The sequence below is a fragment of the Cyrtonyx montezumae genome, unplaced genomic scaffold (assembly GCF_038088225.1).
Source record: "Cyrtonyx montezumae isolate F1298 unplaced genomic scaffold, pur_monq_1.0 scaffold_8, whole genome shotgun sequence".
NCBI classification, from domain to species: Eukaryota; Metazoa; Chordata; class Aves; order Galliformes; family Odontophoridae; genus Cyrtonyx; species Cyrtonyx montezumae.
In genome coordinates this window covers 21,332,652-21,576,444 of record NW_027072089.1, presented here as the reverse complement: position 1 = coordinate 21,576,444, position 243,793 = coordinate 21,332,652, and the positions used below count along the sequence as shown (strand labels likewise).

At 43.0% G+C, this 243,793-nt stretch overlaps 8 protein-coding genes and 1 non-coding gene across 16 annotated transcripts; 5 read left to right on the top strand and 4 right to left on the bottom strand.

Moving 5' to 3' along the window:
* Window positions 1-937: 937 nt before the first annotated feature.
* DPY19L4 (dpy-19 like 4) lies at window positions 938-29,056 on the top strand. The gene is made up of 19 exons (XM_065753612.1): window positions 938-1,086; window positions 3,514-3,621; window positions 4,582-4,706; window positions 5,341-5,431; window positions 7,148-7,269; window positions 8,100-8,245; window positions 10,022-10,145; window positions 10,690-10,824; window positions 11,447-11,578; window positions 11,668-11,766; window positions 13,046-13,119; window positions 14,855-15,013; window positions 16,718-16,837; window positions 17,939-18,059; window positions 19,481-19,537; window positions 21,040-21,122; window positions 23,170-23,302; window positions 24,240-24,398; window positions 27,122-29,056. Exons 1-19 carry the CDS (start codon window positions 945-947, stop codon window positions 27,284-27,286), a joined length of 2,295 nt encoding a protein of 764 aa, XP_065609684.1. The 5' UTR covers window positions 938-944; the 3' UTR covers window positions 27,287-29,056.
* Window positions 29,057-35,906: 6,850 nt separating this feature from the next.
* Window positions 35,907-69,579, top strand: LOC136059416 (neural-cadherin-like). The gene is made up of 32 exons (XM_065753594.1): window positions 35,907-36,036; window positions 36,594-36,819; window positions 36,904-37,108; window positions 37,732-37,843; window positions 41,322-41,571; window positions 41,763-41,905; window positions 42,911-43,083; window positions 43,395-43,563; window positions 44,674-44,844; window positions 47,290-47,462; window positions 47,567-47,734; window positions 48,400-48,649; window positions 49,311-49,438; window positions 50,121-50,307; window positions 50,452-50,595; window positions 51,187-51,470; window positions 52,357-53,974; window positions 55,733-55,826; window positions 56,566-56,750; window positions 57,363-57,592; window positions 58,576-58,853; window positions 59,643-59,857; window positions 60,147-60,274; window positions 61,290-61,417; window positions 61,561-61,693; window positions 61,776-61,956; window positions 63,933-64,099; window positions 64,817-65,081; window positions 65,777-65,957; window positions 66,994-67,247; window positions 68,200-68,354; window positions 68,760-69,579. Exons 1-32 carry the CDS (start codon window positions 35,907-35,909, stop codon window positions 69,096-69,098), a joined length of 7,464 nt encoding a protein of 2,487 aa, XP_065609666.1. The 3' UTR covers window positions 69,099-69,579.
* Window positions 69,580-69,800: 221 nt separating this feature from the next.
* On the top strand, window positions 69,801-89,833 carry INTS8 (integrator complex subunit 8). Its single transcript, XM_065753336.1, has 27 exons — window positions 69,801-69,962; window positions 70,873-71,047; window positions 72,537-72,677; window positions 73,050-73,121; window positions 73,881-73,932; window positions 74,830-75,012; window positions 75,516-75,623; window positions 76,333-76,488; window positions 76,651-76,751; window positions 77,618-77,759; window positions 78,634-78,704; window positions 78,840-79,015; window positions 80,720-80,853; window positions 81,458-81,568; window positions 82,216-82,417; window positions 82,684-82,805; window positions 83,531-83,715; window positions 85,236-85,269; window positions 85,754-85,810; window positions 85,894-85,955; window positions 86,070-86,188; window positions 87,631-87,734; window positions 88,270-88,320; window positions 88,939-89,012; window positions 89,101-89,165; window positions 89,267-89,310; window positions 89,581-89,833. Exons 1-27 carry the CDS (start codon window positions 69,833-69,835, stop codon window positions 89,695-89,697), a joined length of 2,988 nt encoding a protein of 995 aa, XP_065609408.1. The 5' UTR covers window positions 69,801-69,832; the 3' UTR covers window positions 89,698-89,833.
* On the bottom strand, window positions 89,759-99,790 carry CCNE2 (cyclin E2). 2 transcript variants are annotated; one of them, XM_065753338.1, is made up of 11 exons: window positions 99,725-99,790; window positions 99,524-99,635; window positions 99,287-99,346; window positions 98,081-98,232; window positions 95,947-96,082; window positions 94,189-94,335; window positions 93,007-93,102; window positions 92,620-92,754; window positions 91,793-91,904; window positions 91,430-91,584; window positions 89,759-91,095 (listed from the first exon to the last, which is right to left on the bottom strand). In XM_065753338.1, exons 1-11 carry the CDS (start codon window positions 99,736-99,738, stop codon window positions 90,994-90,996), a joined length of 1,221 nt encoding a protein of 406 aa, XP_065609410.1. In that variant the 5' UTR covers window positions 99,739-99,790; the 3' UTR covers window positions 89,759-90,993. The 2 variants fall into 2 exon arrangements, with proteins under 2 accessions (XP_065609410.1, XP_065609411.1); XM_065753339.1 differs by having other exon boundaries at window positions 99,287-99,343.
* A 9,415-nt stretch (window positions 99,791-109,205) lies between these two features.
* Window positions 109,206-117,964, bottom strand: TP53INP1 (tumor protein p53 inducible nuclear protein 1). Of its 4 annotated transcripts, none has more exons than XM_065752368.1 (5): window positions 117,887-117,964; window positions 115,738-116,020; window positions 114,962-115,313; window positions 113,126-113,159; window positions 110,888-110,990 (listed from the first exon to the last, which is right to left on the bottom strand). In XM_065752368.1, the coding sequence occupies exons 2-5, from the start codon at window positions 115,847-115,849 to the stop codon at window positions 110,973-110,975; spliced, it is 516 nt and encodes a 171-aa protein (XP_065608440.1). In that variant the 5' UTR covers window positions 115,850-116,020; window positions 117,887-117,964; the 3' UTR covers window positions 110,888-110,972. The 4 variants fall into 4 exon arrangements, with proteins under 4 accessions (XP_065608438.1, XP_065608439.1, XP_065608440.1 ...); XM_065752369.1 differs by having other exon boundaries at window positions 114,962-115,310; XM_065752366.1 differs by lacking the exon at window positions 113,126-113,159 and having other exon boundaries at window positions 109,206-110,990.
* Window positions 117,965-134,504: 16,540 nt separating this feature from the next.
* Window positions 134,505-152,824, top strand: NDUFAF6 (NADH:ubiquinone oxidoreductase complex assembly factor 6). Of its 2 annotated transcripts, XM_065752090.1 has the most exons (9): window positions 134,505-134,645; window positions 136,748-136,847; window positions 137,574-137,696; window positions 143,083-143,139; window positions 144,595-144,697; window positions 146,865-146,998; window positions 148,605-148,706; window positions 152,127-152,183; window positions 152,685-152,824. In XM_065752090.1, the coding sequence occupies exons 1-9, from the start codon at window positions 134,506-134,508 to the stop codon at window positions 152,811-152,813; spliced, it is 945 nt and encodes a 314-aa protein (XP_065608162.1). In that variant the 5' UTR covers window position 134,505; the 3' UTR covers window positions 152,814-152,824. The 2 variants fall into 2 exon arrangements, with proteins under 2 accessions (XP_065608162.1, XP_065608163.1); XM_065752091.1 differs by lacking the exon at window positions 134,505-134,645 and having other exon boundaries at window positions 136,764-136,851.
* Window positions 152,825-161,250: 8,426 nt separating this feature from the next.
* On the top strand, window positions 161,251-176,034 carry PLEKHF2 (pleckstrin homology and FYVE domain containing 2). Of its 3 annotated transcripts, none has more exons than XM_065751745.1 (2): window positions 161,251-161,329; window positions 173,755-176,034. In XM_065751745.1, exon 2 carries the CDS (start codon window positions 173,769-173,771, stop codon window positions 174,516-174,518), a length of 750 nt encoding a protein of 249 aa, XP_065607817.1. In that variant the 5' UTR covers window positions 161,251-161,329; window positions 173,755-173,768; the 3' UTR covers window positions 174,519-176,034. The 3 variants fall into 3 exon arrangements, with proteins under 3 accessions (XP_065607817.1, XP_065607818.1, XP_065607819.1); XM_065751746.1 differs by lacking the exon at window positions 161,251-161,329 and adding an exon at window positions 161,503-161,715; XM_065751747.1 differs by lacking the exon at window positions 161,251-161,329 and adding an exon at window positions 162,281-162,623.
* A 20,526-nt stretch (window positions 176,035-196,560) lies between these two features.
* CFAP418 (cilia and flagella associated protein 418) lies at window positions 196,561-203,023 on the bottom strand. The gene is made up of 6 exons (XM_065751668.1): window positions 202,902-203,023; window positions 202,471-202,570; window positions 200,405-200,475; window positions 199,779-199,844; window positions 198,847-198,942; window positions 196,561-196,987 (listed from the first exon to the last, which is right to left on the bottom strand). The coding sequence occupies exons 1-6, from the start codon at window positions 203,021-203,023 to the stop codon at window positions 196,828-196,830; spliced, it is 615 nt and encodes a 204-aa protein (XP_065607740.1). The 3' UTR covers window positions 196,561-196,827.
* Window positions 203,024-203,220: 197 nt separating this feature from the next.
* On the bottom strand, window positions 203,221-203,302 carry TRNAS-AGA (transfer RNA serine (anticodon AGA)). Its single transcript has one exon. It is a non-coding gene; the product is annotated as a tRNA-Ser (tRNA).
* Window positions 203,303-243,793: the final 40,491 nt, after the last annotated feature.

Below are 243,793 nucleotides of genomic sequence, written 5' to 3'. Positions count from 1 at the left end.
AGGCTGAACAGACCCAGGTCTCTCAGCCTTTCCTCATAAGGGAGGTGTTCCACGCCCTTTATCATCTTTATAGCCCTCCGCTGGACTCTTTCAAGGAGATCCCTGTCTTTTTTGTCCAACACTTCGCTTCTGCGAGGTTCAACAAGCCCTCGGGCTCTGCTTGGTGCTGCAACCCAAGACTCGGGCTGGATAGTAGGAAAAATTCCCTCTCAGGAAGAGCAGCGAGGCATAGGCACAGGCTGCCCAGGGAGGTGGGGGAGTCACTGTCCCTGGAGCTGTTCAAGGGGTGAGGAGACACGGCACTGAGGGACATGGTTACTGGGCATGGGTGGGGTGGGTTGGTGGTTAGACCAGGTGATTGTAGTGGCCTTTTCCAACTTCAGTGATTCCTCAATCACTCCTCCTACCAAGACTGAGGTCCTGTCAGGAAACAGCACTTCCCAGCTCTTCTGTTAACATCCATACAGCCAACCCTTACAGTCTGAGGGCACCGCCAGGCAGCACGCAGGGAATGACTCCATCCCCAGAAGCCCTTCCTTTACAACTGGGATGCCGTGTTCCCCGTGTCCTTGCGCTCATCCACTGGCCTCCTTTTACCCAAACAACTCTAAAAGGAGAACATTAGCGTGCCAGACAAACACCTGCATGGGCCGCGCCGGGCGCTGAGGAGGATCGCGGCTTGATGGTGCATGGCGGCCGCCAGGCGGAGGCGGCAGAGCGCGGCGGGGCCGCGTTTCCATTTCCACGCAGCTCCGCGGTTGAGAAGACCGAGGGGCAGCGCCTTCCCCCGGAAGCGGGGCAGAGCGCACCGCCTGCCTCGGTACCGCCTCGGTACGCCGCGCCGCGTCCCGCCGCCTCCCGCGCCCCGCCGCCACCGTTCCCCCGCGGCAGACGGCCGGCAGCGGCAGGAAGTGCGGGGCCGCGGCGCTCCCGCCCGCCGTGGTATGCGAGAGCGCTCCCGCCCGCGGGGCCGAGGAGAGGCGGGCGGCGGCGGCGACGGACGGAGCGCGGGGGGCGCGGCCTCGCCGCCCCGCACAGAGCGGCGCGGGGCCCCGGCGGCGGGCGGCGGCCGCAGGATGGAGGAAGGTGAGGGACGGCGGGGCGGGCGTCACCCCCATCCCGAGCCCTCCGCCTCCTCCGGGTGACGGAGGGGACGGAGCTCGGCGCGGAGCCGGCCCGAGCGCTCGGCTGCGGCGTAGCGGCTCGCGTCCCGCTCCCTCCGGCCCGAGGCAGCGCCGCGGGGCCGACGTGAGGAGGGTGAAGCCCGCTCCTGCCTTGGGGACGCTCGGTATTGCCCCTGCGCCGAGCCCAGCCCTCCTCTCGGCGCCGCGCAGCAGCAGCCAGGCTGTGCTCAGCCCTCTTGGCGTGGCCCCTCAGCGAGCATCCCGGCCCCATCCGTCCGCCGGGTCCCCCTCCGTTTCCCCATTGACTCGCTCCGCATTCGTGTTCCTCCAGGTCTCGCTCGGCCGTCCCCCATCGTGGGGGTCTGGGGAAAAGCAGGGAAGTGCGGCCGTTAAGTGAAGCGCTCGGAGAAACGAGAGAGGGAATCGCGCACCTCGCGCTGTCCCGCTGCGTGCCCCGGTCTGCCGGCTGGCCCCGAGCTGCCCCAGGCTGCTGCTGATTTCTGTGTGTTCTGAAGTGGTCGGCTCTTTGTGCTCCTCCAACCCTCTGCCCGTGGTGCCGTGTGAGCTCTAAACGCGGAGCAGTCGTTGGTAGGAATGCTCATTCCTTCAGAGCACTGTGTGGCTCCAGTATCCTCGTGTGAAGCGTGGGGCTGTATGCAGATATCTGTCCCAACACTCCTGCAGGGCGCCCTAACTTGAGTGCTGAGCCTTGTACAGGAGCCATCACATGCACCTTTGGTTGTTCTTTTGGTCTTTCTCTAAATGTTTCCTATTTCTGTCTTTCGATAACGGAACAGGGCCTGCAGACAGCAGTCACTTTGCAGGCAACAAATGGGTTACTGGAATGGCATGCAGGAGCAAAGAGGCTGCAAGAGATGCAACTAAGTGGAGTGTGTTCTATAGGGAGGAGTTAAAATGTATTGAGAACTTGCAGGGAACAAAAGAGCAATCTGGGATGATAAATTGCTTGCTGAATAGAGAGGTACGGGACAGAGGCTGTGTCATCAGTTCAGACTCCTGCATTATTTTTAGTCGTCATCTTGTTTGTCTTTAATTTCACCCCATGTAACAGATTCATAAAAGTGTAAACAACATTTTTCCTATTGGAGGTGGCTGCAAGTGAAACAGAAATAGCATGCTTGGATCTTTTGTTGTTACTGATTTTTGAGGAGGGGATCAATTGTGCATTATTTCCTAACTGAGGTATAGCTGTTTCAGAATTAGGACTTAAACTTATTTTTTCTTTAGGAGTTTTCTGTTGCTGCTGCTGACTCTGCCCTTTACCAGCATCTTATGCTCCCGGTTTGGCTCACTAATGTGCTGGAGGAGTGAAGGAAATGCACTTTCCTCCATAGCTTTGCTTGTAACCGGGATGACAAGGCCAGGAAGTTGGCTTTGTAAGCAGCCTGCCTGTTCTGGAGGTCTGAATACTTTTCCAGTGTTGCCTTGAGTGATACAAGTGACTTCACCTTGCAGTGCACTGTCTTGGTGTTGACATAATGCACAGCATGTGAAGAGGTACCAGTGTGTCTTTCATTTGGGTTTGACATGGTGGCAAATGTGACACTGAATGACTTACACGTTGATTTGTCTAATGTTTTTCTAATCCTTGTTCTGTTGAAGAAGCTAGGTATTTTCTGTTCGCTCCATGAAATGTGGTACAGTTGAGATCTTGGTCTGCTTAGATGATGTTTAGTTGTTTGAAAATCCTCTTAGAACACAAATGCAGGTGTTATGGGCAGACTGTTATGGGCAGACAACACTTGAACAGTTTGCTTATATTACTGTCTTGTTTCTAACTTACACATCTAAGCACTGGGATTTAAAAGTAGACCAACTTTGATGTGGAATAATATACCATTAGAGTCATTGTCAGCTTTATTGGGGCTTGGAGGAACAGACACTGTAACTGAAAGTGGAATGGTTGTATGAAAGGGCTGTGTTAAGTCCAGGGGTCCACTGCTGGGCACCTAAGTCCCCCTGTGTCCACTGCTGGGCACAGGTCAGTGAGATGAAAGTTCTGGAGTGTGATTACAGTTAAACCTGAATGGAAATAGCACTAATTTTTCCCAGTGTCAATGCCAGCTTACCTACTCTTCCCCTTTCCTTCCTTTGTATAACGTGTTCAGCAGGCAATAAAAAGTGAACTTCCAGTTTGAGCTCCAGAGAAACTCATTGATTTTTCAAAGGAGCAGTGTGCAGATTGATTTCTGTACTTGGACACTGTTTTAGTTAGGCACGTGAAATACTTCAGCTGATTGTTTTGTCAAATATGTTTGCTGTGTGGCTGAACCGTAGCAATAACTGGCTGTTACCTGCTGCCGTGTGGGTTTCTCAGGGTGTGATTTTAGGAATGCTGTTGCAATAACTTCCTAAAAAATGTCCTCAGGGGCAGCAGACCTGCGACAGAGAAGGAAACAAAACTGCACAGGACCTGACAAAATGGCTCCAGAGGAGAGAAACAAAGAAAACTCTAAGCTGGGAAGATCGCCAAAATGTAAGCTACAGAATTTTTAGCCAAGTTCTGATTATTTTTTTTTCATTCTTCTTTTACATTTTATGGGAATATATTTCTAGCACAGTAATTTATAACAGACGCCTTCTGTATTAGATTTTTGAATGTTTCAAGAAAAGCAGGCATTCACATGAGAATTCTTTCATAATGACATTTTGTAAATTGCAGAGTAAAATGCTGTTCCTGGGTTGTTTCACTTGAAGGGGGGGACGTTACGAATCTGATAGTTGTCTATTTGAGCACATGTGAATATTTTAATTGTGTCTGGAGTTATCTTCCAGTTGAGAAGCTGAAAAGCATGAAGTAACCGTAGTGAAACAATCCTGCACAGAGTGTACCTGCAGCTTCTCAAGGCAAAGAACTAAGACCAGGTGTAATTTCAGGCAAACGCTCATCAGGCTACCAAAAACTTCTAAGTTAAAAGCACATAGAAACTTGAGGAAGCTACAGGGAAAATAGATAACAGCTGAAAGAGATTGGTAAAATTCAGTTTATTTCCTTCATTCTATATTTTAAAAAGCAGAATTGAGAACAGAATATCTCAGCATTGATGTGTGACATATTAGGTGTGACATTGATGCTTTTTTCTGTTGATGTGTTTAAGCACTTTGCAGTGTTTTGGGTGAAGCCAAGAGTTTTCTCTCTGTACTTGTAATACGTTTTCTGTTCTTGAAATTCCTTTGCAATTGAAGCCTGTTAGAAGGGTGATAAATCTGCAATGCAGTATGTGGGTACTTCATCCAAAAGGCCCACGAGGCAGTGAAAGTAATTGAGAGAGAAAACTGTGGCAAAGGAATAACAATGCAGTTCTCAATCTATCTGTGCTGATAATTCTGATGCCAGTATATGTGCTTGCTCTTCAGAAACGAGTCGTACTTAGGGCATGTTCTTTGTTTTTTAAGTCCTCTGGACTATTTTAGCTTTTTCACTGTCCCTTTTCAGATATGTTAATTCAGCGTTTTGCGAAACTTTTCTTTGGCTGTCTTGCGGCAGTCACTAGTGGAATGATGTATGCTGTGTACCTCTCCACATATCATGAACGGAAATTCTGGTTTTCCAGCAGGCAGGTAAAGAAAAAGTTAAACTACTGAAACAAAAGCCAAATTGTGTCCTTGAAATCAAAGCTGATCCGTGTCAGGTTTTAACTGCTTGCTTTCAGAATCCTGTGCCTTTCTACTCGAGCCTCTGTCTTTGAAATAGTACTTTAAAAACTGATGTTTCTGCTCCTTATGGCAGTTTTATGTGGTCATGTTTTTATCTGATTTTTCTTGTCATCTTGATTAGTTGAAATAACTTCTCTAAAATTTGGAGGAAAAAAGATTATGCACTGGTAAAGACTGTGTTTAGTATAAACATAAGTGAGGGATGTGTGCTATAAGAACTGATATTCGGTGAATTATGGAAAGTCAAATGAAATTCAGGTCTGTGACTATGAAATGATCCTGTGGGTCTCCTACTGACTTACTATGTGGATTTGAGTTGCTCTGATTCCAAGCATGCTTGCTAAGTTATAGAGCATTATAAACTACCTGACAGAGGTGCTGGGAAGACTAATGTTCTATGGAGTACTTTGGAGATGTACAGTGGAGTCATAACCATGTGCAGTTTTACAAAGCCAGTCTATCTAAAAATATATGGTTTTCTATGAGAAGAGATTGCAGGAGGTGAATATATGTATATTATTTTTTTTCTTTTTCCTAGGAACTTGAACGAGAAATTACATTTCAGGGTGACAGTGCCATTTATTACTCATTCTATAAAGAACTGCTAAAGGCGCCTTCCTTTGAAAGAGGTACAGAAAATGTTTATTTTCATAGGATTGAAAGGTCATACTCTCCTTTTGGAGACAGTTAAAATACTCTTGTAATTGGTCAGGTTGACTAAAGTCTGCACACTGACTCAACTTGGGAGAGTGAGATTAATATTATGCCAATATTGTCCCATTACAAAATTGTAGGGTTTGGAAGGGACCTCTAGAGATCATCAAGTCCAACTCCCTGCCAAAGCAGGCTCCCATAGTTAAGTTATTGCTCAGTTTGCCTATGATGCGTAGTTGATTTTTAGCTCTGTAAGTATGATTTTTATTTTATTTGGAAATGTAGAATGGAAATTCCTGTTTCATCCTCTGTCAGAAGATAGAACAGTTTCTGTCAAGAGTTCATCTGCTCAGTGCTGTCCCTGCCAACCATTCCTAAACCCTACAGCTCTGATGAATAGATGACAATAAGGGTTGAGAGAGGGGGACAGAAACCAAGAGGGAGGAGAAGAAGCTGGTGGCAGTGGTGTCTCCTCCCTTTGTGCTTCAGCTCTCTGTCTTGCACTGGCTCTGGAGCTCACTCCCATCCATAAGCTGGGTCACGTCCTTGAACCAGTGGAAAATTAAAACACTGAAAATAAGCTTGAACAGTGTTTTGCTATTTTAGTGACTTCAGAAAAGCTCCAGGGTTAGCACAAGGGGGAAGGTGAGAATGCTGGGAGGGAAGAAGGTGTGAACAGCTCTGCCTTGCAGAATTAAACTGTTGAATTAGTTAGATCCTCTTATGAAACTTCATCTGAAGCAATTTGAACTTTACAGGTATAGTTTTTTTGGTAGCAGTTTCCTAGCTGATGTGTAGCATGTGTCAGCAATAGACAATAGGGCTTTGGTGTAGTTAGTTTCTCATTACCTCTGAGAGGTTTACTCCTGTGTGGACAGATGGACTGCCTTATTCCTGGGCATTCTGCAGCTGGCTCTGCAAAACTTGTATGTCTGCTCAGTATTTTGGTGGCACACAGCTTACAGAGGTATGTCATGGCAATGCTGAGCCTCATTTTTTGAGCTCTGTAAGAACAAGGTCGGCCTGCAGAGAAACAGCTGCAGACCACACACCAGGATGTGTTTGGAGCTGGAAGCAGTAATACTGTTTTGCTGTTTCATTGTTGTTGGGGTTATTGTTTGGGTGTTTTTTTTTTAAATTTTTTAGTTGGAGTATTATTCCCTTTCCCTCCATTGTCCTAAGTAATGACAAGTTATTGTTTGTACATTGTTTGTAATATCTCTGAGACTGATGTATCCTACAAGTATGCCAACTTTATCTCAATCCCATACAAAGGTGTATTGTGTTAAGAGATTCGTAGAAGTCTCAGGAATGCAGGGCTGGGAAGGCCATCATAGATTTTTGTGTTGCTTCTGAAGTTCTTGTGAAGGTAACCTATAGGCAGCTTGTTCCAGGACTGCATGTGTGTTATTTCTGAAAAGACTATGCTTTTTTTTTTTTTTTTTTTTGAGGGGGGAACATTCTGCTTGAAAACTAGTACAAAAAATAATAGTAAGTTAATTGCAGTATCAGTTGGATGCACTGACATCTAAAACAATAATTTCTTCTTCCTTTTAAAATTAGGCATATTAAATCAGTCAGTAGCTTTAGTGGTCAAATCTGTTTCACCCCACCTTTGAATATACATGCACGCTTTCAAGAACAGCAATAGTAAGTGATCCCAAGAATAACACATGTTCTTTTGTCTGTAGGTGTTTATGAGTTGACACACAACAATAAGACAGTATCACTGAAGACGATAAATGCAGTCCAGCAGATGACCTTGTACCCTGAGCTGATCGCCAGTGTATTATATCAAGCATCTGGTAGTGAAGTATGTGCATTTCTCCTGCTTTCTCTGCTTCCAGTGTGTGCATGTGTGCCTTTCTACTCTATCCATGCCATTTTTGTTCTATGAATTGAGCTAAGCCTACCATCAGGTCCGTGTTCTCAATTCTCATCAGTCTTTGGAGTAGGATTTTGGGGGGGGTTGTATGCATTAAACTTTTCTGCCTGTTATTTCTTTGGTTCTACAAACTGCTTAGAAATGTTGAGAGTATCTGTGCTACTCATTCAAATTAAAAAGTCAGACCCCTCAGAATGCTGACATTTGCTACAGTGGTACCTGTCTCTATCCATTCAGTGTGGGTAAAAGGGAAATACATTTTCGTATATATAGCTATTGTCTCCCTCTGCTTCATGTGGGCTTTGTTCTGCTTACACTGCATACTTGTGTCCTGCCTTATATTCTCTCATTTCTCTGCTTTTTTTCTTATATTTGTGTACATACTCTCCTGTATTAGAACCATTTTTGCCACATTTTTACTTTTCAAAGCTCCTCTCCTGCATGATTTCTTTCAGTAGTCCTATTAACTTATATCTCATTGCAGTATGTTTTTTTTCAAATCTGACATGTACAATGTCAGTGCTATAGCACATACAGAAGTCATAGCAGTAGCAAGCTGAGTTCTGAGTGTGCAGTTCATAGACTCTGCTTTGTCCTCCCTGAGCCCAAATAAAAGCATGTTTGATACTTTTCTAGAGTAGAGGCCATCTCTTACCTGTTTGTAAAGCATCTAGCACACTGTTAGCAGTAGGGAAGCAATAATTTCTAGCTTCAGCTCTGTTGCTGCTATGTCTCTTCATTTTTATTTGTAATTTCAGGAAGTTATTGAACCAGTGTATTTCTACATTGGTATAGTTTTTGGACTGCAGGGAATTTATGTGACTGCATTGTTTGTAACCAGTTGGGTTATGAGTGGGACTTGGCTGGCAGGAATGCTGACTGTGGCATGGTTCGTTATTAACAGGTAAGAAAAACATCTCTATACAACCTTGTTTCTTAATAGGGCATTTAGAAATTTTAGAGCAGAATAAAATGCTTTCTGTTAAACTAGGTGCTCTCGTTGTGAGAGCGAGCTCTTGTACTGAATTCAGAACGTTTTCCAGGGATGCACTGATATACTGCTGATGTCTTTATTAATGGAAGGGCCTTCTACTGTCCAAACCAGCCACGCCGACAATTGGTCTGAGTTTATGAGCATGTGTGAATACAAGAGCATTTTCACACAGTTTCACTTTGCAAAAACATTCATCAGAAGGTTTTGGTTTTGTTCTGACAAAGAATGAAAATGAATTTCTGAAGTTGCTGAAAACAGAGTCATTGTCTGTGGCCAGCTCTGAACACTGTGGCCGTTATTTTGTTGCTTCGAAGGAAATGACCAAGCACATTTTTTCTTTAAAAGGTCTTTGATTGTTCTTCTTTTTTTTTTTTTTTTTAATCTGCTTTATTGTAGCTTGTCTTTGTGCAATGTGGAATCTTCTTAAGTAATTCTGACCTTGAGATTTTTTCATCTTATAATGTTTGGTTGGCATGAAAGTATCCCTTTCTTTTATGAAGCACCACAGTAATAGGGAACCTAACATAGGCAATGATGAAAGTTGTGTTCTGGTTCCTGCTTTGTGACCAGCTAGCTCTGGGACTTTCTGTGAACTTGAGAACACTTATTAATACTATAAACTGTTGAGAACCTTTAAAAAATAAGACCTGCAGACAAGCAAAGTATTAGAGGCATACCTTTAAAGTTGAACTGTTGTGAAGCATCTTCGCATCTTTTTGGGAGTGTGAAGTCATCGTGACTGCATCTATGATTAATAGATAAAAATACTGTTCACCAACCTGATGTGAGCAGTGAGCAGAAAAATGGTGAATAAATCTGTCTTTTTCTCCAGCAGCAGGGAATATTAAACACTTAAAAAATTGAAAGATCCAGTAGTTTTAAGCTCCAAGTACACCTCCGTGAGGCACTTCAGAGGTAAAAAAGAAAGGTGACAATTTCAAATACCTAAATGACAAAGGAGCTTGAGGCTCCTTTGTCAAAGCATTGTAGACTCAAAGAAGACTATAAACCTCTGAAACTGATGCCTTTGATCTCATCTGAAAATGTCACTTGTGCATCTGAGTCACTGTAGCACTATGTATAATTTTCTCCTACAGCTGTAATTGTGCAGATACTGTCAGGTCATCCCTAGAGAAGATCCTGCTGCTGTTCTGTCCCATGCTCCCTGTTCATCTTTAATCTCTTGTTTTGCTGGGGATTTTTCCCTGTAGACAAAGTATCTGCTGGTGCTGCATTGTTTTGAATTCTAAGTATATCTTGCTCTACTGCCTAATCCACTCTTAAAACATCTTGTATGAGAAATGGAAGGGCTCTTTTCTCTCAGCTGATATTTGTGGTAACCTGAGAAGCTGCTGTCATGTCCATAACAGGGGGCTGTCACAATGTGACCATCTCCACAATGTGAAGGTGTGGGCAGAAATGTCCGGAGGCCCTGCTTCTTGGCTTCAGTCCTATAAATGCCACCTCATTAGGAGTTGTGCTTAATAAGGAAGTAAAGATTGGACTTTCCATGCTGATATTAAATTTGTATCAGCATGCAAAATTGTATCAGTGTTACTTTGAACCTATTACAGGAATAGCTTGCTTGCAAGGCCACAGTGCTAACTGAAAGTAACGTTTAGGCTTTCCTTGATATTTTTGTTCCATAAATCTTTAATAATTTTGTTTGTCTGTACTTTATTCTAGGACAGATACAACAAGAATTGATTACTCCATACCATCAAGGGAAAATTGGGCTTTGCCATATTTTGCATGTCAAGTAGCAGCTCTCACAGGCTATTTAAAAAAAAACCTAAATTGTTCTGCAGAGGTAAAAGAAAATTAATTTCTTAATAAAGAATTGGTGATAGAACTGTGCTCTAGAGTAGTTACCTGCAGAAGACAGATGTCTTGTTTGTTCTTTTTGAAACAGCCGCTTGGATTTCACATAGGCATGTGTGTTTTGCTAAGTGAAAGTGCCCTGCCCTGTTATGCCCCAATGAGGGTTAAGAGAGAACAGTGTGGTGATCAGCTGCGTGCTGCCTTTTAAGATGAACAGTTGCCAAATTTTTCCCAGTGTGTAAGCTATTTTGTTGTTTTTCCTGTTGCTGGGAGAAGATGGTGGTAGCTTCCTCTCTCAGACAAAGGAGTTTCTCCTGACTGGCTTTGAATGTTTTTGAATGTTTTGGTAATTACTATTTTTTTTTCTGTCTCTGAGGTGTTAAATATGTCTGAATTCTGCATCTTAATTATTTCCTAAAGTAGTGAATTTCTGTAATTTTTGGTTTAATGACCTCTCACTTGCTTAGTGATGGAGATGCATGGGTATCAAACTGAAGTGTTTTTTTTTTTCTTCTTGTTCTTTCTCTCTCTAGAAATTTTGTTACCTTTTGGTGAGTGCTTCAACGTACACCTTCATGATGATGTGGGAGTACAGTCATTACCTCCTGTTTGTCCAGGCCGTGTCTCTTTTTCTGCTTGACAGCTTTGCCCTGGCACAGACGGAGAAGGTATTTGATCTTTTCAGCCTACTGATAGCTGGGGACTGAAATACAGCCACACACTGCTCCAACGAGTATATTCTGGGTGATGACTTCAGTGTCTCACAGCCTGGGTCCAGCTGAAGTGTGTCCTGTCCACTGGGAGTATTAAATGGCTTCAAACTTGTTCTAAAGAATCAAGTTGGAATTTATAAGATCTGCTTATCAATTAGTAAATAACAAAATGAGTGTCAGTGGCAGTGTGTATATCCCTTTGGTTAAATGAACAAGTTTTTGTTGGGACGGGTGAAGGGCATCTTGACAGCAGTCAACTCCTTCACCCAAATTGTGTTTTCATAACTTTTACATTGTGGTTACTGCTACAGTACAGCACTACAGAATAAAGAGCCCTTGTAAAATATTAATACTACTTCTGGTATTTTTCATATTTCCTGTGGAGCAGTGGTGTGCTGACTGGGGTCATTTTGGTGTGAAATACTTTTCACAGCCAGATGGTACCCTGCTACCCTCCTGAGCTGGGGGGTAGAAATGTATCCATTAATCTTATTAGCAAGGAAATGCAGTGAACTGTCTACTGCTCCAGGAAGCAGAATGTGTATCCATTGTAATATAATTTTTTTTTTGTCGACAGGTGCATGAAGTGTACAAAATCTACTTGTTTTCTCTCTTCTTGGGGTATTTATTGCAGTTTGAAAATTCGGCCTTGCTAGTGTCACCGTTACTAAGTCTTGTAGCAGCTTTAATGCTCTCTAAATGCCTTCAGGTAACAAGACTGTCCTCTGACTCTGAATGTAGTTTTTATTACTTCAACTGAACTCCAAGTGATACAACACTCTTAAACTTTTTTTGCAGATGAATGTGAAGAAAGGTACATTTGTGTCAAGATTGCTGAAAATTATGTACATTTATTTGGTACTTACAGTAACACTGACACTAAACTTGTTACTAAAGGTAAGATTCTGCTGTACAAAGTTATTTTAATTGTTACAATCTAAATGCAAAGTGAAGGTAGTTTGAAGGTAGTATACTATCACTATAGTACACTATAGTGAAGGTAGATGCTTGGAAGCATTCAAGGCCAGGCTGGATGGAGCTATGGCAACCTGGTCTAGAGGGAGGTGTCCCTGACTATAGCAGGGGGTTGGAACTGGATGATCTTAAAAGTCCCTTCCAACCCAAGCCATTCTATGATACTGATCTGACAGGTAATAGCTTAATTCATAGCAAATTGAAATACTAAAGACTGAGTAGTTTTGTATGTACATATTTATCTAAAAATATTTTACCTGACAACTCAAGCAGCTGTTTTACGTTCAAGGTTTGGAGCTTTTGGATTGAGATTAAAGCATAGTATTGAAATATTCTTTAAATTACACACTAGCTATTTTCTAAATGTGTTTTTTGTTATAACTTGGATTGCCTCTACCAATTGGGTTGAATATTAAAACAGTATTTTTGTGCATGGAAAAGAGCTAATAGTTTTAGGGTAGATTATAATCTTCAATGTGATTTTAACCTGGACTTGCATTTGATTAGTAACTCCCTCTTACCCACCTTTGCCTTTTACATTAGTGCTTTTCCTTTAAGTCTCAAGCTCACTTTGATTGTATTAATAAACAGTGTCAATTTATAAATACAGAACCTAGTGAACCCTTAAAAATTTTTGAAAGAATGCTCAAACCTGATTGTTTTCTTGTGCCATTCAGATTAGCTAGCTTTGCTGTATCTCCAGGAATATAAAACCTAACCTTGAAAAATACAACTTAAGTTATGTAGACAGCACAGAGAACTTTGGCAGCTCAAACAATTTATGTGAGGATTACAAATGCTCTTAACTTTTGCTGAGCTGCAGTCCTATTGTTTAGTGAAGCCAAACACAGTGTTCTTTGGCTTGCTCGGGGGTAAGTGTATGTCCATTTATCACGATCCTTTTTGCATTACTCAGTAACCTTCCAGCATCTTGTTGACAGCTTTTGCTTGCCCTCCCTTTGGGGGTACATGTATGAAATGCAGTGTATGATGATCTCTAGGAAACCCTGAAGGATAGATTTATTTAAGTGAAGATTTACAGTACTATATTGATACCTTAATTGACTCACTTAATCTAATTTATTTATTCTGACTAAATTTCAAATATCTGATTTTTCCCTGCCATTCTGTAGTCTGAATGGAGTAGTGAAAACTGCTTCCAACACTTGGTAAGATTTTTCTCTGCTAAATTAATTTTCAGATGTTTGTTCCTCATAAAGAAAATGAGCATTTGCTGAAGTTTCTTGAGATAAAACTTGGCTTAAACACAACTAAGTAAGTTTATTTATTTATTTTTTTACATCTTCTAAGATGAGAAGTATAAGGTATTTATCTGTATTTACAGAGGAGTTAGGGAAGCGTTCCCTTTTTCACATGGTTTTAAAAACAAGTTTTAAGAGATGCATATTGAGAGTTCTGGAGGTTTCTGAAGGATTTCAGTGTTATTCATCCCCTGGGGGTGAATGCTTTACATATATTCTAGCTTTATGTTGAAAGGCAAAAACTTTTTGTACCCCTTCTAATGTTTCTAACGAGACTTGGAAGCAGAGATAACATAGTCAGGGTAGTGGTCCTAACTTTATTATGGCTGGAAAACAGGGCTCTAAAAGGAGTAATTAACTATCACCTCAAAATGCAGATGTTTATTTTTTAGTTTTCTAAGAATAACCACCTGAAACACCGTTTGTTTTAGAAGAAACTAAGACAAGAGACAAAAGTCAGAGGAAATTACTGTGATTCTGAGAAAAACTGTTTGCATCTGTAAGAGTTGAATGTTAGTCTGTGAGAAGAAGAAATCACGGATACAGATTTTCTGGAAAACTTCAAGTGTAATGTTGGTAAGGACTAGAAACAGCTCTTAGAACCAAGCCAGCAATTGCAGTTGTGTGCAGGAGTTGATATTCTCTCCTATAAGCTGTGTCTTGTCTCTTACAAAACTGCTTCACAGCATTTCAGGAGAAGAGTTGGAAAATAACATTACACAACCGAAAATGTTGGGGTGTTTTTGGAAGACAATGCTAAGAGTTTAAGATGCACTGTTTAACCCACATACATGTGTGTTCTTAAGTGTTTTGAACAAAACGTCAAGACTGCTTCTGGTCAGGATTTTGGTGATTTCAGCTACCAGGTGTCACGGATATGTTTTTCCCCCCAGCAACTTGCTACATGTTACTTTCCAGGCTGTGCAACCCTGCATTGAAGGTGGTGATTGAAACAAACTGGATGCAACTACCCCTGGAAAGTTGTGTAACTAAATGCTGGAATTGTGGTTTGCAGCCTAAAAACTTCAAGATCTGTCTTTAAGGCTAGTTTGAACATGCTCAGTTGTTAATCCTAAAACTGGTTGTGTCTAACTGAAAGTGGTTGAGTCCTCTAGTCTTCACTTGAGGGTAAAAGGGGGAGGAAAGCAAAAGAAAATAAAGACAAGAATGTTTTAATTACATGATGTGCCACACCACTTGCAGTTGAGAATATGCATTAATACTACTTCTTGGCAGAGTTTATAGTTTTTCTGCTCATTAATCGAGAAGGAAGAATGATTGAGTGGGTTCAGCCACAGAATTAGAATTTCAGCATTGTGGATTCCATACTTGGCGATGCTTGAGGCTTGTGTGTGATCTCAGGTGACCACTTTCCCTTTGGAATGAGGACAAGCATACCTTCTTGCATCAGTATCTCTAGAATCTTAATCCGCTGTGACAACAAAGTTCTTTGTGGTCCTCATAATGGAGTTATACAGGAGGCTGGGTTTTTGTGACATAGAAGAGTCATAGTCTGGCCTCTTCAGATCACAGTCTCTCGTTTTTGGAAGATAAGCTTTTGACAGTTACTGTAAAGAGTACTTGCAAAGCAGTTTCAAATTATAAAATATCACTTTTCAAAGATGAATTTCAAATAGTTTCCAATGACATGAGTGGATGAAAATGTGCTTGGTTGTGTACTTTTTTGTCTCTTCCTAATCTATGTGGCATTGTTATTGGTTTTTAATGGGATGTTTTTGCCTTACTAGGAATTTTACAATGAATTGGCTCCTTTGTCAAGAATCTCTTCAGGCACCCTCCCAAGACTTTTTTTTGCGGCTAACACAGTCATCGCTGTTGCCTTTCTATATTTTAGTATTAATTATTTGCCTTTTTTCTGTAACTCAGGTCGTTTTTAGGAGAATTTGGTAAGTAACTTATTTTTATTGGAATATAAGAGGTTAGAGATAAGAGCTGCTTGGATATCTAAGTGAATGGCCAGTTGTGTAACTGGCTGAGGCCTCAGCCTAAGTGAGGACCCATTGCACCCCTGAGCTTGCAAGGCTGTGGGCAGCACTGGAAAGCCCTAAGGCTTTTCAGAAAGCTTTTAGTGAGGAGCTTCCTGAGCATCCCTCTAGTGTGGATAGGGAATTGTCTCTGGTTTTACTTGCTTGTTTTGTTTTGTTTTCCAAAGGGGAAATTCCTGCAGAGATCTGGCTTACAATTTTGTCACATGTTTGTCTCTTACCATTGTGAGAAAGATATTCTGTCTGTTTTCTCTTTCCAGCAGCAGAGTCACTGGAGTATTGTGGGAGGATTTGCCTCTCTCTTTTTTTTTTTTTTTTTTTGGTTTTGTGGGTGTTTTTTTTCCAAGTTTTTGTATTCCAAAGAATGAGATGGGTGTTGCTGAGAGGATTTCCAATTTTTAATGCTTCTATGCTATTTATTTGTTTATTTATAATGTTTCCTGTGATCAAGTTCATAACTCTTTGCTGCTTGGAACAGAGCTGAAGTAACACAGACTCAATTATTTGCAGTTTCACAGTGATTTACAGTTCCCTTGAGAGAAGGGGTACTGGAGCTGTCCTCATGCAGACTCAGAATGCAAGACTGTGTAGATCCTAGTATAATTTATCCTGGAAACTGAATGGCTAGGAAATTACATCTCCCTGGTAGGAGATAAATGGTATAACTGCTCAGATATTAGGGCAAATTTCTCACTTTCCTGCAGCAAAAATCAATAGCTTTTTTTTTTTTTCTTTTTCTCAAGGACTAAGACTTTCAACAGATAAAGATTATACTGGTGTAAGTGAAAATGTATGTCATGTTGGAGGTCCAATGATAAATTCAGGACAATGAAGCACGCTCTTCTCACTTTTTGCTAGTGGCTCTATTAGCTATGTACTGCTTCGTGAGGAGCAGTAACTTCACTATATCCTACAGGTTTTTAAGGAAGGCTGAAAATAAACTTTCTCCCTTCTCAATCTAAAAGCTTTTAGATTTTGAAATAGTTAATTGCTTATTACAACTTAGTAACTGAAATTGCTTAATGGTGAAATAAAATATATTTCATGCGCCTCGCTATCTTGTTTGTAGGAAAACATTTGTTGTAAGATTTTGGTTGTGATTTTTTTTTAATTTATAATTTATTCCTGTATGTCCTAGTACTGTGAGTGAAAACTGGTTTTGTAGTCTTATTTTGTGATAAAATGGTGTATATATAGTAATGTGTACTCCATAACTATTCACCAAGTTAGTGGTGTGAAAGAACTTAGATTACATATACAGAGTGCTTCATCTAAATATTTGTGGAGTATGCGTGCTCTTGAATTAGGTGGACTCTTATTGCAGAAGCACCATAAATTGAATTTATGGTCGTAAGTGGTGATCCTATTGCATTAATTCACAGCGATTGCTCCAGAGAGGTTGCAGTCTCAAACAAGGGACAGCAGGTACCTATTCATCACTGACAAGGAACAAAAACCAAATAAGCAGTGCAAACAATAGTATGTGATATGGCACAGAATGATCTCAGTGTCCTGCTTACTTAATGGTCATAAAAATATTTTTATTGACACCTTTGCCTGAGATAATGTCTGAATTAAGTGATGTCTCATTTTCTCCAACTGCAGTGGTGAACCACTGAAAGAGACAGTTAAACTTGAGGATGGTCGAATTGGAGAGAGGCCAGAAATAGTTTATCATGTAATTCACACAATTTTACTTGGTTCTCTAGCCATGTGTTTGGAAGGGTAAGTCTTGTTTTGATGTCTCTCTTTTGAAAGCAACAATTTCCTAACTGGATGTGATAGGCTATTTACCCCTTTGAAATCTGCCTACAACTCAAAAGTCTTTCCAGAAATATCTTTGGCATACAGTGGTACTAGTTGGTAGGGGAGGTAGCAAAGAGAATTTTCACTATAAATTGGCTAGATGAATCATGCTTGGTTTCTTCAATGCATTTTGTAAGCTTAAATACAGCCCAAAACCAAGAAATTAATTAGAGAAAATTGAATCTCCCTCCCTGTGGTATTTAGGTGTAGAAGTGCTCTGTCATTCTTTGAATATTGTGTTCTAGTGAGATCTTGTGTAGTGTTTGTATGGATAGTGTATGTACTTGAATGTTCTTCAAGGTGTGGAAGATTTCTTAACCATCTTATCGTATGTAGACAAGCACTGAGTGTACCTTTGTGTGACATGTTAAGCAACAGTGAAACAGTTGTCAAAAATATTGTTGAGTTCTAGTTCTGAAAAGCTACAGGAGCTTATGTTTGGATAACCTTTTTGTTCCAGTCTTGCTCTCAGCTAAGTCAGCTGGAAAGTGGCAGTCACATTTATACATTTACATTCATCATCCTGATACCTGGATATGCACAAATTATTAAAGTGAGCAAACTGCTGTGTTGCCAAGTAGCTGTCTTGACTCGTCCGTCCTCAAGAGGCAGACAAAATCAGCAAATAGTAAATTGTTCATTAAATATTTTCCTTTCTTCAGGAAGTCCCTTGTAGTACAGTGTCTGTACAACTTTGCTGAATAGCAAAAAGGTTTTTTGTCCTTGTTTGGCTGGAAAATGGCAACAGCCAAGTGACTTTATTAGCCTTGTTTGTTTTTTCTTTCGCCCTCCCCGAACTCTGTGAAGGATTTTGCCGTCTTTGACCTGGGATCTTGCTTCTACATCTTGCATCAAATAATCAGGTGCCTGTTCCTCTGCTAGAGCTTTCCTTGTTTTGCCCTCCAAAGCCATCAAATTTGATCTCAGATTGCTTGGATATCCAGACTTGTTTAAAAAAAAAATATGATTTTTTTTTTTAAAGTAGCAAAGTGCCAACCAGGTTCTTGCAATATTTTTCAGAATGAAATATCTGTGGACTCCATATGTTTGCATGCTTGCTGCATTTGGTGTGTGCTCTCCTGAACTTTGGATGACACTCTTCAAGTGGCTGCGACTGAAAGCTGTGCATCCGATACTACTGGTGAGTTGCTGTTGCCAATGTCTTGGAAAGTACAGCTCACTGTCATATCACTTTTCCAACAACAATCACTTTAGACTTGAAGAACCCACTAAAAGAATGTGCGAATTCTGTGAGCAATAGATCTTACATAATCTACCTTTTCTTGTCTTTCATTTTTAATAGCATGTTTTCACATGTTCTCTGGTACCTGGTGATAAAGCAGAGCCTTTTCCTCATGAGGAGTACAACAATCTTTCTCTCTCAGACATTTAATTTCTTTTAATAGATCTTTGAGACCTCAATCCTCTGTCATATTTAGTTGAGACTGGCCAGGATGGTCAAATGTTTTGTAGAAAAAGTGCACAAGAAAAAAGTACAAGCATGAAGACAAGCCTTGACATAAGCCTTGTTTCACTAGGAATTTTGGCTAAAATGTGGTGGTTAGGTGCGTTTATCCATGAGAGTACAACAGCTTCTTAAGAAATGGTAGCTGCAGTTACTTTGTTCTGGTGTAGCCATTTCAGAGAAGTGCTGTAACTGAAGATGAGCTTGTGCTGTAGTGCAAACAACTCCTCCACTTCCAACCCTAGCTTTATTCATAATGTGGTGAGTGTTGCTTTGGGCAGCTTTCTGCATTTGTTTTATTAATGAAATGAGGATAGGGTGTTACTCTACCCTAATTTCAAGATACTTAGAAGGATAAATATTTAATACTTAAACAAAAAGTCATATATGGTACTCGTGCAAATGCCATTTAATGTTGTATCGTAAATGTTGGCAGTGTCCTTCCAGTAAAAGAGTAAAAATATATTCACGTACATATTAAACGTACTGCTTTATATACTGCATGCTTTCAGCTATATAGACCTGCTTTTTCATACAGCAGATATGTTAACAGGTCATACACAAGGCATTCTCTTGGTAAGACTCTTAAACAAGTGTCTTCTGTACTCTGTGAGCTATTTTCTTCGTTTGACAAGTGGAAGGGGTACCAGCTAGAATGATGGTGAGCTGGAGAATGATTTTCTGGTTTTTACCTGTCACTATTATCAATCTGAATGAAAGCATCACAGAGGTTTGAAATACTTGTTTCATACTTTTTTTTTTTTTTAATTTTCCAAATTATCTCATTGTATTTGTATCTGAGAGGTATTCACTTTTCTTCTGTCCACACTTCACTGTTAGATGAGCAGAGATTAACCATTCCTCACGCTGATGGTAAAGGTAACATGGGTCAAATCAGTTACTCAGTGCTGAGCTAGGCAATTTTTTTTGCAGAAAGTTTTTTCCTGGTAGAAAATTGTGAAGATTCACCTGCAGTCACTACTCTTAAGGTTTCAGGCATAGATGTATCCTACTGCTATACAATCAGAATCAGCATAGTTTAGCCTGGAGAATGGAAAACAATCCATAACCCATTTTTTCTAATATCTGCTTTCTAGGCTCTCATTCTGAGTATGGCAGTTCCCACAATAATTGGATTCAGCTTGTGGAAAGAGGTAAGAAACATACTGTTCTGTGTTTTGTTTTGTCGTTAGGCAGCATGTGAGTCAAAACACTGAGCAAATATAACGTCAAGGTGAAATAAAAGCTGGCATCCTTTGAAAATGTGCTGGCTCTTTTTTATCATTATTATTCTATTTTGTTTTTAAACCAAACTGTTTAAATTTTTCAATATGAGGTATTTGATGATTCGGTTTGGTAACAATGACTTACTGTAATTAAGAGGCATTTGAATTTAAATGAAGACTATTATATTCAGCTTTGAATATGTGAACTGACTCAACGAAGAAAATACTGCCAAATAAACACTCAGAATACTGAAAAGCACGTTGTGTGTCTATCTTCTATTTAGAGAGAGGTTACATGAAATTAAGGAAGGTCATAGGCAAACGGCATGCTTGAAAAGCTGTCAAATGATAACAAAGTTAAATCTTTACTACAGTACAGGGAAGAAAAATCTGTAGATGTTTCCTCGTTTAAATTAAGTATTTGGTTCTTTACTGCTATTGACTTTGCCAGACAGACTGGTTGACAGGGGGAGAGTATTTGCAGGTTTTTTTTTTAAACTTCTTTGAGTGTGAAAAAAATAGAAAACATCCCATGACTTTCTACTGTACTGACAGATCCAGAAGAGTTATTTTGAATCACTTTATAGAAATTGAAGTAGTTTTTACAATGCATTGAAATATAAAAGTCAATCTTCACTTACTGTAGTTTAACAAATTTATAATGCCTGTCTTTACACTGCAAGCAAAGTATCTAATCAATCCAACTCTTTGTACTCTTCTGCCAGAGTAACAGATAATTCTCCTGTCAAAAAAAAAAAAATCAAAAAAGTTATGCAGTCATCTGCAATAGAGGAAACTTAGTTGGCCAAGGAATTCATTTACAGATTATTTGTTAATAATAGCAGTGTGGGGATTTGGACTCTAGAGGGCTTCATCCCTTGAAAATCCCACTTATGCTTTTAAGCAGTAGTGAACTCTCCAGAGTAGAGCTCTCCAGGTTCTCGACTTACCCCTGTGCTTGGAAAGTTTGATTAATAGCATGATGGCAGTGCAAATGCCCTAAGACTTGTACTCTGTTAATCTGGCTCTAAAGAGATGAGTGTGCAGTTCAGCATCTTTCTGCTTGGCTGCCTTTTGTCTCAGTCAGGCATAGCTCATCATCAACTACACTTTTCTAAGGGCTCTGAGTGATCAGTGAAGCTGATTCTTTTTGGAGGTGCCAGTGGTGTTTCCTCTCTCTTTCTCCTTCTGTTTCTGAGATGGTGCAGGTATATGTGTAACAGCTCCTGATGTGCTGCAACTCTCATATTAACATAGGGCAGCTGTTCTTTTGCTGCCCTTATTTGTCTGACTTCAGATCAGTAACAGGGGTAGAATCTCTTCAGCTAAAAGCAGGCTCCCATTTCCTGATGCCTTACCCACTATGGCTATCCCAAAGTACTTTTTCCCTTTAGTCTGGCATAGTTGTAACCAAATAACATTTCCATTAGTTTTTCCCTAGGATTATGACTGAGCTTTCAGAACTACAGGAATTCTATGATCCTGATACAGTAGAACTTATGACGTGGATAAAGTAAGTATGAAATTTCGCATGTTTATTTTAACTCTTTATGTCAGGGTACTTGTATCTCAGTATTTTGTGGAGCTACCTATATTATCATAGCTACCTATATTATATGCCTATACTTATATAGTGACCTATATTATATTAATCTGAGCTTTCCTTTGCCAAGCCATTAAATAATGTAGGGGGAGATGGGAAGAGAAATGATTATTTTAGGCTTGGTATTCCTTGTGTTCAAAGTAGCAGGAATTTGTCACTGATTACAAGAGAAGATCCTGAAACATGAAGTCAACTCATGTTGAGTATCATTACTAGATGTGATTTCCAAAGAAAGGTGTGCATCCATTATATCCTGATGCTTTATGTGCTGGCTTTTCAGTAGGTTAGAGGATTCATATTGACTGTAGTGCCACAAGAGAGAGAAACAGTGAAATTCATATGTGCAGAAGCCAGTGAAACAGATATCTGATGTAAAGGTTGAGAGACTTCATTCAAGAAACATGGAATGTAACATGGGGTTCAGACTTCCCCTTTGAGAAGAAGGGTGCAATCTTATCTGGATGACTGGATAGGGCATAGCAAATGCTGAGCTTATAGTCAGGCCATTTTGTCTTCATCAAAAGTTTCAGAACTAGATTCTGGCCTCATTCAATTTAATTTGGAACTATGTCATTACTAACTGCACCTCTGTGAAAATTAGGTCCCCTGTGTTCAAATAACTTACCTTTAAATGCATTTTTAAAGAGTATTATTTTCTGTATTTATGGAGTCTTTACTGTCAACCCGTTCATCTTCAGCAAAGGCAAGGCTGGTAATTATGGCATTCCAGCCAGTTTCTTCTTTCTGTTAATAGTAGTGTTTGTTGTTTGTCACTGCTGCAGCTTTTGAAGGCAGCAAGTGGAATAATGCCAAGTACCTAATGGCTTTTACATTAGTCTGCATATATTACACTTCAAGTACGTAATTAATCACGGTGAATTGCACTGAGATTCACTCAGCTAAGAGCAATTTGACTCCCCTTATTTGTAGCAGCTGTTCATATTTTTAATGAAAAGTATTTTTTAGTGCTTGTGCTTAGATATCCATATTAGAATTTTAATTGAATGTCGTTATTATAAGTATACTTCCTTACGATTTTCTCCCTGATAAAGTGAATTTACTTGAATTTTCTCTGTAGGAAGAGTTGCCCGAGATCTGTAATAAAGTGTGACAATGGCTGTTTTCTTTCACTAACTGCAGTATGAATAATCAGAAGATGAAATCAAAATCTAGAAACATAATTACTGTAGATGTTATTCTCTATGGCGTTATTTACTCATAAATGATGAAATACATTGTCTTATAAATCAAATGAGCATAACCACAAGTCTTTCACTTAGAAAATAACGCCATGCTGTTTCTCCATCTACATACCTTCCTTCTCAAGCTTGTTTTGTCACGAGACAGCAACCAATCAGAAAAGGAATAGTTTGATGCATTTCAGAACCACTCTGAGTGGTGTTTCATAAGTTACCAGGAGGGTAGGATGGTCGTCAGCTCTTAACCCAGCAGAAGACCTTCCTTGCAAACTCCACATTGCTGCAAGTGTGTGCTTTTCCTGGCAGGGAAACCAATGCTACCAGAGTGTTAATGCCAATTATAATTAGACCCCCAAAGATCGTAGAATCACAGAATTGTTTGTGTTGGAAGAGATTCTTAAAGGTCCAACTCCCTGCAATGAACAGGGACACCTACAGCTAGGTCAGGTTGCTCAGAGCCTGACCCTGAATGTCTCCAGGGATGGGACATCCACCACTTCTCTGGGCAACCTGTGCCAGTGTCTCACCACCCTTATTGTGCTTCTTCCTTCTATCCAATCTAAATATCCCCTCAATTTCCCCTTGTCCTATCACAACAGACCCTGCTGAAGTGTCTGTCCCCCTCTTTCTAGGTATCTTCATGCACTCCACTTCTTCCCATAGCATCTGCCAAGATTTGCACAATGATTAAGATTAAAAATATCATTTTGAGAAATGCATCCTGCATTCAGACACGCATGTTGATGTTGCTTTTGCAGAAGACAAGCTCCTGTGGCTGCTGTGTTTGCAGGCAGCCCACAATTAATGGGTGTGATTAAGCTATGTACTGGATGGATGGTGTCAAGCTTGCCTTTATATAATGATGATGATCTTCTAAAAAGAAATGAAAATGTGAGTATCCAATTCCATAAATGTGTACATATTACCAGTGATTTATAGACTGTTCCATCTTGTAAGACTCAAGTGCCTGATTGAAATGTGTGGAAGTACTGTGAACATTAACACTCCAAAGAGGATGACCTTGTAATTATTCCTCATGCCATACTCATCTGCATTGCTCTTCCACTTACAAAATACTTTTTTCCCTGAAGTGTCCACGTACTAAGGTGAAAAAAAGAATATGAAGTACTGTATAGAAAAGTAACTCCAGTACATAGCCAGTAAGCCTCAAAACAAGATTTGTTACTGAGCAGTATGACAATATTGAGTTTTAGACAGGCTGTCATTTCTGAATGTTTCTGAGTAATTTTTATTCTACACATTTTGCCAGAGGTGAGTTCATGAAGCAATATGGACTTATGCAGTTTCTGACTAGCGAAGAAATCAAAATTGTTTCTCTGCCTTTTTCCTGTGTTCTCACTGTCTGAGCACTTCAGAATTGCAGAAGGGAAGTGGAAATCTCTATCAGAATACTTGACTTGGAAAACAGCTGACAGGAACTGCTTTCTTCTTTGCCCAAATGTAATGGGGAAAAAAAAACAACAACAAATATATTAGAGGAAAGGGCATAATCCAGCAGATGAAGGAGGGGAATATCAAATAAATTGTCAGTGCTGTGCTCTGGACAAAAACATGTATTCTTTCTGAAGATTTTTCAGGCCCATTTAAATATATAGAATGTGAACTTACACCAGCAGAGACAAATGCTTCCCATTCAGCTCGCCATTACCTCACCTGCTTTGGAAATTATTAAAATAAACGTTTTATAGCTTGGTATCTACATATAATACATATATAACTTGCTATTAAAGATAATTCATCCTTTACCCACCACCATTTTCATGGTATTTATTTTTACCATGCTCTAAAATGTGTTCTTAATTTACAGATTTATCAGATATATTCAAAGAGGTCAGCAGAGGATATTTATAAGATACTCACATCTTACAAAGCCAGTTATTTGATTATTGAAGATTCAATTTGCAATGAAGTGGGACCTGTAAGAGGATGTAGAGTTAAAGATCTGTTGGATATTGCCAATGGTCATGTAAGTAACGGCAAGACGAAAGTGAGTGAATGCATAAATAATTCATTTTAAAGGAAGCATTCTTACAGTGTTAATCTTATTTTTCTAATGATAATGGATGTGTAGACAAAAGATTCATAACACTTAAAAGTGATCCATTAAGTTTTGGGTTGTCTGTTTCTTAACTGTGATCTTACCTCATGCTGTTCCTTACCTGTCCTAATTCCTCCTAGTACATTAGTATTGGGCAGTGCTGCTTTCATGCCTATCATTAAATACCATTTAAGTATATATGTGTGTTTATGTCTGTAGTACCTGAAGAAGTTATTACAAAACCAGCAAAGCCATGCCTTAAAGGCCATTCTTTGCTAGCTGTAAAGATGAAAAACTTTACAATGGATAAACTCTTCTTCTGAAGCTCTACCAGGAAACATACAGGGATGAGGTCCAGCCTGCTACTCAGTTCAGTACAGCCTCTTTGCTGCTGGTCAGGCTGCAGGTCTGTTTGGTCCAGTCTGATGGGTTAGGTTAGCACTGCAGTGGGTAGTCTGAGCCAAAGATGGTAGAAAGATCAGTTCAATAAACTGTAGAGCTGTGAAAATATACTGCTGATGTTGCCGTGCCATGTCTGTTCTGAATGCCATCAGTGTTGTTCTTGCTGTTGAAGGAGGAAACAGGGTGAGTTTTATCAAGCAACCTCATTAGTGCTTATACAGCCGCTTCCTGGAAATCCAGTTGAAGTTTTGACCTTAAGGACAGCAGAGGGCCTAATCTCACTTAGGGTTCATTATTTATTCTCAAGTCAATAGGAGAGATAGTGCCAATGGTTACTTCTTAGCAATTGGAGGTTAGCTTCACTTCCTTGTGTATTAATTATACCAAGTTGATCCTCGACTTGAATACTTTTTTTACTGGTTGATTGGTTTGGTTTTAGTAGGGAAAATAATTTTCACGTATGTAGTTTTGTATTTTGTTCTTGGGAAAAGAATAGAAGACTGTCTTATTAATGCTTATGAATGTCTAATAAGCAGCAGTTAAAGTGGATGGGTGTAAAGTGGACTCCAGAGGTGAGCTCCAGAAGAACAAGGGGACAAACTCGAATATACAAAGTTCCATACAAGCATAAGAAAAAATTTTACTTAGAGGGTTGCAGAGCACTGCAACAAGTTGCCCAGAGTTGTGGTGTGTACTGCTCTGGAGATACTCAAAACCCACCTGGATACTTTTCTGTATAACCTACTGTAGGGAACGTGCTTTTGCAGGGGGTTTGGATGATCTCCACAGGTCTTTTCCAACCCCTGCTATTCTGTGGTTCTGTGAATTTCTGCCACCCCTCCATCCTGAGCATGTCATCTGGAGTACTTAACAATTTCGTATTCCATTCCTTTATCCCTATGTGTACCTCTTCATCTCTTCCCCCTGTGCTTCCTGCTTGCTTCCCCATCTCACATATTATTCTGATCTCATCATAATTTCAGCAGCATAACTTTACAGTCGGATGTTTAGTATTTTCTCCTTTGTTCTTATATCAGAATCAGTTTCTTCCTCTTCTAACTCCTAACACCCAGTTGTTTGGTAATTCATCCTAAGAAACACTTTCTGGTACTTTCAGAGATGTCCTTGCTTGCAGTGATAATTTTGAGTAAAGAAAGGTTACAAGATGGCATCTGTTGAATGTTGGAATTCCTCACTGTCAAAAAATGTTCACATGGGCAACATGAATAAAGTATTTCTTCATTATAACAATAATATATATTAACTTTTTAATCACCTGCTAAATGTGTATAAATATAGTATCTGTAGTAGGTGCACGTATAATAGCAATAGAGATATGTATGTATAAATAAAATTGGCATGTGTTCTTATAGAAAGTTTTAAGCAAGTCTTTAAGTTAGCGTGCTAGAAAAATTGTCACAGTCATACTGAATCATCAAGATTTCTTAAGGTAGTAGAAGCATATGTAGTTTCAGACTGCAACATTTAGTTATTCTCAAAGAAAATGAGGCAGAGGAGAGGCTGCTATTCTGTTGACAGGTCTATGGATCTTCATTTCTGTGCTGTGCAGTGCCAGAGCACTGGCACAGGTTGCCCAGAGGCTGTGGGGTCTCTTCCCTGGGGATCTCCAGAGGCTGCCTGGCCATGAGCCTGGGCCCCTGCTCTGGGTGTCCCTGCTGGAGAAGGGTTTGGGCCAGATGGCCCAGAGGGTCCCACCAGCCCCCGCCATCCTGGGGTTCTGTATTTTCCACATTGCTGTGCTTTAGAAGGTACTACATTCTAAATTTGGACTATAAATTTCCATTGTCCAATATCCTATTTCTGACCCGGGCTACAAGCACAAGCTCTTACGATTTATATAGGGCAAGACAGAGATGTTCTCCAGATGCTAAAGGACTATCTCACTGAGAGAAATTATCTTTGTGTTTTGGGAGACATTGAAAGACTTATTTACTTATATTTCTGCATGAATTTGTCTTACCACCATTTTTTTTTCTTTTTAAATCCCTGCAAACTTCTACAATTGGAAAGAGTAGGGAAGTGATGTATTAATTCACCAGGCTATCTTAGATGGTAAAACAAATTATAAGGGAATATAATTTATACCTTGCTGGAATCATATGGTGTGGGAATTAAATATCTGTAGTGTAAGTGAAATGTACAGGACGCAGAAATGAATGAGTGTACAGAATTGCATTCTGCTGTCATTTATCTTTAGGATTTTAATCCATTTTCTTCTTTCCTGACAGGTGGTTTGTGAGGAAGGCGACAGTTATGCCTATTCAAAATATGGACGATTTTGTCACGAAATCAAAATGAACTATTCTCCATATGTGAATTATTTCACCCGAGTATACTGGAATAGATCCTACTTTGTGTATAGGATCAACACTGTGATATCCTTCCAATCGTGAAAAAGCATTGCAAGCTTCTTTTTTTTTTTTTTTTGAGGATTGACTGTGATGGAATTCAGTTGGAAAAATTCCTTTTGATTAAGAGAATTATTTTTACAGATACACATGGGTGCAGTACTGACCAGTTTTTTGTTTTTTGTTCTTTTTCCACCAAACTGGAACTGTTTGAACTCTGTAGACCAACTGTTACAGATACCTTCTTTGAAGGAACCAGGAACATTTGACAATTTTACAGTCTCTACAAGAAAATGTGACTGTCTTCCATGTTCTTGTGTTTGTCTTCCCATTATAAATCATGTTAATCTTCATTTAACAGACATTTCTAACATCAACGTTAGAGGGCTGATGTGGATAGACCTCGGGAAAAGGTTGTGTTGAAGACCTCATTTAAGTCATGTAGCTTTTATTTTCTAGTAAGGAGTCAAGTGGTGTATCCTGAGTCTTCAAGAGTTTGGGTTTGTTTCATATTTTTAATATTTTTCTTTGGTTAGTGTGTTTTTTTTTATTCTTCCTGTTTTCCACTATAAACACTGCTATGTTTATCAAACACATTCGTACACCTTATGTGTAGGTAAAGCATTTGTACAAATCCAATAGGGAAGATTTTATTTTAACAATTCCATAGATGAAGGCACTGATCTCTGCATTGTTGAGACGTGTTGGTGGAAGTGCTTGGACTTGGACATAGCTGTAGGTGCTGACAAAGTCAGATTTTCAGTTTGGAAAGAACTTGACTTCGGGATTTTTCCATGTACATATGTATGTGTGTGAGCGTATGTGTGTTTTAGCAGCCATCAGAATGGGCCAGTATACAACACTGTGCTGTACTTCAGACAAGTGTAGTGGGACAGCTAGGTTTGCTACTGAGACTGCTGCACTTTTATGTGTGAGCTGGTGTGTGTGTGTGTGTGTGGCGAGGGATGGGTGATAGTCATTTCATTCATCTTACTATGTCATGATTAAGGTAGTGTCATAACTAATTTTAAACACCACCATTAATCAGTAATGGCACAGTAGTTGATAGCTGTTTCTACATCAATCTATCCAGCAGTTTTGTTGGGAACTTTGAAAATGTGGGAAAATACTCTGCAGTCTTGCTTCCCTCCAAAATTTGCCTTCGTTATATGACCCCATTTGTCTCTACGACTTCCTTAAATTTGCTGTTCATCCTGTTTTGTTGCTAGCTGACATACTTCCAAGAGAATGAATGATGTGAATGATGATTCAGTTCCAGCTCCGGGGCTGATCCTGCTGCTGTGAATGGAAAACTCACAAAAGGTGATGGTAACTTTGCTTGTGTAGGTGCAGCTGGGCAGAAAGCCAGGACTTAAGTTCTGGGAAGGGTTCCTCACCACCAGGAGTCGCATGTGCTTACAGATTATTGTAGCACCTGGCCCAGAGAGCAGGCTGTCAGGCACGTGGGAATGATTCTTTGGAGTCCAGATGTCTTTAAAGAAACATCTGGCTTAATAGGATGAACCTTCAACTGAACAATCTGTAAACTATTCTGTAAATGAAGGCTGCGAAACTATCCCTACTGCATTTGCTGATGAAAATGTGAATTGAGAGGTATTGATCCTGAAATTGTTAGGGACTGCAACATGTTGATGTGTATGCATGATTCCGATCTGCTGGATGCAGATATGTTGTTTACTTTACACGAAGAGATACTGCTGAGGTTTCTAAACATCTGTTATCACTATTGGAGTGATATAAAAAAAAATTACTGTTGTAAATGTCAACATGTCTGTAATCTGTTTTGTTGGTTTTATTTTTATTTTTTTTAATCTGGTTATATCTTTAGGTCTGTGAGTTTAGACCAAGTATTAATTTATTATTATTATTATTTTTTTTGAAACCAGTGCTCAGTTAAATCCATCAAAAATATCCAATGCAATCATTGAGAGAAACGTTTATCAGTGTAACTGAGTTACAAGTTCGAAGTAAATATCCTTCCTAGGGATCCTTGTGCTGAGGATAGCGTGCATGTCTCTCTGGCCAAATGCAGCCTGATGATTTGCTTATGCACAAGTGTGAATGTTTTACTGCACTGTTGCAGTTTCAGGCTTTGCAATTACAAGATGGAGAGAAGCTTGTGTACTAACTTGGGTTGTGGCGGGCACACAGGAGCTTTGTGTGTGCTATAGAGTTAATAACAGGAAGTAAGTGTAGAGTTCCATACACAACTTATTTGTTTGAATCACTGTCTGGAATTACATGCCTACATACCAGTGATCTGCTCTCCTGAAGCTGATGGTTCATGAACTCCATTTCATAGCAGCAATAAGGCATTCCAGGTACCGCATTTCAGGGGTACAGTCGCACTTGTGTGGATGAAGCCGCTCAGCTTATGGCTTCTTGCCTTATAATGCCACACCAAGGTGCAGCATTCAGTTATCCTGGACTGCCTGTTGTGTTTCACTGCGACACGATGTATATGTGACCACACGGAGCATAGTTTGAACACCTGCACGCAGAGCACGTGTGTTAAGAAGAACACAGATGAGGCCAACCGTACGTCTAAGGAAGTGATCTGTTGTAGCACATCGGCCTGTATACATGTTTATTGAACATGTCAAACTTGATTTGAACTGTGACATAGTTATTATTAGTTTTGTCATAAAGACGTATTCTTGATACTTCAATCGATTCTGCGTTAGGAGAATCATTTAAGATTTTTACCTTGCTTTTTATATTAGAGAAGATTGTATAGCAGCATCACTGGCACAGCAGCCTTAAGTACCAGAGAAGGAGCCTTTTGCTGGGAGAAGCATCGCTGCTGTCCCGGTCAGAAGGCATGGAAGATTCATATCATATGAAGAGATTGATATTCTTGTATTTCTTATCCAGTTATGGATTAGCAAAAATACTATGATCTGTCCTAATCTCCACCTTCTGTGGAAAAATATGGAAACAGTAAGTTTTGTGATATCCCTCGGAAGGACAGTGATGGGGCATAACCACATCTGACTTGTGCACACAACCCTAGCTCAGTTTTCAACCCAGGTCCGTGGGTTTCAGTTCCTGAGTGGGCTGGGGGAATGTTTTGCAAATGTTGATCTGTTTTGCTGTAGATGTTGCAATTCAGTTGAAACATGTGCCTTGCAAGCTTTTATTAAACAAATGAAAAACTCCTCTGGTGTTTCTTTCTGTGAAGACCCTTCTTTAAGAAATTCCTGTGCCTCTGATTCCTGGAGCTTCTGCTGTGTCATTTGGTAAGATATCGGAATGAATGCTGACTGCTTGCTACGTAATAATATGAAAACCTTGAGATTATTTTAGCTGAACTTATCAAGTGCTACTGCTCCTAGCACTTGAGTAGTTTTGCTTCCAGCCCGAGTGCATTATTGCTGAGGTTACAGCACAGCTGCCTGGCCAGCAGCTCCTGCTGCAGCACCCAATAGATAAATGGGCAAAAGAGGGTCACACGTTTAGTGATAGGATGGGATGTAATGGCCTCGGGTTGCACCAGGGGAGGTTCAGCTCGGGAGCTAGGAAATATTTCTTCTCAGATAGAGCAGTGAGACGCTGGCACAAGCTGCTCATGGGGTGGTGGAGTCGCCGTCCCTGGAGGTGTTCAAGGCTGTGGAGATGTGGCACTGAGGGACGTGGTTAGCGGGCATAGTGTGAGCTGACGGTTGGACCAGGTGATCTGGGAGGGTTTTCCACCCTCAATGATCCCATGATGCTGTTTTTGATTCTAGGATTGTACGATTCTGTTGATTGCGTTAGAGCCACCGCCGTGATCCCGTGCTGCTTTCATCAAGTTTTAGCAAGCGGTGCTTGTTTCCCTGACTCAGCGGAAGTGCTCCAGTTTTGCACTTGAGCAGCACGCTATTCCTTTCCCCGGAGCATCCCTCCCAGAGACTGAAATGTAGCTCGCGCGTAGCGCTGGGCTCGCGCGGACTTTCCCATTGGACGCGGCCGCCGGCAGAGCCCTCTCCGCTCCTCCTCGCGGGCGGGCCGGGTCGAGCCGCACGTGGAGCGAGCTCGGAGCTGCTCCAGCTCGCCGCGATGCTGTGTGCGTGCAGGCTGCTGCTGGCCCTGCCGCTGCTCTGCGGGGCGGCGGCGGGGCAGGGTGCCCCCTTCCTGCCGCGCTTCTCCGGCACCGCGCCCGAGAACAGCCCGGCGGGGACGCTCCGCTTGTCCCTGCAGCGGCATCCGGGGAGCGAACGGGGGCCGCGGGCGGAGTACCGCCTCAGCCTGTGGCTGTGGGCGCGGGAGCACGGCCGTCCGGGCCGCGAGAGGCGGCGGCGGCGGCCGCGCTCGCTGTCCCCCGGCCTCCGGCGGTACGCGGCGCGGCTGCCCCCGGGGGCGCGGGTGGGAGACACCGTGTTCACGCTGCCGCGGGGCCGCGACGCCGGCGGATGGTTCGAGCTGGCGGCCAACGGAGCGGCCCCGCTCGGCGTGGACCGCGCGTCGGGGCGGCTGTACCTGCGGCGGGAGCTGCCGGCCGGGGGCGGCGCCGAGGCGCTCGTCAAAGTGCACCGCGGCGGGGGGAGAGGTAAGGGCGGCCGGGAGCGAAGCGGGATGCGGCGTGCCGGGCGCCCGGGGCTGCGGGAGAGGGGGTCCGGGGAGACCGCCTGGAGGGAGGTTGTGGCGAGGTGCGGGTCGGCCTCTTCTCCCGGGTAACAGCCGTAGGAGGAGATGTACGACGGCTTGAAGTTGCGCCGGGGGAGGTTCTGGTTGTATGTTAGGAAAAAATCTCTTCTGGCACAGGCTGCACGGGGAGGTGCTGGAGTCACCGTCCCTGGAGGTGTCCATGAGTCGCACAAATGTGGCACTGAGGGACGTGCGTAGCGGGCATGCCGCGGGTGTGCTGGACGTTGGACCAGATGATTTTAGAAGTATTTTCCAACCGTAACGGTTCTATGATTCTCAGCCAAGCCCCAGCCGGCACTGGAAGCTGTCTGGACAACATGCTGCCCGGCGGCCTTGCTCATTTTGAGCACAGCAATTAACCTTGTGAGCGGCGTTGTGTAAACCAGACACACTGTTCTCTGCGGTGCAGCACTGTGCCACGCATTTTCACTCATTTCTATCTATCTATAATGTATTGACAAGCAACGAGCCTCGGGGAGAAGGAGTTCAATGGCCAATTGGGACAAGGTCGTTTGGATGCTCCTTTGAGCTGCTTTTTAAATCAAAACTGTTCCATAGCTTTGCCCAGGGATCTGAGGATCTCTTTCTTGCCGTGTTAGAATACGTCTTTCTTGTGTTATGTGATTGGAGCTGGAGGCTTTTAGTAGCTTAATTTCATTCAAAAAATGTGGTGAACTTGTGGAGAACACAGGGCAGGCAGGCACTGGGACAGGTTGTCTAGAAATGGGTGCCCCATCAGTGAAGGAACCCAAGGTCAGGCTGGAGGGGCTCTGAGCACCAGATCCAGCTACTGAAACCTGAGGGCTGGTCCACGAGTAGAAAATCCATCCACCTGAGTGTTGGTTACATGAAGAAATGCCACCAAGCAATGGTGGCAGGGCGGGCTGTGGTGCTGCTGTCTGTGGTTAACCAAGGGAGGAAAGCCATCACTGCTGAAACAGGTCCCCAGGCTAATTTTTCATTTCAGTCATGAAGATTGCAAGCCTTTCTGAGGTTCAGTGGGGCTGACAGCAGCTGCATGGGTTCCTGGGGAGGGTTCAGCTGGAGCACCCATCCCTGCCCTCTGACCACTTGGCACAAGAGCATGGCAAGGTGCTGTCTTTTACGTTTAAGTAGTTAATTTTGCCACAGAGAATATAAACAAGATATAAACTACCATTATTTCTCGGGTGTGATCTTTAAGCATTTTTTTACTTCTCGGTTCCTGCAAAGTTTCCATTATAAACCCACATCAGATGGTGCAGTTCAAGACCTCATCTCAGGAAGGGAAAATCACATTTATCACATTTCCTCCTCCTGCTAGGGGGGGAAAAACATGGAACTGATAGAAGATTGTAAGAAAATCCATTTGCATTTTAAAAACCTTTTCCAAGTCTTTTTTCATGCTTTTATCCAAGGGAAGCAATGCTCTTCATCACTTGGACAGTCACATAGTGAGTTCTCCCTGTCCTTCTGCTTGCTGCCTTCTCAGGAACCTCTGAGCAATTAGCTTGAGTTTAGTTTGAGTTCCCTTTGCTGAGGTTCCCAAGGCTGGTTTCACTGCTACCAAGCAGCTTCATTCCTGATGTGCTGTTTGTAGAATCAAAGAATCATAAAATCATAGAATCAGTAAGGCTGGAAAAGATCTCTAAGATTATTGAGTCCAGCTGCCAGCCCACTCCCACCAAGCCACTACCCCACATCCCTCAGTGCCACATCTCCACATCTCTTGGACACCTCCAGGAATGGTGACTCCCCCACCTCTCTGGGCAGCCTGTGCCAACACCTTATTCTTATTTGCAACCAAAGGGTAACACTGAAACCTTGGGGACATGCTGATATAGCTATGAAAATCTGCCCATTAGTTTTGATTTCTAGAAGGATCTTTTACAAATGTGTGTATGCCTCCCAGTATTTCATCCCATTGGTATAATACACCTTCTTCACGGGCTACACAGCCTGCTTTCCTGGATTGCTTGTTTTCAGTGGATGATTCATATTGACAAAATGGGTGAGCTGTTGTGTTTTGATTTGATAGGATGCTACAGTTGTGACAGTGGAACAAAATAAAACATTATTGATTTCAACAACTCGATCCGCTAATGCCTTTTCAGTTCTGGCAGCTGAAAAACCTATACAGAGCTGAAAAAAAATTACCTTCCTTCCTCATTGGGACTGGTTTTGTCGTATGCCTGTACATATGTCAGGCAGAAGCTCTGTGCTCTTGTGTGGTATTTACCTTCTTTGGGCTCATACCTGGGGAAGACGTGGGCCTGAGAACTGAGGGCAGCTCAAGTGCTAAATAGGAGGGACTGAATCACAGAATCACAGAGGCAGGAAAAGTCAGCTAAGAATAGCTGAAGAGATGTGCATAGCTCAGGTGTGGGCCTCAGGCCTACGTGTGCACCCACAACCATGACCTGAGCATCTTGCGTGATTCAGTATTCTGAACTCAAAGTGCCTCATCTTCTCCTTACCAGCACCACAGCATTCCCAGAGCTGTAGGTCCTTTTGGGCTCTTCCTTACATCCAGACTAAGTCTCCCTTCTTGTAGTTCCCAGTCCTGCTGGGCTCTCTTTGCACAAGATGGGCCATGGGTGGAGTTCAGCCTAAGAAAATTATCATTAATTTGAGCAGTGCAGTTATTTCCCCAGTGTTGTCTTGAACTCAGTGAAATTTATTTCTGTGTATGGCTTGTGCCTTTTTGTGTTTGTTTTGTTATAATGTATAAGGTTTATGTGTAGGGCTGATATTTTCAGTAGTGGTGTCTTACGACTCTTACAGCAGGATCTTGTTATTTATTCTATTTGGTTCTTGCCAAATGGTGCTGAATATGAATGGGTTGGTTAATATGTGTGTTTCTCAACCCTCTCCTCAGCTGTGAATGAAATACTGAAACCTAGAGCAGCGCTGGTCATCCCCTAGCCTGTGCAGAGGGCTGAGCCTTCCCTTGTGTTGAATGGTGCAGAAGTTTCTTAGGATAACGTGTCTAACAAATGTTCCTATTTATTTCCTATTTGCCAGTGTTGGTACTCTAGAAAAAGAGAAACCATGTAATCTAAGCATTTGCCTTAGCTAAATAAACTCTGTCTTAAATGTTTTTCAATACTTCAAAAATTTCAATACTTCAAAAACCAAACATTCAATGAAGTTTTTCTCCTCTTGAGGTCAATTAGCTCGAGTAGATTTGTCCAGACCACATTTTTACTGGGGTAAGACTGCCCATAAATGCAAGTCTTCTGTGTCAGGGGATGTGGGTAGTGTTTTATTTAGCATCTGTTCTCTGAGGTCTACAGTTAAGATTTGTTTGGAATTTCTGGCTGCTTTCTGGCCTTCAGTTTTGCTCATGTGCTGCATTTTTCTTCAGTACTGTGTAAAATTTGCCCGTCCTAAAGACAGAGGTTGTGACCTCCTGTTGTGATGCATGTAGACACCCAGGTGTGGACGTTTCTTTTGACAGTGCTGTAGACCTTAGCAGACCTGCAACCTTGATGCAGTTGTCCAAATAGCTGACCATATTCTGTCAGGCAGGCAATACACGTTTCTCACTTGTTGATTTCTACCTTTCTCCCTTTCTGCATTAGGGTATGATTGCTGGGTTTTTGGTTGTTTGGTTGGCTTGGCTTGGGTTTTTAAATTTTGTTTGTTTTTGTTTGAATTTATTTTGTATATTTAATGATCCAAAGACAGATATAGACTGGGTGCAGAATGGATTGAGGGCAGCCCGTAGTGTTTAACACGCATATCTAGTGAATTTTTATCTCTTATTGAAAGCATTTTTGAGTAGTTCTTAACTGTACTTAGAGCACATCAAGCTGTGGAAATCCATCCATGAACTGAAATGTTTGCTTGTGCAATAGGAGGAATGTGATGGGTGGTTCAGTTTGGTTTACAGCTACTGAAGGATCCAGCCCTGAACACTGCTGGTTAGAGCTAGTGAACAAGCTGCCTGGCAGTGCGTGCATCTCTTGCAGATGATGACTGGTACCTCTGCCACGTGACCCTCCTGGCCCCAGAAGAGGAGCTCCTGTCCTGGGCCATGTACCCATACCCCTACCTGGCACGCGTTGATGCAGACGCACGCAAAGGCACTCTCGTCTACCAGCTTCTTGCACGATACAGCAACAGTGAGAACACCAGTGCTGGTGTGTCTTACACACTGATTGCAGGTGGGTCTAACCTGAAAGAAATGGCAGGTTTCTGCAAAGTTGCAGATTTTTCCTATCAGTTTCCCACATTATCATTTGAGTTGATAGATTTTACCCCTTGGGAGATCTTTATGGATACAGCAGGTAAAGAAGGTGGAGGTGCTTTAGAAAAACAGTGGTGTGGATGGGAATTTTCCTTGCTTCGCCTTACTTCTATTTGAAAACGACTGCAACCTTACATTTTTGTACATTCTTTCCTCTTCTGCTGTGCACCAGTCAAGATAATGTGGTGTGAGTGAGAGATAAAGAGAAGGAAAAAGAAACGTGTGCAAGGATTCAGGTAGATGATTTGAGGGTAGCTTATTTTAAAACACTCAAGATGCAAATGTGGATACCCTCTCCCTGGAAGCATTCAAGGCCTGGCTGTCAGCAACCTGGTCTAGAGGGGTGGTGTCCCTGCCTATAGCAGGGGGTTGGAAATAGATCCCTAATGGTCTCTTCCAACCCAAACCGTTCTATGATTCAAATGTTCTTGCTGCAGGGTGTTTTTCAGACCAGTTCTGTGTGTATGTTGGTAGGTGGCGAAGAACGATTTCAGGTTGATGTGGATACTGGGATGGTCATGACCACAGGCTTACCTCTGGTGTGGAACAAGGAGTATGTGGTCACAGTGCAAGCCACGGATGAGTATGGCAACAAAAGCCCCTTCACCTCCATCTCCATCCTGGTGGGTTCCCGACCTCCACAGTTCACTAACATCTCCTACAGTGTGTTTATCCCTGAAAACACTCCAGCAGGAGAAAAGTAAGTTCTGCTTTGTTAGGTGAGCTGCCTCATCTGTGTCAGAGATCATTCTGATGAGAAACACTATTCTCTCCCTCTTTGCAGAGTGGCAGTGGTCGAGGCTGTTTCCTTTCAGAGCCAGCCCCTGTCCTACTCGCTGCTGATGAACCCCAGTGAGCTGTTCAGCGTGAGGCAGGAGAGTGGTGAGCTCCTGCTCAGCCACCCTGTGGACTATGAGGGGGAGCACCACTTCTACCGCCTTCTCCTGAAAGCTGTGGAAGCTGGGAGCACACTGAGCAGTGTGACTGAGGTATGGGGGGGTGCTTCACTTGCCACCTGCTGTCCCATCCGTCTCTGTCACCTCATCACCTGAATGATTTACCATATGTGGAGAGTCCAGTACCTAAAGGGGAGCTGTAAGAAAGCAGGGAATGGACTCTTTAGCAGAGGTGGGACACCAGGAAATGGTTTGCCCATAGGGGTGGTGGGTGCACCATCACTGGAGACATTCAAGGTCAGGCCAGATGGGGCTTTGAGCAACCTGATCTAGCTGTACATGTCCCTGCTCATTGCAGGGAATTTACACAAGGTGGCCTTTAAAAGTCCATTCCGATTCAAACAATTCTATGATTCTGTTCTATGAAGATGGGTGGTGCTTGAGAGGGAGGTCTTGTGATCAAGGCAGAAGTTTGGACTCCTAGATGAGGCCAGTTCCAAAAAATACTTCTTATTGTTTGGCTTTGGCTGTGCCTCCCATCAGCTTGGAAGTGGAACAATTCTCACTGCTGCAGGCATAGTGCAAGTAAACATTTAACCCTGCTGCTCTCCCATCCTTAAGCCTCCAATGAATACCTAGACTTTACCTGAAGTGAGGTGCATGCTTTCCTAAGCACAGAGAATGAATTCTTTCTCAGAATGTCCTTTTTATATCAGGTCATGGTCCACATCACAGATGAAAATGACTGTTCTCCTGAATTCCAGAGACCCATTTACAGCAGGGACAACATTCCTGAAACCATTCCCGTCGGCACATCTCTCCTTCAAGGTGAACACCTTCCTGATACCTCTTACTTTGGTCATGTTACAGAACTGTTCATTGGTGTTATGGGTTCATGTTTCTGTCATGAGAAAGTACTCTTCCATGGTGGGCAGTGGCTTTACAGAATGTGGATTGTGGCCTTCCCCCAGATCTGCAGATGGCTTTTAGATATCCTGAAAGGATATCTAAAATATATGTATCTGTGAGTGAGGATGGAGTTGAGTCTAGGGCTGCTGCAATGGATGTGCGTTGCCAGGCAGAGCAGCACAGCATTGGTGATGCTGTGAGAGACAGGGAGCCTCAAGCAGGTGCATCTGCACAGTGGTGCAGAGAATCTGCTTTGGGAGCATCTACGGGTGGATGTGTAGCTGTGCTAGGTCATACTGGCGAAGTTCCTCATGGACAGCTTCTCCTGTGTGAAGTATAATGTATGTGGCAGCTTGCGCAAAGATGACTAGGCATGAGCATTACCCTCTGATGCACATCAGAGCAGTTAAGGCAGCTGACAAGTAGAAACATAGTGAATTGCTTTAACTTTAAACATCGTGGCTGTATTTGTACTGAGGTTGGTCATCTTTTTGATTCCTGGAAGCAGTTTCAACTAGTTTTTTTTTCCTTGGTGTTTTTATTTTTTTTATTTTTATTTTTAATAGGCAGTGGCTAGTTTTATCTCGTAAATAGTTTTAAATACTGTGTAACTGACTTTAAAGGTTTTCAAGGTGAAACCTTTGGAAAATATGTCAACTTTTATATTTATTCTTGTGGTTTATCCGTCATTGTTCCAAGTTTGTTGTGTGTGTGGTGATCACATATTACTTGAATGTAAACCCTGAGCACAAACATGAGACTTTCAGATTGGAAGGGACCTTAAAGCCCACCCAGCTCCAGCACCCTGCTGGGGGCAGAGCTGCCCCACACCAGCTCAGGCTGCCCAGAGCTCATCCAAACTGATCTTGAACCCCTCCAGAGATGGGGCATCTGCCTCTGTCAGGGCAGCCTGTGCTGGTGCTTCACAGCCCTCGTAGTGAAGAGTTTATTCTTTAAATCTAATCTAAACCTACTCTCTTTCAAAATAGTACCTGTTGAAAAATTAGAGGTGTTGGAAATAATTTTAAACTCCAAGTTCCAACCCAAACTTCAGTCCCTTTCAAAATACTGTGGTTGCACAAGTGAGGACTGAACTTGGATGGTGTGGCGTGTCTTGTCTCACACCGTAAAAGAAAAGGAATAGAAGTTCGTTCTCCAAACTGGTGTCACTTCAACACCTTCTATCTATGATGTCCCCAGATCTGACACAGCCCATCACATTGCCACATGTGGCACAGAGATATTCTGCCTAAAACTCAGGCTGAGACCTCAGGGTGGTGATGAATTGTGTGAAAAGAGGATGAGTGCCAAGGCAAGACTCAATGAGAATGTACATGTATAGGATGTCTCTTTTGAAGACAAAAAATGTGGGTTTCTGGAATTTGAAGCTGAATGTGCACAGGACATAGTGGTGATAAGAAGCTTATTTTCCTTCGTGTGATGACATGCTGAAGCTGGGCTGCAGGGAATGCTTTTCCTGAAAACTTAAGGAGACTGATCACAGCTGCAGCTTATGCTTTGGACTGATGGCTCACGGGAAGAAGTAAGTTGCCAGCTGATCAGTTGCTAAAAGTTCTCAAGTATGTGATTTTCTTTAAAGAGATGAATGCTATTCTCTCCATGAGACCTCTAAAGCTGATTAAAACTCATTTAACTGTGTGGAAGAAAGTGTATGTCCTATATCCAGAGAGAGCAGAATGGCAAAGCTGTGCAGTGAGGTTTACAATTGCTTCCAGCTTGATTGTTCTGCCATACTGAGTGAACGTTAAGGGAAAGAGCTTTCTTAGAAAAGAAAATGTTGAGTGTAATTCAGCAACAATAAAAATGGGCAACTTGGTTGCGGGGCTGAGGAGCATCAGGAGCAACTGCAAGGGAGGGGTATGCAGTCACCTGCATGTGTTGCTGCTAAACCTGACTGCTGGAGCAAATACCACTCCAGAAAAGAGCAGCTCTTACCCTGGCTGTACTGTGTGGAGGGCTAGGAGGCATGTTGCAGCCCCAGGTTGTCCTGCAAAGAAAAAGAAATACAGGTTCAGGGCAGCCTTAGTTGTACTGAGTTTGTAGGATGGAATGGAATGGAATGGAATGGAATGGAATGGAATGGAATGGAATGGAATGGAATGGAATGGAATGGAATGGGAAGGGAAGGGAATTCCCAGTTGGTATTGGAATGCAAGATATTGCTTTGCAATGTACAAGTAAGTATCATATTCCCTACTTGCCAGGGAAAACAGAAGAATATGATCATTAAGCAAGTAAAACATGTTTTTGTGAACAGTTTCATATTAGTAATGACTTTAGAATAAATTGGAGTTGTCCAAATCAAAGTTGCATTGCACTTCCTACTTTTCTTTCTAAAATAGACACTTTACCACTAAATTTAAGTTGTGTTTCATTTTCATTTCTATTTTTCTGGAGTTTTAATCAATTTAGATCTTCCATGCAGCAAGGGAGTGGTTAATTCCAAAGCCTTTGCTCTTGTAGTCAGTAATATACCCAACCAGAATTCTGAGATGCGAAACAAGAAGTTTCAACCACCATACACTGAGGTGAGTGACTTCCCAAAGGCAGAGGTAGTTGGTCTTTCTTTTTGCAGATAAGTAGCACAGTCTCTTTTTGAAATCCTTCTCTTCCCTTTTTCTGAGCGAATATGCTGATCTGCACCCCATAGAACTATCTGTCGGGGTGTCCACACCCTTGGTACAAGCTCTGGAGTCACTCCTCTGCCTTCTTGAAGCCTACTGGCTACTGCAACGGCCACACTTGTGTCCTGCTGCATGAATGAGGAAGTGGTTTAGCACTGGTGTGGGTATGAGACAAAGCCTCGCTGTTTGAGGAGGTAAATGGCAGGGTAATTAAAGAGGTGAGCTCCAGCTCTTACAATTGCTTGTGATACAACGTGTAAGCTCCCTTTGTTCTGCCAATTTGTGGCTGCTGAGCAGATGGGACACCGCCATACTGAGCAAACACTTGCCAGGGAGCGATGTTTAATCACTCTTTATACCTTGAAGTGCCAGGTAATTAAAAAGTGCTTTAGCTATAACATAGCTGGGAGCTAATTAAATGGGAATGGCATCCCCTGAGAGAGTGAGGACACAGTTTGTGGCTGATAATGCTCTAACAGTGTGTGTATTGATTGTGTGGCAATTACCAGTGCTGCTGGCACGAGGCAGGCTGCAGTGCTGGGCTCGCTGCTTTTGCATTGCTGCTGGGCTGCACGTGGGACAGAGGTGCTGGCTTGTTTCCTGCTGAGCTCCTGCCTGCAATAACATGGCTTTTATGGAGAAAACAGTTTTGTGCGAAGTCTGTTCCAAAAGAAGTTTACTAGGTGGGAAACAGCACAGCCAAACCTTTTCTGTGGCATAACAGGTCCTCCGTTAAATTTGTTCCCTGACAGTGCTTGCAACAGACTGTGACTCTGGCTCCAACTCAGAGATTGCTTACTTCGTCCAGAGCACTGATTTTTCCATCACACACCATGGGGTCATCAGTTCTAACCAGAGGCTGAACTTTGAGCGAGTGAACCACATGTACGAGTTTGTGGTGATCGCTGTTGATAAAGGATACCCCCCTCGGACAGGAACCACGTCAGTGCGCATTCACATGGCCAACGTGAATGATGAGGCTCCCGTGTTCTCCCAGCCTGTGTAAGACAGCTTTCACACCTGCTTTGCTTTGTACAGATACTGTTCATGTGTGTAACCTTGACAAAACATGACTAAATGGGCTGGGTTTTGTGCATTTGTAAATACCAGTGAATCATTGCCAAAGGGTGATGTGTATAAAGAAGGGCTTTGGAAGCTGGTACTGAATGTGATTGCTCCCTTTTGTGCCTCAGTTACAAAACGTTCCTCTCAGAAGATGCTGGTCCCAGTACCTTAGTGGCTACTGTCCGGGCGAAGGACCCCGATGGAGACGGGGTGCTCTATCTAATTGCTGGAGGAAATGAGGAGGGCAACTTTGAACTGGATAGTCAGAAAGGTAAGAAAGCTTTTACAGCACAGCTGTAAGGGAATGCAAGTGCCTGGTTTGAACACTCTCAGGCAGAAATTCAGTGTGGTTTTTAAATTCCCATTGTTCATTTTCCTGTAACTCTTAAGACAGGCTGGAGAGTTGGGCAGAAAGGAGAAAGTTGAGGTTTAACAAGAGCAAGTGTAGAGTCTTGCACCTAGGGTGGAATAACTGCATGCGCCAGTACAGGTTGGGGGATGAGCTGCTGGAGAGGAGCTCTGAGGGGAGGGACCTGGGGGTCCTGGTGGATGACAGGTTGGCCATGAGCCAGCAGTGTGCCTTGGTGGCCAAGAAGGTCAACAGGATCCTGGGGTGCATTAAAAAGAGTGTGGCCAACAGGTCGAGAGATGGCATCTTCCCCCTCTAATCTGCCCTGGTGAGGCCTCACCTGGAGGATTGTGTCAAGTTCTGGGCTCTCCAGTACAAAAAAAAAAAGACAGGAGTCTCCTCTAAAGAGTCCAGCAGAGGGCTACAAAGATGATAAAAGTTGTGGAACGTCTCCCTTATGAGGAAAGGCTGAGAGTCCTGGGTCTGTTCAGCCTTGAAAAAAGAAGACTCAGAGAGAATCCACATATAAGGAGCAGGAGGCAAAGGGATGAGGCCGGGCTCTTCTCAGCAGAGTGTGGCAATAGGACGAGGGGAAATGGCCACAAACAAGCATAGGAAGTTCTGCACAAATGTGTGTGGGAACTTGTTCACAGTGAGGGTGAACAAGTATGTATATTCTGCAGGTAGAGATGCTTTATATCAGTTAGAATTAGCCCTTAGACTATGCATGGTTTATCTGAATATCGGCGAAAATTTGGCACACTTGTCCAAGGACTGCATTGTCTGATGTGATGACTGATGAGATTCCATGATTTCTGAGCTCTATGCTTTGCAACTGAAATATGGTGGCAGAGAAATATGATGCTCTATTTATTTTGTTTGTTTGTTTACACAGTAAAATAAAGCACTTTATACTTCCAAATGCAGGTATCATTAAGCTTCGTAGAAGCCCTCTGCCCAATCTGAAAGGGCCTCAATACATCCTGAACATCACTGCAATAGATGACAATGTCTCTGGGGGACCCACCCCTCTCAGCAGTTTTGCTGAGGTTATTGTAGGAGTTAATGACGTTAATAACAACAAGCCTGTCTTCAGAGAGGTAAGATGTCTTCCTGCGGGTGTTCTCTTCCCACCCATAACTGGTATTATAGATTCTTCTTGGTTCCTGGTGATGGGCTGAAGGGAATGTATAAAACAGAATAAGTCTATAACTGAACATCTTTATTTATATTTACATAGAAAAGTCTTCAATCTCTTTTTTTCCATCTTCTTTCTTCCTTCCAGCTTGATTTCTTTGTGACTATAAGTAATAGTTTTCTTCTGAGTTCTTCTCTGATGTGCTGCCACTGTGCAGCTAATTCACACGGCTTGGTGTAATACATAGGGCTGGATGTTTGGGTGTGTTTTTAGTGCACTTACTACAGTGACAGCACCTGGGTTCTGGAGAACCAGCCTCCGGGCACATACGTGCTGCAGGTAGAAGCCTACGACGCAGACCTTGGCATTAATGGAGAGTTGAAATATGGTCTCATGCACCGTGATGGAGCTTCCTTGGGCTTCAGCATTGATTCAGACACAGGTCAGTGGCTTTTGGGTTGCTTAGTTGAAATGGAAATGCCATTGTATTGCGGTAAGAATGCCACAGTCTGTTGGGTTAGCTATAATGGCTTATAGAATAAATAATTATAAAAAATAGACTACGTGAATAACCATGCATATTGATTAAATTAATATGATAGTGGTTAAAAAGACAAATCAGGTAGGGCAACAAACCCCAGTTCAATATGAATGTTAAAAGCTATTTTGAGTCAGTTCTCTTCCTACTGAATCAAGTGCAGCTATAAAATGCATGGTAGAATCGACCAGCTTGGCTGTGTACTTCCCTTCAGTGGGGCTTACAGTTCTTTAAAGCAGATTATTTCTCAGCTTGTGCACAAATGGAAAGGACAGCGTCTTGTGTACAGAGGCAAAATGTTCATAATAGAAAGTGAGAGGGACAGGGATTCTTGGCACCTCTGGGATTAAAAAGTTCCTGTAGTCAGAGCAGACAGGTGGAGTATTTGTGCTAGTGTTCAGACTGGGGGGAGCTGACGACAGAAACATGGTCCTTATCTTGTACATAGTAGAGATGTGAGTCTAGAAGTAGTCCCAAGGTCACTTTGAAGGCTCATAAGCGGAGCTGAGGCAGGGAGAGGGCTGCTCAGCAGAGGAAAAGCTGTGGACTTGGAGAAGGTTGTTCTACTTACTAACTGAGCAACGTGATTCTACCTTGATTTAATCTGCTCAGCAAGGCTCTCACTGTTGAGATGACTTTGGTTACATCACTTAAGGTGCCAGAGCAAGCATGAGCTATCTTTGAAATATTCAGTTATGTGGACTATTTCTGGAACAGCTCTGTAGGACATCTTGCTGGACAGTGAGACAGTCAGGATCTCAGACTGAATCTCCTTAGGAGGGCAGCAGGAAAGAAACCTGCTGTTTGCTGCTGGTGTCTAGCAAGTAAAGGAGGAGAGACAGAACCTGTGGTTGATCTTGCTGGGGCCATGCCTTGCAGGGTTGGTTGGGTTGAGCTTTACAGTTGTTCTGTGAGCAGTTATAGCTCACTCCTGTAAGAGGACAGTGGCAGTCCCTCTCTGCAGGCTCAGTCCTGAGGCTGTGGCATGCAGACAGGAGGTGTCTATGTCCTCAGGGGTCATCACCACCACGCGGAGCTTTGACCGTGAGGAGCAGAGGGAACACGTGCTGTGCGTCACTGCGACGGACCAAGCGCAGGAGCCACTCATTGGTGTCTGTCACATCACCATCCTGATCGCTGATGTCAACGACAATGATCCCAAGTTTGACAACAGTCGCTACCAATGTGAGTGATTTGTTAGCCACCTGTCCCAGAGCTGTAATGTGAACCTGTTAAGTAGTTCCTAATGCTGATGATGAGTTTTTAGGTCTTCCTTCATTGCCAGCTGAGCCACTTACTGCTTATTGCCAGTGCAAGTATGCAGAACTGACTGTCACAAGTGTCTTATTCAATTCAATACTCTTAAAAACATTGACAGCCTTCAGTCCTACAAACTAGGCAAATCTGATACTTTTGTGTCTTTCCCTTGCCCCATCTTTCTGTGTGCTGATTTTTTGTTCAACATCTTACAACAGTGCATGACATTGTATCTGAGAAGTCACCAACCTTGGCTAGAAGAGGAATCATTGCATCCTTGATACAGTGCCCCTGTTCAAATGGGTTGGAGTGATATTAGGTATATCTCTTGTTGAACAACCTGAAATCTTTGGCTTACGGCTGGCTGTGAGCCCTGATCCCTCCTGTAACTGTGCTGCTGAGCTTGCTCTTCTGATTTGCCCTGGTGCCATTCCCTTTTTCATCCCTATATGATGCCCTTTTTACTTGCTGCTTCTCCAATTGAATTCACTTCAGTACATTTCAGTCCATCCACAAACAATGGCCATACTCCCTAGATGATAAACTAGGACAGGTAGTAGCTTCACCAAGAATGGCAAAAAAATGGCTGATGGCATATGGAAGCTACTCAATTTTGGAGACTTTTTGCTAGTTCTATGGAAATGTCACACAGGGCGAACCAGTGACCAATGCCTTATTCAAAATGGAAATGACTCTTAAGTATGTTGTCTGTAGCATCAGAGAGGCCAGAATTTTTTGCAGGATTCAAAAAGAAGTTGAATATGGTAGGATTTTGTCATGAAAAGGTGATCTGCTAAGAAATAATCTGAATATATATCTGTACGTTAGCAATATGCACAAAAGATAAATTTCTTTTGCTCATTTTGAAGTGTCTTGCACTAACTTCAAATGCCAAACTAGTTAAAATGTGTTGACTGGGGATAGCAATTTCTGCATTTCCACCAGTGGTTTCTGCAAACCTGGCCAGGGCTGCACTGAGAAGGCAGGTGGGAGTGATCTTACTGCAGAGAAACATCTTGGGACAGAGAAGTCCTTCTGGCAAAGACTCCATTATGAAGGTAGAAAAGCTGCCCATGATTGTTTCCAAAAGCTGTGCCATTGAGCGACTGCACTTGGTAGCTATGATGACTCTGGCACTGGTGAGATATGGGTAGAATTTTCTTTTTTGCATGAAACACAGAGAACCAGCAAAGGTCCTGCAGCAAAGGCAGTCCTTTGGGATGGGGAAACTGCAGATAACAAGGTCGCTTTTTGTGTAGCACTTTTCCAGTGTCTACAGCTAAGTAATCAATGTTTGTACGTCACAGAATTAAAAATAGCTTCCTCTCTAACAAGATCAAATGCTATTAGTCATAGGTTCCTGTTCTTCTTAGAAGTTGCTGGTTCTTTATTTCTATGCACTAGCATATTAGTCAAATCCCTTATTTAAGTCATGTATCTTAGAAATCTGCATGAAAGCAAGGCATTAAACAAATGCTTAACGCTGTGCAGTATGGATGGCATAGTAATTGCTAGTTATGCCAGCAGCAAGTAGAAAGTACATGAGATTAGAGAGAAAGACCCTTCCAAGTGAATGAACGCCTTTTTCACAATGTGATTTCACAGGATTTGATTATAAATGTATAAATCTAAGCACAAAAGATATTTTACAGCGTTTCTTTGCAATAAATTCCATTTTCATTAATCTATTTTAATGCCAGTAAATCTCTTCTGAGACTAGTTCTGGCTGTACTAACACACCAGGAACATGAATCCTAGGGGATCACTAAACATCCTGGGGGATAAGAGAAGCTAATTAAAGCTCAACTTCGCATTGACAGAGTGGTGGTGGTTTATAATTCTACTGCCCTGCTGCCATAAAATGTAGGTATTGAGGGAGGAAAAAGCAGAAAATATGAGCTCACTGCTTTATAAATAGTGAGCAGTACTGATTTTACCACCTCAAAAATGCTGAACTGTTCACTGTTTCTCATAACTTTTTTGGGATCCTTGCTAGGAATCAGGAAGACAAAACAAAACTACTCCTCTGTGCAGCTGCAGCTTTTTGCTGGCAGGTTTTCAGATGACAGTTACAAAAGCAGGCTCAGAGAAGGACTGGTCTGCCTCTAACCATAGGCACCATCTCTGCTGTAGACAATTTGCTGGGAGCAGAGAGCGAGACTCAAGCATTTCTGCTCTGCCATCGCTCCCTGCCACTCCTTGGGGATGTCACTGCTCACATTCAGCACCGATTCCAAATGCACAGCGTGCCTCATGATGCCAGGCACAGAGGGATAGCAGCATCTGGGAGCTGTTGGAGTGGCAGTCCCCAGTGCTGTCCAGACAGAGGCTATCAGAGCAAGACCTGCTGACAATACCTTTCTCTTCTCTAAGATTTCCTCAGTGAAGACACTCCCGTAGGAACGAGTTTCCTCTGTGTCACAGCTCATGACAGTGACCAAGGCGTGAACGCTGCCATCACATATTCCATGTTAGCGCATCAGGTTCAGTACTTCCAGATCAATCCCAGCACGGGCTGGGTCTATGTGAACCACCGGATCTCTCAGGTAATGACTGCCTGCTGCAATGGAGCATCCCCCAGACCCATCACTGAGGGTCTTGATTTGCACAAAATGCTTTGCAAATATCCTTGATCTTCTTCATTTCATAGACAACACACGTTAGTCACTATATTGTAGCAATGGATGGAGGCAATAGGAGCAGTGCTGTGGAGCTGACTGTAACCATCACCAACGCACTCAGCCAGCCACCCCGCTGGGAGCAGAGCAGATACTGGGTAACAGTCCCTGAAAACACCATCCGTGACACCAAGATAGTGGTATGTTATGAGTGTGATTTCTTACCTCCCTATTCTTTTCATTTTGCCTTCCTTTGTTGTACTCTCACTGCATCTGTGTCAGAATCATAGAATCATAGAATGGTTTGGATTGGAAGGTTCCTTGAAGTCCATCTAGTTCCAATCCTCTGCTATGGCCAGGGACACCTCCTGTTAGACCAGGCTGCCTAAAGCCCCACCCAGCCTGGTCTTGAATGTTTCCAGGGATGGACCATCCACAGCTTCTCTGGGCAAGCTATGTCAGTGCATTAACAGGCTATTAGCAAAGAATTTTCTCCTAATATCTAATCTAAATCTACCTTCTTTTAATTTAAAGCCATTACCCCTTGTTCTTGCACAACATTTCCCTGACAAATAATCCCTCCCCATGTTTCCTGTAGTCTTCTTCTAGGTATTGGAAAGCTGCTCTGAGGTCTCCTCAGAGCCTTCTCTTCTCTAGGCTGAACTGTATGAGCAGGTACATTTGTTCTTGATTAAAGACCTGTGGCAAGCCTAAATGTTGTGAAATGAAATTCAGATCTTCAGAATGGACCTTTACTGTTTCTCTCGTCTGTCGTCCTAGTCATGCATGAACTGTTCTTCCCAACAAACTGAACACTTGCAACCCTGTGCTTCAGCAACACACATGGTGGCTTTTTCTCCTTCAGACCATCAAAGCCACATCCCCTCTTGGAGATCCCAGGGTTACATATAACCTGGAAGAGGGTCAAGTTCCAGAGACAAACATGCCAGTTCGTTTCTACCTGAAGCCAAACAGAGCTGATGGATCTGCTTCTCTTCTTGTTGCTGAACCACTTGACTTTGAGACAACCAAGTTCTTCAAGCTGACAGTCCGGGCACAGGATGTGGCAATGAGTCCTCTAGCTTCCTTTACCACAGTTTGTGTTAATGTAACAGGTAAGCATTGCTGCTGTTGGAACAGCTCGTTCAGGACAATATTTTCATTATTTTTACTATAACACCATGAGTTAAGTGCATGAAATTACTAAAAAAAACTGCCTAAGAACTCTTTGTGCATTTCTGTGAAATCCATGGAAGTTGTACAGTCATAAAAAAGTCTGAGACGTCTTCTAAGTACAACTAGAAAACTGGGAAATGTAATAATGCATACATGGTGTGTGTGAATGTTTACACAATGCTAATGCTTGCTTTCATAAATGTAAGCACAAAGAATTCCTTTTGAAAGGGGGAGAAATCTAATGAAGATCCACGAATTATCACTGGAAATATTCTTCTCTATTGAAACAGTTAAAACAGGTCAGTTTTGTGCTTGATATAAGACATTTAACTTTTTCATTACATTCAGAATTTTTTATTCAACGCTGAGGTAAAAATAATTTAAATGAAAATGTCTTTACAACAGGATAAATTTTCAAAGATTTGACCTAACACACCATATAGTAATATCTCTCTCTAAGGCTCTGCTCTTACAGAACCGCATACAATTAATTCCACTTTTTCTCCAAACAAAATTACAGTTGTGGGAAAAAAAATAGAATAAATAAAGATGTGCTAGAAGACTTGAAACATTATCTCACTCCATCATCTTCTTCTGCAGATGTCAACGATAATGCTCCATTCTTTGTGTCTTCCAACTATGAGGTGTCTGTGCCAGAAGGAGCTGATGTTGGCACATCGGTGGTTCAGGTTTTAGCAGCAGACTTGGATTCAGGTCTTCACGGACAGGTTTGACCTTGCATCCAGTCTTTTTCTTCCCAACAGGCAAATTTTGATATTGTAATCAGTGAGAGTGCACAGACAGCAGATAGCAGGGTAATGAACTATAACTGCTTTATACAGCACCTCTAGCATATGCCTAGGTCTGATGTGCTTAATATAGGGTGCAGGCAGATCCTGCTGTTCAGGATCTTGAGATGCTTTATCATATCAGATCATCCTAAACTAGGAACTGTAGTGAAGCATTGCTGTGTGATTCTCAGGGCTGCTCCCATGACATGGGTCCAAGCTCTTAGCTCTTTGATTTAAGTAGTTTTTCATTTAACTATCACTGCCACGGTGACCCGACTCTTGAAAGAAAAAGCACTGTTATGACTGAAACATTTGTTTCCTCTGCATTTTGCAAGGCCTTTTCACTGTTGGAGGTGAGATACTGGGCTTGATGGGCTTTGACATGATTGGTGCCGTTGTTCTGAGAATTCTATGGGGTTTGTTGTTTTTTGTTGTTGTTTTTAATTTTGAAATAGACAAAAGACTATTCCAATTTTGTGCAGATGTGAGCTTTTTCCCTCAGAGCACTGCCCTTGCAGAGAGACACAGAAAGCTACTGGGAAAGGAGGAGGTCACGACACCTGGAGACATACAAAATGGAAGTGGAAAATGCAACCCGCCTTGACTATTTTCCTTTTAGGTTCACTACTTTATGTTGAAAGATGCTAGTGAGGACTACCAGTTCTTCACCATTGAACCTGAGACAGGAATTATTTCCACCCATGCATCTTTTGACAGAGAGAAAAGAGCCTCTTATTTGATTGAAATTCAATCTCGGGACTCTTCAGAATCTGCCAGACCTGGTGCCCATGGGCAGCCCAACACAGGTAAAACTAGTAACAGATTCCATATTGGGTAAAGATATAAGAGATTGGGTTCCTTTGCTGGACTTGGGAGATGTGGGAGCTGTCTGGAATAAGTTGTTTCACCTCTGCCTTTCTAGTGTGCTTGTTCATTTTGCATCTCCTTAGACACAGCATATGTAAGGATTTTTGTTAGTGACGTGAATGACAATGCCCCAGCATTTCCTCAGCCAGTGTATGAGGTCAGCGTAGATGAGGACAGGGATGTTGGAAGTCCTGTTGTGACAGCAACGGCAGATGATCGAGATGAGGGTGAGTGGACTTGCCCTGCATGTCTTTCTCTTTACGTCCTCTTAGTATTCCTGTGTATTGTCCATTAGGTTGTTTCCCTAGTGGTCAAATTTACTGGTCAAGTGTTCTCCAGTGGATTTCTTTTTAAATAGAGCGATGCCATTATATTTTAGCACCATCCAGTGGTAAAAAAAAAAACAAACCAAAAAAGTTAAGGAATGTTGGCATTTGAAATGAAAGGTTAAGGAAACCTTAAGCAAAAATAGCTTCTAATATTTTAATTACTTATTACTTTTTTATTTGAAATGAGTGAACAATAAATTAGAGACACACAATCCTTCCATTATCAATAAACAGGGACTTGTCTGTGACTGCAGATTGGATTTGTGTCTAAAAATACAGACCTGACCCCAAATCTCCCATATACATATCCTTCATATTACATATGTGAATCATTCTGTTTGTGGTTGTGTCTATGTTTTGTCTCCTATACACTCTGTAACAGCCTTTTCTGATCTGAGTGATTAAGACCTGTCTCAGGTACGTGCCCACAATGTAGGACTGAGCTGAAGAGGTAATATACAGGCTGTGGTCATTTGTTTTCTGTTGTAGGTGCAAATGCCAAACTCAGGTATCAGATTACATCAGGAAACACAAAAGGACTTTTTGATGTGGAACCTGAGGCTGGTACTGTCTTCATTGTTCAGCCTCTGGATTATGAACAAGAACAACGTTATGAGCTTCAGCTTGTAGCATCTGATGGAAAATGGGAAAATCACACTCTTATCATCATCAATGTTGTTGATAAGAATGATGAAGCACCGGTCTTCACTCAGAATGAATACCAGGGTAGTGTCCTGGAGGAGCTCACTGATCTGCCTGTACTTGTCATAAAGGTAAAGGAGTTTGCATAAAGCAGGGCAAAATCTGACTTTTTTTTTTCCAGGATTGAGCTCAGGATGGCTCATTCCCATCCATTCACACAAGTACAAGGAGACAGTTTCAAGTGAGTAAGCCCTGGCAGGGGATTTAGCTAGCAACTTTCTGTAAGTAAGAGAATAAAGAGAGCCTGGTTGAATTTGTGTTATGAACTTTCTCCCCTGATTGACACAAGTACTGAACAATAAGTTGGCTTTCCTTTACAAAGCAAAGGAATGTTTATTCGAGCTCATGCATTGAAGGTCACAGACTCTGGCTACATATACTACAAAACTAACATTGACATGGAGTGCTCTTTGACGGCGGTACGCGATCTGCTTCACGATTCTGCTGTTAGAGCAGACCCTGGCGACAGGACTGCCTTCCTGGCCCAACCAGCAGTCTTCCAAACTACTCCTGAGTGCAAGTCAGGAGCTGGGAGTTCTCTATGCTTGGAGAATCAGCTTGGATGTGTGGCCACCCTGTCTTTACAGCCTTCTGTTCGCTCTGAGAGAAAGTTCCTATTTCTCTTTGTATTACAGCTCTGAATAGTTTCATAAGAAACATATGCTCAACAGATCTATTATTATTCCCACTTTGTTCTTTCTGCAGTTATTTCCTCTTTCCAAAATAAAATGCGAAGTGGAATATATTAGTCTGCCTAAACATGATCTTTATGTTTCTCTAGGCAGTGCATTGATATTTATTTAAAGTACTTGACCTGGATGACTCAAGCCAAGAGATGTTCATTATTAAAATGCATGCTATTTTTTTAGCCTGTGCAATCCTAACTGCTAGGAATAAAAGAACAGTGTTTTCTTGGTTTCTTCTGCATAGAAGTTTCCCTGCTGTGTTTTGTTCTAGGTTTCTGCAACAGACCCTGACCAAGAGGCTGATCAAAATGCTATTAGCTACTCCCTGCATGGACAGGGAGCTGGGAGTGAATTCAGCATCAATGAGAACACAGGTGAGATCAGTGCAAACAGAAGATTGGACCGTGAGAAACGATCAATGTGGCACTTTCTTGTTCTTGCAACAGACGAGAGTGGAGAGGGCCTGACTGGCTTTGCAGATGTGGTCATAGAAGTGAGGGACACGAATGACAATGCACCTCTTTTTCTCTGTGTGTCAGATGATTGTTTCATGGGTTATGTCCCTGAGGACTCCCCAGCAGACACGGCTGTCATGCAGATGACAGCAGTGGACCTTGATGACCCAAAGGCCAGCACGAATGCTGTGCTTACATACCGAATCATTCAGAATGTCCAAAATGAAATTAACCTGAACCTGTTTTCAATTAACTCAGTTAGTGGCACCATCTATACCATGCTTGGGTCCCTGGATCGGGAGAAGGAAGACAAGTACCTAGTAGTGGTTGAGGCCAGAGATGGAGGAGGGCTCACTGGGACAGGCACTGCCACTATTCTGGTGACTGATATTAACGATCATGCTCCAGTCTTCCTGCAAAGGATCTACACAGCATTTGTCTCTGAGAATGCAAGTATTAACACTGAGGTTACAGTGGTGTCTGCTGTGGACAGAGATGAGGGAGAAAATGCCATGGTGACGTTCAGCATCGTTGATGGTAACAATGACCACAAGTTTTACATAGAGACAGATGAAGTCAACAACTGTGGGTTTATCCGTCTACGAAAACAGATTGATTTTGAGAAGCCTCATGAGAGGGTGTTTAATTTGACTGTGAAAGCAGAGGACATGGATTTCTTCAGCATTGCTCATTGTGTGATCTATGTGGAGGATGCCAACGACCACGCTCCTGTCTTCTACCCCCAGTTCTATGAAGTGACATCTCTTGCAGAAGATGTACCTCTAGGCACCAAAGTCGTTCAAGTTTCTGCTGTTGACTTGGATTCTGGCCTGAATGGAAGGTTCTCTTTCCACCTGCTAAACAAGTCTGATCCAGGTGGCCAATTCTCTGTGGCTAATGATGGCTGGGTGATAGTTGCAGGAGTGCTGGATCACGAGACAGTGACACAATACCAGCTCATTGTTATTGCCACTGATATGGGGCAGCCCCCTCTGGCTTGCAGTGCCACAGTTCTAGTGACTGTGCAGGATGTAAATGATAACGGGCCAGAGTTTGAGGTTCATTATAACCCCGTGATCTGGGAGAACACAGCTTCTCCACAGTCTGTCCAAATGAATGAGACTTCTACTTTGCTGTATGCAAAGGACCGAGACACTGCTGCTAATGGAGCACCTTTTTCCTTTCATTTACTGAGCAATTTGGATAGTCTTGGTAACTTCCACTTGCAGGATTTCCATAATGGAAGTGCCTTGCTCACTGCACTACATACCTTTGACAGGGAAGTGCACAAGGTCTTTCACCTGCCTGTTCTGATCATAGACAGTGGGATTCCACCCATGAGCTCCACCAACACATTAACTGTGAATATTGGGGACCAAAATGACCATCCACATTCTGCTGGCTACATGGAATGTCTCATCTACAGCTATGATGGTAAGTCCTCCAATGCTTGCATCCAAGTATTAAAGGAGCAGCTGTGGGATTCTTAAGAGGACTGTGATGTGTTCCCCATCAGCTAAGATCTTAGAAGAGGTGCCACTGAGGTATGCTCAAGCCAGCACAAAGAATGGTAGGTGGCAGCACACAGGCCTCTAGGCCGCTTGCTTTGTGAAAGATGCTGAGACAGCCTTGATTTAAGGGGATAGCTGGCTGCTATTCTATGAATGTTTCTATCAAAATTGAGTGAGTGCTGCTTGTTTCCAGATGCAGTTTTACAGCATAGTTAACATTTCAGAGGAAAAAAAAGCTGACAGTTGCTGTTAGGGGGCGATTTTCTGTGGATGTTGGCTGCAGCAGAGTGAGAGAGACCTCCTTTCCTGCTCTGCTTTGGCAATTAAATAGCAGTTCTCCTGTGATCCAGTGTCTTACGTAATATGCCCATCAGCAAATTAAACCACACAAGTAAAAAGATAGTAGGTTGCCTGCACCTATGTAGGCTCAGGTCAGTCATTTGTGCTATATAATACACGGTGCAATAGCACGTTGAATAGGATATGAATGGTGGGCATGCAGGAAACTACTTCTGTATAGGTGCTCTATTTGACTCTGTATTTGTATTGAAATGTTCTCCCTGTTCTATGCTCACTCTCAATTCAGCTTATTGTAAAGTTGAAACCAAGCCTGGTTTCTCTTTTTTTCTGTCAAATACTGAGAATCTGTGCCCCTAGGTCAAGCACCAACTTTTCATTAAGTGGAATTTTCATTTAGATGCCTCTTTAAAGGTAAAATTCATCTGTACTGCTAGTTTCTGGGAGGGGGTAGCAAGTCTTCAGAGCTTTGGTTATTTTAAATGTCAAGTTGAAACAGATTCAGCCTGCTACTGTTGTGTTACGCATTACATTTTTATAATATAGCAATCAGAGACCAGGGCATCCCACATACTGTCTCCTGCAAAATGCCAAGTGAATTTTTTCACAGGTTCAGGTGAGGTACAATGTTTTTTGTAATTCTGTTGTTGCTTGCAGCCCCTCAGATATCCACGTTAGTAATGTTTCCTTTCTGAAATCCCACATTCTTTGCTCTTCTCGATTCTTTACTTAGTAGATACACAAATTGAAATACTTGTGGATCTTTCCTTCAGAAATAGCTTTAAACAAAACAGAGCAAAAAAACCCAAACCATTTATTTGTGAGCTTTTCTTAGAGTATTTATTAACAGCACAATACATGCTGCTTTCCCTCTCACCTCCAAGTCTCAGCACCTATACCTACTGTATTTTGGGCATCTTCTCTGTCTTGCTGCAATTTCTTCAAATTAGTATTGTTTTTTGTCCTTTGTAATCTAGTCAGTATTTTGGTTGTTTATTCTGCCAACTCCCAGTCCTGTCTAAACCACTCTTCAAACTGCTCGGGGACTACAGCCAAAATAGTGAAAAGAATTATTCTGGCATTGTTTCTGGATTTCTCTTTCATCTTTCTTCAGAGGTGGCTATTTTTTTCCTTCCTGATTGTTTCTTTCATGCAGCCCCTGATTGAATTGATTCCATGCAGCCATATAGCAAACACACAATAAGAATTACAGCACGTGGTGTTTACAAGCTGGTGTGCATCTTCAATGAATCAGCATAACTATTTCTGTAGGGGTTTAAGGTTTAATGCAAATCAGTAATCCTCGATTGGCCAATCTGTTTGTGTAGAGGTGATTGTTCTGACTATGCCTGCAATTCTGTGATTATGTGTTATGTTGTTTTAGGTATCTTGCCCACAACCGTCCTGGGTCACGTCCTTGCCCCTGATGAGGATGACTGGGATAGTAAAATCTACCAATTTGAAGGAAAAACATCAAGGTATTTAGAGAGAAAAATGGAAGTGGTGTGAAATGTATGGAAAACTTACCCACACATAAAAACACTGAATGTATTTAAACTATCTTTATTTGAAAACAAGCGTGCAAAAGCATGTTGTTGGTTAGATTCCTCTCCAGAATTCCTTCTTAGTGTGAGACAGCAGTAAATAATGCTGTGTGCCAAAGTGATCGTTTTCTGTTGCCTGCTTGGGTGCCTTGTCCACAGAGACAGTGTTCCGAAATTCCCATTCATAGTCATATCCATAACCAGTATCAGTGAGCCACTATAGAAAAACTACCCACTGCCTTCCAACATCTTTCCTCCAGGTTCCTGGAGTTTGGTGTCTCAGTGTCACCACTGTTTTTAAGGGCTCATGTGGTGTCAGATGTGTTCACACCAAAGTTGCAAGCAGAGCTGGGTTGTACATGTGCTACTGGGGGGGGCTGTTTCACTCTTGATGAATGTACCTAAATTAGGAATTCACCCTGTTTCCAAAGGTATGGCTACAGTGGCCTCAGTCTTCCTAAACAGTTTTCTATGGCACAGAAGGAGGAAGAAGCCTTCTCAGTGTACTGCTGGAGGATCAGTGTTCTGCCCTGTCCCTTCATGAGGGAACTCATCTGCCATCTTTGGTAGCTTTCCCAAAATAAAGTGCATCAGAGGAACCATCAGTAATAATAATTACTTCTTGGCTTTTTAACTTCTCATAGCTTGTTCCTTGGCTTAACTCTTATTGCAGGTACTTTATCCTTAATGATAACTCAGGTTTGCTAACTATTAAAGAAGGAACCCCACAAGGAACATACAGCATAAGGGTTAGAGTCATCGATGGTGTTTGGCCAGATGTCATCTCAACTGTAAAGGTTATAGTGAAAGAAATCAAAGATGATGCCCTCCATAATGCTGGTTCTTTACAAATCAGAGGTAAGCAAGTTGATGAAATACATTAGGATCATAATGCTGAAATTTACCTCTTCAACGTTGCTGTCACGTTCCCTAGAATTTTAATGCTCTTTAATGTGTGATAGGAGTTAGTAGCTTGCTAAATTAGGGTTTGAAAATGCGTCTGCATTTGCATGGTTTTCTGACAGGTCCTTACTGCATGTAAAAAAAATCTCTGGAGAAGAATCAGCCAGAAGTGCTTGTCTGATGCAGAAAACAAAGATACAAGATTTCTACACCGACTTTTCGACAAAACAGCAATTTATGTTTCAGAAAAAAAAAGTCCTTTTTTGAACAACTGCCCGCCCAAAATTCAGCAAATTGTTTCAATCTTTGTGAAAAAGTAAAATAGTCTTAACCATGTTTCTGATTTAAAAGAATGAAAAAAAGAAAAGAAAGAAACAAATAAGATTCAGAAAGCTTCAGAACACAAATTCTGAGCAGAAGCCAGCATAAAAAATTTCAGAGCCTAAAAGTGAAAACAGTCATGAATTTGAATTCATGTTCTGCAGCCTTAATATTTGCTCTGTGGTGGTCTTGACTTTTATTGCTACAGCAGTTATGAGGTGTATGTTTGTTTAAATTTTGTTACAGATATCACCCCAGAGGAGTTCATATCCCAATTTCCTGACAAAGAGAGTAAATACAACCAGCTGAAGAAGCTGCTCTCAGAAATCATATCAGTCCAGCTGGAAAATGTTCATATTTTCAGTGTACTAAAGTCAAGTCAAACACAAGGGGTTGATGTTTGGTTTGTAGTTTATGGCCCACCTTATTATAAAGCAGAAAAACTTAATGGCAATGTAGCAGCCTCAAAAGCGTGGGTAAGTATGTGTAAGTACATAAGAAACCACAGCATCTTCTCATTGTATCTGTTCAGATAATGTCCACTGCCTAGTGAATATGCATATTTAGAAGGACTGAGGGAGATATGTTTGTGAAAAAAAAACGATAATTTTAATCAACAAAGTCAAATTGTCCTGTAGCATTTACTTAAAAGTTTCAAATAGGAAAGTTTTAAAATCCAGCCTATAAATACATATTGAGTCACAGTGATCTAATTTTTAGGAATGTGAACATGTTTTTCCTGTTGAAAAGACTGTAAAACTCTGACAGAACGATGTTGTTTGGCTATTATCTTTCTATGTGATGCCTTAATGTTTCAGTTTATTTTCTCTTAAACAGAAATGTTCTGTAGCTGAAGTTCACAAATCTGTGATCACCTAGCAGTTCCAGCTGTCTGAGTTAAGAGGGGATAGCAGTAAAATAACTGTTATCCGGTGGAGAAACAAGTTGGACGTATGCACTGAAAATATAATAAATGTTGTGCCCATCCTTAAAAAAAAAGAAAAAGTGGTCTTGCTAAGATCTAAATGACTCTTTGTGAGAAGAGTGTAAGCAGTGCTGCAATAATAACTCACTGTTGCCAGAAAAGGTTTGCCAAAGCTAGTTCACCCTTCCCAGTATTAAGATGCAAGTCCAAATTAAAAGTACATCTCAGATTCTATGTAAATAATCCATCAGAACTACAAGTGAATAAAACTTATTCACTTAACTTATGAAGACCATGACAAGACTTTTGTCTTCCGAATGCTTGCTCACTCTATAATTGACTTCCACCAAGGCTTTTGCCTTAACAGATACCAGGCTGAGCTACCTTTGTCTGCATAGACTGAGGTAGATGTTGTAAGGAAATGGCACAACAATCAGTTCTGAGAACAAATAAAACTTAGACTTTTCGTGACTGTCATTTTTCAACTTCCTCTTGTGGAAAAGCTAGATGAATATAACTAATTGTTCTCCACAGCTGGAAAACATCTTGGATATAAATATCACCCAGATTGGCATTGATGAATGTGTGACTGCAAACTGCACTCATAGCAGCGGATGCATCAGCAAGTATGAGCACAGTCATGTGCCAACGATAACCACAGCTGGCAGCATTTCACTGGTGTCTGTGACAGTCCTGAGCAGTGCCCTATGTAGCTGTGCAGCTCGGGAGAGTCCTCACCTCTCCTGCTCCTCTTACCAGACAAACCCATGTCTGAATGGTGGCACGTGTGTGGACAGTGATTTGGGCTACAGGTTGGTAGAGCTTTGCCTGGGGTGCAAGCAGGGTGCTTCTGCTTTGGTCTGTAAGGAGGAGGACAGGCAGCTTGCGGGATGTATGTCATCGCATGTCACCTCACTGTGACAGGTCTGAGTTCTGTTGTACTTCACACAGGTCCTGCAAACAGACCTCTGTTTTCTAGTAGGTATGTAGGTTTGTCATAGTCTCCAGGAAACTCTTGGGAATTTTGCAGGCAGTCATGGTTCCTTTAATGTCCCACTGTGAGATGTTCTTGTTTTGTGCACCCTACTTCAGTGTTATTAAACACTTCAATCATGTTAAGTTACTTAGTAACCTCTTCCCATGTCATTCTGCTCTCATGAGGTAAGAATAAACTATGGGGTGCAGAAACCGAGAAACATGAGTCAGCTGTTCTCCCTGCCTGACATCTTTTCCATTTGCTGTCACTCCTTTGGTTTCCCTTACAGTTTTTGTAACTACATGCCATGATTACTCTCAATAGAAACCCCAGAGTATTAAGGAAAGAGGGGGGCGGGCTGAAGAGATTAAAGATTTTCATGTGCTTCGTATATTAGACATTCACAGAATTATCCTTGCATAGACCTAATAGGATATAGAACTGAAGCTAAATTTTGTTTGTGCGAGCCAGTAAATGGGGCTCATTTTATAAAGGAAGCTTTCCTAGTGCTTGTTTAACTCTTGCTATGTCCAAGGCAACAGAAGCTCCTGTGTTCAGTCCTGTGGTGGGATGAGCCCTTAGAGAGTTCAGCTTAGATGGTGGATGTTTCTCTTATTTTTAATAGATGCAGGTGTTCTGCTAATTTCCATGGACCAGACTGCCAGCAAACAAAGCACAGCTTTAAGGGCGATGGCTATGCCTGGTTCCCTCCTCTTAAGCCTTGCTTTGAGAGTCGCATCTCCTTGGAGTTCATCACTGAAGTCGCTGATGGCCTTCTGTTGTACCAGGGACCAGTAGCACGAGGGCAGCCTGGACAGCTGGAAGATTTCATTGCGTTGGGTTAGCACCTTCATGAGTTTGAATTTTGGGTAGTCCTGTGTGAAGCTGGGAACTGGACTCTGTGATCCCTGTGTGTCTGTTCCAACTCAGAATGTTCTGTGATTCTACAAATTCGCCACCATGCCCAGCAGTTTGTGTCCTATCACTGTATCAGAAGTTGGACCTTTTAAAACTGAATTCCCTCCACTGACTGAAGAACTCCTGAAAACTAAAATCTAAGTGTAACTGAGCTCAGCTGGGTATGTGTGGGAACATGGGTGCTTATCCAGTAACAGTGTTTTCTCTGCAGAGCTGTCCGGAGGTATCCCAACACTGACTGTGAGCCATAGCTCTGGTGAGCTTTTCCTCCAGCTGTCCAATAAAGTTAACGTCGCAGATCGCCGCTGGCACAATCTAAAAATCAAAAGTGATGGAAAGGCAAGTGTAAATATAGGCAATCCTGATGAAGCACTAATTTATGTATCTAGTTATCCCTTAAGAAGCCTTTTTTACTTCTGTAGAGGTCTTTCATCAATCCTTCCATCACTGCAATGCCAAGAACTGATGTTTGTAAGCTCAGCAATCCCCTTAGTCAGTCAATCAGAACAAGATCTTGAAAAGACCAGTTTAGTTTTAATGATCCTATCTATTGCTTAGAACTCAGAGCTGTGATAGTCCAGAGGGCAGGATGCTTTCTGGGATGATGGACTGAAGTATCCTTTATTTCTCAAAGTGAGAAACCTTGCCCCACCAGATGAGTGTAGAGATGCACACAAAGGAGATATATATGCTTTTATATAAGGGTATGTAATTTATTCTTGCTGATATAACTCTGGTGAAGGCATCTGCTGGGTTGCCCCTTCCTCTCCACCATAAGACAGGACTGCAAGCATGTTGGGCTCTGAGTCAGCTTGTCTCTTCAGGTTCTGATTTGGCAGTGAACTCCAAGAAAATCCTGTCCTTTCCTGGCCATGTCAGTGACTTAGCCTGCTCTTGATGGTCAAGATTTTCTTTTTTGTGTCTCCTTAGGTATATATACCACGTTCAATAACCTTCCAGATTAGCATGTGGAAGTGTTGCGCTGGGGAAGATTTAGATTAGATTTGAGGAAACATTTTTTCTCTGAGTGGTCAGGCACTGGAATGGCCTGCCTAGGAAGGTGGTTGAGGCACCATCCCTAGTGCTGTTCAAGAAGCGTTTAGATGAGGTGCTAAGGGATTTGATTTAGTAGTTCAGTGGGAAGGGATGGTGATCGGAGGATGGTTGGACTAGATGATCTTGTAGGTCCTTTCCAACCTAATAAACCTATGAACCTATGTTTGATTGTTCTAGTAAAGTTTCCTATACTTTTATCACTAGGTAATATCCTTCCTTCTTATAAGTGAAAAAAAAGTGTAATTAAAATGTATGCATGTCTCCAGATGCATCTGTTTTAAATCATTATTTTCTTCAGAAAGTGAAGCTGATTCTTGACCACTGCATAAATGGCTCAGTTAGAGACAGTGGCAGTGTTGTTAGGAAGATGTCTCAAGTGGATCTGTCCTCCTGTGAAGCCTCTGAAGAGACAATGGGAACTTGGAGGTAAAAACTAATAATAATAATCCCTGAGCTGGAAACTTAATTAGAAGGGCTAAGGAAAAAGAAGGCAGAGAAAGGGGAAAAAAATCAGCCAAATTGTCTTCTTTCTTTTCACTAATTCTTTCTTTCCCCTATCTTCCCCCCAGCATGGGCAGGATCTTCAGTGGTCACCAGCCCCTACAGCTCGGTGGAGTTAAGAAGATTTTGCCTTACCATAACTCACAAAGGCACTTCAGGGGGTTTGTTGGCTGCATACGCAATGTCGTTGTTGACACTAAGGTAGAGCTACTAAGGCCAGTCTTGGGTCTGTCACTGTCCACTGTAGGTACTTGGTGCGACGCTTCTCTTTGTCCTTTCCTAGGTTTATGACTTAGAGCACCCCGCAGAGTCCCTGAACAGCTCTCCAGGATGCATTCTCACAGATGAAATGTGTCAGAGCACTGGGGTGGTCTCTTGTGGTGTCCATGGCAGGTGTGTTGGTGGCTGGGACTTCTTTCACTGTGACTGTGCCCCAGGATATGCTGGACCAGCATGTGACAAAGGTACTGCAAGTTCTAGGGAGAAATTCACGGTAGGGATCAGTGGGAACAAGGTGAAATACACTGCTCTGAATTTGCCTTTGCTTTGAACTTAGGATCTTAATTAGACCGTGCTGTATTCTGGGAGTGTTTTAGATCTGCAGTGAAATAAATCTTGTTGAATAAAGGTAGTGACGCAGATGAGGGTCTTGATGAGGCCTGCTTTACTTTGTGGAAGAGGCAAATGGTCAAATGCATTGTTTTGCCTTTTTCATCACATGGCATCTTATTTCTCAGTGACTAAAGATGAAAAAAAATTGCATTGTGCATTCTTCCTCTGACCATACTGATCAAAAATTTATTTTAATGAATGTGGTGCTGTTTGTCATTCTGCAGTGGTCTTAAGAGTGATTAGGAGCCAGATTGGAATGTTCTCTTTGTGAAACCTGGGGACACAACCCTCAAGTCCTCAGGCCCAATTTTCTATCCATAAAAAAGGGATAATTGCACTTTCTTCTGCCACTGGAATGAATTGAAGGTTGTGTAATGCCGTTAGACCGCAGCAATGGGTTCGTGTAGGGACATAAAATGAGGACAGCTCCAGCAAATGTGTTATCCTGTGCAAAATCAGCATGAAATGTGCATCAGAGAACAAAAGCATGCAAGGGGTGATAATGAAAACCTCAGAGGCATTGTAAGAAAGTACAAAGTTTTAGCAACATTCAAAACTCTAAAAAATGAAGTCTTTAATGTGTGAAGTGCTCCTAATTGCTGTTAGCCATGTTCAGGGCCCATATGCATGAATTGGCTCTGACTTCCTCATCTTAATACCTTCATCAGCCAATGCTTGGAAACAGAAACCAGACATGAGTTATAGGTGTTTGTTGGGACTACCTGCCATGTGCCTGCCTCCTGTCTCTAGGTACAAGATAGGAACCACAAGTTCCTACAAGATAGGAACTACCTAACCAAAGTTAGCTGTAGCAGCCTCTATCAGTACCAGTGCCCTACAACATGTGGGGCTTTGTGTGATGTTGGAGGGGAGGTAGCCCTCTCAGCACCTTAACCTGAATGAAAGGCACTGATCAGTTGGAAAGGAGTACATGATAGGTAACAATAAATCATTGTGTTGAGATTAATATATGACTGGTGTACTGTACATACCTTTTAGTGTAATGTTCTTACTTTTCCACCCTGCATGAAGAATAATAACACCCTGCAATCATTCCTTTCTTCCTTTCTCCACCTCCCACACAAGACTTAAAAAGTGACATTAAATGACTCAGTGGAAGCTTATCTGGTGTGACGAGGACTGGAGTCACAATTGGCAGCATATTCTAGGCCTGGAACTTCATTGTTTAGTGTTTATAATGATCATGTAAGTGATCAGTATAGTTCAGTTGTTTGTATTAATGTTTTGCAGACATATGATACTAGTTTATAAACAGCTGCCTAGATTTAGTTCTCATTCTGTTTTGCATTATCTTGAGATGCTGATTCAGAAGCCCAACTGCATATTTGGTACAGCTGTATTGGTTTCTTCTTCTCACCATTGTGGGAGAAACCAAGTGCAGAGGAAGTAGTTGTTTAAAACCCACAAGTCATATCCTGATGCGTTGGGAAATCTCCATTTGGTTCTGGTTTCTTCTAACATATTGAGCTAACACTGAGCTAGACAAAAGCAAAGGGTTATTGAGCTCAGTGTACGAGTGACTGGGCAGAATGCATGGTGTGTGATAGGTAGAATGTCTGATTGTCCCTTTCCTGCCTGAACATTTCTATTCTCGGTTTGTTCTTTTTTTTCTTAATTCTCTTAATTAAGGGAGATACAAGCATATGCAAATTTAATTGTTTGGAACGTGGGAGTGCTTTCCAGAATGCTTCATTACTTTGTTAATGTTTCTTAAGAACTGAAATTCTGATGTTCAGAACTGGTTAATTCTTGAGTTCTGAAAGAGCAGCAGTTTCTGAGATTTTGCTTTGGTGTATGTTGTGAATAGTTCTTCCAGAATGGGCTTTTGGAAGGGACAGCTGGATCCATTATGAGCCAAAGAATAGCCTCAGCACTCTCAGCACTCGGATACAGCTGATGGTGCGCACCCGCATCTCCCGCAGCACACTGCTCAGCTTGGCCTCTGCAGATGGGAGCAGCTTCATCCGGTTGGAGGTGGGTGCTTTAGAGCCCTTCTGCTTCAGTCCTCCTAATTTCTATTAGGGTATGGCAACAGGAGGAAAAGATGGAGTTTCTGATTAAGAGCATCTATTTTTAATGTAATAAATTTCAAGAACTGTCCACATGAGGGCAACCACTCTCATTTTTGTTGTCCTCAGGAATGAAGTACAGTCAGAACACTGCTGAGACAATATAGGAACATCCTCTTATAGCATAAACTTCAGTTGCTCCTCTGCCTGAGCAAGGTACAGGCGACCGCATGTGCTACATGCAAATGGAGAATATTGTTCTTTCATGTTTGCCTCCTCCCTTTGCTTCTACCTGTCTCTGGCTATAAAACTTCTCTTTGTTAAAAAAATAATAATAATAATAAAAAAAGCTGTCTGGATTGTTAATCAGATGAGGGCTAATTATTCCAGTTGTAGTTAGAGGGTCAGGTGGGAAGAGTTAGAGATAGACATGGTCAGAGAGAAGACTGATAGAAAAGTTCATTTGAGTTAGAAGAGGGAGTAGCCTGCAAAGTAAAAAGCTGATAACTCCTGACTCTGAAGTTTTCTTGTAGTAATTTTTATCTGGGAATAAAGCACTATTTCACGCCCTTAAGAACAAGAATGCCATTTCAATTTTAAAAACTCTGGTCTATTTTTTGAAGTGGGACAGTGCAATAACACTCAGAAGTGGACATCTGTTATTAAAGGTCTTGTCTTTTAGGTGGATGAGGGCTACTTCTGTGTTAACTTCAGCTTGGGGGACAAAAGTCACACCCTGAGAATGAAGACGTTACGTATAAATAATGGCCAGTGGGTCCTGCTGACCATGGAGCGCTACAACAACGAGTTTACTCTGCGTGTCAACAGTGGTGGTGGGGATCAAGAAGTGACATCTGTCTTGGGCACAACTAGGTGGTTTGAAATGGATTGGGCAAGTGTTGTGCTAGGAAACCGCCTTCCCAGTCATTCAGAGAGTGATTTTCAAGGTAAGTGATGTCAAAAGGAGGGAATTCCAGCCTAAAGGTGGCATCTTTGAGTGTACTGGAGGTTTGAAAGCCAAGTAAGAATTCCCATATAGACTGCTATGGTCATGAAATCCCTCCTCCTGTACTAGAGAGAAGTCAGAGCTAAGGTTCACCTTTCTGTTTGCCACTGTATTCAGTCCTACTGAAGATGTGAAAGTTTCTGTAAATATTTAAAAAAGAAAGCACTTCACATTTTCATTTCCCATGGCAGAGGTCACAAGTAGGGAATGTACTGATAGGAAGAGAAAGATCTGGGAGGCAACCTGTGGTGCTCTCTCCATTTCCTGAGGTGGAGGTGTTGGGACTTTGAGACCATGCCTTGCAGAAGACACCTTTTTCCATTATGTTACTTCTGATTCAGCCCTTTTTTAACTCAATTAATGCAGTGGAGCTGGTCTGGTCCATAGCACAGCTCAGCTAAATCATTGCCATGGTACAACCAAGCTGTTGTGGAGGAAGTATTGTCAATCTGGAGATCGGCCGGGACACATAGGTACATTTCCTGTAGCTCTTCTAGAACAAAACAAAGAAGTGGTGTCAGGATTTTTATAAATATTAAATATTTCTACAGTTCAGCATACATGTTGGGGCCAAGGCTTCAGGTGGGGAACTGGATAACTCAGTGTACTTCTCTGCACACCTCTGCTTTGCTGCAGGTTGTTTGCGTGATGTCCAGCTCAATGGCCAGCCACTACTTGTGGAAGGCAGAAGCACAGAGTTTGGCTTCGTTCTGAGGCGGCAGGGTGTCACAATGGGATGCCATTCCAGTGCCTGCAGCAGCCATCCCTGTTACAGCCCTTTCCTTTGTGTTGATCTCTGGAGAAAATATGAATGCCGGTATATTAAGCTTTCTTCTCATGCAGGGTTGATTGGGAAGCTCTTTTTTTCCACCTTTGGTTAGGCAAAGTGCTTTCAACAGCAGAACTCCCTGCTGCTTCTGGCCAGAGGGGAGTAACCTGAAGACAAATCCTGTTTTCCATCTCATCTCCTGTCACGGGCCAAACTTGCCTTTTCTGGTATCAAGTCTGGTATCAAACCTACTTATTCCACCACTATTTTTCCCCATAATAATAGGATCACACACCAGAGATATGAAATGCCGTTTGATGAAAGCTAGATTGTTCTCTGCTAGTCTGTGTGAAAAATATACATTTTTAATGCAGAGTATGTATATATTGTGTGTAGATATATGTACAACATATATAGAGAATATATCATATATATTCTGTAAAGAAGTTGGAATTGGTCATACTTTGTAGGAAACTGTCAAAAAACTGAGTTCTAAAATTGGATGCCAAGGATCAGAATCAAAGCCCATGCACTTAGTTCCTTAGAGAACAGCCAGTCCAATCAAAATACAGGCATTTATGTTCCAAAATGAAACAAACATACATGCAGGAGTGGGGGAAAGTGACACTTGAATTCCTTCAGTAGTCAAAATTCGGCGCATCTGAGGCCTTGCAAAGTATTGCTGGAGGAGGCTGTGAGATGGTCTGAAGCATGCCTTGAGACACTGTTCTTCAGTCCTGGTACAAAAGAACAATATTGAAGCAGGTCAGTGTTCCTCACAGCATTCCTGCATGAACCCTCTGACCATCTATCAGAAGAAATGATTTTCTCTGTATAGTCAAGATCTGAAAGACACAATGGTTGTTCAGAGCAGATCATCTCTTTCCCAAAGGTCCTGGTGAATGAACATTATAAAGCTTATTCTAAGTACTAGCTAGCCTTTTTCCCATTAATCTCAGCTGTCTACTTCTTGCTAGGGGGGTTTTAACACCTCTGTAGAAAAAGAGTTGGTGCATTCAAAAGTTGACATTTAAAAGCAGGTGCTTCACCTGCCTTAAAGATACCTTATTCTTTTTTTGTACAGGTGTCCAGCTGGGAAAGTGGAAGTGACCGATAATCTTACAGGGCTCAGACACTGTACCTCATCACCTTGTGGACACTGGACCTGTAGGAATGGGGGTACCTGTATGGCTCAATCCCAAGACAAGACTATCTGCCAGTGCCCTGAAGGCTACAAGGGAAAATGGTGTGAAATTAGCCAGGTGAAGGCTGGAAGACCTGTTGGACTCAGCTCTGGCTCTATTCTGGCAATCAGCATGTGTCTCCTTGTCTTTCTAGGTAGGAAAGCAAGTCCTTTTTTTTTTTCTTTTCATTTTTACTTTGATTTTTAAGTCTTGTATCTTATTTGTATCTTTATTTTATCTTTATTGAATCAAGTCTGCTTTAGACTCAGATGTTGTGATCAGTGTTCCTCCTTTTCTGGAAGTCATCAGTTAGGAGCTCGTTTAAGGATGCTAAGAAGCATATGTTTACAGTTTACTTGCTTGAAGCTACACAAAGCAAATTTAGGACTTCTGTCTTCCAGGATCGCATATTCACGATCCTTCTTAAGTAAGGATTTTCACCTGTGTGTGCAAATCTGTGTGCAGCCATATCCATCAGAAACACCCACCTTCCCAGTGCCCCCACCTTCATATTAAGTAGGATCTACAGCTAGCATGTGCTGTTCTCATACTAGGAAGGTAGAGAGCTTGTTCTAGAGGGTTTATGATTTAACAGACGAGTCTCATTAAGAGTGCAGGGCAGAAAGAAATGTTCACTATGTATATGCTTTGAGGCACACTTTGTCCAAAATGTTAGTATAATGTAGAACTAGTTGTTTCTCATTTAAAGAAAAAGTGCATACACATCTCAGAATAGTAGTGACTCCAATGATTATATTACACTTGTAGCCTTCATTAAAACAGTGTTTTACTTACTCTGGATATCTTATTTACTCAGGATTGGTGAAAGGCCAGAGATTGGCCAAAATGCCTTCTATTTAAATGGATTCCTTTAGGTAAGTAAAATACTCTTTTAATGAAGTTTCTGATATCATATGCATAGATGATTCTTTACCTTCCTGAATATAAGTTGTTTATATATTAACAATTACTCAGTTCTTAACTGGAAATTTGATTGTCAAATTAAGAGTGGATTTAATACCTCAGGAGTCATGTAACTACTTGTTTATTGTACATTATATTTTGTCATATGTCATATAACAAATACATGTATTTATTTCTTACAGCTCTCTTAGTCTCCTACACAGTGTGGAGTCAGTGGGGAAGTTCAGGGTTTCGGAAAGGAGGAATTTACCACATTCCTGAAGAGCGTGAAAGCTGGGAGGATGTTAGAGAAAATGTCTTCAATTATAATGAAGAAGGAGGTGGAGAATGTGACCAGGTATGATGCAGCTTCAATCCAGCTTCAATCCTAATAGTCTCTCCTAATCTTCTTTTCCCACAATTTTTATTTTTTTCTTCAATGTCCTTAGCCAATCGTCTATTTTTATTCTATTTTTTTTAACCTGAATTACTTTTGAGTAGGAGAATTGTATTTCTGTCCTTTTCATGCTGGTCATCTGTGGCCACCTTTGTGGGGATTTCTCTGGACACAGCAGTCTAGATTTACATGAAGACTACCATCCTTCAAAGGGTGTGATCTGAACTCAGCCCTCTTTCCTCAGTATGTGGAGAACACAGAATCCAGTTTTGTGTTGCACTGGACTTAAAAACATTTTTTGAACCTATTTCCTTTTGCATCGTTTCTCTCTGACATTTGTTTTTTATTTTTATTTTGTTTCCCTAGAATGCTTACAATATAGATGAACTGATGAAACCTCTCCATAACATTCCCCACTTCTCCTTGAGACCAGCTTTTCTATATTCCAGGACACCCACTGGGCTAAAAAAAGACTCAGTCCCAAAATGTGCATGCCAGAAGCAACCAACATCAGCTGTTAGCAGTGTTCCAGACATCAAGGAATATGTATCTCGAATCATCCCGGATGCAGACAATGATCTACAGGATCTTCCAGCTGACACAATTCACTTTTACTGCTTAGAAGGAGAATGCTCGCTAGCAGAGAGCCTGAGCTCCTTAAACTCCGTTAGTGGTGATGAAGATGTAAATTATGACTGCCTCTGAGAGTGGGGGTCAAAGTTTGACAAGCTTAAAGAACTCTGTGAGCCCTCACGTGAACATTTGTAACTAGAATTGAAGGAACTGGAGATGATGCTGTGACAGGTGGACACTACTTTTAAAATATGCCCTTTTTTATATATAAAGTACACCAAGTAATTTACTTGATACATGTTTTTAATTAGAATGCCATGAAATGCTTTTCCCAGGAAAACTGTCTTTTTTATATGTACTGTATAAATCATTGTTTAATGGTAGAGGCGCTAAGGCTTTCAAAGCATCAATTTGCAATGTAGGATTTGTGTACTGTAGAATTATAATATCCCTTTTCGTTTGTATAGACAGTGAGCCACTAGAATCACCCTGGATGAAAGAACCTGAATTATTTTCTCCCTGGCGTGACTCCTACAGAGGGGGTAGCAGCGAATAGGGCCCTCTTGCTTTCAACTGCATTCACTCTAGACGTTCAAATAAGGATTATAAATGTTAAATATAAAACATTTTAAGTGCCTGTGTTTCGTGTCAGCTTTTCCCTTGGGCAGCACATAGCCCCAGGAGCAGAGCACACCTCAGACAGCTCCCAGCCGCCATTTTGCCTCCCCCACGGCAGCGGGCGCGGTCTGGGTGCAGCGCCGCCCTCAGCAGAGGGCGTTGCGGGGCGGTGCCCGGCGGCCATCTTGTTGGCGGGACCGCCTCCTCTGCGGCAGTGTCCGTGTACGCCCGCTGGGTAGCGGCGGAAGATGAGCGCCGAAGCGGCGGACCGGGAGGCCGCTACCTCCAGCCGGCCCTGCACTCCGCCGCAGACCTCCTGGTTCGAGTTCCTGCTGGAGGAGGGGTTGCTGGAGCAGCACCTGCGCAAGCCGTCTCCCGGTGCGTGCGGCGCGGCGCGGCCCGGCCCGGCCCGGCCCGGCCCAGCCCAGCCCGGCCCGGCCCAGCCCGCTGCCTGCGCCCTCTCCCCATAGCGCGGTACCGCGGCTGGAGCGGCGCGGGCCGGAGTGCGGCGGAACGCGCTTCTTTTAGCACGGCCGTCCCGTTCGGGCGTCTCCTGAATTGCGCGTTTTCCGAGGTCTGGCAGCGGGCTGAGGGCGCAGCGTTGTGACGGCGTTGCTTCTACAGAAAACAGATTGAAGCGCAGTCAGGGGAGGGATCTCTTGTGCTCGCACCTTACGCTGCCCTTTGCCAATTAAAGATAATGATTACTGACGGGCTTAAGTTCTTCAGAGCAGCCCCGAGGTACCGAAGAGTCTTTTATTGCGTGGGAGAGCATCTCTGGTTTTCATACATCCCCAAAATCAGACAGATAGTGTTTTCGAAGTGTATGCTTCAAGTTCCTCATACGTACTTGCAATTATTCTTATGTTTTGCAAAGTGGGTATGTATTCTTACAGTATCTTGCACGATTTAGATGCACAGCACTTATTTTCTGTAGGTACAGGTACTAATGTTTTGTTGATGCAAAATACGGGAGATGAATGGCAGAGTAAGAGCACCATGGCTGTAGTCGAGTAAACTTGAAGGCTAAATGAAAGTGCCAGTCTGATTCAACATATACAAATGCTATTTGGAATTAAAATCTGCCAGGTGATGATGTCTGCGTAAGTGATAAGGAGATGAGATGGTTTTCCTTCATAACCTGCTGTAGCAGGGGGATTGGATTTAATGATTATCTCCAGAGATCTCTTAACTCCTGCAGCTGATCTGTGTGTGATGATCGTGGCTGTGACCAGAAATGGATTTCTTGGCTTAGCTGCCCCCTGACGAGAGGCTGTGTTCTCTGCAGATCCTCCCCCTGTGCAGCTGATTGTCCAGTTCCTGGAACAAGCTTCCAAACCATCTGTGAATGAACAGAACCAGGTCCAGCCACCTCCTGATAACAAAAGAAACCGCATTCTGAAACTTCTTGCTCTTAAAGTTGCTGCTCATCTGAAGTGGGATTTGGATGTATTGGAGAAAAGGTACCGTCTGTATAGCTTCATACTAAACTGCTGAATCTCAGAGTCACTTAGCTTGGAAAAGACCTTCAGTACCAACAAGTGCAACCACTGCTGTATAGAAAAATGCATCTGGTGCATAGTAGGCTTTTATATACAGCTGAAGTACATGTAATTTATACAAAAGGGCTTTTATAAGGCTGCTTCCATTCTTGCAGGATGAACTTGGTGCTGGCATTTATTCATGGCATGCTTGCTATCAGTACCTTTTTAAAATACAGACCTGTACCCAATTCTAAACTGAGCCCTACTGTGTGGAGTGGTTCTGGGATTTAGTGGGATTGCTTTGTCCATTTGTGATGTTTTGGTTTGTTGGGTGTGGGGTTTTTTTTGTTGTTCATTTGGTTTAGGGAAGATTCTGAAGTCAGTTACTAACTGAGCATCTCTCTATATAGTGGCAACAGTTCATCTTCTGTGAGCGCAAGAAACTTCAGATTGTTTTTAATTGGGAACTACATGGAGGTGGTTTGGATTGTTCTTAAAAACAAATCAACCCAGCTTGAGACTTTTTTTTTCCCTAAAATTTCTGCTGTTACAAGCAGCTGATTAATATTCAGCTCTTGTCAATGCAAGCAAGGTTCCTGTACCTCCTGTAGTAAAACCGCAGTGCCTGTTAGTTAAAAATGATGGCTTGGTACGAAGCTGGAGTCTGATTGAAGGTGGGACCCAGAATGTTTTACACAAGCCTCAGTTGGTACAGGTGTACTTGCACCTGATTGGTTTCAATGCTTGTTGCAAAGAATTCAGCTTTTTCACAAGGCTAAAGGTGTTCTGGCAGTAGCAGACCTAATTCAAAGAATGTCTAAGTAATAGTGTTTCAGTAGTTTTAATTATACCTCAGAAGGTGGGTTGTGATGGGACTCAGACAGCGTGCCTTCTGGTTTTACCAAGGAAGGTTCTGTCCCACCTGATGTCTGGCTTCACATACTGCAACTTGCAATAGGACTGCAGGGCACTGCTCCACTTCTTAGTTTTATCTTTGCTGTTTGGTGGTGGATGCTGCAGAAAGGGAGATAAGCTGTGATGGCGCTGATAGATGTCTTCTTTATGTGAGTAAAGTTCTTCTCGATGTGGAAATTGCTTACCTTCTGGATGTATGATCTGGGGTTGCTTTGAGACTTCCTCTCTAACTGGGATCTGCTGCAGAGGATGACTGAATTGTGGCTGGGATGCATCTGAAACAGGATGATGCAGTGTGCATAGAGGTAGTTTGGTTCTGTTGGGACAGCTTTCCTCTTGGGCTTAATTAGGCTATTAATGTTGGTAACTGCTTTGCGTCCCTAATCTAGGATGCCACCAGATGAAGAGCATTTTGTTCTGCTGAATAGGCACAGTATCCATACTTTGTGGCTGTTAAATAGTAATGTAGTACTGAGAACCAGTGTGTATGTGATGTAAACATGCCAGAAGTAGGTTTGCTATACCACCTACTTTATCCTCTGATGTTTTGTAGCTTGTCTGTTCCTGTATTGAACATGCTCCTGAATGAACTTCTGTGTATCAGCAAAGTTCCCCCAGGGACTAAACATGTGGATGTTGACCTGTCCAGCCTTCCCCCAACCACTGCAATGGCCATACTGCTCTACAATAGATGGTAAAGTACTAGTAAGGCAATGGTCCTAAAACCACAGTAGGACTAAATACCAGAGCACAGAATGAGAGAATCTCAAAGTAATATTAGTGTTGTGATCTTTGGGTGGATATAGTGAGCTGAGTCAGAAAAGTGATTCTAAAGCTGTTTTTGTTCCCTGATAAAGTAATCAAGCAGTGGTTTGCACTGTCCACTTAAAAACATAAAGAATTTGAGTGCTTTTAACATTTTTTTTAAACATTTCGAAAACAATACAGAATGTATTCTAGTGATTTAAAGTAAATGGTATAAACTGATATTTTAAGAGGCTTGTAATCTTTTTACTATACTTCTTAGGCTAATGCCATTCTTCTCTTCATTTTCTCCCCTATGTAGGGCCATAAGGACCATTGTTAAAAGCAGTTTTCCTGTAAAGCAAGTGAAACCTGGTCCGCCTCAACTAAATGTGTAAGTTACCAGTACAATTCATGTGGACTTAATATGTATGTTGTAGTCAGAAATAGATCTCTTAATCAGATTAAATCATGCTAATGTAACAGTTGTTTAACATGATTAATTGTAATGTGGAAAACTTGCATTTATTTTGAGTATGTTCTTAACTCCTGTCAAGCACACTTAATGTATCTGTACGTATATGGTTCTACCTCTTTAATATCTTTGACTTTGTAGAAGTGTGAAGAATCATAGGAGAAAGGGAGATGGCAGTCTCTGTGGACAGAAAGCTTATTCTCTAGTTTAAACTGGCAATATTTCTTACATCCTGTTTTAACTTGCACTGGCTTGCTTAATACAGTTTTAATATAACAATTTAACATACTGTGTATCTGATAACCTGAGAAATAATGAAATTGTTTTGTTGGTCTCATTGGGCAATACTGACTTAGAGTCAATATTGAGTTTACGTGCTAGAAGTTGTGCAGCTTCAGTTACAGCCTGTCCTTGGAACTGACTTTTACATTCTGTATTTCTCAGATAAAGCTGGGAGTGTTTCAGTGGTGCTTTTCAGGTGTATTTGGTTGTCCTGTTTTTCTTTTTTATACTCCAGCCTTAGATGAATGATACTGTTACTGGGGTGAGAGAGGCAGTTAAGTGTGTTGATTGAAAATTCTGCTAGTGAGGAGTTAAGTGCTGTGGCCCAGAGCACGAAGTGAAATAATATGATGGTTTGCTGTTGAACTCAAGTGTTGACCACGTCTCCTTCTCCAGGATGAATCAGATGCAGCAAGAAAAGGAACTAACTGAAAACATTTTGAAAGTGGTGAGATTTTTTTCTCTAATTTTTATTTGAATTTACATTTAGAGCAGAAAAATCATCACATCCCTTTCATATTAACAGTTGTGTTGGATTCAGATCACTTAGGTGATGTTAGCTACTTTAACCTACTGTTCTGTGTTTGTTTTGGACAGAAACCTGTGTTGGATGTTGTATGGAATTTGTTTTGTAAGCTTTAGCAGTTAATTCTTCAGCCCATGCTTGGAGCTGTGTGAATCAAGAAAGCCTCTACAAAATCAGTGTGTAATTAATAGTTAAGACCATACCATGCTTGAGCTATAAGGGTGTATGGCAGCAAAATAGTAGGGATGTTTTCTGTCACCAGAATTTTTGAGGTTCCTGAGGTGTTCCACGTGGAAAAAAGCAAGAAAATGGAAGAATAAAGCCTCTACTTCCATAAGCCACTTAGCTCCTTTTACTACTCTTCTACTTCTTAGAATCAGTTACAGACTTTGCATCTCTACACTTCAAGAAGTTGTTGGTGATTTCTTTTTTTGAGTGTAAATGAAGTTTTACCAATTTGTCATAAAATCTGGAAAAATCTTGCTGTTCAGTGAGAAGCTGCTTTGATTTCAGCTGTGAAATAATAGCTGAGAATTTCCATTCTAACTGTTGGATAACTTCATGCTCCAGAACAGAACAAAGGGACATAGGTGAAATGAAGAGAGAAGTATTGTTTTTATTGGAAGCACAGTTGTGATCCTGTTTCTCTAAGCATCTGAAATGGCTGTGGTATGTTTATTTTTTGTACAAGAAATAAAGGTGCAGTGAGACAAGTATACTAAATAAATTCATGGCTATCTTTTTATTTTGCTGTTGTAGTGTTAATTTAAACTCAAAACTAAGGTATATCTTTTTCTTAATGCATTTTAATTATTATAGTTGAAAGAGCAAGCTGCTGATTCCATCCTGGTGCTAGAAGCAGCACTTAAATTGGATAAGGATCTCTATGTGCACACTATAAGAACTCTGGATTTGTTAGCTATGGAGCCTGGAATGGTGAATGGAGAAACAGAGAGTTCCACAGCTGGGCTAAAAATCAGTGCAGAGGAGATACAGTGCCAGGTACTGTACGTTCTAGATTAAAGCTTTCAGATTATTTCTATTCCTTTAGACAAATTGTCTGGTAACGTTTTGAGGTAAGTTGCAGTATTTTTCTATTGATATTTCTTTGTTCTATCTGTAAAGCAATAAAATACCATTGACATAATTTTTATGCTGATTTATGCTTCTTTCAATATTGTAAATATTATCACTCTTTTTTTTTTTTTGTCCCCAAACTCACTTTTTCCCACTCCTGGAATAAAGCACTGTCTGACAAGGACTGCTTGTTGCACTGTTGTTACTGTTATGTGAAAATCATATTGTAATTGTGGAATGCCCATGCAGAGTTACCCATACTGAGATCACAAGTAAAGAGGAGACAATTGAAGTATGTGGGGAAAAATGCAGTGTATACACAAGATAAAAGTGGGAGTAGTTTGAAGAATGTGTAAGAAGTAGGGCTGAAATACTTAATGTTATATAAATTTCTGCGATAATGCCTTTTGTATCAATGCTGTTTGCAGGTTTGCTATGACTTGGGTGCAATCTACTTTCAACAAGGAGCTACAAATGCAGCTCTTAATGAAAATGCTAAAGAGAAGTTTTTCAAAACAAGGGAGTTGATTGCAAAGGTAATGAGTGCTTTATAACTGTGTTCAACTCTTATAAAGGGGAAAAAAGTAAATTTTTGCTTCTTTAGCAGTTTAGTAACTATTGTGTTTATGAAACTTCATGGGATCTTGACAGTTTTTATTGGTTTTGTGTTTTTTTATGTTGTGCTCTGTTCAAAATTATACTGATTAGGTGAGAGGTAACTTCTGTTTTGTATTGAATCTTATGTAAATTGTACTGATGCGAGAAGTGCAAGAATAATGTCTTCAGTGCTGCTGTTAACTTGGCTGAGCAGCACGTTCTGTGTCAGCAGCAGTACTCCAACAGTCAGTGTGTTTTTGAGGAAGAAAACCATACAAACAATAGACGCTTCCTATTGTTGTTTATCTAACTTCCCATTGCAAATCTGATTTTTCTCACCTTTTTTATGGAAGATAACCTTTTCGTTTACGACTGAAATACACTTCCTTATACTTTTTGTTTCATATCTGTATTTCCAGAACTGCAAGACTCAAGTTTTATTTTAGTAGACAAACTGTGATCTGAGCTGTAAAGAACACATACAAGAGCATAAAATTGTGTGCAAATACATGTTCTCAACTGTTTTTTTTGGGTGGTTGTTCTTTTGTTACTAGAGGAAACTGTGATTTTTCCATTTGTATTTCAGAATTAAGCTCATGTTTTATCACATTTTTGATTGCTAAGCTTTAATTGACTGCTGCTTTTCAGATTGGTTCATCATCACTTCATTGTACCATAGATGAGAAACGATTAGCTGGGTATTGTCAGGCTTGTGGAGTTCTTACCTCATCTGATGATGATGCATCTCAACAGGCAACTCCGTATAATCAAATCCACAACTGTATGAAATCTGGCAACTATCAGGTACAGTGGTTGATTAATGCCTGCTTACAGTGGAGAGTTATTTTTGTCACTGTGTTGATGATTCCATCTGATCTGGAAGGGATTTCAACAAATACGGTAAAAAATTATTTTATCTATATTTGAGCCATCCATTGGATGATTCCAGTTGTGTCTGTGTTGCAGGACTTGGTGAAGATATTCCTTGAAGATAACCTAGCCCTCAGTCTACCTGTTCAGTTCAGACAGTCGGTGCTGAGAGAACTGTTCCAAAAAGCTCAGCAAGGGTGAGGCATAATTTAATGATCTATGCAATGTTTGTGAAAAGGTATATATGCACACGTATGGTTTTAAGCTTAAAACTAAATTAATGCTTCTGAAACTTGCAATCAAAGCTGATGAGGCAGTGATTCTGCAGGAGATGTTGGGAGCACTGGCCCTATAGTTTGCCTACGATTAGGTGCCTTGTACACCAGCCCAGTCTTGGAGGGTCAGTATGGAATTTAAGCAGAGAGAGATAATCAGGCACGTGGAGCTTGTGGATGGCTCCTGAGAAATGCTGAGCATATAACCATATCCAAAATTCAACCTTCTGTGGAATTTAGGTACTTGAATCAGGGCTCTGTGGAAAACATCTTCATTTAATGAACACCATTCCTCTCTGAGGGGAAGGTGCCTGCAGGCATTTCTGTTTCAGAGGGTAAGGCTATATTTTACAAACACACGTGGAAGAAAAGAACATTAATTATGACAGTTTCAGTTTTCAGGATCACAAGATCTAGAAAAAGATCTTCGAAGCCGTTCCTATCAGTGTACTCACACACATGAGGCACACAGCTTAAGAGGAGGGTTCTGCAGATTATTTCTTCTGGTTTGTCTGATGAGTTTTGGCTGTCAGTGATGTGTAGGGCATGCTTACTGAGAGGTGATGCTCCTGTGTGTCAGATGCTCTGCTCTAGTTGTGGTCCAGGTAATTCTCTGTCAAAAAAGTGAGGCCTTGGGTAAAATATGTAGATTCCTGGTCATTTTTTTCAGAGGTGTGGATGAAGGCATGTGCTCCAGACTTGTCTTGGGATCTGATGTATGGAGCTTTGCTTTGATACCAACTGTATTTGTCAGAGAAGTTGTGAACTTGAATTTTGTGTTCATGCAGGAATGATGCTCTGGATGAAGTTTGTTTCAAAATCTGTGTGTGCAACACCGTGTGTGATGTACTACAGGGTCAGATAATTGATATTCTGTTCTGTCAGCTGTTCCTCAAACCCAACAAAGAGAAAATAGACTTCCTCCTGGAGGTAAGGAGTCATCATCTGAGAGGAGATGGAGTAACGCAGTATATCTTTCCCTTGTTAACTGTATTACTGTTTCGAGTAATGCTTGTTTCTGAAATAGAGAAGGGTATATTATAATATAAATTCCCAAACTTTATTCAGCTTCATTACAGCTAGCACAATACGCTCTGTCATTATTCCTTCTGTATTAACAGCTCATCTGCTGAGCTGAAGCGGTGTTGGTATGTTGCTGCAGCTTGGATTTGGAATTGCTATGTTTCCTGCCTTTGTTAAAAAATATCTTTTGCTTGTCAGCTGCAGCTGTTCTCTTCAAGTACGTGTTAAAAACTGACTTATTTAATCTATAGTTCAGAGCCAGAAAAAGGTTTTCCAACTGTTCAAATTAGGAGTTGAACCTATTTCTAAAAAATTCTTGCAAGCTAGCACTCATTCAGCTGTTCAGTTCTCTTGAAACTCCTACATTTTCTAAAAGGAGTTAATCCTAGTGGGTCTTACAGTTTTTCAGTTTCAAATATTAGTTCCTTTTTAAGCTCCTGCAGAAGGACTTGGTTATGTACTTAATGGTATTTTTGACTGACTCGCACTGTGACATTGGGTGGGTGTATCTGAATAGCAGAGGAATTGGCAAAAAGAATGTGGATTGTGTCGAGAGGTCACGGTTGTCTGAAACAGCTTCTTGTGTCCAAGCTGAAGGAGATTCTCATCCACCTGTGATAGCTACAGTATTTATCAGGTAACTTTGTTGGTTGCTTTGACAGAGAGGGCTGCTACCTGGTACTGAATATGAGTTAGAAGACTGGGGAGCAACATTGTCTCTAGCAAAATATTTTAAGTGTTCTATGCCCTGGCTCAGTTATTTACTGCTTACTGTTCCCAGGTTTGTTCAAGATCAATAAACTTGGAAACTGCATCTGAATCTCTGAAGAGACAAATGGCAGCATTTCTCAAGTACGTACTGGGTTCTAAGATGTGGTGATCTTGCATCTTACAAGCAGTATAGTGCAACATAATTAGTAATTTTGAGGACTTACAACTTGAAGAACAAACAGCTTATTCATGCTGAATTATTAACTTTTTACTTAGAAACTTGTGTTTGAGTTTGGAAGATCTTCAGCTTGTCTTCATGATTTCATCTCACGAGCTGTTCATAAAGCTGCTGAAGGATGATGAACGGAAATTGCTTGTTGATCAAATGCGAAAGAGGTCTCTTCGAATCAACCTGTCCACAAAACCTGTGACTTCATTTTATGATATCCCAGGTAGTTTTCAGTGTTTCTGTTAACTTGTATGTATGCAGCTGCCTATTTTCGTGCCTGAGAGTACTATGCATAGGCCTATTACAGAACAAGCTCAGAGAGAATGTTTTTTTACAGTTGAATACTTCCCACCTCTAGCCAATGAATGCCTTGCCTATTCAAGGAAGTTGTTCTTTGCTTGTACTTTGCATCTCAGCTGTGTGTTTGCTAGCTGACAAGTGAAAGAGAGGTGTGGCAGTTGGTTTAAACTGAATCTGACTGACAGTCCTTCACAGTAAGGGACCGTCTCCTGTCTTTGGTCTTACACTCACATTATTGCTAATGTGACTGATGAGCTGGACTAGGAATACCATCTGGATGAAGTTTTTAACCTATCAAAGTGTAATCCAGATACTTTTCAGCAAGTTCATTTCTCAAATGCAACTAATTGGCTGCGAAGTGGTACAACTTAAAGCCAGTGTAAGAGAAAGGCATACAAGCTGCTGACTGGACCTGGGAAGAGCAGACTTTTTCTGCAGTCATGCATTGACTTTAACCACTTATGAAAATACTGCCTTAGTGAAAAAATGTAAAGAAACACTTCCTGGTACAGATCTTGAACTTAATGCAGATCTTCAGTGTAACACTTCACTGTAGCAAGGATAAGGGGATGCCCACAGCTGCTGTTGTAGCAGAAGAAGACGTTAGAAGCAACCCCATAGGTAAAGGGAGTTGGGGAGTTACCATGATCTAAACCTGGAGTGACACAAGAGGATGTAAGGGGCCTGAAACTGCATTAGTTCTACGTGCTATGATTTATTTCCTCTGCTTTTCATCCTTGGGTCATAGGATTTGAAACTACAGTTTTTATGCTATAGTTTTCATGTCAATTGTAGATCTAACTGAAATAAATTTAGCAGGAGTTTAAACCGAGTACATTTGAAGACTGTTGCATTCGTAGGAAAATGCAGATGCCTCTACTCTGAGGAGCAGGAAGGCAAATGTAAAGAAGGGAATGACTGATTCCTTTCTTGTCTGAGTAATGAAATATCTCCTTTTGTGGGTAAAATATCAAGTATCTTGAATACCAGATGTGAAAGAGGGGTATTTTCTCCACTGTGTTGCTTCTTATTTCTGGAATATCAGCTTCAGAGCTGTAATCAGGCTGGTGAGTTGGGCAGAGAGGAACCTTGTGAGGACAAGTGCAGAGTCCTATGCCTGGAAGGAATAACCACATGCATCAGTACAGGTTAGGGGTTGACCTGCTGGAAAGAAGCTCTGCAGAGAAGGACCTGGGTGTGTTGGTGGATAATAGGTCGACCATGACCAGCATTGTGGCCTTGTGGCCAAAGAACCCCAATGGCATCCTGGGATGCATTAAAAAGAGTGTGGCCAGCAAGTTGAGGGAGGTTCTACTTTGTGCTGGTGAGGCCACGTATGTGGTACTGTGTCCAGTTCTGGGCTCTGAAGTTCAAGAAAGACTCCAAACTTTTAGAGATAGTCCAGTGGAGAGCCACAAAGATGATGGGTGGCCTGCAGTGTCTCCCTTATGAGGAAAGCCTGAGACACCTGAGGCTATTCAACCTGGAGAAGACTGATTTTGACTTGATTTGTGATTGGTGTATCCACTGTTCTTAGTGTGGTTTAAAATGTCATATACTAAAGTACTGTAAGATCTACATGATGAAGGAATGCCCTGGAGACCTCACTGCTTTTTTATTTTCCTAGCTTCAGCAAGTGTCAATATTGGCCAGCTTGAACATCAGCTCATATTGTCAGTAGACCCTTGGAGGATTCGTCAGATCTTAATTGAATTGCATGGGATGACTTCTGAACGCCAGTTCTGGACAATTTCAAATAGGGTAATGTATTCTACATAGTCATATTGTAGAACTGTGTACGGTGATCAGTAAACATTTTGCCTTAAATCCTCAGTGTTTCTTTAGCTTTTGTTATCAGTGCTCTGACCACTTAGGAAGAGAGAGGAAGAGCAGTCGATTTGTTTTTGTTTTGGTTAAAGAATTTTTTGGTCTTTTTGTTGTTGTTCGTTTTTTCTCTGTGTGTGTTTTTTATTTCCCCAGAGAGGTGGTGGAGTCTCCTTCTCTGGAGACGTTCCAGACCCACCTGGACGCCTACCTGTGCAACCTGGGCTAGGGAGCTGCTTTGGCAGGGGGTTGGACTCCATGATCTCTAGAGATCCTTTCCAACCCTACAGTTCTGTGGTTCTGTGTCTGCACACTCAGCATATGGAACGAAGTAGAATCAGTAGCCCTTTTTTAGGGTACTTTTGTATGCCTGAGCCATATGCTACTGCTGATTAAGTGCAAACATTTCTGGAAGAGTTGGCACTTAGAAATTCATCACTCTCAACATCTTGAGCTTTCTTTTTTCTTTTTTACTGTTTAAGCAAATGTATGAATTCTAAAACCTGTTTCTGTGCAAATGTCTTGCATGTTTCTCTCACAGTGGGAAGTACCAAATGTTTATGGCAATGTTATTCTAGGAATCAAAGATAATCTGACCAGGGATTTGGTCTACATCCTTATGGCAAAGGGATTACACTGCTGTGCAATTAAGGTGAGCAATCCATCCCAACTTACTTCTGAGTTGGTTTGAGCAATTGAAGCTTAACAACGTAGAAAACCCTTTCTGAGTTAAAGGCCTGAAGAACTGGGAGGTGATAGGGATCTAGTAATGAGCTCTGCGTGTGGTAGAATAGATAAATATTTCTCAGTTTTCCACAGCAAAGGTAATGGCTTTCCAGTGAGTTGGGCCTGCAGATAACCTCATTCATACATTTTGACCAGGATGTACTAAATGATGTTGTATCTAAACCAGACAGTGATTTGACACGTTGGTATGAAGCTGTTTTTTGACCCTTTTACATAAAGTTTTTCATAAGAGTGCTGTATTATTTGCCTTGTGGTGGTCTGTCGTGTAGTTTGCTGAACTACAAGGTAAAACCAAAGTGTCTGAGTAATATGCTTGTAGATAACTTCTGTTATGATTTTGCTAGAGCTTGTTTTGTTTGAAAAGTCTGAAACTGTGGCAACTGTTAAGCTTAATACAAAAGTCTAAGGGACTCAGTAATGCAAATGATAATTGTGAGTTTCCTAAGCAGTGCTGACAACGCACGTGAAGTCTGCTTCAGCCAGAATTTCAGGCCTGTTGTCTTTCCTTATTAATCCACTCATTGCCATTAATGTGTAACCTCTTTGCTGCAGGACTTTGTCCATGCTAAGCAGCTTTTTGCTGCTTGCTTAGAGCTTGTGACAGAGTTTTCTCCAAAGCTCCGTCAAGTCATGCTGAATGAAATGCTGCTTTTGGACATATACACACACGAGGCTGGAGCTGGTGCTGCTGGGGAACGTCCTCCTTCAGATCTTATAAGCAGAGTCCGAGGGTATTTGGAAATGCGAGTACCTGGTAAGTGTTGATAAACACTGACAGTTTCTGTTGAGTGCTACTCAAAGGGTTTGAACAGGATAAATATCTGCACTTTCATCTGCAGAGTTTTTCTAGTAGTTAAAGCAGTCCACGTGGTTTCACACTGAGGGAGTAGTGTAATACTACTGCAGTTGGAGGAAGCAGTTGATCCTAATGTTGATTTTTTTTTTTTGCTTTGTTGGTTTCCTATAATGCTGTTTTTCTCAGAAAGATAAATACATAAAATAGCCTATTTTTTTTTCCAGATATTCCTCTTCGACAAGTTATAGCTGAGGAGTGTGTTGCCTTCTTGTTAAACTGGCGTGAAAATGAGTATTTGACCATGCAGGTTCCATTGCCTCTGGTTCAGACTAATCCTTATGTAAAGGTACTAAGTGCTCAGTCTCAGAGACTTGTCAAACTGTAACTGGCTTTTTCTTGTTGAGATCTCTTGTACTTCTAAAAGCATTTACCTTTCTGTAAGGAGGGTGTCTGTTGTCTTTTGGTTTTATTTTATTGCTACAAGTGAAATGTAATAATGAAAAGGACCTAGCAAGGCTAAGCACCAAACGTGTTTGACAGCTGGTAAAAGACTTGAAGGCTGTGCTGCAGAACAGATGCAACAAAGTTATAGCCCTTAGGCCAGCTGAGGTTGGTTCCCTAAATGCTGCGCATGCATGAGTATGGTCCCCAAGCTGAGTGCTACAACACCTTCTGTGAAGGCCTTTCCTTTGAGCAACTTTATTTTTGTTTTATTTCAGGTTATTTCTTATGTAGATATCAGAGGGCTCTAGTCATTTAAAAGCTATAATTTTTCTTTTAGGTTTTGTGCAGTGTGTTATTAGAATAAGTAGAATGTAAAGCTTTTTTTCAGGAACTCTTCATAATGAAGTACACTATAAAGAAACTTCTGAAGGGAAGAATGCTTTGTTGTTTTATTCCTGCCTTCCAGGTTGCAGATCAGTGTCCTCTGCTGCAAAGTTTAGCTACAGTACTCTGTAGTTAGTAGCTTAAAACTGTTTTCTTGGCCATTTTAAGTACCAGTAATCTCTTTGCTCTCATGACCATTCTTAGAAGCTTTACATGTTGTATTTCTCCTCTTGCACTGCATAGCTGGGGCAGTTGCTGGCTGCTACGTGCAAAGAACTTCCAGGTCCCAAGGAAAGCAGAAGGACAGCTAAAGATCTCTGGGAAGTTGTTGTACAGATCTGCAGTGTATCCAACCAGCACAAACGAGGGAACGATGGCAGAGTGAGTTTGATAAAGCACAGAGAATCTACACTAGGCATTATGTACAGGTATGTTTTCTTAAATTGCTTTTAAAGATTGTTTAAATTGTTTATCTTACCCAGTGTTCCAGTTGAGAGCTGTCTGTGTTCTGCTGACTGAGCAGTGGCAGCAGCTGAAGAACAATACCAAACGAGCAGTGAGGTATCAGGGCAGCATGGTGGCTTTCCTTTTCAGAGAGAGTGAGGGGTTGTGTGGGATTCAAGGCACTGTTTAGATACCAAAAGCAGTGCATGCCTGTGTCCTTGTTGTGATCAGTGTAGATCTTCCAGTGAATTCAGTGGTATCTAGGGAGCGGTTTTTCTGAGCGACCGGTGGTGTCTGCACTGAATAGAATTGCATTAGAGATTCTTTCTTATCTGTTCTGAATTCCTGGTTCAGAATGTAGGTGTCTTCATCTGGCTTTTAAGTTTTGAAAACTAAATGTTGGTCTTGAAACAAAGCCTATGGGGAGTGGGAAAGAAAGATATCGTTGAGTGGAATAATATCACTGTCAATTACATAACCTCTGCCAGCCTTCGTGATACCTGGTGTGATAGATTTAGGGCTCCAGTTTGTCCAAACAGTTGACATTTTCAGGCTCTTCTCAAATCTAAGACTGACTATGAGCTTCTTGTTGTGATAAACTCTGGAATGTACGGTTATGGTTAAATTAATACTACGTGATTATCATGCCTTTTGGAACTTGATGAAATGAATCATACATTCATAGAATGGTTTGATGTGGAAGCGACCCTTAAGATCACCTAGTTCCAACCCCCTGCTATAGGCAGGGGCACCTCCCTCTACATCAGGTTGTCACAGCCCCTTCCAGCCTGGCCTTGAGTGCTTCCAAGGAGGGGGCATCCATAGCCTCTATGGGCAACCTGTGCCAGTGTCTCACCACCCTCACAGAAAAGAATACCTTCCTGACATCTAGTCTAAATCGACCCTCTTCCAGTTTAAAGCCACTTCCCTTTGTCCCTTTGCTAAATGCTCTTATAAAAAGTCTCTCCTCAGGTTTCCTGTGGGCCCCCTTCAGGTACAGGTATAAGGTCTTCTCAGAGCCTTCTCTTTTCCGGGCTGAAGAACCCCAGCTCTCTCAGCCTGTCCTTGCAGGTGAGGTACACCCTCACCCTCACAGCCCTTTGGTCATCTTTGTGGTCCTCCTCTGCACCCTCCAGCTTATCAGTGTCCTTTCTTGTGTTGGGGATCCCAGGACTGGGCGCTGTACTCCAGGTGGGGTCTCAAGAGAGCAGAGTAGAAGGGCAGAGTCACCTGCCTCGACCTGCTGATCACACTTCTCTTTATGCAACCCAGGTTACAATGGGAGATGTTTTAATTAACTTTTTTTTTAAGTGAAATTTGCTAGCAACTGTGTTGAAAGTGATTGAATATTTTCATGTATATACCCTGTATTTGTGAACTTAGAGCTGAAGGGATGTTTTGGCAGATGAAGCATTTGCTTTACTGACTTGTTATCAGTGAATTAAGTTTGCCTGTGCTTTCAGTTGTGGATGGTGACTCACAGATATTTGTGTTTCCGATTTAGGAGCGAGCTGCTGTCCTTCATCAAAAAGCTTCGGGTAAGTTACAGTGAACTTGAATATGTTTGGAACCAGAACTTTCTTTTAGTAATTCTTCTGTGGAATTTAACAGGAAAAGTCCAGAAAACCAATTGGCTGAAGAGCTCAATTTATTATACCAGCAGTGGTAAATAGCTTGATTAGAAACAAATAAAGCCAAAACAAAAGGGAGAAAAAAAACCCAATATTCTGAATTCTGATAGTGGAGATCTGTTACATGAAGAGTTTCTTTTTATTCCACATATCATGAAGGCTAATACTCCAGGACTTTTTAGGAAAACATTCCTTTTGGAGAGAAAAAGCTGCTGCTGCTTACCATAACTGCAGCAGAAGTGAAGGAAGTAGTTTGCTGCAGGATTCTTACATTCTCTCGTTTCAGTAGATCATAGCGATGTCAGAACATATTGCATAGCTTTAAAGCATAGCAGAGAAAGTGAATTTCCCTGATGTGGGAGTAGCTTATTTTTCTTTCTTTCCTTTATAGGAACCATTGGTTTTAACCACAATATTGTCCCTGTTTGTCAAGCTTCATAATGTTCGGGTTAGTATCTGTCATACATATTGCTGTATGATTTCTTGAAGCAGTTATCTTTGTAACCTGCCTTATTGTCCCTCTTTCCTTAGGAAGATATTGTGAATGATATTACAGCAGAGTACATTTCCATCTGGCCCTCATCTATTCCCAAGTAAGATCATTAACTCCAAGTACAATCTTAAAAATATGTTTAGGTAGTTGGTTTGTGCAAGCTGCAACCTTGCACAATCATCTCAGAATTCTTTCTCCTTTCTTTTCCCTTTAGCCTTCAGTCAGTGGATTTTGAAGCCGTGGCTGTTACAGTAAAAGAGCTTGTCAACTATGCGCTGACCATCAACTCCAACAACCACTTCTGGTTAATTATCCAGGCAGATATTTATTTTGGTAAGCAACACCAACATGTGTTTTTATTTGTGCATGTGCTTTCGTGATGCGACTTCAGAATCTTTGGGGCAGTAGTAGAGGTGGCTTTGCCTAGGAGGCTGCCTGAGCTGACAGCTTTCAGTGGGTCATGTGGACTGGCTCCTAGGGTAAGGAAAGCTTTGAGTGGTCATTAAATTCACTTTGATTAGTGGATGCACTTGATTCTTGAGTGGAATGTTATTTTTGTGGACAGTGTTTGCATTCGAATGTGGAGATCAGCTTTACTGAAGCAGAAGATGAGCAGTGAGGATCTGTATCTTACACAGGCGGTATCTAGGATTTCTAAACAAAGAAACATGAGCTCCTGGTTTGGTACTGGCTGTGATGGGAAGCCCTTTCCTGTCTTTCTGTCCTCAGTCCACTTCCCCAGTGCTTCTCCCAGGGGCTCATAGCTGGTACAGCCAATGGAGCTGGGAAGTGGAGCAGTTCAGGTTGTAGGCCAGAGTGTGGCAGTTCCAGCTGCTGGGGGAGCCTTGTGCAGCCTGGCTGGTAACACACTGCCCCCACTGGAGTCTGGAAATTTCATCAGCCCCTCACTCTCTCTACTTACGCTATAAAGTATGAGCTTTCAGAAGCCAGCCTGACAAATATGTGCTAGAGAAGGATGAAGTTAAAACTGCCTCTGAAGGTAGCTGGGTACTTCTTGTGCTTAAGTTACCTATAGATTCTGTTCTAGTGGAATTTAGCATTGAAGACAGTTCTTTTTCCCCAGTAAAGCGGGGGGGAGGGGGTGCTTTGCAGCTGCCATCCATTTGCTGTGCCTGGGTCTTTTACAGGAGGCAGGATGCACGTTTCCAAAGCTCATTTGAATGGGAGGGTGGCTGTGTCCTGCAGGAATGTGTAGTGCAGGAAGCGTTGATGTGGTTGCAAAGGGAGACATCTACCCAGAAGGTGCTTGAGGTGGGGCAAGGGGTTCTAATCCTGTGGTCAGGGCTCCTCTCTTTAAATATAGGAGAGTGATTGAGAGTTATAAGCTGGCAGCATTTACTATTTGTATGAAGTGGAACAGCATCCCAGAGAGCAAAGTTTTATGTGGGGTACCTCAAGCTGCTACCTGAGAGGGCAGGGGTGTTTGGGCCATGTCAACCTTCCTGCCAGCCGTGTGCTGAGCTCCACGAAGCAAACTCCTTTGCTGCTCTGAAACTGTTGGGCTTAGGAACAAAAGCATGAAAAGTGAAAACTAATTCTCAGAGCTCAGAACTTTGCCTGTGTTGGTAGTTTGCCTCATTGTATGCTTACTACCTGACTACCCCCTGTGTCTGTGCTTTTTACAGTTGATATACAAGTCATTTTCTAAATAGAATTTGGCTAAGTGAATAATTCTTTAGACAACTGATTCGTGTCATACAATGAAACAGAGCAGTTGATTTCTAAGTCTTTGCTTTGCCCTTTTTCCCCTGCAGCAACAAATCAGTATTCAGCAGCCCTCCACTATTACCTGCAGGCAGGAGCTGTGTGCTCCGATTTCTTCAATAAGATGGTCCCACCTGATGTGTTCACAGACCAGGTGGGTCACAGTGTTGGAATGGAATTTAAGTGTACAATGATGGGATGGATTCAACATTCTCATCCTCTGTAGGTGTAAATTTGCTGTGTTTCAGAAGGTGGTGGGAAATCTTGTCTGTGTCCAGGGCAGGAGGTTAGTTTCGTACCCTGCTCTATTGCTTCTATTTGTGTGCTTCTGTGCGTATGGGAAGCGAGCACATCAGGCTCTTTCTTTGACCCTTCACAGCCCAATCTAAGCCATGCCCTGTGCCAGGCTGCAGTGGTCCAGAGCTCCTGCTGGGGACCTCGTGCCCCAGTGCTGTTGCTTGCTTCACAGCAGCCCTGCCCCCCTACCACAAGTGCAGTGCTTTGCTCTGTGCTCTGAGAGCTCTGCAGAGCTCAGCTGTGTGCTGGAGTGTGCCCAAACTCAAGGACTGGGGAAGGGTTTAGAAGAAGGCAGATACTCAGTTCATCCCTTAGATTTGAAAAACAAGAGATCTGTTGCTGTGGATGTTCCAGTGCTAACAGCCTGAAAACTTTATTTCTCCATTCTACAGGTGATAAAGAGAATGATAAAATGTTGCTCCTTACTCAACTGTCACACCCAGGTAAGAGCCCAAGCGTGGCCCTAAGGGGATGGTGTCTGTGAATGTTTTGAATGCAAAAATGAGGGGGCAGCTTCCTAAAAACAAGATGGAATCCAACTTTCCTTGCAGATGCAGTCTGCAGTAATTACCATTGCCTGTAGGATGTTTAAGGACCAAAGTTAACAAGTAAATAAGCACATGCTTAGAAATGATCATAGAATGATTGAGGTTGGAAATGCCACTAAAGTCATCTATTGCAGTCATCAGCCCATCCCCACCGTGCCCAGTAACCTCGTCCCTTGGTGCTGTATCTCCACGTCTCTTGAACACCTCCAGGGACAGTGTCTCCCTCACCTCCCTGGGCAGCCTGTGCCAGTGCCTCACTGCTCTTCTGGAGATGAAATTGTTTCCTACTATCCAACCTGATTAGTGCAGAAATAGAAACAGAGCTGGGTCGTCCTTTCAAATTTGACTGGAAAAAGTCTTTTTTTAAGCCTGTTTTTTTTTCCCCTCTGCTCAGTGTGGGAAGGAGCTCTTGCCTGGGCCTGGAGGCTGGTGGGGTCACTGCATCTTGTGGCATACTCCTGTGAGTGGGAGCTAAGGCTGTGAGACACCTGAGCCTGTCTTTCTGTTTTATAGGTGGCTATTTTGTGCCAGTTCCTCAGAGAAGTAGACTATAAGACAGCATTCAAGGCACTGCAGGAACAAAACAGGTGATTATTACAGTAAAACTTACAGGTTAGATTAGTAACACGTTGGCATACAGACATTACTTCTTTAAACATCCATGTTTTCTTTCAGTCACGATGCCATGGATTCGTACTATGAATACATCTGGGATGTCACCATCTTGGAGTATTTGACATGTATCCTTTCAGCAGAGTGCTGCTGGTGCTTAGGCTGGGTGCTTGTGGCTGGAGAAAGCGAGTAGTTCTCTATACTTGTGCTTTCCTTAGCTCACTGTTAGATCTCCACCACAAGAGAGGTGAGACAGACAAGAGGCAGATAGCGGTGAGTTAACGTGGAGTGCTTCGGGGGCACTGGGGAGTGCTGCTTTTCTCCATGGGGCAGCTCCTGAATGTAGCTGCCACTTCCAACTGTAATGGTACTTCACAGGGTCTGCATGCTGGGCTAAGTGTGTAATCTCATGGTGCAGGGGCAGAGGGCATAGTGTGCTGGAGGAGTATCTGCTCATCCATGGTTTCATCAGCTAGCACTGAAGCTGTAACAGAGTGGCTCTGTACAATAACTGTTGCTGCTGCTGTCTTTTTTTTTTTTAAGATAAAAGCTATTGGCCAGACTGAGCTGAACGCCAGTAATCCTGAGGAAGTGCTGCAGCTCGCTGCACAGAGGAGGAAAAAGAAGTTTCTTCAAGCAATGGCAAAGCTTTATTTCTAGGCTAATGATCAGGACTACCATAAAATGTATGAAAAAGGACAGAAAAACTCTTTTGAGACTTTTTATTTTTAAAATTCATTTAATTTTTTATACAACATTTACAGTCTGGTATCTTTCTTATAGAAATAGATGAAATATTATAATAAAACACCTTATCTTTACAAACTGTACAGAAGGCCTAAAACAATAACTTCAGGTACCTCAAGAATGGACTGTCTGAAGAAGCCCTGAATTCAAGTTTGCAAAGGTGGCTGAGAAGAGGCTGAGTTTAATGAGTTGCTGCTGTTGTGCAGCTCCTTGTGCTGCTCAATGCTGGGACTGGCCCTATGTGCTTCTGCAGCTGGAAGCATCTTGACAGAGGGAGAGGGACCACACTCCAGCTTTCCCTGTACTGTCTCTTCAGGAGGAGCACCTCATATCCAGAGGTAGTGAATATTCCACAAACACAGTAGTTAATGCTGTTCAAGAACACAGTTGCTGCTTAACACTGTTGGCAGGATTTGAGTGGTCGTAGAGAACCCAGGAAAGGGGAGGAAGAAAAGCCAGTTGCTTATTATGTTTTTATCTGTTAAAAATAGAACTCCTTCCTTCCAAGACTATACTGTATCCAGTTAAGATTACTTCAGCAGCATTGTTCTGTTTGTACTCTTAGCTGAAGTCAGTGATCCGTGGGAACTTAAGCCTAGGGCAGCCCTAAGCAAGTGATACTGACCTGAAGCTAAGATTTGAAACAGGGCTGGGCCTGCTGTAATATGAGGGCACAGTGGTTTCAGAAATGTAAACTGTTTACTCACTGGCCTCTGTAATACTGCACCTGAGCTCGTAAGCTGACTAACTTACAGGCAGTAAGCTCCTAGAGAAAAGAAAGGTCAAGAAGAGGTAATGCATACATGCTGGCACCAAAGTCTTGGGTTATGGCTATCCCACATTAAAGCACACTGACACGTAACTTGAGTGGACAAACCCTGCCACTCAGCCATTACAAAACATATTCCTGAAATTCATAAGTTAGGAATGTCAGAGAGTTCAATTACATAAGTCCTATTTGAGAAAGGACGTGAGTAGTCCACACTGCTGTGATGACACAGGGAGGGATGCTTGGTCTGAATTCTTCAATCAAGTCTCAAGGAAGATGCTGCTATGGATTTCCATCTGCTGCTCTGTTTGATGCATCCCTTACTGCTCCAGTCTTGAACAGCAGTAAAGAGCATTAAAGTGAGTCACCCTTAGTGTGGCCTTCTTCTGGAGCACCTAGTTTAGTTTCTGAAACTGTTCCTTCAGATTGCTGTCCATATTTCATTTCTTCTCTGTACTTTTGGGAGGAGTTATTATTCCTACTGTTGACACTGGTGATAACTGACCTGGGGCAGTAGATGTCACTCCACTATTAACTTCTTCCTGTGTAGGGGGGGTGAAGAAAACAATTAGAAGCACGCACAGCTCTGTTGTAGCTTTACTGGCATTGGGCAGGTTTTTCCTCTTACTGCTACTATCATTCAGGTAGTGCAGGGAGCCATTTCACAGCAAAGAATGCCATCTTTTAAACGTTTCACCAGTAATTCTCACCCAGCCTTTTGCTCACAGCTCATGAGAGCACATGCAGCTTACATCCAGCAAGGCAGAAGCACAAGGTGAGGCACGCTGAGCCCCTGCGTTCAGGGGCAGCTGCCTGGAGAGCCTTTGGCACCTCAGGAGAAGGGCTGCGTACAGCACAGCTCTGCAAGCCACCTACCAGCATGTCCAAGTAGTTTGTGTGTGTTTGGATATTGTGGCAGTCTTCTACTGCAACCTTCTTGAAATTCTTCAGTTTCACAGAGACTTTTCTCGCCACGTTCACAAAAGGAACCATCCACTCCACGCATTCTGAAATGCTGTCCCAGTCTAAGCCTGCAGGACAAAACAGTGATACATTTGGAAACCCTGAAGGAGTTGTACTAAGCTAGAATTCCTAGAAGATGCTGTAGATAAGACCTCACCCTCCCAGAACCAACTGTCAGCATCCCCACAGTGCCTTTGCAGTCGTTGACCTGTATGCAGTGTCAGGCAGGGAGCAGTTCTCTGCCCAGCAGGATCCAGATACATCAGCACTTCTTACCTGAAGCTTTCTTAACTACTTCAATTGAGGTATAGTGGCAGAGTGCAGCAGCAGCTAGTGTTCTGTACTGGAAGTCTAAAGAGTTCACATCCAGGATACACAGGTCTAAGAGCTGAGGAAATAAGAATTGAGGATGCAAGTGTTAGAAATTTCAAGAAGATGCACTGGTATAATGTGATCCCAGAAACCACTGTATCTACACTCAGTTTATGCCCTGCAGCACAGCTGTGCTTTTTAGAACCAACTGCACACATCTGTTACTTCTAGTTCTGACTGCAGTGAAAGCAGGGCTCACACTTACAAACCAGCAACGTGCAAGACAGCGTGCTCACACAAATTTAAGTACACCTTCAAGCCCTGGGCAGAGCTGCAGGAAGGGATTATCTTAAATTAAAAAAAAAAAAATCACAGAACAGCTCAGCAAATTAATTAGCTTGATTTACTCTTTGGTGAGCATCTCCGAGGCTGGACTCGTGCACATGGAAATGGAACCGGGGCAGTTCCAAAGCAGAGTGAAAATACTGCTCATCCTGCATTCCAGGGCAGGAACACAGCTAATACAGGGAGAGCAGCTGCCTGGGCCCTCTGCCTCTGTTTGCACAGCACTGCAGTGAGCAGCAATCTTGAGCACTCAGAAATGTGAACATCTTCGAGCAGGGAGATGGACTGCTGCTCCTCTGAGCCTCCACCAAGCTGCCTGGCAGTGTCAAAGCTGCATATTCATTAACAGAGTAACAGGTGAGGTGAAACAAGAAAGTCTCCTTGAGTGGCTTCTGGGGGTACAAGGTCAGCCCTAACGACTCTAAGAGCAGCAGTCGGTTAGCTACCTGTGCTATCTGAATGAATTTTTCCTGAGAATACTGAGGTAGAAGCACTTTCGGAACATCCTTCAGAGCATCCACTTGAAGATAGAGGTTCAGCCAAGAGATGATTGTCACAGGACAGAGTTCCCATTTTAAAGCCTGGAAGCATTAAACAAACACGTAAGCACCTTCAACCATACAAAGACTGCTCTGGGCTCTGATATCCCTCCCTTCCTCCCCTCCCCCACATCCCCTTCTGAGTTCACTCAGTTTATTGTGCAGATTCCCAAAAGACACTTGAGGTCATACACACTTTAGATCACATTCCTTCTGTTGAATACAGTGCCATTAAAGCACAGCATTCACCTGGAGTAAGCTTTCGACTGGGCCTTGCATAGACAAAGCGATTACCTTTAACATAATAAGTTCCATTCTTACAATATCATCTTCACTGCAAGCACCATCAGTGACATAAGCAAATTCCTGTATTTTTGGAGCGTAGATTTCCTTTAAAAGGAGGGAGGAAAAAATAGATTAGAAGAGAAATACTTTTCAGAGCATATGGAAATGTTAACTTTTTTTACAGTAGAGCTGTTTTTTCTCACTGCATGGAGTGACTTGAAACTTGCACAACAGGAGATGCTCAAAACAAGTTGGTTCTGTGCTGTCTGCTGTATAACATGAAGATCTACTGCCACCTTCTTAGCTCGGGGGGAAAATAAATGCTGACAGAATGATCAGAGCAGCCTTTCATTAAAACTGCTTCCTATTCAGCCATCCCATCTGCTGTAAATAAAAAGAGATGAGAGCCATCCCACTTACGGAGCACAGCACTGTTAGAGAACACTCAGTGATGCAGCAGGTGAGGCACAACGGCTGATGTGGCCACAAAGACCAAGAAGTCCCACTGCCAACACAGCTGGCAGAATCCATGGCGTACTGACAGTTAAGAATGCAGCCAACCCACTCGTGCCCATCTTAGCCACACATGGGTAGGTGTAGAGGTACCTGCCAGAACAGCTTGCAGCTCACCGCCTCGCTTTGCAAACAGCAGTTTGTTCAGGGGAGTTTCCAAGCACCAAATCTTAACATCCCAAATTTGCCCCTCAGTTCAGCCTACCACGTGCTACAGTGTTTCCAGGAGATGTACAGAAACTGGGCTGCGCTCACAGCTGTAGCAGGCAACATAACAGCATCGTCACTGTTGAACTGATTGCATTATCTCTGAAATGGAGAGCTTCCCCTAAATGGGTTTAGCAGGACATCAGCTGTTACAGGCTGTTAAAAGTCCCACACCCATCCCTGAGACTGTTTGCCAACCCGTCTATGTTTGGAAAAAAACAGAGCAGCACAAAACTGCCCCTGGATATCTGCATTACTCTGAAGTGCAGGTGGTCTCCCCCCTGCTGCTGAGAAGGACTGCAAAAACTACACTCCAAGAGGTTCACATCCACACAACCAAAGAGAAAACATTCCCTTCTGACCTTCAGTGTTGTACACACGTCAAGTTCAAGAGTTTCAGACACCAGAAATAAATACCACTACTTAGTTACTCCAAACATAACCTCTCTTCCCTGTAAAAGAGCTGCTTACCTCAAGCTTGGAGGCAATGAATAGTGAAGTAATTCCTATCAGCTGAAGCATGCTCTTGTTAATGTTCTTCTGTGTCAACATGAATCTATCAAAGAAGTCTTGAGCTAGGTAGAAGGTTTCCCTGTGCAGTGCATACACCTCACATACCTACAACAAATGGAAAATAAATCAATCTTTATAATAAAACTCATGTACATGCATTGGAGTATTCCAGACAAACACAGTACACACATTTATCTTTTTCATATATGGGCTATCACTAACCTAGAGGTTTCAGGAGGAAGTTGTCAGGGTGGGGGCAGCGATATATATATATATATATATAGGTGTATATATAATCACCACCCCCACCTGTTTCACAAGAAGGTTGATAAGCCTGTTCGTGGATCACATCTCTTCCTGACATTTGAAAATGCAAATACAACTGGCAGGAATGCTTTTTTTTTCTTTTTAAGAGGAGAACTAATAAATATTCACCAACTGAAGTGCTACTACAAAATGATTAACTGCTGCTGCAAGCAAGGTTCAGAACAAAAAAGGTGCATGCCATGAAAAAATGGTACGATTTCTGTAAGCATATATTGGCCAAGCATAAGCAATACTTAAGGTGGTCAGGTTCTGTTATCTCCAAAGTGATGTTACAGAAGACAGTGGATGTTAGGAACTACTGGAGAATTCCAGCTGATTTTACAGTGGCACATAGAAACACTGAGGCAGAGAATGGTAATAAGGTCAATGTGAACGCTTTTTTAATGGATAATTTCTCAGCAGTTCAAGAATGAAATAGAAAATCACACCCAATCCAGGGTGATACGCCAACTACCTGTTATAGGAATTAGTGAAACACACAACTGGCATTGCTTCTGTATTCACACCGTATCTAAAAGCTGCACATCCCCCACTTGCCCTCTTAGTGCTGCTCGGCCAGGCAGCGAGTGCCACTGCCACATCTGCTTCCTTGGAGGACTTGGCATCACAGAACTGACGAACCTGCAACACCCCTCCTGCTGGGGAGCAAGAGCTACGTGAGCCAAAGGTTGCTTTTGGCAGAGGCGACCGAATATTCTGCAATACAGAGTGTTCTTGGAAACTACTCCTGAACATAGCTCTATTTACAACACTAGTACTCCTTCACGTAGGGTTGGCTGCTAGAGCAACTGCCTCCATTTTGTTTGACAGCTGGAAGAGTCTGAAGTACAGGAATTAGACTGGAAAGGATTGCAAATATATCATTCCTACTTCAAACAAGGACGCATCTACATCACGAGCCTTCAGATGCTAGCCACTACACTCTCTCTTCATAAGATGTAACTAAATATTTACTAATAAGTCAGAAAAAAGCAGCATGAGAGGCAAACAGCTGAAGGCTCTTGGTGCAGCCAGGGTGACAATTCAAGTCCTCAATACAAATGCAGCTGCCTACAGAGCTCCATCTGCGAACATAGCTGAACTCCGAAGCACCCTGCTTACAGCTACCCCACTACAGGTGCCTCAGAACCACATTTGCCCCTTTCCAGTGCAGTTATATAGCAAGAACAAACATTCAGGACTATTGCTCACTGCCCCCTCTTGGAAGGCTCACTGCCTCCTGACAGGGTGCACTGAGAGCACTTTACCCAATGGATCAGAAGTAGCAACCTGCAACCTCGTTAAGGCATTCACTGTACATTTTGCTATCAAACCTCTTCCGTAACAGCTCCATTTTCATCTCCCTGCCTCACAGGGCTAACACGGTGCCAAGCAACACAAAGCACACACCTCCAGAAGCCAGTCCAACAGTATGGACCTCATGTGTGGCTGCAAGCTTGAGTGTAGCGATGTGAAGTGCTTGCAGTGAGCGTATCGGTTCTCCTTCTTCAGGATGTTGAGCCAGACATCTTTGGAATTGCCCCAGCTATGGGATAAAGTTACACATCACTGTAAGTACGCATACACCTTCATGAAGGGGAGTACAAAAATGTCATTCACTGTAAATATTCAGCCCACAAAAAGATCCTTACAGTAATTAGAAAATGCAGGCATACTTTGGGCATGTAACCATCGCAGCAGCAGCTCGTCAGGATCATCAGCAAGTCCAGTGTTACAGAACAGCCAACAACACGGAGCATGCACATCCTGAAGCTGCACACACAACCACTAAGGGATTCCCATTCTGCTGAAGGGGGCCATTGGCACACGTAGCTCAGCCACTTTAAGCTTGGCTGCCCAAAAGGCAAGGCAGAAAACGCACAGAACAGAGAAACACCACTTCCCAGGAAACACTATGCACACACAGTTGCCCATTTTAGTTTGATGTTTAGAAAAGGGAAAGGGACCAATGAGTGACTTACAGCATGACTAACCTACTTCAAGGCTCAGAAATGTGCTACTGCAACAAATATCACATTGTAGTTTACTACTGACTTATCAGCAGGCCAGCCTACTTGGTGAGAAAATGCCTATGCAACAAATATTTGGTTGTAATTTGGAACTACTGTTCTTATGAATTCACATGGTTTGGTTTTTTTTTCCATTTCTCACCCTACAGTTATTAAGGAGGACAGCAGAGTAACCAACATAAGGTCAAATTTTCCCTGAAGTTTTTGGAGTTATATACCTTTCCCCAAGGAAGAATGAAGAGAACTTAAACAGACCTCATCACCACCACTGCTTAAAACTTCAAGTCAGATCAGTCCCTCCCCACTGTCTCCATAAGGCAGAGTAAGAGAGAGCAAGAGATCCTCACATTTGGCTAACCAGGAAAAGCAGAGCTCGGCTTTACCAGATACTGACTGACAAGAGGTGAACATCAAGGGTTAAATGCTCTGTGTGGAAAACTCTGAATGTATCTCTGGGCTCCAGCAGTTCCTCACAACTTGCTAAGGGAGGACAGCAGAACCTTTCAGCATGCTAAACTTCCCAACACTTATAGAAATGGGATTTGCCAAATATAGATAAGAGCATAGTGCTCTTTAAAATCACAGTTCAGCCATATGCAGTGGGCACAGGAGCAATACTGAGAAGCTGAGCTTGAAGCTCAGTTGAAGACATGGGGCTGAGGCAAAGTGCACCCACTATGCAGCATCTCCCAGTTCGAGTTTTGATCATAGCGTGAAAATATGGCAGAACTAGACAGGTTCTCTTAAGGAACTGCTTCACAGTCTCATCTCATTTTAGCCTTTTGTGTTTGGTTCTCCCCCCATTCACTTGAGCAGTAGCTCTCCATGACACACTGCAGCGTGCTTTTCCATTCATGCTGGGCTGGTACAAACAGCAGCAGCACATTTCCCTAACATATCCAAACATCCAAGGATTTTTCAGTTCTGAACTTCTACCCACTCAGCTAACCTACCTGTTTGCAAACTTACACTTGTAGTATACTAACAGATGTTTACAACAACATGCTAACAAACGTTATACAAGAGAAACTCAGCTCTACTGAGCTATTACCTTTCCTCTTCAGCAACGCCTTCACAACATATATGTAACTTCTCCAATACTGTTCACTGAACTAGAAGACTGGAACTGTGACTGCACCAAGTACGCTGCTACCAGTGCAGTGGGTTTGTGTACTTCTACTTTTAAGTTCTTAAACTTTGTTCAGTATTTTGCCACTATGTTGGTTGCTCAGTTCCAATAGGGCTGGTGGAAGGTGAGTTTTAGCCACTGCACCCCTTTAGCCACTGACAGCATCAGTGCTGAGTTACAAAGGGATGGCAAAAGTGCTCTGTGCAGTACATTTATGAGTGCGGGAAAGAAAACACAACAGGATGAATGTTCTTCTGGATACTGAACTGACTGCGGGATGAAGAGACAAGTAGAGCACTGCCCACTATTACACAAGCTCAATTCAATACCAGCTACTACTACAGCACATGTGATAGACAGCACCTGCTGCATCTGGTCAACTTACGTGAGCTCAGGCAGAGGGGACGGATTTATGAAGAGGTTTCTGAACCTGTATTTTTTGAATCTCGAGAAGTCAGTGGTTACTGATTCCTTGTGAGGCGTTTCAATGATGATGCAAGGCGAGATGCCTCCTGTTATTGTGGGCGGCCAACAACTCTGCAACACAAACAAGTTGTCTTCTGAACACGGGTTTACTGTGGCAGCAGGAGAGGCAAGATGCAGACTGCAGTAATAACAACGTATGCAGTGTGCATTAAGTTCTTTGGACAAAACCTTTTGTAGCCAAGAGGTGGAACACATACAAAGAAACAAACTTGACAAAACCAAGCTCAGAAGAAAACTGCCCTGGGGTGATGAATCCACATGCAGCCTATCCACTGTATCCACTTACAGTGCATACAGAATAGGTTTTCACTGCTACAAAGAAACAGGACATTAGGTTGCTGGTCCTATCGACTTATCTATGCAGAGGGAAAAGAAAGGAGAGGGTGGAGGTTCTACTGTCTTAGGGAAAGTTCAGCAACTTGTTATCTTCCAAGTACTCCAGGGAGGAGCCACTCGTCTCAGCTCCAAAGCTAGATACCCCCAGCAAGCAGCAGCTGTGAACTATCTCTCAGCTTGCCAACGCCAAGTATGCAATGACTTCAAAGGAGAGGAGTCTGAAGTCCTTTCGTGCAGAAAGCTTCAGGAGAAAGAATTCTAGGTTACTTCAGCTAAGTCTGTAACTTGTTTCAGCATTATTTATTTGGTTGTACACAATACCTCCTTTCCTGTATTGATCAAGCACGTAAAGCAGTGCCATTATGGCTGACAGCCTTCAAAATGGTGACAACTGAGCTTGAATTATGGCCTGTGGAATCAGGGAGACCCCTTTCACAAAGAATAACAACACCTGCCTTCAAACATGGGAACATTTCCTACAGCACTTCTTCTCAAAGTAAAGTGCATACAGTTTTCTTAGTGAACAAAACCTCAAAACCTACTTGGCCAGATAGAAGTACTAGAAGCACTAGGAGTGAATTTAGATCACAAATTCTTTGTAAAAGAAGAATAAATAAATGTGTACGTGCATGAAGGGATGCTAAGGTGCAGAGCTCACATACTGTCCACATCTGAAAGAAGTTTCCCCTTTTCCAGCATGGAACGCATGACTTTACAGCTCCCAGTCTTAACCTCAGCTAGTCTGAACCAGCATTAAGGACCAAGTTACCTTAATTTCATATTGATGTTTTTTAGCAATTTTCCCATCTTCTTTCTTCTTAATCTCCTGCTGAAAAGAAAACTGCACATTAGTAGGCTGACAATGACCAGCACGCTCCTCTCTAAAGGTACAGCAAGCTGTTGCTACTCCTGCCCCATTTTCTAGCTCTGCAGAGGGAAGCTTTCTCCCATCCCAGCAAACAGAATAACGTGCAATATTAAAGTTTGAATCATCCAAATGCATCACCTCTGCTGTTCTCCTTTTCCTGGTCTGGAGATGCTCTGCTGCCTGCAGCTCACGTGGAGTCTCTTCTTGACAGGGCAGCGGAGGCTGCTGCTGCTTGGCCTGCAGTCGGCTGCTGCAAGGGGCACAGACACTCTGTTAAGGGCACAGCAGCCAGGAGATAAGCAAAGGGCACGTTGGTCTATCACAATGCTGACAGCTTACCTGCGTCTTGACATCTTCAGGCGGAAAGATTTCTTTACCTGGACCAAAGGAATAACAGCTGAGTTAACGGATCTTCTAGAAGTTAGCTGCACTGTGCCCTAAGACAGAGGGACCGCAGGAGAAGGGCACCATTATGTGAGTGGTGCAAGGCACACCTTGCACAGGACCCCTGTGGTACACAAGCACGCCACCCAGCATTCCAGGTGCTCACCTAGCCCCCCCACGGCATCACTCAGCGGATGGGTGCTCCCTTACACCACTCTGTTGTGCCTACCCGGGCCCGTTGTGTCGGGTGGGGGGAGGGAAGCAGCCAGGCGGTGTGAGGGCACGGAGGGGGGCACCTCAGGCTGGCTGCACACACACGGGGTAGGGGGATCCCTCCCTCCACCCCCACCTGCAGTGCCGGGCCGGGCCGGGCCGCCCGCGCTGCTGCCGCCCCTCGGCGCCGGTTCCGCGCCAATTTGCAGAGCGGGGGGAGGAGATGGAGGCGGCCTCTGAGCGCCGCGCCTCGGCCGGCCCCGGGGCGAGCGGGGCTGCAATGGGGTGTCCGTGCAGGAGAAGGCGCCGAGCTCTTCCCCGGCGGGGGCCGCGCGGGGTACGGAGGCCGCAGGAGGTGCCGGGGCCGCAGGACCCCCCGAGCTCTCCCGCCTCGGTGCGCGCGGGTCTCCCTCCAAAACGCGGGACGGGTACCGGGACGGCACCGCCGCCTCACGGGGAGCCCGCCCCAGTGGGGACGCGACCCTCCGGGGGGACGGGGGGGAAGTAGCGCAGGGAGCCGAGGCCTCGCCCTGAGGGACGCGGCGGCCCCGGAGCGCCGCGGGGTGCGGGCGGCAAACGGGGTCAGCGCGCCAACCGCGCTCCCCGCCCCCACCGGCGCCGGGACGGGCTCCCGCCGAGCGCGGGGCTGAGCGGGGCGATGCGGGCTCGGATGGGCACCGCTGCGGCCAATGCCGCTCTCCCTCCAAAACGGCGCCCGGGCGCGCATCCCGCCCGCCGCTCTCTTTCTCGGGGCTGAGAGCCGCGCAGCCCCGCACCGATCCGCGCTGCTGCGGTGCCGTACCGCTGCCGGTGCCCCCGGCACCCTATCCGCCGACCCCTCTCATCATCCTCCATCCCTGGATCCTCCCGCCGAGCCCCGCACCGAGCACTCCTTCCCGCCCTCCGCTGTTCCCCCACGCACCTCCACCACCCGGGCCGCGCCGCTCCGCTGCCGCCGGCGCCAAGCCGCTATATAGCGCGGCCCGCGCCCGCGCTGCGCATGTGCGAGGGCGGCAGACAGCTCCCCCGCCCCGCGCCCGCGCCCCGCTGCCCCAGCACCGCCCCTCGGCCGCGGAGCCCACCCCGACCCGGCGGCCGTCCCGCGCCCGCCGCCGCCGCCCGCGCACCCACGGGGTCCGCCCGCCTCGGATCTACCCGCGAAGGCGGCCCAAGGGCGCGGCGGACGGGGACGGCCGCTCCGCCGCCGCCCGCGTATCCCTCTCCGCCCGCCGTCCCCGTTCCCACTCACGTGCCGCCCCGCGCCGCCGTCCCGCTCCCACGGGGGAACTCTCTCCGCGCCGGGCGGCCCCACGCGCCGCTCACGCCGCGCGCCCCGCGAAGCCCCGCCCCGGGGCGGAGCCGCCACCTCCCGCCCGCCAATGGCAGCCCGCCTCGCGGCGGCAACGTGCGGCGGCGGCGGAATGTAAACACGCGCCTCCCGCCGCCGCCTGAGGGCGGGGCCGCGCCGCGCTGTCACCGGGAACGGCACCGCCTGGCAGCCCCGCACCGATCCGCGTCCCCGGCGCTCAGCGCTGCGCGATGGGACGGTGCCTCCGCTGGCTCTGGCGCTGCCTTTGCCGGGGTACCGCCTCCGCTGAGCGCCGGGAAGTTCATCAAAGCGACAAACGCGCGTCTCCTTATTTCACTACAGAATTACCCCGAAAGAGGCTTTGAGGAAGCAAGGCGGGAGGCCGCGCAGGAAGGACGGCCGTCAGCGCGGGTGGTTTGCAGATGGGAGAGACAACAGAGCAAACGTACGTGAAGAAATGCCGCAGCTGCCTTCATGCGAATCCACCTTGCCGTCATCTTCTTCACTTCTGCTTTTTCTTTTCCCAAGTGTAGTGCTACTGAGGAGTAAACACATCTGTACCTTACAGCACCCACGTGAGCAATAAGCCTCAAGAACCAGGTTTTGCTGCTTGCCTTCTCCTTGCTTCCCATTTTAGGAATGGGACCGCATCGTTTTACACAACTGAAGAGCCTGTGCTTATATTTATATATTTATCTTCATTTATGTATATAGTAGAGTTTGGATTCTTCTCCTTGTAAGTAAATACAGAACTATAAACTGGAAAGTGGGGAGGGAGGGGGGTTATGTTATTGCATATGAGATAACTATGCTATGTGCATTTACACGTATAGAAAATGAAATGCATTTTTTGAGTGAAATGAAAAGGATTTTGATTTTTAATACTTAATTACTGATATTGATCCCTTTCCAACTGCTCTAATTTTCAAGAAGCTGATTTCATACACAGGAAGTTCCACACAAACGTATGGGGAAACTTCTTCCCAGTGCAGTGACGGAGCAGTGGCACAGCTGCACAGAGAGGTGGTGGAGTCTCCTTCTCTGGAGACGTTCCAGACCCGCCTGGACGCCTACCTGTGCAACCTGGGCTAGGGAGCTGCTTTGGCAGGGGGCTGGACTCCATGATCTCTGGAGGTCCCTTCCAACCCTACAGTTCTGTGATTTTAAAGGAATAAAGGCAGTGCCCTCCACCACAGGTGAAGACATGGCAGTGTCTAGGTCTAAGTGACCTTAGCAGCTGTCAGGTTCAGGCAGCACCTGCAGGTGCTCCCAGCACAGTGACAGCGGCTCCTAGAGGCTGCCAGCAGGGCAGCGTGCACACCAGCAGCACAAGGTGGATGTTGAGCTGCCCATCCTCCTCAGCTCTGCAGAATGGCCATTCCCATCCTTACCACAAAGGAACTCTTCTCTTTATTGCTCAGAAGGCATATTAAAAAATAATAATAATTAAAAAAAAATCACTCATCTGTTCAGGCCATAGAGACAATCTTTGTGAACCATCTGTTCTAAACCAGTTCAAGCCTACTGTGAGCAGGTCACAGCACAGACAGCAGTGACTGCCACTTGCTTTCCCACACCTTTGGCTGTGAGCTACTGCACATCGTGTCCCGCTGTATTTGTGTCTTCAGCCTGGTCCTGTAAGCAGTCTCAAGTTCTGCCAGTAACTTCTTCCCCAAAGTTAGAGCAGTGCAGAAAAGAAAAACAAAAAAACTCCAAACAAACAAGCAAGAAGTGCGTGATAAAACTCTGCTGCAGACAATGAAATTAACTTGCATTAGAATCATAACGTGCTGACCTTTTGATGTGGCAACAAAACCAAAGTGACTTAGTCCACGTTGAGATTATTCCCAAATGCACAGGACATCCTCTTCCACTACGTGCACTCCTTCAAGGAGATGAGCTCACATGAACAAATCACTTTTATGCTTATTGAAACACACTGCACTCACCAGGGACTATTTGCCCTCAACATTACATGAGGTATTGGCCTCTGTATTCCTATCTTGATGCAATAAGCATTTCACCACGGCTGTTTGCTTGTGCTGCCAGTCCGTTCCTGAGTCACATCTGCATTGTCTCAGACATCTGATAAGTCAGTTAAAGGAAAGGCTCAAACCAGGGCTCGTGTGGAAGAACAAGGCAGTTTAAGAGGAGTTCCAAGTCCGTTTACTACAGGGTGGCTCCATCTATCTAGCCTAAGCCAAGCACCCCTCCTAAAAGGAATCCCTCAGTAGGAAGTGATATCCTTCCCAAACTGAAACGATTTCCTTCTGTTGAACAGCGTGGGATCACTTGAAACCCTAACGTCTCAAAGTCCTTGCTTTCTCTTATGGCCTGCAAAGTTCTACTGGTTGCATTTCAGAAATTTATTTCAAAACATGAACTAATCTAAGAAACATCAAGAAAAACTATTATGCATATGCAGCCCCTCTCACAATCAGGTTAGTTCAGAACAACCACCACTAGGAGCTACTGTTATAACAAAAGTCAGATCAAGAGTAATTTAACAGTCCCCTTTGAAGTCACAGATCTATGTCAACATAGCACAACAAGAACAAGAAGAAAAGGAAATTTAACATTGTATTTCTGAATATGCACTTAAACTCCTCTAAGGACAGCATCTCTGCTGTGAGAGTAGCACCTGTAGCCTATAGGCAAACATTAAGTGTGGCTCCACTCACCCCTAGTAAAGGTTGTAAAAGCAAAGAAGCCAGCACAAATAAGGGGGCATTACAAAAGAAGGAAAAACGAGTGCTCACCCATCTCCAGGGATCTAGGTTCATAGCGAAGGAACTCCACAGAGGACAGATCTCCAACAACAGATCCTTCCTCAGTCGCAGTCAGTTCTTAAATAATGTCTAAGAGGGACAGAGCCTGGCTCCACCCCTTCAGGTCACACAGGTGAATCACCTTCACCTGTGCTTCCAGGGCTGACCAGACCTTGCCTCCAGATGCTCATTTAGTGGTTCAGGCTGTGACTCAGCAGTGCCCAAACACTCCTACATTCAATCTCCTGTCTGCAGCTCTGAGAAATATCAAGCCCCACTTTCCTCATGTCCTCCAGCTTTGCTTCACCACTGGGCTGTAAGCACGATGCCTTTTGGACAAGGAGCTACAAATACAGAGGGAAAAAAAAAGGAATCTCTCATCATTAGAACACACACTTGACAATAGCACAGCATCTTCTTTATCAAAAATAGACTATCCCCAGCACGCAGCCCTGCTGCCAGTTGCTGGCTACAGGAGCAGACCCTCATCTCCCTGGCTCAGCCCCAGAGCTACCAGTGGATCCAGCTCCTCATCTGAGTGATTCACATCACCTGGCCGTGCCTACAGCTGGGCCCTGAACTCAGGCCTTTATCTCCCAGGCACACAAAGCAAAAGGTGTTTGCTGTTGGCTGGTGCTCCAGCTCCCAAGTTTTGTAGCAAAAAGCTTTTTAATGCTAGGAAACCGAGGCTTTACTAATGATTCTCCATCATCCTGACCTTGACCATGATTTGGGCACATCATGAATCTCTCCATATGTAAGAATGATGTGCAGAAAATAATAACCTGTGCCCAACAGCCCACTGTTAGTAGACACTTGGTAAAGATCAACCTATTGATTCAGCTGCTTGCTGATTTCTCACCAGCCACAGAAGTCAAATTCCTCACTTCTTTTTCTCAGTCTTACACTGCAGACCAGTGAGTTAGAGCTCAAACTCACTGCTGTGTTTATGTAAGAGGGTACCTTTGCCCATATCAACCCTTCCTTTCTTAATAATAATGACATCTTATTTCAGTTGTTAGCAGCTGCCCCCAAATCTTGAAAACTCCTTCTCACCTCTCTGTGACTATACTGATTTTTCAGTGGAGCTCCATTTTAGGGAATATGGGACCATTTTAGCATTCAAAATTATGTTTATGATTGTATTATTTCTTTTATTATATTGCCTGACTGGGTTACCCTTTTGCTCGGACATAAAGTAGAAGCTGAGCTTCAGGTGAAGTACAGGCTTTGGATACAGCCTGTGTCTTCAAGCTAAGATCTGATCTGCTCCTGGCCTAGTTCTGTTAATTCTTATCTGTCCACTTTTGTTATTGGCCTTTTTTTCTATTTTTCTTTTTTCTTGGTTGGACCATGAAATTAAAACACAGTTAAGTGCCTCATTAAGGTATCTATCTGCCTGCAAAACATTGAACACAGAAGCTTTAACTTCTGAAGTATTTGTTATAGAGCAGTAAATCCAAGACAGCATTGTCATGGAGAGAAGGGCTGGCTGTGGCACAAAACTTCATGAACATGCTACTAAATCTCACTTCAGTCCCACTTATACTAAGAACAGTTTTTGTGAGCACACCATGAGAACTGGGCAACATGAAGAATTATTTCTCATTAAGAAGCCTAAACCCTACCTTGCATGTATCACTGTATTATAGAATAATATTTTGTGGTTATAAACACGCAACAAAAGATTTCGCTGAGACAAATAAAGTGGGTAATGAACAACTCAACAAGGAGACAACATGGAGTACTTCCAACAGCATTCATTTTTGGAAGATGGTAATTAGTATCATAGCTTCATCAGAGGTGTGCACAGATGTATACGTACAGGAAGCTGGAACGCATACAAGTGTGAGGAAAAAATCCTTTACTGAGGGGATTACTACTGGAACAGGCTGCTCTGAGAGGCTGTGCTCTCTCCTTCCCTGGAGATATTCAAAACCCACCTGGACACTCTCCTGTGTAACCTACTGTAGGGAACCACTGTAGGATGGGGTAGGACTAGATGGTCCCTTCCCACCCCTGTGATTCTGTGATCTTTCCGGCCCCTTGCTCGACTCTCTCCAGCGTGTCCATATCTCTCTTGAGCTGGGGACCTCAGTACTGGACACAGCACTCAGATATATCTCCACCAACCTGATGGCTCTGTTCTTCCTAATGCAGCCCGGGAGGCTTTTAGCCTTCGAGACCACGAGGGTGCACTGCTGGCTCATGGTCATCATAGCATCCACCAGTACTCAGAAACTTGTTTGCAAAGGTGATTTCCAGCCACTTGGTCCCAGTATGCATTGATGCCAGTGTCCATTTTTCCTCAGGTGTAGCACTTTGCATTTCCACCTGCTGAACTCCATGATGTTACTGACAGCTCCTTTCTTCTGCCTGTCAGGATCCTCCTGAATGGCAGCACAGGTGCACCCAATAGCCCTTCCTGTTCTCTGCAAGCTTGCTGACAGTGCATTCTGTTCCAACAGCCAGGTCATTCATCAAAATGTTTACCAGGATAGGAATCATAGAAACTCCTGAGTTGGCAGGGACCCACAAGGATCATTGAGTCCCATTGCTGCCTTCACACAGGACCACCCCAACATCAAATCCTATGTGATCATTGCCCAAATGCTTCTTGAACTGTAGCAGTCCCAGTGCCGTGGTCAGTATTAATACCCCGGGTACAGCAGTAGCTAATGGCCCCTAGCCAGGCTTGGTGTCACTGCACACAGCTTTAGAAGCAGCTCTGTTTTTTCCCTGATCTTCTTTTTGCATGTGATCTACCTGCAGAAGCTCCTCATCGCCTTCCAGAGTGCTATGGTTCCAACCATGACACAGCTCCTCCACTAGACTCAACTGCAGGAGGTTTGGCTTTCCAGCCTCACCCCTGCACACTTGCACAGGGTCTTCACATGCCTCACGTGTTACCCGTTCCTTCTTCTAAATCTTGAACAGTAATTGCAGTCTTCCAGTACTTACAGGAAGTGTCACAGCTGTGTACAGGCAGTCAAGCAGAGGCAATGGGCTCAGAGCCAAACTGAGGCCCACAGAAAGGCCTTCTCTGGGCCCTGATCACAAAAGTCACATCAGAACAGGTTTCCCAGAGGTTGTGCAGTCTCCATCCTTTAAGGTTTTCCAGATGGGACAGGACTAAGCCCTGGGCAGCCTGCTCTCATCTCAGAGGCAGCTTTGCCATCCTGACAACACAGCCTGTGTGCCTTTAGTAACAAGCTCTTACTTTCTCTCCTGTTTGCCTGTTGCACTTTGCCACGTGCATCAGGGGGCACAGCAGATGGCAGAGACAAGGTACCCCAGATTTCTGTGCGTATCACCTGATCAAGTAGTGCAGAACAACCCCCAGAGCAACATTTGTACTCCAGCACGGATTTGCCTACATGCTGTACTCACATCCACCTCCCCTCAATGGGAAACCCATACATTTCAGATTTAACAGGCATGACAGGAGACTGACACTGTTTAACAGGCCATTTATTGAGAGTTCAGATCACGTCCCCCCACGGTGCACATAACGCACCATGAAAGCATGATACAGAAGATTGCTTCAGTAAACAGACACCGGTTAAGCAATGCTGCTTTTTGGCAAAGTGCTGTATTTTGTCAGCTTCCAGCTTGTGTTAAACTATTAAAAATAAGAGCGAGACATTCCTCCATTTAAAAAAGTCTGCTACAAATAGAAAGTGGCTCTGGAAAGAAGCTGCCGTATATGCATAGACTGATGTACAGTATTAACCCTATCTGAAATGTCCCTTTTGTATCTTCAAGTTTGCTGTGTAAGGTTACACCTAGAAGGCACAGTTTAAAATGCAAATCTGTCCGCTGACCAATATATGAAAATACCTTTTCAGCAAAATTCATGAACATCAATCAGTATGAGACACCGCAAGGCCTCCACTTTTACGAGAAGAAACATATTTTAATACAGTCCAAAAACCATATAAAAAGCCACACAGCTCACTAGTAAAACAAAAAACCAAAACAAATCTAATCGCCCAATAGCTCCAGGCATAGGATGGGGCTAGACTGACATAAATATTTAAAACAAATGAACAAAAAGCCATTGATGCAGTACTATCTCACACAATAATACGGTTCCCAATATTACAAGTTGAGAAGCACAGCTCTGTGCAACAAAACAGTTTATATCCTGAAAGATATAGGCGTTCATCACCAGAAAGGTATCTAGTAATGTAGTATAAAAAAAAAGATCAGTTTCTCCCAACTCTAGGAGCAGTCTAAAGTTGCATTTACTTGCCAAGAAGAACAGACCGAGGCTCTCATTCTAACGCCTGGGAGCCCTTGTACTCTCAACTCCACCCCCCGTTGAGGTTTGAAGGACTGCTTACTCCTTCCAACACTGGGAGGTGGAGGCATCTTCCTTCATTTAACTTTAAGAAAATTAAAGCTGAAGGAAAGTAGTTACTTGATATATCAAGAAAAATAATGCAGGAAAGCACAGAATTTTCCTGAGCTAGAAAGTTGGCAGTGACGAGAAGGAAGTTTAAGCTGGACAAAAAGTTGGAGTGGTAAAGGTAGATCATCTGAGGCAAGTAGAAGTTTATGCCAGTGTACAGATGCAAGACTGGAAAAACTACAGCTACTTGGAGATAAACCAGAGTATTTGGACCACAGAAGAAGTGTATACAGACACAGGTATGTAAGGCCTTAAAGAGTATTAACACCCCCACCCCTATTTCTGAGGCTTGTGACGTGACCACTTTCACTCTCTTTCCTAGCTCACACGAGCCCTATGTGTTTTAAAGGCTAGTGTATCCAGGAAAGCACTGCTTGCTCTTACATATGCATACGTTACTCAACATCCCTTTGCAACAATCCTAACTAATCCCAGGGAAGCAGCAAAACTGAAATGAGAAATGGAAACTGACATAAATGCTGTTTCCTGCACACGAGGTATGTTCCCCAACCATTCCAGCTGTGCTGTGTGCAGTAACTACATCATGCACTACATGATGCTCTAACTACATCAAGACTAATTCAAATTGTTGAGCTCCTGCTTCTGTGAAATTTGAAGCATTTGGATGGATTGAGAAAACAAGCGTTGCAGGTCTAGAACAATTCACATTGACATTGCCTGATCTCCAACACTCCCATGATTCCTCATGCTAACTTCTGTCTAAGGACTACTGGAAGACATGACTGAATGCAACATTAACACTTTAATGCCCTAGGCACCCAGCACAGGGAGAAAAAACTACACATTTGAGCACTGATTGAAAGGAAGCAAGATTACTTATTCCCCTCCTTTCATGAGGATTTCTGCTCCCTCTCTCACTCAAGGAAATTTAACTCACTTCCTAGATTATCTACTGGTGTTCAGTGTGCCACATGGCTGCTGTGTAATGCACAATCTATTAAAGGCAAAAAACCCAATCACTTAAGTGCCCACCTACTTCCAACATATCTTGCAGAGTGCTCTTAAGAGTGAATACTTAAGTACTTGTAAGCTTTGAATGGCTTTTCTTCCCTGGTAGCCCACAGAGTTGATATCCAGTCTTTCTGCCCCCTGTTGACTAAAAGGAAACCCACCACCCACTGCTGAGGTGCCTCAAGTTTTATATACCATTATCTCTATTTAGCTCTGTAAGACTGTCTCAGCACGCTTCTTCTCCTTGACACACACTGCCCTTCATTTCCAGTCACACTTGATCTCAAAGTAGGAGGACAGGTAAGACAAGAGTTAGAACTTCTGATAAAAGTCTTCCTTCCAGCTATTTTTGAGCAACTCTCAACCTGTAAACAAGAAAATCTAACAGCAATCAGCAGCTCAGAAACAGCTAAGCATCAGCCTGACTTCTTTGAAAAGCAGTCAGCTACCAGTGGGATTAGAAGAACAGTTGATCCACTTTTCTTTTTTTCACTAACTAGACTACAGAAAAAAAATAGAATAGATTAGGTTTTTGAAAAAAATTGATCTTCAACAATAAAAAAGAGTTAGAGAAAGGGAAGAGAACTCAAACCGTACCAGGTGGAACAGTTCAGCTCTCTGGGTTATGCATCTGCACTTAACCCACAGGTCCACTTTTCCCCTCACTCCACTGTGAGGTACTTCATCTGTAACACCAGTGCCGTAGATACTGCAGACATATCAAAGGGGCATCCAACCCCTTTTCTGATACTCATATTAAGTACCTAACACAACTACACAGACTCCACACACACACACACACAGGTAGGTACTAGGCAATCCAGATTAGTTGTCCTTGTAACAGATCAGCACAGCTATGTAATATTCACTGGCAGCTACAGTATTTCCTTGTTAGAACTTCACCATATATGCCCAATACAGACAGGTACACAAGCTGTCAAGTACTTGCCATTAAAGCACGTGGCTAACCTCAAATTTTCAAACTCCACTTTGATTAATGCAAAGGCGTAACTGATTTCTTCCTCTCAGTTAAGCTTCTTTTGAAGAGTATCTAGAACAGTCAGCACACAAATGACTGTGCTGACAGGCTTCTGAGATGCTGACATTTAACATCATTTAGACTTGCAGCAAGATTGAGAGATTTTAGAGATGCGTCACTTCAAACAAACGCAGCACTAATCGTGACTGTGTGTGAGGGATTGATGATCAGCTGCAGATTGATCACGCTTACCCAGGCATGGAAACATGAACAACCTAAGAAACAATTAGACCATAGATTAAAACCACGAGAGCTGTCAGTAATTGAACTGACGCTGGCAAGGCTGGTGAACAAACAGTCCGTTGTGCTTGATGTGCCGGGAGTGGCAATCCCTGGTGAGGTTTTGGCGACGGAGACCACTCCTGGTGAGACAGTGTCTTTCGCTGTGCTCTTTTATCCAGTGGGTAGGACGAAAGCTCTTGTTTTTATCCAGAAAACTTGAACGAGCAGGAAGAGCTGTGACGTAGCAGTGAACACGCTGTCCTGCCTCATTTTGGGCCTCCAGTCTAGAAAGAAAACAAGCACATTTAGATTGTTTCTGAGTCAGCATTGAAATATGCAAGCTACAGAGGGCACGAGAACGTGAACGACATTGAGCATTTCAAGAAGGGGCACACTGGCTGTACTGGACAAAGATCTGGGCTGAAGTTAGGCAAAGCCAGTTTAAGAAAGTTACACTGCTAAGTAGCACTGCCAACTTGCTTTCACCACCGAGGCAACACAACAGCTTTTGGGCTCCTGGTGTATTATGCCACTGTGCCCTTACTTTCCCACTCCACCTCCCTAACCCCAAGAAGCAGCACAGATCAGAAACACAAGGCAGCGTGCGTCACCGATCCAGCTTTAGAAGACTTAAATTTATCCACTAGGCAAAGTTTGGTTTAAAGAAAATCACCCTGAACACTGGCTGTTTGAACTGGAAACAAAAGCACACTAATGCAAGTGTATGTTCTGATTGCGAGCCATACAAGTAAACTCAATGTTCATGCACAGGAGTGGGAAAGAGACAAGTTGCAACACACACTGGAAACAACTCAAAATGATCATTCTCCAAACAGTCCTCTTGATTTCATGAGTGGAGAGTCAGCAGTTTCAGCAAGCCCTTGCATCATGCACTAGTGAGAAACAGAACAGCAGCCTATGCAAGCAGGGACTGACGTGCTGAGAGGACTTCCCTACTTCACAGAACAGTCGCTGGTGTTTCCTGAAGCTTCAAGAGTAAAGGTAAGAATAACTTGGTAGTTTCAGAAGTGAAAAAAAAAAGCTCCCAAGTCTGAGAGCTACAGCTGGTGTGAGACCAGAGGCACCAGCACTACTGGCCTCGTCCATCCCCCAGATACCAGTTAGCAACTCACTGGTACCCAGAAAGGCATGTGTGAGGCCAGGAGCTTGCTTCAGCAGGAGCAGGAAATCCATTCAGAAATCTGTCTTTTAGCAGTAGCACACTTCTATGCAGTATTTTTCAGGGGAAGGGTTATGCTTATATTATACAACATCTCCATGGGTTCCCAGAGAGCCTGTAATAAGCCTGGTCTGCCATGCCCATGGCCCATCCTTCCCAGTCTAACTCTAGGAGGTGACTGGCACAGAGATGAGCTCCTCCATCAGCTTCCACCCCATGAAGAAGGATATATATGCTCTGTCACAGTGGGATTTCACCCCACTCTCTACTTTTTTCCTTTTAAATATAAAAAATCCACTTGCTTTTTAAGCTCCTAGGTAACTTGAAGCAACTGCACCGAAGCCTACAGAATGGCAATATACAACATGCTCATGTTCTCCTCTTCATTAGATTTATCTTAAATCTAGCACTTCAAATATGAAGCAAGAAACAAGCGAATAAGAACACAAACCTGCTCAGCAGATTGCACAAGCTCAATTTACACGAGGGTGCCTGCAAACACAGGCTACCATTTGCCATATACAGTGGCCCCTTTATATGTTCAGCAGCACTGGAGCTGGAGCTCCAGATGAAGAGAAAGCCTTAAGAAGTCAGGAAGGCACACCACAGTGTGTTACTGGAACACGTTTTTCCTAAACACTTGCTTTGTATCATTAGCTAATGAAGTGCATTAACTGCTAACCCCAAGTGTTGGGATTTACTACAGGAAAAAAAATATGACTGACTTAACACAGAAGAAGTTTATGAACTATCCCTTTGCTTTGAGAGGAATTTAGAAACAACAAATTAAGACTTCCTATGCAAAAGTTCAGTATTTTGGCACCCCAGTGGCAGCCTTTGGTAGCCAGGCCCTAGTGAGCCCCAGGCACTGGGAGAACTGGGCTGATGAGCCTCTAACCACAGGGCCAAAAACATCTTAGAGGCTACATCAAAGCCAACCTGCTATTCCAGCATCTGTATTACTAGAAAGCACTGCTACTACAGTTATAATACACAGCCAGATCTCAAAAGAAGCAAAAAACCTCAGACCCCACACCAATTAATATTTAAGTAATTTTTCTGCACTTAGCATTTTGGCTTGTTAAAGCAGATGTAGTTAGGCTTGATCAATCAACATTATTTGGCACAAAGGTTAGTCCTAAAAATGAGTATTGTTTTGGCATACAAGGCTCTAGAGGAAGCAGTGTTGCTAGCAGACTGATCAAACAAGCAGCACTATCCCAAAACAGCAGTACTTACTGTGCCAGTGTGCCTTAAGCAGCTTTTCTTGGCCCTACAACATTAAATGGCCAACCATTAAACCCCTGGGGACTTAAAGACAGCTTTCAAAGCTTACTGCGTTCGCAGTGCAATTGATTTTCCCAGTTTTTTTTATTTAGGCTTGAAATCAACCCCCAGCTCTGCCACCCAAAATCGTTACGTTTTATACAGAGGCCTAGATCCTCTGATAAGGTAACAAATGAGAAGACAGCATGTGGAAACTTAACCACGTGCCAGTTGGGAAACTAAAGCTGAGATCCTCAATGCTTAATGCCACTGCATAACATAAGACAAGGTTCTTCTCCCCAATAATTAATATCATTACCACCTGCAAAGAGGTCACACCTGAAGTCAGATACTGGCTTCTCTGGTTACTATCCAGATGAGATTACTTATCAAAACTGGTCTTTCCTTCACTAGCCTATGCCTAAGAGCCTATGGTTGCCTTGCAGATGCCTTCCAAACCAAATTTTTAAAAGGTGCTGTGCACACATAGTTTCCCTTTAAGTTCACATAGGCCCTCAGTGCTTGACATCACAAACTGCCCTCCTCAGAAAATCACAGGGAACCCCATGTTCTGTATGTGTACTGGTATCAGCACTATGCTCAGAACAGCAACCTGCATAATCTCACTCACTTCTTTGAAGAGAGCAGTTTAAACGTGACAAGGAGCTGACCCAAAGTCACTGGGCATCTACCTACAGAAGCTTCACCGCACTTCCACTGTTCACACAAAGCTTTCCATACTTTAATTACTGTTTCTAAGGGTAAGAATCAGGAAAAGTGACCTTGCTGTCAACCAGGATTCCCAAAACATCCCATCAATTCCAATTAATGGAACACAGGCAAATGTGGAATCACAGCAACAAAACATACTCATTTGTATGCATGCTCTATGGTATAGATGCATACACTGCACATGTAACAGCAAGGAAGTAGTGCACCAGGAAAATACTTCCACAGTAATCTCACATGGCAGGATCCTTAGGGTTCAAGGCTAGAGTGGCACAACTTCTCACACTGCCATAAGTAGAAGTTTGCAGTGCAAATTCTCACCTTGTGGGATGTATGTTTAGTTAAGTATTTCAGTTTGGGTCTGTTCCACAAGCTGTGTGTACAGAATTTTATCTCCTATCCCAACCTATGATTAGGTTCAAAGAGACAAAAAGTAAGACTTCCCGTTAGGATTGTTGGAGTAACAATTTTCAACTCAAGGTGACAGGAAGGGAACTATTGTTCATGATAAAATACGCATGGCTACAGAATCCTATGAGTTGGAAGGACCTTTAAAGGCCATGTAGTCTAACTCACCTGCACTGAGCAGAGACACCTACAGCTTGGTGAGGTTGCTCAGAGTCCCACCCAGCCTGACCCTGAACATCTCCAAGGATGGGGCATCCACCACCTCTCTGGGCAATTTGTTCCAGTGCTTTACTACCCTAAAAAAGGTATATATAAAGGTTATGTCCAGTCTAAACCTCTTAATTACACAGGGGCAAAGTGCCTTCCAGCATGCACTATCAGCTATACAGCTAACTGCCACCAGTTCCAAGAAAACTGGACCACTGGCCTCCATAAATACACCTCTCAGTGTCAGAGCAGCACAGCTGATTTTCACCTAGCACACTCATCTCTTGTAACATCTTTCTAGGCAGGCAGCCCTGATCACCCTACCCAACCTGTGTAGTATTCATGTTATTCACTCGCTCCAAAATAAGCTGGAAAATTCAGTATTAAGTGTCTATACTGATCAAGTAGAAACCAGATATATTTAGCAGCAGACAAGCAACACTGCTTGGCAGAAAGCAGAGGTACCTGGGGCTGCCCGGGCTGCAGAATTCCTCATCCCCACATCCAGTGTCACTGAGGCTGTGGCAGGCATTGTGGACAGCATAGACAGACATGCTGGGGTGCTCAATGAGGAGGTTCTCCATGGGGCTGGTTTCCACTTTGATGGCAGTCAGCCCACCTGCAGTGAAACACGGTGGAGGGGTGATGAACCAGCTCTCCTCCATGGGACACGACTCAAACTGGATGAAGCACGACTCGCTGGCCTCAGGCAGGTGCTCCAGGGGAGATGGCAGGCAGGAGAAGACAGGTGAGCTGCCTGCAGGTGACGTTTCAGCAATGTCATCTTGCTCCGTGGCACAGTTAGTGCAAGTGTCTGCTGCAGGTGGGAGCCATTGACATCAGCAATTGCAGAAGGACAAACACAGCAAGGTCACACGTAGCCAGAAACAGGATATGAAACAAAAACAGAAACAAACCCCTATCAGCATGTACACAAAGTTTTTTATGAGCAAGGGGAGGGGAAAAGGGAGTTCCCCGACAACGCAGGGTAGACACGCAAAGCAGCTGTTATCAGCAGAGCATTGCAATTGTGCAATAAGTCAAACATTTTATCTGTACAAGTGGTTCTGCTGAAGCTTATGTCAGGCTTATAAACCTGACATCATTTTTTCTCACCAGTTTTGGTGCACTCATTCACAAGGCACCCTGCACTTCCATCAACTCTGCCTTCAAGTTTCTGCTGAGCGTACAGTTTCCTTTCCACAAAACCACAGCCAGCTCATGTCTGACAGGTGCCTTACCTATGAAGTCAACCAGAATCCACTCATCATCTTCTTTCTCACTGAACTCTGGCTCTTGGCTGGACAAGCCATCAATCTCTCCCATGAACATGTTATTTAACCTCTGGAACATTACTAAGGCAGGAAGAAGACTTTGGCTGGTAGATCTTTATTTCCAAGGTTCAAGGCACAGCTCACACTGTTCTAGCAGGGTGGCATAGACTGAGATTAAAGTGCACAGATGCTTTATTAGCTTCGGTACAGGACACGCAGAGTCATGGCTGGTTAACAGTTTGTGTTAAACCTGCAAAAGAACAGTGACAGGGTCTTAGTGAAAAAGTAGCAGAGAGCATTCCGAGGGCAGCAAACTGAAGCCCTCTCACTGATGCAGGGTGAGGGACTAGTGAAAGTCTTTCCCAGGAGGCAGCAGACCCATTAGCATTCAGCATGGCCTCCCAGTGAGACACAGAAGAGGCCCAGGTTCCTCTGGGGCCTTCCTCTTGTGTACTCCCATAAGAAGCTTGACTCCACTGCTGGCCCCCACACCTAGGCCAGGGCATCTACACAGAACACAGGCCTGATGAACCTTCCCCCAGCACTCTGCCCTCATTAACTCCAGGGAATGAGGAGAAGCAATTTGGTTTGATTACAGTAATGTTTATTCTATAGCATACCTTCCTCAATCTAGGTGCAGTAACAGCCAGCAAGCCTGAGCACTGCACAGAGGTTGGGATGAGGGCATCCCATTGCTGCTGAGAGCTGAGCATCTAGCTGTCCCCCTACTGGCATGCTGAGAGATCTTAGATACCCTTGTATGAACCAAGGAACTGAAGCCAGCTGAATAAGTAACAGCTACACGTGAGGAACATTCGGTGACTGAACTACAAGCTCATCACCAAAACAATATTTGAATTACTTCAGCTTGTTGAGTACTTACAGTTAAATACCTCTTTAAATAATTCACTAAGGAAAATGATATGCGTGGCAGAGACACAAGTGTCTCCATTCAGAATGGGACAGACACCACAGCAGACAACGGCCAACAGCACTCCTTATGGGCTGCATCCTTTATCAAGGGCTGCACGCTGCCTCACCCACACCCCTCAGACCACACTGGCTTCCATTGTCAATGCCTTGTTTTCTCCTCTCAACTCCAAGGAATATTCAAGATAACTCCCAAAACTACACTGACTTTAGCTATTTTTCTGGACAAGAGCTTTTAAACATGCCATGTTTTCATGCTGTCATAAGGCCACAGGACACCAAGCAGTAATACTGATACCAAGATCCAGTGATGAGGGAGGCAGGGAAGAATCACAGTCATTAAGATTGGAAACAACCATCTAGTCCTACTGTAAGGCCATGTCCACTAAGCATATCCCTCAGTGCCACACCTATGTGTTTGTCGGACACCTCCTTGGGCAGCCTGTGCTCCTGCCTCACTGCTCTTCCCAAGACCTTCCCTAACATCCAACCCGAATGTCCCAGCGCAACTTAAAGCCGTTCCCCCTTGCCCTGCCATTGTTACCTGGGAGAAGAGTCCGACCCCCACCTCAGCACAGCCTGCTTTCAGGCAGCTGTAAGCGCGAGAAGGTCTCCCCCGAGCCTCCACTCCTCCGGACTGCACAACAGCAGATGCTCAGCCACTGCCCACATCAGTCCAGGGGCACAGCACCGGAGGCACAGCCCCACTACAGCTGAGCTCCGCTGGCCGCGCTATTACTGACAACAGCCGGACCGGGCCGAGGTTCAGGCGGCTGCCAGCTAACGCGCCCGGATCCTCCTGCTCCGCTCAGCTTCCCAAGCGCTCCGCCCTACACCCGCAGCGGGGCACGGGACCGCCGCCACCGAAGCCGAGCTGGACGAGGGAGGCTGAGCGAGCTGCCCCGCCCAGCCCAACAGCCGAGGGACGCGCTGCGCTGGAGAAAGCAGCCCGACATAAGGGAAAGAGAAGGAAGGGACGAAGCGGCGAGGAGCCCCGGCCCGGCTATCCGCGCTGCCGCCAGGCGGCTCCCAGGCGCTGCCGGTCGGGCTACGGGGGCTGCGCTGCCCGACCCCACCAACCCGGCGCAGCTCCCGCGGGACGCAGCCGCGCACCCTACGGGGACAAAGCGGCGGCCGCGCTCCCGGGGCTGAGAAGCGGGCTCGGAGCGCGCGGCCCCGCACTCACCTCTGAGCCGCAGCCGCACTCGTCCGCGCCCCGCGCAGCCCTTTGTTGTTATAGCGGCGCGCACAGCTGACGGGCGGCCCCGCCCCGCGCCCAATCGGCGCCGCCGGCGGCTGTCGCTAACGCACGTGACGGAGGGGCGCGGCCTCCAGGGCGCGCTCCCGCGGGACGGGGACGCGCGGCCGTGGCGGCGTTCGGTGGGAGCGGCGTGGGTGGGCTTCCAGTTCCCGCGTGGGGACGGCCGCTTGTGTTCGGCGTTAGTGGTCCCGGGAGTGAAAGGGGTCTGCGCGGAGGTGGTGCGTGCCTGCGAGCCACAGGCGCGTGGGGACAGAAGTATAGGGAATGAATGCCCCGTGCGATGTGTGTGCACTGCGGAATTAGGACGCGTTAATTAAGGCTGCACGGAGCGCTTCTGGAGGTGAGAGCTGCTATGTCTGAGTCACCTCGAGTCAGCAGCCATGTCACGTGTGGCTACGCTTGCTTACAGTGACTGTTACATTGAAATTATGATCAGTTAGCAAAATGCATCAGTGCAAGCAAGTCCTTGGGTTGCATCTGAGATGGGCCCAGGGAGGAGCTGAGAGCCCGGACCTCACAGCTTGAAGTCCAAGGCAGAGGCTCTGCTCGCCCTGCAGCGCCGCTCTCACTTTCCCACATTTCCCTTCCTCCTTGCGCTAGCCCACGTGGGATCACAAAGCAGAGAAGCATTGGCCCTCCTGGCTGTCCCCACTGCTGCTGCCACTGAGCCCAGCAGTGCTGAGGCGTGAGAACAGCAGTCACCGTGCTCCGGTACTGGGCACAAAGGCTGGCTCAGTGGTTTCCTTAAGGGAACTGACATTTGTATTTGCATTGCAGAGAAAAAAGAAAAAAAAAGTGATCTCGGGAGCAATGACCTCCCCATGCTTCCACCGTGCCCCAGCACTCCGAGTATCGTAGAAGCAGGAAGCGACTGGGCAGAGCTCTCCTGTTAGTTTTGCAGTGCTCAGCACGAACTGTGCATGTCTGGCTGCTCCCTGCCACACTGCCACCAGGCACAGGGCGTGCCTCCAGCTCCTTCTTCCTCCTCCAGAAAGTGGTAAATACAAATCCCTTGCAAACTATCACTCTAAGCAATTTGCATGAGCAGCAATCACTAGTATGCAGCACGAGCCCAGCGAACCTGTACAGGAACCTCCCAGCCATTCCTCTTTCCTTACACATCTACTTCCAAGGTTTCGTGCCTCAAATTTAGGCACAGCCCTACCAAGCTGCTGCTTAATGCACAAACTGTCCGAGCTGACCCAACACAAAAAAGCACTCATCTTTGTGTCCAAGTGTTTCTGAAAGTCAGCATTAGGTTTAACATTAGGCTTAGCTGATGGACGCTTCCTTTCCTGCTCTCCTTCCTTTACCTTTGGTTCATGCAGAGCTTTCTGCAGTGTTGGCTTAATGATGTCACATTGATTGATCCTGTTGTGAGTCACAGTCCGTGATGCTATTTTCCCAAACAGCAAGCTTCACTTGTGAGTGAGACCAGGCCCTCCCAGACTTATGCAGAACAGGTGCCAGAGACCTGTTTCTGTGTTACTGGAGTATGAAGTGAGCAAATTCAAGAATCCAATTTGGATGTGAGCAGGAGTCTCGCCGTGTGGCTGACAGAGCCAAGGAGGTTATGGATGTGTTCCTCCAGAATGGACTGGAAGAAGCTGGACTTTGGTTTTCCTGGGAGGAACTACAGTCTGAAAACATTAACCCTGCCAGCCCCCTCACAAACAGTCCTTGGATAGACAGGGGAAAGGTTGTTTTCCTTAAGGAACTGTCAGGATGCAATCCCTTCATTTCATATTGTTGGAGAGCAAAACCAGGTGTTATTCAAATGTTCACTGGCAGAGAGCCACTGTAAATCAGCGTCACGTTAAGAAATAACAGTGAGCTTTGGCCAGGCTTTGAGCTCTTTTCCTTGACTCCATCAAAATGAAAATCCTGTCAGTCAGAAGGCCATGTGTGTTTCCATGGTCTGCATGCCTCTGTCATTCCACACTCTAACAGAGAGGAGTTGTGAGCTGGGGCTGTTGGGAAGAGGGCACCTCCACAGGCAGTGCTGGGTAGCCATGTAGATCCTTGGGTCATCAGGTGAATAGTTTTCTCCTCTACCCTGAGGCACTCATCAAGCATTTTGTATGGGAGCTGGCTGTCCTCTCTTATGTTTGTTTCTTGTGCCAGAAAAAGCGCAGCACCGCTCACTGCTCCTGCCTGAACCTGCCCTCTCCTTCAACACTCTCTAATAGGAGACCCTGGTACACCTCCAGCACAGCCATGAGCCGAGGTCTCTGAGTGCCTTCGGCCTTGCCTTGTGGTTGGGAGCTTTCCAGGAGCACACTTTCTGCCTAACTCAAGGAAAGTGGTCCATCACTTGGTGAAGACCTGGGGATTTTTGACATTGGCACTGAACTTGCCTTTATTACACTTAGGAAACTCCTACACACCACTTATGAGATTCCTAACCCATCAGTGTCAGATAGGTTATTACTGTGGTTATTAACCCTTCAATTTTTTATTCTTAATTCTGATGGTGATGTTACAATGGTGGGAGTCCTGCATGCTGGCCAGTGTGCTAGAGCAACACCCAATGCTGGGGAAGCTGCTACAGTCTCAGCTCAATCAGAAGTTGTTCTGCACCCAGGCAGACTGTGCTTAGGAGGAATGTACCTTGGTGCCATGATTTATTTCCTGCACTGGATTTATCTCTTAATGACTGTCAGTTAATGCTTGGTGAAGGGATACGTATGTCTCTCTGTTGGTAGCACATCCATGTTTTAAATCACGTGAGAATGACAGATGGTGATGAAATATTTGAAGCGTGCAGAGCTTCCTCCTTAAACTGCCTTTACACAACATGTTTTGTTGTGGGGCCAGCCATGCTTAAACTCTTTCTTGAATTTTTTGCACAGCCACTGGGTCTGCAGACATGCACCAACCGCCTCTGAGGCATTCCTGGTCTTAGCAGGGATCCACAACCCCACTTTTGGTTCTCCCACTGGTTCATGGGCTTCCTAAAATAGAAAGCACTATCTTTGTTTTGTTGTGATGAGTTACAAAAGAATTAACAGCATCAGCTTAGCACCAAGAAATACAAATCAGGTCATTCTAAAATGTCCTTGGATTTCAACCGCAAGACTCCAACCAACTGTGCATTAGCATTACCTTAGAAAGAGTTCCTGCTCTTTGCAGTGTGCAAAGCATTTGATCCTGCACTGTAATTCTTTTCAGCCATGGGTGTTTCTTGTGAGTTCTGAGCCTAGAGTTTTTCCACATTTCTCAGAATGGCCCCAGGAGATTAAAAAATGTGCCAAATACTTCTTGAAAGAAGATCAAATGTCTTTTGGTCTCTGTGCACCCCTTGCTTGCTTAGGACACACATGGTGAATGTCAGCACCCTGTGCCAGCAGAGCTCTGCTGAATGAATACATGTCATGGGAGATCTCGCTGTGCTAGACAGCATCTCACAGGGTCAGGTGCAGGAGTCCTCATTGCACACTGAGCCACTGCAACTGCAAATCTGCTGCTACGTCCAACTGGAGGGCTCTTTTCAGATGGCAGCTTAAAACTGGTTATGCACAACAACAAAGCAGTGAGGTCTCAGCATCTGCAGCATGAGTGTAATGAAGCCTCTTGGCAACAGGCTGATCCTGCTGCATGCCCTTTCTGGCTGGAAAAGCCAGTTTTCACAGAGAGGTACAGCTTCCATGCAAAACACTATAGCTCCCCAGGTACCAGCAAAGTTTGCAGTAAAATGTGCCAGTGAGATAGTCTTGTCCAGCTGTTATAGCAAGAGTCCTGTGCCCCGGGTTTAGTTGCTGTGTGGCTTTGGGCAGGCTGTGTGACTCTGCCCAAGTTCCTCATAGGTAGGATGTGGTCAGGTAGTCAGCCAGACACCAGGGGGTGATGCAAGAGGCCTTGTGCACTTAACCCGTTGTGCTATAGGCTCTCCAAGAGCTTCTCCAATAACTCAGTTGTCAGAAAGGCTCTGTGACAACTCAAAGTCATACTGTTCCTGGATTATTTTTCCAGGTGGCGTGAGGTCTGAATCCCAGAGTTACAGATATGATTCAATTCTTGTCCATAGACACCAAAATGACACTTCCTGACTGTGAGTGACAGCATGACAGAATGTGACCACAGCAACATTGCCAGCAGTCTCCAAGCACTGAGTATTACTGAGGCTCAACCCAAAGAGCTGATGTGCTGATTTATTTCATGCATGCCGCTACTTCAAGAACCCTGCTACCTCCTGCATTCTGAACATGCATCTTTCAATGCTGTGGAGAAAGGGGGCAGTCAGGTTGGATATTAGGAAAGAATTATTCTCAGAAAGAGTGGTGAGGAGTTGGAACAGGCTGCACAGGGAGGTGAGGGAGTCACTGTCCCTGGAGGTGTTCAAGAGATGAAGAGATGTGGCACTGAGGGATGTGGTTACTGGGCATGGTGGAGGTGGGCTGATGTTTGGACCAGATGATCTTAGACTTCTTTTCCAACATTAACGATTCCATGAAGTCTTAGAAATGTTTTTTTGTTTGTTTTTTTCTTTTTTCTTATTAAAAAAAAATGCCTGGCAGAAGCAGAGACTGAGAGTGTCTTCCAAGGATTTTGGAAAAACATGATGACTGTGGCTGTGAGAGAATGGGAAATGTGTTGTGAGAAAACACAGATCAAGAGAAGAGCTAAATAAAAGACATTTAAATCGAAATAATTCTCTTCTCTCTTTGCCTGGGTTTTCTAAATATCATCACCCTAATGTTAGTGTTTGAATAATTAAAGTGGTGTAATGAGATGCAATTGCCAGAGTTGCAAGGACAGTAAACATAACTGTGCTATTATCAGGACGAGCTGAGCCTCCTATGGTGCAACAGGTCAGACAGCTGTAATCACACCACTGCACCTGGAACAGGGTCAGCGCAGGGGCCACGTGCAGCCTGAACATGAACACGTTGTACCTGGGCTCTGGAGCTATAATTAGAGCAAAGCTGAAGGTTTATGGATCCCAACACAAAGTAGCATGAGAAAACTTAGAAAAATGGAAGTAAATTGGAAGAAATATGAGTTAAATATCCAAATGAGCAGCTCCACATTGTGTTAGTTTCAGATGGAATGGAACTGCTTTCTTTAGAGTGTCTGGAATGATGCTGAATTTGATTCTAGGAGAAAAACAATGCCGATAACACACCAGTGTTTATAGTTGGTGCTAAACTATTGCACAGAGCCGAGGCCTCTCCTCTGCTGCTCAGGGGGTGAGTTGGGCAACGGTTGAGGGATGGTGAGCAATTGTTTGTGTGTTTCTTGTTATATACATTCACATATATATAGAAAGAGTCATAACTATTGTCCTTTTCCTTTTCTCTATGTTTGTAAATAGTTTTATCTCAACCCATGAGTTCTACTTTTTTTTCCCCGATTCTCTCCCCCATCCCACTGGGAAGAAGGGGAGAGAGTGAACCACTGTGTGGTGCTCAGCCACCTGCTGGGTTACACCACAACACGTTTTAATTAACGACACACTAATTGTTAGTGAAAAAATAAGATGCCATTGAAGAATAAAAAATGCAAGGTATTATGTTTGATCAACTGCAAAAACAGACTGAGGAGCGAAGAAACGTTCTGGAGCTTACATGCTGTCTCAAAAAAAGAAAACTTCATACAGAGATGAGGCTATAAAAGAGAGGCTATAAAGTACATGAAGTAATTCACTTTTCACAGCCTTGGCAAAACTCAGCTGGGGCTCCCCAAGTCTGGCTTGGGGCACTGTGCTCAGGAGAGACAAAACACTGATCAGGCTCAAGGGAGAGCAATGTGTGTGACTGGAGCTCTGGAGAAACACAGCTTAAAGGAGGTGCTCGCTCTAGTGAAGACAAATCTGATGAAGATAGGAGTCTTCAAACACAAAGATATTAGAGATTAATAATACACTCAATTTCAGCGTAAATACTTCGGTTAGACATTGCAAGAAGCTTTCTAAAGATAAGGGTAGTGATGCATTAAGTTAGATAGCCTGGGGACTGTAAATCTTTTTTAAGAAGTGATCTGAGAAAATATAGTCAGGAACGACAGAGGTAAAATGAATCGCTAGAGAGTGGGATGGTAGAGATGGCTTCCTGAGATCCCTTTTCATCTGTATGTTCTGTGATCATCCATAAGACAAGGGTTTTCAGGAGTACTTGTTGAGCCATGCTATTCACTTGCATCTTCACCATGGAACTGGAAATCAAACCGTTCAGTCTCATACCTTTTGTTGGCCCTCATTAAATGATTTAATTAAAGTACGCAGTGTGTCTCAGGTAATTTGTGTGGATCCTTTGACACTTCAGAGAGACTATGTTTGGATGAATGTTGCAGTTTTACTGGGACAAGCAAAGCAGAGTCAGGAATAAAAGCACTTAGATCCAGTCTACAAAGCATCTCTTCCAGCTCTGGCTTGCTGCAGGGGAGGGAGATAGGAGACTTGCTGCCATGTTAACATGCATATCCATAGAGCTGCTTGGAGTCCATCTAAAGCACAGGAAGCTGCAGGTAGATTTAAACCTGCTCACAGTGATCTGACTGGGCAGCTGAACCCTGAGGAAAGACAAAGCTTGGCTGAACATGGCAGTTCAGGCCTCATCCTTCTTCCTCATCCTGCTTCTGGTGTTTTTCTTCACCCAGTGTTCCTATGGCAGCAGAATCAAAGCCTTAGACAACTAATCCTCCTGACTATATCCTGGGAGATTTAGACACCAATGCAAATACACTCCTGTCTCCATGTAATTTTGGTTATTACCAAGAAATTTTTAGCTCACCTTCAAATTATTACAGCTTCAGTACGGTGATTCTTGTTGCAACATGGTAAGGCGGTTGGCTCCAGAGCAAGAGTCTTGTAAAAAGTATGAAGTGCTTCTACCTATTATGACTAATATTATTTTGCTAAATATGGAGGGCACTTTGGCTCCCCTCGCCGCAGGTTGCTAAAGCAACACACATCTGTAAGGAATCATTCTTTTAATTGTGTCAATTAGGCTTATATAAGAGTCCTTCAGCAGTCTTAATGTTGTGGAAAGCACAGTCTGAGGTCTGGCTGGAGATGAACCTCGTGCTCCAAACACGCAATTATTTCAGACTTCCTCCTGCCATAATTGCCATGCTGGGCTAGCAGGCAGGACTGAACTGTGCAGGTTTGCTGACTTCCCAGATGCAAGGAAGCACAATGGAGGGCTTCTTAAGTGCATCTTTGGAACAGAAAAAAACACAGAGTTGATCACAAAATCATAGAATGGCTTGGGTTGAAAGAGACCTCAAGGATTACTGAGTTCCAACACCCCTGCTGCACGCAGAGTTGCCAACTGCTAGATCAAGCACTAGATCAGATCGCTCAGGGCCCCATCCAACCTGGCCTTGAACACCCCCAGGGATGGGGCATCCACAGCCTCTCTGAGCAGCCTGTTCCAGCACCTCACCATTTTCTCAGTAAAAAAACTTCTCTGTCATCTAATCTCAATCTCGCTTCCTTTAGTTTAGAACCATTCCCTCTTGTCCTATCACTGTCTACCCAGGTAAAAAGTTGATTTCCTTCCTGTTTATAAACTCCTTTAAGATACTGGAATGCCACAATGAGGTCTCTCTGCAGCCTTATCTCTTCCAGGCAGAACAAGCCCAGTTCCTTCAGCCTATTTTCAAAGGAGAGGTGCTCCAGCCCTTGATCTTATATTTCATTTGCAAGACATTATGTTCCAATCAAGTAAAATGAAATGAAGGTGCAGACCTGGCATGTAACAGTGACAGATTAATGATTAATATTTTGCAACTAACTGTTGCCGGGTTAATGACTAATGGTTTACAACTACACGCTGCTTTTCAAATGAAGCCAGTCTGTGAAATACATAGAGATGTTCAAGTCTACAGTAGTGAAAGTGCAGCAAACTGCTGATTGTCAGCTTTGACCGGAGCAATGTGAAATCTGCAGGGCCATATGGAAACTTTCCAGGCAACAGCAGTGACTTTCTCATGTGAGAAAACTGCTGTTCTCCACACAATAAAACGAAATGAAGAAGTTGGTACTAACTAGCTGCTTATTTTATTAGCTCTATCCTCCCGGGTCGTTTTTGCAACCCAAATCATTGTGTGTGAATAACAAGCACCTTCTGAAAACTTGGTCTAATTCAGAGGGTTGTCATTAAAACATTAGTGCCTTGCTGTTATGTGACACACTGCCACCACACTTGCCACGTTTTGCTGATTGTGTGACTCACTGTGGGTGTCTGATAGAGATCAGTTATTGAAGTGCCATCCAATGGCAATAATAGTTGTCCAAAACCTCCTGAAATAAAGAAAATGACAATTTCATAGTGAGACAGCTATGCCTAATTACAGCCAGTGATGGTCATATGATAATGTAATTGTCCAAACTTAATGGTGTGATCATTCTAATGCATAACTCCATCCAGAAGAAATGTAAAAGTTTCAAAAATCAGTATGCTAACTTTCCACGTTACCATCCTCTGTTGCAGTGCAACTGCAGGTGAGGCTGGGTTATTATTTACTGTATAGTCCGTGGGTGATCATCTTTGCATACAGCGTTTTCAGATTATAGGAAAGAATAACAGTAGTACAGGAGTTTCTCTTCACTTTACTTGTAATGCAGTTACTGGGGGAAGGATGCACAGTAATTCACAGTTGTATATGAGTTCCCTAAATTGGATCCCTCTCAAAATGTTTTTGTGTTTTTGCACACATCATTTTACACAGATCGTTACAATTACAGTGAACTGTGTAGAATAAAAGATGAGAAAATGACTCCCTAAACTCATATGCCAAAACGCAGCACCAGTCATATTTAATAACTTGCTAACTTCAGGACAAAAACAAGAGTAACTTACTTTATCTTTGCATCAGGCTGAAGCTTTTGGCTAGGAGCCAAACTGTGCAGCTGAGGGAAACAGCACCACTGAAATGCACAGCTTCCTTTTGTTAATGAGGGGGTGGGGAGAAGGTAATGTGGGGGCAGGAGTTGACCAGAGGAGTACTCCAGCTCAGGGTTTCCACTTTAGGCCTTGACCTACATTGACCTGCCTCCCAGGACTGAGCTTTGCCGTACTGATGAAGAAAGGATTACTTCTCCATGGTTTTTAGTCATCAATCTTTCAACCTAAAGCTTCTTTCTCCTGTAATTCTCAATAATTCTTCTGTTTCAGCAACTGGAGAATCGCCATAAATCACCTTTCTACATCAGCACTTCTCCTCCTCCTGTGCTCTCTGAGGATGTTTTGTCATTAATTTTTTCTGCTTCCCATCTCTTTTCAGTATTTTTAGCTGCATTTAATTAGCGTGACCATTTATAATGCTCAGAATTGAACTCTGGCCTGTTTGTGGATTTGAGTACAGTTGATTTCTAAAAGGAGTTTTAGAAATGCTTTAGGATCCAATATCGCCAGAAAAGGAAAAAAGAAAAAAAGGAGGGGAGGAGGGAGTTGAAAGCAGGGCAGGGCAGTAGCTAGGCATCCTTTTCCCAGTAACTGCTATACTTGACCAGTTATGGCTGGGTGGTACCGGGCTCTTTTGGAGGAGAATGTTTCTGCTTACCACTGCAGATACTCGTGCGTGTGTGTCCTGGAGCCCTCTGCAGAAGACCCTCCTAGTTCCTGCCCAGATGAGTTCCCTCTCCTTGCCTCCCTGGATTTTACAGATGTTTGGCCAAGCACAGCTTGGAGGGACAGATTGTGGTTGAGGTTAAGTATGCCATCTCTATGCCAGTGGGGATGCTAATTGAGAAATCAGGCCCTGCTTGCTGACCTGAGGAGCTTTAAGTGCCCAAGATTTTGTCAGGAGAAACCCTTAAGTACCCAAGGTGCTGTTTCTGTGCACAGTTGTAGGTGACGTTAAGTTGGTAAAGCCAGTTGTAGCATCTTCTGCACAACAGCATCCCTTACCACCTCAGGGACCAATCTCAGGAAACCCGATATCGTCCCAACAATCCTTTTTAAAGGAGCATACATAGAACAAGCTTTATAGTATCTCAGGAATCTACATAGGCATCTCCATGCTATACTATGCAGTTCTGTCCCTACAGTGGCCCCCTCTGGTCTGGGATGTATAAAATTGTCCTGTCCTTCAAGGATATTTCAGTTGGGTTGGCAACCTTGCATTCTTTTACCCCTGTCAGTGCTCACACTTCCAGCCCCTTGCAACAGGAACACATCTCTTGGCAGCCAAGTGAGCAGTCAACAGTGGGGTTAAGCTTGCTTTGTGAGAGGTGAACAATGCAGAGTTAGACTTTGGGAGGCAGCTGTGTTGCACTAACAGCTGGTGGGCTTTCCTCCAGGTCACACCCCAGCAGTGGGGTCAGCAAAGGGACTTAGCACCCACAGCTTGGAGTGGCTATGTGTGGCCTTGGGATGCAGGTGTCCTAGGACACTGGGACCAGCCCACAGGTGTCATGGCGTGGGGGAGAAACAGTTTTTCAAAGGAGAAGGCATGGGAGTAAAGGAGAAGGCTTGTGGTGTCTCAGCTTCTGCCAGGAAATCGAGCCAGCAGGGCAAGGCTTTCATTATTCATATATGTATATATAAACAAAAACTTAATTGCCATTGGGCTTTTCAGGCTTTTGTTTGAAAACACAAAAGGTACACAGTGTTGAAGTGCTGTTTGCTCACCTCTGTAAAGATTTCTGAGGCTCCTGGGACTTCTTTTCCCTGCTCAGTCATAAAAGGCCCTTGTCCTCAGACTGCACAGTATAAGACACTTGTGGTAGGAAGAGAACTGTGGCTATCAGTAACACTCAGCAGGCACTATCTTTTCAGTAAGGAACTAGTGGGTTTTGAGGCACTCTGCAAGTTGGGGGAGGGGGTGGGGGGAACAGGACGACAGCTGGTACGTGCCATGGGGGGGCTGGGATGAGGAAGGAGAAACCAGTTTCATATCATGAACCACTAGGAACTGGAGACCAAAGGTTAAAGTGGAATGAATACAAGTCTGTGTCCTTACAGACCTGAAGCGTTTGGACATGTTGCTGCTAGACCTTTGTTACATGTGAGTGTCCCAAAGCATTGTCTCCTCCCTAGAGACTGGCACACTGCCCAGTGGTGAGAAGGTGGCCTGCAGCACCTAGGAATGCCCATTCTGAATGGAAAGTTTTCTCTGAGTCCTTGTACAAGCTGTTCAAGGGCCTTGGAGGAAGCAAGGGTGCTTGGGATGCTGTATCACTGCCAGCAAACCTGCAATATTTTGCTCAGCTGCCAGACAGCACACTCAGCCCTGCAAGAGTTTGGAGCCTGGTTAAAGTTTCTTGACCATAAGGGAAAGGGATCCCCTCAGGCCACTTTTTTTTTTTTTTTTTTTTTTTTAATAACAGGAGTGTCTACTGCAAGGTATCCAAGTGCCAAAAGTTGCCATCACCGTGGATTCTGCCAGAGAAATCAGGTTATGGGTTACCCTCAGTGACAGCCCGTGGTGCCCTTCCTAGTTCTTACAGGTACAGACCCTATGTGGTAGGCAGAATAGGAACGTATGCCCTGCTTATGTCTTTTGTTTTGGAAAACAGCATTAGGTGAACTCCCTTATGACTGGAGGTCTAGGACAGAGTGCTCACAATGTCAAGTTGTACCCTCCAACTCGCTCTAACACAAAGGCAGCAAGCAGCAGCATGCCTGCACAGGGAGCAAGAAGCAGCCAATGAATGGCAGAGCAGGGAGTGGTCCGTACCCAGCACACAAAGTGCTGCTGGTCTCATCCTTTTTGCCTCAGGTAGCAAAGGTGGCAACAGGCCCAGGGATGTTTCCCAGGTGGGACACGTCTCCTACCTCCCTGTGTCTCTTGTAGTATGCAGTAGTGATGCGTCCTCTACATCCAAAAGGTTTTGGGATTCAAGCACTAAGTATGCAAGTCAGTTAAAATGACTTGGTCCAGGGACAATAGAGTGTCAGATGTGACTATGTGAGAGTACAAATGTTACCACAGGAACTTAGTGGTAGGATTTCAGAACCCAAGTTACCAGCCTCGTGCATTAGTTACTCAGTATATGCTCCCTCTCCCACGTTTCTAAAATGAAACAACATAGGAAAATGTAGAGGTCTCAGTGGAACATGATAAGCTCCTGGAACAAATTGTTCTCCCCTACTGTTGTTTCTTCACTGGAAAGCCTTAGGACTTTCACCATGCCATATCTGCTGTGTCATTTCTTTCCAGTCTTCATAGGAACAAGCCCCAGCGATGCAGTTTTCCATTATTCACCTTCCCTCCATCCAAGTGCTATTTCAGGTTGCAAGATCTAAACAAGAGCAGCATTCACAACAAACACATCTGCCTCCAACGCAGCAGTTAGCTCTATCTTAGCACTGGCTAAAAAACATTCACTTTGCAGATTCCACTGAAATCCTTGTTTTATTTGCTACTGACCTCATCTGCATGCCAAAAACCAGCTTGCACACTCCCAGCTTCCTCTTTCTCGTCTCCCTCCCAACAACATCACAAGAATTTCAAACAAGAAAAGGCTGGCAACTTGTTGAAGGAACACAAAGACCTTGTCCTTGATAGCCAGAGAAACAGCACTAGTACCTGTCCGTCAAGAACATGGGGCTTTTCAGTTTGCATGTTTCTTGCTAACAGTGTTTATCCAGGTAGCACAGATGGGGCGTATCATTTGGCAAGCTTACCTGCAAGCTTTTTACACAAAGATGATAACAGGTGCAAGATAAGGGACATGTACAAAACCAGAGTTCATTACAAATACATTTGCATCCAAAGCAGCAGCAGCAGGACTTGGCTTTGCTTTATCTTAAAAGCATACACTTTGTGAATTCCATTCAAATACTTCCCGTATTTGCATCTGATATCACCCCAGGCAACAACATGGAACCAAGTTGTGTTTGCGTAGGCCTGCGCTTCTGCGCAAGGGCAGGCAGATAAGTCATCTCTCATGACAATATTGAGTTTTCAGGGTGGCTCTTGAAAAACCAGAGCCAAAATTGTGAAGAGAGTGCATTGTCCACACAGGGAGCTGGGTTTTCAAAGGAATGCCTTAGATAAATAGCAATGCCTTCTCAGTTCTGAAATTCTCATTGTGATAGCTGCTCGGCCTCCACTCTGACATGTGCTAAGCCCTTGAACATTTGGCTCCAAGTTCTTCTGCTTGTGTGTTGGAGTAAGTGGTACAGCAGTGGAGAGGTTCTTGGAGAGGATTAGTAACCCACAATTAGGAGAGAATCTGAAGTTAATTAGAACGATCTGTGTGCTGATACTATGTCCTTATTCTCTGCAAAAGTCCTGTTTTGCTCCACTGGCTAAAAAGAGATAAGAGACTATCCTAAGAAAAGATAGGTATCGAAAGCTATCGTGCAACAGAAGTTGCATGACCTGAATACCCACTGCTTCTCTCACAGCTCCACAGCCTGAATCAGAAATAATTGAAAGCTGGTAACATCCAGCCTTTACTTGATGGCATATTTAAAGTGCACTGAGAGATCCACCTATGCGAGTAAAGCTGAACCTCACGTAAAACTGTGGAAGGTTTGAGAACAGCAGGTGGGCAACAATTCCTGCTGAGTGCTGTGGAGTGTGCCCGTGGTTGGTGGGCAGGGAAAAAGAGATGTTTGCTTTCACTCAGGACAGTCAGTTCAGTCCTTCAGCACACAGCCAGGGAAGCACACAGTGGTCCTCATGCTTCATAAATTAGAGACCTTTGTTCTCCACTGTCATTAGTATAGCACCTCTTGCAGTTTTCATCTGTGACTGAAACTGAGGAGTGCAAAACAGTAATAAATAAACAAAAGTTTATAAGCACATTTAACTACAGACAAAATTTATCTGCAGACAAAACCACACACACACACACAAAAAAAAAAAAAAAACCAACAAACAAAATCAACCAAACAAAAAGACCCAAACACATGCAGCAGCAACAAAGATGAAACCCCTTCTCTGTAACATCATTTTGGAACTTTCTGTCTACTTTGCAATTAAAGACTTATTTATTTAAACCATGTAAAATGAGATAAGTATCTTTTAAAGTGGCTCACTGCTTGTTACCACATGCATGAACATATTATTCTGTGACCAGGAGTGGAACAACTGCAGTTAGTCATGTTTTGCTAGTGTACTCCCTTAAAACAAAGATTTCTGGCTGAGTATTTTTGTAGTTCAGGTAAACATAACTGCCATGTGCCTGTTCACTGCGGCATGCAACTGGCCAGGAAATACTATGGCTGCTCCACAAAGATTATTCCTTAACTCTCATACTGGAATGAATCCAGGATTGTTCAGAAGAGGAAAATGAGAGAGGGAGGGAATTTATCCTTGCCCATACAAGTGCAGATCCCCATTCTTACTTCTTTTCTCATTAGCGATACTGGTGCCTCCCTTCTTCCAGTCAATACCTGAGCCTCCATTGCGTTGGATATCCTGAGGTGGGTCTCTTCTCCCATTCTCTTCTGTATGATGACTTTTTGGGCACAAGCATCTGAATATAAATAGTCCTCCTGTATTTCAGGCTCTGCTTGGCTACCGGGGGATAGTTCAGGGTCTCTCTTTCTCATGTATATGCTGACAAGTGCTATCTGGATATCTGTAACAGTTGTTGGTTATAACTGAATGGTATTTTCTGACAATTATTTTTTTTCCAGAAATCCCATGTTAAAGCAATAACTGAATTCTCTGCCTAAACCAGCCATTGCTGTCACTGGCAGTGCTACATCAATACAGACTTGAAGAAGCTTTTTGATAACTATACATGATATGTGAAGTTTTCATTTAAAGAAAAATATTTTAATTTAATGAGAACAGTGAAGGTACAGAATGGCAAGAAACAAATGTCAGTGAGCTGGGAAAGAGGTCAGGATTTTTATAAGACACCTGGTTAATTCATTTCTTACTGAGGGTTTAAATCAGTTTAGCACCATTTTGGTTCATTCAGAGATTAACAAAATTTAATATTTTATAAGATTTATTTATAATACCCTTGAGGTTTAGGGTATGTTTATGTAACCTTTCTGCCAGGAATTGGCAGCAGCTGAAAGAGCTTGATTCATTTATCTAGGGGTTCTCTCTGAAGACTTAAACAACAACAGTTTCAGCCTCCACCCAAAGATCTACCAAAGCTAAATGACCTCCTTTGGGTGCCCCGACAAACATAATTCCTGCTCAAGGCAGAGCAATGATTTAAAACAAGGTCCAGAGCTTCAAGACAAAGAGAACTTCAGAGCCGAGGGAAAGAAGAGAGGAAAAGGGAAGAATAAAGACTCAGCATAAACCCACAAGAGCCACTAATCAATAAAATAAATAAGGCTGGGGTGAGATTCCCAGCCTTCCTCTCCTCCCCTTCCCTGTGTTGTCTTGCCATGGCACTAAATAAAGGCTTGCTCTCGTTTCCAAACAGAAGTCTTGTGACTTGAATGATGTTGTCCATTCAAAACTTGCTCCACATGCACTGTGTGGCTTCAGTGTGCAGCTAAGCTAATGATCATGTATATTACTGGCCGTGGTCAGGGAGATCCTCCTCAGTTCCCAGCTCATAGCTCTATGCTCATGCTAAATTCCCCTGCTTTAGTTCTCACAGTGAACTGATTCAGAACACAGAGTTGGTATAGGACTAAGACAAAGACAAAGACAGCAGTGAAACTGGCACCAATGAGAAGGTGGCAAGGCTGAGGACAGAAAGTTGAACTGCTGCTGCTGCTGTTTCTACTAGGAACTACCCACAGTTAGGTGTGGTGTAGTTTTAAGATGAAACAGCTCTGAAGCATGGCAGGCTTTATGTTAATGTGATGGCTTATCCTCATCTAGGCTAAACCCAGAGGGAGCACAGCTGCTCTGCCTGTGACTACAGGACTGAAACGACCGCGGTCATGCAGTCTGCACCTGGAGGCTTCTAAGTCATCCTCCAGTGACGGAGCCAGTACAGAGCCGGCCATGGGGACAATCGAAGGGCTGGAGCATCTCTTCTGCAAAGACAGGCTGAAGGTGCCGGGCTTGTTCAGCCTGGAGGATGTGCAGGTGAAACCTCAGTGCGGCCTTCCATTAGAAAAAGGGAGCTCATAAGGAGGGAAACTGACTTTTTATATGGTCTGATCGTGACAGGAGATGGGGGAATGGTTTAAAAGTAAATAAGAGTAGAATGATACTAGTTGTCAGGAAATTTTTCACTGTGAGGGCAGTTAAGGCGCTGGCACAGGCTGCCCACCATGTCTGGAGGCATTGAAGGACAGACTAGATGGGCGTTAATCTGGTGGGCGGCATCTCTGCCCACAGCAGGGTGTTGGGACTGGGTGGGTTTCCAAGCCAAGCCATCCTATGAGGACTCCAGGACGGCAGCGGGCTCGTGGGGTACTAGGTCTCCCCTTGGAGCCTCACCCCCGATTAGCAGCGCTTGAACGCTGCCCGTCAGAGCATGGGACTGCTGCAACAAGCGACTGCATCACCACGTTCCTCAGGTTCCCGAGGAGCAGGCCCGCTTCCCTCAGAGCGTTGCAGCAGCGGAGGCCATTTGCGGGACAACAAAGGGCCACGCGGCGCACTGGCACCCATCGCGCGTCCTCGGGCGCCACCTAGCGGTCCCTCCAGCCGCACGCTCTCGGTGCAGCGTGAGGAAGGGGCGGAGCGGCGCGGCGCGGCGCGGCGCGGCGGACGGCATGGCGGCATCGAGTGCCCGTCTGCTGAGGGCTGTGCGGGCCCGCGGCGGGTTGCCGTGGCCGCGGGGCACGAGGGTGGCGGCGGGCTGGAGTCGGCCGGAGCCCGGTGGGGAAGCGCAGTACTGCGCCGAGCTGCTGCGGTGAGTGCTGCGCGGGGAGGCCGCGCCGCGGGGTGGGGACAGCCGCTGTACGGCACGGCACGGCACGGCACGCTGCGGGATGGGGAGGCGGTTCGGGCCCGGTCACATGAGACATGTAATTGTTTTCTTGACTCTATTTATTAACGAGGAAAAAAGGGCTACTCATAGAAGTGCACGAGCGATCAAAGTAGTGAAATGAGATGCGGTTGTGCTTCTGACGTCGTTGGTATAAAGCTGCTGTTGGCAGTAGCTCATATGCTGTGTGCAGATCTTCACTGCTTAGGGGAAACAAAAAGACCAGGAGTTCAAAGAGAGATAAAGGGGCGGTGCGAGCAGCTCTCCGGCACGGGTTGGGTCTTCCTCACATCAGGGTTAGGCTTTAATCGTCACAGAATCACAGAACTGTAGGGTTGGAAGGGACCTCCAGAGATCATGGAGTCCAACCCCTGCCAAAGCAGCTCCCTAGCCCAGGTTGCACAGGTAGGCGTCCAGGCGGGTCTGGAACGTCTCCAGAGAAGGAGACTCCACCACCTCTCTGTGCAGCTGTGCCACTGCTCCGTCACTGCACTGGGAAGAAGTTTCCCCATACGTTTGTGTGGAACTTCCTGTGCTTCAGTTTGTGGCCATTTCCCCTCATCCTATCACCACACAGTGCTGAGAAGAGTCTGGCCTCGTCCCTTTGCTTCCTGTTCCTTAGATATTTACAGCCGTGGATCAGATCCCCTCTGAGTCTTCTTTTTTCAAGGCTGAACAGACCCAGATCTCTCAGCCTTTCCTCATAAGGGAGGTGTTCCACGCCCTTCATCATCTTTGTAGCCCTCTGCTGGACTCTTTCAAGGAGATCCCTGTCTTTTTTGTACTGATATGTCCATATGCACAACTTTTTGCAATATGCAAGGTATCCTTTCTCTTAGCTGCTTCTTCTTCTGTTGAGGAACTCTTCTTCAAGTAGCTGGAAGCTATTTGATGAAAGCATGTTTCCCTACTAGGTGTGTTTTCTTGTCTTTTGCTGTTGGTGATGTCTGCTCCTGAAGACAAGCTTATGAACTGATGATATTGTTTGGTTTTATAATATGGAAGAAATTCTTCTGAAGACTCTTAATCTTTTCATCACAGTTAACATCCAATTAAAACCCAGAAGTGCCTTTTTCTTTGATACTTGTGGCTTTGCAGCAGGCTCTAACACAAGTTTCACAAGCATTATGAGGACTCTAAGCATTTGGTAGTAGAGTTGCATATTTTAGGGAGTAAAAACACCTGTTAAATTTAATTTCCTTTTTGTTTCTTGCTAAAAGTAACAACCCTAATACTAACCCCAGGTCTTGCTTTGGTTTTGAAATGTTAAGCTCACATTCAAAAGAAATAGGAGTGCGTTTAAGGACAAACCTTAAATGAGTAAATGTTTAACTTGATGCTTACTTCTCTGTTCTCAAGGCATAACTTGGAGTTGCTACTTTTGTTCTCCTGAAGAATGATGTTCCTAGCTTATCAAAAGTACACAAATATTGCTCAAATCAAGGAAGTTCACATTTCTGAGGTGACCAGGTGTTTCTGGTAGTTAACACCTACGTATGATTTTGCAGTTTATAATCATTCTCTGTGCTCTAATTGTTCTTAATTTAATGGCTTAACCAAGCAGCCAAACAGAAGTTGGTCACTATAGATTGGCAACAAGTGCCAGAGCTCTTATACTTTAAGTGTAGTTGTCAATAAACCAGAAATTAACTTGTTAATCCAGTGCCTTTCTGCCAAGCTCTGAAGCACAGTCTTTCAACAAAATGTGGTTTCAAGTTTAAAACATAAGTCTGGAAGCTGGACAGCCTGGATTCTGTTTGCAGTTCTGCCACAAGCTTCTTCTGTGCCTTTAGCCAAATATCTTGAGATCTGGATTTGAGGGGGTGCATTGAGAGTTCAGATTGCACATCCCCTTCTCAGAGCTCGCCTTATTTTAAAGTAAGCTTAAAAGGTGCTGCTTTTGCAAGAAGTTGGACTTTTGAACTCTAACTTCCTGCTACTATTTTAGGAGCCCCGTACTGAGCAATAGGATGCCTGATTTACATGGAGCTATAAATAATAAATGCATTCTTTTTTGACCTTTATAGAAAGCGTGACTATGAAGGGTTTCTGTGTTCTCTGCTGTTGCCTGCAGAATCTCGAACCTCTGCTTTTGCCTTGAGAGCCTTCAACGTGGAACTGGCTCAGGCAGGTATTAAAATACATTTGTGAACTCTGGAAATGTGTAATTTAGAGTTCTGAAACTTATTTTACAAGTAGCTGGTGTTTTGCTGAAGGTTAACTTATCGTACTATAAAGGGCAATGGAAAAAAGGAGTGAGTGAGTGCATTAGAAAAGAGCAACTAACGGCTATCTGTGAAGGGCCCAGCAAAAACTTGGATGAAGGAGTCACTTGCTGGCAGAAACTAAGTAAAGGAAATAGTGCTAAGAGAGAAGTTTGTAATTAGAGATTTGTGTTTTGGGAGTAGCTGCAGTCTTTCACCTTTGCTGGATGGCCAGAAACTGCTAGTGCAGCCACAGAAGTTGGTACTTGCAAGTACAGTACACTGGCACTTGCCAGAAGGGAGCGGTCCAAGACATGTGCTTACTCAGCAAACGTGGTGATAAGCCTCTGTGGGCTGTGCTTCTGGCAGCCCTTAGTGCTTCCTTACCACTGCTGCTTGTCCTGAGAAGAATGCCATGGTGAGAGTTATCCTGGACTTAAACTCTATGGGTTCCAAAAGTCATGTTGTGGTGAAGATTTTTTTTACTTCTTTATTTTCTGTAGTGGTTGTGAGTTTTATTAGGAGTAAACAAATTGAGAACTGAGCCCTTTCCCTCGTGAGTTTGTCCATGTCCTCTCTCTTTTCAGTAGAGGCAGGCCTAAGTGCCTTAAGGAGACTGTGAATTTCACTCCAGTTGTGTCTTTTCCAGATAAAAGACTCCATAACTCAGAAGACTACAGGTTTGATGCGAATGCAGTTCTGGAGGAAAGCTGTGGAAGATATATACTGCGATAACCCACCACACCAGCCAGTTGCTGTAGCACTGTGGAGGGTAAAATTAATCTTTGTTATCCTTAAGTTCACTTGATGAAAATATGGCTGTGAGAAACAATGTTTTGTATGTGTTGTGATGCATTGTTAACTGCATTATTTTATGTAAAATGGTTAATGTAAAGGGTGTGTATGTCTGAAGGATAACTTCCTAACTATCACAGAATAGAATCAGAGGAAATTTAGGTAAGATCTGGTTGGAGAATTAGATGTCTGTGAACCAGCTGCTTTTTTTTCCTTCTTCTGATTAGGTGGATGAATAAAATTGTCTAAAAGAGAAGTTGATAGCAGGTGAAATCACAGAATGGGTTGGATGGGATCCAGTTCCAACCCCACTGCTCCTGAGCAGGGCCATCTCCCACTAGAGCAGGTTGTTTAAACCAGGCCTTGAACACTTCCAGCGATGAGGCATCCACAACTTCTGTGGGCAACTTTTTCCATTGCCTCACTGCTATTATAGTAGAGAATTTCTTCTTGATGTGTAATCTAAGTCTGTCCTCATTTAGTTTAAAACCATTACCCCTTGTTCTATCACTGCATTTCTCTAATATGAAGTCTCTCCCCATCTTTCCTGTAGACCCCCTTTAGGTACTGCAGGGCCATCGTAGTGTCTCTCTGGAGCCCTTGCTTCTGAAGGAGTGAAGAATCCCAGCTCACTCAGACTTTATTTGTTTATTTTTTTGGTAGGAGCGGTGCTCCAGCCCTTAGAGTGTCCTTATAGGCTCATCTTAACCCACTCCAACAGCTCTACATCTTATGGTGGGTTTCAGGCCTGGGTGCAGTACTGCAGGTGGGACCTAATGAGAACAGAGTACAGCAGGACAGTCACCCCCCTCGCTGTGCTGGCCATGCTGCTTTTAACACAGCCCAGGATATAGTTGGCTTTCTGGGCTACAGGTGCATACTGTTGACTCATGCCAAGCTTCTCACTGACCAAAACTCCCAAGTCCTTCTCTGCAGTGTTGCTCTCAATCCATTTTCTGCCCAGACAGTACTATGTTTGGGATTGTCCCACGCATGTACTTGGCCCTTTTGAACCTCTTGAGTTTGCTGAAGTCATCCTGGATTGTCACTTCCCTCCAGTGCATTGACCTCACCACACGGCTTGGTGCTGTCGGCAGCTTATTGAGCATGCATGTAATCCCATACATAAATTTTATACATATATACAATATATATATAAATAAACAAACTTTCTTAAGCTGGTGCTGGTCCTGCCTGAAGAGGAAGTTCAACAAAAAGGAGACAAAGTGCAGGGATTGATCTAACAAACTGTGTATGAAGAAAGGCCCAGGACCTTCATACCTAGTTCCTGGCTAAGGGGGAGAATCTTCATACAGCCTTTCTCCTTGCTGAAGAGTTGTTTGATGACTTCCATTTGTATATGATATTCTGTGCAGATCCTTTTGTGTCTGTTGAGTAAGAGGAAATGTTCTTGTGAACTTGAAGGTTTATTTTTATTAAGACACCTGTATGTGAATTTTGGCAGGCACTGGAACATTACTCACAAAATACACTGTCAGATCTGTTTCTTTTCTAGTCATGGCTGAAGAAATAAATTTTTGCACGAGTTTTTTATTTCTAAGTAGAGCTGCCATCAGTAAATTCGTCAGTTGACTGAAGACATTATAAATAAATCTCCCCTTGATCATGATTTAGAATCACAGAATAGTTCAGTTGGGGCTCTGGTTGTCCTCTCGATTGTATTCCCATTCAGAGCTTTTGGATCAGATTTTCAGAGCCATGTTGAGTTTAATTTCTTCAGAGATGGAAACTTCATGGTGCTAACTGGTTATCTTAGGGCCACAGGCCACATCAAGTTGCAGTACCTTTCAAAAAAGCACATGCTGTAAGGCTTCTGTAAGATCAGAACCTGTGTTTAAACTAGAGATCTCTGGGCTCCTGGATGGGAGAAGTTGTAATTTATCTAGGTCTACGTAGCTGAATACAGTTAACGTAGATCCTGTAGGTAGGTAGTTGTAGCAGGCAGGCAAGTATGGAGTCTTCATCCAAGTATTCATTAGCTTTGAACACCCACTGTAATGCTGGGTTGGAACAATGCAGCTCCTGTGGGGCTGGAGTGTTTTAACTTGTGTTGTTCTCTGTTGCACCTCTGAGACCACAAAAATAAATTCTTTCCAAATCCCCTTTAAGTGATTGTTGACGGTGTTGAAACTGTAACCTGTCCCTGGTTGTTCTTCCTTCAAGTGTGAAATAAAGCATAAGCGAACATTTGTTCCTGCCTGTCAACATGGGGGTTAAAATTGGATTTAAACAAGATACTGTTCATTTGACTATGAGAAAACACAGGTGAAGCCAGGAAGTAAAATAAAGGAAGAATACTTGTTATGTTGTCACTTTAGGAGGAACAGAGCTATTCATGGGTATCTTTAGCTCCTATAAAGTGTGTGCCATAGGCACAACAAAGTCTCCACACAGTTAGAATAAAGTCTGGCAAATGTTGCAAGCCTTTTTGCAGAAACATGGGAATTAAAATATCACCCTAGCTCCATCTTTAACGTAAACTTTAAAATGCAGTGTTGATAGTTCTGCATGATAGTCTCTTTGTGCCTTTGAATTTTTTTCCTTCTTTCTGTTTCAGTGTATGGCAAATGGCCCAGAAACAAGATGGTTTTCTCCCTAAATGCTTGTCTCCTTTCCAAGGAGGAACTTGCTTTTGTGTAGCTTGTTTTTGTTTCTGAAAATGAAAATTGTCTGAGTAGGTTAGGTACAAGTTGGTTTTGGATATGACTGTATGTATTCTTTCCACTGCTTTTAATTTCAGGCTGCTTACGTGCACAACAATGTAGGGCAGAAATGTTTGTTAGCTAAAGATTAACTTTCAACAAAAATAATTCACATATAAATTACAGCCCTTTCCAACAGCTGTGACTGCCACTCATATCCTTTCTCACACAGAAAATAGCTTTTGAAGTGGAAGAAAGAATTGGTCTGTGTGTGTAGTAAGATTTAACCTTACCTGTGACTTCTCTGAAGGAAGATCGATAGGAGACAATCCAAACTAAATGAATTCTCCTTAAGGTATTGGGAAAAGTTCTGAGAGTATTTCCAAGAGCTCTCATACCTCTGACTGCTGCAGAGCACTTTAATGAACTACAGCAAAGCTTGGTGATCTCTGCACTCAAGAGATGACTTAATTTCTGTATTTCATAGGTTTATAGGTACATTAGGTTGGAAAGGACCTACAAGATCATCTAGTCCAACCATCCTCCTATCACCATCCCTACCCACTGAACTACTAAATCAAATCCCTTAGCACCTCATCTAAACGCTGGTAGTAGTTTTCAGCAAGTACCCCAAGAATGACTTACTTGAAGAGTGCAACTTTGCGAATCTTTGTGAATACCATTGAAATTTTGAGAAAGTAAGGTTTAGAAATAGACACCTGAGCTCTTAAGTATTGCAGAGCTGTTAATAGAACTAGCATGACTTTCACACGGTGCATTTTGGGTACACTCTGTTCCTACTGTTGAGTTTGCATGAAGACAGTTCTGATTTCCAGAAGAAATAATAACTTCTTAAGTTAAGCTTTTCAAAAGTTTTGTGTATTCCAGAATACTCAGATTTGGGTTCTGAGTGTTGCATGTGCTAGTGAAGTAAATAAATGGTGTGTACAAATATTTCTAGAACTCTGAAGGGCTCAACTCCTGGTAACTTTGATATAAATTTAAGTGGCAGCCTTGTTCTATTTGTTCGTATGTGTACGACCATTTTGAACCAGTGAAAAGTGAGCTGTAGTTCTCTGTTCATTTCTGTGGAAAATGAGAGAATTGGAAAAATGAGAACTTACCTGAACGATGGTAGCTTGGAATGGATGTAACACACAAGTAGGGCAATTCAGCAGAGCTTGGTTAACTCTTGACCTTCTGTGGTTGTTTCAGGGATGTTATCTGCCAACTTACTTCAGGTGAACGAGTGATAAGCCAAACTGATGTAACTTAGAGTTCACTTTTTTGCATACCTGGTGCTCCCCAAAAGCACAATCTGTTGAATCAGCAATAAGACCTGGTTTTATCAAGCCTTGAAAAAAATACTTAGAAATATAATGCAAGTAAAGAAGTAGATAGTGAACGGTAGTGGTGAAGATTATGAGAAATCTGCTCTTTAAGTTTTGTTTGTAAATATTTACAAATATGACTGTAGTCTTGCTGACATTGTGGTCTGCAGAATTCACCTGGGTTTGAAGGAGTATATGTGCACTTGTGTGCTTGTATGGATGCATCTTTGTAAGTGAGAAGATTGAAGATAAGTTGATAGAGAGTTGCAGTAAGCAAGTCAAGTATGAGTTAAGAGCTGAAAGAGAGATGTGTGCATGTGAACTGCTTTAATAAAAGCAAACAAACAAAAAATAAATTCCCAAACTGTAATGTTCAATATAGTGCTTATTTTGTTCTAGAAGTGTTTTTAGCTAATTGATTTGATGACCATGATTTCATTTCTTTGTAATAATAATTTGTAGCAAATGCCAGTTAGACAATTTTTGTATGTGAAGATTCTCATTTTTCACTAACTTAGCACTTTGATTCAACCCAGTGAGTACAGTACTTGTAAGAAAGGCATTATTCCTAGGGAGGAATAACTGCATGCAGTGGTACAGGTTGGGGTGAGCTGCTGGAGAGGAGCTCTGAGGAGAGGGACGTGGGTGTCCTGGTGGATGACAGGTTGGCCATGAGCCCGGCACTGTGCCATGGTGGCCAAGAAGGCCAATGGCATTCTGGGGTGCATTAAAAAGAGTGTGGCCAGCAGGTCGAGGGAGGTGATCCTCCCCCTCTACTCTGCTCTGATGATGTCTCACCTGGAGGATTGTGCCCAGTTCTGGGCTCCTAGGTACAAAAAAGACAGGGATCTCCTGGAAAGAGTCCAGCAGAGGGCTACAAAGATGATGAAGGGCATGGAACACCTCCCTTATGAGGAAAGGCTGAAAGACCTGGGTCTGTTCAGCCTTGAGAAAAAGAAGACTCAGAGGGGATCTGATCCATGTCTATAAATATCTAAGGAGTGGGAGGCAAAGGGATGAGGCTGGACTCTTCTCAGCACTGTGTTGCGATAGGATGAGGGGAAATGGCCACAAACTGAAGCACAGGAAGTTCCACACAAACGTATGGGAAAACTTCTTCCCAGTGCAGTGACGGAGCAGTGGCACAGCTGCACAGAGAGGTGGTGGAGTCTCCTTCTCTGGAGACGTTCCAGACCCGCCTGGACGCCTACCTGTGCAACCTGGGCTAGGGAGCTGCTTTGGCAGGGGGTTGGACTCCATGATCTCTAGAGATCCCTTCCTTCTGTGAAAATAGCTTTCAACTGTCATAATGCAATATTGCTGTCATTTTTTTATACATTAACATCAATTTTTTAAATATAATTTTCAGGCTGTTAAGAGGCATAACTTGTCTAAAATGTGGTTCATGAAGATCATTGATGAAAGAGTAAGTATTTACCATTCAAAGTCTCATTCTGTTTTTAGTCGTGTCAGACTTTGTAACTTTTTCTCCATAACTTCATGTGTTTGTGTGTAGAAACAAAAGGTTCAGTAATTAATCTTTTTCAGATGGTGGTATTTCTCCTTAGAAGAACACTTTGCATTCCCTTTTAATTCTCCCTTGATGTTCTTACTCACAATTTCTGTTCTTTTTGGCCAAAAAGGTAATAGAATCCCTTTAGAATTTAAAGCAGAGTTTGTGGGTCTGCATCTTTTTGTTCACTGCTCTGATAGTGCATCTGTGCTCACATTTTTATATTGCAGACCTTAGTTTCTGATCTAGAGGCACTTTGCCTCTATTGGTAGTCCATTGTGAGTTACACTTGGCCTTTCTTTTTTTAACTGTGGGAAACCCTGTCTGGTGAGATGTGAGGTATCCGTATACAAGTATTAAAAATTCTGGAAAACTACATTTTAATAGAAATGGAAATGAAGATGTGTAAGAAGCAGACCTCATACATGCTCTCCTGTTACGCCAGTCCAGTCCTGCTCTTGGCATCTTTTTTATTCTTTTTCACCTCATATATTACAATATCAATTTTGCCCCTAAATTGCCTTACCTTGCGATGAGTCGTGAATATGAAACCTCAAAATTGGAATAATCTGTCTGAACTTTTCTGCCATACTTTGCTGCTTTTCTGTCTTGTGTGCTAAGCAGTGCTGTAATTCAGAGCTGTGAAATAACACAAATCTAAAAATACCCACTCTTTAGGAGGAGAAAATGAAAGAATTTCACAGGTGCAGTGATGCTACTACCAACTCTTGACATGAGGGCAAAACCAAGGGCAAGAATTGCTTGAAGTAGCTTTGCTGCTGAAACTGGTATCTTATGTAGTTATACCCTGAGCATATTGATAGTCACTTAACTTTCAGTGTCATTGCTATGAAAGACTTGAGATCTTTAATATTAGCCTCAAAAGCCACTAGGGCAGGAAGAAAGATGGTTGAAATTCTATTCTGGGGAGAGTTTGCATGTGATTTTGAAACTTGTGTGTAATGGATTTTTTTTGTCTTGTTTTGTGTGCATGTTCTGAAGTATATATTCCTGTTTATTTTCCATTCTTCAGTTGTTAAAGAAGTATTAAAATGGGCAGCTCAGTAGTGTAAGAATACAATAAATTGTTTTCTATTGTCTGTATCATTATTTTTCTGAAAAATTTTGCCTTGTCATTGCAAGAGGTTATAATTCTCCTGTTATCAGGCTTGGTTGCAGTTGTATGTACTTATTCATGGTAGAGTTGCTATGGGCTTCAGTGCCCGTTTCTATCCAAGTGTATATTCCTTTTATATCTCTTAATTTTACCTCTTCTTTCTAATAGAGCATTAGGCTAGTAGGAAAGAGTAGCTAGCACAGATAGCAATTATGTGTACCTCATACTTCAGTTCTGTGTTCAAATTACAGGAGAAGAATTTGGATGACAGAGCATACCGTAACATCCAGGAGCTTGAAACGTATGCTGAGAACACTCAGAGTGCTCTCTTGTACCTCACATTGGAAATGCTGGGTAGGTGCTTTCCCATTTTTAGATTTTGTTGATGACTCATTAATACTGGAATGATATTTATCATTGTTTGACAAAAGAAATATCAACACTTTTTCCACGTGATTTTCATTTCCATAGAAGTTGTCACATTAGATTTCTTCTCAATGGTCAACTGTAATCCTGGAATCTGAATGCTGCTCTCTTAAAACTGCATACCTTCCTTAGAAGGTAACTCAGTGGGAAGCTCATTGTAGTTGTCTACTGCTGTGTTCTTCTTGCCCCTATTATGGAGTCTTCACTGTGTTTTCTGATTGTTCACTTGGTAGAGCACAGAGCACTGTAGTTATTAGCAGCTGTTGTTCTGTACTGCAGTGATATTTACTGGCTATTTTGAAACAGTTCAAACCTATAAGCTTCCTTTAGTGATGTTGCTAACTTGGGCCTGAATCCTCTCTCCTTCCTAAAAGCAGGTTAACTGTCAGTAATTGAATAGCTAGAAAAAAAGCAACAAAGACAATATGATCCACGTGGTTTAAAGCTAATGCTGTATAATAAAATACCCAGATTGGGAAGGAACTGTTCATTTGAGGTGAAGACGACGATCATTTTCTTTTAGGAGTATGTTGCATTATGGTATTATTCTCTGTATGAGCTCAGATGTAAAAAGACTGGGGTTTATTTTTCAGTAGTTTAATATTTAGTATGAATATTGTAGTTGCAGCATTAGAGTTGTTTGATAGAATGTCAAAGCTGAGGTTGAAAGAGAGGACAAAAGAGTATTACAAGAGTATCCTCTCAGGAGGATATGAAGAAACTACATCTTAACATCTGATATTTGCTTTCTCTGTAGGGATTTGGTGAAATCTTGCAAATTTCTTTCTGAACTTCTGATTGTAAAAATGTAAGACTATGAAAAATATCAACATCTTCCATGCTGAGAAATGTCTTTAATTGTGAACGGTGCTTGGGTTACTTCTACTGCAAGTCAGGTGATCCTGTTCTTGAAAAGTCTGTAGTGGGGACTTGAGGCCTTCTGTGGCTTCCTATCATGTTTAACTTACCTTAAATATGCCAGTTTAACTGCATATCCAGCAAGAATCTCCTTCACTATACGTTAAGCAATTATCCCGTGTTTTCTTCCAAAAATGGTGATGTTAATTGAACATAGGCTACCTGTTTCCCATCAGCAGACTTTTCTATACTACACAACCTAATCTGGTTTGCTAAATTTCTTATGCTTTTTTTAGTTTCTTTACTCCTGCCATATCCAATTGGTATCTTTCTTTGTAGTAGTGCTGCTTCATTCTACCACTTTTGGTTTACATCTCTTGTCAGGCTCATTTTGACTTGTAAACTTGTCTTCCAAATCTCTTTCTGCTGCCACTGCCAAAGTAACTCCATGTAGTCTGCCTGTACACTACCAAAGGGTTGAGACCTATGCAAGGCTCAGACAGTGAATCTGCTATACCCAGTATCATTTCCAGGTGTCAGGTAGGCTTGCTGATCCTGCATTCCCTTTTCTGTCTGTGGACTGTTGCTTCTGTTACAACTTTTGTGAATTTTAATCTTCCTTCAAATTTTCATTTTATCTTGGTTCAGCCCTGTGATCAGTATGAGCCAATATTATATGGTCTTGCCATGAAAAAGGATGATGCTGCTTTTCCCCACTCGCCATATTTTTGTTTCAGTTATTGACCAGGAAGGAACCCAATTTAGCTGTACAGGTTTACCATGCTGCTATCTTATTATCCCTGACAGCACAAGAGAGGTGGAAGACATATGGGGTACAATGAGAAGCATATGGCTGTTCTCCTTTGCTTCAGGACACTGCTGAATCAGCAGCAGCAGCTAATGGATGAAACCACTCTGTGAGCGTTAATGTGTGTTAGGAGTCTCACACTTGAATGATTTCTCTGGCAGGGAAAACAGTTCTTGGAATGTTGCTGTCCTGAAAGAAGATAGGCAGTGTAAATGACTCCGTGTAGCAACCGATAGTATCTTAATAGGAATCTGAATTTTACCCTGCTGCTCTGTGCCTCTGAGGTGAGGTCTCAAGGCAGGGTATGAACATAAGCAGTTCTGTAATGCATCATTACACTTGTTAGGTTTCCTTAAATAGGATTTTAGTACACATCTGAGAAGACTCCTGGAAAGGCCTGACTGTCACACAGTATTTCTGCCGTTTCAGGTGTGAGGGACATCCACGCTGACCACGCAGCCAGTCACATTGGGAAAGCACAGGGCATAGTCACCTGTTTGAGAGCTACCCCCTATCATTGTACAAGACGAAAGGTCTTTCTGCCCATGGACATTTGTATGCTGGTAAGAGAAACAAGTTTACTGGAATTGAACAATATGGTTTCTAACTGCATCGCTCAACAGCAGATAGGAGTTTGTACTTTATTAGCACAGAAACAGCACACTTTTATTTTATTTTTATTTTTTCATTTCTTGGTGCAGTGGTTTCTGCTGCAGCCCAGTGACGTAATGGTTTGATATCTTCTGGAAGATGAGAGGAATGATCTTCATGAAACACCAGCATGTTTGGTTGGGTTTTTTTTTCCTCATTTTCTAATCTTTTGTTAAGTCTATCTTTCAGAAACTTCTCTGTTAATGTATAGAAATGCATGTGCAGAATGGGGACCTCTGAACAATCTTCTCAAGCTTTTCTTTACATCACCTTTTTATAAATATTCTGGTGTTCCTTTCTTGTTTTGGTCTTACACAATTGGCAGCTGTAAGCATGCATGCCATACACTGCTGTATGAGATGGTATGTAGTTCCCCAACTTGCACTGTGCACCTGATTTGCATTGAAACTTGGTAACTCTTGCAATTTGGGTTTTTTTCATTAATGTTCACTGGCTAGATCTGTAGCCATGGCAGCAGTTACTCCTTCGTCTCCAGTCTGTATTTTTAAATGTAAGTGCTGTTCTTTTTACGCTTGAGCAAAATGTCTGTAATTATGCTGATGCCTAAGGCACTTGTGGTGTCTTTTCTGTATATAATTTCCATACAGTCGAAAGTTTTGATTTGAAGTTTTGTCACTTAAGTAGTCTGCGAAAGGCATAGACACCAATGTAGGTCAGGGTTATGGGACTGCAGGAAGAAGCTGCCCCCTGCTTTCAACCCTTCTGGGACAGGATGATATGGGGTACTTTCCAAGTTCTTCAGGTTTTCAGCTATAGTGAGAAAATTCAGTCATCCCTGCTGTGGAAGGTGTTGTACAGTGCAACTGTGTAGTTAAGATCAGGAGAATGGCAAACAGCTTGTGTCCCTTCTGTGCAGACTGAGCATTGTGCAAGCACTTCAGCTGCAGGCAAATATTGCAGAGCTGCACTTGAATCTGAACCTCCTGTGAAGCTCACTTGCCCACCTTTATACAGTTTTCATGTCTGAATGCTGTTGAGAACAGGAAACAGGTGCAGTTCTAAACAAACCATATTCTGTCTTCCTGGTTCCTGTAGCCTGAGAATGTATTTTTTTGTTTCTATTTCTTATGCAAACCTAGCGTTGCTGATTCCAAGGTAAACATGGCTTCCTTGATAACTGATGCTGGATTTGTTATGCTTTCTACTGTTTTCTGGGTTATGCTTAAGTTGATCTAACTTCCCAAAACCTTAAAGTCTGACACGGTTATCTGTCTGACCAGTGTCTTTAGGGAACAGGTACATGCAGGGGGAGTCAGTTTCAAATGTTCTTTTTATTCTCTAGAATTTTTTTTCCAGATAACTGACTGAAAAAAAAAACACAAAAAAGAGGAGTTGCAGGGAGGGGCAGCAGCAAAACACACTTGGGCTTTTGCTGTCCTAGGTCAGCAGTTGGGTTGCTGGGACAGGCTTTTGAGTTATCCTATCTTTTGTGAAGCTAAAATGGAAACATGATATTTGTTGAGAGTTTTTTACTTTTTGCTTTTCCTTCCTGTCTAGCATGGAGTTTCACAAGAAGATTTCATAAGATGCAAGGAAGAAAAAAATGTGAGAGATGTAATTTATGACATCGCCAGCCAGGCCCATATTCACTTAGAACATGTGAGATTCATTCCCCCTTTTTCTTCTTCTGATAAACATGGTCGATGCTGTTCTTTACAGAGCACTGTGAACGTTGTTAGGAGTCTTACAGCTGCATACTTTATTTCAGACATTTTAACCTAGATTACTTTGGGAAAAGTAAATTTAAGAAAAAAAGTCCAAACCTTTAAGTATTTTACAGCTCCTTCTGTATGGATATTATATTTATCTGTAGGTGCAGTTTTCTCACAACCAGCTGCAGTTGCATATGTATAAATACCCTGAAAGCCTTATTAGTGGGAGAGAAACTTTGAGCAGGCTATTATAAGAGCAAGAATGTTCCAGAATGGTATCAGCACTATAGGAAGCACTTGCACATATGGTACCTCACAGTGCAGCAGGAGAGCAGGGCGTTTTGGCTCTGAATGCTGGTTAGTGTATGGGAGGGGGCATTTCATTCCTTAACATGACTAGACATGCTCAGAACTGTGTTGAGAAATGTGTTTTCTGTTTATTTCTTTTCTGGCTCACAGCCAAGTGCATTAGGAAGGGTGCTTCTTGCTTGGAGCTGCAGATAATGAATTCTGAAGACCTGCATAGTTTTTTTCTGTATTTTTTTTTTTAATAAATGGTCTTACTTTAGCTACACTCAGTACCTAATAGAAAAAGCTAAATAATGCTTCATCAGCAATGCACTGTTATGTCTGCCTTTATCTGGAAAATAAAACTTGTGAGAAGCGCTGTAAAGGGTTTCTTATGTCAGCAGTACATGTACATGTGTACTTTGAGTATCACATCCCATATAGGTAGATTGAAAAGGTACTGCTGCAAAGTGAGGAAATGTGGGAATTCTCTGCATTTACATCGTGAATATAATTGTCAATTACAATGTTAGCCATAATCACAAAGCATTATCTGCAATTTAGGCAGGAGAACCCTTCTTCATTTTTCTGAAGGTAAAATAAGGTATCCCTGTTTTTTTCTGTGAGTTGTTGTTTAACCAATTAATTGTTAGGGGTCAAAATATGTACCTTCAGGCTTTGTTTTTAAAACAGACTATTTGTAATTTGTACTAGATATATTCCTCTTCATGCAGTTTCACCTGACATCTCAGTTTTTGTTGTCCCGTTCCCAAAGAAACTGTTAATTGAGAAGCTGGAAACAGGCAAAGAAAATGGAAGGTCATAACTGCCCACTTCTGTTTTCAAGCAGAAACCTCTTTTTGTTTTTTTCCCTAATCTCCTACCTGCAGTGCACAGGGCATGAAACCTCTTGGGTTGCAGTTTCATACAAAAACGCTACGAGTTTGGCCTGTGATGCCTCAAATCAGTGACAGCAGGCATAGAAAATGAGCAGTGTGTATTTATTGTGCAGCTGTTTAAAATTTTGTTGCTGGTATTGCAAGAAAACTTTGGGAAAGAAGCAAAAAGAGAAAATTCATCTCTTCAGAGCTTTTCAAATAATTGACTGTGATGGTCCCCTGGCTCCCAACCCTCCATGCCAAACAGCTTCTGAAGTGAGCAGTCAGAACCTTACTCCCTTTTTCTTCCCTGCTCCATTCTCAGAGCCCTGCCCATGTTACGCACTGGGAGAGCTCTATGGAAGATACGCCATGTGATCGTGTAATTGGAGACTATGCAGAAAACATGAACAGAAGGAAGCCAGGTTAGGGCAACACTAGTGTTTTATTCAGTTCCGTGTTGGTCTTGGCATCCTCCCCTGCTTTTTTAATGACCTTAATTAAAAATAAAAAAAACATTGCCAAACTGTCATCATCAGTGAAGAATAATGTACAGTAGAGAGTTTCTGAAGTGTTCAAATCACTTGAAATTGGCATTAAGAGGCAGTAATAATAGGGTATCAGCCTCCTTGATAATCAGTCTTTGTAAATGCAAGGATGAAGATAATTTTACCCTTAATGAACGATATTTCAAGATTTCAAGTAAATGTAGTGGGCTAGTGCCTTTAAATGCATCCGTTCTCCTGTATAAAATTGCCATTTTGTTTTGCTTAAGGGAATTCCTGCCCTCTGACTTGTTTAGAGTTACAGGGTGTGGTGTAGCTTAAACCTGCAGAAGTTTTAACAGCCCCAGAATTTACATGAGCCATGCATGGCTTTGGAGGATAACAGTTGTTATTCTCAAAATGGTAAATAATTCTCAGGGATATTACGTGAAGTATATTGTAGTAAAACAGGACTTAATATTATGAGAGAAGTTTCTGAGGCATGGTCAGCTGTTCTTGATACTGGGGCTGCTGACCAGCAGAGGGCAAAATAAGACAATGAAGGTTGCGGTTTTCTTGAGGAGTGTTGTGTTTCCTCAGAATAAAATACGATTAAGGTGCTGTGTCAGTCCCACACAGCCCCTTGAAATGTATTAGCAGTCTTTACTCGTTGCCCATCTTTGCCTTGAGTACTGCATCCTGCATTTTTCCAGGTCTCCCTTTGGCCGTGTGCCTTTATCTCGATTATGGTACATTGATTTGCTGGGGAAGATAAGGTGTTTTCTAAATAGCAATTGTGCAGACGCATCTGAGTTAAGATGATCAAGCAAGATGGCTTTTTTCCTTTCATCTCACAAACAATAGTGAGCTAGATCAGGAAAGGTAATTTTGTATGTATGCACGTTAATTTCATCTTTTAAAGCTCTTTAAAATAATTTGCCTTCTGAAAAGATTCACTGTATTTCCCTCCTGAAGTTTTAGCCATGTTTTCTCAGTTTTCTGTTTTTTCAGTTTTTGTTTGTTTTAGCGTGTAAGAAAAGATGAACCAAGGAGGGATTCTGTATTTCTAAATAAGCCCTACGGGACGATTTGCTGTAGCAGAGTTGTGTATGCATTTAAACAGTAGAGCTGATTCAGCCATGAGTTAGTTTAGGCTGTTTACGTATAGACACTGAGGGCCTGAGGCACTGAGATACTTTCAGAGTCCCGTGAATATAAATGGAGCATAACTGAACTTCTGGAACTGATGGCCCCAAAAGATCCACTCAGAGAAATGCATTTCTGCTCCATCAACTCTGTCTCTTGGGATGCAAAGAATTATTTGATACGGTGTTGTATTTTAATAAACACGACCCCATATTTATGAAAAGAAATGCAACTTGGAACTTCACAGGAATGAGGGGTGATAATTTACATTGTTTTATTATTATTATGCAATCTGTAAGGTTGTCAGAAGGTCAAAGAATTACAGGAGGGATCTCCCAACATAATATGTTTTTTGCCTAATTACATGTGTATGTATGTATGTAGTATGCAGTGAGAGATGGTTGCAGGCTTACCCATAATGAAAACTAATAGTTTCAGTATGTCAGGGTATAATGCGTTCTGTTGGCTGTAAACATTATATATAGTACTTTATGTTTAGACTGAAATGTTAAGCTCTTCTGATAAGTATTTTTTTTTCCTTCCTTCCCATCTTATCCCCTTTACTTTCAGGCTAGGTCTTTCAGTAAGAAAGTTCCTGTGAAGGCATATCCTGCTTTTTACTATACGGTGGGTGTGATATCATGCAGCATTGAAATGATGACCTCACTTTTGTGCTAATATGTTTGTGAAGAGTAGAGGATCGAGTTAAGCATAAATTAATTAAAATTGTTAAGTAATGTTTTATATGTCTATGGGAAAATGTAGTACCTAAAACTTATTAAAGACTTTATATATATGCTACCAGGGAGCCCCATAGTTTGAGCAAAACTTTCATTCTTTAACTACATAATTTCTCCAACTGTGTCTGTGATCATGGACAACCTTTCTAAAGCAAGGGGACAAAGTCTTGTCTATTTGTAATCATTTTCTGGTTGGTCTAGTGAAATGTAATGCTTCTCCAATGTCTTTTGTGTTTTCTTTGAATGTGATGGCTATGCTACACTTGTTAAAGCAGACATACTGCCATGCTTTTTTGCAGTTCCTGATACGGTTCCATGCATCTCTTTTTAAATTTAATGCTCAGTTATTTGTATGCACCATATGGACTGAACCTTTTTTCTTTTCTAGGTTGCCTTAGATGATTATTTATATAACGTACGGAAAGTGGACTTCAATATATTTCATCCAAGCTTACAAAAGAGGAATGCGTTATTACCACTGTATTTATACATTAGAACTTGGAAAAAAACATATTAAATGTTTCTTAATATGAAGTTGATTGCTGCTTTTTTTCCTCTTTAATGTCTTAACTTCGTAGAGTTAAATGTCTGACTTCACACTTCTGCAAACTGTGCAAACTGCTGTTCATGGGAAACAGTGGATGAGCATGAACTGAAGCCGTCAGCTTGCTGGCAGTAGTTAAGTTTGTTCATGGAATGCTAGGCTGATATCTCTGCTTCACATGTCTGCCAAGTCATCTGTCCTTGTCTGAGATTGTATCCTGTAATAACAGCAGTATGATACAGTTCTTGGACAAATTCCGTACTAATGGATATTTCTAACAGTTTATGCCTTAAAGACAAAAAAAAAACCAAATCCCAAAGAACCCTTTGTGCCTCAAAGCAGTAAAGCTGTTTCAGCAAATATATTGTTTATCAGGTAAACAGTTCTACTTAGGGCAAAGTACAAACTTTTTGCATTATGGTGCTTCATAGCTGAAAGAATGACTACATATATTCAAATGTAAGAAAACTGTCAGGAAAAGCTTCAGCTTTGTTAATTATCTAGTGTTTATATAGCACTTAAAAATGGTAAAATTAGAGCTGTAGTAGGGAAATTATTTAACTGCATGTTGAGGTTGAGCTTTGAAGCGACTCCAGGTAGTGCAGATGAAGAGAACGTTTACATGGTTTTTACTTCTAAATCCTTCAAGCACTTTCACTGTGCTCTCAACTTGACTTTGTCTTCCTTCTCCTTCCTCCCTCTGTTACTGTCCACAGCTGTCACTGCCATGTGGGTCTGAGTGCCCCTTAGTTCACATTCACTATGTCTCTCAGGACACCCTCCTGTGTGGCTTCACTGAATTCTTTCTTTTTAGTGCTCTTAAGAAGTACATTCTTGAATGTGCCTCACCATTTCAGACCTCCCTCTGCAAATGTACTGCTCTGTTTTTGGTGGGGAATTCAGGGAGCTTAGTACTCAGCACCTCTTAAGATCAAGCTTTAAGTGCACAGTACTTGCTCGACTTGTTTTTTAGTGAAATAATACTTCTAACATCAGGCTTGATTCAGTTGCACAAATCCACTCATCTCCTCTACCATTATCCTCCTTCTATTAAATAGCTTTTATCCGAGAGTTTTTTTGTTTTTTGTTTTTTATCAGAATAATCTCCCCAGATGCTTGGTTGTGTAACAGCATCCTGTATTTTAGTGTACAGTGCTACATAGCACATTTCTGAGAATAAGATTGGGGGCTCTTTTAACCACAGAGTCTGCAGGCATGGTGGAAGTCTCGGAAATGCAGCATTAAATCCTTCCTTCAGTGGTTTTCCTATATATGTTTGAAGTTGGTTTGTGATACAGATCTTAGTTAATTCTGCAGTTTTCTATGCCTGAGTAAAACATTTCTCTTTGAATTTGTTCAGCTCATCATCTTGCTTTCTGTTTTAGCGATGTAAATAGTCCCAGTTGAGATGAACCTATAAAAATCTATGTATACTGCATCAGGAGTCCTCTGGATATTTTCTGAAAATAAAATCTTAACTAGCTCTGTCCACTTCTCAAGTCAGCTGCTGTATCTTAGCGTTGGTGTTTCTGAATCGAGTAAAGGGGTCTGGTGAAAAGAAAAATCTCTCTTCCAATGCAGGCACCACAGCTCTTCCTGCCAAATTAAGAGCAAAGGCTTAGGCTCTGCTGCTGTTACCAGGCCAGCTGCACATTCACTCTGTTTATGTTCTGGAGAAAGCATTACAAATGTCTCTTTCTGCAGTTGGTCCTCATTTTGTTCCTAGCTTGCTGAGTCAGGACAATAGAGGCAGCCCTGTCTTTCCTTTCAAAAGGAATCACTCTCCTGTAAAGTTAACTTTTGGCAGGAACTTAGTACAGTAACTCAGCATCTATGGAAGAGGAGGAAAAGAAGAAAAAACATGTATTATAACAAGGGCACTGTGTTGCTACAGTGATATCTTGCTTCTAAGCCACTAGGACGGTGCTTTGCTTTGGTGTTGAAGTGGAACAAATCTTGACAGAGCACTCACAAAGGAAGCAGTGGAAGGACTGATTTGTTCTAATGTGGAAAAGTAACCGTATGATGCAGTGAATGGTAAGCATGGTGTGAGGAACTTAGCAGTGAAATAGGAAACAACGTATGGAGTAACCGAATTCAAATTATGATTTAGGTCACAAGAGAGTTGTGAGTGACCCTAGACAGTAAAACAATTTGATATGCAAGTGACAGGAGGCTGCCTGAATGAGCAGCTGATGTCTCATTTGTATCCTTCAAGGAACAGTTTTCTTTCCTGGATGATTGTGCCAAATTCAGTCCTTAGAAACTGGGCTGTGAATGGGAGCATTAAGCACCTGTCAAACAAGGTAGCTGTAGTATGCTACTTTCACTAGCCTGTCCCATTTTATTTCTTTGTGTTAATTGATGCCACAGGTGAAATTCTGTTCATCAGTTCTGAAAATTTGTAATTCTGCATCCTGTGAAAACATCCTCTTACATCTACTTTGTTGGATCTGATAAAAATCTTCTGGTGGTGTTAACCTACCAGCCGTTCCTATCAAGAAAACTAGTGTGTTGCTAGCTGCTAATTACATGTCTGAAAATAATTTCCATGCCTAATTAAATAATGTTCAATTAATTTAGCTCCTGTAAAATAGCAGTCTAGCTGCTGGTATACTCCTCAGTTGCCTTTCTTGTTTTGCATATCCTTTTGATGGTTAAAGTCTTGTTTTCTTTTGGTTAAGCACTGAATTGTGTTCTCATCTTTCTTTCTAGTGTAGCTCACTGGAGTGTTCCAGAGTCTCTTTCCACTTGGACTTGCAGATTATAAAACTTAATCATTGTACTGTTCTCATAACAGATTGCATCTTATGTGTAAAAACTATGGAGTCAAAAGTGCCGAGCAAACAGAAATGGACATCAGATATATCACTTGAACAATAATCTTGCAGTAGAGTTTGTTTCTGGCGTAGCCTGAGTAAAAACAAACAAAAGATTTCAAGGAGTAATGCAAACATCTCCATCACATCGGAGATTTACACCCACTGGACTGCACCCACTTCTCTCAGACCTTCAGAACTTAGCATCTTATTTTGATCCCCTCTGGTGCCACTCACCCTTCCTCTTTCTCATCCGTCTTTATGTTTTTGAAAGCAGAGGAGCCATTTAGATGATGATTTGCAATCTATGCCAAAACAGCGAGGATTTTGTTTTCATGTTGTTCTCATGCCAGGTGAAGACCTGAACTACAAGGGTATACTTACAAAAAGGATTTAGCATTATGCTGAATGTTCTCAGAAGGTGTATTCCATTTTCTGACAGCAGTTGTGTGTTCTTAAAATTTACACCAGTCCTTTCCCAAGCATTTCCACTTTTTTTCAGCTGTTGTGAATCTTGCTCTTAAGTGCAGATTTTTTAAAAGTGTGAAAGTGTCGCTGACTGTGAACTGTGAAATTTATTTGTGCAATAATAAGCAGCTGAGAATTTACTTGCAAGTTGGCAGTGGAAAGCAACTTGTAAATGGTAGCTGCTTGTGTGTAATGTGCTATCAGGTCTAGGAGCAGCTATCTGTACTGCAGTCTGAGCTGAGGATGATTTTGCCCTGTGCATCTGAAGCTGAGGCTGTTCAAACTTTACTTTTTTTTCTTTACTTTTGCTCTGGTTGATCTGTCCTTGTATGAAATAAGCATCACGGTACTCTGGGGAATCAAAGGCAAAACACTGGGGCTGGGGTGAGGAGACTGTCTGGACTTCACTCAGTTCATAGTTTGAGAAACAAAACAAAACAAACCCCTCCAAACTGTTAAAAATTCAGAGCACGTGTTTAGTTTTACCAGAGCGTATTTAGATGCTGTTTCTTGACTTATTACTGCATGTAATCAGTTAAGGCTGAAGCGTGAAAGCTTAGATTTAGTAATTTCACACCTTCTTTGGTTACCCCAGGCAGAGCAAAACACTGGGGTTTAGGGCATCCGTGGCTATTTAGATTGCCATGCTTAAATAAGCATAAAATTAAATGAGTGGGAGGGAAAAACAGTTGAGCTGTCACTGTCAGGCTTCTCTAGTGTCACAAGGACCTCGTTCCTTCAACATAGCTCTTGTATATGGCAGTCTGGCCTAGAGAGCCATTCTCTCCTAACCAGAACAGCCAAGGAAAGGTGGGCTGATCTTTTCACTCTGTACAGAGTCTGTGAGATTCCCGGCCTCAGTCAGCCTCCTCAGTTGTTTTCTCTCTGACTTCAAAGTAACGAATGTGTAAAAAGCTCTCTAGGGGAGCTGAGCTCATGTGGCAGTGTTGAAGGGGTTTAATAATGGATGCAATTTTCAGAAATTAGAGATCTGAACTGTATCTGCAAAAGTTGTGTGAGGTCTGCAAATGATACAGCTTTTTGTGTAGTGCAGGTGAAGGACATAAGCAACGAATGCACGGCAGAGCAGGAATTCACCCCATACATCTAAAACCACAATGCACATAACCGCTGCTCAACAGCTGCTGCTAATCCTCACAGTCCTCTGTCTGTAAAGGTGCCTGGAGCTGTGTCTCTGGGTGGGCTCAGAGCTATCCTCGTCTCAGCAGTACGCTGTTTATCTCATTAGCACATCATGCAGGATCTGGATATACAGAGTACTACTGCTGAGGACCTAAGAGCATGGCATCCCAGCAGCAGAGACTCCCACCAGCCCTCCTTGCCTGGAGCCCTTTCAAGCCCTCACTGTGCCAGAGGGTGCTTTACCCACCAGAAGACAAGTAGTAACAAAGCTGTTGGCGATGTAAATGGGCTTCTCTGCATGACAGCTTTTTGTACTGGTGTTACTCCACAATGCAGCACAGGATTTGCAGCTCATTTGGAAACTGGGAGATCACTGTATGGGGCTGGTGGTTGGATTCGCCACTTCCGAGAGGAGAGAGTGAAGCTCTGGTGTCCTCTTCTGGGACTGGGAATTAGGTGTTTATGTGCTTCTGAGATCTGGATCTCGGCCTCGGTCTGCTGGAAAGCGTTATTGCAAATCGTTGCTGGGAGGAAAGAGGTCTGAAACTCCTTTCCTGCCAACCCACAGTCAGACACTGCTATCGTTGCTTAAAAACCCCAAAGATTCAAACACAGCAAATACATCTGTTTGTTGTCTTCTAATGTCAGGAGATGTAAAAGCACCCAACAGGCCCTCCACACTTCTTAAATTGAGTTATTGTCTATTCCTGTCCAAACAGAACACAAAGAAGTGTTCATCCTCTTAAACCATAGCCCTGAACAGAACACTTTAAGGATGGAATTCCAAATTTCAGCATATGGTTTATTCAGAAACGAACACGTGGGACTAGATTCCTTCAGTGTTCTGCAGAATGCTTCACAATGCCAGACTCCTGACAAATTTATATGATTTGTATATTTACAAATCCTATAGTTTAAGCTCTTAGTAAGATAATACACATGGAACTGCAAAACACACTCTGCTTTTATGGGGTCTGGAAAGCCAGAAAGTATAAAACTCAGGACCCAGTGAAACTTTCCACTTAAGAAATCTACCTTAGCAGATTAATTTCTTAGAAGGGGTGGAGAATCATTTCGAATTTCAACAGAGCAAGTTTAGAATTCATCATTACGGGTCAGCTAATGAAAGCAGACATTAGGAGTAACAGGAACATTTGAAAGGTCAGAAGGAGATACACTGATCCTTAGGAAACAAAGAGTTATTTCTGGTTGAGCTACTGAGCCCTTCCTTCTCAGGCTGTTGGCTAGCAATTTGGCTGTGTAAACTGAGGAAAAAGAAATGCAGTTTGGAAGAGGTGGGATGAGCACCAAATGAATGAAAGGTTGTTCTGTGTTTACATTATTTTCTATTACAAACGCTATTTTTAAGGAAAGGCCTTCCTTGTTATGGCTACTTCTCTGCCAAATTCTTTCATACCTTCAGCATGAGTGTGTTCTCTTGCTTATGATAAACTCCCAGCAGACAAAAATGCAGCACAAATGATGGATTTTCCCTTGACTGATAGAAAGTTGGGCTCAGGTTCTAAAGAGATTTTGAATATACAAACAATTAGCAATGGCCAGAAACTCTTATTCTTTCAAAAACAGTGACCCCTTCCTGTTAAAAGTGGCAGAGACAGTCCATCAGAAAATGAGCATGGCTTGAGCCTTCATTTTATTTGTTGAGATGTGGTGTTAAATGGTGCTTGCTGTGTCTCATCTGTATGGTAAGCACAACAGAGGGGCAGACACAAAAATCATACACTGGAGTTTATCTTGATCTCATTTGAGAAATAATAGATGAGTTTGTGACTTTTGGCTTTTAGGGTAGGCTAAGGTGTTAAACTCTTGTAATGTTTATAAATGGCAGTAGCTCAACCAAAAACCTGAGACAAAAATTGCAGATACCTTCTGAATGATAGTACATGACTAGGGGCTGTATTTACAGAACACATTTAAGCAACTTTAACTGAGGGCAACTGGGAATCAGCCTGAGGTCCAGAATTTGATTCCTCAAGTTTAGTTTCTGGTGTACATGTAATGATACTGGCTCTCATAACAATGTATTGGCACAAGGTCTTCACTAAGCAACAGTAATTTATGTAACTCTCAGATGTTTGGAAAAAAATATTGAGGATATCTAATATAGAGAAATCCATGTTATTAATGTGAGCTTGAAGAAATTATTTTAAAATTATATAAAATTATACGTGTTCCTGTTTTACTGGTCTTTTTATCATATGCAAGAGACAAATGTTCTGGCTTTTCACAGGAAAAAGAAAGCCCATACATTCATTTGGATGTTCTTATTTCAAAGATGGAATGTATAAGAACAATTGTTTCTGAGTACATCAGATTGATTTTCTTTTCAGTGTCTCTTCTCATTAATGTTATATGCAAAATATTAACCACAGTGTATCAATTTTACGTCAAATACAGCTCTGTTAAAATGGTGTGAGGATCCTTACGTATCAGTCAGGTATTTTCTGCAGTTATTTTGCTATGAACCTTTGTTTTTTTTTTATGTAAAGAGCACAATGCTAATCCCACCTTGACCTGACTGAAGTTAGAATGCCCGCTGACCTGAATCCTCGGGATCAAGGTGTTCAGCAATGATTAACACAGGTTTCCATGGTTCATCCCTGGCTCTGGCCAGCCCATTAATTGGCTGTGGTGAGTTTGCCATGAAGTAGTGACCAAAGGTTAGCAAGCAGTGTGGTAGTTTTCAGAATACAAACGCTGCTGGCTCTGTAGAATGAATGGAAGTAGATGGGAGCAACATTATAGTAGTGTATGTTTCTAGATAATATGTATTTTATTTTGAATTGAATCCTTCAATTATCAAATAACGAATTGTAGAAGAATAAATACATTTGCACGTGAAGTTGTGAAGGTGAAAAAAAGGAATTAGATTAATTAAATAAATATGAGGGTGAGAGAGCACTGGAACAGGCTGCCCGAAGAAGTTATGGAGGCTCCTTCTCTAGAGATATTCAGAACCTGCCTGGACACCTACCTGTGCAACCTGCTGTAGGGAACCTGCTTTAGCAGGGGTTTGAACTAGATGAGCTTCAGAGGTCCTTTCCAGCCCCTGTGATCCTGTGATTCTGCATGAAGTGTGGGGATCTGCTATCAGTTGGTGTCTCTTAGAGGAGTGTATTAACTGCAGCCTCTGTAACATTGGAGCCCACACCTCAAAAAAGAAACAAACATCAAGGAAAATAAGAAATAATAATTAAAAAGACTTTTTAGAAGCTCAGTTGACAAGATACATAGGAAATTGGTCAATTTTTACTTGTCTTCCCTCAGTCTCCACTAGTAGTCACTGCTGGGGACAGGGTGTGAAGTTAAATGGGTGCCGAACAGGACTCTTCCGCGGCTCCTAAGGTCCAAGAACGGACAGATCTGTTTTGGACATTTACAGAACTTTTTTAAAAAATATTATTTTCCCTTCAATTTTTGATTATATCAAAATGAACAAACTCCAAAGAGGGGCGAGGAAGTAACAGCAGTGGAAACCTCCATGTTTTACAACAAACTCAGTTGAAATTAAGAAATGTCAGTGTCTTGATGCTACCACAGGAAAGCCCTATGGCTTAACCACTTTTTCACCCCCTTAGAAAATGGGGAAAAACCGTCACCCTGCCTTATTGCCCAACAATTAGCAGTGTGAAATGGGGAAAGCGAAACCTCGCAGTGTTTCCTGCAAGGCAGACTTTCCTTAGGCAGAGCCTCAGGAGCACGGACACGAGCGGTGTCACGGCGGGGCCTGACTCTTTCCTTTACACGGCGTGACATTAATGCCAGAGGGCCATAGTTGCGCTCCCGCCTTTCTGTATTTATGAATGTGTTTCTGGTACAGTTTGTACTACCAGGCTGGGGCGTGTTTTCCCAAGCTGCCTGGCCAAATGGGAGGCTGACGCCTTCGCCCCCTCAGCGCTTCCCGCCCGCCTGGCTCCGCCCAAGATGGCGGCCGCCCCGCCCCGCCCCGCGCGGGCGGTGTCCCGGAGCCCGGCCCCGCGGGTGCATGACCGAGGCCGAGCGGGGAGAGCGCGGCGGGGTCGGAGCGTGGAGTGCCGGGTGAGCGGCGCGGTGAGGCGCGGAGCGGGCAGTTTCTCACTCGGGTTCGGCCGCCGGAGCGGGACGGGGAGGCGGAGAGGGAAACTTTCCAGATGGAGCCCTATCCCCGCCGGGACTCCGGCCGCTCCGCCGCGGCCATGTTGGGAGCGGGGGGCTGCCCCGCGGGAGGGGCGCGGTGCGGGGCCGTGGAGCTGCCGCTCTTCTCCGGGAGAGCGCTGCGGGGGATGGCGGGCGGCCGTCGGGAAGGGACGGGGCGGCAGTTGGAGCTCCCGAAAACGGGTTAGTCCCGTCCGAAAGGAGTTGGACTTTAAAGGGGGAAGCCCCGCAGCTGCCAGCGTTACGTAAGAAGAAAAAAGCAGCGGCACTGAGGCGGCGGAATCGCGGAGGTGCGTCTGTCTGCGCGTCGCTTGGATGCGGAGCGGCGCTGCCATGTGCGCTGCCCGAGAGCCCGTCGGGAGCGGGCGGTTCCTCTCCGTGCCTCCCGCGTTTCAGAACCGACATTTCGCCCATTCCTCTTTCTCTCCCGGGACGAGGAGAACTGCAGCGCTCAGCTTTCGGTTCTTAGAACCGTGCGCTTTGAGTTGGTCGGGGCTGTCTGAGGGAAGGGAAGCGTTTAAACGTTAAGTGTTAGCAGCGCGGGGACCCCGCGGACTACGCCCGCCGACCTGAGGGGGAGCAAGGGGCTTTTGAGCACGGAAAGTGACTTTTTCCCCTCTGAATTGTATCGTGTACATGCTGTTGTCTAATCGAGTGAGAAATCCCTGTATAGTTAAATACAGAAAGGCTTCAGTTGTAAGGGGTCATCTAGCTCTAGCCTTACAGGTCACATCTGTCGCCTCAAGTTGTTAAATAACTCTTTCCCCGGTGTTTTAGGGCTGTGCTTAGGGTCAAAATGACATCCAGGCCGCGTGTCCAAAAAGGCAGCGAAAGTGAGTTGTAAGCACGAGTCCCAAATTCTTCTGCGTACAAATAGGCCGTGCGGCATCTGGAGCGGTTGAGTTCTGTTCTGCAGAGAAAACCGCACAGAGGAAGTCCCTGAAACACTACAGGAAAACCAGAGTGGGAGCTCCGAGCTTCCTCTGTCTTATCATCCAGAGGCAGAGCAGCATCTTTTCACCAAGATGCAAGTTTTCATCAAGTGCAGTGATTATTTATATCTAGAGACCACGTTGGGTGATGTCAAATAAGGAAACTTGAGTGCTAACTGTGGGCAAGGTTCTTAGATATCAGTAGGCTTGCTTTTAGTTCCTGCATTAAGAAATTAAAGCTCGTTCTTACTCCCTAAGCACTAAAGGTATGCTTCTGACTTATTCCAGGGCTCTGTTAATATTCAGGCTTACCTTTCCATTGGCTTTATGTGGCTTTTTAATGATGGATGGTGCTTGTATGTGTGTTACAGCTCGCAGGGATTAATCCAGTAATTTGATGGAAGCCTGCTAATCTGGGGGTTGTTCTGAAAGCAAATGAAGAAGTGTAAAAACAGACTTTTGGAGCAGAATCAAGTATTTAAAACTTTGTGCGGCAAATATGGGGCTTGCTGTTGTAGAATGACTGTGTTCATGATTTAGTGGGGAGCTTCCTACAGTTGAAAGGGGAATGAAAGCTGCTCTGTAGGTAGGTGTGGTAGAACATCCATACACACTAACCATTATCTTGGTGTAGTCATAAACTAAAAGCCCTGATGACATCTGTGTTAGCAAGTAGAGTCCTGCAAATTCCTACCCACGTCAGTAGTGCCTCTGCAGTGAATGGGTCTGTGTGCGTGAGGAATTGTTTGACTGAGAGATGCTGAACGAAGATTCTTCTTTTATGAAAGGAAATATCATTGTGCAAAACTGTTACTGAACAAGAGCGTATTGATTTTTTTCAGGCTGATATTTTAATCTTAAGTAGTCAAAAATGCACTAATTTGTTTACTTTGACTCTGATGTTACAGAAATCGGTAGGAATGCAACTACCATGGGTGTAATGATACTTTGTTCCTGCTTCTATTGCAATAATGAATAATTTAGGGATTTTGAAAGTTATTTTCAAGTGTTGTTTTTTTTTTTTCCCTCTACAGTTTGATGTTTTACAGTAATACAGCGTTCAGAGTACTGTGTATTTCACATAGCAGCATTTAGGCGTTTTGTGTAAATGGAAAATAAGGACAAACGGTTGAATCTTCTGGGTTTCAAACACAGTAACACTTGCCCCTGGTCCTATTCCTATACATAAGATGATCCCGTGCAAGCAGTGAGCTTTGTTGTTGCAGTGTGATGGGTCCTGGTGCTCAGCCCCTCCTGCATCAAGGTTTGGCATCATGCTGGGTGCTCCAGCACTATGCATGCTTTCCACAGAACTCAAAAGTGCATTGAATGCATTTGACAAGCTGTCAAAGGCTGGTGAGTGTGTTTCCGAAGAAGGCTGTGTAGTTAAGCAGTTACGATTAAAGGATTCTTTCAGGAACTGACTCTTTAGTTTCTTTTTTCTTCTGGCCATCACTTGATTATGAAAGGGCAGTGCAATGAGTGGCTTGTGTATTTTAAATATTGCTGGAGAAATGCAGTTTAATTATTGCTAGAGGCAGAGGAGGGAGATGCAGGATTCCAGCACCTGGGTGCCATCAGGTGTCCTGAAGCAAGGTGTGCCATGCCAGGAGATGTGCTTGGCTCTGAGCACTGCGCTGCATTCTGGCAGTCTCTGAGCCCCTTGCTTCTGCTGAAATATTGTGGCTGCTCTGCTTTCCCTGCTACAGAAGTGCTGCATCTGAGTGTGTTATGTACCTTACTGAACCACTGTCTAGATTAACTTCTCTTGTGGTGCTGATGGAAGTGATCAGAGTGCTGGCAGTTTGTACTCGCTGGTGATGCTGCAGGGAGCACGCTGGCAGACGCTTATGTCAGAAGACCAAATCCTCTGTTCCACTTCAGCTGAGTGTCTGCCTGGAGCTGGTTTTTGGCCTGAAGCATTTGGTAACTTTTTTCTTAAGTAAGCACTTCCGTGTAGTGTATAACATTGACTTGTGACGTGTGGAAGTGTTTCCATGTGTGCCTCCAAACGCAGTAATTGATGCTTACTGATAAACCAATCTGATTTTGAAGAGAAGCTTGTGAAGTGGGTTTGGCAATGCTTCCTGCCAAACTGCTGTAACAGGGTGGTGGGGTTATGTTTTGTGCTAATGATGCTGTGCCTCTTCCCCCACACCTTCCCAAAATGCCTTTCAAATGGTGAGATAAATAATTTAAGTGAGTATGCTGTGAGTTCTTGTCACTGTGTGGTGTGTGTGGTGTTGCTTTGGGGAGTTTGAGCTTTTGGGGCTCTCAATCCGTGTAGATGTCTTAGTTCTGAAATGATATCCCGGTGTGTTCCAGAGCACCAAGGATCCTGAGCAAGGAAAAACAGGGAGGGATGGGGCTTGGGGTGCTGCTCCCATTCCTGCTGTGGTCCTGCCAGAAGACAAAAGCGCTATCAGCTACTAAAGTTTGTTATAGATAGCAGCCTTACGGTGGCAATGAGCAACTCATTTTAAGACACTGAAACTCTTATAGGAATGTTGCTCCTGGGCTTTTGCACTTTCTCCCCAGCATGATGCTGTCTAGCTCTGTGAGCCTGGTGTACCTGTGCTGCTGGGTCCAGGCCCTGTGTTCTGCTCCTGCACATATCCTGCACAGCCTCTGCCCGCCTGGCATCTCTGCTTTCTCCAGTGCGGCTTTGTGTCCTCTAAGACCCTTTCTTGGTTTCACAGAGCAGCAGAGCTGAAGCTCTGATTTAGTGGGAACAGCTTTAGGAGTCAGCACTCTTGAGTTGTTTTTTTGTTTTTTTTTTTAAGTGGGTTGAAGCCTGCTTCCCTTTGCCTCATATTTTTCCTCAGGTCTTCCCTATGATTAGTTTGCTTTGTGACTCATTTGGCATGTCCGTCAGTTTACAAGGAGGTTAAAATCAGTGTTTCTTTCCTGCTGAAGTTGATTGTGTTAAACACCGAGCCGTAAGGAAAGGTGATGCGCAGAATCCAACCATTCTGTGAAAATGGGTGCTGGCAAAGCAGTTGGGGGGCAAAAAAGCATCTCTGCTCTCACTGTGCTGGCCTGCATGCTGCTGGGCAAAGCAGGTGGGGAGAGCTCCTGCTAAAAATAGCTTCCCGTATCCAAACCCTCTTGGGAGCGGGCTGGGGAATGTAAGGTCACATAGTTTGAAAGATCCTCCTAGAAACAGTCTCCATAGTCGAAATATAATAGGCCTTTCTAGGCATTTTTATCTGGCTTGGATAATGGCTCTGGGAGATGTTAAGGGCAATAGGCTTGTCTTGCAGGTTTGACAATAAAGCTTTTGTTTTTCTTCATTGAAAAAACATTTACATTCAGTGAGCTATTCTTACCAGCCAGTGAATGAAAAGGAAATGACAGTCCTTCCTTCTAAGTTAGGGTGTTTCAAAATTCCCTGGTGTACTGAAAGAATTCTTAAGCCTGTACCCTGACAAAGTGGGACTTGGGAACAGCTATTTGAAGGAGCGTTTGACTTTCTGTTCTGGTGCCTGCAGCTCTGAAGGTCAGAAGAGATTCTGGGTAATGATAGTGCTGGAGAACTTTGCAGGGTCTCATTGCCTCATTTCTGCTGTTGTGTTCACCTTCAATCTGTTGCGTCACAGAATTGTAGGGCTGGAAGGGACCTCCAGAGATCATAAGAGTCCAACCCCCCTGCCAAAGCAGCTCCCTAGACCAACTCGCACAGGGTTTGTATTCCTCTGCAGTGTCACGATGTCTCCTTTTGTCATTCCTGTTATTAACATCTTTTGGGTATCAGCAGTTATCCTCTGCATCCTTACCAGCTGCACTGATAGCAAGGCAGTTGGTGAAGCACTTCAAGGAATACTTTGCAAACACAGTAACTGGAGAACTGCTCGTTAGGAGGCTGCACTGCTTTATAAGCGGAGTTGTCCTGTGTCATCTTTCATCCAGCTCTCGTTGCCCCTTCGTGGCTCACGACAGGCATTGCTGGTTTGTGTGTGAGCATTGGCTTCTGGTTGCAGCTATCAGAGCTGAACACTGTGCATGCCTCATTTTGACAACAGAGACGACATGGGGAAGCATTTGGGACAAGTGATGGCATCGTCTCTTTTTGTACATGTTGATGGAGGCTGTGTAGGAGGTGGAACTGGTGAGGCCGATGTGAGATTGAAGATTTATGCTGATTTGTCTCCTGACCTGCTTCAGAAATGTCGACAATCTGCTGTGCTTGTGTCAAGTTCAGCAGTTTTCCTCAGTGGAACTATTTTCAAAACATTAAAGATCTCACATGAAAAATTCACTCTGTTTTGCTTGGCAATAGTGCAGAAGGTCAAGAGTTGCACTTAAGAACACTACATGTAATGTTGAAAGAGATTAAAGTACTGTTGCAGTACCAATGTGCCATCATAGCTGTGTTTGTCTGCAGAAAGGCAGAGAATTATTGTGTCAGATGGGGTCTTAAATCACAGGGTTGTATGAGGGTTTGGGATAACTTAATCCTTTGTGTTCATGTTTATTCTTCAGTAAGTCAAATTAGCGTGTCCTTGTACAGACGAATTACAGGAGGAAAGCTGAAGGTGCGTGATCTGAGAATATGGAGTGTAACCATTACTTGGAGCCTATTACTAAAAATCATATGTAACAGAGATGTATGCTAAGTGACTGCACCTGATGGGCTGTCCTCTGGGAGGGGTGAGCTCTTCCTTTGACCCCAGAGGGGAGTTTCCTTACAAGTCAGTCACTTAATGCCGGTTAGGTGTCTGCTTTGCAGATGGCCTTGTCTGCCTTAGGTTTAGAGTTTACTTGCTTTGGGTTTGTACAGGCTTCACGGAACTTCTGTAACTTCTGTGTGCATTCAGCTTGTGTAATTAATTGTAATAAAGCAGGATGGAGTTCTGCTTGAAACTGATGTTACCCAAAGCATTTGAGTTGTGGGGTCAGGCTTGATGAAACCTTCAACTGTTTACTCTCGTTTTTATTGAAAAGCCTTAGAAAGCAAAACTTTCATCATAAAACGTGTTCTCCATGGACAGGAAGGGAAGGGCTGTGTATGACCCCTGGACAATTCAGTGGCATGCTATTATGTGCCTTCACTTAGATCCACTTTTTCTGCCTCTTTTCTTCATTCTGTTTCTTCTGCATTCTTTTGTTCCTTCTTTTTTTTAGTCTCCATGTGCACTTTGCAGTGGCATCACCTAGGTTACAGTCAGGCTTGTGCTGGTCCGTTTTCACCTGTTCAGGCAGTGTGACCACATGCTGTGGTAAGTGAAATTTATTTATTGGACTTGTGTTAGTGAATCTGGCTTGGAAACATCAAGATCTGTAAGACATGATGGGCCTTTTGTGCTGTCAGTTTTGAGCTCTTGCATGCTTTCCAGCAGCTCAGATACACTTTTTTTTTCCCCTGTAAAGCTGACACCTGAATTGTAAATGCATGTAGTAATGAATGAGCTGCCTGCTTCCTGATACCGTGACCCTGAACAATCCGGACTGCCTGGTCTATGTAAATGTAATGTGTTAAACATAATTGTTAGCAACTTAATTGCTCATTGTGATGAAGATGATGGATGAACAGGCAATTTAGGCAGGGCCAGTAGCATTTTCCTCCCTTCAAGGAATGCTGAAGCACGATAATGTTAAAAATCAGGTGCTTATTAATGTGCTTATTAATCAGTGCTCACTGGTGGGGGCTGTGCACTGGATGAGGCTGATTCTTGCCGAGGTTGGAAAGTAATGGAGCTGTGCTGGTGCTGTTGCCTTGCTAAGAAGCCACAGAGTTGAGGTCGTATCCCTTTCGTGCACACCTTCTGTGCCTGTCTGGCAGGGAGCCCTGCTCAGGGAAGCACTGTGCTTGGAGTGGGTTAAGGACGTGAGGCTGTGCTGAGCTGCACGCGGCCCACATCGCTGAGACATAGCATGAGCATTTTTCTCTTTTAAATAGGATCTAGAAGTATTTTGTTTGGAAAGATTGGTTTAATTATCAGGATGCTGTGGCAGAAAGAGACTCTTGTGTGCCAAGTGACTAGCTCAGCATGCAGCCACTTCAAGGACGTTACCCATCCGTAGCAGCCAGGAGTGCCATGTATTTGCTGAGGTTTCCAGCTTCCTCAGTGTGTGTTGTGTTGTGGACAAGTTCATAAGTTCATAAGGTTGGAAAGGACCTATAAGATCATCTAGTCCAACCATCCTCCTATCACTATCTCTACCCAACTACTAAATTAAGTCCTTTAGCACCTCATCTAAACGCTTCTTGAACAGCGCTAGGGATGGTGCCTCAACCACCTCCCTAGGCAGGCCATTCCAGTGCCTGACCACTCTTTCAGAAAAGAAATGCTTCCTCAGGTCTAATCTAAATCTTCCCTGGCGCAACTTGTGGCCATTCCCTCTCGTCCTGTCATTACTTATCAGGGAGAAGAGGCCTACCCCCTCCTCACCACAACCCCCCTTCAGGAAGTGGTAGAGTGCAATAAGGTCTCCTCTGAGCCTCCTCTTCTCCAGACTGAACAATCCCAGCTCCCTCAGCCGCTCCTCATAAGACTTGTGCTCCAGACCCCTCACCAGTTTTGTTGCCCTTCTCTGAACACGCTCCAGGGCCTCAATGTCCTTCTTGTAGTGAGGGGCCCAAAACTGAACACAGTACTCGAGGTGCGGCCGTACCAGAGCTGAGTACAGGGGGATGATCACCTCCCTGCTCCTGCTGGCTACACTATTTCTAATACAGGCCAGGATGCTGTTGGCCTTCTTGGCCACCTGGGCACACTGCCGGCTCATGTTGAGCCGAGCATCAACCAACACCCCCAGGTCCTTTTCCTCTCTACATTCTTCAAGCCATTCTGCCCCAAGCCTATAGCATTGCATGGGGTTATTGTGGCCAAAGTGCAGGACCCGGCACTTGGTCTTATTGAACCTCATCCCAGTGGCATTTCTTGTGAGTAAAAGTAAAAATACCTTAATGTCAGACAGTTCTGTGTGGGGTGGTGAAGTTTGGGACTTTGTGTCGTGAAATAATGTATCACCTTTAAATTGTCTATTGTGCTACAGGGAAGAAAGCTGTTGCCCAGCATCCCCACCTTGAAACAGGCTTCCTGAGAGCTGTGTCAGAAGAGTATTGCAGCATCCTGAGAATTGAGATCCCTTTGTTCAGAAAGGCTGGCAGACTTGCTTGTGGTGCAGCTGTATGTAGCTAATCTTTCTCAGATGATGATCTGTTTATTTCTGTGCTGTTCTGACTAGCAACCAGCACCACACTGCAGCCTGTGTGCAGAAAGGGGATCCAATGCGATGGGCTGGTGATCCTCAGACAAATGGAGCCCATCTTGCAGAGGAGTTGAGCACTTCTGGGTGTGCGTATGCCACAAGTGGGAAATGAGACAAATGTGACAACATGTGACAACTATGTTTTGAGGGTTTTAACTTCACAGTGTCTACAAATCGAGGACGTGTGTAAACAGTTCTGCTTTCCTCTTAAGTGGATTTGTCTAGTGTGCCAGTTTGAGGCCTGTGGTTTGTTCTTCTCCCCTGAAGCAAATGGGGAATATGTGGGGCATGTTTCCAGCAATTTGCCATTGATTGTTTTGTTTGATGAGATCTTGAAATTCTGCATCTCGAGGGCAGTAATCCAGCATCTGCTTCTCACAGTGGCCAACAGTGGAAATCTCAGAAGAAAGTGTAGGAAGTATTGCCACCCAGCTCCAGTGGATGATGTTATCTTCTGTGGTATACCTGAACGTGCTCTGAGAGATGACACAAATTGTAAAAGATTGGCAAAGCATAATTTTTGCATAGGTTTGAGCTGTGACTTCTTGGTGTCAAAAGTTCAGTTGTGTTTTACTTACCAGGAGAGTAAAAAGTCCACAGCATCTTCTGGTTTCACATCTCCTCGGTCTGTGTGCTTGTGGGAAGCAGTGGGGTACCTCTTCTAATGTCAGTTCTTGTGACTTATCGAGATAGCTTCTCTTTTTCTATTCCCAGTCTGGTGTTTTCCAACTTGGATTATTTCTAATTGTTATCCTTTTTTCAGGCATTTTGTCCACTTCTCAAGTGACTTCCTTTCTCAAAAAATGTCAGTGAAAGTTAATGATTGTCACATGGGATTTTAAACCTTCTATTTAAAGGCATAACACGGGGAAAAAAAATTCCAGGGTGCTTATTTTAAGAATTCTATTAGTGTGAGAAAACACACATTGTGCCTTGGAAGAAGGTGGAAGGACCCTCCTGCAGCCAGTGGCTTTTATGACCTTAGCTGAGGCTGCTGGTGAGGATTTGTTGAATGTTAGGAGACAAAGGTTTCAATACAGAAGAAACACTATATCTTTTAGTCTGTCCTAATGGTGCTTAACTTGCCCAGAATTCTTGCATGGAGTCTAGTTGCGTTCACAACCAGCTGAAAGTGCAGCCTTGCCCAAGTTCTGGAGTCATGTGCCTTGGTTTTAAGCCACGATGGTGATTAAACACTCCCTGTTAGAGCTGTTTTCTCTTAGGTCGCCCTAAAGAACATTTAATTAAAACCTTTAGCCTCTTCTCCCCGTTTTCTCCTTCCAGGGGCTTGTATTTTGAAAGCTCGTGCAGTGACCTTGTGCCGAGTTCGCTCTTTGCTGGCAGCAGGAGCAGGAGCACAGCTTGTGGGTTGCTGTCATCTCACACCGAGAGCTGGCTGCGGTGGCGCGTATGGTTGTGGGTATTTTCTTGTTTTATTTTACCTTTTTCCTCCCTGTGAACTAGTGCAATTACTCAGCCTGTTGTGATTTACAGATCAGTGAGATGAAGTGTAGGCTTAGGAGCAGTGCATGTTGCCAGGGGTTAGCAGAGAAGCGCATTGGTCTGCTCAGCATCCCTCTGCTCTGCTGCTGGCTTTCCTTTCCCTCCTCGCAGGAGATGAGTGGTTGCTGGGTGACCCTGTGAGTGACTCCTCATTGTGGCAGCCCAAGGCCACCCTTGGTTTGGATGCTGTACCAAGTTGCTCAGGAGGGCCGTGTGGTGCCTGCATGTTGCAAGGTAGCAGTGGTTGCTGTTAGCCCTCACTGCTAGCCTTGCTCTTTGAATTTGTTTTCTTGAGCCTAGGACTACAGCAAGCAAACTGGGAAACCTCGTGTAACCTCATCTACATTCCCTCCATAGTGCTTTCTTCTTGGTAGAGGGAGGGCTGGGAGCTGGGGCCACCTGCAGCATTGCTTCCCAGTAGCCATGTAGTAAAAGTGAAGCTGGCTGCTTGTCTAAAATCTCTTTTAAGGTTCTTTCCCAGTGCAGGTGGTGGTAGGTGGCTTGGATGTAGAGATTTAAAAAGTGATAACGGTGTGCCTTGATGTTAATGCTGAAAAAAGCAGGGAGATGTAGGTTGAGTGTTGCACGCCCATGTGTGCATGTGTTTGTATTGGGACTTGGAGTTCCTCAAAGAACTGAGATGTCTGTTGGAAGGTGTATTTGGGGTATGCCTGAATAATAACATCATTAAAAAGAGAAACACAATAGAATGACTCATGGTGCTGTAACTTGAATCTGTTGCTATTCTCTGGGTGGGGGAAGGAAAATCTCTTGGTGTTTACTGTAATACTCATGTTTGCTCGTGGGTTTAAGCCAGCCTGCTTTCTGTGCCCAGTCCTGGTGGAGCATCTCCTCACCATAAATGAGCATCACTGCGTGAAGAGGGTGGGGCTCCATCTCTTTATGTTTGGTGCTGTGGGATGTAGGGATTTAGTAGTGCCCTTCTTGGGCATCTCTCTTTAGGAGAGTGATGGGCAAAGCTTCGGGGACCTTGCCAAGAAGAGGAACAGGAAAAACCGGTTTGGAACGTCTGGCTGGGGAAAGAGATGGATAGCAAAGAGGGTTGTTTGCTTTGGTTTTTTTCCTTCCACTTGAACTCCTTGTCTTCAGAGATAAGCAAAGAGCACTTCAGCACTCGGAAAACTTAGCGAAGATAGCGGTGGTTATTCTGGTTGAAGGCCAGAAAGAAATGTATCATCTGCAGCAAAGCTGACTTAAGCTTACTGCTAGGAAAATATTTTTATCTGATCAAATAGGAAGGCAGGAGGCGAGGTCAGGCTTTTTTTTTTTCTTTCCCTTATTTCTATTTTTAGGTTTGACTGCTACCTGGTAGAAGTGGTCTGGGTGTAATTCCCTGCGTGCCTCGATGCAGCGCAGTTGCATTGATCCCTTTCTTTATCTGCCTGTTTGTCATTTATTCTGACTGCAGATCAAAATAACTTCATTTTGGGGAGCTTTGTACTTCCACTATCATGCTGTGAACCTGATTGTTGTTATATTGAAATAGCTTAACTAATGTTATAAGGCTTGTAATGAAAATTTGGAGGAGATGCTGGACAACGCCTCTTGAATTCTTCTTCTGTCTTCAGGGTGAGATGGTACAACATCATATAGTGTGTGTAGTTTTAAAATGGTTGGCTTACTTACATTTGAGGAAGTTGGACTCGATGATCTCTAGAGGTCCCTTCCAACCCCTACAATTCTGTGATTGGGTGAAGTCCGTCTATTGAAACTATTTTAGCGTGTTCATTGAAATTGTTTTTCGTAGAGCTAGTACAGCTCTCAAAGAAGTTAATTAGAAGTTACTTTTTAACCACTTAACTGCAGGTTCATGTAACCTAAGTAAGGGCAGCATTTTTATCTTGGTGAGGCCTGATTGAGATCTGTCCGCAAATGAATTTCTGTAGAGGAGATCTGTTGCTATTCTGTAGGGAAGTACTCGAGTTTGTAGGAAGAAGATGGATGTGCTCAGTGTCTGTGCTGGTCTGAGCAGCATCAAGACCTTGTTCCAACCCTGTTTCGTTTAAAAGCAGGTTAAAGAGCTAGCTGCAGAGGTGTGAATTGCTGCAGCAGCTTATTCTCAGCTAACCTTTGGGTGCTTTAGTGCTTTGCCCTTACACGAGAAGGTCTTATTTGCTGTTAGGGGAAGAATTTGGGGGTTGGTTTAATCTGTAACTGGAACATATTATTCTGTAGTTTATTTTATCAGCGCTTACTGACATGTAAGGACTTCCTGCCTAAACTTTCAGCCAGGGTAAGTCACTGTTTCTCAGAAGCAGCTGGGAGCTGTGTGACCTATCTTCTTGTGGTGGGCTGCCTGTGGGCATCACATAATTGGGATGGATGTAGATGTGTTCAAGTCAAGATGTAATAACATTACTAGAGGGGAAGCCTCTTAGGCTGTTGCCTGAAGCTGTCAGGAGCAGCACTGTAGGTGCTGTCTGTGTGATAAAGATAGCTGTCAGCTGAGTGGAACATTTATGCTTCTAAAAAGGACTAATCAGTTGCTAAAAATTCTTAGGAGTTAATACTTCTTGAAATCTAGCCCAAGTTGGCGCTTCTGAGCCAGCAGGTTCTGTTGTATTTTGAGCAGTGTGGGGTCAGTGCCTTCCTTGTGGGAGACTGCTGTTGAATCAGCTCTGTTCTAATTACAAACTTGTTTTATTTTCCTACTTTTAGGATACTTGTGAAAGATGGTGGATCGCTTGGCAAACAGCGAGGCAAATACTAGAAGAATAAGTATAGTAGAAAACTGCTTTGGGGCAGCTGGTCAGCCTTTGACTATCCCTGGTCGGGTTCTCATCGGAGAGGGAGTATTAACGAAGCTGTGTAGAAAGAAGCCCAAAGCGAGGCAGTTCTTCCTGTTCAATGACATTCTTGTTTATGGTAATATTGTCATCCAGAAGAAGAAATACAATAAACAGCACATAATCCCATTGGAAAACGTCACCATTGATTCCATTCAGGATGAGGGAGACTTGCGGAACGGGTGGCTCATCAAGACGCCCACTAAATCTTTTGCAGTTTATGCTGCCACTGCTACTGAGAAGTCTGAGTGGATGAACCACATAAATAAATGCGTTTCTGATTTGCTTTCCAAGAGCGGGAAGACTCCTAGTAACGAACATGCGGCTGTCTGGGTGCCAGACTCGGAAGCCACTGTCTGCATGCGCTGCCAGAAAGCAAAATTCACCCCCGTCAACCGTCGTCACCACTGTCGCAAGTGCGGCTTTGTCGTCTGCGGGCCTTGCTCTGAGAAGAGGTTCCTTCTCCCCAGCCAGTCTTCCAAGCCCGTGCGGATCTGCGACTTCTGCTATGACCTTCTTTCTGCTGGGGAGATGACTGCTTGTCAGTCCACGAGATCGGACTCCTACAGCCAGTCGCCTAAGTCTTCTTTAAATGATGCATCTGACGATGATGAGGACGAAGACAGTAGTGATTAAAGACCGGACATTTGTGTTTCAGACCGTATGGAGCTGCTTTTGGGGAAGCCTGTAGTGAGGTTCCCTGGGAAAATCCTGTTCTAGCCATAAAATATGCCTGAATATCTTCAACTGCGATGTGCCTCAATCTCTGAGTTCTCTAGACAATAGATATTTCACTCCTCTGCAGGGACGGACTGTTGCAAATGTTATCAGATTGTTTTCCAGTTTCTTATACTTGAGTTATGTCTAGGTTAGACTTTTGTGGAAGGTTGGAAAATGGAAAGTACTTTAATTTAACAACCCACGCTTCCTAATGTTTCATACTGATATGTTATGTGGGGTTGATTTTCTATTTTATTGTTTTTGGTATGGAGAGGGGAACCGTACGCATGCATGAACAGCGATGCTTTGGTTAATCCCACAGGCCATCTGTTTTTTCTAAACGTGGTGTATGATGAGTTGAAGTATGACATGATGACAAACCTCAGTGTCACCAAACGTGGGAACTGTCTTGTTTTGCTCTTATTTATGACCTCCTATGCCAAGCAGTGCCTTGTAACACTTGTGCTGATTCAGGAAGAAGCAACCCTATTCTGTGTTGTCTGTTTTCACCTGATGCTGGTGTCTGAGAGACCATTGGTGCTATAGAAGATAACTGCTGTGTTCCAAGTGAAGCTCTCAGGTGCACACCCACAGGCTGAGGGGACCTGGACCCCACACCCTTACAGCTCAGGCAGCCCCAAAGCTGCTGAATCTCATGGGCTTAGATGGGATTCTCTCTGTGGGAGCTGCATTGTGGGTTGGGACCTGGAGATGGGAAGCTGAGGGTGACTGTTCACAGGGATATCCATGTACTTTCTTCTCAGAGCAGTTTAGAAGTTTAAAATCTGGCAAACGCATTCTGAGATTTCAGTGGGGTGATACAGCTTCTTGCTGTGATAGCTTATATTTTTGGAGATATTTCCCAAATGTGACACTAACTTGTTTCCTAAAACATTGGTGAGAGGGTTTTTTTCCACTTCCCAAATCTTACAGGCTTTGTATAACCTCAAATTTTGAACAAGCAGCCTGCGAATCTGCATGTGAAATTGGCTTTCCTCTGTACACAGCTGACCTCAGGATACGTGTGAGACACAAGTTATTTCATTCTAAACATGTACCCAGGACCAAGAAAAATATATTTAAGAACTGTAACAGAATAGTGCAGAAAATGTCTCTACCATAGCATTCATTTTTATTCTTAAAGAGTTCTTAATACAGAAATGTCTATGTATTTGTAAAGGTTAGACTTGTAAAAATATGTTAACCCCGCCCCTCCAGATACTGTTTTTATATTTTTATAAAGGTAATGTCAATTTTGAAGGGGAAAAATATCTTTGAAATAGTTGTATGAATATAATAGCAACTGACTTTATGCAAAAAAAGAAAAAAAAGGTTAAACTTTTGTGTATCTTTAAGTGACAGTTTCTGCACTGTTTGCCAAGGCTGGCAGTAATTGGGTTAAATATTTATTGAATAAACAATCAATGCTGCATATTGCACTAGTGTCCCATTCTTGTTCGCTGTATGTCAGTCATTAAAAACAAAACAAAAAAACACACAAAAAATGAGCAAGGCTCTTGAAAGCCATTTGAGTCAGTGAGATTGCTGGTAGCTAACGATGTGCTGAGCATCTTCAGGGAGGCACTCTGCATTAATTGTCTGCAGTACATCGCTCCGGGTGAAAGTAAGGGGAATGTTTTTAGCGTGAGCTGTTTCTGAAAGTAACTTTTTAAAAGCACTGAAGGGTGTTTGATGTGCTTTGCAATAAACACAGAAAGGGGAAAACACTTTCTGATAGATACTGGGGACCAGGAAGGTTGCGTAAGGTTGCCAGATAAGCAATACACAGCTGCACGTATTTAAAAACTTGAAAAAAATGTGTGTGCTGACTCCTTGAAAGGCAAGGGAATGGGAAAATGGGCTACTCAGAGAAGACACTTTCTGTTCATAGTGCTTACTTTTTATATCTCTAACTCAGAATGTTGGAGTTTCAGAAACAGAGACTTGTTAGCTTCAGTTTCTGTACAGATTCAAAATGCAGACTTCCCTCGTACATATGTTGTGTTGACTAACAGAAATGTTCTTCTCAATGCGATTGTTTTCCTTTCCTGTGCTCTCAGATACTACCTGGTCTTGTTGAAGCTCCAATCCTTCTGTGTATCTTTTTTTTTGTGTGTGTGTTTCTGTATGTTGTGCTTGCTTTCCAGCACTTTGTGGGGGGAAGGAGTTGGATCATGTCCTGTATTCTGCAGAATGTTCTCGTACCTACTTCAAGTACCTTTTCTCTGTGAATGAAACTTGCACTGATCCCTGAAGCTGTAACCAAACCAATGTCGGGGGGGGGAATTTTTCATTTGAAATGGATGTATGTGGTCCAAACTTTCTGAGAAAGTATTAAAAAAGCAGTGTTCTGTGGTAATAGTCATATCCTTCAGTGGTATTTGCTTAAATCTTGGCAAAATGGACTTGCCATCAACTTCTGTTGTTACTTACAAACTCCGGAAAGGGCTCGTTTCCTTCTTTGTAACCTTGTTCTGTCAGATTCTTTTATTTACAAATATATGGTGTAGCTTCAAGCCTACGTGTTTGCTTGTCTTTAACTGTGGGCCTTGGAGGGTGACAGGAAAAAACAGCTGCCCCAAAACAAACAGCAGGTGCGTTCACTGTCAAAGCTGATAAATAAATTGGGGATAAATATGCATGCAGGATGAGATTGATGGTTACCCTTGGAATAAATGTAGTTGTGGATTTAGAGGCAACTTCTGCACTTTGCCTGCATGCTGCCGCTTTGGTGAGGCTCTGTGTTCAGCGTAGAAGCAGCCATACTGAAGGAACAAATACCGCCCTGCTTTAATAGAGTTCAGATTTTGCATGCTCTGCACCTTGCCTGAGCAGCCTGTGCTCCATTTGTTGGGGATGCTAAAAGACAGGGAGAATGCTTCTGAAGGCTTTAATTGAAGCCCACGACTTCAGCCTGTGCTCGAAATCGGTGCTGTTATCTCAAGATAAGTGAGGCTGTTTTGCATCTGATGCACGTGAACTTCCTGCATCTGGTGAGTAACCTGCAAGGGCTGAGTGCTGCTGCTCCACGTAACAGAGTTCAAAAAACAGAACAAAACCAGGTGGGTGGGTTTAGTGAAAGCTAAGAGGGGCTTTCAGTGTCCCTCATCTAACAGGCGGATTATGAAAGTGACGTGCAGAAACATTCTGCTTATCGTGGGGCTTTCCCCTGGGGATAAGCTTGAGCTAATCTCCCCGTGCAAATGAAATAGGGGTTATCGTTGTTAATGTTTAAATGGAAGCAGATTAGGGACTGTTACCGTCGTTTTGTGTTTTCCTCTAATTGCTTTGAACTGATAGAAGACCGCCTGGTTCTGTTAGCAGGTAGAGCTGCAGAAAGGCAGGGATCCTCCACTGCCTGAACGCTGATTTATTTTTATTAGCAGCAGCAAATTATTGCTGTAAATATTAGAAGTCGTCTTGGCTACGTACTGCCTTGTGTTGGATGAAATGCAAGATCCTCGTGTGTGCTGAGGGCTGCCTTTGCCAGAGCTGGCTGCCGTGCTTCTGGGCAGCTCTGGGTGCAGAGAATCTGCTCTGTTCCCTGGTTGTGCTGAAGGTTGGGGTTGCTGGGGAGTGCAGCGCAGTGACGGATGGGCCCTCTGTGCAGTGAGGCCGCTCCCGTTAACCCTGTGTGGGTCTGAAAGAGTCTTAAAGCACCACTGGGAGTGAGAAGTCTGAATCTCAGTCTTCAGACCAGAGGAGTGTTTTCTGAACTCAGTGTTCAGTACCGCACAGCAGTGCTGCCTGGTGCTCAGAGGGAGCCCCTGTGCTCCAGTTGGTGACCACGGCCTCCTGTCCTGGCACTGAGCACTACTGAACAAGGCTTTGCTCTGTCCTTTTTCCGCTGTCCCTTCAAATGTTTATGGACACTGATGAGATCCCCCAGAGCTCCCTCTTCCCCAGGCTGAGCAGGCCCAGCTCTCTCTTCCTCTCGTCACACGAGTGGGGCTCTGGGCCCTGTAGCATCTTTGTGGCCCTTTGCTGGACTCTCTCAATGGTGTACATGTATCTCTTGTACTGGGGCCCCAGAACTGGACCCAGCACTCTAGGTGTGGCCTCACTGGTGCAGAGATTGTTCTTGGTACAGGGAGTAACTGGATTAAATGCTATGGAAGTATCTAAAATTAGCATTTGGAAAGACTTTTTCACCAAGTTGCAGTGATCTCCAAGAAAACCATTGGGAATATGGGGAGCTGCTTGTTCTGAGTATTTTGGTCTGTTCTTTTGGTATGTCCCCAGTCCTGTCCTGTGCAGACTTCTGTGACGGCTCCAGCACCAGATGGGCACCTGCTTCCTCATGTACAGAGTAACCACTTCCTTCCTGATTCACCTGGCTTCATACCGGCCCTATCAGGAAGATAATGAATAACTGTGGGTGAGCCCGCCTCTCCTGCCTGACACAAGCAATGTGAATGCAGCTCTGCAGTTAGGCTGAGCCCTGGGAGCTCTGGGGTGTGCACATGGGAAAGAAGGAAGGCAACAGAGGTAATAGTTACATTGAGAACGTGAATGCATTAATAAATTAACATGGTCTGGAAGCCTTTCAGTCCATCATGGGCATCCAAAGTGTCGTGGGGCTTGCTGTAGTAGCTAAAGCAACCTGCTGTGGTGAGAAGATGCTGTAGAGCTTATTCTGCTTTCAGTTCTTTTTCTAAAGTGAAAGTTACTACATTATTTTTAAAAGCCTGTAGGAGTATTACTCGTGGTGTGCATCTGACCCACCCTTTGTTATGCATAGCACAATATTTTGAGTAGTGATCTTACCCGTTGCTGTAGTTCAGCAGAATTGACAGTACTGTATGCAAGGAGGAATACTTTTGAATGTCCATTCTGAATGTGGTTCACCTTTGTTTTTTTGTGGTGGTTAAGTTCTTGCACAAGCTCTCTGGAAGCAGAGAGAAGTTGCCCTCTGTTTGGATGCTTGCTCTCTGATGTTTGCTGCTTTGTGTTACGGGTCAGCTGCCTGGAAGGTGTGGACGTGGCACTAAGCAACATGGTCAGTGGGGGGACTGGTTGATCTGGTTGGTGGTTGGGCCAGGTGATCTTGAAGGTCTTTCCCAACCTGGATGATACTATAAAAAGCAGTTAACTGCTGAGCTGCTCAGCACCTACAAATGAAGGGTCCTTGTGTGTGATCCTTAGTGGCTACCAATGACAGTCCTCTCATGTAGCTGCTGGGAGTGGTAACTCCCAGAGCTGCCAGCTGTGACATCCCAAGAGAAGCAATGGGGATGGAACTACACTTACTCTGAATACTTATTTAGGGTGCGGGTAGGATTGAATCTATGTGGAAATTCCTGAACAAAGCAAGCACAGAGGCTGCAATCTGCTGGCAGCAGCAAGCATCAGCATGCCTGGTGTGTGTCGCCTGGTTTGGGTCTGGCAGGTGGGGCTTGGCTATGAGCTCTTGGCTCCAGCGCTGTTTCCTGTGGGCTTTATCTGCAGTTTCTGTGTTGGATCTTGTGCTGTTCAGCAGTACTCATGTTAAGAGGCAGTGTTAGAGGTATCCTTAGTTGTCCTCCCACTTGTGCAAGCATCAGTGTGCAGGTGTGTCTGAGGTGTCTGTCCCTGCTGGTTTGGTGGTGGATGCCATTCATTGCAATGCACGGTGCAACCTACACAAGGTAAAGGGGAGCATGGTGTGCAGGATTTACATAGAATGGCTTGGGTTGGAAGGAACCTTAGAGACCACACAGTTCTAAGCCCCCTGCCATGGGCACCTCCCACCAGATCAGGCTTCTCATGGCCCCATCCAACCTGGCCTTGAGCACTCTAGGGATGAGGCATCCATAGCTCCTCTGGGCCACCTGTGCCAGTGCCTCACCACCCTCACAGTGAGGCAGTGTCCTCCTCTTTCCAGTCTGAATCTCCCTTCTTTTAGTGTAAAGCCACTGTGCCTTGTCCTGTTGCTACGGGGCTGTGTGTGAACTATTCTACTTCACTTCATTTTCTGTTCCCAAGCATAAGTGCTGACATTGAACTAGGTTTGGCGTGCCAACACAGTGTGTTACTTTGCTTTGCTCCATCCCATCATTCATGCTTTAAACCTCTTGTTGTGGGCTGGTGCACCTGCAGTGATGTCACCCTAGCTGTCACACTGCCACAGGCCTACCTACCCCTAAAGCAGCACAGCTGCTGCCAGCACTGCTCCACACCACAATGGGATGGGGCTTAGTGCTTTATGTGCCCTGTCCTCAATGCTCAGAGCACTTCAGACAGTAACTCTGGGAATGTCCCATGGTGTGCCTCAGTGTTAAATCATTGTGTTTTACCATGCAGAGAAAGCACATGGCTGTAAGGCCTCTATAAGGCAACACCATGGTTATTTTAGATGCTGTTGTGTGTCTGTGCTCGATGAGGGCTTCTCTGTTGCTTCACTCTGTGAGGTGCCTGGACCTGCCTCCTGCACTGGGTTTCAAAGGAAAAACCTCAGATAAAGGAAAAAGGATGGTGAGTCACAGAGGAACAACAAGTTTGGGGCAGGGCTAGTGTGCTCCTTCCTGCTGCCTGCTTTCCCTGCAGCCAGTAGATGTCAGGGGCTGCAGCTCTGGATGCTGAGAGCTGGGTTTTGTGGGTGCTGGGAGATGGGGAGAATGCAGTGTGACAGCTTAAAGCACACTCAATTGGTGGCTAAGCAACTGGGGCTCTGTTTACACACACAGATGCCAAAGCAGAATAGCAGGCACATTTTGTTTAAAAAAAAAAACACCAGAGTTTTGTTTAAAATGTGAGGTTACATCACAGATGGGAATTTCCTGCTGCAGTCCATGTAAGTACCTGTGCTGAAGCTGCAGGAAACCACAGAGAAAGGAGCAGTGGAGAAGAGGGGTCAGGACTGTTCCTGTGGTGGATGCAAGGTGCAGCTTCTGCTCTACAAAGCCCTTCCATCATTTTCATGGCCCTCTGTTGGACTCTCCAGTATGTCCATATCTCTCTTGCACTGGGGACACCAGAACTGGACCCAGCACTCTGAGTGGAATGCTGAGCGGAGGAGAAAGATCACCTCCTTTGACCTGATGGCAACACATTGCCTGCTGCAACCCAGGGTACCATTGGCCTCCTTTGGAGCAAGGGCAGTGTGTGCCTACACAGCAGTGTGTGGCATGGAGGGCAGGGCCCAAACCATCATGGAAGGGGAACCAGGCTCCAGCAGGCACCCAACACCTTGCCCAGTATCACTGTGGCATGCTACGAAGTGTCTGGCTCTCCCATTTTGCATAAAGCACAGAACTTGTAGTCTGATTATGGAAATGCGAAGTGAGCAATCTTTTCCCTGCAGGCTGCAGGGGAAAAAAAAGAAAACTGGGAAAGATGGGAAAGAAAAAAATTGAAGATTCAGCAGACATTTGGTCTGTAATCTCGCTGTGAGGCAGCTGCTTACCCTGCTGTGTGCACGGCTGGTTATTAACAGCCATATTTGGGAGGCAATCAGGGAGGATGTTCGCGATCCAACGGAGCAGGCACCCTGAGCAGAGCACTGTGAGAGGAGTCAGAGGATCCTGGTGGTAGGGATGCCTCAGTCATGATGCTCTTTCCTTGGCCGAATGATCTACTACGGATCACCATTTGGAAGCCCCTATTACCCAACCAATATGCATTTCACACTGGCGAGTTGTCCACAGGGTGTTTCAACCCACAGGGCAGCCCCTGCCCCTAGTTTCCTTCCAGTGTAGCAGTGGTCATGCTGAGTTTGCTCCAGCAGCCTCACAGCATCCTGTTGCTGGCTCAACACCACGGCCATGCAGAGGTCCACAAAAGCAGTGCTGCTGATGCACCAGGTGTTTTCCTGCTGCTCTGCCTCCTCAGAGCGACATCGAGGTTTCATTACGCAGCAAGTGGTTTTGGAGGAAAACCGAAAACATGAACCCTAAAGGCTCCTAATTTGAAAGTGAAATAAAGAGCCTGAGTGTATTATATGTTAATTCTTTCTTTGGAAGTGCTGACTCCTTATCTTTGAATTGCTGAGAGGAGGAAGCTCTGAGAAAGGCATTGCTGTGCTCCTGTTTTTCACCCTCTATTTGGTAGCTTGGGTGCCTGTCCTGGCTAAGCCACAGTGTATCTGAAGACTTCGAAGCTTTTTCCACAGCCAGATCCTGCTGACTTGGTGCATTTCCATACTCTCACCTGCTTGCATCAGCTGCTCTCCTTCAGCTTCCACAGTAAATGGCACGATGGCCTGAAAGCACAAACCTTTTAAGCAAAGCAGGCCACTTTTCTTGCTTAATAATTTAAGAGCATCTTTTGTACCAGCCCAGGGGGCATGAGCTGCCTTTGGGGAGGCTTAGGAATTATTATTTTTTTGCCTACTGTTGGCTCCAGTGCAAGTAGGGAAGAGCTGCATGTCTGCAATAGAGCTATGCTCACAGATATATGGGGGGCAGAGAGAGCATCGTTTGTGCTGCCAGGTGCCACCAGGTAAGTTCAGGTGTTCCCCTGGGGCATGTCCCTGCTGTGTCCCTGTGTGTGCCTGCCAGCACTGCTGGTCCTGCTTTGGCCATGCTGGCTCTGGGATGCAGCTTTCTGTCACTACACTTGAGTGAAGCCCAGAATCAGTGTTGCTCATATCAAAAGACAAAATCCAGCCTGGAGCAGCTCTTTCCCCTCCATCAGCTTAAAACCCAATTAAAGATCCTGACTGAAACAGAAGTGTGTGGGGATGTGATCCTTCTCAACACTAGATATTTGCCCTGTGCTGCTCCCCAGGACAACTGGGCCTTAAATAGAGCTAGAATGGGGGAGGATGTCCAAGTGTGGTTAATGCAAAGTTGGCTGCATTTCAGAGACCCAACCTGAGCCCTCACTGTTGGGTAATAAAAACATCCACTCACATTAAAACATGGCAGTCGTGCCTGTGGTTTGCTTTTACTTTATACTAAGAACATTTTTTTGATGGTGTGGTAAAGCACTCAGGGAATCAAACTAAAGCTTCCAATTCCCAGTTCAGTCTCAGCCATGCTGGTAGGTAACTGGCTGCATGGGATTGTCAGGGGCAATCTGGTGTCAGGCCAAGCACCAGCCCTGCAGCATCCCTCTGAGGGTCTGAGGCTTGTCTTGCACAGCTGCCTGCCAGGATTTGGAACAGCAACATGTTCATCAGTGAGGTCCTGTTGTTGCCTGGCTCCCTGAGCATGTGTACTCAGGTGTGGGGTAGGGTCTGGGGGCATCCACAGGCCCTCTTTGGTTGCAGGATGCAGCACTGGGTGGGTTTTGGTCCACCCTGAAGAGCCAGAAAACCCACTGGTGGTGCCTGGGGCCTAGTCACAGCAGTCTGGCCTCATGTTCACCATGTCCTCACTCCTGCCCAGTGCCTGCACACAGAAGCTGCTCACAGCTTCTGCCTGGGGAGAGCAGCTGTGCTCAGGTATTTGTTTACAGCCATCACAGGGAGCGTGATGGAGCACTGCCACCTAATCTGCTCCTCATAGCTGCTCTGAGGCAGTTGGCTGGGAACCACAAACATTCTCTTCATTTAAATACTATTCATTTATTTTAACCTGTTGCAAGCTGGCAGGCGGGGAAAGCAAGCACTCGTTAGCACTAATTGGCACTGTGCAGGCCTGCTGGAGCTGAAGGCAGGGGACGCTTCTGGCCACAGGGAAAGTCTTGTGCTCTCAGTAGGAAGGCTGCTGCCATTTTGAATATCATGACCTGGCCATTTGGCAAGCCACGTGGGATGCTGTTAAACTTGTGTTACTAAGCTTGTCACAGAGAGAGCTGCGGCCTCCTCCTGCGCACCCCTCGTTCACATCCCTGTCCTCCTATGTCCAGCAGGGAAATGGGGTCCCAGTACCTCTCCTGGGGAGCTTCAGCCCAATGCACCCATATGGGTTCTCAGGTCTCTTTGGTCCATAATCAATTTGGTTATTGTTCAAAAGCACTTCTGAGAATTTTACTTCTCTCCAAATGCAGCACATCCCCTATTCCAGGTAACATTAGCTCCTGGCAACCCTGAGATCCATGCAAAACACAGCACTGCCAAGCTGTACTGTGTTACATAAAGTACATAGGCAAAATAAGCAACGTGGAATGCCATGAGTGCCCCAGCATAGCTCTCAGATCACTGTCTTGCAGGCACAGGGGAAGGCCTCGTGTCAGCCATGTCCTCATCTAGAAAACAGCAGCTCAAGTACCGTATCATGCATTCCCTCTGCACTCACCAGCAATGTGGTTTTAATGTGGCACGCACAAAAATTTCTGGAGAGGTGTTTGAAAGGTGCAGAAAGTCTTCTTGAGTAAGGAAGGAAACCAGAAGAGCGAACATCTTCTCTTGCTTATGCAGCTCCCTCTTCACAAAAGACTCCGTCACGATCCCTCCCTGCACCATATCTGTAGAGACCGAATGTGTTCTTGCCAAAGGAGTCTATGTGCTGGTTCCTTCACTTTATGACTTATATTCAGCCTCCTACTCACTTCTCCACTGCTTGTGGTGCCCTGTGCTCCTTCCTGTCACTGCTTGTCACCACAGCATCCCTGGATTCCCTCAGTGAGGCCTGCTGGTGACATGGGGTGGCAGTGATGGAGCTCCAGAACATCAGCTCTGTGTCAGCAGGCTGTCTCCCAGCCATCTTAATGCTCCTCTGCTCAGGCAGCAACCGCCCGTGAAGCTCACCTCTGTGAGCTTCAGCTGCTTTCACTGATCAGAGGAAACATCTGCATGTTGATGTTTGCAATTAGAGAGGTGGTCTCCTTGCACTGAGCTTAAGATAGATGTAAAACAGTGGCAAAAATAGCTGTGCTTCTTGCCTCAGTCTCTCTCTTTTATGAGCTAGCTACATACCAGCTTGCTAAAGGACATGTATACACAAGGACATCTATACACAATTATGAAGTTTCTTCTTGGTAGATTTTTCCTCCTACTGTTTCCCATATTCCTTATCAATATTTAACATGTCAATTGTTTCAGCAACAACTGATTTTTCTAAGAGTGATGGTTGTTGAACAATTAAACACCTAGAATTTACAAGGAACTAAGGACAATGACTTGATCCCTTTTCTACATTTTTTCCTCTACAAAAAGCATTCCTAAAAAAGGCTTTGTCAAACTGGAAAAGACATGAGTGTGCCGTAAGAACATGTCCATTTCAGTGGACAGATGATAACTGTAATATATCTTCATTTGTTTCTAAATGTTAAGCACTTTTAGGAGAACAGCTTTGTTTGCAATAGTTCTGCCAACCTGGCAGCCAACCAGATGCACAATGTTTCTATGATTTTGAAAACGTTTTTTAAGAAAATCACGAAGTCCTAGAATCGCAGAATGGCTTGGGTTGGAAGGGACCTAAAAGCCCACCCGTTCCCAATCCCATGGGCAGGGCTGCCCCACACCAGCTCAGGCTGCCCAGGGCCCCACCCAACCTGGCCTTGGGCACCCTCAGGGATGGGACACACACAGTTCTCCTGGCAGCCTGCGCCAGTGATTCACCTCCCTCTGAGTTAAAAATGAAATGGGACAAAGTCCCTGATCAGCCTTCCTCTTTCCCATGTCATGTCACTACCCCAGATTTCACCTTAGAGTGGGTCTGGCATGTAAAATTTCATAACTAGAAACAGAAACCTCGTTATTTTCAGAGGATGACAAATCCCTCAGTTATTTTTTGTGACCTACCTGCAGGTGTAGGAAGCACACACCGAAAGTCACTGAGCAAGTGATGATAGAGGCAGGTATGCAATAAACCTGTTTAAAAGGCAAGCGAGAGTATGTATACAGTGCTTTGCGAAAGCTCAAATGAATTTAATTGAATCTGTTAAACTGATGTAATCTGTAGTTAGATAAGCTCCTAAGCTATGATTTTTAAACTGGTTTCCCTAGGAGAGTATCAGTCTGGAGGAGTGCTCTTATTTCTGACTTCCTAGCCCTGGACAGAGATAAAGGAATGATACAAAACTGCCCCAGCAGGTTTGATGAGACTAGCAAAAAGCCAAACTGGTCCAACTGGGAAGCTGTCCTAGAGCCAGCAGCCATGCCTAGTTACAGGATGCTGCAGAGCTCAGACACAAAATCGGCATAGGGGAATACATCAGCCAGCTGATTTCATTTTGCCTTTAATCAGTGGCAAAGGAAGATTTCTGGCATGCAATTAGAGGCTAACACCATTTGGTTTGGAATGCGCTCTGCTGTAAGGGAGAGCTGGCTTTGAGAGCAGAAGCCCCATGAAGCCATCGGCAGTGCTGCTGTTGTGTGCGTGTGTGCAGCCCTGTTCATCCCACTAGTAGGTTATAAACACGAACATTACTGAAAGCATTGAGCTGCATCACTGTCAGCATCACAGGGAGCCAGGAATGCCCATGGGAACTTAAAGCAAGGGAACTAGGAACAAACTTCTGAGAGCCGTAAAATCCTCATCTCATGGGCAAGTCCTTTTACTTTAATTCTTCCCTCAGTTTCAAATTCTAAGACTTAATGATGGTACACAGGGAGTGCTCTTCCCTTCAGTGCTGAGTGACAGCACCTATCTGGGCACCCTTTGCAGTAAGCCTAGCCTGTGGTTTATCACAGATAGCACACTGGTGGTAGCAGTGGCATTTCCAGACATAAGACAGGGTGCAGTGGGGAGAAGAACCCCCTTGTAGGGGCCCAGCTGTGTGAGTTACCATGTGTTCGTGCTCTCCTTGCAGTTGCTGAGCAGCAGCAGTGGCATCCCACACCAACCAGCACTCACAGAGCCCTCAGCGGTGACCAGGGGGCCTTGATCCCTTCGCAGCCGTTTCATCCTTTAATTCAGGTTAATGCTCCAAAGAAATGCTGTGCTTATCCCCATTGCATAACCACACTTCAGACTGTGCAGCGCAGAGACATTTCGGTGCCTGTGGACCTTATTTTAGCATCAGCTGCTGATGAAACTGCTACATTCCCAACGCTGTCGCATTGATTTAATTTACAAATCGAGTGGGAATAATTTCTCAAGGACATAAGATGTAAAAATGTGTGGGCCAGGGCCACATTTTATTTATGCTTTATAAGTTTGTGGCTGTAGCTTATTCTACTTCTAAGTTCCTTTACCTTTTTTGTGCTTTCCTCACTAGGGCTATGATCTGTGAGGCTTTTAAAGAGATGATGCTTTACAGAGAGAGGGCCCTTGGCTTTGCCTTTGTGCCCTGGCAATGTGCATGGAAGCACAAGTGATGCTGGCAGCGGGTGGGATGCTGCCCAGAGCGTGGCAGGGATGTGGCCCTTTACATGCTCCTCCATGTCACCCAGTGGCAAGAGCTCAATGAGGATATTTGTACAGGACTGTGTTAATGAGCTGTAATCTATGCACCAGTGCTGAGTCAGACTACGTTAGAGTGAAAAGATTTCCCTGCAAACACACCTTGCATTTCAGTAAGAATTTGTCTCTGGATTTTGGAAGCCAAGGCAACTGCTGCCCAGCTTATGACCTTGAAAGATCTCGCTTCAATCTGCAAGTGCTAGGGTTTTTTTGTTTGTTTGTTTCCAGCAGCACATACTCCTGCAAAGCAAATGTAAAGCTGCTGACAACAGATTTACTTTCCTTAGCTCCCCTCCTGGGCCTCTTGGATGCGATGTGTGACTCCCTGGGCCCAGGGCTGGTCAGTGCAGCAGGGGAGGGAGCAGGGGAAGCGATGCTGTGTTTTAAAATAGCTTAAGTGTGAATGTGCTCAGTTGAGGGAGACTGTTAGAAGAGCTGAGATTTTTCTCTTTCCTCCCATGTCCATCTGTTCTGGGCTAAAATACAGCCCAAACCATTGGATAGCGTGAGAGAGAATGTCCCTACTGCTCCTCCAGGCAGAGGAACACTTGCTGTCTTTCCTTGGCCACCCATGGCGTGCAGCAGCCACCAGAGCAGGGGACACTGCTGGTGGCACCTGTATGGGCTTTGCACCATGAGTCCCATCCCTGGTGATGCCTCTCGGGCAGTGTTTATTTAGCTTGCTTGGATATGGCTGTAGGAAGAGAGGAAAATATGTCATTTCAGACAAACCGATGGACTCCCATTTTGAGACTTTAGTCCTTGAAATAGCAGGACAGGAAATGTGAGTAACTTGCAGCATCTGACAGAAAAGGGAAAGTGGCTGCTTAGCTCTTTTATGGCCTGTTAGGTATGGGACAATGAAGTGAGAATGTGCTGGGGCAGACCTGATGAGGTGCTGGTACTGTCGGGTGCTGTTAGGCTGTTTGCTTTTCCCCTGCTTAAAGGTGTCCTTTGCCTTGTGATGGATGCTAGAAATACTCCAAGTAACCAAATGCCCAGAGCTGGCTGAGAACCCTTGGTAGCAAATTGTTATTGCAAGGTCTGCAAAACCATTGGCCATCTGGAAATGATCCGCTTTACAAACATATCCTTCATAAAGAGCTAATACTCTCCAGGCTTCAGAAGCCATTTCCAATACACGGCAAGGGGAAAGGAACCCTTTTGCAAAAACAGAGAGGCGAAGGATTTTCGCTTACCCCAGCAGCCGTGCGTGAAACACCTGGCTGGGCACTGCGTGCTGGCTGCTGCCAGCTGTGTCAGCAGCGATCCCAGGCACAGCAGGACATGTGCCCAACCCACCGTGTGCTGAGCAGATGGACCCGGATTCTCCTTGGCTTAAGTTGTCTTAGTAATTCAGTTCCAGAACGTTCTCTTCACGATTCCCCCAGACAGATATATCTTACTGCTCTTCAGAAGTGCTGGTAGACTCTTTTAAACACTCTCATTTTTCATAGTTTAATTGTTTCCAGCCTTGCTCACCAGAATTGAACTAAATATATATCTAGTGTGGAAAAAAAAAAAAAGTGAAAAGAGATGTTTCAGACATATGTGGGAAGATGCAACTGAAAAACTGCTTTAAAGTGTTTCCAGGTCTCAATTTTAGCTTGAATAGAGTTTTTAGAAAAATTTGAAATGTTTTTGCAGCATAGTTGGGGGAAGAAGGGAGGAACAGGAGTCATCATTCATAGAAAAATCAGTGCCGAGGATGGTATGATTTTGTGTTAACTCTTCATCCACCAGTGCATTGATTGAATGGTGCCTTACTGTGCTGCTGATGGATTTCCCATGATATACACAGAGATGTCTATAAATAATACATATCTATCTAATATAGATATAATATTATGTATAAAATATAATCTATATATATCTAAGGAGCAGGAAAGGACGAATGGAAATGGCCACAAACTGAAGCATAGGAAGTTCTGCACGAATGTGTGTGGGAACTTCTTCCCAGCGCAGTGACGGAGCAGTGGCACAGCTGCACAGAGAGGTGGTGGAGTCTCCTTCTCTGGAGACGTTCCAGACCCGCCTGGACGCCTACCTGTGCAACCTGGGCTAGGGAGCTGCTTTGGCAGGGGGTTGGACTCGATCTCTAAAGGTCCCCTACAATACTGTGAAATCAGAAAGGAACTCACATCATACGTTACTGAGCAACTGTAAAGAAAGTTTTGAGGCCATTCATCTTTCACTTGTGAACCTGGTGCCTTACTGATTGGAAACACATAAAACAGTGCCACAACAATGTTGCTTATACCTCTGAAGTGCTGGAACCGGTCTGTATCAGCTCTTTGAAACCCCTCATCCAAAAATCAAACTAGATATTGCAGTGTGCAATAGGATTTGGGAAAGGCTCTCACTTCTTTAGGGGTAATATGACTAATAACAACACTTAGTATGATACAACCTTTTACTGTTAAGACACATATCCTCCTTCACCATGCAAGTCATCTCTCCTGCAAGTGACAGTGACAGAGATGGAATGCGACAGCACTACATCATGGTAAGCATTATTTTGGATAACCAGCCTCCAGATATAATCTCTTCCTAAACCCTTCTGCATACTCAAGATCATACCCCGATTACACTGACATGAAGGTCTTCCCAGGAAGGGACACACAGCAGCTTGCCAGAGCAATCTGCACGCTCCTTATCAGCATCCTGAGCAGCCCGCTCTGCCGAGATAAGGAGCTGGATGCTAAACTCAATCTTCCTGTCTGGGGTAGCTGCTCCCCCCTTCCTGTGAACGCTGTTTACATCAGTGCAGGCAGGACACAGTCTTCCAAGTACAGATTGCTGACTATCCCAAAGCTTCTCTGCATTAGCTGAAAGACATAGACTCTATCTATTTGCTATCGCGTGCATTGCATTATCTTACAGTAAGGCCATAATGCTCCCCTTTAATTAGGCTGAAAAATCCAATAGGCACCTTATAAATCCCACCAGTTTTCAAGAGCTAGTTAGAATTTTTCCCCTCTGCAGACAATCATGTTTTAAAATAGATGTATTTAGGGTACTTGATGGTGGAATATTATGTCTTTGTTTGACCAATATGAAAGCAGCTCTCTTCTCTCTTTCTCCCAGTTCTGTAAGGGTTTCGGTTTCACTAAATGCTCATCAAAAACTGCGACCATTTTCTTGTATTTGAATAACAGTTGTAAACCACTGGCTTAGAGGCTTTACACCTGAATGAATGTAGCTCTCATATCTAAAGTCTGTCACCAGGAAACAGCTTGAAAAGTCCTGCAGGAAGCCCAGAGCACAAACTTTAGAGGAAAATCCCCAAACCCAAAGGAGTTGCGTTTGGCTTACTTCTCTTTGTAGGCAACTTTGTGAAACAAAATGGTACCCTCTGGAGATGCAGCTTCTCTCTTCTGCACATCACTTCACTGTGCAGCTCAGGGGTCTGGTGTGGAAGTGATTAGGGGGCAGCAATGTGAGGCAGATCCAGCCCTGTCTTCTTGGCCAGACCTATGGGATTGCAGTCATCTTAGAAGTCTCCTAGAGAGGACACCTCCTATGTGAGCTTTTGTCCTTCCTTTTGGCAAATGTTTTGCGGACATCTGAACTTCCCCCTACAGCACACTATTTTTATCTCTTTCATTTAGGTGTGTCTGCATTACTTTAGAACTAAACAAACAAAATCCAAAACGAAGATAAGGGTATTTACAAAGCCTTTTTACATGCAACCTTCTGTAGTTTACTACTCAGCCTTGCTCTCTACTAAAACTTCTTCAACTATTTCACCTATTAAAAGGAAATAAATTAAGAAAAAAAGTGACTGAGATCACTCGCCTATGGTGTAACTAGGCTAAATTCAGATACTTTCCACCAGCAAAATAAGCAGCTTTTGATTTTATGGTTTAGATGTATCTGTGCTCCTTAACCAAAGCCTGTTATCGCTTAGGGTGCTGAAGCCAGCCTTGTAACTACAGAAAGAGGCACAACTTCCCAGGTTAACAGAAACTGTATTTAGTACTTAACTTCCAACTGCTGACTTACTGAAGGACATGAAGAGAGTTCACGTGGATCCAACATTGTATATCTTGCTGTTCACCAAAACCTTAACCATGGCCAATGGCTGAACTGCAAGGTACAGGTCCTTGCAAGACTCACTGCCAGAAGTCACATGCTATGCAGCAGCTCCCATCTTCCACATTGCTTTTCTACACAGACAGAAACAATCTTCTGGCATTTCTAGACGTTGGTCTTATGACGATTTCTTTGTAAGTTCTGCCACCTTTACACACCTTGGGCAACATGCTATCATAGAACCATAGAACGGCCTGGGTTGAAAATGACTTCAAAGATCATCCAGTTTCAACCCCCCAGCTGTGGGCAGGGTCACCAACCACTAGACCAGGCTGCCCAGAGTACATAAACTATATAAACTTTGTATTGGACATTACGAGATTCTACATTACACAACCTCTGTTTGCCAAAATTGCTTAGCAACGTTTTCAGGGGATATTAATTTGGGCAGGGTGAAAGGTTAAATCACAAAGGAGACTTAGTTCTTCCATTGATGCTGATATATGTGCGTGTATATGTACGTGTACATGTTTATGTATACACCACATTTTTAGTATGATTCTTTAGCTGAGGGCCAAAAGATAATTGGCTTCAGTACAGGTCAAGGACCACTTGAGTAGTTTGGATGAAGTCATGCAAAAATCAAGTGGAGTTGCCGCAGATCTGGCTGTCCCATTGGTAATTACACTGATAGCAGCAAATACAAAAATGGGTTGGGTGAATGTAAGCCTTCATTACTCAGAAAAAAGTCTGTGGTTGTATAGTTAAGCAAAAGCTTGACCTGCGACGCTCAGCGGTGTTGCTCTGCCCTCTACAGACTATGTTGTATTATCACATTTTTACACATCTGTTCATGTTCACACTGCCCACTCAGAATGTGAAATAATTGTTGCCCAAATGGCACCGATACCTGGAGTTCAAATGCAAAAGGGACTATAAGAAATATTTATGTCTATTACTCTAATGTGCGAATGAAATGTGCAGAATTTCTTCATGCTGGAGAAACAAGGTTTCTTCCAAGCCCTGTATGCACAGCAAGGTAGTGATTTCGTATTACAGGATCCAGGAGGCTGCAAACAGAGTGATCCCTTGATCGATGTCCCACCTTTAAGTGACCACTGTAGTTAGTCATAGCCTGCCCTGACAGACACACAAAGGTACAAAGGTACCAGCACCCCACTCTGCAAGTTCAGCTATACACTTACATTCGAAAAAACATTCCTCAATGCATGTGTGCCCAGTTCCAGTTATCGTATGTGGCTCCCCCAGATGAACAGCATGTGACACTCCTTTATTTCCATCGCCCACAGGTCGGCCTGCCTGTGGTTACTGGATATCACACAAAAGGCAAAACTGGTTGGGCCCAGTGCAAAAAAAAAGACCTGGTAGGAGGAATTTGCTCTGGGAGCTCCCTACATAGCCTGCTGTGTGACTGCCACGTGTGCTGGTTACAGACTCAACAACTCAGGAAAGAAGAGGAGAGCTCTTCTATCAAGTGGAAGCTTCTAGCCTTGCATTTACAGAATACTTGAAGTAAAAACCTGAAATACCTGTTTAGAAAAAAAAACCAACTTCATCCAATTTCACACAATGCAGACCTTGCTGTATGTAATGCTACTATGCTTCTGAGGGTTAAGTCCTATGGCAGGCCAATATCCTTGTTAAAAAAATCAAAGAAAAGCTATAAAATATATTGTGCACATCTGAATGTTATTCCTCTTCAGAAGTACTGCAGGAACACAGATTCTGAAAAGCTGCTACGACATTAAACCACCAGCTATGTTTCCAACTGCACACTTTCGCATGGATTCTTGTTTTGTTATACATCACTGACTGTTTTGTTGAGGGACCTGCTACACACTAATGCTGCAGGCTAGAAAATTTCCAAGTACATTACCCAAGCCAAATGAAAGCCTTGTTACTGCCTTCCCTATTCCACAAACAGAAATGGTATCATTTCTTCCAAAGCAAAAATGAAAGGAAAACAATGGTCACATTTATGCTTGGCAAAACTGTTCCCCAGTGCTTCTGTCTGACAACAGCTGAATGGCATTCTCAAGCAAAATTCTTTCCGTAAACCCTGCTATCTCAGATAACTGATGCAGAAGTATCACATAAGCCTGGGGTATTTCTTGAGAACCTTTGTGCAATCTCAGAATACCATTAAACACAGAAGCTTCAATTTTATACCTTTATACATTCTTTTCATTTGAAGACTTCAGAGTGGTTTGTAACATAAAACACTGAAGGCAGGGAACTCAAATACTTAATAACAGTCCTTTTTTCAACAAAATAATTACATTTAATGACATATTATTCTCAGATCTAGAAATACACTGAATTCTGTAACGGAAAACACTGCAATAAGCACTATTTTTTCATGTGTTTAGTACTACACTTGGACAATGTGCTGTCACACTCCAACAACCCGACCAAGGTCAGGACCAAGTAAATATATCTGATACACAATGATTTCAGAATAATGCTCAGGTTTCAATATACACTTACCAATAAAGATTTTCTAATATTTTCAGGGCTTGGAGCGTGGTCTTAATGGTGTCACTGATAGGACTGTTTGATGACAATCACACATGAGAGCACACCGTTTCTACAGCTGGTTAACAGAAGACTGAGTGATGGAGTGACATAGGAGAACTGCTGATGTAATGGTATCAATCAATATTCACATCAATTTTTACTTCTCCTGCACTTAGTCTGTATGTCTCAATACCACCCTAACCTCTCCTTTTCAGGTGCTGCAGGTCATCTTCTCGTCATAAAAATCCCTAAGACACATGCCTTGAACTTTGTTTCAGCCATGTTCCACACACTTCTTAGTGCCAACCGTTCTAGAGAGGGTGGCAATCTGTTGGAAACAGGGTACAGGAGATGTGCTTCTTCTGTAAGTCACGTGAGACTTGGTGTCTTGAACTGAGATAGGTGTTAGGACTTTCCCTGTTTCCTGCTCACAAGTTGTAAGCCTAACTTGTTTTCTACATTATGGCACCTGGAAACCCTGACCAAAACAGCATCCCATGTCGCTACTCGGTCATTGGTCTCCAACAGCCCTGGAACAGACAAACCAAGATAACTCAGTGCTCTTTGAAACACATTCTTCTTCAAGAAGGAACAAAATTTCTTCTTGCTGACTGTTAATTTATTAAGTACTATTGTTGGGTTGTTCTCTTACCATTAACACTGGTTTTCTCCAGGAATGGAAATCGCTTCGACCCACCTGAACAAAAGCCAGGAACACTTACTTCTTACAGTCCACAAAAGGACTATCTCTTCACAGTGGAGAGAAAGGTCAGCTGACCTCTTCCAGTAGCAGACTGGACATTAATCAACTGGTCTGTGGCTTGCCTGTCACCTGAACCTGTTGTTTTAGACTTGTAACTGTTGAAACTACTGTCTGAAACAGCAATTGCACTGAAAATAATACCTGGTCCCAAAATATGTGTATACAACTACACCAAGGGAGACTGAAGCATCTCTGCAAAGCCAACTCATCTCTGAACCTACTGGCAAGGCTGAACGTGTCAATGGAACATGCACATGCACTCTATAGCACTGAAGCACCGTGTATGAAAGCACTGTCAGGCCTCCCAGGCACACTGCAAGTCCTCTGAAGGCTCTAAAAAACACTCACAGAAGTGGTAGGTAAGCAGAATGTGTTATGCCTCTGGTCACCAGCAAGATCTCCTCTTTCAGAGGGGTACAGAAAAGGCTACAGATGCAAGACGTGACTTTTGTAAAAAAAGATCATGTAATTGTCCTGAAAAAGCTCAGAAAAAGAACAGATTGATCATGTACAGATTAGGGCAATGAGCAAAATGTCACAAAAACTGAAATAGTTCGATATACCTCGAGTTTGCACAAAGGAAGAAATTTGTGTGTAGAATATTACATACTGCACAGCAGAAATGCTATCAGACTTCCCATTATGGGACTTTTCAATAACATGATTGCCAAAATAATGCTGACCTTCCTTCTTCTCTCCCAAAATCCAAATCCATCCCTGTGTTATTTATACATAGTGAAAAGCAGGAGCTCCCAAACTACAGTGACACTAACTATAACCAAGACAATTCACCAAGTAACGTGATACTGGGAGAAATTTTATGATGCTGTTGGGGGAAGGGAGCGTGTTGTAACAGGACAGTTACACTTTCTGAATAACATTCCAAAGTGACACTTGAAGTGAAAGCTATGGAAGCTGAAAAAAATCCAAATGTGAAAGTCAGTACGGATATATTTTCCCTTGAAAGTATTGATAGAAGTCATACATTCTTCAAAATATCTTTTAAATCGAGTGATATTTAATAATTGCACAATAAGCTGTTCATCTCTTGCAGTGAAGGCTGAAGGAGAGTCCAAGAAATTCCCTGTGGTAAAAGTCCTGAGTCAGCAGAAAGTGCTTTGAAGAAAACAGTATGAATTGGGAGGAAATTTCCAACACCTGCAGATTTTGGCTATTGTCAGCTAAAATAAAGTGTTGGGGTGTGCAGACATCTTAGAGGTGAGAGTTGATCTTGCAGTATGTTTTTAAGAGATCTCAACCACTTGCTCATTAACAGTTATGAGCAAAGCGAAACAGCATTAATTTCTGTGTAGAAATTTATACACTTGTGTGTCATGGCTGCATCTCAGCCCACTTAGAGTCCAACATTTTTTAGTCAGGGGAAAGAAGGGTCTCTGGTAGATAGGAGCAACATACATGAAGTGCTTTAGCTGTGTCTAAATCTATTCATTTCCTCTTCCTTTCTCTTACATTGTTGAATGTGAGCTTTAACATTATTCAGTCTCCACAAACCCTCCAAACTATTTCTCCTAATAATTCAACTCCACACACTGCTTTCAAGCCAAAGTGAAAAAAAAAGTTTTTGGATTGAACTCTGAGTGTTAAACTATTTCTAGATAGAAATATTCAGGTTTCTCTCTGCTGTCAGAAAGCTGCAGGTACTGCACACAGGAGGACATCATTCTGCATGTTTACCACAAACCCACCGAAGCCGCTGCTCTGCTTGGAGCTCAGTTAATTCATCGATGGATCTCCAGCTGCACTGACAAGCATATGCTCGTGATCCTTTCTTCTTTATCATCTTCACTCTTAGTTTGCTGAGCTCAGGCATGTTATTCCTGTCAAACGAGGGAGTTCAGTTTATCATTGTGCTTTTTTTTTTTTTGATTTTAAGAAAAAAAATTGTGAGGCTATTTCATTTTGGAAAAGCACTTAGCAACAATTCTGAGTACCACTGTCAGGGAATATGCTTTAACTCTGTTCAGAACACAATCATTTCCTGAGAGCAGAAAGAGAGCATATAGTTTCTGTATTCTCAAATCTGCTGCAGTTTAATGTTTCTGTAAGTGATGTTCTGCCTCTTCAGAGACCTTGCTTCAGCCTTCAGAGAAAGAGTTGAGAAGAACCAGCTAGAACCAATTTTATTAATAAGAAATTATTCAAAAACATATTAAAATTATCCAACTTTTATTAATATTACAATTATCTGACACTATCTCCTTTCATGCTATTATATTTTTTATTAACTCAAAATCTCAGAAGCAGAACAATTTAGACTTCAGGTAAATTGAAGAATCCTATTTTTTTTAACCTTTCTAGCTACCATACTCATCTTAGGAGACCTAGCACTGTATTTTTACATTTATTTTACAATTTTTGCTGTTCTTTTTAAGTATTGAGAGTAAAAAAGAGAAATGCAAGTTTTTGAAACCGGAAGGGAAAACAGGAAAACCAAACACATTGTATAAGAAAAATAACAGAACAGGAGATGATTTATCCATTATTGTTCTGTTCCAGCTACCACACCTCCTAGTGGCCAAGCATGTACACTGAACACATCCATTACCTCCACCTGAGAACTGGCATATACAGAGAATTCACCAGAATAAGAATTTAAACTCGATATCTGCATTAGGAGCATGCCTTCACTGAGTCTTAGCATTTGGTACAGCTGGAGAGAAACTGGAAAGAATGCCTTAACTCTTTGAGAAAATTAAATGATTAAAGACTCCACAATATAACAAGAAAGTAAAAACCCCACCTCTCCAGTTAAACAAATGCTGCTTCAAAAAGAAGCCTGCTGAGATCTCTCCTATGAGGAAAGGTTGAAGGAATTGGGCTTGTTTAGCTTGGAGAAGAGGAGGCTCCGGGGAGACCTCATTGTGGCCTTCCAGTACTTGAAGGGACTGCAAGAACAGGAGGGGGATCGACTGTTTACATGGGACAGTGATAGGACAAGGGGGAATGGTTTTAAAATAAGACCGGGGAGATTCAGGTTAGATGTTAGGAATAAGTTTTTCACTCAGAGGGTGGTGATGCACTGGAAAAGTTTGCCCAGAGAGGTTGTGGATGTCTCATCCTTGGAGGCATTCAAGGCAAGGCTGGGTGTGGCTCTGGGCAGCCTGATCTAGTGGTTGGTGACTCTGTCCATGGCAGGGGGATTGAAACTAGATCCCATCCTATCCTATCCTGTATCCTTTATCCCATCCCATCCCCTATCTCCCATCCCCTATCCTATTCTAATTTTCACTGGACATGGCAGGACATTACTTGATACTGAAAAACCTAAAACATGTCTTGAAACAACTGTAGCTTATGTGACTGCAGGTATGGTACAGTACCTGTAGAGAAGTACATGCTAGCACAACATTCAATCTTTCTGCATGCAGCGGTGGTCCAGCAAAGGCCAACCCATCACACAGATTACCTGCTTAAAGCTGCCTCCTGACTTACCAAACCTGAACTCTTTTTAAAAGCAGAGAGTAATGGAGAAATAAATGGAAAGACATGAAAGCAGATTGTGGGACACACTGCATCCTTCTTCCTGCAGATCTTCCCAAGTGATTACTGAGGAGGTTGCACCCACACTCCTTATTAGATTAACACAGGACTGCCAAGGACTCTTCACCTTCCCTGTTCCCATCAAGCCCTGAAGCACAGTAAAACAACACTAACACCAAACCCACCTGAGACATACCTGAAAAACAGATAATCACAGGACTGATCCCAGATGTAGTCATTGAAAAGCAACACACGGAAATCGCAAGCAGTACAACGCAGCTGATCACAAGTCCTGGTCAAAAAATGAGAAATGAGACTTCTATGAGAAATCTCCCAGAGCTTATTATAATAAGAGAAGCTACACAAATCATCACTGTTTTATAAAATGAACACACTCAGAAATACTGTGTGTGGTTAACCTGTAATCTTAATTTTTCACATCTCTGGAATATTCATTATGTACATGTTCAAACCTATGATGACATAGTAACTATTTAAGGTTCCTTGAACATATCAAATAAACTGATATTCTCCAAATATATTCTTTGATCCTCCTCATTGGCATGGCCTGGCTATTACCCACATACCCACAATATGCACTGTGTGCATAATTACTTACTACAAAAAATCCCAGATGGAAATGCAATAACGTTCTATTGGATATTGGAGCTATACAACTGAAGTCCCTTTCCCACTGTTAAAGTACCTCTCCTGAAGTTACAAAGCACTCTGCTTGTCCACACTTGAGGCTGTGGGATGCCTGTCTCCAGTCCAAGCTCTGGGATGACTTAAAGCAGCCTACTGATTTAAGTGGCATACTCAGCCATCACACAGAAAGCACTGAAAAATACAACACTCCAGAGTAACAATTTCCTTAACTACATGATTTTGATATTTGGAATATCTTGTCTCATTTGCATTCTTCTTCAACTCCTCAAATGAATGAAGGGTCCTGTGGCCATGAACAGGGGACTGGAGGGGACTAGCTGACTCAAACTGCAGCTACAGGCAGCTGTGACATTTCAGTGAATACAAGGCTGTCCTGTACAGTTCAAACTCAGGGCTCTGTACCACCACAGAAACACAGTTGTGATTAAAACTAATGATAAATAGATTTTTTTTTTTAACCTTTTTGAAATATTTGTTCCTATGCCGTTTGGTGAAGAGCTTCCACCCAGGAACACTGGACAGCACCTACATGGAATTAAGTTAAATAAAAAATTAAATAATAGCAAAACATTTTGAAAAAAGGTAGCATTATGCTAACTTAAAACATTGTTATGTGTCACACTGCTTCAAGTAGTACTTTCTCAGCAAGACTCTCCTGCTAGCTAAAGGCATGGTAAGTTGATATTTATTAAATACAGGCAAAGCATCAAATGCTTACAAACAATTGAATTTGATTTTTACCACGACATTCTAAGAAAAACTGGGATAAACACTGTCTATACTAAATATATGTGATTAATATTGCAATGTTGGCTAACTGCATTTGTCCAGAAGGTGAAGGAAACTGTTGTTCCACAATTACTCATTACTTACACATGAAAACATGAGTAACTTTTTAACATTAACTTTCTGTTCAACTGTTTATAATTGTTATTATTAAAGAAGTTATTCAAATACTTTTTTTTCTTAGTTCATGTAAACACAAATTAAACTGTAATACTATCTGCATTATATAGTAATACTATGAGACAGACAACAAGCTATAATCAAGCTATGTTTAAGTGGCCCAAACGTTTTTCATTTACCTTTTCCTATGAGCCTGAACAACAGCACTCTTGCTTCCAGGTGTGACACTTGGTGAGTTAGACTTCAGTTTCTATTTAAAAAGCAAAGAATGAAAGGCAGCATTTCAGCAATATGCTGTTTTACTTAAAAAGCAAGAACCAGGAAATCCAAATAATCCAGTATGATGGGGACTAAGAATGTGGGCTTTTCTTGCTCAGTTTTCTGTAGTCTGTTTGAGGCAAAATGTGCTGAAGTTATAGATGGATAAGTAGCAAAGCTTCTCTCCCCATAACAGATCTCCAGCTCTTCCTGAAGGAATTCAGCATGAAACAATCACCTTGACTTCAGAATCAAGACTTTCTTTTTCATATCCTCTTTTTAATGAGTTTGCTTTTGAAACCAGAAGATTTTGGAGTCTTCTCCCTCTGAGTTTTTGTTGTGTTGGAAATACATGAAGGTCTTATATTCAGAAAAAACAAGTATCTTTGAACAATGTTTGTTATTTCCTGCACACAAGTAAATTATCAGAATTTTAGAATGTGGTAAATGTAAATCCCAAATGGGAAGTTCAAGGCAATAAATATATAAAATTATACAGATTTAATAATACAACCCTCTCTCACTCAGACATCATTATTGTGGTACACAAGTGTGTTCTGTTGGCTCAGACTGAGACACCCTGTAAGGAATCAAAGACAAACGTAATGAAAACAAGAAGAATAACACAAAAATAACAAGAATTTGCACAGGAAGTTGTATATGTATGAAGGATGAATAACACATTTTTCTAGCAATTATTTCCAAATGAATGCCTGTTTTCAATATTCTCTATCCCTCTCTTTTTATGACACTTGATTATGTAAATTGGTAGCTTCATTTTCATCTCCTGCTGTCAAATAACTGAAATAATTTAACTGGGAGAAGTAGTTGGTATGGCAGATGACTGCACTGCCATTCAGAGGGACCTCAAGAGATGGCAGAAATGGGTGAAGAAGAATATTTTCAAATTGAGCAAGAGAAAATGCAGACTCTCACACCTGGGAAGAAGTAGCCTCGTATGCCCAAATACACTGAGGGCTGACCAACAGGAAAGCAGCTTTGCAGAAAAAGCTCTGGGCATCTTGGTGACAAGTTGACCATGAACCAGCACACAGCTTTGTGGCACAGAAGGCCCGAAGAATCCTAGATTGCATTAAGAAGAAAGTGGCCAGCAGGTCAAACGAGGCTATTCTTGCTTTACAGTCAGCAATGGTGAGAGAAGATCACGGAATCATTTTGGTTAGTCAGGATCTCTTGAGATCATCCAGCCCAACCCTGAGCAGTCCCAGACCTCTCAGCCTTTCCTAAGAAGCTTCAATCTCACCATCACCTCCATGACCCTTTGCTGCAGTCTCTCCAGTAGCTCCATCTCTCTGGACACAGAACTGCAACTGGACACAGCACTCCAGATGTGGCCTCCTGGATAAGCCTGGAATGCTGTGACCAATACAAAAGTGATATGGACATCACAGAATAGGTCCTGTGAAGGACCATGAAGATGATTAAAGTCTTCAGACCAACTGGCACACAGGCAGAGGCTGAGAGAGCTGGGACTTTTCAGCTTGTGGAAGATCAAGGTCAGGAGAGTCTTATCAATGGATAAAAATATATGTTGGGGAGAGGCAAAGATGACATATTCAGACTATTCTGTCTATGTCTGTGTTCACTGACAAGCGGAGGGGTAATGGGCACAAACTGTATTACGGGAAATTTTACTTAAACATCAGAAAAAAATTTCTTGTGAGGATGTGAGGATGATCTAACATTGGAACAGGTTACCTTGAAGTTTGTGAAGTCTCCTCCCTTGAAAACTCTAATTTAAAATCTAACTGGACACATCCCTAAGGAACTTGCTTAAGTAGATGACTAGATTTTTTTTTTTTGCCATTTGACACTATGCTTGAACTAGCATTTCCTTTAACTGCCTGGGTTAGATGATCTCTTTGTATGTCTCCTTTTCATCACTATAGGATTGTTGAGATTTCTTTCCTGCTTCATTCTATCACCGAGCTTCATGCTTTCTGTACTTCCCCAGACTTACACTCACCAGAGGTGCTCTGGCAAAGCTGCTGTCATTACAGATTTCATCAATAATATCGTCTATGTCTTCTTCACTGCTGCCAGCACCCGTTAACGTTCCAGCGGATCTGAAACACAAACATATCAACCTTCATTCTGTAGCACGATCAGAGCAATGAGAAGAACTGCAAGTTAAGAACACAGAATTAGTCACAACCTTGCCCTCTGGCGTTACTGCAGTGCCTAAGGTGGGCCACCCAAATAATGACTGACAAGGCGCTTTACCATGCAGGACGAGGCCTCTCCATGCACATTAAGCCTCCAAAGGCGGACGGCTGAGGCTGGACGCGTTTGAAAGCGCGTCGCTTTAGCACCACATCTATCCCGAAGCTCTGAGACACAGGTAGAGCTCAGGGCCCATCCCCCTCCCGCCGGTCGGCCCGGAGGAACGCCGCTCACCCGCAGCCGGCCGCCGCCCGCTCCTTGTCGCCGTGCTGACTCCCGCCCGCCGCCGCCCGCTCTGGTACGCGGCAGAACCGCCGCTCCACCTCGTCCAGCAGCTCGTCCAGCTCGTCCGCCATCTTGCCGCCGCCGGCCGTTGCCACGGCGGCCTCGCACCGCCCCAGCCGCCAGGGCGGAGCCTCCGCGCCCTCCGGAATATCGTTGTGCTTTTGCCGCGGCTCAGCCTGATCGGCCCGGGAGAGTGGAAGGGTTCTGAAGAAAAGAAATCCGGTCAAACAAACGAAAAAACAACGCACGGAACCGCGGCAATTCCGGCCGTAGTCGGCAGGATTCGAACCTGCGCGGGGAGACCCCAATGGATTTCTAGTCCATCGCCTTAACCACTCGGCCACGACTACGCGTATTGAAGCACCGTTTTCCACTATAGTAGATCCGTGTGCCCGGTGCCGTCACTCCACGCAGCCGCCTCAGCACCGGGAACTGCTGTTCTCTGTTGGAAGCAAGGCCACGGTGGTTTGGAGTTCAGGTCTCTGCCGGTAGAACGAAGTGTATAAGACAGAGCTGATGCTTAAGGGAAGCCTGTAGGAAACTCGCAGCCAGGCGTGGACGGGACGGTGGTACTGGGTTGTGTCCGGTTCTGCCCAGACTCAGCTGGTTCTGGGTGCTTCTGGCTGGTTCCAGCCAGCACGTTGAGGGAAGTGGGTGTGGCCAGGCTATAACCAGGGTAATTAGCAGCTTCCCAATCAGTTCCGAGTGCCCCAATCATACACAGAAGGGATGCTCCACAAGATAAGCTAATCAAGTGCAAGCCACAGCCTTCTCACATATGCTCAGCCTTCCTCTGTCCCCACAGACAATGACCTCTCCTTTGGCCACCGATGGGAAGCTCAGTGCTCGCCCCTTTGCCAGGGCCACCACAACTCCGGGGCTGCAGACCCTCATAGCTCAGCCTCTCCATTATGTGGTGTTTTACAGTGCTCCTGGCATTGCTAGCAATGAATTGCCAGCCCTGCTTGGATTCCCTCCTACTTAAGCTTTTATTTATTTGTTCCATTTTCCTCTTCACACGTCTTGGGGCTCTTTGATACCCTGGCTGGGGCAATGGCAGCGTTGCAGGGAGATGTGTGGAGTTAGGACAGTTGTGAGCCTGCCCTGGTTGATGTGATGGAAGAAATCAAATAGCACTGATGCTGCTCGAGCTCTTTCAAGTGGCCCCTTGGTCAGAACTCGATGTCATGTAGGTAAATTCAATCCAGAAGAAGTGAATTTTTGGGTGGAATTTTTACATTCATCTCTTGCAGCTGTGGAGAGTTTAAACTAATCACAATTCTCCCCGGTATGCTATCATCTCTGTAATTTGAAAAAGGATCAGGAGCCCACAGGCTTGGAAAATGCTGAAGAAACGCCTGTCCTGAGATACATCATCACATGTGGAAAAGACCACTTGCTGCATCATCGTAAAGGAGCTTAAGAATGCTGAAATCCAGTATCATTCTGGCATTCTTTCAAATGGCCTTAGAAATCCGAGTACATTTTCTTTTGACTGCAAAACAGCTTCTTTCCCTTTCCATCAATCCTGTGGCTGTCAGTGTGTCTGATGTAAGGTGCCAAAAATGTATGGAGTGTCTATGGGATAACAGTGCCAAAGTTGGGGTGCCTTGAAGCCTTCTCCCATGAACCCACTGCTGCATTTGCTCAGTTGGAAAGCATTTGAAAGAAAAAAAAAAAAAAAAAGGCACAGACCTCACAGACCTTTAGAATTCCTTAAACTACAGAGATTGTTTTTCTGTAGATTAGTGCCTGCTGTTTAGATCTTGTTGTTCAAAACTTGCCTGATGCAATCAAAGAGAATTACTGGGTCAAATTAATTCCAGACTAGTTGCTGGAATCACACTGAGGTGAATCTGCCATACTGGGCCATCAGCTAAGCTGTGGTCAGGAGGAAGGAGTGCTGGAGAAAGGAGCTGAGGTCATGTCCTGAATTTTGCCCTCTCTCAGGAGATGAGTGAACTAATTTGTGCAAATCATGTCTTTTGCTGACATTATATTGGTACAAACAGAACAGTTACTGACTACTGGGGGCTGGAAATGTGTCAGTCTTGAGTACAGAATGACCATTCTGTCTGGCAATGCTTTGTTTTAGTTTTTAAAGACTCTCATCATGTGTCCTCTGTTAGGGATGATACATTTTGGGACAGCATGGTCGCTTGAGCTCGCAGCATTCCTCCAGGGGAATGGTGCGTGCAGAGAGAAGAAGAACATGTACTTGATTTAGCAACCAGAACAAGATCAAGAAAAGTAAAATGTTATACCGCGTAGGTCTTAGTGTACTTAAGTGATAATGTGTAACTAATCAAAGTTTGTGTGGAATGCATTATGTAATCTAAAACTAACCAATCAGAAAGCACACATCACGAGTGGTGTGCATGATCTTTGTAAGAAAATACTATATAATAGGTACCAATTTAATAATAAAATTGAAGCTTGCTCACATTGAGTATGTGTATGCTTCCCCACGTCACTCTGGGTTAACCTTGGCTAAACGCGGCAAACACCTTGGTTTGCAACATTTGGCGCCCGAACAGGGACCCGAGTACGTGGTTTTGGACCAAAGCCTCTGCTGCTTTGCAGCAGAGAAGCTGCGCAGGTGCGGTCGACCGCACAGCGGGACCGGCACAAATGCGAAAAGCGGAAAAGCTGCGTAGCTTCGGTTGACCGCGCAGCGGGACCGGCACGGGATCCAGGGGCTAAGCGACTGGCCAGCGCGATTTCTCCTCCTCAGAGTGCCTTTGTTCCTGCGGGACAGAACGGATGGAGAGAGAGGTAGCCCAAAATCTTTTATCATGCTTTTTAGAAAAGCGGGGAATTAGTGCTGGCACCCTTAAAGCAGTGCCAAATATTTTGGATTATGGTCGGACAGTGGGAGTTTTCTTGACGGCAGGGACATTGTTTAATATCGATCAGTGGCGTACCTTAGGTGAAGTGTTGTGGGATCATGTAATTGATGATAGAAAGGAGGCGAAAAAGCTGATGAAGCCTTGGCGGGAGATTTCTAATTGCATAAAGCGGCATAAGATTGAACAGGAGGTAGCGGGACAGGCAGTTGCTCAGTTGCAGGGCGGAGCTGCCGCTGCGACTGGTCGAATTGAAGATCCCCCTCAACCGTCCCTAGGGATCCCTGTCCCTGTACGGGTATCAGCAGTGCTGCCTACTGCACCAGCGGCTGAGGACCCGGAGACAGAACCTGATCTTTTTCCCCCAGAGGAGGGAAATGGGGATCTCCCACCACCACCGTCATTGCCTCCTCCGCCACCGCTTTCAGGCGGCAAAGTGCGTAAAAGTGGACCCACCGCAGGTCCCCTTGCACGACCTCACTGGGCAGAAATTGCTCGACAAGCTGTGGAACAAGGTCACTCTGACGTGGCTGAAATAATTGGTCAGGCTTTTCCGATTCGGTTCGAGCCCACAGCAGATGGTGGAGCTCATGGGGTTCATGTTCCTCTTGGTTGGAAAATGCTGTTTCAATTGCGTGCTACAGTATCAGAACATGGGTTGCATAGTGAACCGGCTCGTCAATTGTTAACTTATATATGGTCTAGCAGTGTGCTTGTTCCAGAGGATGTAAAAACAATTATGAGAATGATTATGAAGCCATCAGAACAGATGATGTGGCAATCTCATTGGCGCCGCTTATGTGAAATGAGTGCTAGCGCGCCACGAGATATGTATGATCCATTGTACCAAGTGACAGCTGATCAATTGACAGGCAGTAATATGTTTTCTAGACCAGAGATACAGGTACAAATGGGGCCAGACGTGTGTATGGAAAGTATGAACCTAGCTCGAGATGCGTATAACATGGTGCGGTCATCGAAACCGGCTCCCTCTTATTTATCGATTAAGCAGGGTCGGGAAGAATCTTTTGCTGACTTTGTCGATAAGATAACTGACGCGTTGTCACATGCAGATGTACCTGAGTGGATGAAACAGTCTTTGTTACGACAGTGTCTATTAGAAAATAGTAATCAAACTACAAAGGCAATTCTTGTCACTCTCCCTTTAAATGCCACTGTTGAAGAAATGTTAGAGCGTATGAGCCGAGTGCCTACCCCCACTCAAGCGATGTTAAGCTCTGTTGTTCAAGATATAGGTGAAAAGTTGGCTGGAGCCCAGGATCGGGTGTTTGCTGCCTTTGGACCGCTGTTGCAGCTAGCTGAGAGTAAAGCAGCGTCTTCGACTTCGCGCCCTCAACGTTGCTTCAGGTGTGGACGAAATGGCCATTTTCGCAAAGACTGTAAGTCAACCAATGTATGGTGTAATAACTGTCGGTCAAATACTCATGCTACGGTTGTATGTCGTTCGGGAAACGCCAAGCGGAGCGCGAGCCGCCGCGCGATGATAACAGTAGCGAGCAATTCTCCCTCTCCCCAGCCACACCAGGCAGCCTCGGACTCGACTTAGCAACATCAGTAGATGTAACATTGATTGATAAACGGCCACAGAAAATTCCATCAACTGCTATAGCACCGTTAATGATTAACGATCAGCCTCATGGTGCGTTACTGATTGGCCGCTCTTCTGCTGGCATAAGGGGTCTCATGATAATACCTGGACTCATTGATAAGGACTATACTGGCGTGATATATATTGTTGCTTATACCAACTTTCCGCCTGTTCACATTCCCGCGCAATCGTTGATAGCACAGCTTATACCATTGCCCCACCTGTCTGCGGCTATGAAAGCTCGGCAAGAAACCCCCAGGAACTGGATTTACTGGGATCCCGCGCGGTTAATAATGTGAATGGAACTAATACCACTTGCTTGCTGTTTGGTCTAGGTAGTACCTTTGAAAAATTTGCGCACAATAATCCAAAACTACTAACCATTCATAGTCCTTATTTAGGTCAAGTTTGGACAAGTGTCTCTCCAAAAAATCGTGTTGCTTTTAATTGGTCTACTTATTGTGGAGGTAATTTTTCGAAGGGAAATGCTTATGGCTTACGTTATACATCTGAAGGAGGGACTGGGAGACAAGAGGTTTTAATAAATGATCAGTCAGCTAAAGCTTTACCACCAGGAATTTTCCTTATATGTGGCGATAGAGCCTGGGCAGGCCTCCCAAAGAACATAGTTGGGGGACCATGTTATCTTGGCAAATTAACCTTGTTTGCTCCTCGCAATCAGGAATGGCTGAATATCTCTAAAGCCTTGATCAGTAGCAACAGTCGTCGACATCGGAGAGCCGCTTCACCGCTGACAGCCGAGTGCTCGGACGAGATAAAACTATGGACAACAACAGCAAACGCCTTCGCTTCTTTCCTGGTTCCAGGTGTAGCAGCAGCCCACGCCTTAACCCAAATCGAGAGACTAGCTTGTTGGACTGTTAAGCAAAGTAATATTACATCACTGATTCTTGAAGAAATGTTGGAGGATATGAATAGCTTGAGACATGCTGTACTGCAAAATCGCGCTGCAATTGATTTCTTATTGCTAGCACAGGGGCATGGGTGTAAAGATTTTGAGGGTATGTGTTGTTTTAACCTATCTGATAATAGTCAATCTATTCATAATCAAATTCACTGGTTGCTCAATCACACACAACAGGTAATGAAAGACCACCACCCCATCGATGATTGGTTTCGGTCGCTCTTTCCAGGACTCTCATCCTGGTTATACGGGTGGCTTAAGGAAATTATAAAATGGATACTTATCATCATTGTAGCTATTATTGTGGCCCGCATAGTCGTCTCCTGCACGGTCCGACTAGCTACGCCACAAGCAAATCTTGCGGCGACAACTGATATCTTTCAAAATTGGCTAATAGAGCAAGGGGGTCACGACTATTTTACTTTAAAAGAAAAACAGGGGAAATGTTAGGGATGATACATTTTGGGACAGCATGGTCGCTTGAGCTCGCAGCATTCCTCCAGGGGAATGGTGCGTGCAGAGAGAAGAAGAACATGTACTTGATTTAGCAACCAGAACAAGATCAAGAAAAGTAAAATGTTATACCGCGTAGGTCTTAGTGTACTTAAGTGATAATGTGTAACTAATCAAAGTTTGTGTGGAATGCATTATGTAATCTAAAACTAACCAATCAGAAAGCACACATCACGAGTGGTGTGCATGATCTTTGTAAGAAAATACTATATAATAGGTACCAATTTAATAATAAAATTGAAGCTTGCTCACATTGAGTATGTGTATGCTTCCCCACGTCACTCTGGGTTAACCTTGGCTAAACGCGGCAAACACCTTGGTTTGCAACAGTCCTCAGTAGGAGAGGACTGGGAGGCTGGCCTGGGTGGAAGTCGTCATGCTCTCTAATGCAGCCTTCTCAGCAGTGCTGATAAAACTGGCTTTTGCTGCTACAGTGATACGGACAAAATACCTTCCTAGGGCAGGATGTCAATTTGCCTGCCCTGTTTTCTCTGGTAACCAGCCTTAATAGGAGTTGAACAGAACTTTCCTCAGCTCCGTTCTCCAACTGACTAACTCACTAGGGCTCAGGCAGTGATAAAGGCTGACAAAGCTATAATTTCTTCTATTCCTCCAAACTGCGGCCAGCCAGGAGGGAAAGGAATGCAGGGAGGTCTTCTTGCTGTGGTGATAACATGGCTGCAGCCTTTTCTGCATTGTCATCTCTTGACCCAGAAGATATGAAGGAGGTAGGAGCACAGCAGCTGCCTGTCACCAAGGTATTACGCTACCTGTAGGAAAGGTAAATGGGTCAAGCCGCTTTTTACAGGCAGTTCAACTTCTCACTTCCAGTCATGGGATATTATTCCAGTGGTGTTCCTGGTCACACTCCAGTATATCATTTTGAGTGACACTGTGCTTATTTTCCAGCAGTGGTACAATGCATTGACATGAGTAAATTCAGGCCGCATGTAGATTCTTGGCCATAATTTAATCACTAGCAAGCATTTCTGTGGATGAAATTATTCTCTGTAAAGATATCAGATAGGGAGACAACATCTTGAAAGACTGCTTGGCAGAAGAAATAGCAAAGTGTGCAAGATTCCTTATGTAGTGCTACTCACTTATTATGTTGAGAGACAGTCTTGGAAAATAGATCAATTTAAGATGGAGGCCAATTTGCTCTTGGACTTCACTGCTGATCCTTCGATCAAAGGTGCCAGCACAGAGGGTAAATTTTCATTTAGGTTTTCTGGCACAGCTCTCTCACCCTTGAGGGAAAAAATTACAATTACTTCCAATCTTTCCTCAAATTAATCTTTCCAGAGTTAGGATGTGAGCACCCACTAACTGATTCCTGGGTTATCCAGTTCTCTTGCATAGAGAGACTTTTCTGAGGAGAGCAGGTAAGTGTCCACAGTGGCAACCTGACCTGTATTGTCAGGAGTAAACATTTTTGATCTTTGCAGCCACACATGCCTATTTTCAAAAGAGTATGACAGTTAGGTGCATATCAAGGAAAGGAGAAGGTTTCAGGCCAAAATGTACTTGTCTGGGGGTATTTAATGAATTACAGAATCATAGACTGAATGACAGAATGTCTTGGGCTGGAAGGAACCTTAAAGCCCATCCAGTTCCAACCCCTTGTCATGGGCAGGGCTGCTACCCACCAGCTCAAGCTGCCCAGGGCCCTATCCAACCTGGCCTTGACTGCCTCCAGGGATGGGGCATCCACAGCTTCTCTGGGCAGCCTGTGCCACTGCTTCACCACCCTAAGTAAAAATTTTCCTCCTAACATCTAGTCTAAATCTGCTCTCTTTTGGTTTAAAACCATTCCCCCTTCTCCTATCGCTCTTAGACTGTGTAAAAAGTTAGTCTCCCTCCTGCTTATAAGCTCCCTTCAAGTACTGGAAGGCCTCAGTAAGGTCTCCCCAGAGCCTTCTCTTCTCCAAGCTAAACAAGCCCAGCTCCCTCAACCTTTCATCAAAGGAGAGGTGCTCCAGCCCTCTGATCATCCCTATGGCCTTATCTGGGCCTTACTCCAACAGCTCCAACCTGGAGAAGTCATGAAAACTGCCTATAAACGTGACATTTTGATCTCCACGAGGGCATAGCAAACACTGTAAAGTCATTTCTGGAACAAAACAAAAATACCCTACAAAAAAAACCCAGCCTGTTAGCTTCTAAGGCTGTGTATCAAGAAGTCACACTTTGAAATCAGTTAGAATTACGTGCAAATTCACATAAAAATGGTGTTGCCAGGCACTGCGTGGCTTTCCTGCACCTGCATTCTCTGGCACTCAGGGTGTCTGTCGCTGTAAAGTAGAGCAGAGGGAGGCACATGGTGATAAAGCAGGTTAATGCAAAGGAACCATCTCATCAGAAGGAAAAAATGTTTCCATCTGAAAGATAGAAGTAATAATTAGTAGTAAATGTAACTGTCTTGCCAGGAAGTACCTAAGCAGTGGAAAAGGAGCAAGTGTCTGTCAGAGAGGAACAGAGGTTGTTGTGCAAAAATCCTTCCTACTTGCTGCCCATTGCATAGCTGTGGTGAGGGGCAAACAGCATTCAAGGCCATCTTAGCTGAGGGATGCAGGAGTAAAAACCAAAGCAGTAGTAGTATTACATCACCCTTGCCAAGGCTGGAAAATGTTTTTCAAGGGTGATTCTCCAGATGAGTTGTGAGCTGGGATTAACTACCCATAACCTGCGTGGTCGTGGTGTGAGCATGGATGTGAAGGGGAAGTCTGCAGTTTGTATGATTTTGTATTTTTGTGACAGGTTGATGGCTAATTGACATTGCGTTGCTGCAAATGGATACAGCTTTCTTACACTTCTTAAATGACTTGTTATTCTAGAAGAAGTGAACTCAGGGCATTCTGTAGTTTCTTGCCACAGCACTGCCTTAGTGTGTGATTCCTGTATCAAAACCAAATGCAGGAGAACCCAGCTGGAACAGTGCAGCTATGTGCATGGCAGAAGGGTACTTGGAGAAAAAGTTTGAAATGTGGACACGTAACTGTTCATTGGGAAACTGCCAGTGGTGCTGGTGAACCTGGGTCCGCTGTTTCTGATGGACTTTGGCCTTGGGAAAGCTAGACAGGGACTAGGTTCAAGAATTGCCCCTCCAGAGCAACCCAAGTGAGAGGCTGCCCAAGAAATGGGCTCTGGCTACTGGTGGGGCTGGCAGTGTGTAACACCACTGCTAGTTTTCTGCAATTTCTGTATCTGCTGATCTATCTGCTCTGTCTTTCCCATGATGTTGCCCTGAACATCCACTGCTTGGATCAGACTTCTCTGTGGGCCCCTCAGGTTGTTAGAATCTAATCAGAGCAGTGTAGGGACAGGCCCCCATCTCCTGCTTTTTTAGCAACCCAGCCCAAAGATTTTGTCTTCAGACACAGAAGAGGGGAATTTAAGGGAGATTATGTGGTCAAATCTGAATCTATGTGCTGTATGTCTTCCCTGTTATCTAACTTTGAGAAATACCAGGGGGTCCATCCCTGTGGCATATAGAAATAGATCATAGAATCATAGAAAGGCCTGAGTTGAAAAGGACCTCAAAGATCATCTAGTTTCAACCCTCCTTCTGTGGGCAGGGTCTCCAGCCACTAGATGCTCTCTTGCCTTGTCTTTCACACAATCAGTCAGCTCATCTTGCCAAAGCTTCCTCTTGCCTTGATATAGGATAGTAAACATTTTCGTATAGGTAATTTCCATGGACTAGATTAAATCAGCAGCTGTGTTTCTGGTCCAAACATTCAGCATGACTTTACACAAAGGGATTTTGGATCTTGCTTTAAATGTTTTGTAGTTCTAAGTAGGTACTGTGATATTCTGCTCTTTTTCATTTTTGGTAAGCATCTTGCATATGATAAAATTATCAGTTTGAGATATTATCGTTCTATTTGCAGAGCCTTCAGCAGAACAGGTTCAGACATTTTATCCTTGGGCCCCAGGATGCTGCATCTCAGAGAGATTTGGAGGTGGCACTTAACAAGGTTCTCACATTTCATGTTCCAGATACATGCCTTTGTTTTACTGCATAATGTAATTGTTTTACTGCACACTGTACCTTTTTCTGGTACCAGAATACCAATCAGTGAAAATAGGTTAGATGTAATCATGTGGTATGTGAATGCTGTTTGCATGTGTGACTTTGTACATGTGCAGTCTTTTACAGTTAAAATGACTTTTAATAATGTCAAGAGGAATAATGTCTTTTGCAGCTTCCTTGTAACACCACTCTGTGAGCTCAATAGGTACTAAAAAGAGACGTTTATTTCTGTAACTCAGTAATGAGGTTTTCATTTGGACTTGAAATAAACAGTTTTGTTCCAGTTTAGTTAGTGTACAATGTTGTTTTCTAAACGGGGAAGGATTAAAAGTGAAGTCATTGAAAGTGAAAGCTACAACCCCACCAATTTCAGGGGTGTCAGGATTTCATACTGAAGGTGAAAATCCAGTCCATCTCATCGAAGAATCATTCCTTGCTTGACGCAGACTGGCAGCTTTTCTTCCAAGTCTTGTCTCCCAGCAGAGGGCATTGCAGGGTGACATTACAGTTTTAGAACAAGCTGGCAGAAGGTGAGGTGAATTTCAAGGAGTCGTTTGACTGGTCTAGAATTTATTTTAATTACCTTCACTGGGAGAGTAGATTATCAGTCACTTAAAAGAAAGGTGAATTCTGTAGTTGGAAGATAAAAGTAATGTTTTCTTGCATTCTAAAAAGACCCTAATGCCAGAAAGAGAAAACTAATGCCAGAAAGCATTTACTCTTCAGGATCTCTATTACACAATTTATTTTATTCTCTTAAATGATACCATAGGCTGAACTGAAAAAGCTTGTTTCAATCTGAGATCCTCTTAATGTTCTTTAAAATATAATAAAGTGTTCCCTTTAAAAGTGAAACGCAGAATTCAAGTGAAAATGATGTGAGCATTAAGGAGACGAGGGGAACTTCACTATTCATGGTGGATGTGGTGAATGGCAAACATAATTTCAAAAAGTAGACATAGGAAAGAAAGACTTTAAAAAAGACTGAGGTGTGCTCATAGCTTTGGGCAATGTGTAGCCTTCAGTGCCAGTTTTCTGTCTTTTCTGCCAGCCCTGCCCCAGGCTCTGCATCTCCCCACATTACATTTTACAGGAGCACATGCAGGGGGAAGACAGGGATGTAGCTGCCCCACAGAGCAGATGAAATGTGTCCTGAAGCTGTTCAGCAGCCTGGCCTGTCCTTTCTGGAGGCAGTGCTCAGGTTGGCTCCACAACACGAGCATCCTGTTGCGCTTTTGTCTGTAGGCATCTTTTAGTCTGGCTTATTGTTTGGCCCTACAGCAATCTGGGTGGACAGACATCTTGGAAGAGCGGAATGAAGGGTTGAGGGGAGAAGGAAGGGCTTAGAGGTGTGTGGAGTGATTGTACTTTCTAGCAGTTGTTCTTTGTCAGATCACAAGGAAGCTTCAGTGTGTTCAGAAGTTACTCTGTCAGTGTGGTTTTATAGGTGGGAAAACTGAGGCATGCAGGAGAGTGTATCTTGCCCAGAACCTTCAGGTAAAATTACCCCCAAAAGTACTAAGACCAGTCTGATCACTTCTGCTGATGAAGACTTAGCCTAGTATGTTGTATGTTATACTTGGCTGTATAATACTTCTGTGCTGCAATGAGGAACGCTTGCAAAGTTAAAACAAAATGCAGGTGGGCAAGAGTTAAAAAGCAAATTCTCATATCTTGATTTTTGATAGCATTCTCACTGAAAATTAAGAATAAATAAATAAATAAATAAAGACAGACATTAAAACCAAGCAGACTTGAACAGAGCAAAGGTCCCAAATTTGAATTTCAATGAATGATACCAAGGGAGTGGTTGAGGTATTTTATAAATACTCTAAAAACTTGTAATAGGCATTCTGCTCTGGGGGACTTGAAAGGACCGTAACCTCTCCTACAGTTTAACAACACCTATCTCCATAAAACTAACTTAAGAGAAATTCCCTGCATTCCCACATTGAATACTTAGCAGTCTTTTCAAACTTATGATATGGCAGTAAATACAGCTTATAAACATAAAATTAAGGTTATGTGGACTTGTAACTTTTTATTTTATGCTAGCTCTGTGGGCCACTAGCAAATTCTACAGGGTTTACTGTCCTGAAGTCTGCAATGAGTTACCTGAGTAAAGCAAGAGGAAACAAAATACAAAATAGAAAGCAACGCTCACTCTTTAAACAGACACACTGGGTGTTTAAAGGGAGAATTTAAAAAGAACAAACAATGGGAATGGGAATCCACCATGAAATTCACAGCTTCTCATGCTCTACAATTTCAGTTTCTTTTAACATAGATTTTTGTTCTGTACAGGCCACTTGCTTGCCTACATGGTTGTCATTGCACTCATGGGGTGCTTAATGGCTACAGAACAAGTGAAGAAAAGGTGATATATCTTGCATGTAACCAGTAGTGTTTCCTTGGAAAGCTTCTGATGATATTCTGGCAAGCAGTTCCAGGTGAAGCCCAACAATTTTTCAAAATTTAATTGTTCTTTACTGTGATGTAACTACTAAATGTTGTTTTTTATGTGGCTGCGCCCTTACAAACTGCATGACAGTTTGCAGAGTTGGAGATCTCCTGGCTTCTCCAGGCAATGTGAGCTGCTTTTATTATGTGGTTTTACAGCACATAGAAGACCTTTGGCTTTCCAGTATTGTAACAGTCAACTAAAGCATAATAGTCTATTTTTTTTCACTGGTGAGTGTATAGTCAAGTTCCCTCAGCTTTTAGTTTTTTGAACAGTAACTCTTGAAAGAGTTCTGCTTTTAAGAAAACAGGTGAGTAGAATTTTCTGGAAATCAGCCCTTTCTAGGGTAAATTTGTGACCATCTTCCAGTGTATCTATGATCTTCTGACAGTAGTTCTGTGGTCTTGTAAGATTTGAAAGGTAACTGCAACCTAAAGGACAGCTTCTCTTAGCATGAAATCCCAGTGTCTTGAAATCTCTATCTGGCTTTTGCAGTGATTACTAGCACTTGGACAGCATGAAAATTGGACACATCTTTACCGACTCAGTCCCTTAGTTAAAAGAAATATAGCCACAGCAGGAGAGGGAAAAGGAAGGGAGCAATTCATTTAGTTTTCCAATAGTATTGCAAAAACATGGCCATCGTAATTTAAAAGCCTTTGGAACAGTCTTCTTCATTTCCTTCTATCCCTCTCAACTTTCTGTCTTGATCTGGCTTTTGTTTGCTTCACGCAGCCTGCCAGACCAACCTGAGCCTGCCTGAACCCAACTAGTTGGTCCCTGACGTAATCCTGAATGGTGACCTGAGAGGCCGACCTCAAGATTTGCTGGGCGGAAAAGGACCCACTTGGTTTTAAAGTGCTGGCTCTGTTTTGCGAGGAGCTGGCAAAGTATGTTTTTCTTTTTACTTTTATAGCTTGTTCCAAAGTCCGTGGAGGATACACAGCTGGCTGGCAATACCACAGCTAATTCCATGGCTACACAGTCTTAAAAAGCCTCCGGTCATGATGCTCGAAAGCAATGCACAGGAGTAATGCACACTATGTAATATGTATGCTGCCTACAGAACTGCATGCTCTCCACAAATGCACAACATTTGTGAGGTGTTTCATTAATCTGTAGTAGAAATAAAGCACACATTTCTATAGATAGCAAATTCTAGGTGCTCCTGATCTATGTCAGTTTTCATTCTGCCCCACTGCTTCTTGCTCTCTGTGTCCAGTGCCTTCTAAAGTGAGTGACACCTTCCAAACTCTTTTACATTTTGGGTACTTGCTTTGTCCAGGTAAGTGCAAGCTGTTGTTTTAAAACTCTTTGAATGAACACTATGATTCCAACTAATCTTTTTCTCTTATTTGGCTGTTTACTGATGATAGTTTTGTTTTTCCCCTTGGCATCCAAGACAGCAGGGGATCTAGTCCTAGGTCTCCAAATTGACTGAATCTTTCTCGGTCTTCTCAGGGACAATATCAAAATGTCCTAAAGAGGATGCAGCTGAACCTCTGCTCTTTCAAGAGAAAGGTTACAACTACATCTTCTTTCACACCACCCCCCTCAAAGCTTAGAGATTAATGCCTTTACCAAGGATGAGGAAAATCTAAATCCAGTTCAGTTCTCTGCTTGAAAAAAGTCCAAAACTATTTTTCCCACACATTTCAGGAAAATACTTTATCCTCTCTTGTTTGGAGAGGTGTTCTTGTGGTGTAAAATAGAAACCAAGACTTAATAGCTACCATTTAATGTTCCTTAGTTGTTAGCTTTGTGGTGGTTTTAGGGGTGCTCTTCTCCAAGAGTGTCAGGAGTGATTTTTCATTACACATTGAATTATTTGAGGAGGCCTTTAATGCACGCCTTGGACCACAGGCTGGGACTTGAGTTCTGTTCATCCTCAGTGAGTGTCCCAGGAGGATATGCAGCCATGCTTGTATGGTTTTGGCCCGAGAGCCTGGAGGAATGTTTTGTGGTTAGGGCAGGATGTGTGAACTATTCAGCAGAGGGGAGAACTGCTGAAGTGCTCTACCCAGTAGGCTATAGGTAGGATCTATGTATACTAGCTTTTTAATGACAAGAATGATCTGTTGCTAGTTTCTGAAAGACAGAGTTTCAGGTGGAGCTCTGGAACTCTTGATCCAAAGGATGATGGGGTACTCTGCAGCAAAAAGCAAGGAGTTTCAGCTCTGGGGGAAAAGGAAGCTGCTGACACCCTTTTGCTGCCCATGTTTCATGTTAGTTAGGTCTGGACATATGTATCCTCAGGACTGGGAGTTTTGGGATCCCTTCCTGGAATTTCTGCCTCAAAACTGCATGCAGGGGAAGCCTACCTGAGGAGTGTGGCTTTCAGAATTCACCTACGAAGTCGACCATTTTAGTGAATCTTGCTTGCCCAGTACTAGAATTCAGATATGCAGTTGATGTCTATCTCATTGGGTTGGGATTCATGAATTGCTTTTCTTTATAGCACTGAAGATGCACCTGAGAGAAGCTCCAGCTCCATTGTATTTTTGTTTGTAGACAACCCAAATAATAACTGTTGGTTACTTGCAAGGCATATTCATTTACTCATCCTGTCGGTATTGCTGAAATCATCCTGAAACAGGCATACATCTTCATTCAGGCTTTGATAAATCCTTCTCAGTGTTGGCCCAGCACAGTGCAGTGTGGAATAGAATTGGCAAAGGGATAAATAAATACTACATAGTCCAAGACCAAGGAAATGAATGATGTGGGTTCATTATTTTAGTTACCTTCACATTTTTACCTTCAACTTTTCCACAGATCAAGGATCTTAATTATGTGCAATGATCTTTCAGTCAGTGCTTTGGCTGAGCAGATCCACTGAAGCAAATCTATGGTCTTGATTTCAACGTCTGTGTCCTTTTTCTTCCTTGCCAGTTTTTTTCATATTCATTTTTCTTCCCTTTCCCAAGTACATTACTGTCTGCCAGTACTGAAAATCTCCTCTTTTTGTGTCCTCTACCACCTTGCCAGCCAGACAGTGGCCTGTATTCAGGGCATGGTCAGACATGCATGTACCTACCCACTGCCCCATGCCTGCCCTGTGCCCCAAGGCTCTGTACCTTCATAGTCATGGGCTCTTGGTATGCTGAGCACTTGTTCCCTTCTCATGTGCACTAGCCATTCATCCCATCTTATCTTCACCCACACTGGCTCAGATGAAATATAGCTAGTAGAGGATGAGGGGCAGAAAAAAAAGGAGAAGCTGCTGTCCTTGATTGCAGGAATGGGGTAAGAACGAGAGTGGCTGCAATAGATATGCATTTCAAGGCAGAGTACAGGGCTTGGATGGTATTTGATGTCTGCATCACAGGCTACATTTATCCTAAATGAACTAGAAAGATTTCTTCCACAAGAAAAACTGGGAGAATTTACTGCTTGTTGGACATCAAAGCATGAGGAGTTGTCTATGCCTGTCACCAAAGCACCAAGCTCCTGTTTGATTCTGAAGACAGAATATTAGTTCTAATATAGTTTTAAATTTGCTTGTTATTGGTTCTTACCACTGTCTATGCTATAACTAACATGGGAAAATCAGGAGCAGCCAATGAAATGCAAAAGTGAAAATGAATGAAATGCAAAGCTGAAATGCAAAAGTGAAGTTGCTTGATGAAGATAAAATTGATTCATATAATCACAGGTTTTATAATCATTATGGTGATTTGTGATCGTTTTCCAGGCAAGATATGTCAATATCTGTAAAACTGCACCTGCAGCAAGGCTGTATTTTCTGTACAGCTCTAAAGGAAAATGTGAATCATAGATTATTACAAGTTTATTTCTTGATAAGTCATGGGTTTTCCATTATTACAATTCCTTTAGGACGACTCTGGAGTCTTGAGTTCACATTATCTGGGGTGCCTGCATGTAGTTTACGTGCAATTTATGGAAAGAAGATAAGTGCTTGAGAAGACTGAATTCTACAGTCACTGAAAGATGGAGGGAGAGAAAATTTTACAGCTAGATCTCATGGTCCAGGTTAAATCTTAATCACACTGGTATAAACTGAGACTAACTCCTCAGGGAGCTCTATAGGGTCCTGACCACACTGTTGCTGAATTAATCGTCTCCTGCCTAGCATGTTCCAAGACACTTTGTTGTAATTATCCTTTGGTGGATGTATACAAGTCCAGGCAAGTTCACAGACAAGATCCCAATTGTCTTATGTACTGCTGCTTTCCAGTGCCCTGCTGGGGTTCCTGGTAACCAGAAACGTAACCCAAAGCTATAGTATTACTCTGGAAAATTTCAGACCTAAGAGAAAAAGGAACTAATGAAAATATTACAGAAATGTAATTCTAAGATTAACATGTCATTGGTTGGGTTACCAGAATAGATAGAGCTATGGTGACATTTGAGGAAATACTGAATATTGCTAAAGACATTGTAGCAGCCAGAGCATATCATAGATTGTGTTATCCTCTTTGCGTGTGTATAGTCAGGGAAGACTATGCAACATAGGAAAATTACTGAGCCTAACACATTTAACATCATGGCTATCCCTGGCATGCTTTCTATAGTTAGTTTAAAATCCTGTTTCATGGACTTACAGTACTTTCTTTGATTTGTTGCCAATATTTACTTAAGCAAATGGAAGAGCTCATGTTATATTAAAGAGTGATAAATTGCAAAAATGCAGTAAATGTTAAAACTAACATAATTTTTCAACAGAAATCTGAAGAACTTATTGTCATGACTGATAACTTTAACAGATTGAAAAGAAAACACATGAATGCATAACACAGTAAGTGAGAACTTCTGATAGATGAGTGATGTAGGTTCAGGTATCTGTAGCACCTTGAAGAGATTTTGGCAAAGTAGTTTTATTGGGTTCACTGAATCACAGTTCATTAGTGTTCTAAACAAAAGCTTTGGATTGTAGGAAAAGCTCACCAATTGTGCTGTTCAAATGTGAGAACTGAGAGGCTGAAATCTGCCTACAAAAATACCTGTGGCCCCAGTATTGACTTCAGGATGGTGTTTGGCCCAGTGTAGTCATTTTGACCTCAGCTGTTGAAAAAAAAGTTATTACTTTTATTTGTGCGTGTGTGGAGAAAACTTGTAAGGACTGTATTTTCAGTACCCTGAGGCACATAACAGAGGTGATACAGACTAAAACTAAAAGCCTAACTGTGACAGTAATTATATTGCAAGTCAAATCTAGGTTTACATATAAGTTTTGTACATTCTGGGAATCTCTTAAAATGCACACACACACACACAAAAAAAAAGGGGGGGGGGATTATATATGACAGATTATTATCTGTACTTAGGAAAATCAAAATTCTTCCAAAGAGATTTAATGGGATGTATTCTGTCTGCTTGTTTATGCTTAGGGGTGCTATTGAAAATCTGAAGATACATGTGTTACTTAGCACTCATTAAAGCCAAGTGAGTATTATACAAAATTATTTAGAAATGTTTCAAAAAAAAAAAAAGAAAAGAAAAGAAGCTGATTGAGTTGCAGAACTATTGGAGCCTGGTGTCCCATTGTGTTGCTACTTCTAGGTGGGATCTTAAATATCTGTCTGAAGCAGCCGTTCCAATTAGGTGTTTTTCTCATCTCTCTTAATGGTTTCTGTTAAAATGTGGTTACCTAATTATTTGAAATTGAAATCTACTGAAAGACCATTAGCAGAAGATTGACTTTGTCATGGATGCTTATTAAATGTTTGTGCAGAATTTTACACAAAAATGTATTATGAACAGAGGCAATAGTAGGAGTGAGCATTATGAAATCTCTTCGATTTTGCTCATGTACATAGACCTTCCAGTGCTGTAAGGATCAGGTACTGCTGTCACCGTGTGGGGTGTGTAATACCAAATCCAACCCTTGAATAGTAAATAGCGTATAACAAATAGCAAAAGAAAGAACTGAAGTGAATCACTTGAGAACAATCTAAACAGCTGAAATATGTTCACTGACACAGTTATTTGAACAATTGTGAATAACAACCAGATGAATTAAAGTCAAGGTTTGTCCATAATAATTCACAAAGAGAACAAAAGGCTTAATCCACTAAATAAAACATTAGCTATGAAAAGCTTGCCCAGCTCTAGTTCATATACTGTAAAAGGAGGTTGGCTTAAGATATGCTTTATTACCCAACTCAGATAAAGATACAGGGAAATGCTGCCTGAGAACTTCATTAAAGGAACTACAGACTGTGGTATCTGAAAGTGGTCAAAAGGTGAAATGAAGGTACTTTTACAATTTTTTATGACTTTAGTGTAATAAGAAGAGGACGTAACCAGTGGAACTTGGGGGAGGAGGCAAGCAGAGGTCAACATAAAACTGAGTGCAAAAAGATAAACCATCTTTTGGCAAGCTTGCTTTGACTTTTTAAGCTGAAAGGGAGAGCAGCTATAGACAGTCCCTGCCTTCCACCATTATGCATTGACTTCCACTCCATTCTCCATTGCTAGCCCTCTGCGTCAGTGAACACATCCATAAATATAAATTGGCCCTGGTATGTCAGGAGACACCATCGGATTCAGGCCAGTGCAGTTCCTGCTTCAACAGAGTGCTGGCCAGTTCCCTCTCCTGTAGACAAATGCACGTGGCTTTTACTGTGATAACTTTCTCAAGGTTATATTGACCTTAATGTATGAATCAAGTGGATAATATCCTGGTGGGGGCTTGGGGGAAGGACTTTGTGAGGGTGGATGATGAAAATCCTTTCTCAGGTTCCCTGAGAGACCACAAAGAAGAATGTTCACACACACAGAGAAGTAGAAATGTGCGTTTTGAAGGAGTATTTGTTTCCAGGAGTGATACTTTCTGATGGGTACAGGAGGACTGGAAGGGTGTTAGAGTCACTGCAACTTGCACAAGAATCCACATGAATAAATCACAGTGCATCCTCTGCTGAGCAGGACTTCATGCTTTTCAGTTCTTTCACACACAGCAGTTCTACGGACTTCAGGGAAGGGATCATTGGTTTGTCTTGAAAATTGCAGTCTAATTAAATTGGAGCTTTATTAATTCATAGTCATATGAATTTAATGCATCTTTCCCAATTTTTTGACACATCTGTGGAGCAGCCCCTGAACGGTGCTAGGGTTCCCAGGTGGTTAAATAGCTTACTGATTGTTCCTAGTGAAGGGCAGTTGGTCACTAGTAATAACTGACATAAATCATTATGAACATTGAAACAGTTTCCATTTTTAGAGTGGGAACCTTTGGAAGAAGAAGGGATTCCGTGGAACAAGGATCTCTGAGGATTTCTTTTGTGAATTTATCCCCAGTTGTTCTTCAAGGTGGTCCTGATTTCCCCCCAGTGATAGATGGGGAGTTCCACACATAGTTCTTCATTCACAGGGGAACATGTGAAGTTCTAGATTTAGCAAAGGAAGTCTTTTCACTGTAAAATATTTTTTTTCCTTTTCTCTTGTTGTTGGTGGTAAGTTGAGGATTGGCTTTTCCAGTTCCCCCAGACTGTTCAAATTGATTAATGCTTGTGTTGTGTTTGCAGCTTCCCAGATGCTTGCTTTAAAGGCTGACAAGAACACAGACGAGTGCAAATTACAGAAATGATGTGTCTTGTTTGCTGCAGATTCCAGATTGCCTCTTCTCTCTTATCACACATCGAAGACACTGACAGGAATTGACTTAGTGGTTCTGAGGAGCAGAAAAATTTGCAGAGGAAACAGGTTGGTAAACTATAAAAAAAACCCCCAAACCTAAGGCCTCAGACAGTCCTCTTAAAAATCCAAAGCAAAGCACAGGTTCAGTAACACTGCAACTGTTCTGTGACCATTCACAGGTGGGAGTTGAGGAATTAAGGAAACCTTAGAAAACTGAGGTCATGTCTGCTATACCTAGACATTAAAGATCCTGTGGTGCTCTACATACTAGGGAAGACTTTATTCTTATGTCATGACCAAAATGCAACCTTTTTTTTTCCAGAGCAAAAGAGCATACCATACTCTGATGAGAGGCTCTTCCCGATCCTGCAAGTCTCTACATGGCACTAATGCCATTTGTACCACTCGTGTCATTGTGTAAATACATATATAAGTGTGCATTTTATGGCTTTGCATGTAAATTCAAGATTCCTGTATTTGTACAGAGTGCTAACAGGCTTATGGCCATGCCTTGTGCAGTGAAGTCCTTTTTTATAGGGGGATTGGATGGGCAAACATTGTGTATATGAGAATATTTGGCTTTATCAGAACCGTATACAGTCTCAGTAGCATTTACCAATATTAAATTCAAGTTTAGAACTTCATTTGGGTGAGGAGAAGTATTCACAAGAATACAGTTAAATCTGCAAGAGTACTTGAGGAGCATAGCTCTGATTTATCATTATTGTTTCCAAGTTCTGTGCTAATAGGTTAGAATTTGTCTTTCCTATTTCCTAATTTAAAGAATCTCAACGCAATTTTATTTCATCTTTTAAAGCACTTTAACTCTAGGACTTGGACTTCTATACGATGTTCTACCAGAGAGTAGTTCTTGTTGCACTGTAACATAGACTTCGAATAGTTACAGTTTCAACAGAAAAATAAAAACCTTCCACTTAATGTGTAATTAATAGTTTGGCATTTCCCAAAGGCTTTACCTAGGACCCTTTCTGTTTCTGTTTTGTATTACTGAACTCCCTTGCTAAATATTTCCAGATCACATAGATTTAGATAAGACATGTTCCAGAACTTATAAAATCTTTTATTTTGACTTTTACAGTATTTATTAGTGTAATGAAAATAAAACTTTGACAAGTCCCCAAATAAATGGTAATATTCACTGCTAGATACTTAAATGTTCAGTGGCTGTAGTCCATGGTCATTTAACCACACTTGTATTGGAGACATAAAAACTATGAAAAAAATTTTGGTGTAGATCCCTTAAAGACCTTATGACCCTTTCCTTTGACCAAAGCCCCAGTTGTGTAGTTTGAGTAATTTAGGAGGGCATTGGCAGACATGAGAAATACCACTGGAATCCAGAGAGCTCTCCTTGGGGTAGAAAGAGGCTGTGGGATTGGGACCTAGCCTAATGACATGATTCTTTAGAGTGCCTTTGTTGCATTCTCTGGGACTTCTGGTTTCTATGCACATTAAAAAATAAAAAAATGTGTACAAACCATTTGGTGATAAATTGATATGAACTGCATTCCTAGAGATAAAGAATTTTACCCATATTCACCAATAGGTATGAAATTATAAAGGCTACTTTTGTTCTTAAAACTATATGAACTATTTCTGAGGGGCATAGGAATAATCATTTCTGTGTAACAGATTGTGTGACTAAGGCCTGTAAAATCTTAAAAGCAACATTTGTTGTCTTTGTTAAGATTTTAACACACTTTTGAGACCATTCAAAAATTAAGGAGCCTTTGGAATCCAGGCTGGATCATGGGATGTGTGTGGATACCAAAAGAAAGGTTTTGTAGAACTCCCTGGCCAAAATGAGCACATTTTCTCCTTTACTGGGCAGTTCTCAACTTATGGCTCCCTGGTCACATCTTCACATCGTCATTCTTTTCCTGGTAAATGTGAGTCAAGTGATCTTTACCTCTGCTTCCTTTTCACACTCACACAGTCTTACAAGTTAATTTTTAAAGAGAGAAACACCAGTTTAAAAACAAGAGCTGCTGAGTTTCCAGTTGGAAATATGTAAAAAGCAGTGTGTTGACTTTCCCCAAACCAAATATTTCTTTTCCAATCTGAAGCATTTCAACATAATAAGGATCTCTTTTATTATTTATATCAGCCAAAACAATTTTTCCAAACATGCCTAGAACTCATTTATAAGTTTATATTCTTTCCAGAGTTAAGTTGTTTGATACATTTATTATTTGTAAAATAAAGTTGTGTGAGTGACACCAGCTTGCGATATAATGCCTTTTCCTCATCAGGAATAAGGTGCACAAGAGTGCTTTCCTGTCAGTAACTCCTGATTTATTTTAAGTAATGTTAAGGTATTTTTCTCCTTTTGATTCTTCCAGAATAGACATGCTGAATGTACATTCAAATGTTTGTTTACTTGAAGGATATCCAGTTCTTTATTAACACATTGATGTAGCTCAGTGAATTTTATTGCAGATAACTTAGCTTTATGTAGTGATTTCTTTAATGGAAAACTTTCCCTCCTGCATATATTTTCCCAACATATACTTCCATGTATACACGAAGTATGTGTATCTGACTACACAAAGACATTGAGAAGTTTGAGATTAATTTGATATTAATTCTGAATGCACAGTGTTTTTCTGTCTTCAGTACGTGAAGATCAGTTACTTCTTTGGTAGTACTGTTACAGACATTGTCTGACACCATTTAAGGATGATTCTAAGATCTGTCAATGTGGAAATCCCATGCTGTGTGGCTATATATCTTTCCTAGAAAAGTCTGAAACTTCATGAGCTGGTCCGTACGTTACCTCAACCCATTGCAAGTGAATTATATTTGGAATATAACATATATGGAAATATATTTGGAAAGCTTTACAGAATTGTGTACAGAATTACAGAATACATGAATCTTGCAAACTAATTGGATCTGTATGTAATCAATTTGAAAAGACATTAGCCAGCTATTATATCTACTGTTCACCAGTGTATATAAAAATACTGACTTTATCATCTCTTTCTTTATTCTGTTTTTTTTTAATTTTATTTTTTTTACTACAACTGCTGTCATGTGATGGATCAGTGGGTACATATGATGTGCAGTCCTTGATGATTAAGAAGTTAAGTGATAATTGATTGTGTTTATCTATAATGAGTATGAAAACTTAACAGCATTTTCAAGTTTTTAAAGATCTGCTTCTGTACCAAAAGAAAACGAAAATATTGTGGTTCAGTCTGATTAAAATAATTTTTACAAGATTAAATTATAGTTAGAATCCTAATACTTTAGCCTGCCAGTAGAGTTAATATATTAGTCATTCTCCTCCAAAACTCAGTTTCAACGTTTCTACTGATGTATTAAAAATTGCTATTGGCAAATCTGTGCAAGTAACCAGTTTCTTCTAGAGCCTGGATTCCTCTAGGAATTATGGGGGAGATTTGGGACTCTCCTGTGGGTAGTTGCAGTGGGAAAATGACTGGGAAGTGGATAGATAGTTAAAGAGGTGACAGGATAACAGCAATAAGAAAGGACTGGAAGGGAAAAAAATGACAGATATTGAATCCCTATTGATCAGATAAGCGAAATCTCTTTCCAAGCAGTCAAGCTATATTATTTTCTAAAACTCTTAATTGTGACTACCTCCATCCTGCTGAAATGGCTAACTCCCTTGACTTCAGTGGGAACACAGTAATGTGAGCCTTAAGTATAGGTGAAAATCCCACCCTTTCAATGCTTTTTAGGTTACATGTTCAGTTTAAACTGGTCACCTGCAGAAGGATGGAGCACATTATTTTCAGCTTCAAAAAAGAGAAAAAAACGCTTAAAATTACATGATTCTTTATCATTGGGGTAGTTCTGAATTTTCAAGTCACTCTTCTGAATTTCTTCATCCTACATGTATGGTCTCATGGCTGAAAATATCTAGGCTAGGGCCTAAGATTAGCTGCATCTTCTTCCCTGGGGCTTTTGTTAATTCAAGGGAAACAGCATCTGAGTGTGTGAGCAACTTTTCCCAGCTGGGCTGGTGGCAACTGGGCTCTGCTTGCTTGGATTTCTCCATAGAAGCCTTTAGTTGTCACGTGTCTTTGTAAAGTTTGCCAGTCAGAAATGCTGATGGGAATACAAATCCTTATAGATTCATCCTACAAATCTAGGTTTACCTCTTAATGAAGCCTATTAATTTCTGCCAAGCAGAGGCCCTGTTTATGCTGGCCGTGACAAAGGACTTCACCTCTGGCAGCAGAGTTAAGCCCACTTCCAACTGAGATGGCTTATGGAGTGTTTTTGCAAACCTGTGTACATAGCACCAAACAGTGTCAGAGCCACATTTACAAACTGTGCTCTCCTCCAGGGAATGGAGACTGAGTTCAGGAAAGGCTGAAAGAGCCACTTGTGTCACAGCATACACTGTCAGAGCACATGACAAACACTATCTCACTGGGTGCAGCCACAAGCCAGCCAAAGCCTGCTGGAAACTGTGTTGGAATAAGGGAAGCATAGCCATCATGCTGTGCCTGTGAGCCACGATGGGAGAGTTTGCAGAGAAGAGAAGCCAGTGGGGCTGCCATGAGCTGATAGACATTTTTTGCAAAATGTAGCCAGGCAAGGGGCATCCTTAGATCGTGATACGATGGTTTCATTTCATTGCCTTCCATATTCTAGTGCAGAAGGGAATTTACTCTGAAATCCTTCAAACCACTTTCTATATGCTAGAAAATGCACCAGAAGCAAAGACTTCATGAATCCCTCTTCAGTCCAGCACCTTCTGGCTACATACACAAACTGATAACCTGGATCTCCAAATTGATCCTGAACAGCTTCTGATCTTAAACAAGTTTCTGGAATAGGTTGTTCCTTTGAAGTAATTTCTGCCTTCTGTTTTCCATGTTTGAATGACAAACAGTCATGCCCATGTAATGTGAGCAGTCTGCAGAGATCTTTCTAACCCACCACTATTTGACTTATTTTTACCAGATTCCTGGGCAGTCTAAGGGTGTTTATTTTCCCAGAGTGCAGATACATACCATCAGGCCACACTCCTACATGGCTAATTAGATAATGCTGTCTATGCTCACATACAAGAGTAATCATGCCATGAGCTGGTGGCAGTTTTGCCACAAGCTGAAATACCACATCCTTATTTCACTGCAGTAAAATGCATTAATATATATATATATAAATAAAAAATAAAAAACAAACAAACAACAACACTCTTCTGCTCCACTGATAAGATTAGAACTTGCCTGGTGCCTAGTTTGGCAAGAGGAGGAATGGCTTTTTGAATGGATGTTTAAAATAAAAAACAGTTGCTGTTGAAGGCAAGGCACTTCAACTTTCTGCCATGAAGAATAGCTTCCAGAATAAAAAAAAAGTGAAGTCTGTGTTCTGTGTTCTTAACCGATCACTGGTGCAGGATGCTATGGTCTATCAGTTGTTAGCACAGACCTTCAAGAAATCACATAACTCTTTCAACCTTTCTACTTTAACTGTGCAAATGAAAAAGTAACTGTAAATCTTGTTGACAATTATATCTATTGGCAGGCGGTCAACTTTGGCCTTAACAACGTGGGAACAATATGTGCAGCACAGCCAATGCCCATTAATTGTCTCTTTACTTTTTCCTGCAACCTGTACAGTACATTTCTCCCAGGTGATCTGCTTCTCTAAACATTAGTGCAAGCTTGTCTGGCACAGAATGCCAGTAATTTATGAGCTAGGTTTTGGTTTTCAGTAATATTTTACAGTGTGCTCTGATGTAGAGCACAGTGGATATTCTAAGTACAAATGAGAATGGATGATTTTTTTTTTTTGCCTTTAAGAAACAATGAAAAATTATTCTGATTTGTTTTTGTGGACTGTTTTATCAGCTTACATAGACCCAGAGACTTCTTTATTCCTCCATCCACATATGTTTGTTCACTGATGAATGACACAAGGATACCATAACTGGAAGCACTTAACAGATACTTCTCTCTGTGGCACGGGACTGCTGTCTTGATTGCCTTGTCATCCTGACTCCCAGATGTTCTGCTGTCCTGTTTAATCACTGTCAAGTTAGTATCCTTCACTTCTCCAAGACCTCCCCCACATTTTGGGGATGGGAACTGTGACAACAGGCAATAATAATGGCTTGGCTGGGATGGATACTTCTCTAGTGGGAATGGTTGACCTTTCACTTTCTGCTTCTGAACTAGTCTCTCGGTGCTGAATGCTTTATAACACTTATTTAATGAGCAATCTCTTCTCAGCTCTCCCAAGGACTTAATAGCAGAAGCTGTAGCAAGATCTCCTATCATCATCCTTTTTTGTTCCAAAGGCATTGCTGAACATACACCAGTTCTTTACGTAGTATTGTTGCAGCTAAATCCAAGTAATACACAGAAGTAGAAGAATAAATACTGCATGAATTCTACCTCTTTAATGCTTTTCATTCAATTTTATTGTTCAATTCAATCACTGGAAACCCACTGAGGCTTGGAATGCACTAGGCTACTCTAGTGCTATTCTATTTTCAACGTGAAAGTACAAGATGATGGTTAGACATAAAGTGGAGTTGAATTAAGTCTGAATTACAATTTTAAGGATCACTTGAGATCTCATGCTCTTGGGCTTTGGGGTTTGGAATCAGGCTTGACTGTTGTCTTTCAGCATAATGTTTTCTAGGGCTCACCCATTTTTAGCACACTTCACTTTTGGCACCATCTCCTCCCTTTCCATGAGGAACAGTCACAGGGTAGTTTAGGCTTGCTGTCTGCATCCTTTCCTACCTATCAGAGCACTCTACTCCTCCTTGGCTCTAAACCCAGGTTGGGTTTAACCTCTGGTTAAACCTCTAAACCTGCTGGGTTCAGCAGAGTCTTCACAGCTGTCCTCCTCACCCTGCTTGTCCTAAGGATGGCCTGATGCCCAGTCCTGGAGCACGTCTTGCAGGATTTGCATGTCCTAGAGTGGGAAGGAGCTTGTTCAGGCGCACAATAAATTACTTCATTATTAACTTGTCTTGCTCATATTGGCACCTGGAAAACAATATGCCTTTACCAAAGGTGCCAAAGTTTCGCAGCACCACATATTCCCCCGGGGAGTTCTTAGTGCTGAGCATCTTTGGGTGTTAAAAATGAAACACCAGAGATCTGCATGATTACCTGAATGGTTGTTTGCGCCAGATATTTGTATCTCTATTAATGAATTTATTCCTGGTGAAGATGGTGAGGATTAATTCCTTCCTGTCTTCAAAACCGAGATGTATTGTAAAATCAAACCTTCAGAATTGGTATTAGCTTAGATGAAGGCCAGAGACAGTAAAAGCAGTTACTGCAACCTTCAGATGAAATAACTGATGTGCATCAGCTTTCCCAGATGTACAGGCAAGGCAAGAGGAGAATGACTGGATTCATGTATTTTCTCATACCTTTCTGCTAAAGGAGAAGTCCTACATCCCACTGTAAATGTAAAAATAAAATAATGTTATATAAAGCTAAGGCTGTCCCTGGAGAATTTCTCCTTCATAAATTTTTGGCAGCTCAGTATGGATATAATCTTGCTTCTACGTGTTAAGTAGAAACAGGACCTATTGCTGTCTGTCTGCTAGACGGAAGCCTTGAGCAATAGGAGTGTCTTATTAATGGACACAAAAATACACTTACCATTATCTTTTGAGATGTAGAATTTAGAATGTGCCTGAGTACCACCTTTGAATAAAGCACTACCTCCTGTCTGTATTGTGTAACGCAAGACAGGGTTATTGCTTCACCAGAACACAGGAGAGTGGTTGTGCAGACATGGCCTGCAAGCTTGCATACCACAGACTTGTTCCAGCCTAAGGTAGCTCTTTTAAGTGATGCCGCGTGTTCCCAGTGATCTGAAATGTAAGAAAGATGTTTTCTCCTGTGTTGTTGCTGACCTGGCTAGGGTTCGTCACAGGACATGTTTATTCGCCACTGGACGTGAAGATATGAATGACCTAGTACTGGAGGTATATTTAGTCTTTTTATGGTGTTGTATATGTTCTCATCTAATCTTCTGGGCACCAATTTTGCTTATCTTTTGTTAAATTACTTTTCTAAACAAATATAAACACTCCGCATGACCTTGAACTGATTTTAGAAATATTTCAAGTAGCTCCAGGTTTAAAGACAGATAATGAGCCAATGTGTCTTGGCAAGCAATTAGGAAACTTGGATGAATAATTCATTCTTTACATCTGCTTTCAGATGTCTGTTTATTGAGAAATGACTATATGTTCAAATTGTCTAAGGATCCCTGGGTATATAAGAATGAGTCTCACTGCCTAGGCTGAAGCTGGCACCTGTTTTTCTGAAGGCTCTGCATAATGTCTCGGTAGACTTTCCAAGTGGGAAGTCCAAGTCTGGGAGCTTTTCAAATATGAAAACCCACCATGAGCTACATTGTAGTATCATAGAACCTTTGGAGTTGGAAGGGACCTTCAGAGGTCACCTAGTCCAAGTCCCCTGCAATGAACAGAGACATCTGAAGCTAGATGTTTCTAGGGGAGGTTTAGATTGGTTTCGAGGGGAGGTTTAGATTGGATATTAGGAAGAATTTCTTCACAGGCAGGATGGTAGAGGATAGTCAAGCATTGGAACAGTCTGCTCAGGGTAGAATTCAGGATTCAGGTGGATGATTCTATGATTCCAAGATAATCTGACACTGTAGTGTTTATGCTCAGCCAGGTGAATACTGCATGAACACAAAGCAAACATAAAGTTTGGCAAATCAAAGTAGGAGTGATGTGTCAAGATGCAGACAAATCCTCTAGAAGGGAATCGTGCCATGAGAAAAATACTACTTATAACTGACAAAGCACACATGCACTTTGCAGATTGAGAATGTATCTGTGATAGCATCACTCTAAGGTGCTGTAGCAGACCAACAAAAACTGATGGTGTGCCTGAAATTGTCTCAAATACTTATAAGATAGGACCATCACCATGACAGTAGGCTAAGGATGAAGATGTGGTAGGAAGAGGAGACATGACAGCCTTGCTCTATCCAAAAACTCTCCTGTTCAAGTGGAATTGTTGACTGCAGAGTTTTAACTGCAGACTTGTTGACCATCAACTTGTTGACAACAAACCCTGTAAATCTATCAGACATAAAAGAATGCCTGAGAATAAAAGAATGCATGATTGTGTGGGGGAGGGATCTTTGGGACTTCTGCAGGAGTGCTCTTACAGACTAGGAACCATCCTGTTTGACTGGACCGTGCTGGAACTCCGACTGGTGATCTTTTTCTCTGTTCATCTCTTTCTCTATCCTTCTTCACCTCTCTATCTCTCTTTTCTTTCTTAACATGTTAAAGTAATGCACATCTTATTTTGATTTCTTAAAAAGTTGCATATTTTAGCTGCACAGCTTAGATATAATTGTAAGAGTGTCAATACTTGTAAGATGATTGTAGTAGAAAAATTTTCATTAAAACTGGCGATTGTGTTTGGACACTGAGTGTTGTTTCACCTTAATCTAAACAAGAGGATTTGTGAATCTGGCCACCCCTCCTGTCTTTCACAGGCAGGACACAACAGGTGCTTGTTAATATCCTGCAAAACCTACCTGAAATTATTATTTGTGCAACATGGTACTGAAGCATCATTGAGAAACTAGTGTTTTAAAAATCTGTTATCCCCTTTACTTGCAATGCTGAACAGTTTTAAATTTATTTACACTCCACAATTTCCTTAGGGAACTGTTTTCCATAAACTAATGAGGCACTGGTGCAGGAGCTTTGCTGTTATTCCTGGCAGAGACTGTTTTGACTGAGAGGAATACTTCACCTTTTTTTTTTTTTTTCTTCAGTAGCCCAGTGCAAATAATAAATAGAAGGAAATACATCATGTTTTTTAGCATGGAGGCCAAGTTAAAGGACTGCAAAAGGTTAAACAAAGCAATTACAAGTTGAAATCTGTTCTATCTCACTTGTTCCCACAATTTTTCACGTCTTACCCTTTTCATGTTTCAGGATTATGCACCCACCTTGCTGATCAAATTATCAACCAATGACCATGCAAGCTTGCGAAAGGGAAATAATAAGATTAATATTCCTCACTATGTTTAAAGAGCTAATGTTCAATTTCTCTTTCTCTGATTATCAGTGTGGCACACAGTAATTTTTCACTTCACATTTGAGATATAAAAAGACTGGGTACTTCTGAGATATGTGGACTTCCTAAGTAAAGGAATAAATTTTAGTTTAGCTCCCTCTCTTTAAGGTCTGATAATAATAGATGTACTTTCACTGCCACAATTGCTTACACTGAAATCAGTGACAGTTGATTGTGATAGGAAACCTAAACATATATGTTGGTTTTATGTCAACTTTTAGAAACAATATCCAAGAATATCTTCACTGTTGAGTGAAGATCACACGAAGGGACTTGATGCTGTAACATACACACAAAACTACGAAATTGCATCAAATTTGCAAGCTAGTGGACTATATGTGATATCTCTGCGGTATAGAAATCAAAATCTTGTCTCGCACAGCTGTTTCAATATGCACTTCAATTATTCAAATCTTTGCACCTAGACATGTAAATCTGCTTTAGAAGTGAGAGAAAAATGGTTATTATGAGCGTAATTATAATAGAAAGTTAGAATATTAAGTGTACTTTGCAGTAGCACATTTGTCTGAAAAATGTGAAAACACATGTCTGTGACTGATCTCAAGACATTTATCTCTTCCCAATTATATGTGACAAGATGCATATTCTCATGTTTCTCTGCCTCTATATGCAGGAGGATGGGCATGTTTTCCTCCTTGGTATCTAAAGCTGCCTGCCTACTTAAGGGTCCACCATTCCTTTGTGGTGTCTAAGAAAAGAGAGTAGGTACAACTAGGAGCTCTGATGAGCTCCTGCTCTGTTGCTTGCAAGGAGGATGGAGTGTCTCTTTGATTTACCACCTGGCTGCAGGTCTCACGTATGAGAGGGTGAATGCTCATGCTCCCTCCCAAGCTTATTAACTTACTTGACATTTGTGAAAATAAGAATAGGTGGAAATTATAAAGAACAAATGTGCCAGAGCTCAAAACAGAACCTGAATGATCTGTTTTTCTGGTGACATACCTTAAGTAAAAGACCATCCTCCTCCCTGAAGAGAAAAGGAGGTCATTATTAAATATAAGAGATAAGAACAGTAATGTAGCATTCACTTGTTTTTCTCTCCCCTCTCCCCATCTATCCCAGTTTTAATCTTGTTTCTTTAGTCACTGAATAGAATATGGTCATTTGCCTGTATGAATGCAGAGGAAACATATCTGGCACAGGCAACAGGTTCAAGCATGGGAAGACTTTGTATGGTTAACAAGCAGAGATGGCTGAGAAGAAGAAATCCACATGAGATTCAGTGCATCCAGTTTCTGCAGAAATTCTTATTTCTATGCCCATGCTGTCCACTGTGGTTACAATAGGTCAGATGTTGTGTGAACATATGCTGTTATACTGTTACATTCCCGTTAATAACTGCTCATTTGGAAAGTTTGCTTTAATTAAATCCTTTTCAGAGACAAGAAAAGCCTTAAAGCAAACACTAAAAATTACAAATATTTGATTTAAAAAATAACAAATGATGCTTGTGGCTTAAAGGTTAATCAGTAGGCGTAGAAGTGTATTACGTGCATCACATTTTGACTTGCATCATTTATATATCGAAACGTGAATTATATGTCTGAAACCTAAATCTTGCAGTAAACGAAACGATTTTGTTTTCATACTGGAAGTAACTATTGCAAGATATTTCTGAATTGCCCTTGAAAGAATACAGTGATCAGTGTCATTTTATTCTGGTGAATTAAAACATTATATAAAGACTATTGTAAATAAAAGAGTTCAGATTTCTGATATGTATCAGCAGATCTCTCTAACTCACCCTGTCTGCCCATGTTTACATTTTCCATGTTTACTTTTTCTGTCTTAAATTTTAGAAGGTGGTGAGATCCCATATTTGTAGAGCAATTCAGATTTTCCATTTCTTTATTATGTGTGCATGACGTAAAGCACTTTTATGCATAAAGTAAATAATGGCTTTTAGATATAAGTGGTCAGATCTGTAAATTTAAATATTATTATGTATTTATAACTGCAACCAGATTATTTGATAATGCCTGTCTCTGTCTACTCTCACAGAATGTGTGCTTTCATTTTATGATGCTGTATTGCATGCATGTAAGCACTTGAAAGTACGCTAGCAGATGTATAGGTACAGTGAAGCCCACACTCCTTGCTTAGAGCAGGAGGTCAGACCCTCACCTCGAGCAATCTGTTGATGAATTTTGCTGTTGATTAGGGGTAGAACTTACAGCTTCTGTCCAAAGTTTACTTTCCCTGCCGCTTTGCTTGCTCTGTGTGGATATGAAGGGAAGGTGAGCTGCATCCTGTGGAAAGCATGCATGTGCACATTGGGTGCCTCTTGCAGCCATGTGATTTCCTACAGAACAACGAGATGAAGATGGGGCATTAAGGTAAACTCATGATCTGGGGGTTATTCAGGGAAAAAATGCATACTTTCCAGACTTGTCCAGATTGTACCCCAGTGAGAGTCACTCATTCACTGTGACACTATATATATCTTAGCGTGCATATTTTTGGTTATCAATCATTGTCTACCCAGGCTTCCAGAAAACGGTTTTGTTTTCTTTTCATTCTTTCCTGCATCCCTGGCAGAGCATGGTGACAGCATGACATAGTCCTGGTGCCCATCAGGACCATGAGTAGGGGATTAGTGGCATCCAACTGCACGCTGGGGTCAGAAACCACTTTGATAGCACACTGAGTGAGGCTGGGCTGCACTGAGGGGCAGAGCACCTTTGGGAGATTTACTCCCCTACTTAGACCCTCATAAATACTTTCTTCATAGTTTTGTAGAAAAGCAGTTCTATAAATCACTAAAAAGTGCCTCGTACGTTCACAAGGAAAAATCATTACTTGCACGTTTTCTGCATACAGCATCGTATCTACATTACAAATGTCACAAACATGTCTTAGAATCAGTTTCCTTTATTTTTTCCAGATGGCACAAAAACAGCTCTCTACAACTATTCCTTAAAACATATTTCATCTTAAATAACAGTGATCTGCAGAAGAACAATGCTAGTGAACAAATAATGCTAGAGACTTAGCTGCACTTTGCACCATTTTATCTGACTACCCAAATCACGAGTGATTAATTTTGCTGCAGGCTCTGATTTTCTTTGTCTTACTATGTAATTGATGTTTATGAAATTCTTGTAAAAAGGGTTTTCTGATGTAGCAGAATTTTCTCCTCTCAGAGTAAAAGCTTTATAACAAGTTGAGATTTTTAATTGAATTTGGTTATATTTTGACACAAAGTCACACTGAACTGGAGAACTGGAATTTTTATTGTTGAAACTCCTGAGACTTTTTACTTCAGTAATTTCAAAACTTTCCCAAATGTTACTGAAAATGTTTAAAAATCTGTTTGAACGCAGATTTTCCTGGATATGGTTTCAATTCTAGCAAATCAGAATTTTCTGGAGAAAGAGAAATAATGCCCAAATTGCCTTCACTTGACATGAGGAGCGTCATTGAAATCTGTTGCAAATATTGCATATTTCTCTGCAAAAATTCTGACATTTTTTCAAGTATTTGTCAGAAAACACAGTCAGAAACAGATGTAGGTAAAAGAAATTGTAAGCCTGCCTTTAACAGAGGATGACAAACTAACAAAAATTCAACTCTTCCTGAACGAAAAATGGGCCAAGTCCTCCTTGGTACAATGCAGAGAAGGTCAGACAAGAAGCTTGGGTTCTGCACACAAATATCAATCTGCTGAAATCTGGATTTCTTACAGTGCTGCTCAAACTATATAGATTCAACCTGAATGAAATTGCTGCCTAAAAGCTATTTGCTCATTTGCTATTGGGAATTTTGCTACAGGCAAAAAACTCCAGCAAATAAACTACCTGTAGGAAGTCTCCTTCCCAGGAATCTTTGCTGAGAGGTAAATTAGTTTAAGAAGATAAACTTCATTTTGTTGTCAGAAACCATAATATAACTTCTAATCACAAAAAGTTTGAAATGCCAAGTGCACTCACTCTTGCCTTAGTGGTGGCACGTTGTGCCAAAGTAGTATAATGAGGGATACACTATAGCATCACTCTGGGAGAGTGAGGAGTTCAACCCCAAAGATCCAGTGTTTACCACAATGATTCTACACCATGTGAGCATGGAACACTTCAGCTATCTGGAACATGTAGTTAAGAAAACAAACACATACCAAGACATGTATGTCATGTGTATTTAGACAGACTGGATCACTGGGCTGAGGCCACTGGGATGAAGTTCAACAGAACCAAATGCCAGGTCCTACACTTTGGCCACAGCAGCACCATGCAGAGGTACAGGCTTAGGGCAGAGTGGTTGGAAAGCTGAACAGAGAAAAAGAATCTGGCGGTGTTGGTTGATGCTCAGCTGAATATGAGCCAGCAGTGTGCCCAAGCAGCCAAGAAGGTCAATGCCATCCTGGCTTGTATCAGAAATAGTGCAGCCAGCAACAGCAGGGAGCTAACTGTCCCCACACACTCAGATCTGATGAGGCCACACTGCGAGTTCTGTGATTAGTTTTGGGCCCCTCACTACAAGAAAGACACTTTGGCCCTGGAGTGTGTCCAGAGAAGAGCAACAGAGCTGTGAAGGATCTGCACCACAAGTTTTGCGGGAACTGGGATTGTTTAGTCTGGAGAAGATAGTCTGGTGAAGACAACTGCCTGAAAGGAAGTTGTGGTGAGGTAGGGGTCAGCCTCTTCTCCCAGTTAACAGTCTTAGGATGAGAGATAATGACCTTAAGTTGCACCAGGAAGTTCAGGTTGGCTATTAGGAAAAAATATATTCTGAGAAACAGCAATGAAGTATTGCTAAGACTGCCATCTTAGAGAAGAAAGGATGCATTTCCAGCTACAAACAACTTCAATTAGCTTTATCAAAGTGTATCTGTGATTGAGTGCCACAGAATCAGGCTACATTAATCTCATCTTTTCCATGTGGTCTTTAAAAAACAGAAAGGAAAACAGTTGGCATAAAATACTGGCCTTCTGGGAAAAGGACAGGTTCTGCCTGTTGGACCCAGAGGAAATATATAACACCAGGTAAGTGTTACTAAGGAGTGGCTTAATGAAGCTGGCTGGTTCCAGGCTGCTCAGGGTTGCACATATGGGAATAGCATCTGCATGCCAATGGAGCATGGTAGTCAGCATGTCTTTAGCTTAAGAACTGATCAAACAGTGTAACAATGGTGCTTTCATATACTATATATTTTTTTAATTTGGACTTAAACAATAATGTATTGACCTTCTGTATAAATGTAGAAACTACTATATAATATATTCATTGAGAAGTGCCCAGAGATGTACTGTCCCTGGTGACATCCAAGGTCAGACTGAACAAGGCTCTGAGCAACCTGATAATCTGTAGGTGTCCCTATTTGTTACAGAGCAGTGGAACTATATGACCTTTAAAGGTCCCTTCCAACTCAAATGATTTTATGATTCTTTGATTTTATAATTCTATGAAAGTGAGTAGAGTGAGTGATGTTTGGCCATATTCTGAACCAGGATAAACTGGTCTGTAAGAAGAGGATGTCTCTGCAATGGATCTAGTTGACAAATGACTTCAGGTAGACCTGCTCAAGGATATTATTGCCTACATGTCTCTTAGCCAGTTGCTTCATTTAAGATATTTCAAGAGAGATAAATTGCAATGGGAACTCTAACTCAGCTCAAAGGCAATGGCAATGTTGCTGCTCCATACTTTGCTTCCTGGCATCAAGTAGTCAGTTTCTTGAAAACACACAACTCAGCTCTTGCTTTGTCCCTCTAAACAGAGGGACATTTCTAAGGTACATAGAAAATGTAAGTGGGTCATGATCTAACTTGAATAATACATCGCCCACCTAAACTCAACTGAAAGGCTAAGATTCCAACATGAGCTCCGGTTTACATCCTCTGAAGGAAAGGTATTTTGGGAGTATTTGTGGCCTGTGTGGCTAAATGCATCAAGGCAACAAGCCAAGGCATGTAGCAATACAGAAGAAATCATATCTTCTTGTATTGCTTTTCCAGGTGTCTCATCCATTTACTCTGGGGTCTCATTTTGCCCAGTGTTGATTGGGCTGGTCCTGGGTACCATGTGGAAGTCCCCAGTGTTTAAATACTAAGATTGCAGTTTAAATACTAAGGTTGCAGAATGCAAAAATCTCTTCAGCATTTGCAAACTGTGTGCAAAGCTTCTGTTGTTCTTCACTCCTTGTGCTTTTCCTTAGAACCTGTCTGTTCTGCCTGCTGCAGTAGATCAGATGTCCTGGCACTTAAAAAGTGCCACTCCTGGGCCTGCAGCTTAGAGGTAATACAGCAGCTCCCCTGTTCCCACAGTTGTGTCAGGCAATCACTTTCTCAGTCAGACTCAGCTCCATTTTAAAACAGTTTGCACTTTTCAGAAGTGTGTGCCAGAACCTCACTGCCATCTGATAGCTAAAGCCTTTTAATTATCCCCATTAGTGTGTTCATGGCTAATTGTACACTGATTCATTCTTGCATTAATACTATCTTTTAATCATCTTCTTTGCTCCAAAGCCTTTACTGTCTCAAAATATAAGGGAATATTCACATATCTTTTATCAACCTTTTTTCCCTTTTTCCTGTCTGTTCACCCCTTGCAGCTCTGCTTTTCTTTGCCATGTGCTGACCACTCATGTGCCAGCTGCTGCCTGACCCCAAGGAAACGGCACTGCTCTGCAAAAGTGCTCAACTGGCGTTGTTTCCAAAACCACTGCAAAGCACGAAGTCAGCACGTCTGAAGGTATTTTTGCAGGAAAAATATGCATGTCTTTCCCCTGTTTGGAGATCCTCCTGAAGAGATAGGGAGTGATGTTTCAACTGGTCCACTGGGCTAGGTATGTAAAACTAGAGGACTTTCAATTACTAGGATAGTTATAATCTCATAATACCCAATTGCCTTGACAGTGTCAATATGTTTTAGGTACATGCTGTGTTCTATTGATAGATGTGAGGTCTGTATCCTGCTTGATGAGGACTGCTTGATAAGGAATCTGCCATGTCAGTGCTTTGGTCTGGTCTCCACAGCCTGCTTCTCTGGTACAAAATCCAGAGCTCACTTCAATTACTCCAGCCCTGATGGTGCAGGCAAACCTGCCAAACCCCTCAGATTCCCTATCTCTTGATAGAAGAGAACCTGCTGGAGCTCTGCAGATACACTGAACCGTTTGCTGTCACAATAAGCTGAATGTGCATTCAGGAAATACCACAACACAGAACGAGGCTATTAAGATAGAGAGGAGAAAACATTTTTCTGGATCAAGTATGACTTACAACATCTGTTTTGGAAACAAGTTCTTATTTAATGTTTATTACAGGAGATGCCTATCCATTTTATGAGACGATTCTGGATTAGTTGTTCCTGGAATGACTGTTTCTTTTTCTTATACAGTTTAAAAGAAAGATTTTATGATTCATGAAAAGTGTCAGATTGACAGTGCTAGAGATAGAAATCTCCTGTTTGAAGAGGTGAAAAAGGATCTCATGGCCAGTGTGGTTTAGGTTAACTGTATAGAGTACATCTAAAGCAGTAAATGATAGTTGAATTACCCAGTCCCATTGATATTATTTTTTTCCCCTGATGTTTTCTCTTCCACCCACATCTCTTACCTTGAATAACATTAGTATTTTTTTTTGTCTTCTTCATTAGTACATTATACTTAGATATGAACCTCTTGGATAACACCCAAGCAATCACACTTCATTTGCCTTCTCATCGATAGTCAAAGCATGTTTAGTTTTAATCCCTCAAAAGATTCCTGAGACCCCCTAAGGCAGTATCAGTTCCTACATTCTAACACTGGGACTTTTTGAGAAAGATGTGACACTATCTGTGAACAAAGGTCTCTGCAGCAAGAAGTCAGTGCAATTGGTGAAAGTCCCTGGATCTCCACAGAAGATACCTTCAACCAAGGGATAATTCTTTGATGACAAGGAAAAAACAGTTTGGAGTACATGTACATGGGTTTGGAGGCTATTTCCTAATGATTGTTTAAAAGCAACAATATTGTAGACTCCAAGAGCACTTGTCCTTTTTTTGGGAATCCCAGATTTAAAAAGCCTCCAACTTATGAAACCCTAGAATCATTTTTTTTCAACTTGAACAGCAACAAATTTACTATCAGTGAGTCAAACCAAAATCCAGCATGATCTCTAATGCCTCTATCAGTGAGTCAAACCAAAATCCAGCATGATCTCTAATGCCTCTAATGTATTTTGAGGATACAGTTGCAAAGAGCCAATGAGGCTTGATTTTCTCCTAAGTCCTCTATGCTTATGTGTCCACATAGCCTGGTGTAGAAGAGATTTGAAATGCTGGACAACAAATCCATGCTGACTTACAGTAGCAGCAGAACAGTGTATGTATGTTCTGTGGGGTACAGGCAGATTATCATCACTCCAGTGCCCGAAATCCCTGAGGTTGAGTTTTCATTGTAGTGATTATACTTTCAAATCCAGCAATTGCATGGATGGGAATGCCATAACTTGTCTCTGTGCTCCGTCTTCCTCTCTTCCAAACATTCTTCTCCCAACCTCTCCCCTCAGTTGGAGGGAAGTCTTGCAGAACATCTGAAAGACTTTCATTCACTGCCCCAAGCTGTCATTATCAACTGACAATCTTCTGGTCACAGGTAACATCAGCTCCTCTTTGCCCACTTACCTTCCCACAGGCTGTTTGATCCCTTCCTGTCTCAGAGAAGCCACCCCAGCAAACCAGCAATCCATACCCACCTGGCTGCCACCCCAGCCATCCAATTTTTTTAAACACTGTGAAAGTCAACTAAAGTTAGGCAGAGGGAGCATGTTTTTATTTCTTTAATAAATTTAAGTCAAGACCCTTTACAAGAATAAAAGTCACTCCCTGCAGGTTTTTAAACCTTCCAAAAATAGCTTTCAAATCTCAGCCAAAGTGACTGCAGCCACAATTTCCATGGATCAGATGAAGGAGATTGTGTCAGCCAGCATGCACACAATGGCTACTCAGTCCCACCTCCCTTCTGGCCTCAGCAGATTTTGCAGGGAAACAAGAAGTTGGGCTCTAAAATTGTGTTATACCTCCTGCTCAGGAGAAGATCACCAAAGCTTTCAAAATGTCTTTGTCAAAATCCATCACAAGGGGCTACTGAAGAAATTCAGCAGTCATGGGACAAGAAAAAAAGTTCCATTAGGGTTTAGAAATAGGCCAAGACAGAGAAAAGAAAGAACAAGAAAGAATAACTGATTTTGGACTGGTAGAGAAACAAGTGTGATGTGTGGCTGTAGAATATCATCACTGGTGATCCTGCAGAAGAAAGGAGATCAGTGAGTGGGGTCTTAGACATGAATGGAGTTACAGTGCCTACCGGGCAGAATGCTTGGAAGCTCTTGGGAAGGAGTACCCAAACTACTTATGCTACACTTAAAATGACATTTGATAAGTCATAAGTCAGATACCAGTAGACAAATCTATGAAGTCCTTTGCTAAATTCCTCATGTCCAAACCCAAATGAAAAATCCTGCTGTGTCTAAAGGGGATGCTTGGATACTACAGCAATTAGACAAAGTAAGGAGAGAAAACGTCTTCAGTTGTTATGGAATGATGTATGTTGCCTGGAATTGGTCAGGCAGTGCTCTCTATTCAACTAATGAAGATCTGATCTTGTTACTTACATAGATATCGACAACAGAGAGCAGAAAGAATAAGGCTACATGTGAACTGCTAAAAAGAAGGTAGCCTCTTAGAAACAGATTATCTCATAATTTGAGTACCACTGGTATTTTCAGGAATTTACTTTGAAACACCTTAAAAAGTCTCAAAAGCCAGGTATTACTCTAAGCAGACTCAGTGGTGTATAGCAATTCTTATACCAATGAGAGGTCTTCAGTAAAGCTTGACATGGTACAGGCTATTGCCAAAGCTTGAATGGGCAGGATCAAAGATAAATGTGTTGGTTTTACGAGAAAAATACCCATCACTCTCAAACTGGCGCTTTCTCTACGCTATCAGATATTCACTCCTCTAAAATAAGGTATAGTTGAAAGATCAGATGAATGAAAAGGAAAACTCTACTATTTTTACTGATTTTTCTCCTGAATGTGCATAGGTTTCTGTATGAACATATGTGCACACAAGGACATTAAGACATTCATTTTTGCAGAGACTAATGGATCTGGTATGACAGATTCAGCATCTGTGAGTTTTCCAAATTACCACACCTGTTTCACACAGCTCTGATCTTTCAGATCCATCACGTAAGTCAGTTGTGAGTGGAATGAAGTGTGGCGTACACTGAGAGGGAATGTTTTACAGAAATGAAGGGCTTCAAGGAAAGGTTTGGAAATGGAAAAAGAACCATGATGGACTACGCTCCTCTGGCTGTCAGATGCAGCTTGGAAGTCAACCAGCATGTCTAGAAAAAGCAAGTTTTCATATTCTGGTGACTAAGTTCTTTCTTTTTTCTCTGATGGGTCTTAAAATTTTTTGAACTTCTTTTATATTTTACAAAAAGAGTTACACAAAAGTCTCTTCTTTATATGCACATATTTCTGTCTCCTACCAACCAGGGTAAATGTAGAATTGGTGACAGCACATAGAAACTAAGAAGCTGACCAGAGCAGTTTTGAAAATCAATTTCCCTTTTCAAATACTACTTTCTAAGATTAAGATTTTGGTTATCTGTTTTCTGTTATTAGAGGCCCTGGGTAATAGGAGTATAGCACTGGGCTTGGGACTAGTAGTAGCAATTCCTGCCATAGACTAAATAAGTGAGGCAAGTGAATAGGAATAAAAGCTGCAGTT

Bases quoted from the DNA above. Each gene is read 5' to 3' on its own strand.
- PLEKHF2 (XM_065751745.1), top strand. From the start codon at position 173,769: ATGGTGGATCGCTTGGCAAACAGCGAGGCAAATACTAGAAGAATAAGT.
- TP53INP1 (XM_065752366.1), bottom strand. From the start codon at position 115,849: ATGTTCCAGAGGTTAAATAACATGTTCATGGGAGAGATTGATGGCTTG. The intron at 115,314-115,737 runs GTAAGGCACCTG...TCCCACCTGCAG, and splicing joins GATTCTGGTTGACTTCATAG to CAGACACTTGCACTAACTGT. The intron at 110,991-114,961 runs GTACCTCTGCTT...TTTTCTTTCTAG, and splicing joins TGCAGCCCGGGCAGCCCCAG to ACTGGAGGCCCAAAATGAGG.
- INTS8 (XM_065753336.1), top strand. From the start codon at position 69,833: ATGAGCGCCGAAGCGGCGGACCGGGAGGCCGCTACCTCCAGCCGGCCC. The intron at 82,418-82,683 runs GTAAGTGTTGAT...TTTTTTTTCCAG, and splicing joins TTTGGAAATGCGAGTACCTG to ATATTCCTCTTCGACAAGTT. The intron at 89,166-89,266 runs GTATCCTTTCAG...GCTCACTGTTAG, and splicing joins CATCTTGGAGTATTTGACAT to ATCTCCACCACAAGAGAGGT.
- CFAP418 (XM_065751668.1), bottom strand. From the start codon at position 203,023: ATGGCGGACGAGCTGGACGAGCTGCTGGACGAGGTGGAGCGGCGGTTC. The intron at 202,571-202,901 runs GTGAGCGGCGTT...TTTGTGTTTCAG, and splicing joins CGGGCGGCGGCCGGCTGCGG to ATCCGCTGGAACGTTAACGG. The intron at 196,988-198,846 runs GTATGTCTCAGG...CTCGTTTGACAG, and splicing joins TGTGATTATCTGTTTTTCAG to GAATAACATGCCTGAGCTCA.
- NDUFAF6 (XM_065752090.1), top strand. From the start codon at position 134,506: ATGGCGGCATCGAGTGCCCGTCTGCTGAGGGCTGTGCGGGCCCGCGGC. The intron at 144,698-146,864 runs GTAGGTGCTTTC...CTGCCGTTTCAG, and splicing joins CCTCACATTGGAAATGCTGG to GTGTGAGGGACATCCACGCT. The intron at 152,184-152,684 runs GTGGGTGTGATA...TTTCTTTTCTAG, and splicing joins ATCCTGCTTTTTACTATACG to GTTGCCTTAGATGATTATTT.
- LOC136059416 (XM_065753594.1), top strand. From the start codon at position 35,907: ATGTACCCATACCCCTACCTGGCACGCGTTGATGCAGACGCACGCAAA. The intron at 48,650-49,310 runs GTAAGCATTGCT...CTTCTTCTGCAG, and splicing joins AGTTTGTGTTAATGTAACAG to ATGTCAACGATAATGCTCCA. The intron at 59,858-60,146 runs GTTAGCACCTTC...TTTTCTCTGCAG, and splicing joins GGAAGATTTCATTGCGTTGG to AGCTGTCCGGAGGTATCCCA.
- DPY19L4 (XM_065753612.1), top strand. From the start codon at position 945: ATGCGAGAGCGCTCCCGCCCGCGGGGCCGAGGAGAGGCGGGCGGCGGC. The intron at 11,767-13,045 runs GTAAGATTCTGC...ATTAATTTTCAG, and splicing joins CACTAAACTTGTTACTAAAG to ATGTTTGTTCCTCATAAAGA. The intron at 24,399-27,121 runs GTAAGTAACGGC...CTTTCCTGACAG, and splicing joins TGGATATTGCCAATGGTCAT to GTGGTTTGTGAGGAAGGCGA.
- CCNE2 (XM_065753338.1), bottom strand. The intron at 99,347-99,523 runs GTGATGCATTTG...TTTTCTTTTCAG, and splicing joins GGAAAAGGAGAACAGCAGAG to CAGGAGATTAAGAAGAAAGA. The intron at 91,096-91,429 runs GTAGGTGGCTTG...CCCCCTACACAG, and splicing joins CAAACTACTTGGACATGCTG to GAAGAAGTTAATAGTGGAGT.